This window comes from Lynx canadensis, chromosome C2 (genome assembly GCF_007474595.2).
Source record: "Lynx canadensis isolate LIC74 chromosome C2, mLynCan4.pri.v2, whole genome shotgun sequence".
NCBI classification, from domain to species: domain Eukaryota; kingdom Metazoa; phylum Chordata; class Mammalia; order Carnivora; family Felidae; genus Lynx; species Lynx canadensis.
The window spans coordinates 77,709,394-77,997,751 of NC_044311.2; the positions used below are offsets into that span (position 1 = coordinate 77,709,394).

The 288,358-nt window shown below is 44.8% G+C and overlaps 1 protein-coding gene and 1 long non-coding RNA gene across 6 annotated transcripts; both read right to left on the reverse strand.

The window, feature by feature from the left end:
* Window positions 1-6,538: 6,538 nt before the first annotated feature.
* LOC115523620 lies at window positions 6,539-18,783 on the reverse strand. Of its 2 annotated transcripts, XR_003971797.1 has the most exons (5): window positions 17,384-18,783; window positions 11,948-12,180; window positions 9,601-9,796; window positions 7,651-7,793; window positions 6,539-7,548 (listed from the first exon to the last, which is right to left on the reverse strand). It is a non-coding gene; the product is annotated as an uncharacterized LOC115523620 (long non-coding RNA). The 2 variants fall into 2 exon arrangements; XR_003971796.1 differs by lacking the exon at window positions 9,601-9,796.
* Window positions 18,784-19,416: 633 nt separating this feature from the next.
* DGKG (diacylglycerol kinase gamma) lies at window positions 19,417-221,835 on the reverse strand. Of its 4 annotated transcripts, XM_030329772.1 has the most exons (25): window positions 221,640-221,835; window positions 177,936-178,246; window positions 165,717-165,793; window positions 157,460-157,622; window positions 156,807-156,869; window positions 148,758-148,928; window positions 143,956-144,005; window positions 139,983-140,057; window positions 139,195-139,317; window positions 134,429-134,546; window positions 132,802-132,890; window positions 129,652-129,768; window positions 128,569-128,661; window positions 126,783-126,842; window positions 124,324-124,403; window positions 123,100-123,174; window positions 119,745-119,830; window positions 115,280-115,369; window positions 113,057-113,217; window positions 104,329-104,393; window positions 75,093-75,183; window positions 54,136-54,313; window positions 32,640-32,760; window positions 30,182-30,242; window positions 19,417-20,022 (listed from the first exon to the last, which is right to left on the reverse strand). In XM_030329772.1, exons 2-25 carry the CDS (start codon window positions 178,000-178,002, stop codon window positions 19,924-19,926), a joined length of 2,373 nt encoding a protein of 790 aa, XP_030185632.1. In that variant the 5' UTR covers window positions 178,003-178,246; window positions 221,640-221,835; the 3' UTR covers window positions 19,417-19,923. The 4 variants fall into 4 exon arrangements, with proteins under 4 accessions (XP_030185632.1, XP_030185635.1, XP_030185634.1 ...); XM_030329775.1 differs by lacking the exon at window positions 139,195-139,317; XM_030329774.1 differs by lacking the exon at window positions 129,652-129,768 and having other exon boundaries at window positions 221,640-221,834.
* Window positions 221,836-288,358: the final 66,523 nt, after the last annotated feature.

A 288,358-nucleotide genomic window follows, 5' to 3' on the forward strand; every position in this document is an offset into this window, starting at 1 on the left:
GAATCTTAATATCCAGTCTTCATTTGCCCATCTCTCTGGGAAGGAAAGAGTTACACCTCCCGCCCCCACCATGGACATTTTATTTTTGCAGTTCTTTGAAGTGCCCTCAGAGAGCTAAGCATCAGGCTGAAGGCAGCTCTGTGTATCTTTGCAACAGATTAGAACATATTCACATTTTATTTGCTCACAGAACAAATATTTCCCTTGGAATGAAACCGAGGCAGTGAAGCAGGATCAGGCAGGACTAGCCACAAAAGACAGCACCCCCAACCCCCAGGGCCAGGCAGACTCAGGGCCTACACCCGTGGTTCTCCCTCTCACCTCATTGAGGCCCTATAGACCCATAGTGATTGATTAATTGAGTCATTTATTCATTTGGAAATAATGATTGAGCCCCCACCATGAACCAAGGACCGTGCAGGTTGCAGAAATAAAAAGAGAAACAGACTCTGTCCTCACGGGTCTCAGAGTCAAGTAGGGGAGATATGTTTGTATATGTGTATCTCTAATCAAGGCGAAAGAGATACGTCTTCAGAACTCACGAGAGCCAATGTTTTTAGGTGGATGCTTACTCTGTTTGTGTGTTGGGGGTGCATAAGGGTGGGGGGACCAGTGGAAGGTGTGTGACACAGTTAGTGTGGTATGTAGGTGCCTCTGTGTGTGCGTGGGGGGGTATGTGTACATGCATGTGTTTGTGGTGTGGGGGTGCTGTGTATGTGTGCAAGGGAGTCAGTGTATATGTATGTGTTAAGTGATGGTGGTGAATATGGGTGTGAGTATGGGTGTGAATATGTATGCGGTAGTGGTGGTGATATGTATGCATGTGTGATGCTGCTGTGTATGTATGTGTATGTTGTGTGTGTGTGTGTGTGTGTGTGTGCAGTCTACTTATTTCTATGGCGGTGGTAGGACTGAGAGAGGGAAGGCCTATTGTTAAAGGAAGGTGGGGAGGAGCTGGGTGGTGGTGACAGGGAGTGGGGAGGGCCCAGCAGGCAGAGGAGCTGTGCCAGAAAAGGCCTGGGGATGAGAAGACTCTAGAAGGGATGTGTGAGGGGAGGGTGAACGGTCAGAAGTAAGCTAGAAGGGAGTATTTAATTCTGATAACTGCTTTTTGATCCAGACAATGGCAGTTTTGCTTTCTTCCCCAGATGTCCCTCTTCCTGAGCTCACGCGAGGATCTTGGTTAAAGGAACCGTTTCCTTCCCTGAAGATCAACCCCAGCTAAGACTCAGTCCTCAGGACTGAATCTCTGAGCGCTGACTGGGCCCCTTCTCTACCTGGGCAGCTGCACTAGGCATGGTTCAGAGCTCTTCCAGCCTCCCGAGCTCTCAAAATAGCAAAAGCAGATTCTACTGGGCTTGGGGCTGAGGAGGTGTAAAGACTGGAATCCCTGAGGCAAAGGTCAGAAGAAGGTGCGGAGTCCATCTACCGACTGGAAAAGCAGGGGGATTGCTGGCTTCCTCCTAATTCACGGGCTACCCTGGCTAGATCTGCATTTTGTGGAGCTTTTTAAAGAACAAACAAGGAGGCAGATGGTAGGAGCTGGCTCCTTTTCTCAAATTTTGGTTTGCTTTTCATTACTTTTCCCTCTCTCGATAGGGACAAAGCTGCTGCATGATTAAAACTTGGCCAGATAAGAATGATTTCTTTCCATTTTATTAGGCAAGGAAAGCAAACCAACATTTACAGAAGATCTAATGTTTGCAAGATACATATCATCTTCATAGGTACTTCTGAGGTAAATATTATCATCCCCATCTTCTAGATGAGGAAGTCAGGGCTAAGAGAGGTAAGGTAACTAGCACAAAATCACTCCAAAACCTCTGTGAGCTCCCCATGACTGGTCACCTCGCTGACATTTGAATCCCAATCTGTTTGGCACTAACATTGGGCTCTTCTCATATGCTTCCGGAAGTTTAGGAGGAAGCAAGATACAGTGAAACGATGATGTGTTTTATTGTCAGATATGTAGGTTCAAACCCAAGGTCTTCCCTGTACTGCTTCCATATGTGAACTTCCATCCCTTCCTTCCTCGTCAAATGTTCATCAAGGATCTATGCTATCCGTTGTCCAACACGGAGCCGGGAGCTGGGAACATGCTAGTTAACTCCACAGTCCCAGCCCTCCTAGACCTCCAGTCTGATGGCTAATGCAGACCATGAAACAGGCAATGACAACGTAGTCTGAGAAGGGCTGTGATGGGGAAGCACCAGATTTGGTGGGAGCACCTAGAACTTCTCCGTCTGCTACGGCAGCCACTCACCCCAGGCTAGTGCTGCCATATAAAATAAATACTGGGCTTTGAAGACTTGGGACAAAAAAATGATGTTAAGTATTTCATTAACTATTTCAGAGTATTTGAATTATTCATGTTATTTAAAATTATTTTAAGTATTTGAGTACTTGATTATTAAGTCATGAATACTTTTTTTTTTTCAACGTTTATTTATTTTTGCGACAGAGAGAGACAGAGCATGAACGGGGGAGGGGCAGAGAGAGAGGGAGACACAGAATCAGAAACAGGCTCCAGGCTCTGAGCCATCAGCCCAGATCCCGACGCGGGGCTCGAACTCACGGACCGCGAGATCGTGACCTGGCTGAAGTCGGACGCTTAACCGACTGCGCCACCCAGGCGCCCCTAAGTCATGAATACTTTTATATCGATTACGTGTTAAAATGATAATGTGTGGGAAATCCTGAATTAAATAAAGTAAGTTATTACAGTTCATTTCACCTGTTCCCTTTTACTCTTTTTACGTGCCTGCTAGAAAATTTAAGCTTACCTATGTGGCTCACGTTATATTTCTATTGAACAGCTTTGCTCCAGAAGAATAAAAACATGGCATCAGATTTCTTATCTTAGCGCAATGATCCGAGAACATTTGCCATGTGACCTTCCCAGGAAGGTGCACAAGACATGCATAACATGTTCTCTCCCTTCTCGTGTCATGGAATGCCACTGTTCATGGTGGGACCCTTGGTCCTCTAACAACAGGGAGAGGGTGTCTGGTGACAGCAGTAGGGCTTCTGGCTCAGCCTCCTTGAGGATTTCTTAGTCTCTGGGTCCAGCATCTTGAGAAGTAACTGTTGTAGTCCTTCCTTCCCCTCCCCCGCCCCCAAGCCCCAGGGCTGGCAATCAACTGAAATAGATGTTGCTTAACACCATGGCCCCCAGCCGTCTTTGCTTCTCTTTCTTGTAGCAAAAGAAAGCCATGTGAAATATATAGAGTGAAATCTGATGTTCAATATAGTCATTGGATTAAAAGAGAAGATGACCCATTGGATTAACAAGAAGGTCTTTTCCTACATTAGATTCAGGAAACCGGGAAAAGTCTTGGGAACGGACTAGTCCCACTCAGATGTGGGGCTATGAGAGACTAAGTGGTTTGCCTAGGGCAGCAGAGCCCCCAAGGTGGGTGGGGCCTGGAATCCAGTCTCCCCTTCCTTACCCACACCAAGCTGCCCATTCTTCTCTGAGATGCTCCTTTTCCAGCTCCTTCCTCCCAGAGACTCCCCTTGTTCGGTGCTTCATCCTCTTCTGCTGTCTTCTCTCTCTGACCCAGTGTCTCCCCTTTAATGATACGGGGCGGCAGAAATAGGAGTCAAAAAGACCGAGACGGGGCTCAAGGATGGGTGCACACTGACGAGACAAAATGGAACAGAAAAAAGAAAAAGATTTTGAACAGACACTAGCAAACGAAGCCAGGGAGGCTGTCTTGGCCTTAACAGGAGTTCAAGTGAAAAGACAACATGGGTGTGTGTGGAGGAGCAAGGATTTGGAACCACAGACTCCGGGCTTGAGGCCTGGCCGTGCGGCCTTGGAAAAACCTTAGCTTCCTCATCTCCAATCACCCTCCCTGGGCCGTGGTGAGGAGTCAATGAGACCGCGTTTCTGAAGGGACTTTGTGATCCGTGAAGCACCACCCCAATGGTAGTTACTAGCATTCGCTGGAAGGGAGAGATGTCAGCTGTGAGAGCAGGATGAATTAGCAGAGCCATTCGGCTGCCAAAGAAAGCGAATGCGGAGTCCAGAGCGAGGGACGTGGCTTTGCACTTGTCCGCCCTTTTCTGGGGCGCTGCGCTCAGCTCTGGGAATCACATTTTAAGAGGGATCTTTGGCAAACTGTTGTTGTTCTAGAGAAAGTTGTAAGAATAGCTTAGGGTCTGACAGTCACGACATATAAGGGATGATTTAAGGATTTAGACGATGTTTAGTCTGGAGGGGGGGGGAGAGAAAGAGTTAGGACTAGGTTACTGTTCTCAGATAGCTGCACGCCGTCCCACAGAAGAGGTGACATGTATTTTGCGTTGCCAGTGGCCAAGCCAGGGAGTCAATGGGATCGGAGTCAATGGGAGGCAGACTTCGGGTGCAATAGGAACCTATCCAAGTCTCAGAGAACTGCTCCTGAAGGGGCTCTCTGGGAAGATGGTGGGCTGCCTTTCAAAGAAGTCTTCAGTCAGAGGTGGCTGTGGGCAGGACAGGTGCTGTGGTGCGGGTCGTGCTCTGGCTGAGAGGTCAGACTCCCGGCTGTCTGCAAACCCTCCAATTCCCAGACCACCACTTTTCCTTCTAATCTCTCTGATGTTTTCTGATCTTCCATCACCACTCTGGCTGTCTTTGACTTTCTGCTGCCTCTGTGAATGCCTTTAGGGTTTTAGATTCAGGAATATTTCTGTAATAATTGATAGGCTGGTTTAATGGAAGGTAGGAGGAAAGAGCATTTAAAAACAAAGGGAGTTTTGTTACTGTTAAAGGCACACAGTAACCTGTGAAGTGGGGGAAGGAGAGGAAACACAGTCCCATGTGTTAGAAAATCTTGTAAATGCGACAGCAAGTGGCTTATTCTTCGCTATTGTTTAAAATGCAAACACAAATGCTAAGGGCCTTTGTTCTTGAATGGACCAGCATTTTCCTTGTTTACACAATTCTTTCCCTAGCTACAGAGATTGGAGAGAATTCTCACTATAAGAGTTGTATATCATAAACCACTTTCCGGATTCATAACCTAAATGTTTTGCAGATTCGGTTATATCAAATTCTGGACAGGAGGGGTTTCCTTGATTTCTTGACTCCAGAAAAGCCATCCTCCTGGGGAAAATATTTTTCACGCATAGTTAGTGTCGCAGTGGGGAGGGTGAGAATGGAGCCGAATGTCCCCAGTTGAGCGGCTGTGGAGCTATTTCCAGTACTTCGTCCTGCCCCCGGGAGCAATTACGCATCTGTCTCACAGGGCCCCACCTCAAACATCCCAACCGTCATTTCAGAAACCTCCACCTAGACTCTAAGGCACAAAATAGAACTCGGGCAGATCCAGGTGGAAAGGGGAGGGGATGGGTAGGAGTGAGTAACATTTTGGTTAGGCTCCCTGAGGCCAGAGTCCTTGCCCAGCCCTGAGGGTGACAGCAGGGACGTGGAGAAGACAGACTTCAGGGCATGGGTTCTGGGTCTTTGGGAACATTGTTGGTCAACTGTGGCAGGAAGAACCTCGAGAGGCAAGGAGACGATGGCTCTTCAGATCCTGGGACTCCCCGGGAAGGCCAGGCTGGGCAGGGCAGTGGGGGCAGACAGGGAAGGCAGCGGCAGCAAGCAGCGGCTATGCACCCTCATGCCTCCTCCTGAGGCTGCTCCTTTGTAGCCTTTTACCAGAGGCTTCGGAGTTGAGCCCACACCTCCTTGCCTAGCCCCACCCGGGTGTGAGTCTGAACCCCTGGCTTGGGACCGCTCATCCCAGGGACTAGCTGAAGGACTCTTCTCGGGGTCTACATTCTGGGGCGAGGGGCCGGCCACCTCTGATGTGGAGCCCATGGCCTCGCTTCATTCCAGACATGCTTCCCTTCCAGATCTCTTCTATCTCACGGCGCTCTTCCACAGCCTCCAGTTTCTGAGTTGTTCCAAAGCCCTGGCTTGTCTCTGTCCTTCCAGTGGTCCTGTTCTCCCAGCAGGGTGCGGTGCGGTGGCCGCAAGGATGTATGTACCAACCCAGCTTATAAAAGATCAGATTTGAGGCTCCTACTCTCAGGATTTAGGAGGTCTGACAGGGGCCCAGGAATCTGGACCTCGGGTGTTTCTCAAGTAAGTAGTCCATGCCCCACCCCCTCCCTGCAGAAATACTAGTTTAAAGGAAAGAGCAAGAATATATGGGATATGAGACAAGAACTGGGTGACTTACTATGTTACTTGTTGAGCAAGTTAATTACCGTTTCTGAGCCTTTGTTTCCTCATCTATAAAATGCTAATCACTTCAGAGGGGAGTTTTCAGGTATCAGTGAAATGAAGTGCATGAAATGTTTGGTAAAGCCTTATTTAATAGGACTTTTGGCTTCCTCTCCCCCCTCCTCCAGCACCAAGAAAGTGGTAACAGAGAGTTTCCATTCTTCCTAGTCCCGGCACATCAGTGGAACCCCTGGCAGTGCGCACCTGTGAAAAGCCTACCCGGGAGTCTAGAGGAGCATGCTCGTCTCAAGTGCTCTGTGGCTGATCAGACAACCCAGATTTCTCAAGCGGTGGCTTGAAAAGAAACCACCCAGAGGTCAGAGGTCAGCTACCCGCTGTCACTTTTATTTGTAGTAAACCACAGAGTGAGGACACACATATACACGGTACATTACAGAACAATGTACGGCACTCAATGCAGGCAGACAGGCAGGCTCGAGCAGGCGGCCACCACTACGAACAGTATATCTATGGGTGGAGGAGGCTGTGGAGGTGGATGGACCACGAGCAAAGGATCTGGACCCGGCACTGTGTTACCTAGTTACTGCCTCAGTCTCGGCTGGTAGAGTCTGCATTTATGGGCCGTGGTTGAGGTGCGTTAGGACCTTCTGCTTCAACCTATGCCCAGGGTCACCCCCAAACACTGAGGTTTAGCTAAGTTCTCTAAGAGGAAGTGGCGCTTTTCCACTGGTGGGAATGAGTTTTCTCCCAACATACTGGCGATGAGAAAGGGGAAGATAGGTCTGATACACAGAAGGGAAGATGTTTACACTTCAGGGATCAAGTATGTGTGTTTGTGTGTGTGTGTGTGTGTGTGTGTGTGTGCGCGCGCGCGCGTGTGTGTAAAGGTGGAGGGCTTATTAAAGAGTTTCCTCATAGAGTTTTTTTCATATTGGTCCCCCAAATCTGCTGATTTCTGAGCCTGATAAATCCTTAAGAGGGAAGAGAAGATTCTTGAAGCGGCCAGGAGTAGCCCTTCAGGGTAGCAGGGCTGGGGGAAACCTTGGGCCTGGTGGGAGACCCATAAGAACAAGGACCCTGCCCCCTCTCCTTTGGCCGCAGCATTTACCCCAGGTAAAGGCAAGATCATTGAAGAGGGAAAGTCTTTAGAGCCCCCTTGTTTGGTAGACAGAGAAAGAGAGGCCCCAGAAGGCTAAAGGACATGCCCAAGGCCACGTGGCTGAGACAGGACTGTAGCCTACTCCCCATGTTGCGCTTGTTTCCCAGGCAGGGTTTCATCCCTCACACCATCCTGGCATGTGGAATGGCTCTCTTCCACAGCAGCCTCTATGGGACAGTTGCCAGACTTTTCCAAGACAGGAAGGTCTTGTTTTCTGTAGAGAAAGAAAAGCATCCATCAGAAACCGCACCTTAGCAGTGGCTTCTTTGGGATTACGATTACTTGCTAACAATATCACTTTCTCTGAGGTATCTACCGAGCGTTGAGGGTGATGGTACACAGAGGCACAAAAGGTTGCTTCTTCTCATTCTGTGGAAGAGGGCAGCTGTGCTATAAGCTGGGTCAGCAACTTGCTGTAGGACCTTCTTCTCTTTAGTCGGATCTCTTGCCTCTTGTCATCTGGAGAAGAAAGGAAGGAAGAAAATGGTGCAGGTTTTGAAATCTGCCTCCTCGTCAGGCGACCCACCCGCTAGGCCCACTACCCACACTCCTCTATCAGCCGCAAGCAATCTTGGCAGGTTTGTGCAGATCAAAAAGGGCAACATTTGGAGCATCAGGCCCTGTCCAAGTGTAGACCTGGCTTGCCTCCTAACCAGAGGCCTGGAAAAACGGCTCTGGAGAGGAAATCTGCATATAGTGGCATTGGAGCCAGAGCTGAATGACCACCATTTGTTATTCAACTACAATCGACAGAGCACTGACATTGTGCTATGCTAGCTACCAACTCTGTGTGCAAGGCTGAACTTGATGACATGGAAGGAAGAGCCTTTCCAACAATAGGGGGCTGACTCCAAAACTCCCTGCTCAATGGACTTTTTGTGTTAATTGAGGTAGTTGATCAGAAATCACAACTCCAGTAGGGTTATACTTGTGGGTTCTTTCTTATTCTCTTTTTGTTGATTTCACAGAAACTAAACCTACTTAATTGCTATGGTCTCTGGTCCTTTCTTTGTTCCTGGTTCTATTGTTTTCATACTGAAGCTCATATCCTCTGGTCTGGGATGTTTGGCTATGCTGTTTTGCATTAAACTCCTCAGTGGTTCTATACCCACAAAGGTGCTTTAGGCCTGAGACATGACCCAAAAGGAAAAGAAAAAGGAGTGTAGTATTGAAGAGAGGGGTTTCAGTTAGGCATTGGAGATAATTTCTTGATGTGGAGAAGCTGTAAGACACTTGAATACATTCTGAAATTGGGCTCGGGATGATGTTCTCTGATCTTTCCTGGGCCTTTTCAGCACAGACTTGCCTGGAGATAACAAAGTGGGCAAATGTCCCCTTAAGATCCCTATGATCCTCTGATTTTATGTATGAAAGCTCTAAAAATAGAATCATAGGAGGAAAGGGAAGAGAAACATCATGAGAATAAAAGAAAAAGGAAAAAGTGGAAGAAGTGGGCATTGCAGGTGGGTGCAGGTTGGGAAAAGCAGCATGTGCTGGGAAATGGCTGAGAAAAAGCAAGACAGCCATGTTGAAATATGTTAAGAAGTTAGGGTACAGTGCCTGGCAAATCAACATTGATTAATAACACAGTATTTATGGATGAATAAATGAATAAATATATGAACCGCCCTCTCTGGCCCCAACCCACGGGTGGGAAAACGGAGACATAATCTGACACTCGCTCAAGTCCCTCCTGCTCCTCGGTGTCAGGTAGGAAGGGGTGCTGGCCCCAGGAGAGGAGTAGAATAATGCTGAGCAGGGAGAGGAGAGCGCATCTCCCCACCTGCCTGTGGGCAGGAAGCATCCTGGGGTTGGTCATAGCCTTGAAGCTCTGGAAGGAGAATGAGAAGGCACAGGCTGAGCTCCCCGTGTTGTCTGGCACTGCCCTGAGCTGTCCAGGCCTGGAGCCACTGGGGAGGCACAGTGGAGCCCATCATGGCCAAGGGCCCCCTGGCTCCTCCCTCTCCTTTTCTTCCCTCAGCCGCAAAAGAAGAACCAAATCCTTTCTCCTCTTGGGAGCCATGTAAAACGCCCACTGAATTTGGAGGTTGGACTCATGACCTTCCTTTACTTTCTCTCTCTCTCTCCTCGCTTCTCTTTGAGTTTCCAGAATGCAGTTCCCAAACGTTTCCCCAAAGTTTCTTTCCTCTATCAAGAAAATGAAGTCTGGGGAAGGATAGGAGTTTTCGCCAAGTCCTCTGGAGGCAGGATCAATTTCCTGCCAATGAGAACACCTGAAAGATCTGCATAAATGTTTTATTTTTACCTTTGAGGGAAGAGAGGAGTTTCCATCCATTCTGTCTCTCTCTGCTCTAGACCCTGCTCACAAACATCTCAGAAGGGACACCTGAGCTGTAGTCCTCAGAGATGTCGAGGAGGCTTCGGCCCTTATTGCTCTCATGGCTCCACCGCAGGGACGGAGGCCATACGGCCTCCTCATGGAAAAGAACTAAGACAAGGGGCTCAACACAAACAGGTGAGTTCTTTTAGATACTATTTCTCCCCCTCAGGAAAACTGTGCCAATTTGAATCACTGGGCTATAGGAAGGAACGCTGTGTTTCCTCCTCCCTGCTACAAAACTACTAATGAACAGGAGTACACATAGCCCTCTCTGTTCTGGGGAGATAGAGAAAAGAAAACTCACATTGCCTAGACAAGGCAAATGTGAGCATGCTCCCGGGAAGGCCTGCCAAGAGCTCTTATATAAGCTCCAGTGAGCTCATGTGTTTTCTCGCCCATCAGCGGATCCTGGGCTTCAGGGCCAGGGGTTAGGCTGGAGGAGGGAGCTCAGGAAAGACTGTGTTCTTCCAAAGAGGGGGCGCTCTGGGAAGAAAACATGTTCCTCCTCTCAGGAGGATGAAAACAATTTTCATTGCCGAGTCAGTCAACATAGACTTGCATTCCTTATGGCAGCAACGTCAGGACAGAAGAAGGTGGTGCTTGTTCTTATGAACCCCATGGGGGAAGCGGTGGTGTGGTGGGGTGTTTCATAAGTCAAAAGAAATGTAGATATGCACTGGGGCTATGGATGAGGAACCTTTTCCTCCCAATGTGTGGAAAGCCAGATGGGTGCTCAGTTTGGTCCACCAGCCACAGACTGGGTATCAGGCCTTAGTTTCCAGTCATTGCCACCATGTAGGCTGTTTTGAATTGGAAACGTATTTCACTTACTGAGACAGGCTGAACATTCTGGAACCTACTGTCACTCATTTTGCCTGCTTCCCTTTTGTTTGACGGAATCACTGAGCCGGCAGACTTTTGCAAGCAAACTACCCAACCACCTTGCCCACCCTCTTGCCCGGAACATCTGCAGGTAGCCTGCCCTGATCCCAGCACAGAGCAAATGGAATATCTGCTTCTTTTACTCTTTGCCTATTGAAAATGATATCTTACCCCACATAAGTGAGCCAACGCTTCTCAACCAAGCTTCCCAGACGTTCTCTCAGGAGTTGACACACTTCCAGTTCAGTTATGCCCCAGTGGAGGGGGAGGACCTGTCTGTACATCTCAGCAGCTTACCCCACCCCCACCCCACCCCCACACCCAGTCTAGCGCCATGTTTCTCACAGGGTGAGGGCAATAACTACAGTTGTCTTTTATACGGTTAAATGAATCTGCAGATACAGTGTTTTACCTGTCCCAAGTAATACTGTGCCCAGTCTTTCTGTAACTATTAATGCTTTAAACAATTTTTATTTCAAAAATAAGAACACGCATTGCTCAGGTAAATTTCTACCTCCCCCAAGTGCTTTGCATTTTCTCTCTGGCATCACTTAATGCTTATAACACTTTCCCACTTTGTGTCTTTTGAGGATTTAGTTAATGCGCTGTTTCCTCTTTCCAGATCAATCGGGAACAATTTGAATACAGCTAAGACCTTCCTTGGGTTCCACCCAAAACTTTCTCTTCATGAGTGTGTGAGCGATGTCCTGATTAACTTCTTTTTTAGAATATTTATTTACTTTTGAGAGGGAGAGAGAGAGAACATGAGTTGGAGAGGGGTGGAGAGAGAGGGAGACAGAGAATTTCAAGCAGGCTCCAAGCTACCAGCACAGAGCCTGGCATGGGGCTCGAACTCACAAGCCATGAAATCATGACCTGATCCGAAACCACGAATCGGATGCTTAACCAACGGAGCCACCCAGGGCCCCTGTCCTGATTAACTTCTAGGTGTGACAACAGAATTCAGACAGTTGAGGAACAACCGAGCTTACCAGAGCACCCTGACATCTTCTGAGAGCAGAGTGATACACGCAGCCTTTCACACGTAAGTAAGGATCCCCGATAATGATATATGCGTGAGTATTTTGGTGTGAGATGTCATGACACCTGTAATTTACTTTCCAATACTTCAGTAAAAAAGTATGAAACAAATATGGCAAAATGGTAAGAACCGGTGAATCTTAAGTGACAGGTAGAAGTGTTCTCATTATATTCATGACTCTATTTTTCTATGTGTTTGAAAATGTCCGTAATAAAGAGAAATTACTCCCAGATACTCTAATTCAAGGAAGTATGTTTAACCTGGGCAGGTGGTGGGAGCTTTAGGAGGCTGACAGGGAGATGGTGGGAGGTGGGGATTACTTACTCTTCTTAGGTTTATTATCATTACCTTAATGCCTGGTGGGAGCAGAGAGTGATGACAGCAAACCCCAAACAGCAATTTTAACGATATCCTCTGTTCTTAACACCTTCCATGATGTATGTTGCTCTGAGTTAAAAGATCTAGTTAGTTCTCAATCCTTTCACCTCAAAGATGTTGGGGAGAGAGGAAATATTCATCAGGAAAATTTTTCTTTTCTTGAAGATCGTGCCATTTCCTGGTGACCTATTAGTACCAGTTTTCTTTAAAAAATAAAAAAGACAAAAAAGTCACTTCATTAATTACTTTGAAAGTACTGATGTTTAATCCCTCAGCAGAAAATGCACACTTCCTGGAATCTTTTTCTGGATTGCCATTTATATTGTGAGATTTAGAAGTGCACTTCCTTTTGTCTCAACTAAGGTAAAAAGAAATGACCATTTTATCATCCCTCACCTCGTAGTTCTTGCTAACGTTCCATTTTTAAAAACAATTTTTTTGTTTTTTTTGGGAAGGAAAAAGTTCAACATTTTTTTTTTTTTGCATCATTCCAGAAGCAGTCTTTTTACTCCAAATTATGATTCATCCAACAGATTTTTTAAAAGGACATTTTGGATCTCTGTTCCACCTTTAGGTATCAGTTGCTAAATTCTGAGGCTTGACCACCTGACCTCATTTCACTTGCTCCTGATCTTTAATATGGTCTCTGTGTATCTTTTCAGATGATCTTTCATATTATGTGAACACCCTGATCTGGTGAGTTCTTTACCAGCTGTTCATTGTTGGCTGGATGCTGTCTGAGTAAGGTCCTAGGACACGGCCCAGCTGGCGCGTTGGAGAGAGGGCCTAAGAAGAAGGGAGGGTGAAGTATGCACACACCTTCCACAGCCCAGGTCCACTCCTTCTCAATGAGCCTCTGTGGCTGGCCAAGTGAGTGCTGTTTCCCACCCCAGCTTCGTGGACTCAGATTTCCAGGTTGAGAAGGAAGTCCGCTGAGTCGTGCACAAGGGATCGGTTTGGGGTGGTAAATCCCTGCCACTACGCTTGAAGCTCAGAGTCATCAGCAGTGGCAGTGAGGTGCAAACATGGCTTTGAAGGCAGATACTGACAGATCTGAATCCTGGATCTGCTGCTATGAGATCTGCTCCGTGTCTCAGTCCTTGTTTGTCAAGTAGGGAACTGTATACCACCCACTTCAGGAGAGTTCCTGTGAAGTTTAGCAGTGGTCATAAAAGTAATAGGCTTTGGACTGCACAATAAATGATAGTTATTTAATAAGAGTTTCATTAATGCCTGGACTTGTCCCACATATTACCATTAACTCAACTTTAAGCTGCTTTTTTTTTTTAAAAGGATTTGTCAGTCCTTTCTTTCATTTTGAACTATAGTGCTCAGCTTCCTTGCCCAAATATCTGCTAAAAAACCCAGTTCTCCATGTCTTTTCATCTTCTGATTCTGTACCTTATTATGCTGATCTCTCACTGTGTTGTAACTCCGCTTCTGTGCTGCCTTTTTATTCTTTGTCCATTCTGACCTGATGGCTAAGAAGTAGATTGCAAATATTTCTGTCTTTCTGTCCAAGTTGAATTTCATATTTTCTGAATCATGAAACTGCCCTCCATGTGACCTAGAAAGCCCTTTGATGATCCATATTTAGCTGTGTCCATCATTCAACAGATGTCTGGGTAGTTAGAGGCCCCCATGAGCTCCCTCTACATCCTGTGGTTTCAAGTTCCTGAGCTGTTAGTTAAAAAGCTTTCATCACCTCTACCCCCCCTTCCCCTATCCATTCCAGGATACAGGGACAGATACCCACTTTAGCTATTCATTCATTTAACAAATATTTACTCATTACCTACTACGTGCTTGACACTGCGTTATATGTTCTCTTCTTTGCTTCCAAATTGCATTTTCCTAACTTGACCAATTTACAGTTGTCCTCATGTTTTCTGATTATTTCTCTAGGATCTGCATGGAACATCCAATCATATGGTCTCTCCTGGTTACAGTGTTTCCTGACCCTTGGGAGACTTGAAGGCTTAACTGCAAACCCTGGTGCCTTGCTATGATGCACCTGCCACAGCATCCACAGATTTTAGGATAACGTAGGTTCATCGTGGGCTCCATCGAAGGGAGTTTAGCTAGCAGATGAGGCTGCAGGGCTTGGCTTGCCATTCTGCACCACGGACATGAAGAATAAAGTGGTAGCCAGGGTAGGTACCCAGCAAGTTAAGCAGCTTATTTCCAAAAACCCTTGGTTTTCTATGTCCCTGGATTCCTACAGAGATCCCCTTGAGGAAAGATGCCTGTCTGCTTTTTGAGCTCTCTGGATCTTCCCATTAGATAGCTTCTCTTGGCATCTGAAAGGCAGCCTGCCATTCTGTTCTCCTGTGGAATACAGATGGCCCAGCCCACGCCTATCACTAATGAGGATCACATGCAGAGCCTTCTTGCTGGAGGCTCCCTTCAACAACCCCAGCCCTCCTTCCTTGTGCAGGCCAGTCACCGTTGACCATGGCATTTATGTCTGAGAAGACAGCTTGCTGCTCTCCCACTCACAGAGTTGGGTAGAAAATCTATTAGGTAGCCCCGAGAAGTGCATCCCATTCACCTAGAATTGGAAACATTGAAGACTAAGTTTTGGCTGTCAATTTGATTGCAAAGTTGAGGTTTGAGGTTCCAGCTGTCCACAGAGGCTGTTGAGCTTAAATGTGAACAAGCACTGAGAGTTCTTCAGTAGGAACATGATTAGAGGGCTACACAGAGGTGGACCTGATAGATCAATTTGCCAACGCTGTGTAATCTCACCCAGAATGACAGTGGGATTGGAAACAGATAAGAATGTTAAAAGCACTAAAGTATAGTAGAAAAAACATACATTTTCGTGAGACAGATTCATGTCAAGTCTTAGCTGTTACCACTTACTATCTGTTTGAACTTGGACAAGGTGGTTTACCTTTCTACGCACTAATACCTTTATCTGTGAAATAAGTACAATGCTCCTATCGTAGGCTGTTCTGAGGATTAAATGGGACAGCACATGGAGGCCTCAACGTGATGCCTTGTATCCAGTAAGCAATAAGTGGGCATTCCCTTTCCTGTCTCCATTTCCTGCTTTCTCTCTGCAGTAAAAAAGTTGAAAGATACACTCCAGTATGATGGGACATCAAGGTGAGCTATAAACAATGGCTCCATGTGAAATTCTATACAATTCTGCTCTGTTGTTTTATGTAAAACTTGATTGCTATTTCACATGTGGGATAGTTTCTTTTTCCTTGTTATTGCAAGTCAGATGCAGGCCTGAAATTTGTGACTAGAAGAGTTCCACACTGCTACTATGGGCCCCAACAGAAAAGCAAAATCTCTTTTGATTTGAATACTGAACCCCATTCCTTTAACACTCCAAGCTACTGAGAAGAGATAACTACCACTAGCTATCCTCGAGGATGTCAATGATTCTGGTCAATTTTGCCATGTATTAAGTGTGGTCTAACTGATCAGTACCCACCGATCCAGAAATCTCTCCAGGAGTCATTTTCATTCTTTCAGAAAACAAGGGGCACTGAGGCTGCTGTTCAAAAGGAAGTAACAGATACTGTTTTAACATTGATGCTTACAAAAACAGTTCTGATTGCTTTTTGGACAAGGTAGATCAATCACTGCTAGTTCCCCACCCAACCAAGTCAAGGCCTATCCTATAAGAGCAGGTAACTCTTCTTCCCCCCAGAAAAAGTCCTTTCCATATTAGGCCAGTTCCAAGAGCAGTCATTCAATTGAATAAAAATCAACCTCTCTATAACTGCATTGTTTAGACCTGATTCTTTTCTCTGGAGCTACACAGATAAAGTCTGACCCCTGGAAGCTATCATGTTTCCCCCAATCCCTTCCTCACCCATGGGACAAAGAGTCCAGATCCTTGATTCTTACTTGAAGAATGTAGACGGGAACAATCACAGAGCAGAAACTAAACAGTGTCTTAAGAATGGAGACTACTTCTCCTAGAGAAGTACTTTTGGGAATATTATTGCTGAGGATGGTTACTTGCATGTTCCTATCCCCACTGAGGACAAAAAGAAGAAATTGTGGGCGTAAGGCAGTGTTTCTAATCTGTTGATGTTGACAGACAAATAAAGGACTCTATGGTTCTTCATGGTGAGTTTTTAGCGTTAGGCCTCTCTATGTCTCTCCCAGAAAGGGAGCTAGTACTTGATCACGGAACTCTGTTTTCACGGAGCATTTTATGGCTATTAGCATTTTGCGAAACACATCTTAGGAAATTATGGTCTCAGATATGCTGTGGGGACTTAGATGTTTGAAATAACTTCCTGATTGGTTATTGTTAGATCCTGGAACTGGTGGTCAGGGAACACTATGAAGTTTCCTTCCTTGGAGGTTTGGTAGACTCTTCCACCCTTCCTCCCTCCCCTCTCCCCTCCTCTCTACTTTTGATATTAGCATTAGGCACCCACTTGCCTGGGAGCGTTGAGATGTAGGCCTGGGACATAGGGAATCTGGAAGTCTAGATCCTTCCCATCCCCATGATTCTATTTTTATGGATCCAATTGTGGTGTGTTCCACGGAAGGTACAGCCTAGCTGGGACAGGAGGTAACTGAGGGTTTTGGCTAAGAGGAGAGGGGGCTAGAGATGGGAAAAGTTGATGCAATTATTTTTGTCAGGAATTGGAACCAAAGCAGCAGGAGAGAGTAAGTTTTAAGACTCTCTGGCAAAGTAACTTCCTAATCTGTCACTGAGTATGTGTAAAAAAGTGATTAGTGGGTCTCTATATTTATCATGATTACTCACAAATATGTAATTTGCATAATATATACAGCACATTAAGTACTATGTCACCTTATATAATGTGCATATGTATAATGTATATGCATGTTATGTAACGCCAGTCTGGAGGCTCTTCCAGATTCTGCCAAGTATTTCCTAATTTATTTGGCAATTTTAACATATCTTTTCCATCTGTGGAAAGAACTATCTTGAGAGGAGCTGGTCTCTGACCTGAAATATAATCATTCTACTAAGTCTATCTCCATTCTCAACTCACTGGAGGAAATCCACAAAGACCAAGCCATAATGAGATGCAACTCTTAGCTCAACAGTCCAGGGACAACACAATGTATTGAAGATTTTCTGTTTCATTATTTTTATTGCTGGTAGGGTAGAACTGTGGGGGCAGGTGAGAACATGTCTGTGGCATGGTCACAATTAGAATAAGATGAAGACTAAAGGACTGGATTTTGCCCTGCTTGCCTAACTGTGTGACTTTGAGAAGTCACTGAACCCTCATTAAGCTTAATTTTTCTCATTATTAAGATCGGGAGGGTAACACATTCTCTGTCAGCCTCTGAGGTTGCTGGGAAGATCACTAAGATGAGGTACTCTACAGGAAAAAGCCATGGTCACAGTAGTTAAGGAATGAATTGCAACAGCACATCAAACAACACTGGACTTACCAAGCTGGAAGTGCAATTCCACTGGTGTATTATACTGTGTGGTTCTAAGGAGGCCTTGGGACATGTCTCTCAAGCAACACTGCAAGTCTTATGCACTGGACTAGAGCAGGCCACGGCCACTCTGACTTGTGAATCACTGAGACTCAGTTCCACCTGTTGACAGTGCTATGTTTCGACAGCCTCAATCTTGGGGGATCAGACATGCAAAAATGTCTGTAAATGTCTCAGAATTAGTGAGCCCACACCTGCCTTTGTTTCGAAATCAAGTGGCTTCCAAGATAGTACCTGTTGTTATTCTGGAGCTTGCTGGTCCATCCCATCACCAGGGATCCCATCATTCAAGACATTCTCCAGACGGCCTGGTTTTCCCCTCACCCACTGTTTTGCACTATTAGGTCCAGCAGGATGGTCCTAGATGACTGCTTCCTTCACAGTTAGGATCAGTGTGTACACACAGTCTTAATTTCCCTTCCTTGTGCAAAGCTCCTGACCCAGTGCAAGATTAGAGAGAGCTCAGTGGAGCAATGTCTAGTGGGCCCACGTTTCCTCTTAAGAAATCTCAGAGGGGATGGCGGTCCAGTGGAGTGAAGGCGCCAAGGCAAATGTTTCTGTCTAGTAATGAAGTTCTACACAGACTTGCCCTCAGGAAAGGAGGGTGATGCCGGCACCAGCTGCAGGAAGCCCATTGGCCTCTGCCAAGACCCCTCTGGGTACTGGCTGGGAGCACCTTGAAGAAGGTGCCTCAGTCCATCTTGTGAGTCTCCACTGAGGTCATCCCTGCAGCCAGAGGTGTTTCCAGACTAGGAGGCCATGAGGACCATGATGAGTTGACACGTGATAGAGTTTAATTTGATGATCTGTCTAGTGCCTTCAACCCAGACCAACTTCTTACCAGTTCAGGCCAGATAGAATCTCCGGGAAGCATCACAAGGCCCCTATTTTCTCATGTGAGCCTGTCCCGTCCTCACATGGGCTACATGTTCATTCTTCCCTGGCAACCTGGACTCGAATGGAATCATTTCCCAGTGACCAGAAATGACCCTATTCTAAGACGTGCGGGTTCTTTTCCCTAATAAATATCCTCTTAGTGGCACTTATTCTCAAACCACATCAGCTAAGATACCACGGACAAGTCTCTTAACTTTTCAGAGACTCGGTGCCTTTAGCTGACAAATGGGAGAGTAAATTCTGTCCAGCGTATCTTTCATGGTTGTTTTGAGAATCCAGAATAGGAATTCTCAGTCTCTTTACAATAAGAAGCTACTTTCACTTCCCTTAAATCTCATGATCACCATGGGGAAATGTGTCTTGACCATGAAATGGTGGAATGGGGGAGTGAAAACTTTCTTTTTCCTTCCCACTTTTCTGTTCCTATTCTACATATTTTTTTTTTCAGTCAGGAGAAGTCCATCAGTAAATAAATATTTATATATATATATATAAATATATATGCCACATATATGTACACACACATTAGATCATCAGAAGGGCCTTCAGCTCACACTCTGGGAGTGGTAGGTGCAAAGAGGCAGGTGGGAGCCACCTGATGGTTTGTCTCCTGGTCTTCTCAGCAAAGGGTCCTTCCTTCTCATCTTCTCTGCCTTCAGGAAATAGTCTGCCACCAGGGCTTGGAACTCAAACAGGAAACACGCTTTGGCTTGAAAAAGAAAGAAGCTGGGGGTGGTTTTTTTTCTTCCCTTTTTACACAATATTATGACACCAATTTGAAAAATAAATCCCAGTTTCTCTGCTTTCCCTCCCAGGTGTTCACAGAACTAAGAAAATAAATACCACATCTAAGGTGTGCTGTACAGGCAGCTCTGGGGGCTCTTGGAGCCGTCTCCAAACAAACACACAGCCACCAGGAGAAGGCTTTGGGAAAATAACAAGTGCCCACTGACAGTGTGGAGAACCAAGAATGGAAACACAGCTTTCCACAGCCTTTCTGCCTCCTCAGCAAGTTCAGGCAGAAGTTGCTGCTTGAAGGACAACTAAGAAACCAACGTGCGCTTGCTGAGCCCTGCCAAGGGTTATGCTTTGAGAGTTGGAGGCCGTTTGTCTCTGTACAGAGGGACCTTTGTGTAAGTTCTCTGGAATGGGAGCGCTTTCCCTTGGCCACATCCGATCTCACCATAGGCAGGAAACCTGCAGCCTGCTTCCTTGTGAGCGTCCGTGAGGGACCTTGCAAGACTGGTGGGAAGAAAGGGGGACTTCTCCTTCAGTCTCAGAAAGTCCCACTCAAGGCCTTCTGGGAATGTGGAGGTTGCTGCAAGAGCCAACATCACCCTGGTGGGCCCTGGGTCCATTCAAAATTTTCTGGGGGTCCTGGCTCTGTTGGGGTGTGTCCTTTGTTGAAGAAGAGAGAATGAATGTACGGGAAGGTGAAGATTTCTTCCTGAAGGGTGGCTTTGCTTCCACTGGTTAGAGATGAGTGTGCGTGTGTGCATGTGCGTGCGTGTGTGTGTGTGTGTGTGTGTGTGTGTGTATGTGTTACAGTTTCTTATTTTCTCTCTTGGTTTAACTGGCATTTGGCAAGTTGTTTAGTCTTTTGAACGGCTCTTCCTCCTCAGTGAAAAGAAGCTGCTCTTCTGGGGAGGCCCCATCATCATAGGCGCTTGATTCTTGTGAGTAATTTTAATCTAAAAGCAAAGAGGCACAAATGAATTAGTGACATGCAAATCCCAGTAGCCTATGAGAGAGTGAGTCGCAGAGGGAGGAAGGAAGGCCAGCTTTGGGTTGGAAGGAGCCCCATGCAGAAAGGACGACTGTCCTTGAACAGCTTCAAAATTGGCAACTGGACCCTCACTGGGCCTGGAGTTTGGCACTGCTGGAAGTGAGGGGCGGAAACACTGGGGAGAGACAGGTGTGAGCTTCCCACGTGGTGATCAGCTCGCACCTGTCTTGTGTCCTTGCTATTCATAGACTCTCAAAATGTCACAGCCGGAGGAGACCTCATGGTCCATCTCATTCAACCTTTCTGCAGGACAGACAAAGGAATGGAGGCCTGATGCTCCCTTGAGCCTTGGATTAGCCTGGGGTCACACAGAGAGGGCAGAACAGCTAGAGCCCAGTTCTTCAGATTCCTAGCTTCCTCTGCTCCTGGCCCTTCCAGTCTAGGCACTGCAGAAATGTCAACTGGTAACTCATAGCCTAGAGGCTTCATTCCGACATCTGACCCAAGCAACATCATGTGGAAAGTTTCAAGTGAGTCCCTTAGGTGCTTCCTCTTTTCTCAGCTTTCCAGGAAAAAACCAACTTTCATTTTAAAAGCTTTTTTTTTTTTTTTTAATTTTAGGTTTCTTTTTTCTTTTTTTTTTTTTTCCTCCTGCAAACTTTAAGTCAATGGGAAGTGAAAGACAGACACTGGTGAATTCTCATTTTTGCCTTTCTTCCCAACCTTATCCTCAGGGCATGGCTTCAGAACGTTAAATCCCTATTTGAATGTGGCCTGATGATGCTGCACATTACTGATCTGCATTATCAGTCCATCAGCATTTATCATGTGTGACACATGTCCAGGGTGGGAAGATGATATGGGAACAAGAGGCACTTAGGATTCAACGACCTGGGTTTGGGTCCCAGATCTCCTGCTTCTTTCTTTGCTGTGAGACTCTGGACGAATCGTTTAACCTTCAAAGCCATGCTTGCTGAACTATACAATGAGGGTAGTAACATTTGTCCCATTTTCCTTGCAAAGTTGCTGTGAAGATCAAATGGGGGACCGTCAACGAAATCCCACTTTAAGCTGTAAAATGGAATGTAATGCTTAAATAATTGTTATCTTACACTGGAGGAGAGAGATGTATATCAAAAGAAGCAATCTAGGAGCTCATTCTCGTCGTTGGAACTGACGGTGTGACCACAGATAACCAGAGAAGAATTCTTGCAGACAGAGACCCATCAATAAGTTTCAATTAATGCAGGATAGACCAAGTGGTGTCAAAAAGAAGTTAGGTAAGGACTGAGAAGAGTCTGAAGGGAGCAACTGAGAAGGAATTTTAAGATTTGAAAGGAAGGGAAGGAAAATGTGTTGGTGAAAAGAGAAAGGGAAGGCACTGGATGAATGTATGACCTCGTTGAGTGTGGGGCAAAGGATGAGAAGGGAGGTCAGGGACACAGGTGGGGCAGTTACTCCAGGGCTTTAAAGGGGAGGGGGCAGAGGTTGGGTGTAATGTGAGGTAACAGGGAACCATGATAACTTTTAAGCTGGAGAATAACATGAGGAAGAAAAGAGTTCCAGGGAAATTATTCTACAGCTGTTGTCAGGGCAAGTTGGAGTGGGGGAGACTCTGGCTAAAAGGGTACTACTGCAAGCCAGGTTTAAATTTATAAGTCCCCAGGATATGGAAAGACAAGGATGAAACCAAAAGACATTGTGGATAATTAGCATAACCTGGGTGACAGAAGCTGAAAACGACTCTTAGGCTGGTTTTTACCACCCAGGAGCTCCAGAAGGGGAGGATATCTTTATGTTTTGTGGCAGTTCCTAGACCAAGAATACATCAAGTACCATTTTGTGTTATGGGCTTTGTTACGGGAGCTATGTTTATTCCAGAATTCATGAAAGTGAGGCACAGACGAAGGACTCTCACAGAACTTGTCTGTGGCATGTAATTTAGCCCTAGCCGATCGTGGTGACTTGGGGCACATGTCCTTGTGCTGCAGGAAGCCTTTTCTCATTCCAGAGCACCAGAGCCCCCTATGGGGAAGAACCCTATCACCGTGGTACTCCCTGAACCAGTGCACTGCCCTGGGAAGCACAGCACATGCCATGGAAGGGGTGATGGATGAGCACCAGGGGAGACTGTACTGGCAGTAGAGATGGCTATGCTTGGGGCAGACAGTGACAGCTGATGCACTGCCTACATTTCCCGCTGATAGAGCCCATTTTTTTTTTTTTTTTTTTTTTTTTTTTAGATAATGGAAGACCCTTACTTCTCCTTTTCCTTTCTCTAGCTGAGCAATTTATTTGCTTGTTAGCACCTCCAGGGCAAAGAGGAGGAAGTGAAACTCAGATCCCTCCCATTTGTTTTTTCAGCAGTTTTGACAAAGGTCTTGATGGGGTAGATCATCAACATGGAGATCCTGGCTAACATGAGATTTTGATGTGGCTTGCGGATTCTAGTGCTATATGTAACTGAGAATTCACTGTATGTACATGAACCAAAGGCAAGAAGTAGGAGATCATATTCTCATTTTGAGTTCAAGAGATGTCAGTTTTTATCCCCTTCTCCCCCATTTAGGAGAAGCTAGTGAGTTAACTTGTTCCACTACAGTGAGTCCACTGTAGGTAGTTGGATGTGGTGAAGCTTGCCTTTTCAACCCATGATAGAAAGACAGTATCCCATACCCCTGTAGTTAGAACCCAATTTTCTCTGCTAATTGGGCTGGTCAGGCAATTAACTGAAGTCTTCATGATTTTCTTAAAGACCTTTTATGAGATTTACAACATCTGACAAGCACAAGGAACAGCAGCCCCATTTTCTTAGTTTTCTGGTCTATTAGGGAGAGAACTGATACAGTAGGCACTTGTGTGATAGCTCGAAATTCACAAAACCACTGCAGTATGTAATTTCTCCCTTAAAATGCGGTAAATTTAAAAATGTTACAGTGCCGGGTGTTGACTTTGTTTTGGGGGCCATTTCCCACAAGCCAGCACATTTTTATTACTTCAAGAGAAGCAATAAACTGAGGGACTCCTTCCATCAGGGCAGATGGTTCATATGATGTCCCACAAAATGGCCAATAACCGTAAGGACTCATCCCAAATCATTTGGGAAACACTCCTGCCTAAAGAGAGGCTAGGGGAGATGGGAGGGGGCTTGCACAATCTTTCAGGTCTTAGCTGTTAATGGTTCTCTAAGTTCTTAGGATGCCTGGCTTCACAAGAATGTTTCCTGCCATCAGAGGCTTCCAGATGTAGCTGGAAAAAACCTAGGTTTTGCTAGTGGTGGAGGAGAAATCTGGGATTTATTGCTAAGTCAGGAAGTTCGACTAGATTATTATTGACCCCGAGTGGGGTCCCTATGCCGGCAGCATCAGCATCCCCTGGGAACTTGCCAGAAATGCAAACTCTCAGGTATCCAGACTTACTGTATCAGAAACCCAGCAATCTGCATTTTAAACACCTTCTAGGTTATTTGGATGCACACTCAAGTTTGGGAACACCGGACTAGATAACTAGAATCCCTTTCCACCTTGAGATCCTAACTGTGGGGGAATATTCTTAGCTTTAAGGTTCAAATTATGGTGCCTAACTATGACGGTAAAGAATGAGAGGTCATCTTACAGTACTGCAAGCACAAGGCAAGTTTTCTTAATAATACATATTTTATAGACATATATTTATATGCATGAACAAACATATGCTCATTTTGGAGAATTCAGGAAATATGAAAACTTTAAAAATCACCTAGGGGAAATTGCTGTTAATTTTGGGGCGTATTTTTTTTTCAATTTGTTTGTATGCTTGTATGTTTTTAACAAATTGAAATCAGTTTCTTAATCTGTTTTCATTTATCATTATTTTACAAGCATTTCTGATATCATTAAATATTCATTAAATATGGTTTTCAGTGGCTGAAAATTATTCTATTCGATGAATCTCACTCACCTAGTTTTAATGTTTTCCTTAAATGTTGGGCTTCCCCACCCCCCACCCCTGTTTTTTTGTTTTTGTTTTTTGTTTTTTTTACTGATAACCTGTATTTTACTTAAAATACTTTCCTAAAAGAGTAATTGGGGGAAAAAAGGGTCCAAGGAAATGAACTGGACCAAACGCTTTCCAGAATGCTTTCCAGTTTATACTCTTATCTTACTCCTTGAGTGTGCTGGCCACACCACATCTCCACAGCAATGAATATTATCTTAAAAAAAACAACAACAAATTGTGCTCCTTTGACAAGTGAAACATGGCATGGTTTTCTCACTGTTTCAAGGTGAAATTCTTTCCTCCTTTTTTCTTATGATACTAAATATTTAAAAACATCTTTTTAACGTTTATTTTTGACAGAGAGAGAGGGAAAGAGAGAGAGCGAGCGAGCGCGCGCGCGCGCGCGCGCGCGCGCATGAGTGGGGGAGGGGCAGAGAGAGAGGGAGACACAGAATCCGAAGCAGTCTCCAGGCTCTGAGCAGTCAGCACAGAGATGGACGTGGGGCTCGAACTCACAGACCGCGAGATCAAGACCTGAGCCGAAGTCGGACGCTCAACCCACTGAGCCACCCCCGCGCCCAACGATACTAAATATTTTTCCCCGCTTTGTTAGCCCATGGTATTACTTCTGTGAGCTGTCTGTTCACTATTGCATTGTTAGCATTTCCTCCTGGTTTCTAAGAGCTCTTTAGACATTATGGGAATTCACCTGCTCTCTGAGGTAGCCATTTAAAAAAGATCTTGTCCTTAGCCTTTAACATTTCTACACGAAGAGGCGTCTGGATAGCTTAGTTCGTTGAGCGTCCGACCCTTGATTTCAGCTTGGGTCAAGATCCCAGCATCGTGGGATTGAGCCCTGGGTTGGGCTCTGCACTGAGTGTGGAGCCTGCTTCAGATTCTCTCTCTCTCTTTGTCCCTCTCCCTCACTGCATGCTCTCTCTCTAAAATAAAAATTAAAAATAATAAAATTTCTACATTGATTCTTGACTTGTAGAATTTTAAATTTGTTAAAGTCTGTGCTCACAGTGTCATTATAGTCATTTATGTGCCCCCTAGGTAGTCGTAATTTTTAATTGGAATTTTTCTGTTTTTGTTTTTGGAGTATAGTTTGAGGTGAGAGGTTTCAGTATATAAATAATGACATTTTCCCAAACAGGCAATTTTTTGGATACCGTTATGTTAAACAGTCCATTCCTTTCAAATTAATTTATGATCTTTCTTCTTTTTTTTAATAGATTTTATGTGTACTGGGGTTTCTTAGGGCTCTCTTTGGCATTACTGATTTATCTGTCTAATATCATGCCAATTATTGTGGCTCTGTAACTATTTTAATACCTTGTGGGAAGTCCTTCCTTATAGCTCTTTCATAAAACACGTTAGCTATTGCATTGTTTGGTCAAGTTAAAAAAATAATTGCACTGGGATCTTGTTTGGGATCCCTGTTTAGAAACATGGGATGTTTTTAAATTTAAGTATATATTTTTTATATTAAGTCATAGTAGTATTCATCTTTTTTTTTTACAATTCAATTTAATATTTTGTTTTGGTTGTTGCTATTATGATATCTTAATTTTTTTTCTACTCTATTCTTGTGATTAGTTATTGCTGGAATATATAAAAGCTATTAACTTTTTGTCTATCTTTCCTTGTGGCTTCATTGAAATAATTTAATCTTTGGGGTTTTCAGTTGATTCTATTATCTTTCTATATTATCTGCATAGTATCATATTCATATTATCACATGAATAATCATATTATATGCAAATAATGACAGTTTTGACTCTTCTCCAAATAGTTACATTTCTTTTCTGTGGCATTTATATTGCATTGACAAAAACTTCCAAACAATATTAGCACACATGTCTTGCCCAGGATTCTCTGATGTCTTACTAAGGGCTAAGTAAACATGTAAGTACAATGTTCATTATTAGTTTAAGATAAATATTTTTTATTATTTTGAGGGATTATTTTTCTGATTTTAGCTTTCTAAGGGTTTTTTTTTCTTTAAAAATCGAAATTTTGGGGCGCCTGGGTGGCTCAGTCTGTTGGGTGTCTGACTTCAGCTAAGGTCATGATCTTGCAGTCTGTGGGTTTGAGCCCCTGTGAGTTTGAGCCCCGTATCAGCTGTGCTGACAGCTCAGAGCCTGGAGCCTGCTTCAGATTCTGTTGTCTCCCTCTCTTTCTGCCCCTCCCCGACTCGTGCTCTGTCTCTCTCAAAAATAAACATTAAAAAAAAAAACCCAAATAAAAATTTTTGTTCAGTTTTTGTATCTGTCCTAATTTCACAAAATGGACTGGGCGACTTTCTGTCTTGTTTATACTATGGAACAGTTTACACGGATATTTATTTCCTAATAGTATGGAAGAACTCACCAGTTAAGACCATGTTTTAAGATCATTTTGGATGTAATTCTTTGAAGACATTTTCTCTTTCATTAGTGGTTACCTAGAATTTTCATGAGATGTTCAAGTTTATTAGAATCAAGATGATTATATATTAAATAAGTCATGTCTTATAATTAAAATAAACCATCACATTTATATTTATATTTTATATATTTTTATATTTTAATAACTCTGATCTCTGTTTTTCTCTTTAAAATCAGGCTTTCAAACATTTGGCATGTTTAAAGAACTAGTTCTCAATTTTCCTGCTTTTTAAATATGTCATTTCTACTTTTATCTTTATTATTTTCTTCCTTCTGCTTCTCCTCAGTTTGTGTTACTGTTGTTCTTCTAATATTGTAATTATTCATTACATGTCTTTCCTTTTTAAATGATGGAAGTATATGACACTTTGAATTTACTTCTAAATATAGTTCAGGCTACACTGTACAATTTTTGAATAGAACCTTCTGATTTTTATTATTTTTGAAACAGCCTATAATGGTGGTTTTGGTCTCCTTTTGAATCTATTATTCTTTAGGAGAATTTAAAAAAATCTCTGAGTGATTTGATTTCATTGTTTACTAATAATTAGTTTGCTTCTATTACTAGTATCTGGTTTTGTTGCCTGTGGTCAAATAAAATAAGTTTTATGATTTTTCCTTCTGGATTTTACACAGATTTTTTTTCTTTGTGAACTAAATACTCACTGGATCCTGGGGGGAAAAATGAGGTATTTAATTTGTTTATAGGCTACAGGGTTATTTCATGCAAGAGCTGTGACATTTGTTTATTTTTGCTTCTTGACCTCAAAGGGCAAGCCGAAACAAGTATTTTATTTTATTTTAATTTTTTTTATTATATGAAATTTATTGTCAAATTAGTTTCCATACAACACCCAGTGCTCATCCCAAAAGATGCCTTCTTCCATGCCCATCACCTACCCTCCCCTCCCTCCCACCCCCCATCAACCCTCAGTTTGTTCTCAGTTTTTAAGAGTCTCTTATGCTTTGGCTCTCTCTCCCACTCTAATCTCTTTTTCTTTTTTTTCTTCCCCTCCCCCATGGGTTCCTGTTAAGTTTCTCAGGATCCACATAAGAGCGAAAACATATGGTATCTGTCTTTCTCTGTATGGCTTATTTCACTTAGCATAACACTCTCCAGTTCCATCCACATTGCTACAAAGGGTCATATTTCATACTTTCTCATTGCCACGTAGTACTCCATTGTGTATACAAACCACAATTTCTTTATCCATTCATCAGTTGGTGGCCATTTAGGCTTTTTCCACAATTTGGCTATTGTTGAGAGTGCTGCTATAAACATTGGGGTACAAGTGCTCCTATGCATCAGTACTCCTGTATCCCTCGAAACAAATATTTTAAAGACTCTCAATACTTGTCTCTCTGTCAACTTCTTATTCATCTATTTTTCCCAGAATATACATTTATACTGTTTTTCACAGTATATATTTTGATTCTGTTATTATACACCTAAACTTTTATGACTATTATATCTCAGAAATGAGTGTACCTTTTATCAAATAAAACGTGACTTTCTTTATTCCACTTCATGCTTTTGGCATGTTGGAAGGTTAGTTTTTCTAAAATTAATATACAAGTAATACATTGGTTTGTGAGCATAATTTGTTCTGAAAACATTCTTAGAATCCAAAGCACTCATGTATCAAAGCGAATTTCAAGAACCACTGGCTCAGTTGTGATCATGTGATGTTCGGTGTCATGTACCACTCGTATTGCAAGACATCACTTGTTTATCATGTTAAAATTTATTAGAAATGTTTGCTCGTCTTGCAGAACACTCACGGAACGAGTTACAATCCGAGGTTTTACTGTAATAATATCATTTCCTTACTTTTATTTTCTCTATGCTTGATAAAGGATAAAGTCAGAAGATATATATGTCCTTTTTTTTGAGAGAGAGAGAGAGAGAGAGAGAGAGAGAGTGAAGGGCAGAGGGAGAAGGAGAGGGGGGAGAGAATCTTAAGCAGGCTCCATGCTCAGTGTGGAGTCGGACATGGGGCTCGATCCCATGACCCAGGGATCTTGGCCTGAGCAGAAATCGAGAGTTGGATGCTCAACTGACTGAGCACCCAGGTGTCCCTGGCATCCTTATAATATGAAAAAGAGACACCAGGAGTGTGCACGCACAGAGAAAAAGCCATAGACATATGTCATATGAGGCTGTCTGCAAGTAAGGAAGAAAAGTCACACCAGAAAGCAACCTGGTCTTAGAGAACCAGCTCAAAGAACCTCGGTCTTAGACCTCCAGCTCCAGAGCCATGAGACAATACATTTCTGTCGTCGAAGCTGCCAGTCTGTGGTATTGTGTGATGGCAGCCTGAGCAGATGGATACATCTTTATGTGTGGATGTCCATGGACCGTACACCTTAAGATCACTGGGTCACAGTTTTTTTCACATGAGTTGAAATCTCTGAAGGGTGGCATGGAGAGAGGGTGGGGGTGGGGACAGGGGAAGCATTTGGCTATTTCAAAAACAAGTCCTTGCGGTAAGAGAAATGGCAGTCCAGTTTTCAGATATTGCTGAGTTAGGTGGGAGGGGGTTTGATTTCTTCCAGCCTTTTTTTAGAAGACAAGAGGAGTTTGGATAGATTTTTCTCAATTTAGCTCCATCAAAATTATAAGTAGTAGAAATTTCCTCCATCCTTTCTAATTCTAACAAAGTGGCAAGCTATTATTAGTTTTTGCTGTAGTGTGTTTTCATCTTTTTCTTAGTCTTCATAGAAGCCAGAAGACTGAGGTAAGGTTCTGCAGAACAATTTCTCCTTTTGATACCCTTTTATAGAAGTTTGCCTTCCCTAGAGTCTGTCTCCAGGGGCCAGTTTTATAATCTGTAGAAGTCACATGGAAGAAAGAGTGATGGAAACGCATCTACAATTCAGGCCTGGTAGGAATCTCATGCAACCCTTTCTCTAGTAGAAGAAAACTAGATGTTTTGAGGGCTCAGAATAGCAGGTTTTTGAGATGTCTGAATACTCCACAAGTGAGGAGCTTAGAAACACTGCTTTCGTCTCTTGAGGTTGGAGCATTCGTAATAGTACTGAAGGTGATACTAATGTAATATCCCAGTGAACGCCCTGGCCCTGAACACCAGGATGGTGGTTTCCCTTCACCATAGAGATTTTAGCTGGGTTTTTAGCTAGGAAAGAAGGGCACACGGTCCCTGTGGGGCCATTATTATTGTGAGTGAGAACTCGCTGTCTCCGCTTGCAGTGGGGTTTCCAGGTAGGTGCACCTGTAGTGAAGTGTGTGCCCTGTAGGAATCTTCTCCCAGGGCCTCCAGTGGTCACAGCGGCTGGGCAGAAGTTCCAGCACAAGGGTGCAGATTTCGCTTCTACACAAGGAAGCCCTTTGTAACAATTTCGCTTCTTCCTCAACAAAGCAGGTCTCCTTTTGGGGTGGCAAGGCAAGTTCTCTGCCATTGCAATGACACAAGAGGAGACGCTCAAGGATACAGTAGATGAAGTCTTAGAATTCACCAACTACAAGTGTGAGCTCTCTGAAGACACCAACAGTGTCTCGTTCTGTTTTGGAACTGTTTTGGGTGTTCAATAAAGGCTTAGCAGGTACCTGAATGGGTGGATGAATAAAGTGGAAGACAGGCTATACTATCCCAAAGCCCCTGCAACTCTGAGAGTGAGCGATTTCATACTGTCGGTACCCAAAAGGGGCCCAGGATAACACTTCTCCCCCTTAGTTCAATGATTGGCAGAACTCACTGTGCAAGGTGGCTGCATCCAGGGCTCTCCATCCACTTGCATTGGCAGCAACTTGTTTGTCCTGGAAAACCGAGAACCGAGAGAACACAGTGAGCTTTGCCTCTTCTGGGGGTGAAGAATTAGGGTGGTCCCCACAAAGGCAACAGATGTGGGAAGACCTTATCTGCCCACCTAGGAGTGGTTCGCTAAGACTCTGTTGGAGGGCTGGTTAAAAACAGATTGCTGAGCCCACTTCAGGAATTCCGACTAGGCACGTCTGGGGTCAGGCTCAGGGGCCTGCATTTTAATAAGCATCGTGGGCGATTCTGTTGCTTTGGTGTTCAGACTCCAGTTTGAGAAACACTGTCGTGGGTGAGCAGTGAAGTCCACGGAAGTCTGGGAAACAGTGGCCAACAAGTATGGCAGCACCACTGCTGAGCAGACCCTCCGTCAACAACCAGCCGGAGGGCCTGCAGATTGTGCCAGAAACTCCACAGTGAAGCGAAATGGGAAAGGGCCTGGTTTCTATGTTGAGTGAGAAGTTGCGTCATGTCAATGAGGTAACGTCTCCAACCTATACAAGGTACAGCTCAGGTCTGAGTGCTCTTGCCTTGCCCCTGCTCTTAACCATCCTCTCTTGTATGTCTTGAACAGCAGCACACTCTGTGCTGGCTTGGACTATGAACGTGGCTTAGCTGGGAAATGGGGTCATCAGGAATACTGTCCCCATGGGTAGGAGGGAAGGAGACAAGACAGTGTTGCTTTCTTGCGTGGGGCAAAGCTTCTCTGGCATATGGATTCTTAAGAGGGGAGAGATGAGGTCTTTTGACTTCCTTCTGTAGAAGAGTTGTAAATTCGTACTACATCACCTCGAGGAGAAAAGGCAAGTCCTTTCGGAAGCCTCTGGTCTGGGCGAGCAGGCAACAGTTGCCACCCACTGGCCAGGAAGCTCTCACCTGGGTTTGGCATCGGCCCTGTTTTTGAAGTTACAAAATGAGGGATATAGGCTATGTTTTGATGTAGACGATTCTCTCACTGATCCTGAGAATATTTAATAATAATAAAAAAATAAGAAACCTAATAATAAAACAAATCACGAGAGGAGGGAGTGGCATTTTGGTTCTTGGGGCTGAGGAAGGTGTCTGGGAAATGCCCAGGAGGATGGGGATCCTGGCTCACCCCATCTGTTCCATCTAGAAATAGGCCTATTGAATATGAAGAAAAGATCCTCCCTCTTAGACATGGCGTTTTTGATTCCTCTGGGACTAAGATGTTACATTCTCTGTGGCCTACGTCAGTTATGTCTTAGATGTGCTAACAGACTAGACCTACTCAGTGCTGGAGTCATGGACGGTGGACAGGGAAGGAAGTATGGGGATTCGTGTGGAAAACAGGGCCCCAGCACAGCAATAGCCCAGAGGAAAAACAAACAAAGGTTTGGAGAATAATAGAAAAGACAAAGAAGACACAGGGAGGGAATGAAGAAAAGAGTTTAGAGCTAAGGATGTCAGGGAACCAGCTCTCGGGGTCTTTTCTGAAGGATGCAGAGAGCAGCGTTTCCCTAAAAGTGTGCTGAGGGTACTTGCCCAAGAGGTTTTGGGACAAAAGGGGTCTGTGGTCCAATAACTTTGGGAAGCCTGCATACTGTGGCCTTTCCAGGAGATCCCTAAGGCACACTAAAGGATTTGAACTGGAAAAACTGGATGGGAAAAGGGAGGGAATAAAGACTTCTGAAATAATCAGGTGGGGAAGAATCTGATGAATGTTATTGATTAAACAGAAGTAACTGAAACCGAGGATCCCTTCTCTTAGACTCCATTTCTTCCAGGAGCCGGCAGTGACTGACCTGTGGGGTCCATACCCCACAGAAGCATCGCCCTCTTGGGCAATTAGGACAGATTTGCTGATGTTGATGGTTTGGCTCCACAAAGGTATACAGGAAATAGTATTCCTAATGTAAAAATTTTTTTTTAACGTTTATTTATTTTTGAGACAGAGAGAGACAGAGCATGAACGGGGGAGGGGCAGAGAGAGGGAGACACAGAATCTGAAACAGGCTCCAGGCTCTGAGCTGTCAGCACAGAGCCCGACGCGGGGCTCGAACTCATGGACCGTGAGATCATGACCTGAGCCGAAGTCGGCCGCTTAACTGACTGAGCCACCCAGGTGCCCCAGGAAATAGTATTTCTAAGGCCACTATCCAAGAAAGGGCAAGCAGAGAACCTGGTTTTTGTCACAGTGTGCCCTCTGCCATATACCTAGCATCTTAATTAGTGAAGATAAGAAAGGCAAGGAGTTGGACCTCTGGTTCTCTGGGCCTCATAACCCTCTATTCTTTATAGACATTCTTTATAAATGTTATCGAGCTTCTGTCCGTCACTCTCCCCGCACTGAAACCCAAAGATGGCTTCCTCATCGTTTTAAGAATACGGAGGGAGGTGGGAAGATTCGGAGGCTGCTGGGTAATGAGGAAGCGTACCTGATGGTGACAGAGGAGCACTGGGCCAGCCTCCTGCCCGCACTCTTCAGGCCAGTGTAGATCTGCCCCATCTCCATGGCTCCCTCTAGCCCCACCACTTCAAGGAGCTGGTCACTGAGGTCTGCAGAGTGAGAAAAGCAGAAGCAGGGCATACATATCTCTCTGTTCCTCAGGATGGTTGTGGTCAGAATGTCTGCACCTTAGATGAGCAACTCACATCTGTCAATAACCCTTCCTCTCCCACCAAACAGCATTTTCATACTCATTCTGAATAGGGAATTTCCCCAAAAGTCAATAAATGTACCATTTCATGAGTAGAAACCCAGTTCTAGTGAAAAAAGGTTCGGATTCGGAACATTAATATGCATCCGATGAAGAAGCTGGCATTTCAAGAAGCCTCTTCAAATGGAGGGTAATATAAATGATGAACCAGCTATTGCTGAAATGATTTTCAACCCCCCAGTGCAGCTAAAGACACACTGGTTTGGGATTAGGATAGGAAGGAATGTTGATGAAAGTCCTTATCCATAACTGGTTCAAGTTTCTTTTCTCTGAGTGTCTGAATAACATCATGGCCCTACTGATGATGACTGATGATTAATTAACCTCAGATTTGGCCTGTGGTAAGCCAGTGGTGAGCCAACCTTCTTGGACATCCTTGGGGGAAATCAGTGACCTCCTTCAGGACACCAGGTGCCTAAGCTATGCCAAGGAAAAGAATATTTCACCTAAACCAAATTATTCTGAGTCCACGGTAGAAAAAGTGGGACAGAAAATATGTGTCTCAGGCTCAGAGTCACATAGGATTGATGGCCTCCCACAGTGGCAGTTACTTCTGATCCAGCACCTGGAAGAGGTCTTTTTCAGGGTTCCTGAGGTTTGGGCAGTGCCTGCCCGATTTCTTGTGAAAGCAATGGCAGGATCAAGGCTTGACGTTGGGAACAAGCCTCACTTTTACAACACAATTTTTATGTATTTAAAACAGAAGCAAAATAAAAAGGCAGATTCTTTAAAACCTTCCATTCTTTTCCCTACCGGGGCGAAGGTACTTTTCTCATAGATTGTAGCTAATTACCAATATCCTACTAATATCCACAAACTAGAAAGTCAGCACTTTTATTTATTTCATAGATGGCTTTTGTCTAAGGTCCCTGCCGGTATTGTGTAATAGTGTTTGTTAAGATTGCCAAAGAGATGTTTAGGTTTGTCTATACTTTTTTGTTTAGAAGGTATTGTTTAAAAACATTCCCTTGATGGACGTTTTGCTAATGAAGACAGTTAAGCAAACCACTGAGCTGACCACAAATGTGTCAACACTGTTACAGTCTAACCTACTGATTATCACCGATGGACATTAGCTGCCAACAGATACACAGACGGTTCATCTTTCTGTCACAGGCACGTAAGCTTTCCCCTCTACTTCAGTCCGTACTCCCATTCTCCTTCTCTGCTATCCCTTTTTTTCTTATCTGTGGAGATACTGTCTCCTTAAAGTCTCCATCTCATGTGGGCTTGGAACAAGAAGCCATGAAAGGGCAGTGTTTGTTTAGGAGAACGCTGCAGGCTCTCTTAAGGAGTTTGGATCCAATAAACGACAAGTATCTAAACCTCTAGCCACGTAATTAGTTCCCTTCTTACCAAAGAGCATTAAATAACCATTGGATAGTTTTAGCTTACTGTGTCATTTTAACACAGTGTCTGCAAAATCAGCATGGGCTATGAATGTGAGAGGAGGAGGAGGAGGAGGAGGAGGAGGAGGAGGAGGAGGAGGAGGAGGAGGAGGGAAGAGAGAAACCAAGGAGTGTGTCTAGGGGTGAGGAGGTTGGGGAATTATACTGGGGTAGGAGAAAAAAGCAGCAGAACTTTTCAGAGGTTTCTCTAGTGGCAGAAAGACAGATGTCTTGTAAAATGTTGCTCTTTGTACCAGACTTTGGTATCTGACAGTGCTGTTATAGTTCAATGTTTTCCCTCCTTGAAACATTCCCTGGTAACAAAATGTTCTAAGAAGCAGGGGACTTAATAGACTCAAGTGTTTCAGCTTTTACAATGTCTTGGTCTTTTAACAAATTTTCCTGTTGAATGGCTTTAAGTTGTTATCACTTCCCACACATTACCTTGCAGCTATCACTTCCCACACATTACCTTGCTTCCTGGCTCTAGAAGAGAAGTAATGAAGGCTGATCTCATCCACATGGTGGGTGGGTGGGGGGGCGGGCAGAGGCTTACACACACGTGGGACTAAGGAGATAAATGCAGGGTAAGGGGCTAGGATCTCGGTATACACTTTGCCATTCTGATTTTGAATTTGTACTCTGAATCTTCCCTGGCATAAAGAGGCTAGGATGACTCCTGTCTACTACTGAAGAAAGCCTTGATTGCTTTTCTATTTCTCTGCCATTGCCTGGCTGATCTTTCTTTAAACTTCCTACAATGCCTACTAGGACGTTCTGAGATAAAGAAATCTATTTAACGTTGTTTCCCAAACTTATGGGACCATGAGGCTCTTCTTTTGTGTGATATCTATAAACAGTCTCTGGTAGTTTTCTTTGGAATACACTTTGGGATATTTTGGCATCGCTTAATTCCTTTTACTTCCTTTAGCACAGAGATACTTATGCACAAATTAAATTTGGAGTTAAAATGAAACAGAATAGAGTGTAAGTCAACATCTAAGCACATAGAACAATTAATGTTCAGAACTTAGAATCCAGGATCAGGACATCTGGTATACCAGGTGTCTGTTTTACCTGATACCCATGATTCTGAGTGTGGTTTTGGCAATTCATATCATCTTCACATTGTCTTTACACTTTTAACTCATTAGTATTTAAGATGAAATGTCCATGCACCTTAGTAAAACAGGAATTCATTCATTCACTCACTCACTCACTCGCTCACTCACTCACTCACTCATAAGCTACTGAGTAGCAGCTGAATGCCAGACAAACACCAGGAATACAAAATGTTCTACTCCTAAAGGACTCTTGGCCAAGAGGGAGAAAATGTGTTAGGTGTAGAAAATGTTGTAATTGAACTATAGGGACAGGGAGGCCCGAGTAACCTATTCTGACTGGGCTAAGTGTGGGAGGAAGGTGTCACAGACATTTAAGGCACGTCTTGAAGGATGAATGCCAGGCAATTTGCTGGGTTGAGAAGGAGAAGGAGCAAAGATATTCCAGGGACAGAGGAACACATGTAAGGTTGGACAGTCACAGAATGCAGAAAGAAATTAATTTAGCAATAAATCCATTTGGCGATTTCACTGAAAAGTATAAAAAAATATTTCTACCTAAGGAGAATTACTATCTATCTATCTATCTATCTATCTATCTATCTATCTATCTATCTAGATGACAGAACTGTAAATAGAGGATCACTGGTCTGGGCACAAGTTGTTGCAGCCACAGAGCTGGGCTTTTCAGCTTCGCTCTTGGTAACAAAGCCTTGTCATACACTCTCTGAGAAGGAAAAAAAAGATGGAGAATGGGAAAATGGAAAAAGGAGAATGTGGAAGCGAAGGAGGCACAGCAAGGACAACAACAGCAGCTCCAATCTGGCCCACTAGACTCAGCCTCCAGTATGTGATTTTATAAACGCAGATCTGCTCATGTCATCCCCATACCAAAAATCCTTCAGTGGCACCAATCATAACACCAAGTGCTGGCAAGAGAAGATGAAATGTGCATTCTTTCACACCTATAATGAAAGTGTAAATTGGCAAAAGCTTTTCAGAAAGAAATTTGACAATAAGAGTCTACAATTTTCATACTGTTGATTCATTAAATTCTTTTTTGGTATTGATCACAAGAAATCATTGACAGAATCCAAGTTCATACAAATATGAACATTGTGGCATCATTTATAACAGTGAAATCTCACCCTTTACTATTTCCATCTGTATGAGACTAGTTAAATAAAGTCTATGGTATCCATGACAATAGACTTACGCCACCATTAAGATATTTACAACATCTCAAAAACATTAAATACGCATATAATGTTAAGTGTGAAGGTGACATATAAACGTATTTATGCACAGCATGCTTTCAGTTATGTAAGAATGTGCATAGGAGAAAAGGACCAATGCCCCTAAAATCTTAACAGTGGTGAGTTCTGGATAATTAGATTAAAGGTCATTGTTATTTTCTACTTGATGCTTTTCTACATTTTCCATATCTTCTCTAAGTGTGTATTAATGTTATAATTTAAAAGTCATTAAAAAAAAAAAAAAAAGCTGATTGCTCTTCCTACTTGCAAATGTGATGTAAACTCCGTGGCTTCATGCCCCAGGCCTATCCCCTTCTGGCAAGAGGCTGCCTCTGCAGTTTTATTTCCTGACCCTGTGGGCTAGTACCTGCTCCAGACATACACAACATGTAGTTCTCCAGGTAAATCCTCCTGTTCCCCTCTTTTGTGCCTCTACACATGTCGTACCCCTGCCTGAAATGCCCTCTTCCACTCCTACTTGTTCATTGAAACTCAGCTCAAGTGTCATCAACTTCAAGAAGCCTCCCTTCCCTCCCATGCCTGAAGTTTGGTTTAGATCCTTCTCCTCAAACTTTCCCAGCTAGACGTGGTCAAAGAAAGAACAAGGAGGTGGATGTATTGGCAGTGGGTAAGAGATGGCTGTAATACCGACTGTAGCATCGGGTCTAGTTTGAACAGGACTAGAGACAAAGGACTGGAGGAAAAGGGAGAAGTGGGGTGAGAGGCACGAGGAGTTCTAGGAGCAGGTGTTCTGAGACAGCGGGAGACGGAGGGATGGAAAGAAGTGCTCTGAGCCATGCTAGTAGATGACAAGTCCCTCCTGTGGCCCCAGCTGGGCAGCCGAAGAAGATGGGTATTAGGGTCAAGGCGAAGTGAGGCTAGGTCAATGGTTCCCATACTCTGTCGCATGTTAACATTGCCTGGAGAGTTTTTATCAACAATGATGGCCTGATTGCATCTATTCCAGTTCAATCAGAATGTGTGGGCCTGGGAGGCAGGCATCAATGTTTGTTTTTAAAGATTCCCAGGTGATTCCAAAAGGCAGCACAGTTTGGGAACCACCGGGCTAGGTTGTTGGGTGGTTCTCAAAGTGTGGTCTTGTAGCAGCAGCAGCAACCGCGTCAACCAGGAACTTGTCAGAAACACAAATCCTCAGGCCCCACCCCAATCCTACTGAATCAGAAACTCCGGGGATTAGGCCCAGTGGTCTGTGTTCTAACAAGCCCTCTGGAAGATTCTGAGGCACGCTCAAGACTGAGAACCTGAGCCTTAGGCAATAAAAGTGCCCAAAATATATGCAAGAATTAGAGTGAAAAAGGATATCAACAAGTTACTTCCTGACTACTTTGATCTAGAGCTTTTTTCACTTGAAAATTAGGAGTTAGGAACAATAATAGTGACCTCAAGTGTGGTTATGAGATTAAATGGCAGAGTTGAACGTTAAAGTGCTTGGCCCTTTAGAGTGAGCACTAAAATCTATTAGTTTCACTTTCCTTTTCTGCCAGATTCAGCCTAACGACTCCCAATCGTCTGTTTATCTACCCTCTTAGAGCTGTGTACAAGTGTCCCCAAACCCTCACATTCAGGCTAAAACATTTAAAAAACCTTCAGTGGTCCTCTAGTTTCACACCTCCACACAGAGACCTCAAATCCAGGTGAACTTTAGATTAAGTGGGCGACCCACTCGGTCTGTTTTTCCCTCCAGTCTCTTCCCTCACTCTGCTCCTTTCCCTACTTCTTTGATCTCAACAGCCCCATTTTGCTTTTCTTTCCTTAGTCCTGCCCACTTGTGGGAGGAGGGGCTGGAGCTCAACACTGACAGGTAAAGCTGGCAGAGCATTCAGAACTAAGGGGCACATATGATCTGTCCACTCCCTTCTTCAGATGCATCAATGGCTCTGGAAGCCCAAGGAATGGTGTCTTGGCTCCTTAGTCAGGTGTGCAAGGTCATTTACTGGTTGGCCCTGTGTCATACACAGGTGTCTCTCTGCTTGGAGAACTCCTATTTGCCCTCTGGGGATGCGCCAGGCACCATGCTTCTTCCTTCTCCTATGCTCAGACAGTGGATCTCACCCAATGACAACTGTTTCTGAACATATTACTCTCCCAACTCCACTGAGAGTTGAAAGCCAGGATGTTTTCCTGTTTTGTTTATCTTTGTAACCCTAGCAACTAGCCCAGCCCTTGGCATATAGAAGGTTCCCAATTAAATGTTTGTTGAATAGACTGAATAAGATACATGCTTTAGTGCCAAAGACCTTGAGAGTTTGACCTGAAAGAAGAAAAAGATAGTGATTAATAATAATAGTAACTACCTGTCTAGACTGAACTGGGTAACAGGCTTTCCATGAATTAATTTATTTCATCTGCATATATCAGGTAATGCTGACCCAGTCTGGTTTTTGCCTCTCTCTCTCTTTCTCTCTCTCTCTCTTTTAAATATTTTGAGAGAGGAGAGAGAGAAAGAACGAGTTGGGGAGGGACAGAGGGAGAGAGAGAATCCCGAGCAGGTTCCATGCATGCCCGGCACAAAGCCTGACTCGGGGCTCAATCTGACTGTGAGATCATGATCTGAGCTGAAATCAAGAGTAGGATGCTTAATTGACGGAGTCACCCAGGAGGCCTTCCCCTCTCTTTCTTAATGCATAATTTTTATGATCATTCTCATCTTGGCTGCTGGCTCACATTAATGAAAGTTCAGTCGTTTAAAATTCAAGGGAAGCTCAGGATATATATACGTGTGTGGCATGATTCAGACTTCTAGCTTGCTGTGCCCTAGGGAAGCATGGGAGATCCTCAGCCTAGTGGGATGCCTTGCTACCCTCAACCCCACTCCTACCTTGCTTCCCCTTCAGTTAGTACTCCAGGGTTCGGGTCTGAGAGCTGCAATGGGGAGCCCAGGGAGCCAAGCAACCCCCAGTGGATGTGCTGAAATCCTACATGATGGTACCCAGAGAGTTTCTGAACCATCCTGTCATATGGGCAAGGAAGCCTGCCCCACTTCCTGGGGTACCTGTATAACCTAATAAAGCCTGTGGGTGCCGTCCCTTTACCTGGGTTATAGTAGCACAGGTGAACTAGGATGTTAAGTATCATTTCTTTGGGCTGGATTCCTATCCACTTGGTGGGGTAACACTGGTTAGCTAATGCCCATCTGAAGCTCTTCCTGGCAGGGCTCTGTGTCTGACTAATTAGAAATGCAAAAAGGAGTTTGTCACTACTTAATAAATGGCTTCTGATAGACAACTAAGGAGTCCCAGGGTTCAAGGGAAATGGTGAGAAACACTACAGGGTCTTGAGTTTGGGGCTAACAGCTTCAGCTTAATCTCTGTGTCCACATAGGGCAGGTTATTTGTCTTTTCTGAGTCTGTTTGCTAAGCCTGCCATAACACAAGCCCATCGGGCTGGGTGGCTTAAAACAACACACATTTATTTTCTCACAGTTGTGTTGGCTGGACAGCTACGATCAAGGTGCTGGCAGGGTGGGTTTCCCCTGGGGCCTCTCTTCTAAGCATGCGCATCCCTGGTATGTCTGTCTGTGTGTCTAGACCTCCTCTTCTTTCAAGGACACCAGTCAGATTAGGTTAGGGCTGCCCTAACTGCCTCAGTCCATCTTAGTCACCTCTTTAAAGGTCCTGTCTCTGAATGCAGTCACCTTCTGAGGTAGAGGATTAGGGTTTCAACATAGGAATCCGGGGGGAGGCAAAATTCCCCCCAGGTCCTTGCCCATAACAGACACAATAATAAAACCTACTTCATGAGTTATTTTGCGGACAAAAGAGGTACAGGATGTGAAGGAGCTCTGCAAACAGCAGGAAGAAATGTCCCTCCTCACTCTGTTAGGGAGAAGTTGACATGCAGTGGAGGGGGGGCGGGGGTGTGGGACTTTCTTACTCTCTTCAGAAGGAGAGGACACAAGTGGGGCTCTGCCTTGTGGTGGGGCCAGGTTCAGTCCCCACAGTCCAGACAGGTGAGTGGTAGCTGGTAGGCCTCTCTCAAACTTGGCCTGCCAAGGCGTGTCACGTGTCACCTTGGGCTCCTCTCCTGCCTCCAAATTTCCATGGAAATGGGCCACGTGCCCTTGGTGGTTCAGGCACCCAGAGCCTTAAAAGCTAAGCACTGAGCAGATTGCCTCAGCTTCCCACTGGGTCTGGTCTGTGCAGATGAAGGACTGCTCCTGGCGAAAGAGCTTCAAAGCCAACTTAGAAGCCTGGCAACCTGAAAATAGCCCGGGGGCGGGGAGATAGAGAGCCCCACAAGACTGTTTCTTGATTTTGGGGAAGGGAGGGGCTCTGGGGTTTCCTTGGGCACCAAAGGGTGGGTAAGGAAAGAGGCTGTAAGTGACTTATAGGATCTTCACCTGGACACATTCCCACCTGGCCTCTCAAAGCACCAGGCCTTTAGGGATCCCAACCATACCTGACCTGAAGAATAATCTAGGACCATGCTTTTCCTCACGATCCTAGCTCGGACATGGGGTAGAGGCAGAAGGACCTTTGCCAGAAAAATAAGCAGGCAGGAGGGCTCATTCCCTGGCATTCTGTAAACCCAACATGAAGAATGTGCTCCTGAAACTAGCTGTGGGGCAGAGACCTACATCGAATACTGCTGCTGGGCACCCACAAGTGTCATTACCTCAGGAGAAGTCACTTAGCTTTTCTGAGTCTGTCTTTTATCTGGAAAATGTAGATACCGTAACCCACTGGCAGGGTTGTGGTGAGGTGTAGAAGTGATGCAATCAGAGGCCCTGCACAGAGAGCACACAGAAAGCCCTTAAGAAACAGCGGCTGTTACGGGGATTTTATGTTTCCTTAGAAAGGGGCGACCTCAGAATATCCTGTCTTTGCTACATGGTGAGTGGCCTTCTGTGGATGGTAATTGACATGACCCAGAGAAGGTATTGCAGGAGGCAAAAGAAAGAGGGAGAGGAAGATATGGAAGGTGGGTAAGAGGTGCGTAAGAGAGGAGAAGGTAGGGGGAGAATGAAGTGCTGAGGAGGAGAAAAGCAGATGTACCGTGAAGGCCAGAGGTACTGTGACCTTGAACTTTTAGGATGACTGTCCTTCCTGGCAAATGAAGCATCTCTATTACCACTCTTTGACTCTAAAGAAGGAGATTCAGCATTTTATTTGCAAATGAGTTCCTTTAGTTCCTTTTCTTCACCTGCATATGTGTGTGTGTGTGTGTGTGTGTGTGTGTGTGTGTGAGAGAGAGAGAGAGAGAGAGAGAGAGAGAGAGAAAGGAGAGAGGGAGAGAGAGAGAGAGAGAGATGGAGGGAGGGGGAGAAAGAAAGAGAGAGAGAGAAAGAGAAAGATACAACCTCATAGTGATCCACTATTCCTGGCCTGAGCAAGGAAGAGTAGGGTTGGATCTGGAGATACTTCAGGCATAGTGTTGATACCCCTGCTAGTGAAGCACCTCCTTTGAGGGGAGTGTCCTTTGTGTCCTGCTGTTGTCATACTGGCTTGCAGGTTTCTTCTACTCCCAGGGGTCTGTTTAAAGCCCAATAAAAGTGTCCAGAGAGTGTTGAGTGGTCTTTGCCTCTGGAAAATCCAGATGGAAGCAGATCGGAAGGAGAAGCAGCCTAGAGCCTCTGCTTTCTAAAGAGGAGAGGCTGTAGGCTCGGAGGGAAAGGGAATGTGTTGATCTAGCAGGCAGGCACTGGGATTTCTGTCTCTGCTCTGGCTGTCTAGTTGTGTGGCCCTGGGCAAGTCACTTTCCTCCTCAGGGCCTCTATTTTCCCTGATTTGGCATAGGGGCATTCTACCCTTCAAGTCTGTTGGAGCTGTTCCAACAAAAGTAGAGTCTGGATTTCCTGACTGTCTGGGTCAAGAACAGATTGGCAGCAATCTTTACCACTCCTTACACTGTGCAGAAGTCAGAACATTCTGTGCAACCCTACACTGAGGCGAGAGAAAGAGTAAGCGCGGGCTCACAATGGCCATTGTTGTTGGTTCCTGAAAGCCTGCTGTGTGGTGGGGTGGGGAGGGAAGAGTGGGGCCTCCATTCTGTGTGGCTTTCTCTTTCTGGGTTAGGCAGGGCTCTGAAGAAAGCTCTGTATTTTCTGGAAGGGGGGCATCTAATCCTCTCTATGCATAAGGGTCAGGTGCTTCAAAAGGGGAGAGGCAGTGTGCTGGAGAATTCCTCAGGAAGAAATGATCTCCTAGAAATGGCTCTGAAGCGAGCCTCTGACATCATCATGCCTCTAAGAAAAACCAAGAGTGAGAAGGTCTTTTAAGGTCTGGGAGGCAGTGGAGGTACAGGGAATCTTGACCTGGTGGTCCCAATGAAGTCATGAAGAAAATGACCATTACTGAGCACAGACTCTAGGCCAGGCAGGCCTAGAGCTTTACAAAGGTTATGCTTTTAACCCTCACGGCAACTCTGTTAGATAGCAACTATTATCTTGACATAAAAAACTCCTGAGGCTCAGTGGGGTTGAGAAGCTTGCCTAACGTCACAAAGCTGGCGTGTGGTACAGCTGGAATTCAAACCAAGGCTTGTTTGACTCCAAAAATAAGCTCTGAATAAAGAACTCAAGGCAGAGACAAAATACCTTAGAGTGACAGGGTGTCTGAGGGCAGGGAAGTGAGCATGGAGGGGGTGAGCCTCTTCTTGGCTCCTCTCAGGGAAGACTTCTTGGCTGCACAATCTTATTAAATGGAATGATGACTTTCTCGGCTTGAATGTCAAATGCTATTGTTGGTATGTTGTTGGTAATTGTTGGTGTATTGTCTGGCTTTACTTTGCTCATGGAGCTTGAGAAGCTCCAGGTACAGTGGATGTAATGAAATCAATCAATTAGTGGTGAGATTTTCCAGTTCAACTCAAACCTGATTCTCACGCATGACACATACAAGGTACGTTGCAGACATCTACACCCACCAGGCTAATCACAGCTCAGAGAGATAAGCACACCACCCACCTGCCCCAGAAAAGCAAAAGCAGAGAGTTGTGATCACAGAGACTTTTTCTGGTTGTTGGGTCAGGATTGGCCAGAAACGGGGGGGGGGGGGGGGGGGGGGGGGGTGGGAGTGGGTGGGGGAGGGTATTGTGGTGTATATGGAGAGAATGCCATGTTTGGAATACTAGGACTTGGCTCTAGTCCCAGATCCATCAATCAGTGTGGCCTTGGACAGGTCAATTGACCTCCCTGAGCCTCATTTTTCTAATTATAAAGTGTTTCTCAAGAGTGTTGTAAGGGATTAAGATGAGATGAGGAGTATAAAGTATTTCTCACATCTAGTGTTAAATTCAAATAGATGCTTAACAAGTATGGGGCAAATCGGCCTGAAAACGGATCGAGTGTGCGGGAGGTGGAAAAGACACAGGTTCCAGTGTCAGGCGTCCATTTTGTGAATGTGTTGGGGGGGGGGGGCGGTGGTCTGCTGTGGAGGCTGACGGGAGAGGGCGGGGTGTGTGGGCAGAAGCTGGGTCCTGTTGGCTGGTTTGTGGGGAGGGAGGAACCACGCACGTGGCAGCGCCCCTTCTGTCTGACCCCTACTCCTGTTGGCTTTTGTTCCTTCTTTCTTTGGGCCACAGCCTCCCGGTTCCGGACCTGAGAGCTGTAAGCCTGCATCATGCATTAGCCTCTGAACAGGTCTCCTGCCACCAGTCCCCTTTCTTGTCCCCTAACCCAAACTGCATACTACTCTCCCATCCTATTGTTCCGGGCTTACACCCCGTCACCTCTTCCTCTCTTCCTATTATTCGAGGATCATGAACCAATTCTGTGGCACATTACTCCACGGTCTCTATCTCTCTGGCCTTCCCTTGTGCTACCTCTACACGCTAGTGCTCCAGCCCGCCTTCCCCTCTTCTCCCTCACCGTCTTTTCAAATCCTTGCCAGCTTCAAGTATCAGCACACACACATCGCACCTTGCTCATTCATTCATTCATTCATGCATCTACTTATTCTTACATCAGATCTTTCCCGATCACCTCCTAGATGCATGGCACAGTACTGGCAGCTGGGGATCAAGTTCCTAAGGAAAGCCTTTTTTTTTCTTGCCTCCCACACTCGTATGATACTGTTTCTGCCACTCCATGGCGCTTGCCTATCATACCAGTGTTAACACTACTGTTCTGCATAGATCTCCTGTAGGTAGACTGTGAACTACTGGAGGTCAGGACACATCCCACTCTTGGTTGCATCTTCCACAGCACCTGGAACACTGACAGTACTTGAAGGCAGGTTTGAATCCAGGCTCTATCATGTACACCTTTCTTGGGCCGCTTATCCCCATTAACCTCAGTGTCCTCAGCCGTAAAGTGGATTAAATACAGATGATGTCTGACTTGCAATTTTTTTGACTTTATAGAGACGCAAAAGCCATACATTCAGTAGAAACCATACCTCAAATTTTGAATCCCAGGCCAGTGATATGAGGTACCATACTGTCTCATGATGCCGGGCAGGGGCAGCAAACCACAGCTCCCAGCCAGCCACACGATCACAGGGTACACAACTGATACATGACAACACTTCCATACCCAAAGAGCCATTCTGGTTTTCAGTTTCAGTACAGGATTCGTTACATTACAAGAGATAGTTCACACTTCATTATAAAATAGGCTTTGTGTGAGATGGTTTTGGCCAGCTGTAGGGTAATGTAAGTGTTCTAAGCACGTTTAAGGTAGGCTATGCTGCGATGTGGGTTAGGTAGGTTAGGTGTCGTAAATGCATTTTGAACTTACAGTATTTTCAGTTTACAATGGGATTACTTGGATGAAACCCTGTCATAAGTCCAGGAGGATCTGTAATTAAATATGCAACCCCATAAGTAAGTGCTCAGTAAATAACACCTCAGTACGTATTTATCGATAAATTGAGGACATGAAACACTTCGTACCCAAATTAGAAACGGAATAAGGGCACCAATGTTCAGGCTGTGTGGAATGTGTGGCCAGCATGGAGTTCTGCTATAGGCTGGGTCTTAGGAGACACCTGATATTAAATGGCTAAAAAGCTGCTACAGAGAAACAGGGTCTGGTGTGTGGGCCAATATGGGGCAAACAGACAAGGAAAAAATCTAAAGTAGTCTAGCCCTTCTAGTCTAGAAGTTTCCTCTGCATGTGAAAAATGAAAGGTTCAATGGCTCTGTGGTTCTGTTTTGAGCAGCAAACTTCCTAAGGCAGGAATTAAGTAGAAGTTTGACTGCAGCTTGACCCTGTGTGAACAAGTTTCCCCCATCCTAGAGATGATGAGGCAGCCTCCAGAGGCACATTCTATCTTGCCAACCCCTCCCAGGTCTTGGTTGGGGATGGGGTGGGGAAGAGGAGGAGACACAGCTGGAGTCAGAGCCCTCTTGATTCAGAAGTCAGCTGAAGAAGAATAAAGGGTTGGTTTTGTTTAATTTCCAGTGAATTTAGTTGGGTCAGGGACAGCCAGAAATGAGGGGGCTGGGGCAGGTACTCTGGTGTGTGCAGAAAGAATTCCACCTTGAAAGACTAGGACTTGGGCTCTAGTTCCAGATCCACCAGTTTGTGTGACCCATTGGGTGGGTCTATTAATCTCGCTGGGTCTCATTTTCCTAATCCATAAGGTTTCTTCTTGGCATTCTTAGTGGGGAGCCGCCAGGCTCACCAGTGCAGTGCTTCTCAAACTTCGATACACACATGATCACCAAAGGTTCTTGTGGAAACCCAGATTCGGCTCCAGCAGGTCTGGCCTAGGACCCGAGAGTCTACATTTCTGACACTGTCGGGTGATGCCCTTGCTGCCGGTTGTGGACCATATAAGGTTCTAGTGCAGAAATTGGGCAAATCCAGCCCGATGCTAGTTTGTGTAAATAAAGTTGTATTGCAGCACGGCCACGTCCATTCATTTGTGTATTGTCCATGGCCGCTTTCACACTAAGTGGACAGAGTCAGATAGTTGCATCAGAGACCTTATGGCCCACAAAGCCTAACTATTTTAATAGTTACTATGTGACCCTTTACAGGAAAAGTTTGCCAATCCCTGCTCTAGTGTACTGGGAACTGGCCCGTGTGAGCTAAAGGACCTGCCCTTCAGTATGGGTTTGGCCAAGGGCAAGCCACTTTACCTTGCTGGTCCTCACTTTCCTTATCTAGAGGGCACAATGATCTCTAGATTTCTAAGAGACCTGGGATTCTGGGATTTCAATGCTACATAGAAAACATTCTGGTTTCTATAGAAACGGGCTTCTGAGAACTAGGCTGTGTGGCCTTCATTTGGAAGCTGCAAAAAAGCATACCTGGTCCACCCTGCAGATCCCCCAGACAGCCCTGCCAGGTACCCTGAGAGCCACACCTCATGTAGGGGCAGCGGGGAACAGACAGGGGCCTGGAGAAGGGAAGAGCGAGGATTGGGAGGTGGACCCCCCCCCCCCCCCAGCCTCCAGTACAGGCTGATGCTGGCACAGGGGCCCTGGAACATCGTGCCCTAGCACCCACCACACACACAAATTCCACTTTGCTGAGAGATCAACTCAAACACTAACTCACCACTCCAGGTGCCCCTGGCCCTGGGTGCTTCCGGTCAACTAATATTAACTAAGACCTTTTGAGGTCTCAGAGACTGTGTCAGGCACAAGAATGTAGAAGGAATTGCGACATCTGGAGCTGAAGAGCTCACGGTCGGGTGGCAGACACCATGTAAGGAGAGAATTGTAGGAGAGTTCCACAGTCAGCCGTGAAGAGAAATGCGTGACTCTGGGTCTCCAGCTTGGGCCACGGGTGATGCCATTAACAAGGCAAGGAACATGGACAGGGGGCAGCAGGCTTTCAGAGAGATGGAAGGGTGTATAAAGAGGGAGAAGATAATGCCTCATTTGGGGCATATTGATTCCGATGTGGGCACCTGAAGGACTGAAGGACAATGCTGTAGTTTCCTGTGAAAGGCAAAGCAGAGTTTCTCTGTAGGCCTGCAACGGGTTAAAAGGAATGACATGTATGTTGCCATGGTTACTTCCCAGCACCGAGGGGAGTCCCACTACACACCCAAGTACCCCCGGCTCTTTAGGGATAACTCGCCTTGCTCTACCTCAGCCCCCAGGAGAGACCTTAGCCAGAAAGACCTCTGTGAAATGCACACTTGCTGGAAACATTTCTACTTTCTCTTAACCCCAGTGAGCAGTAAGTGGCTGACTACTGCTCATTATGACTATCTTTCTGGTCAGAGCTCCACCAAATTGGAAAATTGGGAACCTCCAACTCTGGACAGCTCCTGAACCCCACAGGCCACTTTCTGTCATGGTTTCATACAAGTGAAAAGGACGTGCTGAGAAACAAAGAACTCACAAGCTCACAATTATTTTCTTGGGTCATCTGAGCTCCGGCTCCTCACCTGGGAATGTGAGTCTGAGATGGCTGGCTGGCGGCCCATGCCATCGCTTTGAGATTTAGGGGATGGTCCACACATCAGTGAAAATCTACATGGGCACAGCGTGGAGGCAGAGAGAACGATGTGTGCCTGTAAAGTAGTAGGTCAACCAAAGTGACCCTTCCCAGGCAAGACCTCTGCATCTGGGCAGATCTATGATGAGGCATTTGCCAGGAGGGGGCCTGTGTGTTGCCTGCTCAGTTGGTTTGAATGAGGCATATCCGTGAGCTACACTGGCTGGCTGGTCTCCCTGGGGTTCGGGGTAGACATGTGACTCTCCTTCTTGGCATTTATCTCGGATCCTAATCACGTGCCTGTGGATTATTTTATTGAGGCCTGGCTCCCATACTCCCTAAGGGCTATAGGGACTGTGTCTGTTTTTGCTCATCATTGTTCCCTGGTGCCTGGCACTTGATAGGTATTTCATAAGTGTGTACTGAATAAATGACAGAAAGCCTGTCTCCACTGCTGGAAAACTGACGTGAAAGTCTGGGGAGATTTGCCCTCTCCGTTTGGAACCTTGTCTAGGATACCCTGTGTGCAGTTCAAGTGGGATGCACTAAGAAATCACTGAGAAAAATGTTGTTTTAATATCAGATAGACAGAGGAGCGTAGGTGTGGGTGATACAGCCTGAAGGCTATTGCTGGTTTAAGGCTAAAGGTTGGATTGGGGCAGACGTGAAGCTCAGTGAAGAATTGGGAGAAAATGTGTAGGAAGTCCCCTCATTCGTATATAGGGTGGGGCTAGAGGGAAACAATGGCGGAGCTCCCCAGGGCTTTGCACGGACTGATCCAGCTTTGTGTCATGCCCTTGGTGCTTCACCTGGATTCAAGACTTGGCACCCTTGTCTTTATCTTGATTCACTGGAGAGCCAACTCAGGGGTGACTTCCACACTGGAAGTAATAGCCATATGAACTCAAGCACAGTGCCAACAAATAACCCTAGAGTTACAGGTTGTCAGAGCCACAGGTAATTGAAAGATAATCTAGACCTCATTTCTGAAGCAGAGGTTAATAGAGTGAAGCTCTAAATCTGGCCCCTTTCTTATCACATACTAAATATTTATCACCCTCCATTTATCACTTAACAATAATTCTGATTACTATTGATCAAATGCTCACCATGTTCCAGGCATTCTCCTAAATGCTCTACGTGGATGATCTCATTTAACTCTCAAAACAATGCTGAGGGAGAGAGACTGTAATTGTTTCCACTTTGTATGGATTGAAATGGAGGCTTGGAGAGGTTAAATGACTTAACCAATGTCACATGGCTGATGGTGGGAAGGCCTGGGTCTTTCAACTTCTTTCTAGTTCAATGCTTAGTCCCTTATCCTACCTACACTGACTCCAAGTCCTCAAGATATATCTGAATTACTTATTTGCAGATCGCTTGCGCATCTTACTTATCAATTGAGTTTCTAATGGTATCATGAGATGAAACTCTCAGCTTCACAAATACTCACATATACTCTTTAAAATACATTCCTTTTTTTTTCCCCTCCAAGATTGTCTACTAAGTGCCTGTTCCTGTCCAGCTCCAGAATCTACTGCCCGCTGTGCTGGCAGACCAAAGGCAAGATTCCTTCCCCTTCTTCCCTACTCCCTCCCTCCAAAAAGCATTTCTGTAGAACAATGTGAGCCAGGTAGGTAGGATGTTAGGCTTTGAAGGGAACATAAAGATGAAGACCACATGCTCACCATTTTCCAGGCACTGGCAAGAGAAAGAAATGACAAGGCAACCCATAATCAGTGTACTGTCAAGACAGGAAGCTTAAGTGCTCTAGGAATTCAGAGGCTGGATTCACTTCCAGAGGTGCCACCAGAGAAGAGGCAGCCTTTGACACAGGCCTTAAAGGAGGAGCAGAATTTCCACAAGTATATGTGGAACTTTTCCTTGGACTGGCATATAAACATTTCCTGTTTTCTCAGTGCCTGGCTTGTACAATACACACAGTAGGACCTCAGATAAATTTTCTGGTTGGACACTAGCCATTTGGGGCTAGCTAGGAATCATGGTCTTGGTTCTGATGCTACCACTGAACATAAATTGTGTAAGTCCTACCCCTTCTCTGGGTCTCTTGTTTCTCCCCAGCTATGAAATAGGGATGTGGCGGGGAGTGGGTATAACCTTACTCATGGGTTCTGGTTAGGATCACAATAAGCTAATATATGCAAGACTATTTGCAAGCCAAAATGAAAGATTTGACAAATGGAGGAGACTCTCTGTCACTATTCTTATTGGTGTTATAAAAACTAGGGGCGCCTGGGTGGCTCAGTCAGTTAAGCGTCCGACTTCAGCTCAGGTCACGATCTTGCGGTCCCCGTGTCGGGCTCTGGGCTGATGGCTCAGAGCCTGGAGCCTGCTTCTGATTCTGTGTCTCCCTCTCTCTCTGCCCCTCCCCCGTTCATGCTGTGTCTCTCTCTGTCTCAAAAATAAAACGTTAAAAAAAATTAAAAAAAAAAAACTAAAAAGAACCAATGTCCATGTACTGCTTATTATCCAACAACTTTTTTTTTTTTTTTGGACTAACTACACTGGGTCAAGCAGTGGGGATACAAAGAGGAAATAACAGCCAGCCTCCATGCTTGGAACATGAAAGGTCTAGGAGATGCCGGTACAGTTGATGGTATAAGTTTAATGTGCTAGGACAAAGCCTGGGCTGGACTTTGGCAGGAGCTCTGCTCTTTTTTAGTGATAGTAAAGGTAGATGGCAATGCTAAAGATAAGAACTTCAAAATCAGAAATTCAACTGGTATGCTCCAGAATAAACTAGGATTAAGGGTGAGGGAATTTCTTTTTAAGAGCTTCTACTATGTTCCAGACACTTTCACATCTATTATCCTCATGACAAGTTAGGTATTTTTTATGCCCATTTTACAGATGAGGAAGCTGAGACTCAAGGAAGTTGGGTTTATAAAACCACAAAGTGTAAAGCCTAAATGTAAACCCAAGTCATTCAATTGCAAGCTTGGTGATTTTCCCAGGACTCATTGTGTTCTAAACTGTGCAATGTTTTCATAGAACTCATCCCATGCTCATCTTGAATGACCTTATTTCTTGGATTACTTTTCTAAGGAGAAAGACTGATCTGTGATGACAGAGGCTTGACAGTAACCTCTTCTACTGTCATTTCCTCTTACACCTCCTAAGATAAGTTGCTTCCCTCTGATTGTGCTTTCCTGACTTTTTCTTCACCTCTAATCCCAATGAAATTGCCAAGGAGTAAAGAATCTCAGCAAATGAAGAGCCTATAGAGAGAGATACTTGCCTTCTCAGTGGCTGGCCTATAAAATGTGAAACAAAACACACTGAAAGATGAAAGGAACCTGCCATACAATTTTGCTCAAAGAGCCCACCTAGACCACAACCTGTCCATTCCTTAATTTTGCAAAGCCGTGAAGAACCCATGATCTATAGGAGTCTATGTGCTTGTCACACTTGCCTATTTTACAGATAACAAACTGAAACCCACGAGAGTGAAATACCTGCCCAACGTCACACACTAGTGAGAGGCAGAGTATGGATTGGAACCCAGGTCTCTCGACTCTCAGGCCGATGCTTTTCTACCAAAATAGGTTGTCTCTTTAGCTTCCCGCCCCCTCCCCCCATTTAACATCTCAACGTAAATGAGATCATGGCCCTTTCAAAAGGAAGCTCAATGCTGCTGTCTCTGTAAAGCCCAGAAGCCAGGCCCCCCTTTGGACTCTGCTCTGATCAGCTTATGTCTTCATCTAAAGAACAGGAAGTAGCTTCAGTTTTAGCTCTGATAGCACATTCTGGGGGTGGGAAAAGGGGATTTGGGGAAGAGAGTTCCTGTAGATGATGGTCAAGAGCAATCAGCAGACACATTACCCTTGCTTAAAGGGGAAGATACACGATCATATATGTAAGGAGAAGATAAGGGTTTATCTTTGAGTCCTAAGCAGAACACATCCTCAGCAAGAGCTTCCCCATGCCGTGGATGGGGGTAAGGGGAGGATTCTCCCACGATTCTGTTCTAATGGAACGGGTTGTCAGGGTGGGAGTTAGGGTACGAGCACCAGGGTGGGAAAGTCTGCATAAACTTTCTATAACCTCCAGTGCTTCCCCCACCCTCTGCCAGCACCCACAACTTCCCCTGCCAAGGGAGGAAGGAGGAACACATTATTCAGTTTAATAATTTATACAAATTGAAAAGTTTACTGGGTAAAATAAAGGGGACTTAGGAGAGCAACGGAGAAATTAAAATTCCTGAGTCCTCTCTCAAAGGGTGGAGGTGTGGAGATGATACCCCTTGACGACCTTGACTTGGAATATAACAATCTGATTGTGTAACAGATGGGTCCCAAATAAGCAAGTAACTCCTCCCTTTGTTGGTCAGCCAAGTTTTGTCTCCTATGGTAAGATCTCATCCAATCTGAGCATTTGCAGCCTGGGACATCAAAGAACACAGACCCAGATCTACGGATACTTTGTCTATGCTAGTGGTTCTCAAATCTGGCAGCCCATCAGAGTTGTCTGGGGTGCTCATTACAAATTTAGATTCCCAGGAACCAACACAGAGACTATTGGGTAGATCTGGGCTAGGGCCCAGGCATCTTCATTTTCAACAAGCAGGCCTGGTCTAAGAACCAATGATCTGGTTCAACCCCATTCATTTAGCTACCAAAATTTTACATGAGATGCTGGTTTTACAGCAAAGAAAGCTGAGATGCCAAAAATAGGTTAGTGCCAGTACTTGGACTGGAACCCAGTCTCCTGGCTCTTGATGTGGTATCTCTGTCAACACCTTCACACATGGCTTTCCTCCCTCAGCTCACCAGTCCATTGAGAACCCCTGAGGATCAGGGTGGCCATTCATCCAATCCACAGAAGATTCAGAGCTGCCCAGGTACTCTGATTGAGTTCCTACCTGGTTCATTGGTGGAAATGGCTGGTAAGGGGTAGGGATATATATCCTGGTGGGTTAATAGGGGAAGGTCCAGCTGATGGCTTCTAAGGCATACTATCCCGTTGCTCTGGTCAGAAAGAACAGTCAGTCCATAGAGGCAACCTGCTGTGTCAGAGGAGCCAGGGGGGCTGGGCTGACGGGGGAGAGTAGTGGCAGATGAAGTCGCTGAGGTAACATGAGGCCAGACCATCTAGGGCTCTTTAGGCCACATATAGATCTTTGGCTTTTGCTCTGAGCCACTGCAGGATTTTGAGCCAGAGAATGGCATAATCTGACATATTTTCCCAGGGGTACTCTGATGCAATAGTGAGAACAGACTCTGCAGGGACGGGGTAGAAGCAAGGAATCCAGTTAGGGGGATTTGTAGTGATCCAGGGGACAGCGGATGGTGGCTCAGATCAAGGTGGCAGAAATGCAGTGGTGAGAAGCGACGGGACCCTGGATGTTTTTTAAAAGTAGAGCTAACAGGTTTTCTGATAGACTAGATATGAGATGTGAGATAAAAGGGTGCCGAGTGTTTCCGCTCGAGCAATGGGCAGGCTGGAGTTAACATCAACAGAAATGGAGAAGTCTCTGGGTGGAGAAGTTTTGTGGGAGGGACATCAGGAGTTCAGTTTTAGATATGCTGAGTCACTGACACTCACGTGGTATTTAAATAAAGTCTCACGCCTGGATGAGGTCATCAAGAGACTGAGTACAGACAGAAAAGAGGGTTGAGTCCCTTGCCTGTGGACCGCCAGCACCAAGGGGTTAGAGAGATGGGGAATCAGAGAAAGAGACTGAAAAGGGGTAACCAGTGGGGTAGCTGGAAAACAGGAAGGTGTGGAATCCTGGAAGCCAAGTGAACAGTATTATCAGGAACAAGGAGAGATTGGGTCAAATGCTGCTGATGAGTGAAGTAAGATCAAGTTTGAGAAGTGACCATTGGGTTTAGTTACGCGAGGACACGGGTAACCTAGAGAGCAGCATTTGACTCCTGACCTCACAGATCCCCAGTTTGATCACTGACTGTCATTTAGGGATCCCTTATTGTTATCTTCTCTTCTCAATTAGGTGGTAGATTTTGCAACAACAGGGATAAGTCAGCATGGCCCCAAATGGGTCCTTGTTGGGCTGTAGGACCTTCTAGAGCCTGCTGTTGGCCCTGATACAGTTTGCTAATAGGCCCACCTGAATATTCCTTTCACTGGGACACTGACCTAGAGCAATTTCCCTCATGCCTTGCTTACCTTGGATGCAGAATTTCAGTTCCTTGGGGTCAGTGACGACTTTCCTGCTTTCCCGTATCACAGCCCGGTTCTTCTTGGTTTCTCCCCAGAGATTGGTGCCTCCGTACATGCTGGGAATGTTGAGAATGGCAATGCCTTCAAGGAAGATGTTGCTCAGGTCTACCCCAACCCCGTCACACTGAGGGACAGAGAGAAAAGGTCATTTGTTAGTGTTCTCAGTGTATCCCAACCCAAGGCTGTGTGTGTGTGTGTGTGTGTGTGTGTGTGTATGCACACGCGCATGTATGGTGGGGGCTCTCGTGAAGGGCGTGACAGGCCCTCAGCTACCTGCCCGCCTCTGTCAGATGCTGAATCCTGGGCAAAGCTGACGAGCCCTAATGCTTTGGCTACTGTAGTGGACTGGGGGAGATGCGATCCTGGTCGGCTCTGAGGACTAGAAGGGCCCAGAGGTCCTCCATAGATCTAGGGGGGGTTCAGGGATGATTCACAAGACAACTGCAAACCTGTTCTCATTATCATCTCATTATCATCAATTCTGTCTCTGCATAACCACTGTGAAGATATGGTGGGACGCTGAGCCCAGAACCTTAATGCACAGTAGATTTTCAGCAAAGGACAGAGAAGTTCACCTCACCCCCTCCCTTTTTATCCCCCCTGTGAGAAGCACAAGACTTTGAGACTTGGAAGGATTTCAGATACAGCATGGGGAATACAGTCAATGGTATTGTAATAGCACTGTATGGTGACAGATGGTAGCTATGTTTGTGGTGAACACAGCGTAAGGTACAGAGTTGTTGAATCACTATGTTGTACACCTGAAACTAATGTAACACTGTGTGTCAACCATACTTCAATAACAAAGGAAAAAAGGTCTGGAAGCCTTTCAGAATTCGCCTGTCTCCCGTATCTGCATTTTAAGTGCAATTTTGGCATACGTGCTTGCTGACGCAGCAGAGTTTCTCTATCCAATCTCCACCACCCGCATCCCCCGCCAGGTACAAGAGGCCAGAAGGCTTGAATCTGCCTGTCTCACATATCTATAATCAGTCTACTTTTGGCATACTGTTTACCAATGCAGCAAGAAATATATTAGCTCTGATCTTTGTTCCTCAGGATTGGAGGTAGTTTACTTCGTTTACAGAAGGAAAAAAAACTAGACCCAGAGAGGTGAGCTAAGTTATTCAAGGTTGTACAGCTGATGATATAAAAAAGCAGGGCTTCAAAGTTAGGGAATTTGACTATAAAGCCCAAGGTCTTTTATCTTACTTATTGTGAGGCAGGAAAAATGCAAAGTATGCAATAAAAATCCACTGTCTTTGAGGTTACCTACAAATCTAAACTTTCAGAGATTTCTCAACAGAGGAGGAACAGGAAGGCTTGGCTTGTTGCCATTTACATTTGCTTACCTCCTGATTTCTTCAAAACTCTAATTTATGGCACCCTATCATCTCCATGGCTTGTCCCCCAACTATGAAATGGAATGCAGTGAGCTTCTTTGGTAATCAGAAACTCACTTCTTCGCTGGGAAATTCTGATTATTTGAAAGGTTGCTTTGTTATGTTGAACCAGATTCTCTTCCTGCTTCTACCTATTGGTCCTATTCTCCCTGCTAAAGCCAGACAGATTGACCCTCCTTTCTCCTCCATGGGGACAGCCCACCAAATACAAGATGACAATCATCACCATCACTTTTCATACGTACTAAGCACTGCCATATGCCAGGTTAAGCTTTCGTACACATCTCACGTATTACCTTAATAATCTTGGCTATCCCCTGTTTATATGTGTGGAAATGGAGACAAACAAGTGGTTAAGTAACTTGCCCAAAGTCACACAACGTACAAATGTAAGCACATAGATTTGATGGCAGGCAGTCAGAGGTTAAGTCCTAAGGGCTCCACCATTAAGTTGTGCATCCTCTGGGCTGAACACTGTCAACTCTCTCAGCGCCTCCTGTGGGCCTTGGTTTTCAGACTCTCCCCATCCTGGTTGCCCCATTCTGCACAGACTGTTGTTTGCCACCCTCCTATTCTGTATGTCCTCCAACACTGAAAAATAACACCAACCACAAGATCTGATGGCACAGGAGGCCATGGCAGGATCACTTCCTGGGGCTGGGTTCCTCTAACACTATCATTTCCCAGAAATGAGATAATGTGGGAAGCCCAGGTAAGGGTGCAACACGTGTCCCTCTTTATCATTATCCTTATGGTTAAATATGACCACAGTTGCACTAGCTCTTTTGTTAGCAGCTAGATGACAGCTGAATCACTTCAGCTCGAATGGTGGTTGTCTCAGACACTCGGACCCTCATCCCATTATCTACTTCTCAGCCAGCTCTTCCCTATTGTGAACGTGTATAGGTATTTTTTGGTAAGTTTATTTATTTATTTTGGGAAATAGTGGGGGGGGGGAGGCGGCGGGAGGGGAGAGAGAGGGAGGGAGGGAGGGAGGGAGGGAGAGAGAGAGGGAGAGAGAGAGAGAGAGAGAGAGAGAGAGAGAATCCAAGCAGTCTCCATGCTGTCGGTGCAGAGCTCGATGCAGGGCTCAGTCTCATGAACTGTGAGATCATGACCTGAGCTGAAATCAAGAGTCAGATGCTTAACCAACTGAGGCACCCTGTGCCCCATGTAGGTATTTTTAAAAATAACTTAGACATAGGGCTTTATATTGATGTCAATCAATTTCATCTGGTTCTTAGCCTAAGCCCCCTCTGTCCATCTGGTTTATTTTGAATCCTTATTCTATGACCGCTTGCCATAGCCTTCATATCATTTGGGGGTTAAGTCATTAAAACATGTATGCAAAGGGCAAAAGCAGGGACCAAGCCCTCTCTCTGGTCAGTTTAAGACAGCAGACACTGCTTAAACAGCCCACGAGGTGTGGCTGCCCTACCGGGGCTACATCCTCTGGACTGTCAGTCTATTTTTCATTACAATGTAGAATCATGGATATTAAAAATGAGAGTGCCTTAAAAGAACATGTCCCATCTTTCATAAATGAGGGCCAGAGAAGTTTAGGAACTTGCCTGTGGTCACTCAACTTACTAATGGTGGAGCCAGATTAGTATCTAGGTCTCCAGACCTCAATCCTGTATTTTCTCCACGAAAGCATAAGACTGTGCTGAGATCCAAAGGCATTTCCTAAATGACCACCTTACAACCTCTACCAGAAAAGGAATAAGAGGACGCATATTAAATCACTAATACCTGTGTGCAAAGGGCAAAGAGTTGGTTAATAATTTATTCCAGAAACTTGCCAGGGACTGGCATGTCTCCTTTTCTACTTTTCTGAAAACTGGGACATCTGTCCATCTGCCTCTCATTGGATCAATCCCACTCTGTTTTCTAGATTTGTCAAAGTGGCCCCTGAATGACGTGTATGTAGGTTTGTCCAGCAACTTGGATTCTAGTGTATGTATTTTCCAAGGCCAGTTAGTTCTCTACCGCTCTGTGTTGGGCTGTGGTATCCACCTTTAGCATCTGGCCTTCCATTTTTTGTTAGGGCTACTCTCTCTTGAAAAAGATAAAAACTCTTTTGGAGGCAAAGTCCTAATGAGCTATCCTTTCCATGTTCTTTTTTGCTTCAAACATCATCTAACATTCTGCTTGGCCTCCAACTTCAAGTTGAGTTGCTTTTGTGCATTCACACCTGGCTGCATGTCCACACTTTGCTTTTGCACGTATGCGTACAGTCCCCTGAAAGCATCGGCTCAACCCAGTGCTCCCTGTGACTGTCGTGGTTATTTTTAAAACTCTTTTCCTTTTTCTTCCCAATAGAATTAATGAATTGTTAAAATTTATTTTGGAATATCTTCTATTCCTTCCATCCTTTACAAACACACACACACACACACACATATATATATATGAATATTAAAAAGTATATATATATACACACACACACACACACACACACACACTCTGCACCCAACTGTGTCTTCCTGTATCCATAACACCTCTGAGACAAAACGGCCACTTTCCTTCTTGGCTATAGTTACTTCCACATCATCTCAATCTAGTTTTTGTTGGTTAAAATGTCCCTTCCCTTCCAGAGGTGATAATAATAGTATTAGCAGCTTATGTTTGGCAAGAGCTTCCTTGTGCACTGTGCTGGTCCCTCCCCTGCAGTCTCTCTCGAGACCCTCAGGGGCACCACTGCTACCCCCAAATGCCAGGGCCTTAAAGGAGCTAAGGTGCTTGCTCAAATCTACACAACTTGCCCCTCTATAAGCTGGCAGAGCTAGGATGCAAACCCAGGCAGTCAGATGCTATATCCCACTCTGGAGACGAAAGAGTCAATGAGGCAAATCGGGACTTTTGCTGATGCTAGACTTATAGCAAAATTAAACTCCAGCTGTTGTCTGAATAATTGAAATCTTCCCACCACTAAGTCTTGCAGAGTACTTAGAGCAGTGCCCGCACATCGATGTTGGATACCAGTATTAGTTCTTGCCTCTGTGCCAGCTTTGTTAAAAAAAAAAAAAAAAAAGTATACCGCTAGCACAGCACAGCCCTTGGCACATCGTATTCCAGAGTCATCTTTTTTTCCCTACTGCAGTTCTAAGTGTACCCTGTCCCCTCCATCGCCAGTCATAACCAGCTAGAAAGGTTAGCTATTAACTTGGTAAGTTGCTAACCTCTCTCCAGGAGAGCAAACAGTCCTCCCTCTGCTTTCTGATAGATTGCCCCCTTCCCCCATTATGTCTTGGGTCATGGGCAGACCCGGGGCAAATAGAAGAGATGGGAGGAGCCTAGGGGCTGTTGGACAGTAGGTGCCCCCCACCTTTGGAATGTACCTATTTGAAAAGTGAGAGGCAATGCAGTGTCTTGGAAAGAGCTCGCCTGGCCTTGAAGACAAAGAGATAATGGATTTAAATCTTGGCTCTGACTCTGGCGGCTGTGTGATCTCGCGATGGTTCCTTAACCTCTTGGAGCTTTAGTCTGTCATCTGTAAAATGGGGGTGGGGTGGTGGAGTAACTCTCACTTTAAGGGTTTGGTTGGTCTCTGGAAGGCAGTAGCATTCCATAACTGCCTACGTTGTTATTACAGTTAATAACAATATTAACTGTGCCACGAGGCATATTTCAGCCTGAAATCATTGTCCCCCTACCTGAGGCCTTGCTAGAAGAATTTTAATGGCCTCATGGCCCAACCCAAGCTTGTGAGGGCCTTGTCAGCCCATACCTGCATGTCCGTTCTCCGGGGTTCTTGGCCTAGACATCACACATTGATTTCTTTCAGAATCCCAAGCCCGTGTGGGTCTTGGGAAATTGGAAAGCTGCGGTGCCGGATTTGGGAAAGTGGAGCCGAGGGTGGTACACTGTCGGCTTAAATAGAACATCGGCCTGGGGCTGCTCCCGGGCGGGTTCCTGAGCTAAATCCTCCAACCAGTTCCATGACGTCATTGGGCCCCCTCCCCCTGCTCCGGCCCAGGGGCTCCAGGGGAGAGCGCAAGGAGGGCGGCGGTCCCTGCGCGCACTTTAGCCTTCCCTAACCTAGGACTGGGCTACCAGGCTCCCCTCCAAGCCGAGGCTGCGCTGAACCCAGGTATTTATAGCCTGCTCTGGGGCCGAAACAGAGAGCTCTTGTCCCCGGCAGCGAGCGCACACACGCCCGAAGTCGTGCGCACAGTCACACTGCGACGGCGGGCCGCCTGGGTCCGAGGCGGCGCTGCAGGCACGGGGTGGGGCGGGGAGCTTCGAGTCCAGCTCGGCTCCTGCGCCCTTGGAAGCGGTTCAGGAATCTGCCGGAGCCCCGGCCCGGAGCGGTCCGCGCCCGCGCCCGCCTCCTCCCAGGCCGGACTGCGCCGTCCCGCAGCTGTCGGCGACGTTCAACACTGCCTCCCTTGCGAAGACAATACCCACAGTTCTGGTTTCTTTGTGAGCCGGGGTTGGTTTGTTTGGCGGGGGGCTGGCTAGTGCGTAAGCAACCAGAAGACTGGGTTAGGAAGCCGAAGCGCACGCTTCCGTGCAAATGCAAGGCACTGCGAATACGTATTCATCTGTCCCTCCCAACCGCGCTATGCCCCACTTGCCCCACCCCACCCCCCGGCCTTGATCTCTTGGATCCCTAAAATCCCCATCATTCTGGGCAGATCCTGGCACCCGCCAGGATCTCCGTGGGCCCCGAGAGGGGCAGAGAGCCGAGGAGATGAGGGAGGCATTGATGCTTCCCTGCCCTGGCTGAGGGCTTTTCCGCGCCCCAGTGCCTGCCGGCCTCGTTGACCTGAAAAAGGCGGCGGATCTGAACCTCCTCCCTGCTGAGCGAGGCCGCCTCCATTTCAGCCCTGTCGATCCTATTTCTGAAGGTCCTCAGAGAAGGAGATCCCATAATTTACTTGATGACCTGTTTCAGTTTTTAGCAGCTAGGAAATTCTCCCTTCTTCTAACCTCGATTCACGGTGCCACGGATTACGTCGAATTTTTCTGCTTTAGAACGCAGATTGTTTTTGTTTCATCCTCTTGCGGTTGGGCTGTGTCTGTCTGCTCTCTGGAATGACCCCTCCCAGGCCAGATCGGAGAGGTAACCCAGGCCCCAACGGCTCTGGGGCGTTATGTCCCCGTTAGACTTGACATTCTCTTTCTTGCGTTCCCTGCCACTGCCTTATCTTGATTTGTTCCTCCCATCTTTGAGGACTCCTTCTTAGTCTCTCTTTTTAAATCTTTTTTTATTATGGGTATTTTTAAGTACTTAGGAAAGTAGAATGAGAAATCCCATGTACCCCAAATGTCACCTTCAGCAATTAGCAACTGACAGTTAATTTCCCCAGTTCATTTCCCCATCTCCATACTGAATTCTTTTATACGAAATTCTTGATAGTCTATCATTTCGTCTATACATACTTCTGTATTATGTTTAATGACGAGTCTTAAAAAAAAAGAATTACCCCAATATTATCATCACTCTTAAAAAGTAACAATTCCTTAATATCAATAAATATCCGGTAGTTGTTCAAATTTCCTTGATAATCTCATTGTTAAAAATAATTGGTTTGTCTAAAAGGTCTATAGATTTGTTTGATATGTCTCTTAGCTGTCTTTTGATCTATAAATTCCCTGTCCCTTTTTCCTTATATTTTAATATTTACTGAACGAAATGGGTCAATTGTGCATACAAGTCACTTCAGGATTATTGAAATGTAGATTCTGATTCTGGAGATCTGAGGTAAGGCCTGAGACTGCATCTGTGTGTGCTCCGGGGTGACCCTGATGCTGGTGTGAGGGACCACACTTTGAGAAGTAAGGCTGTAATGTTTCCCAGACTCTGGATTTTGCTGATTGCATATCCGAGATGCCTTTTAAACATATTCTCAGTTTATCTCCTGTATGTCTGTTATATTGGTACTTCTAGGTTTAGAGGCTTGATCAGATTCAAGGCTGACATTTTACATCAAATGTAATCAATCAGTTAACTGTCTAAAATTTGAGTACAGTTGACACTTGAGTTGACTTTTTGTCAAGACTACTTTATCAGTGGGGGTATTTCCTAGTGCATCTCATTAGGAGGTTACAGTTTGCTTGTCTCATTTTTTTTTTTTTTTTGTGATGTTCAGATTTTTAGTGGGTTCCAGTGTGGTCAACCCGAATCCTCCATTATAGAACCCTTAATTACTGGATGATGCTCTTTGTCTAGACCTATTATTATAGTCCCTTAGTGGAAGGATACCCTTGAGGACACCCTAGCACCCCTTCTGCGCTTTTCTTTGGGATCTCTACAAATGTCATTTTCTCCATGAATTCTTCACTGTCCACTCTCAAAAAAAGGACCTCTCTCTCTTCCGAATCTGTGTTCTCATGGAATCAAAGTTTTAAAGGGCCATTCAGTCCAACCGCTTCATTTTACACATGAGAAAAATGGAAGTTAAATTGGAATGGCCCAATGTCACATAGCTAATCAGAATCAGCAGATCTGACATTAGACTTCTGGTCATTTGGATTGGCAACCAAGAGGTCATGAGTAATTTTGTAAAGAGCGATTTTGGCAGCTGGATGAGGGCCTAAGCATAGAATCTTAGCATGGTAAAACCAGATGGATATTAGATCTGGTAACCTCTAATTACCAAAATGAGAACAATGAGTCATACAGTTGGTAAGTGACCTTCCTAGATTACACAGCTACCTCTTGTAAGAGCTAGGGTTTAACTGGGGACTGCAGGGTGGGTAGGCGTAGTAGTGAGGAAACAGAGTCAGAACAGCCATGTGGTTTGAGGGCAAATGGGGCTGGAGAGAGAAGATGGAATCTAAAGGGTAATATGATTGAGGAGAAGGGTTTTCATGGATGTTTGAGGCAGAGAAGATACTCAATGAATGAATACATGTTGGATAAATGCACAGAGGGAGGAGGACGTTGGGAGTACCTAGGGTGGAAGTAAATGGAGTGGAAAGGAAGTGGCGGACATTGGTCTGAGGAGGATACTGGAGTCCTTTCCTACTCTACTAGTGAGAAATGGGGGCAGGGGTGTCTTTTGAAGAGTGAAGTAGGTAAGTACCGGGCAATGTCTAGGGAAAACAATATTTCAATTACAGTGGGGAGGAAGGGTGAGGGCTGAGGAAGAGGTGGATGATATCCAGACACACTTGAATAGGTTCTGAAGGGCTGAGCGGAGGATGAGCAGGAGGAGAGGGTGGCCTCACCTGATGCTGGGGCTCTATGTCAGAGCCTCAGATATACACTCAAGGGTTGGCTGACATAAAGACCTGACCGAGATCCTCCACCCCCTTTTTTGAGGGAACAGGATGCTGAGGTATTAGGCAAAAAGAAAGCATCTGTACCACCCTGTACAGCCCCAGCCTCCTATAGGGCCCAGGTGAGAATGGGGGTGGTGCTCACTTACAGTGGGAACATTACTGCATTGGTAGGCAGGGAGGGTGTTCTCTGTGAATTGCCTTGGCAAGTTGGAATGTAAGTTATACTATGGGAAAGGCTAGGCACAGGTCCAAGGTGTCCTTTGGTTTGAAAAGAGGAAAGTTGCTGAGGAAGAGGGTGAGCTGGACCCTAGAAAAGGCCTGTCATGGTAGCTGAAACTGGTCTGCACATAGGCCACAGAGTTGGGCCTACCTGCTTTTATTTCTGGACTCATTCCCTAAACTGCCAGCCACCTCTTTTAAGCATGTTAAAATCCTACCTTTCCAGCTCAAAACCTATCTCTTCTATAAGGCTTTTCCCAATGCTCTCGGTAGAAACTGATCTTTTCCTTCTCTGAATTTTCATTGCTTTGTTTTTCTCTCAAATGTGGAATGCACATTCTGCTATGTATTATTCGCCTGTCCCCAGGAGACTTTCAGCTCCCAGAGGATAGGGCCCATATGTTACACAGCTCTATGTTTTCCATAGTACCTGGCATGCCTTATCCACATTAGATGCCCAATATAACTATTTGTTAATTGAAAGAAAGAATGCGTGGAGAAATCCCAAAATGGAAAGGTGTTCTTTAAAGAAACCTGACAAGGTTTCTTTCCTTCTAGATGAATTTCCACAACTTCCAAGGATGAATATATGGACCGAATTAAGTAGACATCTGAATGTCCAGGTTAGGGAGAGAGAAGGAAGGTTAATCCAAGTGTGAAAGTAGTAGTCCTCTGATCACAGCTAAGGGAAATCTATAGCTGAACAGCTTGTAACAAGAATAGGGCACATGGGGCCTGATTTACATGAGACATTAAGAAACAGAAGACAAAAGCATTTACTCATCTATCAAGAATGATGAAAACCTACTTACTCTGTGCTAGACCCTGGGGGATGGAGCAGAAATGGGACACAGTCCTCGTCTTCAAGGTGCTCACAGCAGGTCAATGCTAGAGGCAGTAGTGTGCTGCTAAGTGCTTAACAGCAGGATCTCCAGGAGAAAAAAAAAAGCGGCAGCAGCTCTGATTGTGGTGTTCATGGTATAAATACTCCCACTATGGCCAGTTTCAAGCTCCCAACATGACATCACTGAAAGTAGGGTTGGAACTGATGCACCAGCAAGCAAGCTGAGAAGGAAGTAGATATCTACATATCTGCAGGGCCTATGTCCAGAACAGAGACATTTATTGGGAGTGAAAGAATAGCAGCCAGGGCAAACAATGATGTCTGTTTTCCCCAGAGAAGAACTAAAGAGAATATTTTTAGTGTCAATAAGCTTATGTGTATCCCGAGGGAAGAGAAGGTGATAAATTGAGTGGTGTTAATGAGTGGTGATGGCATTATTGGAAACGTTGTCCAGTACTATCTATGTTAAAAAAAATAGCCTGGCATATGGGTAAATCTTACAAGATATGGCTTTCCCTGCACTCAGAGGGGCAGTGTTATGTAATATTAAGGTATATCATTTATTGAGTAACTGTTATGAGCCAGGCACTTCATATATCTTATGTCTAGTCCTTACAACCCTGCAGTGTTGGTATTTGTAGCCTCATTTTTACAGATGAGGAAACATGGACTTAGTGAAACTAAGGAAGGTCCTTCTTTTCCAAATTTATCCAGGTTCATGGTAGCCTTCATGAGCCTGAAGATTCCTGCGTGAAATGCAAATAATCAGCTCAAGAAGACAGTCCAACTTAGACACCACGTACCTGATGCCTGTTAACCTTGTGCTTTGTTACCTAGGAGACCACTTTTTGAGTATTCTAGATACAAGGGAGTGGAGCCTTCATTTTAAGGAGGCCATTGAAAAAAATGGAGTCAATGGAGAGAAGAGTGCTCAGTATAGTCATGGGTCTGTATACTGAGTCACAAGAGGAGTGGGGGATGTTTAGCTCAGTGAAAATAATAGATGATGTGGAAGATAGATCTTTAGCCCTATGAGGGGCAGTTACATGTTCTGTAGCTGGAGCAAGAAGGAATGTTCTATGTGCCACCAGAGGGCATAAATACGCCCAGTGGATGGGTGAGGAACTCAGTCATGCATCCCTCAAACACTTATTGTGCACCTGTTTTGTTCCAACCACTGCGCTAAGCGCTGACACGGGAAGGATATGGCGATGAACAGGACACACATCCTTGTTCACACTGGGAAGAACTTTCTGAAAGTCCGAGCTGTCCAGCAATGGAACAGGGTTTTCAGGAAAAGTAGTGAGCTTCCTACCCTTGGAGTACCCAGGAAGAGGCTGGATGTGCACGTATCAGAATGTGCCAGAATGAATCTTTTTGTCGAGTGGTAAATAGGACTAAATCCCCTTCCAGTTTAGAGTCTACGTTCAGCCTTGCTTTGGCAGGCTGGAGCGCTGTACTGAAAATGTGTCATCGTGACCCCCCCTCCCACCAGCTTCACCCACCCAGCTGCGTGCTCTGTGTTCTCTGACAGTGAGCTGTGGTGGGCCAGATAGACTGGAAAGTGGCTTCCAACTGTGACAGGGATGATGGAGTTTTGGCGGGTTTGTGTGGGCTCCAGGAATGCAGCATTGAAGCCATGTACACACAACCTGCTTAAGAACATCCCATGGGCAGAAAATGTTTTCTTCCTCTTCAGCCCTCCTCTGTTGCTGTGCCAGGCGGGCACAATGGTGCCTTTGAGAGGGGCAGCTGGAAGGGGGTGTTGGCAGGGAGGCTGGAAGTAGAACATTGCAGCTGGGGGGGGGGTACCAAATTCATTTCCAGGAGTGAGCCTGCGCTGGGTGCCAGTTTCCAAAACAAAACTGCTGTTTCTCAGAGCCCATGGTGGTGGGTTGCCTCAGAGTTGGACAGAAGGCAAAGCCATTTCCTATACACTGCTCCACCCTCCCCGAGTTAAAAAACAAAACAAAACAAAAAACCCCAAAACCGGTGTATGGAGGCATTCTGCTCTGGATGCAGATTAACAGGTTTCGCTGTCTGTCTGTGTTGCTCAGGCCAACTTGGGGTGAATAGAGCTTTCTGAAGGGTCCAGCTTTCTGGCGGACACGGCAGGGCTGACTGCCATGGAGACAGGCAGGGCTCAGGGGCAGGTAGGCTTCTGGGCCGTAAGAGAGGGCTCCGAATGGAGACCCCTTCTTCTGCCTTTCAGGGTCACTTCCTCTGATGCCACAGCTGCCTGGCACCATGACTCCCGCATGGGCTCTGCCCACTCACTGTCTTAACTCTCTTCGGTGGGAAAGAAGTGGGAGAACTCTGGCATTTCCTGCCCTGGGTTGACAGTTGTCTCAGACCCTCTGCTACTTTCAGAGGTCCCAGCAACCGCTCAGGGATGGGTGTGGGAGGACTTCCCACTCAAGGCAGTTAGAAGGCCCAAGTGCCAGGCGGCACGCTCAGCCACCTCCCTCTTTGTGTTTCAAATGCAGCAAGGTGGGTCCCTTTTATTTTGGTGGCTTTCAACAAGAGGGTATCGCTGGAGGCTGGTCCAGTGGTCATTTCCGTTAGTGTTTTCGCTAATTATGGGACTTTTCACTCTTTGGTTCAATTTTATGATTAATAACTACAGAGCAATGACTTAATTTCAGGCACTGGGCTAGGCCTGGGGATACAGAATGGGTAAGACAGAGTCCTTGCTTCAGACAGCTGACTGCCTAATAGATATGCCAGATCCCAAATGGGAGCTCCACTATCCAGGCATGTGCATTAGGCGGAAAGCAGAGTGTAATACAGAGGTCATTTCTTCCGGGGAGTGCTGCGGCACTGTGGGGGCACGTGGGCTGGAAACTCGTCTAATCCTAGAGTTCTTAGTTATCTTTAGGAGACTCAGTTTCCTTGCATAAATAATGGCAATTATATACAACGTGCAGAGTTGTTTTAAGGATTAAATAAGGTGTGTATGAAGATGCCAGGATGGAGCTCGTTGCAAGGGTAAATGATTGTTGATCCTAATGGACTTGAGATATAACATGTATGTGTGCACATGGTATGTATCTGATCCTTTGTTAGATTATATACCCTTCCAGAAAGAGTCACTTCTTCTACCTTCTTAATTCCTCTTCTGTAGAAGACCAGGATCAGCCAATTTATGACCTCCCTAAGACAGATAAGGGCCAACAAGTCATACTTGTATATTCTCTGTCTGTTGCGATATTCTCTGTAATAGTCCCCATCACATAACCCAGTTGTAGAAGCAGGAAAAGACTGGAATGCTTCTGTTCCCCGAGGTTGTTGAATCTCCTGAGTGTGGAGAAGATGATGATTCTTTTCAATAGTCTAAAAAGTCTAAGAGAAATGACACATATCCCACTGATAGAAGCTCACAGTTGATCATTACTTAGATGATGCATGTGTTTGTAGATATGGCTTAGGGAAGTTATTCTTTCACTAAGGGACCTTGGTGGTGGAAAAATTAAGCTCACCGGGGCAGAGGTTAGCACAGCCATCTTCCAGGAACCTGTCGCGGGGGTGCCTCCTGACCTGACATACTGCTACCTGACCCCAACCCGGGTCATCTGAGACTGCTGAGGGCCTCATCTAGCCACCATGCCTTGTATCTCCCACCGCTTTGTGAAAATACGCACATGAGAATTCATCCTTAAAAGTTATCCCAAGGTCCTTGGAAGACACAAAGTATGTGTAGCCAGGAGTCTGCAGACAAAGAAAATCAAAGCAATTCAAAAAGAACAAAGGAAATGGAAAAGAACAAGAGAATAAAAGCATATGGATGAATGGAGGCTTGGAGTGAAATATAGGGTACACATTTGTGGGAGATGAAAAAGAGGGGTTGTTTAAGAGAGGGAAAAAGTTATGTGGCTGAAACTGCAAGCAAACAGTGGGATTCTGTAAGAAAAAACTGACAGAAATCATTTCTTCTTATTCGGCTGAGAGATTTTAAGGATCAGTGAAGGAAACCTGTGGCCAGCACATGGCTGAAAGAGGCGGAGAGGGAGGATGGAGCTGTGTTGAAAAATGGGTAAAGATGTAAGGAATCAAAAAACATAGAGGTCGTTCTAGAATCCTGATTTAAAAAAATCTTTTTAATGTTTACTTATTTTTGAGAGAGAGTGCGCAAGAGGAGGAGGGGCAGAGAGAGGAAGACACAGAATCCCAAGCAGGCTCCAGGCTCTGAGCTGTCAGCACACAGCCTGACATGGGGCTCAAACCCACGAACTGCGAGATCATGACCTGAGCCGAAGTCGGACGCTTAACCTACTGAGCCACTCCAGTGCCCCTAGAATCCTGATTTTAAATTTTTTTTTTTCAACGTTTATTTATTTTTGGGACAGAGAGAGACAGAGCACGAACGGGGGAGGGGCAGAGAGAGAGGGAGACACAGAATCGGAAACAGGCTCCAGGCTCTGAGCCATCAGCCCAGAGCCCGACGCGGGGCTCGAACTCACGGACCGCGAGATCGTGACCTGGCTGAAGTCGGACGCTTAACCGACTGCGCCACCCAGGCGCCCCAAGAATCCTGATTTTAAAGAAACGAGAGCTAATATTACTACAAGGTTAAAACATGGCCTGCAGTATAACAGTGCTGAACTGACTGCTGAGATTGTGGGCTGCTTTTCTTTTCTGCCCCTCTATAGTTTAAAGTTCTACCATGCATTTGGGTTGCTTTTACAATCAGGAGAAGAGTTGCCCCTGTAGCAGGAGGGAGCAGGAAGGAACTGAGGTAGGGACACCAGCAGTGTTGAGGACAGGGTGATGGTCAGGAAGCAATGCGAGGTGGTCAGAGCTGCCTTGGATGGTCTCACTGTGAGGATGGTGCTGGAGTGATGGAGCCACTGGCCTTGACCAAGGAAGGGAACAGACTAGAAGGAGGATGTCTCGCTAAGGCCCACTGCAGCCGTCCTTTGACTCTAAGGCTTAATGCGTAATCAGGTTGCCACCTGTTTATTTTCCAGGAATTCGAAATCCATTTGAATGCTCTTCTCACCTCTCCTTTCCCTGGGAGCATGTTTTCATTTCATCTCCCTTGGATTTACAGCTGGTTCGATGGGCTGAGCGTTTGGCCAGTTCCCACCTTCACTACTCCAAGCTCTGAAGGGCTCTACTCGCCCAGACTGAGAAGGTTTCAATGCCAGAAGAGGCCACAGTGCTTGTAGATTTCTTCCCTCTCATTTAAGAGCCTTCGATATTGTAGGTGGATACTGAGGCAGAGTAAGAATGCCCCCAGTCAAAACTTGTGCCACCTAACTGGCCCGGGTGAGCTTGGCCAAGCTACTTAACCTGTAAAGTTCTTGATTTCACTCTTTTGAAAAATAATGGCCCTTGAATGGATTGGAGTAGCTAAAGGTATCTGCCCAATCCTAAAATAACCTGATGCATCATTTATTAACTCCTTTACGTGTACATGGCTTGCCAAATGTTAGTTTTAGAATTTAGGATTCTCATAGACAAAGCCCATACCATGATGAGGATCAGCTATCCCTACCACAGTGCCCAGCACACTCCCTTTTGTAAAATTAAATGTTCAAAACTTGAGATGAAATTCGCATAAGACAGAATTAACCATTTTGAAGTGTATAATTCAGTGGCATTTAGTACTTCCACTCACACTGTCTTTTCAAAGTGTTAGAAGAACAGTCACTTGGGTGGGTTCCATTTTGTTGTAATAACGAAATGCTGCACTGCGCCTCCATGCTTGCTTAGCCTCTTGTGAGCTCACGTGCAGGAAATTCTCTAGGTCTGGGTTCCTGGGTCACGCGATCTACAAATGTGCTTTCAGTTGAGTGTATATTGCTAAACCCCTCTGTCAAATGGTCACCACTTGCATTTCCATGGCAGCGGCTACGGTTCCCATTTCTGCTCCTCCTCCCCATATCTGGGGGCAGGGGCGATGAGGGGGTGGGGTGGGATGGGGTATGGTTGCCACAGAACAGGTAAAAGTAGCAAACTAGCTCTATCAGCATCAGCATGGAGAGATCTCAGGAACATCATGGTGCATGAAAAAGGCAAGTTGTGGGGCACAAAAGGATTGCGGGGGAACTGAGTTCTATCTGTAATATTTTATTCCTTTGATTAAAACATACTTGGGGCGCCTGGGTGGCGCAGTCGGTTAAGCGTCCGACTTCAGCCAGGTCACGATCTCGCGGTCCGTGAGTTCGAGCCCCGCGTCGGGCTCTGGGCTGATGGCTCAGAGCCTGGAGCCTGTTTCCGATTCTGTGTCTCCCTCTCTCTCTGCCCCTCCCCCGTTCATGCTCTGTCTCTCTCTGTCCCAAAAATAAATAAACGTTGAAAAAAAAAAAAAAACATACTTGAAGGGAATAAAACAAAATACTGACAAATATATCTAAGTGGGGGGGGGAAATGGGAGTATTTGATATATCGTTCTCAAGACTTTGTTGCATTAAAAAAAATCCTCAATTAAACGTTGTGGCGGGGCGGGGGGAGGAGGGGGAACCTGATGTGCGGATTCCCAAAATATACTGGATAACATTTTTTTTGAGCAGCTTCCAAATTTGGATTCACTTTTCCCCATGCAGAAATTCATATTAGTGGAGCCAGCTAGCCTTCCCTTGTGAACATTGTTTTAAAGTAGATAAAATATCAAGGAATTTTGGAAGTTCTTATTTTTAGCCAGGAAAATGAAAAATTTCCACAGCATGTAAAATAAGTGCTCGAGTTGAAGCCTGCCTGGTTGGCTCCACCTAGCTATGATCATGTCTAAGAACCTTTTTCCAAAGCTATTCTGGGCCTGGGGTGGGGGAGGTGACTCACTGGGTCCCTCCCTCACCCCAGCCCCTATCTGTTTATTCAGGTGAAATCAGGTGAAAATGAACCTTAATGGCAGCTTTGGGAGGGAAGAGAAGTCAGAGACTAAGAGACCCCGAGAGAAGCCTGAGACCAGGGATGATGACAGTCATGTGGGTGACACGCTGGCTTCTTAATTAGCGTCAACCACAATTTACGGAGCACCCATTTTCCAGGAACAACACTAGCGTTCATAGTTGCCAGAAAGGAAGCATTTAGAGCGAGCATTTGCAATATTTGTTATCTTCTTTTTTTCATAAAGGTAAAAATCTCATGCCTACTTTAAAGGCTATCTGAACTGTTAAAATAAATAAAAGCGTATAAATAAAAAGAGATCACACATGCCCCATACCTAGTTGAGAATCTGGGTTCTAAACTGAAGTGCCAGGACTGCCTTGAAAGTCCTGGGTCTTGGGCAAATCTGGATTTGAAGCCTGATCTGACCATACATAGGCTGTAGACCTCAAGGGAGCTCCTTGCCTTCTCTCAGCTTCAATCCCCTACTCTGGAAAGGTGATGACACCTGCGACTTAGGGCTGCTTTGCAGATTCTGTGAGGCAGTTAGTTCCACTGCTAGTTTAAAAAAACAACAACAATCATGAAAACTTTAATCTGGATAACAGCCTTGGGAAGTAGCCTAACCCCTTCCCCCCCATTTTATAGATAAGAATACTGAGGCCCAGACACACTGTTCAGCAAGTTACTCCACCTAATTACAGAGCTGGGCTAACCTCCTGGTCTTGTCTGGGCCAGGCGCCTTTCACTACACCCGCCCTGGCCGAGTGTCCGCGGCTGAGCAGGAGATCTAGCGTTACCTTCTCCCCTGCCTGAGTCTCTGAGCGGCTCAAAACAGCATCTAGAGTGATCTGCCTCATGCGGTTCCCCAGGACCCCTGGGTCTAATTTCCTTAGCACTAGTCAAGTGAGTATACTATATTAACCAGCTGTTGTGTGTTCTGTCGACTGGGCTGTAAGCTTTCTGAGAAGCAACCAAGTCTCCTAGTCCTTGTCAACAAGCCATTAGCCTCAGAGAAACAGGTGGTGTTTCCTGTGAGAGACTTTTAATGGAGACCTTTCCTGTGTAATCTCAGGTTAGCTTTCGAGTTTTACCACCCTGATTTTTACCAGCGTGTCTCTCTCTGTCTCTCTCTCTCTCTGTCTCTCTCTCTGTCTCTCTCTCTCTCTCTCTCTCACACACACACATACACACACACACACACACACACACACACACACAGCAACTACATAGACTTTACTATCTGTTCCCCTCAACCCCTTAGCAGTTTGTGCTCTCAAGTTACTGACCCTCTCAGCCTCAGCTTCCTGACCCATAAAGTAAAGATGTGAATATTTGCCCTCAATGTTTGATGGATCAAAATAAAATGAGACGCCGCATGGGAAAGCGTTCTGCAAACTTTAAGGCATAACTCTGACTCCTATGGTCCAGCATGAACTGATTCCTTTCTCAAATGAGGTTAGGACTGTGTCTTCCGTTCTTTTAAGCATTTCTCAGCAGACCCACCTGGCTGCCTCAGCAGAGACAGAACCAAATGGGCCCACATTCAACAAAGGAGGAAAAACCTGTGTGTCCGTGCTGAAGCATTCACTGAGTTTCTAGCACTTTTAAGGTAAATCTCTATTGGGTTCAAACAAAACTCATTCCAGGAGACCTCGAATCTTCGCTCTCACAAGTTTCCAGCAATAGAATCTTAGTCAAGTTACTTGATGTATCTGAGCTTCGGTTTCTTTATTTAAAAAATGTGACGAGGGGCACCTGGGTGGCTCAATTGGTTAAGTGTTCGACTTCGGCTCAGGTCACGATCTCACAGTTTGTTGAGTTTGAGCCCCGTGTTGAGCTCTGTGCTGACAGCTCAGAGCCTGGAGCCTGCTTTAGATTCTGTGTCTCCCACTGTCTGGCCCTTCCCTTCTTGTGCTCTCCCTCAAAAATAAATATATAAACATTTAAAAAAATGTGATGATATTTGCCTCACTGGGTTGTGTCAAACGAGGACACATTACGGTAGGCAGCCGAAGCATGTGACCTTTTCCTCTCCCCTTTGCACTTTTCTCTTCTTTTCTTTTTACCCTCCTAAACTTCCGGGCCTCAACTTGCTTTTCCATGAAATGGGGATAATAATACCCGACCTACGCAGCTCATAGGGTTGCTGTGGGACAATGCAATAAAAGCTGAGCTAGGGGTTTGAAAGTGGTGACGTGTAGTATAAACACCTGTGTGGAGTTATTCTTGGGACCACTGACCTTCAACTGATGAGTGTGCTGGTCCTCGTGGGCCCGGGCTGTTGTGTGTAGCGGCCACATTTAGCAGGTCACTTAACCAGCTTCTCTTACTGCTCTGCCTGAGGCTCCTGATGCTCTCATAGCTACCTCTGGTGCCCTGCAACCCGTCACTCACATGCCTTGCTCCCTTCTGTCTCTCTGTCCCCCTCTGGATCACAAGTCTACCCACTGCTCTCTGGATGCAAAAAAAGGTGCCGGCCCCAATCCTGCGGGTGTTAGAAGCCGCCTGTCACAAGACCCCTCCCCCCCATTCCCCTCATGAATAAATACTAAAAAGACTCATTATGGGTAGATAAGGAAAACAGGAAATGCTCCCCAAAGTCCCCAACAACCCACAGCATGAACTATCCCACCCCCTCCAGAGGTCACCAGCATCTTTTGCAGGGAGGCCACTAGCCCCCCATGTGGTTGAGGAGGAGCCCTTGTTGTGTCTTGGCCCCAGAGGGAACCAGCAGCCGGGAGGGCGAGCTGCACAGGCAGGGGAGCCGAGCTGCTCTATTCTGGGCACAGTTTCAAGGCCAGCTGCAGGGAGAACAAGCAGTTGCTGTGTGCCTGCAGCTGGCAGTGGTTAGGCTGGGGCTGTCCCTCACTCGGGGTATATTTAAAGAGACCCCACCAGGCGATCATGCCAACGGGAGAAATGCACATACATTTCTGTTGGCCGGGCTCAGGCTCCGAGCCCAGCCCTGCCCTCCTTCTCTGCAGCTCTCTCCCAGGCAGTGGATTCAGAGAGGTGGGCTAGCTCCTCAGCCTCTCCCAGGTGTAGCTGGTCCCACCTGGGGACACAGAGCCCTGGCTCCTGGGCCTTTCTGCCCTCCAACTGAGCCCTGAGCTGGCCAAAAGTTCTAGGGATTAGCCCTGACCAGATCCTCCCACTCTGGGATTGGTAACCCGGCAACGGAGGGGAGAGGCAGGCAGATGAGTCAAATAGAAGCACAGAATCTCTGGCTTTGTGTTTTGTTTGTGAAAACTCCCTGCGCGCACAGGCTGCCTTCTGCAGGGAATGGTGGGGCTTTCCCACACTGCTTTAGGCCAAATGCTCCTCCTCAAAGCGGTGCCCAGGCCCAACTTGACTGCTAATTCAGGCTTAGGGACAAAGCTGGTGGGCCAGGGCGAGCCCACCCTGGCTGAACTCTTTGGCTGCCTCTTTCATTTGTTTTTCTCAAGTGAAAACAAGGCGACAGGCATGAATCCCACGGGAAGATGGTGTGGTAGCTGAGAACCATGGGCAAGGGAACCAACGGCCCGAGGACCCGCAGAGCAGAGGCAAGCTGCTGTGCACAGACCTTTGGCCTTTCAGGTGGCCGGAGACCAACGAAGCCCTCTCACAGTGGTGAAGAGACTTCTGAGGGGAACCCAGCAGGAGTAGGGTGAGCGGGTGGGAGGCAGGCAGCTTACCAACGGGGGCGGGGGGGGGGGGGGGGGAGGGGGGGAACCTCAGGCAAACTGTGTGAGGCAGGCTGCTAAAAGTGCTAGAAGAGTTAGCAACAGGATCAGCTACGTAATTTGAGGGGCCCGGTTCACAATGAAAAGGCAGGGCCCTTTGTTAAAAAGTTTTCAAGAATTTCAAGATGGTGACAGAAGAGCATTGAGCTGAGGGCTCTTCTGAGCAGCTGCACAGTTTGCATGCCCACGAAGCTGACCCGGGGTACCTCTGAAGTCGGCTCCTTGAAGCAGCTGTGACAGTGGGGGCGGAGCGAGCTGGGGGTGTCTGCTCCCAGGCTTTGACCAGCTTTGGGACATTGCCTCTCCCCACCAGCAGCTTGCCTTTCTGTGCTGGCGACAACTGAGTGTTCGCCTCTCTGCGAAGGGGCAACTGCAAGGCCACAGTGGGGGCAGGGCTGAGGAAGGGAATGGACCTCTAGGCCCCAGAGCCCCAAGGTTCTCTGGATGGGCCCAAAAGGGCAGGTCCGGTGGTTGGAACCCTGAGCGAGGGTGTAGCGGTGTTTGGGAATAGGATGGAGATATGACAAGTGGACTCCACTCTGGGTCACCTGTTCAGGACCCAGGGGATATGTCCTGAGGGTGTGTGTGACAGTTCAGGAGCAGAACTAAGGTCCGGAGAAGGCTTATTCCCACCTGAGGACTCACCTCCAACTCTATGTGGTCATGCAGCTTCTTGCAGGTGGCCGCAAAGGTCTCAGAGGTGCCAAATTCAAAGTACCACAGTTTGTTCTTCATCCTGCGCCACGAAGCAGAGAGCTGACTCAGTATCATGTGTTTGAAGCGGTCATGCGACACGGCTATGCTGCTGGGGCTGGGAGGCCCAAGCCCTCAGCTTTCCCCACTCCTGTGTTTTTAGCACTTGTTGATCAGATGATGGGGATAGAGATTTTTCACCAACCGTTCCGGCAAAGAACTTAGAGAAAAACCCGTTCATTTCATAGACATCATGGCTACTCGGCTGAACCACCAACTGCTTTGAACTTCCTGGTCAGAGCAGGAGAAAGGTGTGTTTGCCTCTGGATCTGGATCAAGGGAAGGTTCTATGAAAATCAACCAGAGGCGACAAGTGACACCATTCTCTGATCATGGTCCTCTCTACTGCTAATGCAGAGGGACTGCAGGTAGAGCCCTCTCTTGGGTATAGCTGGGGTAGGAAGGGAAGATCAGACAGACTTTTGAGACTTGAGGTATATTCAGTCTTGGCACAGAGAAGAGATAGTCCCACACTAAACCCACCAACACATGTGCTACTTTGTCCATGCTCTGACTGAGGGAAGCAGAATGGAGAGAATTAGACACAGATTTGCAGATAAAGTGAGAAGAGAAGAAAAAAATGGAGTTGTTTGGGAGCAAGAGTTCTCCCCCCACCACCTCTTCCTCAATTGTATTTGCTTAGGTTAGGACAATATTTCATTTAGGGGTAGATCTTGTCATTTGCTTCAAAGTAAGAGCTCAACATTTAGAGCTTTACAGTTTTTCAACATCTTCTTTAGTGGGGGAAGGAAAGGGATTCCCACGTAGCTGGGGGCTTTGCGAAGTCAGATGGTGTGTCCGGACACTTGATCATTTTGATCAGATCGTCTCAGCAAGTAGTGTGTCTGAAGGTATTCTATTTCCATTCCCTCCCTCCCAACTGTCATCCCATTATCAGGGGCTAGCTAAGAGAAGGGACACCTGTCCCGTTTATAAGATGGCAGATTTGGCCAGGGAAGGATTAAACAAAATCACATTTTTCTTGGCACATTCTTCTGGAAAGAGGAAGCCACCTTGTGTGCTGGTGATCCTCTATCCTCAGATTTGTGAACTAAGAGGAAAAGAGCATTCGTTGAAGGGCAGAAGGCTCTTATTTCTTCCTCGTATTCCTTGGGGCATAGCAGATGACTCTTCAGAATAACAGACAACTTTTTATCTCTGCATTTCTCGAAGAGTCTGCCTGGAATGTGAAGATGCAACTGTGTTCTTCCATTGTATGATGATTCCTAAGACCTAGTTGACGGAGCCTTTCTGACTCTACCTGTGCTTGAAAAGAAATGATAAGTAACGAGGGAAATAAGAATAGGCAAGATTTAGGGAGTTACACCTAATGTAGAAAGTCAACAGATTTGGGTATACTTGTAAGTAGACCAGTGCTACTCAACTAGTGTGCTGTAATCAGGCATGCCTGGAGTATCGATCCCCTCAGTCTTCGGGGTGGCCAAGTTGGAGCTGAGTCCCCACTGTCGTACTGGGCATTCTCATCTGTATGCTAACCAAGTGCTTTTGTTTTCCACGCGTGCCACGGAATAAAAAATATTGGGAAACACTGTTCTAGATCGCTGGTTCTCTGTATGCACAGTAATGTGAATACAAATCACCTTCATTAAAATGCAACTTCTGATTCAGTTGTTCAGGACTGGGGCCTAAGAATTTTGTGTTTTCTAGCAAGCTGCTGGTGCTGGTCCAGGGAGCACACTTGGAGCTGTGAGGATGCGGAGACCACATTTGTGGTTCTGAAACATTGGTATTCGTAAGAATTGCCTGGAGAATGCAATTAAAATGCTGCTTCTTGGGCTTCTATCTGCAGAGACTCTATGCGATAGATATGGGGCCCAGGAATATGCATTTTTATGAGTGGCCAGGGGATCATTATGTAGGTAGTCAGCTGTCAGGACTTTAAGACACATTCCTCTAGATCTCAATGAAATGGCAATCAAGGAACAGGACAGACGGATTAAGCCTGACAGGATTCTTCAGGGAGGATTAAATGAGGGCCAGTGCCTTTCAATAGACAATGATGGCGAAAGCCCCATGACAGGAAAAACACAGATTGTCATAAATGTCAAGGTTGAGCATTCCTCTCCAGCAGCGAAAGCATCTCTGTAGCCAAGAGACCTGCATTGTGATTCCATTTTCAAATATCACTTCTGGTCTGAATCATGACTTTTGAAAGTTATTGCCAGGAGATTTAGAGTTTTAATAAAAATTTCCGGAAGCCACCAGCTATTTTTGCCCAGAAGTGGCTCTTCTGATAATCTAATAAGGTTAAGAGGTCATGGTTAGGTCAGTGTAGCAGAATGACTGAGAGGATCAAATAGACTACTCATCTCCTGCTGGTAAGATGTCCATTGCTGCCTGTGTAATCTTTGGCAAGTGTTACGCCTTAGTTTCCTCATCTGTAAGATGGCGATAATAAAAAGATGTGCTTCAGAGGGTGAGAAGATTAAATCACTTTGCAAGTGATTGCAAAGCACTTCACATAATGCTTACTGCATAGCAAGCTCACCAAGAACGTTAGTCGCTTACATACTGGCTATTAATTCAGTGTCTTGAGTTGGCATGTTTGGATAACATAGTAGGGCAAAAATGACAGATCAGATTGGGTGGCTGTAGATATTATATGTGCAAATTTTTCTAGGACAAAAAAATGTGTGATCATATTTGTTGGATCATGTCTTGACGTTTAGTTATAAACATGTTCTCCACATGTTTATTCTGATAGATTTTTCTGGAGTTAGAGACCATACTCTAATCCTTGGCTACTTATCTTGCCTGGTCCCAGAACATCCAAAGACGTGATGTTGATTATGAATATGCTTCTGAGAAAGTGAATGGTGTGACAAAATATTTATCAATTCGAGAAATTCATTGTGCCGGGGCACCTGGGTGGCTCAGTTGGGTAAGCATCCAACTCTTGATTTCTGCTCAGGTCATGATCTCATGGTTCGTGAGTTCGAGCCCTGGATCAGGCTCTGTGCCGATGGTGTGTAGCCTGCTTGGGATTCTCTGTCTCCCTCCCTTTCTTCCCCTCCCCCACTGGCTCTCGCTCTCTCTCAAAACAGATAAACATTAAAAAAAACAGAGAGAGAGAGAGAATATAAGCTTCATGAAAGCAGGGATTTAAAAAAAAAAAAAAAAGAAAGTCATTATGCCAGAACTAGATGGGGGTGTACTAGGTACACTGAAGATAAAACACTGCACTATGAGTGTTTTAGGTGAGCCAGGTACCTGGGAAGGACAGACAGGGAAAAAGCTCACACAGTTGTGGGCTAAGCCCTAAGCACTGGGAGTACCTAGGAAGACGGACATCCAATTCTTGGGCCAGGGGCAATCAGAGAAAGCAATCCAGGGGCGTGATGGCAAGGTTGAGTTCTGAAGAATGTGGAAGAGAACAGGGAAGGTGGAGGAAGAGCACTCCAGGAAGAGGAAGAAGCCCAGGCAATGGCACAGGGCAAGAGAGAACATAAACTTGCTACAGATGCCCTGGAGCCCAAGGTGGGTGGGTTGGTGATTGGCCAGGTAAGGCTAGAGAGGCAGACAGGAGCACATTTGTGAAAGCTGAGAATGCCATGCTTAGGTGTTCGGGCTTTATCTTTAAGTCTACAGTGTGTCATGGAACATCCTTAAGTGAGGCTGCTGGCGAGGGTTTGGGGGTGCGGGGTGGCAGTAATGACCTGATCAAATCTGTGCTTTTTAAAAATCACTCTGTCCCAAGTGTGGAGAGTGGCTTAAAAGGGCTGGGTACAGACTGGAGGCCTAGAGAGTAGTTTTCAGGTGGTGTAGAACAGAACAGAATTGGGAAGGCCAAGGAACAAAGGCAGTGACAGTAGAGTTATGGAGAAGAGAGTGCATTCACTAGCTAAAATTTAGGAGGTAGAACTGACAGAGCTGATTGGTTGTGAAGAGTGAATGAGAAAGAATGGTCACAGTGAAGTCCAGATTTTTACCTTAGCATGAGATGGCAGGTGCCATTCACTGAGAGAGGGACGGAGGAAATCAATTCTCCGGTGGCAGCCCCGTTTGCAATTGAAGGACAGCACTTTTGTGTTTTGGCCTATCTATCCATGCATCCATCCATAGAACATCTGTTGAGCCATACTATGGGTGAGGCACTGTGTAAGCTTTGGAGGTAAGTGATGAGTAAGGGTCTCTGGCCTCACAGAGCTTACATTCTTTGAATAGCTTCACCGAGACACTAACATTTGAACACTTAAACACAGAAGACTATGTGTCCAAAATTTAAGAGCTTTTACTTCTTTTTTAACTCAGGCACGGTTTAGTTAGAAGTGAATACATTCCATTCCCATGGCCTATACCCATGGCCGCTAAACATTTTACATATGCCATCTCTTTCAAGTCTCTGAAGAACCCTGTGGGGTAGATACTATTGCTACAAGTAAGGAAATTAAGATCCGGGGAAGATAAATAACTTGTCTACGGTTGCAAAGTGAGTTAGTGCAGAGCGGCACCCAACCCTGTCTGTGCCCCGCTACCCTGCCCCTGTATCATAGCATGCTTTTGCAAACTCTGTGGCGTGGTGGTGTGTGTTCCTATAGATTGCTGTGGTTCTCCTTCACCAGCTAGTTAAATGCGTGTACTTGGGGACCTGGGGTGTTAGTAGTTACATTCCATCCTAGGAGATACTGCCTGATGCAGAGTGTCAGGCCCTCACAGCTCCCAGTGGCCAGGGGAGTTCTAGGGGAGTTTGAATTGAATCTGTCATACGAAGCTCCTGGTTTTGAATCTACACAATCTCAGAGAGTCAGGGAGACCAGAACTGACCCTAGTAAAGCCACAAGCTCCTTGGACACCCTGTACATTTCCTTCTCTCAGCTCACCCGGAAATGGGGCAGGGGCAGTGCCCTTGAACCATCCCCAGCAGAGTGGAACAGGGAATGTTAGAAGGCAAACCAGTTTAGGAGACATGTAATATCATCTAGAACAGGTCTTGGTCTATGGAAGGCCCTCCTCCCCTAACCACATTAAGTTTGTTGACTGAATGTTGCCAATGTCCTCTCAGTAATCAAAACACTCTCTTCATAATGAAGCTCACTTATCTGGTTAATCAGAAAAATAGACACTAGCCTTCATTTGAGATCATCTAAAGGGAAATTATTTTGGTTGTCTCAATCCTAGCCACCAAAATCGTTGAAAGTACGAAGGCAGAGGCCATGGGGGTAGAGATGGAGAAAGGAAGAGCCTGCTACTGGGACAACGGTAAAGGTGCCTCCTAGAACCCTGCCTAATTGAGGTCAACCATTAATGGTGGGCCCTGAGGTGGAGCTTGGCTTCAAGCCAGGTGACATAACACAAAACTTTTCTTTATATGTGTTGGTGTGTTGTTGCCAAGAATTTCACCGGTAGGCTTATCTGAGGCAGGGTTCCCTGCAGGTTCCTGGTTGCCCCTTTTTCTCCACCTTCATAAGATCAGGAAGGAAACCAAACTCCCAGCCTATTTTCATTGCATACCAAGACACCAGGTGAGCAGTAACCAGGATTCTTAGGTTCTGTCTACACTGTCAGAGCAGATCTGTGTAGCATGGAGGGCTGACGGGTTTCTTGTTGATCTGGAACCAGGCTTTGGCCTTTTGATTTTGTACTCTGCTAAGCATTTCACATATATTATCTCTTTTTGGTCTCAGGAGAACTCTATGAATAGGTACTGTTGCTCCCAATAAAAATTTCACAGATCGATGTATGCATTCTCCTTTGCCTCGTCTTCCCTTTTCTCCTTTTCCTTGATCAGCACCAGCACTTTCCCAAAGCCTTTGGTAAAACCCTGTAGGCATGTGATACTCTACAATCTGTAGCCCCTATCCCACCTTGCCAACCAGAGTCTGAATGCCAGTGTGCCGCCTTCTCTTTTGAAGATGTCTCCCCAGGGGCGCCTGGGTGGCGCAGTTGGTTAAGCGTCCGACTTCAGCCAGGTCACGATCTCGCGGTCCGGGAGTTCGAGCCCCGCGTCAGGCTCTGGGCTGATGGCTCAGAGCCTGGAGCCTGTTTCGGATTCTGTGTCTCCCTCTCTCTCTGCCCCTCCCCCGTTCATGCTCTGTCTCTCTCTGTCCGAAAAATAAATAAACGTTGAAAAAAAAAAAATTTAAAAAAAAAAAAAAAAGAAAAAAAAAAAAAAAGAAGATGTCTCCCCAGACACCTTACTGTCAGTTGGATGGTTATGGCACCAGTTTCTGTCTGTTTCACCTTCAGTTGTACAAGAACATGCATTTGGTGTTCTGCCACTTACTGGCTAGGTGAGTGACTTAAGTTCTTTGAAGCTTCGTTTCTTGTATGAAATGGGAATACTGTTTTCTACCCAACAAAGTTGTGAAGCTCATGTGGCAAATATAGAGCACCAAGCAGTGTTTAATGCATGGGAAGTACTCACTAACTGTTCTTTCTTGTTGCTAGGAGATGCAATCACTGGGAGACTCATTCCCCTACTGCTGCAAGAGTAGGGGCAGGAGTAGGGTGGGGGGTGGGGGTCTACCCCAGGCAGCCACTATATTTGAAGAAAATGAAGCTAACCGTGTTTTTAATGACTTCTGGAATGTTTTTTCTGCATCTCTCTTCCTGAGTTTTTTTTGGCTCATCATGTCTTTCCTTCTCATAATCACCTTTTAGCTGGAGATGACTAATCCTTAACCAGTTATCCTGAGGCTGGTTTCCATGTCCAAGAAATTCCTGGGTTCACTGTCAGGCTCTAAACTACCCAGCTGAGCCCGTGCTTGAGGCAGAAGAACCCTTGTCTGGGCTTCAGGGGCCTCTCAGTCACATAGAGGAGAGGCAAACAGCAGCAGTGACACCGTGGGTTGATTCTATTTTTGGGTTTTCTTAATCCCCCCCCACCCCCCCGTTTTATAAGAAAATAACATCAATTGCACACTGGTAAGTTGAGTCTTTTCATTTGACAGATAAGGGCGAAATGAGACTAATTAAAAACCGTTCTTTAGTATTTGTCAGCAATTTTGAGCTAGATTCAGTCATGATCCTGACAGCCTATGAATAGCCTATTTTCAAGGATATCCACAAGTAAAACCAAGCTAGCTGCTGGGCATTTTTACCAGCAAAGGCAATGAGCTTCTGACGGCCCTTTTCTGATAATCTAGGAAGTTTTAAGGGCAATAGACTTTTGAAGTCATGAAAACATGAAAACATTTCTTTGGGCTTAGAAGGCTACAAAGAGGACACTACAGCTATTTCTAGAAATAGGAGCCCTTGAAGTGATGGTATTCCTCTTTGTGGTTTGGACTTTGATAATCAGGTTCCCTGAGTGGGTCATGACTCAAACAGTCAGTCAGGCCTTCTTTGTCAGTCTTGTGAAACAGATGCTACCCACAAGATGGTGTTCTGTGTTGTGTGGAGGGGGCGGACTGATGTGGTAGAGGGCGTGCTGGGCCTGTAGGCAGGAGGTCTGCCTTGCCGCCCTAGTTCTCATACACACTGGCACGTGACACCATGGCTTACTCAGGATGTCCTGGCCTCAGTTTCCTCATTATAACGAAGGGCCTGGAATGGCTGATTTCTAAGGTTTCTCCAAGCTCCCTGAACAACGCAAGATGACACAACACGGGATAGGGTAAGAGAACCCAGGTGTTCCACGCTGTCGCCATGCGGGGGTGTGGACCCAAGTATTGCCAGAACTGCCATCTTTTAAAGAGAAGCCAGAAATACACGTTTTTATGTAAAATCTGATTATGAGAGGTGGCAATGAGTTCAATTTTTCCAAAGGCCAAAAACACACCTAGGGAAAACTATGCCATGTCAACAGGCTACTTTACTACATTCATTGTAAATTTTCATAAGGTTCAGCTCAACTACAACACAAAGCAAATAATTTCAGTTAATACCCTTATGGGTCTGTTGAGTTACTGGTGGCATTATTGCTACCACTACTGAAGACAGTAGACTAGTGTCAGGTGACTAAGGCAAAGGATAATCTAGCAAAATCAAGCAGATGGGATAGCCACACAGAAAGAGCAAATGCAATTTGAGTTGAATTATAATTGAATGATGAAGGTTAGTAATAATAGCGAGAATACTTTATCTGTTAACATTTTACACTATTTGAATTCCAAGTTTAGTAATGGTGTTAACTACAGTTTAGATCAAAGGAAGGTTTAAAAAAAAAAAAAAAAAAGGAGCCGAGGCAGGTGGGCTTGGTTCTAAGGCCAGGATATTAAGTCCTATAAGGGGCCCGTGACCGTTACCTCACAGGTGCTGCAGAGGCCATCTGTGTCACCCGCACACCCAGCTGCCCTGGCCCATCAGAAAGCTTGTCACCACATCTAATCCAGCCTGCATGCTGTCCCCTGTTCTCACTGCTCACTGGAATGGGTACTCCATGACCCTCAGGCACGGAGCTGTGGATGGAAGGATCTTTTCCAAGAGGGGGCAGTGGCCCCTCTAGTATAAGGGAAAGTGAGCCCCCAGCAATCAGGAAGGAGGCTTTATAAATAGCTGTTTTTGTTCTCTGAGTGTGACTCTTGTGCCCACTGTTCCTGCCAACAGATTTGTCTTGGCTCAGTGTATTTCAGCTTCAAGGGGCAAGGTATTTGCTGGCTATTTTCCACACTGGGGATCATGGCACTCAGAAAAATCTAGGGTGGTGAACAGATTGGAGCACTGGTGACCGGAGACTAGGAGGGGGTGGGCAGAAATGTGGGGAACAAAAAAGAGGGAAGAGCTCAAGAAAGGAGCTAAAGAAAACAGAAAGGCCAACAAAGGAGGAAGAACTTGCCTGGAATGTATTTTATAATACAAATATGGAATCCTCTTAATAACCTCTGAAGACACTTAACTCATTTTCATGTGTAAAAAATTACCTGTAAAATCACGGATGACAGATCGTTTGCACTTAAGGGGTCTTTGGGGTCCGGGGATTCCCAGCCAGAAGATCACAGGTTCCAAGGAATCTTCCAAAGTATGAAAGGAGTCCATGAGTTGCTGTCAACATTTCTTAATGTGAAATAGTATTTGTGCATTTACTCATAATAAAGACTGCACAGGCTCACCAGTGGGTTAAAATTTTTTGCCATGGAATGGAAATAAACCAATTACATTGGTCACCTCTTGGTAACCAGAGGCACTGATTGAATAGTAAATGGATGTTGCCAAATAATAAAAATGGGAAAACAAATTATTACTTGAAACAGCTTTATGGCTGACAGAAATCTTATTCAATATGGCACCCATGGTGGAGAGTGATGAGGAATGAATAAGAATAGTGCACTATGTGATGGTAAAAGGGTACATGCAGAACTGCTAGTCCATACCAGCTCTGGATGGCGGTTCTCTTCTAAGGCAGAGCAGCCTTCTCATGGTACAGATTAGGAAGCTGAGACCAGTCCTTGGTAATCCACTGGCTCGAATCCAAGGCCCAGCTCCCAACTTCTAGTCCTTGTTTGTCCCTTACCTTTCCACCTGCCCTGGCTTCTGTTGCTATGCCCCGGATATATCTGAGAGAAGTGGAAAAGTCAGCCAGAGGCACAGGGGCTCACGACTGCAAAGCTGCTGACCATTCTCCGTTGTGTTTGTGGGCTGGCTTTGTTCACATCTGGCACGGCCAAGAGACTGCAACTCTCTGGTTGCTCAGAGCCCCGTGGCATTCTTCTCCACAGAGTCTCTGGTCTGGGCCTCCTTATTGGCCTCCTCTCTCCATTCTTGTCCTAGCATAACAAAGGGCCAAACCCACTGGGCAGCCTCTCCACCATTTCAGTGGAGTCTGGGGTCCAGAGCATCTACCCCTTCTGTACGGAGACCCTTCTCTTTCACACAAGACATTGTGTTTCCATGGAGTATGGACATATTTTCCTTTGGTAAGCTCTCCCCATTTCTGTCTGGCACCTGACAAAGTCTCTGCCTAAGGGCAGGACTCCAGCACGAAGCCTGACAAAGTCTGGGATCTGATCCTCCCCCAGCGCAGACCCAAGGACACGTGTGTGTGTGTGTGTGTGTGTGTGTGTGTGTGCGCGCGCGCGCGCAGGCATACACCCAGGCCAAGACAGGGAGGCTTTTCTGATACTGTTACTGAACACGCTCACAGGTATGGCCTCTCTGACGCAGCGGGGTCTCTAGAATCCCCAGAGCCCTACTTGATATCTGCCACAGTGATGTGAATGCCACCATGTGGTCCTGCCACTTTGGGGGTGACCCTCAGGAGCGACAGCTGGTGAGGCAGCTAGGGTTTTTCTCTCCTGAGGGGCCTGAGTCTCTGGAGTGTTTTTCCAATCAGTATCTGTCCTTGCCAAGAGAACATTGCTCCCTTCCCCCCTCCAAAAAATAAAATAAAATATTAAAAATCGCACAGAGTTTGGCTGCTTTTAGCAATCCTTTCTTCCTTTGAAGATTTATTCGTGGAATGAAAATCCCCCTCAGGCTGATTTGGCTGGTGCTAGAGGGCTCTAAATAAGCTTGCCCTCTCAGAAAGCAAAGTCAAATACCTGGACAAAAAGAAATCATGCACCCGGAGGGAAAGGGGCAAAGGCAGGTGGGGATGTGTGTGTCTAAGGTTCTGTAATGATTGCTTAGCTGTTGTGTGCCTTTTTGACTCCAAACTATGCTTTACTAGCATTCACACATCCATCAGCAAGGGAAGCTGGTCTTTGAAGGCCGGGTGAGGACAGTTAAGGCCCAGGTGGGCGAGGATGGCTGGTTACAACATAAGCCCCCAACACCTAGAAAAGGCAGGCCACTTTGCCTCTGAGCTCGTGCTGAGGAAGGCCACTTCCTGGGTCCCCACCAACTAAGGCCAGAAACTAGAAACCATCCAGGTGAGCAGAGGAAGGCCCCAGAAACAGGTCCACCCCCGCACCCTACTATGATTGCCAGGTGGGTCCCTGAGAGAGACAGCAGAACTCTGCCTTGAGAATCATCTCCATCTGTTGAGAATCATCTCTGTCTCCACTTTCCCAGTGTTTATCATGTGCTAGAACTGCGCTTGCTGTTTTACAAACCAAAGGGTCCCTCATGTGGTCCTCCCATCTACCCTCTGTGGTGGGTACTCTGGTGATTGTTCTGTAGATGCGTTTGAGACTGTAGTTCCTTGAAAATACAAAGCTACGCTGGAATGGCATCCTAGTATCTGAAGCGATGAATGCGCCTGCTCGCCCCTCTCTCTCCCACAACCAGCCTTTCTGAACATGAGGCCGTGCCAGATTTCTGATAGGTCAGGTTACAAAAGTTCCTTGGTTAAGCCAGTTGTTTGTCACTCTGAGCACATTTCCCCATAGAAACAATGTTATGTTGAGATTGGGTTCCCAGGCTAAGCTACAAGAGCCAATTAACCCATTATGTATCTAGTTTTGGGAGACAGCTTGGCAGAACAGACGCAGCTTTGGTTAGAAGCCAGAAAGGCCTGAGTTCAAGCCACAGGTCAGTCACTTACTTGCCATGTAGTCTGGGGCAAGTCATTTAGTCTCTGTGCCATCGTTGCTTCATCTTGCATCGGGATGATATTATCTACCTTGCAGGGCTGTTGGGAATACTAACTGAGAACGGGTCATATGACACGCCATCGAATAATGGCACATCTGAACTCCACGGCCACGTATAAAACTGGCTTTGTGGCCTCGTGAGTTCGGAGTTCCAACTTGAAATATAAGTGGTACACCTTTCTTGTCAAATTTGGATTGGAGGACCCTTTCCTGGGAAAGGGACATGGTGACTCTTGTGCCCTCAAATCCCTGGTGACCACCCTAAGAGTTCTTATTGGAATGGGGCTGGAGGTGCCAGAGGGAAGTGGGAAATAGCAGAGGTAGGGAGGTGAGTCGGGGCACAGCGTAAGTATGCATCGTATTTCTTCCTTCTGTTATAAAACTACATGATGATCTGGTTACTTCTTCCTAAGTTTCCTGTGCCTTCCATACCACCAACCAGCTGGACACCTCCTGGTCAGAGTTAAATACGGACTAACTAGTTCCCTCCTGGCTTCCTCTACCTTTTAAGTCATGAAATTGTTAGCAAGGCAAGCCAACGATTCATTAGATGGGGCAGATGCCTGGATAAATACCCCCTTCCCATCCCTATTTCTTCTTCTTCCTGTGCCAGTTTTCAAAATCTTAACTAGGAAAGCATCAGCCAGAGCCTCACTCTGCCTGAGAAGACTGTAGTATATACACTGCCAGCAAAATCCTTTCTATTTTGCCCTTTAGAAAAGCTCATCCATATGCTCTCGGCTTTGCTTCCACTCTGATGTTTGTGACTTCTGATACTTGTGTATGCACTCCTAACACCCACTGCAGTGGCTGTGATCATGTGAACCTGTCACCCTCACAAGCATAGCATTCTGCTTGCATGTTCGATCCTAACGAATCTCCATGGTCTCGGAGATCATGCCCGCTCCCCTGAGAAACCCAACCTGCTTGCTCTGCCCCCTCACTGTGCAATTGGCAAATGTGTCCCCACTGTGGATGTGACCCCGCTGCTCCTCCCTGCCAGTTCCTCGGGAGAACTGCTTGGCACCTCCTCTGCCAGGCTTCTTATTTCTAGCTCACACCTGCTGCCCCTCCGTGGGCTGCGATTTTAGAGTTTCATTTGAACATTCTACTTTATCCCCTTTAAATCGCATTTGAAAGCGCTCCTGTTTGGTCCTCAAGTCTCTGGCCAAAAATATTCCTCTTGGTTTATGTGACAAGCTCCTGATTCCTGGCCAGGGGCCTGTCATTCCAGCATCGAGATCCATGGTCCAGGAGAACAGTCATTCTCAGATCGGCTACAGAGCAGCTCTGTGTTCCCCATACATGCCTGTTTCTTCTAAAATTATGACTCATGGCTGAGGAAGAGACTTCAGCATCACCTCTGACCCACGTCCCTTAGTTTCCTACCTGAGACACCAAAGTCACTAGCAATACTGACCAGGATTCTTCTGGATGTGTTATTTGCTTCCCATACCCAGAGGCATGAGGGAGAAATAGTCTATGGGTTATGTGAGTATGTGCACTCCTTTTGGTCTCTAATGCAGGGGTTTCACCGAAGTGAATTCAGCAAAATACTGATTTCAGATGATGCTCTGGGGTAGGGGAGTTCTACGGTCACGTAAATTTGGGAAACTAAATATCTTGCTTTTGCAGGGTCTCAGTAGGTTAGAATCTATATTAAAGGCTCTGTGATATCATACAGAAAAGAAATACAATAAACCTGGAATTTCCCAAGTGTATTTGACGATCGTCCTCCTGTGAGTTTCCTTTTCACATCCCATGGAATGCACGTTAGCCAATGCTACTTTGATACACGCTTGAAGCAGACAACCTGAGAAGCTACTTTATCGGCTCTCGTGAAACCTCATGATGAGTCTGTTGGCTGTCCTGCTTTCCCTTCTCCGTAAGGTCCAAGTCTATTCTCCTTGGGTACAGTCTCATACTTTAATTTTTTCTCCCAAATAGGGATGGGGCATTTCCTCTTTATTTCCATGTCATATCTATCTATTGGTCAGACTCTGACTTTGCTTTATGTTCTCTTTGACCTTCTGAGTCCTTTTTCTTTCTGGATCATTTCTATTAGGGCATATAGAAACCCTTCATCAATGCAAAGACACTGATCTCTTAAGCTTCCTGAAGCCCATTCATTTGCTCCTGTGGTAGGAGACCAAGGTCAAGCAAGAAAAATAAATAATAATTGTCCTCCACCACATCCCTAGGTATATTTCTTGAGCATCACTGTGACAACTTGGAGGCCCATGGATCTTATGAGGCCAGGAAAGGTGTTCATTTGACTTGCACTGTGGTTTTTAAAATTGGAAGCTTTAAAGATTATACACACACCTGGAGCAGCTTCTCTTGAGAAATCAGATTTATTAATACTTGGGTAGCTTTCCAACCTAGCAGCAATTGGCTGGAGCTGAGTGCTGGCTGCTTCCATTATACAGGGCACATACTCTCCAGTTTGCCAGAGTCCCCACCACTCCTGACAGCCTCACGCTCTCTCAATTCCCTCACCTACATTAACTGCCTGGCCTCTGCTGCCATTTGGATTTGTGACCCCTCACAGAGACCTTTGTAGTTTCCTCCTGGACATTTTCCTAAGAGCTTCCTCAAATCTGTCTTCCCCACTTCCTTCCCCACCTGATTCTTCACATCTGAGCTGCTTGTGCCTTTGGTTATGAGTCCTAATATGTATCTAATGCCAAGGACTGAGGGTTGGTATTTGCACTGATCATGTACGCAGAAATAAAATATCACCCCAAGTCCACCTCTTCTGGAGAAAAACTATTTTCAGTTGTTTTGTGTTTATAGGTCAGGCACAACATGGTGGGTTTATCAACTATTTGAAAATCACAGAACATCAAGGTAATGAACTTGTCCTTTAACTACTGAAGAAGGAGCTTAAGCTCATGTTTACCTTTCCCCTTAATTTTCCACTTTGCACAAATGATGGTTATTATGAATGCTACCATTCTATCAAGTCTTGATTATTAAGGGACAAATTACCTAGTCCTCAAATCTCTTTTTTTCTAACTCATTGGCTTATTGTTAACTGCTTCATTTTCCTTTAGTGTAGTTATCACTAGTTTGGTGGACAGCAAGATTGTAAGTACAAATCATGAACCAGGCCATTAGCTCAAATCAGAGGGTGTCCTGTTATATTATCTTTACCTCAACCCTGCACATGTCTGCAGAAAGTCTGATGATGAGCAACCTCTATTCTCCTCCCTGCTCATGTCCAGGGACAAGGTGATATAGAAGAGGAAAGGGACAACCTGATTACTTAGAATGCTAATTAATAGGACTGTTTTGATAGCTCCAATAAAGGTTTCACTAAGACTTAACAGTTTGGGGTTTTAATTCACCCACAGTGTTCTTACCACCTTTTGCCCAGTGGTAATCCCAAGCTAGAGATTACAGACACACTTTCAGCCCATTGAGTTCAAAGGTAAGGTAAGGCACTTGGCTTGATTGGCACTTTGGAATGCTCTCCAAAAAGGTCCACTTTCGAGATTAAAGGGACTCTTCATTCGACAGAATAGAAGACATCTCGTTACTAGACAATGAGGAATTTCAATCTAAGTGTAGGTTCAATAAACATGACTATTTAGCAATTATTTAAGTCCCTGATGCTTTAGCAATCTGAGGGTATAAGTGCCTTCTTGGAATGAGGAGAGGCTCTCTTTCATTGAAGAGCATTAGAAGCTAGGGAAAATACTTTCTTAGTGAAAGGTGAAGTGGTAAAGCCAAAAGAAAAAGGAAATTAAACACTCCTACAATCTTCAAAGTAGAGATCTATAATCTTCAAAGCAGAGATGTGATGATCCCTCTGGCAGGGGTGTTTACAGAAGGATGCTTATGCTGGGAAGAGGGTAAAACCTCAAGTCCTGTCCAAAGCTTGGAGTCTGTAAGTTATTATTACAGATAAGAGTCTTTATCACTTTACACTGGAATGAGAGAGTCTACAGTGTACTTGCTTATGTACTGCTGCATGTTCTTACAAATTCCCATCATAATCAACAGCATGACACCAACACCTTGAAGATTTCAAATCCATTCATTTATCTACTCTAATTCTCAAAAGCATCACCTGAGATAATTGTTATTTCCATTTTACACACCGGGAAGTTAAAGAATCAGAGAAGTGAGTGACCTTCCCAAGGACAGAGAATAAGTAAGAGAAAGGGTGGGAGCTAAAACTCAGTCCTTCCGACTTTGGATGCAGTGAAAGAAGCCTAGTTATTAGTATCTACATTTCATGGAAGGGGAACACAGCCTAACATATGGAGTTGTAAAGCCATTTGCCCAGGGTTTCTGAAGAGATAATATACTTATTTCATCAGAGAGTTACTGAGTTTCCTGAGGAGTACAGAAAAAGGCTGCTTTCACAATTTCATCTGGCCAAGTAACAGATGCATTAGAATTGTCTTTAGTAAATGTTGATTTAAATGAAGGATTAAAATTAATCACTCAAATATTTCTTGAGAATACCTATTGTTTTTCAATGGCTTTTTAATAAAACAGGTGCAAATATGAAAAGTTTAAGGAAAATACATCAGACTGAATATGCTAATCACATCAGCTCTACATATAAAGATGAATGCTGGTTTATCACAGAAATGCCCCTAATGCAAAAGGACGATAATTCTCCAAAGTTCTAATTAGTCAGTATAACAGAGGGATAATAAACTCTGATATTTTTTTCTTTGGAGATAAAAACAAAAAGCATTCCAAGCTAAATTAAAAAATTTTTTTTAATGTTTATTTATTTTTGAGAGAGAGAGAGAGAGAGAGAGCGAGAGAGAGCGCACAAGCAGGGGAAGGGCAGAGAGAGAGGGAGACAAAGAATCTGTAGCAGGCTCCAGGCTCCAAGCTGTTAGCACAGAGCTGATGCAGGGCTCGAACCCACAAACCATGAGATCATGACCTGAGCCTAAGTCTGACACTTAACCGACTGAGCCACCTATGCTAAATTTAAAGGCCACCCGAGCCAACGTCTGCATGAGAGAATCTGAGGAACAGAGAATGACATCTGGAATTTTTGTCAATATGGATTTCTACTTCCACAACCTAACAGCGTGCTTCACCGTTCAGGGCTTGTGACACAAAGCTCCGTGGTTGGTTTCCACAGTTTTTCGGGCCCTTTGACGTACGAACTCCCTCAGATTAGCAGAACTGATTCTTGTTCCCTCTCTCCTGACAGCCCTCTTCCTTCTGTCTCCCTGAGGGTTACCTTCTCTGTCTCTGGGTCTCTCTCTGACCTAACACCCTGTACACCCATACATTTCAGTATAAAGTTCCCCCTGTTTCTAGGAGCCCTGAAATTTTGGCTCTGGAAATACTTCAAAAGATAATTCACTCCCTCACTGACCTATTCAAAAAGTATTTGCTGACTGACTCCCTTCCCATCCACTCACTCACCTGCAGGATAAAGTGCAAACTCCTGTGCAGAATGTTGAGATCCTGCCACAGCGCTCTCCCACCTGCCTTTCCACCTCACCTCAGAACCATCAGCCCCTCTCCTCACATCCAGGGTCCTCTCACCCCTTTGCCCAGCCTGCATCTCTCCTCCTAGCATGCACCCAGCTCCTTCTTTACTTAGGGCATTCCCATTTCTCTCTCAATCTCACACTCAAATAGAACCTTCCTTCTGAAGTCTAATCCCACTTTCTCAGTTAGGTGCTTTCACAACACTCATTATTCTTGTCTCCATGTTAAAACAAAGCCTGCCATATTAGATTTCCTTCTTTTGTGAGGGCTTGAGGGAGGGTTAGTATGGTTGGTTAAACTGTCTTCTCCAAGAAGCTTTGTTGAAGTCCTAACCCCAGCACTGGTCAATGTGACTGTATTTGAAAATAGGGTCTTTGCAGATGTAATCAAGTTAAGATGATGTCATACTGGATTAGGGTGGGCCCAATCCAATGACTGGTGTCCTTATAAGAAGAGAGGAATCTGACAGAGACACAGAGATACAGAAGGAGGATGCATGTGAAGACGAAGGCAGAGACTGGAGTTTTGCAGCTACAAGCCAAGGAATGCCAAGAATTCCTGGCAACCACCAGAAGCAAGAAGAGAGGTATGGAACAGATTCTCCCTCAGAGCCTGGGAAGGAACCAATCCTGCTGACGCCTTGATTTCAGACTTTTAGCCTCCAGAATTGTGGAAGAATCAATTTCTGTTGTTGGAAGCCGCCCAGTTTGTGGTCATATGTCATGGCAGCCTTAGGAAACGAATACAGTTGGTGATAGCTTCTGTACAAGCTCATCTTCCCAACTAGCCCATGGGCTGCTGGAAATAGGGGCTGTGGTAATCCATATTTCCTCAGTCCCTGCACAATATTGACACCAAATAGATGCTCAACACGTTTGGGCCAAATGAGGGAACATGCGCAGCAGCATTCTTCTGCTTTTTAGGTCAGTGGATCCCCAAAAACGGTTCACTTCTCTGAGTGAGCAAGCTTAGGAATGAGGTGGAGAAAGAACAGTGTAGCCTCAGAACAACGACAGATAGGAGACAAGGAGGAAAAAATCAAAGTGGGAAAAAATGTGTCAAAAACCTTGTAGGTGGATTGTAAGAGAAAGTGGAGGCCAGGGCTGGGGTTGGTCAGGGAGGGAGTGTTTCGAATATTTTGGACTGTATTTGGAAACAAGCAATAGGTGATGATTAGGCCCCAGAAGGAGATGCCATACTAGACTGAGGAGTTAAGGGCAGAGTGGGCTAGGGGAGAGCAGTGGAGCAAGCAAACGATAAGGCTGGACTGGTGTTTGGGAGATGTTTTAAAGGGTCCCAAAGGCAAGGCAGGCGACTTTAAATTCTATAAAATGGGGCATGGATTGTGACAGCAGGTGCTTGTGCAACAGAAACAGGATAGACACATGGGCAGCTACCAAACTGGGGGCCTGAGAACAAAGAGCATCGAGATGGCCAGGGGGCTGCTGAGGCAATCCTTAGCGGGGGCATCATGGGGACCAGCTGGGAGCTAGGAACAAATAGGAGGCAAAGGTCTCCTAGGGGACACCCCAGTTGCTTGTTGGGCGGGAAGCAGAGGACTCTCGTTTGGTGGGTACAATACGCTCACCCCTGGGGCTCAGAGAAGATGGTGCGTTTGTCATCCCAGATGAATGAGTCTGGCTTCTGTTTTTAGAAACCCTTTGCAAGATACTCCATAACTTCTCTCAATAACTCATTTTAGCCTTTAATGGGTCTCCAGGCCAGGAGATTCTTCCTTTCATCCAAAATAGCAATTCCTCACTTGAGAAGCACATTTCCCCCCCTCTCATTCTTTTCTGAGCCGAGATGAAAAGTAAGAAGGTGTGGTCAGTATTTCCTGTTGTGAGTCCTTCACACACTTGAGGCCAAGTCCCAACACATTCTCTGCTCCTCCTCTCCAAAAAACAAAACAAAACAAAATATATTTTGGCTTATTGAAGGTTTTCTCATGGGGCCGCTCATTGTCTCTGTGGTCCTTCCCTAGTCTCTTGCTTGGGTGCTTCCTTGGTCACGGGCACCAACCTGGGCATGCAGAGATGCAGGGAAGAGCAGCAGTATAAACAGAGGCTTCAGAGTCAGACGGAGGTTTTAATAGCAGCTCCCCTGTTACCTAGTTGTATGTTCTTGAGCAAGCTGCATCACCTCCCTGAGCCTCCATTTTCTCATCTGTACAAGGGATCCATAATATTCACCTTATACTTGGAGAGCTGTGCCAGTTAAAAGTAAAGTACATGAAATGCTTGAAAACATTCAATAAACGATGGCTCCCACCATCGGTGTAGGCTGGAGCCATCCTGATAACATCGGGAAAAACCACCCTTCAAGGACTTTAATAAACACACTGGTAGTATGTGCGCTTAAACAACAACTCCACCATTACATAGTTCGGACGGCCATACCTACTACCTCTGCTGGTCACGGAAAACACAAACTGGTCTTACTCTAGCACAGCAAAACGGAGCACAGGAGGAGGAACTATGCAAAGAGATTCGCATTTTCAAATTTCCCTTCCACAAAAGTAGAGCTGCAGAACAGGTCAAGTGGTTCCTTCACCTGCAAAGGGACTTGAGTAGTGATAGCTTTAAAACTCTCATACTGACTGAACAAAATCATTGGGATTTTTTTTCTAATCAGAGAAGACTCTCCCTGCGGATAAACTCCCTCTAATCAGCTCCTTTCTATCCGCCTCCCTCCATAACCTGTACATGCTACTGTGTTAACAGTGTTTTCAACCAGTGTATACCGTGTGTTCTCAAGTAAGCAAAATTGTGCAGTGGGAGCAGAAAGAAATATGTTACAATGCTAACAGTGTTTATTTCCTGGGGGACAATATTATTTGTTTTTCCACACTAAGCCTTAATTACTTGTATAAAGAAAAACTGCTTAAGGAATGGTACGTGTAACTTTATAAAAACCTGTTATCACAAATATTTAAAAATATGTTTATCAAGTCAACTGCTGAAATGCGCCAAAATGATAATATTGTTTCTCAGTGATGGTGCTACGAGTGACTGGTTTTTCTTCGACTTTTCTAAATTTTACAAATTATTTACAATGCGATTTCAATGTATTATGTAATGATACTTTATGATATAGTATTAAACTCCATAATGCTAAATGCATGCAAAAAATTTTATCGAGATAAGTGAAGAGAAAAAAAGCATGTCATATATTGCTACAGTGATGATTCATATCCTATGACCAACAGATATTTATCTGTCCCTCTCAGAGAGTCATTAAATCGCAGAATTTTAAGGGTTTCTGAGTCATCTAAAATGACTATTGTTTGATGTAGGCTCTGTCTTTGTAATAATGAGAATATTAATAATAATCTAGCATCAATGTGCCAAGCCTCTGTAATAAGCACTTTAAATGAACTGCTTCATTGAAACTTCAAAATAATGCTATGGTACTTAGGTAAGGTACTTGTAGTAGGCAGAATGATGTCCTGAAAATGCCCATGTTCTAATGCCTGGAAGCTGTGAATATGAATATGTTAGTTTGTATGGCAAAAGGCAATCAAAGTTACAGGCGGAATTGAAATTGGTGGTCAGCTGACGTTGAGATGGATTTATCTGAGTACGTTCATCATAAATCATCACAAGGATCATTTTAAGTGGAAGAGGGAGGCAGAAGGAGACTATAAGAAGGATGCCATGTCGAGAACAATTGGACTGGCCACTGCTGGCTTTAAAGATGGAAAGGGAGGCGGTGCCTGAGTGGCTTAGTCGGTTAAGTGTCCACCTTCAGCTCAGGTCATGATCTCACAGTTTGTGGGTCTGAGCCCCGCATCGGGCTTTGTGTGACAGCTCAGAGCCTGGACCCTACTTTGGATTCTGTGTCGCCCTCTCTTTGCCCCTCCCCCACTCACGCTCTGTCTCTCAAAAATCAATAAGCATTAAAAAATTAAAAAAAAAAAAGATGCAAGGGGGCCACAGCTAAGGAATGCAGGCAACTTCTAGATACAAGAAAATGTAAGGAAATGGATTCTCCCCTTAGAGCCTCAGGGAAGGAATGTAGCCCTGATGATGCCTTGAGTTTAGCCCAGTAAGACCTACTTCAGATTTCTGACCTCCATCACTTAATATAATATGTTATTTTAAGCCACAAAAATTGTGGTAATTTGCTACAGCATCCATAGGAAACAAATATAGTATTACATTCCAATTTTACAGGTGAGTAGACTGAGGCTTAGATGAGCAACTTGATTAAAGTCACATGTAATTCCAGCATTTATATCCAGATTGTTTGACAATAGCACCTGCACGCTTCGGCACTTGGCCCCACTGGAGCCCCAGATGTTTGTCCAGCACCTGCCTGAACATTTAATACCTGAAAATGCACTCCCTGGTAGTCCCCTGCACTTGAGGATGGTTCTAATTGGTAGAACTGATGTCCTATGTTTGGTGCTTAAAGTGGTCTTTCTAGTTATTTCCCCCATTGATCTATCATGCAAAATAACCTAATTCCTCCTTCATGAGAAATACTTTTTTAAATATTTGAGGTCAATAATCACTTCTCCCGAAGTCATCTCTTCTTTGGATGAAATAATCCCAGATTCAGCCTTTCCTTATAAGACATTAAATTCCAGCACTTTCCTGACCTCTTCCCTCTGGAAAGCATCCAGACTGTCAACACATTTGAGGACCTAGCCAGTTCTTACCTTGCTTTGAATTTGTGTGCTTTGATTTTCTTCCATGAGGTTATCACTCTGACCTTAACCCTTCTGAACTTGAGTATATATTACATCTTGAGCCCTTTGATGGAAATATTTCTAAAAATCAATCAATCAATCAATACTGATAATTTTCGGATTATCTGGCCTAAAGACTTGAAAACATAGCCTGCTTTCAAGTTCCTTTTGATATTATCACAAACTGATTCCACTCTTTGTTGACATGAATCATACCTTTCTTGTTTTAGCCTAGCAAGGGCTAGAAGAAAATGCCTGTTAAGCTATAATAAGGAACTGTTCTGGCAAACCAGCAACTTTGTAAGGAGCCTCGAGATATCATAGGCTGCTCCTGTGTATCAGTCTGAGAAGTTGTGCTATCTGTTCCAATGCACGGGGGAGACAGGAGGAAAATGAAGGAAATGTGAAGATTCAATGTGATTTCATCAGATTATTTAAAATACTGTGAATTTTTTTAGGGCAGAGAGACCTGCTCACAAATATTCATAACAGCCTCCTCGAATCTTTGACCATTCACAGCTCTAAATGACCCATGTTGCTATTCCCTTGTTTCTGCAAAGAATCAAGGGCTGACTGTAAACAAATAAGACAGCCAAAAAAAAAAAAAAAAAAAACAAAAAACAAAAACCCCAAAACCAAACCAAATCAAAACCCTGAACTTACGCAACTGCATAATGATGAATGCTTGGTGAAAAAAACATGAACCCATATTTCACTCATTTCACTCCCTGCGTCTCTTCCGAGGAAGGGTGTGGGGAGGGTGGGGAATAAAGCATTTTTGTGGGCTAGTATATAAACATTCCAGTAATTAAGTACGCTGCTCTGTCAGAACTAACTTGAAGAGTCAAAGGCACTTGAACACAAGACACAAGGTTTGCATTTCCTTTATAAATACTTATGGGAGTAAGAATAAAAATAGAAATGCCACAATCAACTTCATTTGGGGCTTTTCTGAATTCCAAATGTTTGAAAAAATCGTGTGATATATTGAGGGAAACAGGTGCAGACAGTTTGAACCTCCAGGTACTTAGGGCAGGTGTCTCTTGGGGTGCCAAGTAGTAGACAAGGAGGAACAAAACCAAATTCAGGGCACAGAATGAAGCTGCCAATGGTGAGGATTTTCCACGCTGCTGTGTCACTGCTGTCGTACCTTTATGCTTTGGGAAAGTCAAACATCTGGGCTGTAACACTGGGCTACCTCACAGGGCTCCTGGAAAGAATAACTTAGAATGGTTTCATTTTTTAGCTAAAAAAAGAAAATCTTATGTAAATGGTGATACAGTCTATGCTTGTGACTACAGAGCATACTACAGGTATTCAAGAGAGGAGCCCCTTTCATTTCCAGAATTGTATGATTTGAGCTTTGCTGGCCTCTATTTTCCCTCCCACAGAATATCTCTGTTAAATCCAAAGTAGGAGAAGAGGTGCTCAGTGGGTGAGGCAAGAGTCAGCATGAATGGAGGATCATCACGTCTCCAGTGTCTGTCTGACTGCCCTTGGCCAACCCCCTACCCACCAATGGTGCACTCCATGGTTCCAGCTGGTAAGCCCTAGGTATCCATGGAGTCCATGGCACCTGCAACTTCCCCTTACTCCCACCCTGTTTCTCCTGTTACCATGTCAGCTGGGGTCCGTGACCCCGGTCTTGATCCTGTCTCTAGCCTGAACTTGGAATCTCTGGTATTCAGACCCCACACCTCTGCCTCTTAAACACTCATGGAGCCTATAAAGGGAATTTTCTCTACAGATCCAATCCTATAGAACCCAAATCAATCCTGGCCAATTGATGCTATCCTCCCATCCCCTAGGAGAGGGATTTGGACAGATTCAATGTATCACAGATGGGGTCTCCTCCAACTTTTAGTTGGCCTCCAACTTTTCAGTTCAAGGGCCATCCCAATAAAGCAAAGACCACTGATCGAATCCCACTAGCCACTGTATCAGAAAAGCCTTTTATTGGCAATTTATGGCGATGCTTTCCTCATGCTTGTCACTGAACAATTTTCAATAACATGTTTATTGATTACCTACTGTGTGCCATGAACTTACACATGATCTCATTATGCTTACAGCAAACTTGCATGATTTTCAGGGGAGGAAGCAAAGGATTAAAGAGATTAAGTAACTTGCCCAAGGTCACACAGCTAGTAAGTGCCAGGGCCAAGTTTTGATGCCAATGTAGACTATACCCTGCTGCCTCATTCTATAAATATCTGTTAAGTGCTTAGTTATTTGCAAGATGTATTTCCAACCTCTTAAGGTCTCAGGCTACATTAGGGCTTCTGAGGGAACCCCTCATCAACTACTCCATGGGCCTGGTTCCAAGAAAGCTAACACTCTAGAATCTATTAATTACCCGAGGGCTTTTGGGAAAGGTGGTCAGCTTTTGGTAGGAATGAAGCACTGTTTCGGTCCCTTTGAAGGGCCTAACAGGAAATATCTTGCTTCAGCCTAAACTGCTGAGGGACATATTCAAGTGGATGGCACTCAACAGGTTTGGAATAACACATTCCTCAAGTGCTCTGAGTTTCTGACCAACAACGAAAAAATTCCACAGTTAGACTTCTCTTTCTGGATGCTCAACCACAGTGACATCGCAATTTGGTAGCTTTCATGTATATATCATATGTACACACATATAAAATGCCTCACAGAGAGCTAATCCAGAAACTTCATGGAGGACTGGTTCTTGGATATCAGGAAGACTTTAGTGGTATCATCAGCTCATCTGCTAATACTGACTACTGCCTGATTGAGGTACTGATAATCCCTTTCCTACTCCCTAGTTGAAGCCCTCTTTCCCCTATTCTTTTACCTTTATTGCAAACTTCCCCCATCCCTGTGAGTCCTAGCAAATGTGAGGTTTACTGAAAAAATAAATTCTTCTCTCCTTGCCAGGGCCAGCTCATGGGAGTGAAATCTGCATAGCTGCAAGGAGCCCCACACTTAGAAGGGCTCTGTACTTGTTTTAATTAAAGCTCTGCTGTCACTGACTTGGAATTCTTAATAATTTTGAACAAGGGATCCTGTACTTAACATTGCACTGGGTCACACAAATCACATAATCGGTCCTGCTCTGTGCTGTGGACATTGAGATAGGGAGAAGAGTCATACCACATAAGTTAAGACTGGATGGTGTACCTGTTGTCCCCTTTGGAACTCAGCAGGCATTTTCCCATGAGAGGCAATCCTCAGGTGGATAGAGTTGATAAAACCTCTACCCTCCTTACCCTGATATTTTCATCTCTAAAACGGGGATAGCAGCACTTAATTTGCATGTTATTCTGTTGAGTGGGATCATGCATATAGTACCCATCAGAGTGTCTGATATTTAATAAATGAAATCCATGGACGATATCAGGTACAGAAAACAGAGTTTGAACTCTGGAGGAGCTAACTTAGAATTGCATCAGCTCTGGCGCTTAAAAAGATGCATGACTTGGAGCACCTGGGTGGCTCAGTTAGTTAAGCGTCTGACTTTGGCTCAGGTCATGATTTCATGGTTTGTGAGTTCAAGCCCCACAGTGGGCTCTCTGCTGTCAGCACAGAGCTGGCTTTGGATCCTCTGTCTCCCTCTCTCTGCCCCTCCCCTTCTCAAGAATAAATAAACATTGGGGCACCTGGGTGGCTCAGTCGGTTAAGCGTCCAACTTCGGCTCAGGTCACGATCTTACGGTTTGTGAGTTCGAGCCCCACATCGTGTCAGGCTCTGTGCTGACGGCTCAGAGCCTGGAGCCTGCTTCAGATTCTGTGTCTCATTCTCTCTCTGCCCCTCCCCCACTTGTGTTCTGCCTCTCTCCATCTCTCAAAAGTAAGTAAATGTAAAAATAATTTTTTTAAATAATAAATAAACATTTATAAAAAAAAAAAAAAGATGTGACTTCAGGTGGGTGACTTGGCTTCTCCCAGCCTCAGTGTCTTTATCTGTAAAATGCCTTAATCTAATATTTGCCTTGTAGGGTGATCATGGGATTTCAGTAATCTAATGTATTTAAAGAGCCTAGTTTATCACCTGGCACCTGGTAAGAGCTCAAAAAAAAAAAAAAAAAAGAGTTGGTTTGGTTCCCTTATAACACCATTTCTGTACTCTAAATTCATTTACAGGTGATGTAGGGATACAACCATTAATTAGTGTCTTATACTATCCAAATTCTTTTATGCTATGTGACCTACAAAATGGGACCTCCTTGTATGTGAAAATCACTTTGTAAAAAATATTTGAAGATTATTCTTCCTTCTTTGCTAGACTGTGAATTCCCTGAAGGCAAGAACCGGGTCTTATTTACCCTCGTAGCCTAGAACACCTTCTAACACATGTTAGAATCCTCATTTAAATCAAATCTGTCTTCTGTATGTGTATGCCAACTACAAGATGATAATTTTCATAATATTCCTAAGTTAACAATGAATTATTAGCCTGTCGATGATTAGGATGTACAGTGTACCAAATACAGCCCCATCTCTGCCGTTAAAGGCTTTTCTTTTCCTTGCCCATCACACATGGCTCACGTTCCTGCATCCTTGGGTCTGGTTCTTGCTCCGTTAACAAAGCTATTTCCAAGAGGGGCATAACTCCGTTTTGTACAACCAGCTACCTTCTCTGGCAACAACCTGTGGGGAGAAGCCACTGGAGGAAGAATTTCCTAAAACCCCAACCAAAACTCAACCCCCCTTTAAGATTCAAAGAAGCCTCAGAATGGTGACTTTTAGCCACTTGAAGGCTATGGGTCCCTGTGAGAGCCTTCTCATTGTTATGGACTTTCTCTCCTGAAAATTGTACTCAATGTCTTACATACAATTTCAAAGTGTTTTCAGAGCCCCTGCAGCCTTTGTACCTCAGGTTAAAAATTCTTCTGAGAAGAAAACTGAATGAGCAATGTGAAAAATTCGAGCTTCCTGATAAATGCTAGCCCTGTTCAAAACACACTGCCAAGTTCAAAACAAAACAAAGCAAAACAAAACAAGTTACAACACCCTAGATTGAACCTCAGGGTTATCCCTGAGGGCCCAGTCCTGCACCTTAATGGTAAGGGCATCCAGCCAAGCAGTGACTACTCTCTGGAAAACCTAAGTTCAGCCGAGTAAAATGAAGCCTTGTTTGATAATATCGTTTACATTTCCAAATCCCGGGTATCAAGCTTTCTTCCTATCCCTTGTGGCCCTTCCTAAGTTTAGCCGCTGGTGTAATGGGGTAACCATGGCAACAACCACCTGCCTATTTAAAACCATCTCCAAAGCTAAATAAGGAAGCCTGGGGAAAATGGCTGCTCGCCTGCCTCTCAGTGGACAAACTGGGCACTCCTGAGTATTTTCAACATGAGCAAGCAGGCACAGGAGAAGCAGCATGGACTCAAAGTTCTTACTGGGAAGGGTTCTAGGACCTGTGAAACAGGGCCCACCTCTATGCCACTATGTTTCCGCTTACTTGCAGATACACAGATTTACACACAAATCTGGGTGCCTGGCATCCCAGGCCACCACAACACCTTGACCTCGACCAGGGCAAGGGTGTGCACCTCACTACAGAGTAGTCTTATTAATGGAACTGGGGGGAGTGGGAAGGAAAAACAGTCACCAGATCACCAGGAAATGTGCAATTACAACTGTTTTTTCTCCCCTGATAGAAGTAGCTTCCTAATTGTGTTAATCATGTGAATAATTGAAGATGACTCTATTTATATCATACGTTGACCTATTGATTTCTGGAATATGGAGAAACTTCTCCCTCCCTCTGCTTCCTCACTCTCTACAAACTATAGGGGCTTTGCTTCTTCCCTGCCAAGAGACCAGCACAGCTTGCTCTACCCCAAGCATTCTGCCTTCTCTCACTCCTTGTTATCTTTTTGTATATTTGGTTCTTTTGGCCTGGGCAGCCCTTCTCTTTTTTGTCCACCTGGCAAATACATCCTTGTTTTCCGGTCTTGGCATCTGTATGGTTGGAAGCCCCACCACACCAAATTCCGTGCCCTTGCTTTGTGTTCCTTCCCATAGGTTACCTCGATTCATATCACTTAACACAAGTCACTATGCATGTCTGCAGCACTGGATGGCCAGTCCCTACACATGGCTCTCCAAAACACCTACAGAACAGTGCCTGGCATAGAGTATATTTTCAAAAGCTAGTGTTGAATGGATGCACGAACAGAGCCCTTATGGATTTCACAAGCATATGGCATCTTAACAAGTACATGTGTATGACTATGCATAAGGATACCCCTGTGAAAAGAGGACCCAAAAAGTCTACAGTGGACAGAAGAGAAAGAAGATTTAGTGTGGATGTGAGAGTGACACAGAAGGTCAGCTGATCTGTGAGTCTGTGTTTGCAATAAGAGTGGGGCTGGACCCACTCTTAACAATCACCTGTTAATAGTGATTTGTGAGTTGGGCACAAGCCGTGTGAGACAGCCAGATGGAATATTCCTGGGACAGAATGCCCACCCTAAAGAGACGATGAGTTCAGCTATTAGATCCCACAGATCACTTTTCCTGAAGCTGAAGTATGTTACATTAAGGACTTTCTTTTTCCCAGTTAACCTCCCAGGCATTGAGGTCAGGGGAAAGGAGTAGGGATGAAAATGGTGGCGCTCTTTGGGAGTGTGAGGCTTTAAATAGATGTCTTCAGACAAGGCTGGGCCTCTGCTGTGAAGAGGATCCTATCTGCTAACTAAGTCACTCCCTTCAGGCTCAGTCTGCATTCTTCCTACCCACCTGCTTGAGGGTGGGATGGGATCCAATGGTCATCTTGAAATGGCACAACAAAGAGGAAAAAAGATGGAGAACCAAAGAGAAGAAATAAAGAAGGAGAATGGAGAAAGGTATTGCAACAATCCCAGGGGTAGCTATATGCCAGTCAAACTCACTTCTTGCAAATTCGCTCCTGCCAGCAAGAAGGGCTTAGTTTTGTTTGCAAAAGATCTGGTTTTCTCTCTTCTTGTACTTTTGGACCTAACATCCAGGCTACACACAGGGTACACAGGCTGAGGCTGGAATGTGCTGGGCTCCAGGTCTCACAGCGCCAGCAGGGGCCTCCCTCTGCTGCCCCCTGCTGTCAGGGGACGCAGAGGCGCCGCCCTCCCGGCCCTCCGGGCTCCCTCCCTTTGAGACCGAGAGAAGCTGAGGCCCCTGCCCTTCTGCTTGCCCCTCCCCAGAGAAATTCTAGGGGGCTGGGGCTGCAGGAGCTTTCCGTCTAGAGAAAGCGGCCAAGCCCCCGAAGAGGGTTCCAGTTAGCCAAGAGCAGATCCCCACCCCTCAAGGCGGGCACGCCACGCCCTCCTTGCCAGCCCCGCAATCCCTCCCTCTGCACAACATCCTCTGGGAGGGGAGGGCAGGTTTTTGACAGTGTTTTCTGCTTGGAAATGGAAACCCTCCTTCCGGCGACGGCAACGTGGCAGGAAAGCGAAGTCCTTGGGCGGCCGGGCCAAGAACGTTTGGGTGAGAGCAGGTGGAGGCCTCTGTCTGGCCAGCGCCTCCAGGGGCGGGAGGGGCCAGCGGGCAGTGCAGCCGGGGATGCAGCCTTAGGGCACTCTTACCTGCTGTTGAATTTTTCAGGGTGCTTCTCTCTCATCACGTGGAATCTGTGTGCAATGGAAGCATCCTGAAAGGGAAAGAGAGGAAAGCAGACACCTGGTTAGTGGTCATGACCCTGCAATGTGGAAAGGAAAGGAAGCACACAGGCTCTCACTGAAATCCCCCAAACCTGAGAGTCCATGTCAGAGAGCAGAACACGAGGCTCCCACAAAGGGTGAACACCAGGTCCAAGGTTAGGGGCTAAGGCCACCAGTGCTTATAGAGCCTATGTCAGCCGACTCCTTGCAGCTTCCCCTCTCTGCCACAGTTCAGGGTGAATGAAGGGGACAGCCGCTGCCCTTTGAGGAGAGAGAGGGTGTCTGGGTGTGGGGGCAGCTGCAGTGCAGAAGCCCGCGTGTGGAGCTGAGTGTGAATTTCTGGAAATGCCTTGCCATATTAACTCTTTTAAAAAAATACTTTTTATTTTGGAATATTTTAAGACTCACAAGAAGTTGCAAAAATAGTACAGAGAGTTCCTGTATCCCTTTCACCCAGCTTCCCCCAATAACATCTTATGTAACTACAGTACATTGTCAAAACCAGAAAACTGACGTTGGTAGGTGCTGTTATATATTAACTCTAATCATCCATATCAGTAGAAATAATTAGTGGCATTGAATAACAGGCTTCGTGGATAATAAAAATATGTTTAAACTTCTAGCTTCTGTTTCTTGATTTCCACAGAAAGGACTTTCCCCAAGGTCAAGAGGAGTCTCACTACCACACTCGATGGACACTTTGCTGTCCTCCTATTTGCACACGCCTTTGCTGTGCCACTGGCCACTTGCACCTCAGAGCTCAGTTAGGAAGACTCCCATGATGCCATGCTTCCAGGCTCTCCATCCCCTGACCAGAACTTCTCAACCCTCAGTCCATCTGCGGCCTACATTCATGGGCCATCTCGAGTTCTCATGCTTGTTTCTAGCATCTCTGATCCCTAGAACCAACCCTGAGCTTCAGACCTAAAATTGAGCGCACCTTCCACCTCACACTTGGTCTTTCACCCTCATTAAGAGTCTCATCTTCCCGCAGGAGAATGTGTTCCGCCCCTTCACCACTCAGTCCTCGTGTGAACACGCTGGGTGCGGGCAGTGGGCTTTAGAAATAAACAGGCGAATTGGGCTGGGGTGGGGAGTGACACAGAAACAAGGGAGCTGACTCAGACACGTGCAGGAAAAACGCTACAGAAACTCATTTACTGGACCGTGTGGCTAAAACAGAACTGAAATTCCATTTCAGTGGATGCGTATTAATTCCGTTTCTTGATGCAGACTCACAAAAGATAATTTCTGACTGTTGTCATTATTCTTTTCACATCAGGAGGTAGAGTTCAGTGAAGAAGGTTTTTGGCGCATGCGCTGTGTGTGGTGAAGAAACTACAGGCTAATGGTGAAGACAGAAAGTCCAGAAGCAAGTTAGGGGGCAAAGAGGGGCTTCTGTAATACTTTGCAGAGGAGCCAAGCCAGCTAGGAGCCCACTACAGAGGCAAGTTGAAGATACGGGCTTGGTTTGCGGTTGGCAAACACTCCCTGCTGAAATAATGTTCTGGGAATTTAACATTCAAGCTCTAGTTATGGTTTCGTTTTTCCTTTAAGTCCCATGGAGGGTTGCAGGTCCTGGTTAGGCACCCACTGTGGACACGAGGTGGGCGATGCACAAAGGCCCTGAAGCGTCTATCCCCAGGGTGGGGGGTGGGGGGCGGCCTGTGCTGCTCCCCCAGGCAGCAAGGCCTTGGCTCTCCCTCCCGCGCTCTGAGCAAGTTTGTGAACACCCTGAATAAGATTCATGTGACATCTGTCAAATGCTTCTCTGGGATTCAAGAAAACATTTCATCTACTTGTGTTCCTTTGAAGCACTAATTTTCTTCTGTCAGGAAAAAAGAAAAGAAAGAAGGAAAACGAAAGAAAAAAGCCATCACATGTTGCCTGGCATGATTTGTACTTCACGACCCCCGCACACACACCTCCCCCCCCTCCACCAGGACTGTTGTGACTGGCTCCTGATTTTCTTATTCTCCAGAATCTGTGCACAGGCTTCCTACTCTCTGCATAGTTCTGATTATTCAGAGTTGTTTTTTTTTTTTTTTAACTATGTTTTGCAAAGCTGCTTTTCATAGAGACCAGCCTTTACCATATTATTAGTTAAGCATGTGGTTCCAATATAATCGCTTGACAAATACACAGAGTAGCAGGGGAGAGCTGAGCAGTTCCTTTGCTGTTCAGTCTTGAAAAGGCCATGCTAATAAAGACTCTGACTCTGACCATGTTTCTCTACCTGGAGATTTACCTGCGCCTTCTGTTGAGTTCTGTGCCGGGCACTGAGCTGGGTGTATTTACATTCAATCGTGATTTCTTTTAAATTTTGGAAGCCAGTGCTACAATGAGTCAAACGCTTTCTTGGTAATAATGACAGCAAAATGAGACTTCTGTTCTGAAGGGACAAGGGGACCAGAATTGCAATGATGGCATTTCTGAAGGCCACACGCTCTGGGGGCCTTTCTCTGAGGTTTCGGGTACAGAAAAGAAGATGGGTGGTGCTTTCCTGAGCTAAAACTAAAAATCCAAAAGATTTTTGCGCCCCTTCCAAATATAAGCAGCAGTCATTTGGGCTCTGAGACATTTGGATGTCTGGGCCAGTGCTGTCCAAAAGAAATCAATAGAAAATTTCCCAGTAGCCACATTAAAAAAGTGAAAAGAAAAGGGTGAAATTAATTTTAATGATATATTTCATTAACAAATATTATCAATGCAACATGTAGTTAATATAAAAATTATTGAGATATTCAGACACTCGGGTGGCTCAGTCGGTTAAGTGTCTGACTCTTGATTTCAGCTCAGATCAGGATCTCACAGTGCGTGAGTTCGAGCCCCACATCAGGCTCTGTGCCGACAGCGCAGATCCTGCTTGGGATTCTTCCTCTCTCTCTGCCCTTCCCCTGCCTGTACTCTGTCTCTCAAAATAAATAAATAAAACCTTAAAAAATGGAGATATTTAAAATTCTTTCCTACTACATTTTTGAAATTTGGTGTATGTTTTGTATTTATAGCATCTCTCAATTTAGACTAGGACCATTGCAAGCACACCATTGCCTCATGTGGCTGACGGCTACCATACCGGACAAATGCAGGTCTAAGTCACTTTGGCAGCTTACGTTGATAAAAAGACAAAGAAGGTAATAAACCACATCATTTGGAACCTGGCTTGTTCTGAAAACTTACGGCAGGTTGGAGGATGAAAAAGAGTGCAGATGCCTTGTCCAAGACATCTCTCAGTGAGTCCCGTTGTCTTAGTACCTGCATGGCTCTCACAGGTGACAGACAAGAACATGACACTGAGGAAACCCAAAAAGTTGCAGGGAAAATGATAACTTTTTGGTAACTTCCCCAATGGGGAGGAGGCTCATCATGGTGGAGACTTAGCTGGTGAAGCCTGAGAAATACAATCTGGAAGGGGGAAGATGGTGTGTGGGTTAGCGTGATGCCTGTGGCCTCTCCTTGGCCCCTGGGTTCCCCTAGCATCAGAAATAGATTTCATTGAATCAAGGGATTAGCTGTTCACTCCTCCTGTTAAGGCCCAGTGAAAGCAGAGCCTTTGAGGTATTTGGAGTTACACATACCCCAGGCATTATTTCATAGTCCTCAACTTCCTGTCACTGATACCTGGCCATCCTGACATTTCTGCAAATCCAAAAATAAAGACCAGGGACGAGGAGGCCAGAGAAGCCAGAGGAAGTAGCAGCCTGAATGACTATGTTTAAAATCTCCTGCCAATGGATGTTATCAGTTAGGGGGACTGAGAGGGCCAACTATCCCAGTTCTTCACTGGGAGTGGGCTGGCATGTAAGTAGGTGATAGAAATGTGGTGGCACTGAGGTCACAGTCACTCTCTAGATGGGCCAGGAGAGTGTGTGTCCTGTTTATCCCTCCATGTATTACATGGATTCTGTTGGCACCAAGGGGACCAGGTGAACTTGTCAGGGCAAAATCTTTACCACCTGGGGCCACCACAGCAGCAGTCATTGTCATTGCCTTCATACACAGAAGGCAACAGACATCTGTTATCAGTTAAGATATTCCAGGTCCTTCAAAAGAGGCAAAGACTTTGCAAGGCTCTCTTTGCCAAAGGAATCTGACTCTAATTATCACAAGGAAGTAAATTGTGGGTTGGTTTACATACCTACTTCTCCTCTTACAAAGTTTGGGAAGTCAAACAGGGAGGAAGAGCTTCTGCAAATGTCAGCTCCAGATTCTGTTAGGGTTGCGTGTTGGCTACTTGTTTTCTCAAGAATTTCCCTTTCCAACTTTTAAAGAGCGAGCATACAAACCCAGCAAACATTTTATTGAGAGAAGCCTAAGGGTATACCAAGGAGATAAAAAAACAGTCCTGGTTCCTCACTGCTTCGCAATAGAATGTTAAATACGCACAGGCTAAAGGTGTATGAAAACAATCATGAGAAAGATACTGTGAAGTTCTTTATAACTTGAAAGATGAACGGATTGGATTATTATAAGTCAGCCCCAGGCAAATAAATACCCTGCCCACTGAGTGTGATGGAGAATCTGTTTGTATGCATTTCCTTGGGGGACAATGAGATGGTCTTCTTTTCCTTCCTCCTGTCCCTCCACTTCCTTCCTTCCTACTTATTTGTAAGAATGAATTAAAACCATCATCATCATGGCTCTTGGGATTACGGCTAGGTTATCTAGTTAATGTGAGGCTGTTTATTCCTTTTTGGTGTGTTTATCCATCTGGTCAGGAAATACTAAGTGAGTGAAATTTCTTGCATATGGCACCGTGTAGAGACAGACCAAGAGGTATCAGGAATCATGTTTTGGCAGCCAGAGTTGAGTGTGTTAAGAAAGAGAAGATGTGGGGCTAAAGACTCTGAAGGCAGCCATGGCTGTAAGCTGCCATCTAGAAGTTTCTAGGCAGGGCACCCAGCCCTGCTACTCAGCTCTCCCGTTTGTCTGGCTGCTTACAGAGGCTGGGTCCCCTCCTTTCTATCATTTTTCCCCTTTATCTAGCTCACTTCCGGTTTCTGCTCCTGTGTAGGTCCACTTCCTTTGGCCATTCTTCTCTGTTCTGATGGGGTGTCTCCACTCACTGAAGACTTTGTTGGGACCATCCACATCAGAATTCTCTCAGAGGCCTGTTAAAAAGGCCAACTCGAAGACCTGGCTCAAACCAACCAAATCAGAACACAAACTAGGATCTGTCATGGGGGCGGAATTTACATTTCTGACAAAGGGCACTGGTGAGCCCTCACACATTGGATGTTGAGACTCCCCCCACGGTGTTGCTGTGAGGGGAAGCATTTGAAGACAGAGGGGCCTGTGCAGAGGCCCCATGGCTCGTGGTCCACAGCTCAGTGAGCTCTGGTGCTCGACACTCACTTATGGTTCCAGCTCCACTCACCAGCTGCTACCTGTCTCCTTACTGTTCTAAGCTCCAGTTCCTCCTGACAAAGTGCCAAAGGATAATGCCTATACCTACCAACAGGGAGCTGTACCTGCCATGCAGTAGGCACTCAATACCTGTTAGCAAGCTATACCCTGGTTACTACAGGAAAAAGACACAAGTGTTGGTGAAACTGTAATGATGGGAAGCCCACGCTCCAGAAGGCTCCCGAACGCCAGATCTGTCAGGCAGGTCCCACTGGCAACAGCTGAAGGCTGCGTGTTCCCACTGGGGGAACTGGCGCCTGAGCTGGTGGTCCACAAAGGAAAGAGGCCTTTAAGCCAAGAAAAGGAGCGAGGGGTCCGCCTAGGTCACTGAGGGGACAGCTGGAAGAGGCCTAGGGAAAGGTGTCTCCCCCACCTGATGCCAGGAGAACTGCGGAGATAAACCCGATTGGGGCACAGAGCCCCCTTAATATGCTGCCAGTCCAATCATCCATCCTCTCAGACCCTGACCGTGGGTACAGCGATACTTCTGTCTTCTGTTGTAGTCACAGAAAACCAGTGCTGACTTAGGAGTCAGAAAATGAAAGCAAACCCCTCCATTTGACTCTCTGTTTCCTCACCCACAAAATGGAGAGAATACTGCCCTTCAGTGTAGTTGTAAGAATAAAAAAAAATCTATAAATATGGTAAATTTGAAATCCAGTAAATACAACATATTTTAAAACATCCTTCCCTCTTCCGTGGCTCCTCTCTTAGTCTTTTTTTTTTTTAATTTTTTTACATTTATTTATTTTTGAGAGATAGAGTGAGACAAAGTGAGAGCAGGGGAGGGGCAGAGAGTGAGGGAGACAGAATCCGAAGGAGGCTCCAGGCTCTGAGCTGTCAGCACAGACGTGGGGCTTGAACCCATAAACCATGAGATCGTGACCTGAGCCGAAGTCAGACACTCAACCTACTGAGCCACCCAGGTGCCCTTCTCTTAGTCTTCTTATTAAAAAACAAAATCCTGGGGCTCCTGGGTGGCTCAGTCGGTTAAGCGTCCGACTTTGGCTCAGGTCACAAACTCATGGTCCATGAGTTCGAGCCCTGCGTCGGGCTCTGTGCTGACAGCTCAGAGCCTGGAGCCTGCTTTGGATTCTGTGTCTCCCTCTCTCTCTGCTCCTCCCCCGTTCATGCTCTGTCTCTCTCTGTCTCAAAAATAAATAAACATTAAAAAAAAAAAAAGCATTAAAAAAAAAAAATCCTTTCCTTAAACCTGCTCTTCCCCCAAGCTACCTATTATTTTCCCCTTCTACTTCCTTTTTCTTTTAAAGCCACCAACAATTTCAAAGGAGGCACAGGTGAGGATGGCTGACAAGCGAAGGTATCACACAATCTGGGCCTAGGTGGTTGGTTTGGAGGGACTCATTTGCATATGAAAGTGGGCAGCGTAACTGCAAAGGAGGGGAAACAGGGGAAAGACTGTAAGGCACGGGGTGCCTGTGTCATTCCCAGCCCTCACTAGTCAAGTGTCCTGAGGCCCCATCTGTAAAATGGGGACTGTGGGGACAATGATACCCACAAGACTGTGATGAGATTGCAATATATAAGGTCTAGCGTAGAGAAGAGCACATAATAGGTGCTCAATAAATGCTAGTGTCTTTGTTGCATCCCCCTCCGAAACCCTAGCTCTATCTATGGAATAGATGGTTCTCTTTTCTCCCCGATCCCATTCTCAACAGTTTGGGAAACTGTCCACACCAGTCCTCTTATGCCCAGAAACTGAGTTCAGTAAAACAAACTAACTGAGTTGTGCTAGATGTGCTGGGGGCTGGAGGAAGAAAGAGGAGTGTGGCACTGTTCTTGTGCTCTGTGTGTGTGTGTTGTGTGTGTGTGTGCTGGGGGTTGTGTTAGAGGGGTGTGTTGGGTGTATGTGTGTCAGGGGTGTTAGGGGTGTGTGTTGAGTGTATGTGTGTTGTGTGTGTGTTGTGTATATGTGTATTGGGTGTGTGTGTTAGGGGCACGTTTTGCGTGTAATGTGTGTTGGATGTGTGTGTGTGGGGGTGTTAGGTATATGTGTGTTGTGTGTGTGTGTTTTGGGGGTATGTGTTAGAGGAATGTGTTTGGTGTAAGTGTATCGGGAGTGTGTGTTAGGGGTGTATGCTGGGAGTATGTGTGTTGGGTGTGTTGGGGGGTGCGTATGTGTGTTGGAGGTGTGTTAGGGGTGTGTGTTGGGTGTATGTGTGTTATGTGTGTGTATGTGTGGTGTATGTGTGTATGTGCCTTGCAGGTGTGTGTTAGGGAGTATGTTGGGTATATGTGTTGTGTGTGTGTGTGTGTGTGTGTGTGTGTGTGTGTTGGGGATGTGTGTTGGGAGTATACTAGGTGTATGTGTTGGGCGTCTGTGTTAGTGGGGTATATTGCGTATATGTGTGTTGGGTGTGTGTGGGGGGTTGGGGTGTGTGTTAGGGGGGTGTGTTGGGTGTATTATGTTGGGGTGTGTTTGTGTTGGGAGTGTGTGTTAGGGCAGTGTGTGTGTGTATTGGGTGTGTGTGTGGGTGTGTGTTTGTGGGGGGTGTCTGTATGTTGGGGGTGTTAGGGCAGTGTGTGTATGTGTGTGTATTGGGTGTGTGTGGGGGGTGTCTGTGTGTTGGTTGTGTGTGTATGTGTTGGGGGTGTGTGTTAGGGGACAGTAAACCAATCCCTTCAACTTAGTGCAAAGACTGCACTGATGGAGTGAATGCAAAAGGCTGTGGAAGCACCAAGGAGGAGCATGGAGCTCAGCTGAGAGGTCAGCTGGGAGGAGACACCCCCAGAGGTTCATGAGCACCTGGAGTGTAGGAATTCAGTTGAGCCCAGGCGAGAGAACAGAAGAGAAGGAATTCTGACAGGTAAGCCAGCCAAGCCAGCTTGGGACCACATGGTTCTCCTTGGAGGATCAGAATTCTCAATTCTGGAAGCTTGCATGAGAGTCTTCTCCTGACCTTGCCCCTTGGTTATTTCCTGGTGTTGCTTTTTAAAAACTGTTTCAAATCATCCTAAGGGTAAGTTTGTTTTTCAAAAAATTTCTTATTTTCTTTTGTTAGTTAAAATTACAGGGGAAAGAATTTTCTCCATAACCTAGGGTTTGGGACCTTCAAGGTGTCCATGCCTAGGCCAGATGCAAGGATGCTTGGACCCAAGTTAAGACTGGGGGCAGCTGACAGAGGTAAAGAGCAGAGACTCAGAGGGGGACAACAGAAGACCAGAACCTTTCTGCCCACCCAAACATTTCTCTTCCATGCAGAAAGGCAATCCTTGACCAACTCACCACACCAATGGAGAAATAGTTGTTCATGATGTTGTACGGGACCTGGTCCCCATTCTCCACCTCTTCTCTGGGGCTGACTTCCAGATGCCAGCGGTCTAGCATCACCAAGGGGCTCTGCTCGATGTCCTTCAGGATTTTTGTCAAGCTGCCCCCTTCATAACCTGTGGAGCATGGCATTACATTTGTCTCCAGAGCAAAAAGGCTAAGTTGTTGTTGATGTACAGGCAGCTGTCAGGGCAGGGAACCCTGTGGGCATCTGTGATCAGGAGACCCTCCCCCGCCAACCAGTGTGTCTGGGGGCCAGAGAGAGTTATGTTCCCTGAGCCATGCAAAAGGACAGAACAATAGGGCATAGAAAGAAAATGGGAGATTTGGAAGCCAAAGTAGTCAGGGTAGTGGTGGGAGCTGGCCAAAGTTGGGCAGGCTTATGTAGTTAAAAGAAACCCTAGAGAATTATTGGGCTGGGTGGGAGAACACAGGACAACAAAGGGTTCATTCCAGGACTTTGTCATGTTGCAGATGGACAGTATGATAGAGTTTTAAGATGGACCCCACTATCCCTGCCTACCCCAGCCCCTAGGTATATATACCCTGCAAAACTCCCAGGACTTATAAATAAGATAGGACAGTCACTGCCATGACTAGGCATCTTATATGGCACAGTTGACTTTAAGCAAGGGAGATTACCTGAGTGGACCTGACCTAATCAGGTGAGTCCTTAGAAAGGACTGGGGTGTTCCTTAAGAAATAGATTCAAAGCTTGAGAGGGATTCTCAAGGGAGAATTCTCTGATGCTGGCTTTGAAAATGGAGCAATTCATCTGTCAAGGAAAAAGGAAGCCTCAGGGATGTGATAGTGGTCCCAGCTAACAACCAGCAAGGAAATAGGGACTTCAGTCCTACAGCCAAAAGGCTCAATTCTGCCAACAACCTGAATGAGCTTAGCAAACTCTCTGTCCAGAAATTCCAGAGAAGAGCACAGCCTGTCCAACACCCTCATTTCAGGCTGGGAGGCCCTGAGCAGAGAACCCAGTCACGCTGTCACAGGCCTCTGACTGACAGGACCATGAGCTGACAAATGGCTGTTTTAAGCCTCTATATTTATGATAATTTTTATGCAGTAGAAAAGTCGTACAGAAAGAGAATTGTAAGTCATGAGAGGTTAGTGGGAGAGTCAGTCTTTCCTTTCAGATAACACTTCTGTGTTCCTGCTTACCTTCAGGGCAACCTTGAAGAGTATTTCCACGTTGCTAGTTTGGTCAGCTCCCTAGGGATGCCTCACAAGATAGCAATGGTAGTCACCATGTAGTTAAGGGCCTGGGGGCTCTCTGGGAGCACAGGGCTGTGCTTACTGCATGAAATTTGTGCTGAGCTATGCTGCCTAGATGCACAGAGCATGGGGCTATATTCTGCTTCCTCCCCTGGAACAGAGGGCTCTTCCCTCGCCTCAGTGTGTGGCTGAAGACATCAGTTCCTGCCGACTTCCTTTTGGGCTGGCTCCTGCTTGATCTACCCCTGCCACCAGGCATATACCCAGCTCCGAACACTGACCGCTGCCTGGCCTGGCCTTGAATTCTCTCTGAACGCATCAGCCATCTGGAATCCCACCCCAGTTCTGCCTGCCAGACTGCTCGGTCCCTTCCATGTGCTGCCCTGGCCTCTCTGTTCTCTGGAGCATTCCCAGATCCATGGGTTCTGTTGCAGTTTACAGAGTTCTCTGTAGCTCTTGCCTCTTGTCCCATAAGCTGGTCACTAGTTTGAGATCCTCCACAGGGGGACTTCAAAAGGGGCGCCAATGGGCGTGGAGCCTACGATGATCTGGATGCCCCTGGTAGCTGGCAATGTAGCTTTTCAGTTTGCATTCTGAATCCTAGTTCAGAAGAATAGCAATAATTTGCAGAGGAGGGAATTTTATTCAGAAAATGCCTAAGTGTGCCCCTACTCAAGCGAGTACTGTGGGGGGAGATAGATGAGACTACCCTAAAGCCAAGTATGTCCTGCCAGGGTAGGCAGGCTCTTCGCTGATAGTTTCAGGGAGATAGTAGACATATTGAGGGGTAAATGCAGATCTCGGCAGGATGCGGAAGGCAAGGGAATGGTCATGGAGTAGATATGACTCTGTGGAATGTAATTATTAAAAGGGAAGTTGAGCCTAGCTCTGCAGAGCATCCCTTGAAATTGGAGTGCTTGTCCCCAGGGTAGTGCCACCTGCATGCACACTCACCTCCTCCCCAGCGGAGACAGCGGGCCAGGTCATTTCCTGTTCCAAGAGGCAGGACAGCCACCGGTGGATGCTTTGCGAAGTTGGCCTTATCTGCAGCCCATGCAGAGGAAGAGAAAATCATATGCCACTGGATTACAGAAACTTTGGGTTATCTATCCTTGATCTTATGCTTCAACCCTTCCATAGCATTCTTTGCTTGAATAGCTCCATGATGGAGAGAGAACACACTACCTCCTAAAGCTATCTCTTCCACCTGCAGCGTGTGAACCACTACTAAGGATTCTTTCATATTGAGCTGACGGTCTCCGTGTAACTTGCACCTGCTTATCCTCATTTCATCCAAATTCTGTCCTTTGGGGTGACAGCATACACCTTGAAAACAGTAGTTCCGTAATCATAACGAACACTTTCTCCATTTATCCCTCAGACCAACTCTGCAAGGTATTATTATTCTCCTCATAGATGAAGAAGCTGAGGTTCAGAGGGGGAAAGTAAGTCCAGAGTCAGAATCCAAATCCAGATCTCTGTGCTCCCAAGCCCAGTCCCCTCCTTGCTTCAGGGGCTAGGCAGGTGCATGGGCAGTAGAACAGCTGAGTCTGAGAAATCAGGGAATAGTGGGGCCTTTTGGAAACTGAAGCTGCCTCAGGTAAAGTCACGCAGGTTCAAAGTTTAAAAATAATATTGCGTCTGACAAACAAAACCTCAAGGTGTCATTTGGCACCCAGGTACCAGTTTGTCACTTCCGCCCACCCTACCCCAGACTTGCAAATACACAATTCCTAACCTTATCTCCCATGCTGGTTGTGAGGGAGCATCAGACTGAAACATCAGAGAAAACACAGCAGAACACGTGTGGTCTAATCTGGCTGCGGGTCTACAGCAACACGTTGGCCACCCTGAGAAAGCTGGGGCAGGCACGGGCACCCACTGGGCTCCAGGGGGCGCCACTGACATAAACTGCGGCACGCTTTGGGGCCTGGGGATGTGAGTAACGCTGATTGAGGAGTGTGGGTGGGGGGAGGGGTGATGCAGGAATCAGCAAGTGACGCTAATACTAGGGCTGTCCCAGCAAAAGGGGAGTTCATAGGTCCCCCGGGGTTCTCTGACTTATGCCGGAAATGGCGGAGCTCAGGCAAGACCTGGGGCTGAGATCATCACCAGGAGGTGTAAGTTGGGGGACAGAGCAAAGCCATGGACTCTGCCATGGTTCCCAGAACACACGGTCTGCATTTATGCCTCCCTGCCTTTGTACAAGCTGTGCCTTTTACTTGGAAGGCCCTTGTTTCCTTATGTCTGCTCCTTCTGTGGTCCCCATCTTCATGCATTGAGGCTAGAAACCCAGATGTCATCCTAGGTTTTTCCCTCTTCCTCACCCTGCTCAGTTTCCACATGCTCTTTCCTTAATAGATCTGTCCACCGTCTCTTCTAGCTATTCCTATGGCGATGCCTGAGCTCCCCGACGTGATTCCTCCTCCTGGTCTTGAAGCAACTGCCTCCTCTCTGCCTTCCCAGCCTCAGTTCCCCCAGTGGCTCTCCACACCTTCAAGGCAGGCTGTCCCTGAGCTGGAGCCTGAGCACTGCAGTCCCCTGCTCTCTGCTTTCCCTCTGTCGTGGCTGCTCCCATCATCTCCAACATGGTACTGGGGTCTGCCTTCCACTCTAGCCTCCTCCTGCTTGACATGTCAACCATGCTTAAGTATCTTCAGTGCCTTAAGTCATAAGCTCTCTGTTGCTTAGGTGCTGCCTCTGGGGGACCCTCCCTGCTTGCCCTAGTCTGGGCTAGGTGCCTCTCCAGAGTGTTTCTTCAGCACCAGGAACAATCTCCCAATTGACTCTTGTAATTGACTACTCACTTGTTGCCTCAATGTGCTGTATCCTCCCTGGGGGAACTATATCTCATCCACCACAGTATCTCTGCATACATTACAGAAGGCCTACTATGTACTGGTGCTGTGTTGGGTGCTATGACTCTAATAGTGGGTCAAAGTGCCAAGACACAGGCTCTCATGATGCTTACAGTTGAGAGGGAGAGACAGATATTAATGAGGTCTTCATATAAATGAGACATAATTTCACATTCATACTGGAAAGGGAAAAAGTGTGATCATATAATAAGGTGACTGAGGTTGGATCCTCTGAGGAAGCTATACTTTGGCTGAGATCTGAAGTAGAAGCTGACCAAGGAATGGCCAGGGAGCATACCAGACAGGAGGAACCACTTGTGCAAAGGCCCTGTGGTAGAAGGGAGACTGGTATATTCAAGGGTCCGAGAGAGGGACTGGGTGGCTGGAGTCCAGAGAGAGAAGAATGGAGGTAGGAAGTAAGGCTGGAAGTAAGCAGCTGCTGCAGCACGAGGACCTTATAGACCATTTGAAAGGTTTTTGTCCTTATCCTAAGAGTACTGGGAAGACACTGATGTGCTTTACACACATCATGAACCCACGGACATTCAGGAAAGACCACTCTGGCTATAGAGTATAAACAGATCAATGGGAGGACCAACACAAGGTGGCAGAAGGCACTAAATAAGTAATTTAACATTCCTGAATGAATGAATGAATGAGCATCATGCAGTTATTCCTTCCATGACTGTTTCTTCTCTTCAGGTTGCCAGCCTGTTACATGACCTTTCTTCTTCCAGTTTTGGGCATAGACTTTCCCCCGTGTTCTCTGGAATAGCTATCTCATAGGAATAGCTACAAGAGACGGTGATGAGATGGTGAAGAGACGGTGAAGAGAGATGAATTTTATAAAGTCACCAAAGCCTACATTCTCCTTCGTGATGGAGAGGGAACCGTGTGAGCGGCTCCCAGGACTGTGGCCATCCACCCTTTGCTGATCAGCTTTTCCTTCCTCGGCTCCCAGAGGAAGGGAGGATGCCTCCCCACTCCCACAAACAACTCCAGAGCCGGAGGTGACAGGAGAGCGTGGGTGCCTGTTTGGCAGGGTTGTGTCCATGGAAACTGAAGCGCCTGTGGGGAGCCGGGTGTGGTCCCACCCTTCCTGGTGGTCTGCTTACGACCCCCAGAGGCACAGCCTTCCCTGCCCCAGTCAGGGTCTACCCATGCCCATCCCTGACTTCTCTCTTCCTCTCATCCTGATGGCTCCATCTTCCAATGCTATCCAGAAGCCCGCCGACCACTCCTCATCACTTCCTCTGTGTCTCCTGTTGTCCAAGCCTTGGTCACTTCTCACTTGGGTTGCTGCAGGTGCCTCCTGCAGGTCTCCCTGCTTCTGCCCTTTTCTCACGACCCGCTGTGTACTTTTGCTCGAAACCGTCCAGCATCTTGGGACATTTCTGGTATGAAAGCCATATTCTGTTTACTGCCCTACACGTCCTAGTGACCTGGCCCTGTGCTATCCCGGCTTCATCCTCTGCCATTCTTCCCTCACACGCTCCGTTCCAAGCACGCTCTGCAGTCCTGCTGCCTTCAGCAGCCTGGCTTTGCTCCTACCTCAGGGCCTTTGTATTTGCTGTTCCTCCTGCACAGACTGCTATTTCCTCAAGTATCCGCATGGCTCACCTCTCCTCCAGGTTTCCATGCAAACATCATCTGCTATGTGATGTCTTCCCCAAACACTCAGTCTTAGATCGTAGACCACCCCCAACCTTACCCCCGCTGGGCTCCTTGCCCCATCCCTGCTGTGTTTTTATCACCTTCCGCATGCTGTATGTTTCTCTTGTGTTTTGGTTTTTGTTTGTTTGTTTGTTTATTGCCTGTCTCCTCCGTCTAGAAAGGAAGCTCCGCAAGGGTGGGATTTTCATCTGTTTGTTCACTGTTGCATCTCCAGGGCCTGGACAGAGCATGGTACATGGAGGTGCATAGGCAGTATTTGTGGAAGGAGTGACAGACAATTCCAGAGTTAGCCCCCATCATCTGCAGAGGATGAGATGTCCACGGACCCACAGATCCAGGCAGAGCTGGACTGAAACCCAGGCCTCCTGATTCCCAGCCTGGGCCCTCCCCACTGCCCTTCTAATCTAAGCATATTGGACACAGCCCAGTATGACCTTTCTTTGCTTGTACTGATCTGCACTTTCTAGACATGCTTTCTGGACTCAGGCTGCACGTGCTCAGCTCAAGGTGATTTGGCCAGGCTATGCACCTAGGCTTAATTCTCTGGCCTTTATCCACTAACCCGGGTCTGCTTGGAGACCTAGTCCTGCCCTCCCTCTCCCCCTACCAGCTCCCTAATTTGGCCTGTCCTACCACCGTCCAAACCCCAGCCATGTTTATGAGGCAAGACCTGAAACTAAACAGTTAATCTGTACTTGTTCTTCCATTTCTTTTTTTCACCCAAGGTAGATACAATGGTCAAGCACTGTAGTCAAGCAATGGCCCAAGAGTGGAAAAAAGGATGAACCAGACATGGCTCCATTTCTCTTTCCTGTGTATTACCTTCCTCTGACTTTAAACATGCCTACAATAAATAAACTCTAAAGCCCCTCCCAGCCCCTTCTTACCAATGCAATCCAGAATCCAGCCAACTGTCCCATCTCCTCCGCAGGCTAAAACACGGAAGTCTGGAGTATCACGGAAAAAGTTCAACCTGGGAAGTAAAAGGCCAAAGCAGTCTTATTTACTAGGTTGTGGTGGACATTTGACACTGCTTGAGTCAGGGTCTCCCCTGTTCCCTGGGAGTATGTTACGGCCCTGATTCCTTTTGGGGTTGAAAGGGTCACTTAGCATTCTAAAACCAGAACTTAACAAGGGAAGCAGTACCACTAGAGTATAGAGAAGAATCCTGGGGAGCCGTCCTTGTATAAGGAGAATGTGACTCAACATTCAACACAAACAAATTGGTTTTCTAGAAATTCTTTACTATTTGTGCAGAGGCAGCCATAGTTTGCTTATTTGGGCACCAATACAACCGACCCGCAACGTCTGGACTCCTCTCTGGCTTTCCTGCCTGTTCTGTCCTCACAAACTGTCCTCTAATTCAGGTGCCCTGAACTAGTGGATATTCAGCCCACTGTCCTGAGGGCCCAGACCCAAGGGGAGTGAGCACCATCCCTCCGAGGCCTTCACCTTTTAGAGTAGGGCTCTTTTTTTTATGTTAATTTATTTTTGAGAGAGAGGGAAAGTGCAAGGGAGGGGCAGACAGAGAAGGAACCAGAGGATCCAAAGAGGGCCCTGTGCTGTCAGCAGAGCCCGATATGGGGCTTGCACTCACAAACCATGAGATCATGACCTGAGCCAAAGTTGGACGCTTAACCGACTGAGCCACCCAGGCGCCCCTAGAGCAGGGCTCTTTACCTGGGGCCCAGAAACCTCTAAGAGGTCTGTAGATAGAAACCAGAGTGCCACGCACATGGAGGAGAAAATGTTACACTCTTACCTTTCCTAAGCCCTGAGATTTAGCCTCTCCTTCAATTATGAAAGTGGGCAACAAATCACAGAGGTATTAACACTACCTGCGACTTTGTTAGAAAGTCAAAACCACAGGTATTTTAATGTTTTATCACAGTTGTGGCAGCTGCCCCCTACTATCACTTATGCTCATCTCTGCTTTTAATTAATAATAGTTATTAGACCGGTCTCTGGATCTTGCCAAAAATGTGTTAGTAAATCACATATGTTCCCATGTCACATACTCGTGTTTTTAATAATTTTGATGACTGTCTTTTCAGTAGCATTAGTGTCCCCGGCAATCCTCTACATTTCATTTTATACCCTAACAAGTATTCGGAGAAGAGGTCCATTGGCTTCATCAAACTGCCAGATGGGTTTCTGGCACAAAAAGGCACAAAACCTTTGCTTTAGAACAAGTGTCACCTCTTGTACCCCAATGTTCATAGCAGCACTCTCAACAATAGCCAAATTATGGAAAGAGCCTAAATGTCCATCAACTGATGAATGGATAAAGAAATTGTGGTTTATATACACAATGGAATACTATGTGGCAATGAGAAAAAATGAAATATGGCCCTTTGTAGCAACGTGGATGGAACTGGAGAGTGTAATGCTAAGTGAAATAAGCCATACAGAGAAAGACAGATACCATATGGTTTCACTCTTATGTGGATCCTGAGAAACTTAACAGGAACCCATGGGGGAAGGGAAGGAAAAAAAAAAAAAAAAAGAGGTTAGAGTGGGAGAGAGCCAAAGCATAAGAGACTGTTAAAAACTGAGAACAAACTGAGGGTTGATGGGGGGTGGGAGGGAGGGGAGGGTGGGTGATGGGTATTGAGGAGGGCACCTTTTGGGATGAGCACTGGGTGTTGTATGGAAACCAATTTGTCAATAAATTTCATAAAAAAAAAAAAAAAAAAGAACAAGTGTCACCTGTGAACACACCGGGGTGGGACTCGGGAACTGAAGCCCAGAGGTTCCCCTTTTGCCCGGCCTGGAGGCCTGAAAAGACCCCTGGCTTTCTGAGTCACTGATGCGTCTGTGGGCGAATCAACATTTCCTCCCCTCCCCATCCCTTGCAGAACTCTGCTCTCCTTTAGGAAGCGAATTCTGGACAGAGGCTCCTTGCAGTTAAACAGCCTGCCTGGTGACAGACTGACCCAGCAAAGACACTCAGGGCACAGCAGCCCTGGAAGTAGCCACCAGGTTTGTCATGAGGGGCAAAAGCAATTTAGGGTGGATGGGGTGAAGCTAGAGTACTGCATTCAAGCATCACAATGCCCTAAAAGAGAGGGGGCTGGTAAAGGTACTTGCAGGCTGCCCTTCAGTCACAGGTCAGTAACTGCAATCGCAGTGACTATGATGGCACCCAGGGCAGCATAGGTGGGCCCTGTTTTGCAATTAGTTTTGCAGGTAAGTCATGGCTGACGTGCTGCACTCGCATTCATGTTACTTTCCCTCTTTTAACTGGGTATTGCCCCATCACAGCCATATAAATAACAGCTTTGTGGCAAACAACTGAAGACAGGGACACAGTCCCTTTTTATAGTCCCTCCCCGCCCCCACCCACTGAGGGTCTTGCCGAACTGTGAGTGGAAACGCAGGTTAGGAGGCTGGGCAAAGCAGCTGTCTTCTGGGAAGCCCAGCCCGGCCTGTACAGATCTGAGCACCTGGCATGGAGACAGGCTCGGGCTGGCCAGCAGATGTCTCTAGCGCACCAGCTCTGTCTGGGAAGAAGCCCTGTCTGGGTGCCTTCCAGCCCCAGGCCGGAGGGGCCTCTGATTACAGGGACCGCAGCCATCACATCCGTGCTGACACTAGGCCCAGCTCCTCCCACCAGAGCTGCACTCAGGCTGCCTGCCTCCTCTTATCACTCTCCCGCTCTGCTGGGCAGTGAAACAGCCAAGAGACACATTGCGGGAGAAGGGCCAGGGGCAGCTTAACAACCTCTAAACTGGATAATCCTGGAAAAAAGTGATTTCACTGAATAACTAATTGCCCTGATCCTAAAATGCTCCCCCAACAGAACTTGCAGCAGAACTCTGAGTCAGCAGTATGGATTTCTGAGCTGCTGACAGTGACAGGAAAACTCTTTCCCCCTCCCTGATGACTCAGTATGAAGACACCAGGCTAACACAGCCTTGCAGATAAGTTAACATAATTCACCAGCCCGCTCTTTCTGTCAATCAAATGAATAGCATATGTGCTTTTTTCTCGTTTACAGAAACAACAACTTTTCCCGGGGTGGAGTAAAAGGAGGCGACTTCCCAGACTTAGCCATAAGGGGTGTTCCTGAGTATCTCCAGGACCAAGTAAGAGTAGATGGGAGGAAAAGAAGATGAAAAGGGTAAAATGGCAGGAAGGATAAGTCCACAGATGAAAGAGACATGAAGGGTGACCAAAGATAGGTATCTTCTTCAGAATGAAGGGTGGAGGAGGAGAGATAAGAAGATTGCTTCTCCATACCCTGGAGTGGGCCCCCCATTGTCCAGGTTGAAAACTTGTTTGGGGTTGAGCAGATAGTGGAATTTCCGAAGGATTCTATGGGGAAAAAAAAAGAAAGAGGGAGAGAAAGAGAAACAGAGAAGAAGAATGTCATTGTGAGAAGTCACAGTAGGGCAAACACCTCTGGAGCCCACCCGTGGTGGGAATCTGGGTCCACTTAAACCCAAGAGGGGAGAAGACTGCATACAGGCCCTGCAGACCCTGAAGTCCCAGGTCTAGCCAGCATCATCCACATTCTCACGCCTTGGCTCAAGGCCTCTCCGCCACGCAAGATCGTAGCATTCAACCCCAGACCTCTTGCCGAGAATAAAACCTCTATTCTTCTTAAAGCTTTATCCTTCTCCCAAACATTCTGGATGTTCTAGGTAGTGTGATTCTGCTCTTTGTGGACTACACAGCGGTATCAAGGAGCTCTCTATGGAAAGCTCCCCCAAATCTTCGGATCAGGAGGACATGCAGGAGGTGGGGCTGGGCAGGGAAAGGCTGGGGGCAGGGGCAGTGACCACCTCTGGGCTGGGTGTCAAGGCTGCAGCGAATCAGGTCAGCTCAGCAGGTGCCTTGCTCCTTGGACTAGGTAGAGGTTCTCGCAGTTCTTGCTTCAACCCTACTTATTGTTTTTGTAAACCTGGATTCCAGATCACTGCATTGTCTGTCCATCATCTTGAGCTGAACAGGACAGGGCGGCAGAGCTGCCTCGCCCCTTTTCCCTCTCTCCTCTCACTCCCTTAGTGCTTCCGGGAGACTGGGCATTTTCTTCGCTGATGAGGTGGTGCCCTGTTTTCTCAGGAGATGGACAGGCCAGGAGGTCCCAGTCAAGGGAGTCCCGCCACACCTCTTAAATCAAGAAAGGACCTGGGAGGCTGAGAAGGAAACAGGCGTCTCAGAACTTGGTCCGACCCTGGGAGCCATGGTAATGGCTGTGATGGGCCCTCGGCCAAGCATATGTCTACTTTAATCCTCACAACGCAGCTATGACAGGAGAAATTATTATCTCCAGTTACAGAGGAGGGAACCAAGGCACAGGGATGTTAAGCAGTCAGTTGAACCAGGTCATAAAGTGGTAAGTGGTAGGGCTGGGACTGAAACCCAGATCTGGTGGTCTCTGCAGTCCACCCTGTTGAAGGGAAGAAAAACCCTGAGTGAGGTGGTCTCAGCCTCTCCATTTTGAAAAAGAAGAGAACATACCTTTCTCCTTGTCTCCCTCCACTCTTGGGGTTCACCAAGACCAGCAGGGGGTGGGTACCCGGGGTGGGGATGATCTTATACTTAAAAGGTAAAAGAAAAAGAAATTAGCTCTTTTTCAGCCAGCAGGATGAATGAGAGGAGAGTTGACGCTAAGATGGCTTCCAGGAAAGGTGGATGGGAAGCACTTCCAGCATGGAGGAGAGGTAGTTGGGAGGTAGGTCTTTGTCCACTGGCTGAGTTTTCTGAGGGGTGAAGCAGTTAAGTGTCTTTGACTCGAGTAGCCTTGAGTAGTGTTAATGGCGACAAGAGTTTGAGGCTGGGATCAGAGATGTGGCAATGGCACTGTAACTTCAGATCATTGAACGATGATATGGTATTGTGGCTATAAACACAAGATGATATATATTTTTTAATTTATTTTTTAAGTAGGCTCTATGCCTAATGTGGGGCTTGAAATCACAACCCTGAGATCAAGAGTCTCACACTTCACTGACTGAGCCAGCCAGGCGCCCTACAAGCACAAGATTATATTTTGTGATGGATACAACTCAATATAATTTTAGAAGTTGTGGTCCTCTGGTCCTATACATCAATCAAATAACACTCATGAAGTTAACCATCATTTCCACCAGCACCTTCCAAATCCACATTTCCAGCCCCAGTTTTCCTCTTGAGCCCTAGTTCTACATTTCCTACTGTCCAATGGGTACCTTCAACCAAATGTCTCACCATCACTGCAAACTCACATGCCGGAAGGCTCTCCTGGCTCACTGTTTCTCTTAAACATACTATTATCATTAATCTAGTCATCTAGGGAAGACCCTGCCCTGCCAATTATTTCCCTGGCTGTCCTTTTATCTCTGGCAGCTGCCATGGTACCCACCCAGCCCAGACCTTTCCCATCTCAGGTTAAGTCCCATACGTGGTTTCCTTCCTGGGGCATCAGTCATGCCACTCCTGCTCGGAAACCTTTAATGACACCTTGTTTCCCAGAGGATATAATCCAAATTTCCCAACCCGGCATCCAAGACATTTCCATAGCCCCAATCTACTGTTGCCCCCTATAACCCTCAGCTGTGCCCCAGCCAAGCCTGGCTTTTATCCTCGAGTGAGTGTATCTCCTGACTTCCCACTCTGTGGGGCTGCTCACTCTGGTTTCTCCTCCTCCTTGGTGTCCCAAAGAGCCCACTTCCTTCTTAAAAAGAACTTTTCATTCTCGGGGCCCAATTCAAGAGCTACTTCCTCTATGAAGCTTTCCTCGATCATTGCAACTGAAACCATTGCACTTGAAGTATGTAGTATCATCTGGGCTTCTCTTGTTGCCCATTCACATGGGTTTTGTTTCATGTTTTCTTAGGTAAATGTCTCAAAATATCAACTGGATTTGAAATGTCTCAGGAGCAGGGTGTGTGTGTGTATAACCCTCCCACCAAGGTCCCCATGACACCAGATATGGGAATGGGTACTTAATAAATGTTTGTGGATTCAGCTGAAGGACAGACTGATATGGAGATGTAGCCATATTCCATATTCAATGTGTGATGTCTACTTTTCCAGATCTCAGGCTAAAATTTCAGCAAACACAGCACCATGTTGTTTCAAATGGACAGTAGCATTCTTAGGATTTTTAAGAATCTTATCATCTGCCCAGGTGACTGTGTGATACCCAGAAGCATCTTGGAGCCTGAGGAGTAATTCTTTACCTCCGGGGGTGATATTCAAAATACTTAACAACTTGTACAGCATGGACATTCCCAATCAAAGCAGATGCAGGGTAACGAGATGGACGCCAGCTGTAAACAACTGGCTCACCTGCATTGTGTGTGTGTGTGTGTGTGTGTGTGTGCGCGCGCACGCACATGTGCGTGCACTCCAGCTGCCTTTCTGCCTTTCTAGACATCTACAGCTCTCCCATTTATTAGTTTCTCCATCATTATTGTTTATCTTTTAATTTTCAAGACACATGAATCTGCATGTTCTCATTTAATCTTAGAGCATCTCTAGGAGGTGGGCAGTGCAGGGATTGCTACGCCCCTCCCTTTTCAAGGATAAAGAAGATCTTCTGAATCTGGTTAACTTTGTCTTGGCAGATCACATTCTAGACACAGCTTGAAAGTCTTGGAAAACCCACTGTATATTTCTTGGTCCACACTGCTGTTAGTATTGAGGTGTGCATATTGAAGTTTTATGTAACTTTTTCCTAAAAGGGTGATAAAATTTATTTGACCAGCAGTAGGATCAACCAACCTCCCCTTTTCACCACTTGCCAACAGTATGGTACTCAAAGATATTTACAGAAGCTGGAAATAAAGTGTCCTCCTGTGTGATGTAATAGATAAGATGAGAAAGCAAATGTTGAGATATATTTCTCTAGAATGCAAACCCTGTCCTCCCCCATCTCCCCAACAGCCTTGAACCCACTCAGAATGAGAGATGGGACTTGAGGCTTGTGGAGGTACCTGCATCACAAGTTCACCCTTGGCTGACACGCTGCCATCAGACTTCCCACCTTGCCTGTCCTGTGATGAGAGGAAAGACAAACACATTTTGAAAAAAAAAAGTCAAATATAAAAAAAAAGTGATCAGAAGAAAAACAAATAGTTAATATAAAGAGAGAATACAAAACCAGTATAGAGTAGGGAGGAGTTTTTCAAAACAGGGCTTTGGATCGAAAAAAAAGAAATGCTTCCCTACGGGATTCTCTAAGACTCCCCAGGCCTCTATCATCGTTTGTTCTGACTTTAACTTCAAAACACTGGAACAGACCTAGGGAGAAGAAACGCTGAAATTGGCAGAAATCTACTTTGTTGATTTAGACGCTTGAGCTCTGGGAAGCAAGGTCTTAGATCTGGCTTCTCTGCTCAGCACTATCTAACTGATGTGATACTGAAGTAAGTTGTTTTGCTTAGTTTTGTATATCCTGTTTTTTTTGTTTTCTTCAGTGTTTAGTATTTATTTTATGGAGGTTTATTTCGTATGATATAGTAAAATATTCCAATCTAAATCTCCGGCTTGATGAATTTCTGCATCCATACATGCCTTGGTTAACTACTGCCTCTTCAGGCATCACTCCTGCCTTTTAAATTTCATAAATGAAATCCTAGGGAGTGTCTTTTTTTGAGTCTAGCCTCTTTTGTTCAGCATTGTATCTTTGAGATTATCCATGTTTTTGCACCTCAGCAGAGCTCTTCCCCACTGCAATGCAGTATTCCATTACACCGATATGCCTCAAACCCCTCTGTCAGCAGTCATTTAGATGGTTTCTAGTTTTTGACTGTTATGAACAAAACCAATATGAACATTCTTGTGCAGGTCTTTTGGTGGAATAAATGCTCATCTTCCATTCTTCCTCCCTCCCTTTCTTTGAGCAAGTGGTGCAATTGGGTGGAGGAAGGGCAGAAGAGGGAGAGAGAATCCCGGGCAGGCTCCACAACCAGCACCGAGCCTGACCAGAGGCTTGATCTCATGACCATGAGATCATGACCTGAGCCAAAATCAAGAGTTGGACGCTTAACCGACTGAGCCACCTAGGTGCCCCTAAATGTGCACATTTCTCAGGGAGATACACAGGAGGACGTGTTGGGTCACAGAGTTTGTGTATTTCCAACCTACAAGATACTGCCAACTGGTTTTCCAAGTGGTGTTTTTCCTTCAGCCTTTTAATGAAAAAGGAGTAGCAAGTCAAGTCAAGGATGAAATATGAGGGATCGGTGAGCCTCGGCAACATCTTCAAGACAGAAGGGGACAGTTACGGTTTTTGGGATTTGGTTTGGAAAGAGGAGTCTTCAACATAAGAGACAAAGTTTCAGATGGAGATAAATGGACTTGAATTTTCCTGCTTTCATCTCCAAACAGGGTTGGGCCCCCCAAGTAGGAATCCTCAAGGCAGAGGAATTTCCATGTTTAGACATAAGAGACAGGCTGACAGGGGGACCCAGGAGGCCTCGCCATGTGCAGGTGGTGGCAGAAAGTCCTGTAACTGTGCTCTGCTGGAAAGGTGCTTAGAATGCATGTGCTTCCCTTGATGGGCCATTTCAGAGCATTCTAGGTGGCCAAGTTGCTTGGAACCAGTCAGAGGAGTTTTCTCTCACAATCTGATGAGTGTGGTAATGACCTTTCAAACTTGTAGTGAAAACACAAACCCTAGGAGTTGCGAGGAAGCCCTCGGAGGGATGCGACCCGCCTGAATGCCACCTACATCTGAAATGTGAACCCAGAGAAACCTGCTGGGGCAGCAACACTTACCCGGGTGACAGGGCATATTGAAGTGGGCAGCAAAATATGGTCTCTCAGTTCCCCACCATCACACAACGTTGATAATTCACATTTGCGGTGAAACTAGAGGGGACAATGAAGATGAGAGTGAATGAAAGTGATCAAGGAAATGTCAAGGGTGAGGGTTCAGAGGTTTGCTGGGGAGGCAGTTATGCAACACTCCCCCAAATCCTTATGCACTGCTGGCTTTGGCAGTATAGGTGTGTGTGTGTGTGTGTGTGTGTGTGTGTGTGTGTGTGTGTGTGTGTGGTGTGGCCAGGGGTGCCAAGCTGGCGACAGGCAGAGAAAGAAGACCAAGTGTTATCCACGACTGCTGGAGTGTAATGGTCATGGGCAGGCCTGTGACCCTTCAACAGGGCACCACTGTGTGGATTTCAGAACCCCCCTTGGACATTTGCTCCCCAGGCTCTGAGACTCTGTAAGGAAGGAGATCTTACTGAACAAACTCCCAGGAGCCTGGAAGTAAAACCCAAGATTCAACCTGTGTATTTTAAGAGATCTGCAGTCTGGTTTGGAGGCACATCCTTTTTGAGGCTGATACCTGGTCAAGGGGACAAGACATGGCACAGAGTTTGCTTTGGCGGGCAGGTCGGGCAGCTTGGGCAGCTCCAGGTGTCCAGAAGTTTGCGGACAATTGTGACCGGCAGAAGCAGGTGCAGGACCGTGGCCCCAGCAGTGGGGCTGCTGTAAGGAGTGTGCCATTCTCTGATGTCTTGAGGAGCAGGGGCTCTGCTGTCTCATTCCACCCCTACTCTGTGCTCCCAGCCCCAGATGACACCCAGAGGAAAATGTTAATGGTCTGGCTTGCTGCTCACAGCTGCCTGCTTCTTCCTAAGCAGCTTTCGCTTCCCTGGTTCTGGGGTTGGCCTCTCTCTGGGAAGCTTGGTGATTCACTGGAGGCACTGTTAGAGCATTGAACGGGGGCTCTGGGCCCCCCAGTCTTGCTCCCCTAGCTCTGCTCATGCCCTCTGGCGGGATGTCCACTGCTCCCTGGCCGCGGCTTGAGCAAAAACACACTGGAAAGAAACAGGGCCACCCTGCTCGCCAACCCACCGTCATCCGGCACCACACGCAGTGCCGCGCGGTGACGCTCTGGTAGCACTTGATACTTTTGTGGCACCGGTCACACTTGACAGAAGAGTTCCCTTCCACCCACGCGTGCTGCATCACCTGCAGGAGGGAAGGGAAGGATACCAGGGAAGGCTGCAGAGCCACATCCCTGGGCCCTGAGCCTGAGGAGAAGGGTCTGGGAGGAGTGGGGACAGGGCGGAGGGGTTGCTTTCCCTTCAGTGGATGCACTTAGTGGATATGGGGCTGCTCTGCTGAAGTGCACTGACGTGGTCCCTCCCTGCCTAACCACCATCATCCTAATCAAAGTAGACAAAAAGCACCTGGCCTGCACTTTGAATAGCTCATTCACCCTGGTAGGCTAGCCTCTGAGCAGCATCCTGTCTGGCAGTCCATCTGTCTGTCTTGCAGAATGGTCTGCAAGTGTGATGTGCTTGTGCGCGCCCTCTTCTGGAAGGCAGTGTGATGCAGGGACGCGTGAAAGGGCTTGGGCTGCAGACAGAACTGGTTGGAGTCACCGATCTTCCACTCTGCAGCCAGGTGACCTTGGGCCAGTTCCTGCACCTCTCTGAGTCTCAGGACCTTCATCTGTAGAATTTGGCATGATAAGCCCACCTCTGGGTTTGCTGGGAGCATTTTAAAAGATAGCACACTTGGAAGAGCCTCTCTGGCACAATTCTGGCCCTTTGGAGGTGTTCAGTGAAGGGTAAGACTCCCTCCCCCCTCCAGTCTTCTATAAGCCAGTGGCTCTCAGCTCATTAGAACCACCTGGGAGCTTCTAGAAGTCCTACTTACCCGCCCTCACTCCAGACCAAATCGATCAGAGTCTCTGAAGACCGGATTCATCAGTTTATTTTAAAGCACCCTGAATGATTATGAATAATGTGCAGCTAAGGTTGAGAAGCATTCTAGAAGGAAGTTAGAGAAAAGTCCAAAGAAATTAGTGTGGTTCAGCAGCCAGCGGCCTGCACATCTGTTTCCTGGACAGCTGGCTGTACCTGCACGCTGACCAGGAAATGCCACTAGGGCAACCCAGGAACGTGGGAAGCAGGCGGGGAAAATACGTGTTTGTGTATGGATGTAAGTGGAGCCACAGTGGCCTATGACACCAGGTTCTGGGAGCCTAAGCCCTCAGTTATCTCTGTCCAGCATTTCTACAGAGCTTCTCAAAATTGTCCTCGAGGGCAGTCCAAACAGCAGATGTGGCCTCTGGAGGAATGTGAGGGCATAGCCTCAAGTGCCAACTACAAACAATATTAAAAACACATGGCGTATCTGCATGATACCATCCATATCTGCACTAAATAAAAGTTTGAAATTCCTTATCAATTAAGTTACTACATCCTCCCCCCAAAAAAAGGTTTTTGGTAAAATTGTTGCTCTAGAAGCTATGTCATGTTTATTCTATAGCCTCTCACCTGCCACTGTGTACCCCTGAAGGTATAAAGAACCCAGTTTGCTAATCAATTTGTCATCTATCTGGTCACACTGAATTTGCTCTAAGAGTTCTATGATCTCCATTTTGGAGAGAAACATATGAGGCTTCAGAGAGGTTAAGGGACCGGCCTTAGGTTCCAAGGCTGGTAAGTGGCCAAGTAGGGACTCACAGCCAGGTCTTCTGACTCCAAGCCCACGGCTGTGTCCCATCACTACGCTGCCTTCTCCATCCTCTGCTGGGATCAGAAGAGTTGGCAATCTGGGTTGCCCTGGAGACTCAGGAGTTTGTGACTATGCCCTACTGGCCCGTCAGGGGCCTCCCTCTGTTTCATATGTGGCAAGTGGCCAGAGTGTAGGCGTAGGGCATGAGCCCAGGAGGTACACAGTGCATCCTGGTGAAAGGTATGAACATGAAAAGGGAGTGGTGTATGGAGTAGACAAGAGACCATGCGGTGTCTCATGGGGCATGCATGTGTATCCTGGAGGTGCCCTTCTCTCTCCCGAGTCCTTTTGTGGAGGGCTGGATGCCACTCCCTGCTGCTAATCATCTCCTGACTCAGGTTCAATGGTCTCTTCCCTCTACAGGAACTTAGAGTGGCCTTCCCCTGCTAATACTAAGGGGAGTGTATTTCTACACTCTGTGAATGGCATCACCCAATGGCCAAGCTCAAAACTGGGAAGCCACTTCTGACCTCTTCTTCTCTCCCTCTCATCCCCTACATCCCCATCACCAAGTCCTGGTGGTGGTACCCCAAAATTATGTCTCAACCTCTCCCTTCATCTCCTCTACCTTAGCCAGGGAGACAGTCAAAATATCCAATAATCGGCATAACCAGGGGATACTCAGTAGAGACAGCCACCACGGTGCAACTGCGAATGTACTGAGTGTAGTGAGTGCGGAGTGCCCCCCACACCCTGTCAGGCCCTCAGTGAGGCACTGCCTCTTGCCTGAACTGTTGGAGGAGTTCTTTTCCCTCCTCTGATGTCTCTCCTGCACCATGGTCAGAGCAGTTAACCTAATTCGCAAACCCAATCATTTCTTCATGTGCTTAAAGCTCTTCAGTGGCCCCTTCATTGTGTAAGAGACCCCTTTCCAACTCCTCGGTTGGCCTCATAAGAACTTGCCCAGGCTGGACCTACCACTTTCAGAGCCCATCTCCTACCATGTCCCCACAAGCATCCTCTGTCCCAGTCCCACCAAACTGACTACAGGGTCTGGAATATGCCATGTCTCCACGCCTTGCACTCAAGGCTTCTTCTGCCTAGGGTGCCTTGAACTCCTTGATGCCTTGTGAAGTCCTCCTGATGTGGGCTCAAGACACAACTCAAATGCCACTTCCTTTGTGGAAACTCCCCTGGCCTCCTCCTTGGTGCCTCCACTGTATGTCCCATATGGACCTACCGTTATCATATAGCTTACTTCTTTGTACTTTGTTTACATGTCTGTCTCTCTCCCACTAGCCTCCACAGTTCTGGAACAGGCTGGGGACCATCTTGTAACCTGTGAACCCCCTAGCACAGTGCTTGGAACATGGTGGGCACTGCGGAGATGCTGATGGATTGATGGATGAATGGGATGATGTAAGGGTGGTCCTTGAGTCAGAGAAGGGACTTGATAAAGCTTCCTGCTCAGGAATCTGTGGTGATGGACGTGTTGGCCAGGATGCAGCATGCAGTAGAACAACGGGTATCACTAACCTCACCGCCCTTTTTGGTTTTTGAGTATGTTTTGACACATCCAGGAATGTTTTTGGATACACAGCGTTCGTGGACAGTGTATTTACAATCTGAAAACAAAAAAACAAAAAGGAAAGTGCTTGTGAGTGTCCACTTTAGGGAGGTCTAGCCGTCTGCCCACCTCCACTCCAGCCCAGGCCCATGCCTCCCTCTGAGTGGCCAGTCAGAGGCAGGGGATGTATGGAGTTGGCCTTCCTCATGGAAATCTGGAATAGTCTCCAGTTGCTTATTGAGAAGAGAGTCCACATTTCTCTCCCAGATGTGTTTCTATACCCTCTATTCCAACACACTGCTTTCCACTGCAGAGAGTGAACGCAGCAAGAAAACATTCTCAGAAAGGCATTTTCCGCTAAGGAGAACATGAGGAGTCCACCTTCTCAGTATGCCAATGCCATGTATGTTGGGGGTGCTGGAGAGGAAAGAGAAAGGCTGGGGTGTTCTAATTTTGGAGATTTGGAGTTAGGCAGGCCTGGGCCTGAACTCTGGCTCTGCCATTGATAACCACACACATAATCTTGGGTAACTTTCAACACATGTCTGAAATTCAGGGTTTGGGGGACAAAACTGCCTTTCTCTTTGCAAGGCTTTTACAGCATTAACTGAGATAAGGTGTGTAAAGCACTATGTGTCTTGGTCAGAATAGCTATTCCGCACATTATTATTGTGGTTGTTACTACTCTTTACTACTATGCAAACCGTAGAGGCCCAGAGGCCTCGAACCCACCAGGAATAAGATGGGGTTCTTCTGTAAGAAGAGTGTCAGAGCTGGAAGGCCTGGGGGCCCCTCCACTAGCCCACTGATGCTGGCTCTCAGTTGGCACAGGGCCCTGCTTTGCTAAGGTGACTTTTGTGGCTGGGTCATTTGCTGCCTAGCTCATGCGTGCATGTTTAGATGAAACAGTTTGGTGGCCCGAACAGCACCCAAGCGGCAGCTCACCAGGCTCTTGTGGGTCCAGGAGGAGTGTTCGCTACCTGTATGGTAAGGTGGCTGCGCCTACAGGCCCTGGCCCCAAAAAGCCTTTGTACTGTAGCCTCTTCCCCTCTCCCTCTGCTCCCCTACTCCCTGTCTCCCCTCTCCTTCCTCCATCACCCCTTCTCCCTCCTTCCCCTCCATCTTTCTCCACTTCTTCTCTCCAGTCCCCTCCCCTCTTTTCTCGCCTTTGTTTTTTTCTCCTCTCCTGACTTTACTAAATGGATTATAAAGACAAACCAAAGGAGAGTCGTAAGTTCCATGCATTTACACAATATAGTCTTATGCTGTTTATTAATGACCACCCCCTAGCTTCAGCAAAATAAACATTCACTAGCAAAACCCAATTAAAATCACTATGAGATGTTTTAAAATTGTGCGTGAACATTAATGATTTTTTTCTAGGGCTCAGCGGCCCATGACAGGACTCCACTAACAGGACATTATTTGTTCATTTGACTTGGGTAAGATGGAAATAGGACACAGAGCTCTTGCTTTATTTCCTGCTGTTGGACAATATAGGTGGTCCCTCAAGCCGGGAGGCAGAAGCACCTAGACTCTGCCTGGAATGGCTCAAGACGCTTCCTGGGGAAAGGGGCTTGAAGGAAGTTTACTCACAAACACAGCACAGGCCTTGCTTCCGAACGCCCATCAGCATGATGTGGCAGAAGTTGCAGTAGGTGGGTTTCTTGAAGTGTTTCATGGTCCAGGCATGTCTCCCGTCCCCCTTGGAGCCCTGCAGGGATACGAGGAATGAGATGCTGAGCAGGCAGCTCCATGCGAATGGAAGCCAGGGAGCGGCTCCTGTAGGTTTTTCTTTTTTCTAAGACTCTTCTCCTGTATGGGAAACAAGCTATTCACTTGTTTAACTGTTATAGGGACTCTTTCAAAAGAAGCACAAATCAAAACAAAGTCCTTTGTTTTTAAAATGAGCAAATATTACACATTAGGAATGTGTGACTAGGAGTGTATGTATGGGGGATAGAATAAGACCTTTCCTACATGGTTGGCAGAAGTGTAAGTCAGAAGAGACTTTTTATCTGTCTTCTATCTCTCCCTCTCTATCCATCCATCCATCCATCCATCCATCCATCATCATCCTTTAAATGTTTGTAACTTTTGACTTAAAAATTCCCCTTCTTGAGTTTTATCCTAAAGAAATAATTTTTGAAAGTCAGATGAACATTTTTCTGCTCTGCCAGATGTTTAATCCAGCATTATTGGAAATTGGGGGCGGCTGGGGAGCTCAGTCCGTTAAGCGTCCAACTCCTGATTTCAACTCATGTCATGATCTCACGGTTCATGAGATTGGGCCCCATGTCGGGCTCTGTGCTGACAGTGTGGAGCCTGCTTGGGATTCCCTCTCTCCTTCTCTCTCTCTTTCAAAATAAATAAATAAGCATTAAAAAAAATCTTTAATGAAAAATTGGAAATATCCTGAAGGTCTCAAAATTATCTGGAGGTTAGTTGTAGTACATCCATATCATTTATCAGCCATCAAAAAGATACTAGTAAGAGTATCTAATGGCATGGGAACGCGCTCATGATACAATGCTAGAATGCAAAGAAACTAGAATGCAAATTGGACAATATAATCTCAGTTTTATACAACAAGATCTTTGATGAGAAGAAATGTCACTGGGCTGTCAACAGAGGTTAGCCACTGTTAGTACTACAGGTTTATTTTAATCTCTAATTTCTCCTCTCTTCTGCATTTTTCACATTTTCTACCATGAGCATGCACCAGTTTTATAATCAGGCAAAAGTAGCTTAGTGAAAACAACATACTTCTCTCAACTTTCTGTACACAGATAAAATAGTAAAGAGACAGAAATAGAGAGGGTTAAACCACTTCCTCCTGAACGGACAAATCCATCCTTATCCACTAGATAAGCCGAGCCTCACACAATCACACACCTTCCCTGAGACACCAGTTCTTCCAGCTTCTAGCTCTAGGAGCACAGTCTCATTGGAGGCCGTGGCTTCAGGAGTATGTCTCCATGTATGCTGTCCCTAAACTTTTCTCATGGGCTCCATCAAAAGACTAACACCCCTGGGCTGGTCTTAAGGGCAGTCAGAACTACTGTTATAAGGTGGGGAGGGCTGGCAGTCAGGGTGCCAGACTCATACCCCAGTTCCTACTTCCGGGCACCTCTGGTTTGGGCTGGTCACAGCAGCCAGATTCATTCCTGTGCCCAGATTGTGCTCCTTATGGTCCCTAGAAAAGCCCATCTGCCTTTCCAAATGCTGGTCTCCTCCTGGGGGAAGGCTAAGCATTTTTCATCTCACCACCTCAAAATCCTGCTTGTTTCAAGATCTGAGTTTTACAGAATTACAGTCTTTTTATCTAATGATTTCCACTTTTAGTAAACAGTTTTACTAATTGATTAAATGTTTCATAAAAAGATTGATTCATCCGCTCATTTGATAAACATCTAATTCAGAGAATTTTTGTAAGAATTAAATGAAATAATGTAAGTAAAGCTACTAATCCAGTGCTTACCACAGTGTGAATTAAAACTTTTATTAAGGGGTGCCTAGGTGGCTTAGCTGGTTAAGTGTCCGACTTCGGCTCAGGTCATGATCTCGCAGTCTGTGGGTTCAAACCCTGTGTCGGGCTCTGTGCTAACAGCTCAGAGCCCAGAGCCTGCTTCGGATTCTATGTCTCCTCCTCTCTCTGCCCCTCCCATTCTCATGCTCTGTCTCTCTCTGTCTCTCAATAATAAATAAACGTTAAAAAAATTTTAAAAACCCTTTTATTAAGTTTCTCTCAGTGTTAGACACTAGGGAACACAAAACAAGTGAAGTATCCGTTTACCTGTCAGGAGGTAGACTTCTACCTATACAAGAAAGAAAAGAAAGAAAAAGAAAAGAAAGAAAAGAAAGAAAGAGGGCCTTGGAGAAGTTATATAAATAATCCAAGACCATAAAATAACAAGCAACTGATTTAATAACTGGAGGTCTTGCTGGCCTGAGCCCTTTAATCCCTCTCCCCTGCCTCTACAATCCAGGGTTTTCTTTCCTGTACAGAAAGGAGATTACAGCACTCTTCAGCAGACCCCACTGCGCCTTCCTGTAGCCTGAATGATGGTCATTTTACCTGAAAATACCTTCATTTAACTAAGCCAGCTGACTTTCCTTTTCTCAGATACTATTTTCCTAGATACAGGGTTAGAAGCGAAAGGACGCAGAGGAGAAGGCTAAAGCAACCATTTCTGCTTGGGTTATAGCACCATCATGTGGCCTCTTCATTTCTACAGGCTGTGGGAGTAACCTCCCCGCGGTGAACCAGGGGCGAGGGTGCGGCTGCAACTTCCCCCGGACACAGCCTCTTTCTCATATGCATGTGTGCCATTCAGACATTTTCAGTGTCCACAAGTGGGTTTGGAAAGAGCCAAAGGAGCAATGTGATTTTTAAGACATTGAGGGATGCTTTCTTCAGAGTCCTGAGTATTAGATGCAAAAACTTACAATTTAGTGCATGTTTAGAATGAAATGCATAAAACTTTTGATCAATAAAAACCACATTGGCATTTGCTTTTGTCTGTCACTTTATTGATGAAAATTATGGTCTTCTACATGGCTGTTTTGGCATTTGGGGGAGATACTGGGGAGAGTGTTGAAGAAATAGTCTGTCTCTCCCTCTTCCAGCCATAAGATAGCGGCTCTATGCAAAGAGTCATGTGGTGCCTTGGACTTACCAAGTCCAAAACAGAATAGAGAACAGAAATTGCTTCCTTGTGATTAAAGTGTTTCATTTTCATTCCCACATTTCAGAGAAAAACCCAGGTATGCTGGAACGACACCCAAGCGGGACTTCTACTTTGATCCAAGTATTGATAGCAGAAAGTATGTCTTCCTTATCTGAGCACCTCATGTCCTAGCTCACGTGGGTTCTTACCCATGGAATGTTCTTGGTAAAGAGTCACTGAATGACGTGTGCTCCTCCGAAATACGGAGGTTAGCCTCTGGTATTAACTAGGTGTGTGTCCTTGGCAAAATCCCTTTACCTCTCTGGCCCTCAGTTTGTAAAATGAAGGGATTAGACCACGGATCACCAGGATCTTCTCCAGCTCTGACTTTTTGGGTCCTAAGGAATAAGAAGGGAGTTGCATAGCTCCTGGGTCCTTGATTTCTAGTTAGCACTTGGAAAAACCTGGACGTGCCAAGATGACTGCAGGATTCTTTGTTCTTGAGTGTTGGGAACAGAGGCTCAGGTTCTGAACTGCAGTCCTGAATTGCAGAACTGTCACCTGGAGACATTATAGATAGTGGCAGCCAGCTATAGGCTGACCCAGCTGAATGGGCCATTCTTCTCTCTGACATTTCAATAACCTTCAAGAAGTGTTGTCCACAACTGATGCGATGGTCCTGGTAAATGCTCAATGTCACGATGTGTACTTCTGGTTTTTATCCTTCCTACCTTGTGTATGGGTATCCTTCCTACCTTTTACATTTCCCTTGCAAAATAAGCAGACTAGGTCAGATGCAGGCATACATTATGCCTCTGTATGTATCCCCTACTCAGATCAAACTGGGAGGTTTCTCTAATACACTCTGAACTTTGTCATTTAGGTCTTTGACCAAGCTTTTCTCCCAGCCATAAACTCTCTCTTCTATCATCTTCCATCTGCCAAATCATATCCATTCTTGAGAACCAGATCCAACATCCTCTAAAGTCTTTCTACCTGATCTTTACGCTCAAGGATGAGATAACAGAATCCCACATGTACTTCCGGCCAGGGCAAACAACCTCCAAGGCTTCTCCCTCTTTCTCACTTCTAAGTGTGGGAGGTTTAGCAAGCGTGGGATCTTTGGAGTCAAGTGCAAATAAATTCTGCCTCCTCCTTTGCTCTTTAGGCCCCAAATATCACTTTTCCATCCACATAAATTGGGGGAAAATATCTATCTTATCTGGTTGATTTGGTGGTTGAATAAGATACCATCACTGAATGTCCTCCACCTTCTGACAGATCGGTAGTTTTCCTTCCCTTCCTTCTCCCTTTCTTCCTTCCTCAACTCTCTTAGCATGTTTTAACCTAACTTGTGGAAAAGATGGTATTATCCCTTGATTTTTTTCCCCCCTCTTCCCGGTTGGGTATAAGCTTCTGGTGGATGAATACTGTATCTGTGTCCCCTCCCAGCACTCAGAACAGTATCTTTACTTAGTTATAATTTAGAAAATGCCCTCTGTGAAATGAATGAATTATATGCCAGGCACTAATCAGTAAAAAGAGAGGACTTTTGGGCTGGCCTAGAGTATCTGGTGTGTCCATTGGGAAGACTGGGGCAGAAGCCAAGGCCGTATACAGATGTTAACTTCCATGTGGAGCCTGATGCTTCTGAAAGGCAAGAGCTCTTTGAGCTCAGGCTTGCTGACTTACAGAGTCATCCATGCCCAGCAGGACCAGCAGTGGGATGGTGGTCATCCCTCCGTGGACCCATTCCTCTAGAGACACAAAGCCGTCCCGGTCGTAGTCCATTCCTTGCAACATCTCCTTCAGTATCTGCAGAACCCAGAGAGCAACAATTGTCCACTTTCATCCTGCACTTCCCTGCCTCCCTCTGTCTCCTTCTTTCTCTTTTGCTCTGCCTTATCTTTGCCCTCTAATTCACAGTGAGCAGAGCAGTGAGGGGGCAAAAAGGCGTGAGGAGGCCAGTGTTCAGTGCCTGGCCCTGCCCTGCCCTGACTGTGTGGCCTTGGGCAAGCCACTCCTCTCTGGGTTCTGCTTTGCTCATCTGTAAAATGAAAATAACATTGCTATGCTTGGAGCACTGTAGTGAGGGCAAGAGAAAATGAATATAAAATGTCTAATCTAATAACTGACTCATAGGAACCCCCTCCCCAGTATAATTATTATTATTAATATTACCTAGTGATTGAGAAAATCTTTAAAATTCCTTCTAGCTCTAAATTCCTTGAACTCCTGTTATAAAAATTTAACTCCGGTGGAAACGTTAGGGAGTATTATTAGGTATTACTATTTGAATTATGTCTTCAATTTTTCCTGTCAGAGAAGTGGAAGGTCAAGGTATAGGACCCTAGAGAAGTTGCCTATAAGAAACTAAGTCTGGGAGAACATGCACAGTAAACACTTGTATCCAAGTCCTGAATCCTGCTTTTCATTTTGGAGGCTCACGTGGACGTCACCCCTTGCTTCTGGAAACTCACAGGCCTCAGCTCCATGGGATCCCACTCCAGATACTGGGCAACGTGAAGCATCTGGTTGACAATACGATCCATCTCCTGGAAAACGTCAAGAGGAGAGAACCACTGAAGATGTGTTTTCAAGAGCAATTCTCAAAATCCAACCCCCAGCAAAGCTCCTGGGCAGGGGCGGAGCACAAGAAGAAACAGTGTAACTGTTCTGCTCTTTATGCCTTGACTACAAAGGTCTATGGAGAGTAGATGCTCAAAGAACCACACAACATGGATAAATCAGAGGTATGGAGGCAGCTCACTGAGCACCGACCTCCTCCTGGACCCTCCTGGACTCACCTTTTTCCCCAATCCTGCGCTTTGACCCAGCATAGAGGGTACCCATGTTTTCCCCTTCTTTGTGACTGTAGCTCCCTAAATATTTATAAGCCAACACAATTCTCTCCTGTCTATTTTATCCCTCCTCATTCCCATAGCTTTTTTAAATTTTTTTTTAACGTTTATTTATTTTTGAGACAGAGAGAGACAGAGCATGAACAGGGGAGGGTCAGAGAGAGAGGGAGACACAGAATCTGAAGCAGGCTCCAGGCTCTGAGCTGTCAGCACAGAGCCCGACACGGGGCACAAACTCACGGACCGTGAGATCATGACCTGAGCCGAAGTTGGACGCTTAACCGACCAAGCCACCCAGGCGCCCATCCCATAGCTTTAGCAACTTGGGATCCATTTATACCCCTCAAGGGTCGGTTTCAGTTGGATACAGGGCCACTATGTTGGTTGTAGCTCAGGCACTATGATTTAGGTCACTTGGGGCATCTCCTCTGTTTCCTTTGCATCACATCCAGCCCTAAGCCCAGGGCTCTGTGAATAGGAAATTTATAAGGGCTACATTTGCCTAGTGAGTGAGCCTTTTGTTTAGTACCAAGACCAGGCTTTATTTAAAACCTCACAGAATTGTTGGACGCTAATGAATCAGTACACCCAGTGTTGCACAGAAACACAGTGGACTGAGGAGGGGTTTGCATCTCTTGGGCACCATCGAAGATGTTCAAAGTAAGATTGATCTGGGAAGACACATTGGTGAACCAAAGCAAAGTTCACAAGTGTTACCTCTAGGGGCGCCTGGGTGGCTCAGTCATTTAAGTGTCTGACTTCAGCTCAGGTCATGATCTCATGGTTCTTGACTTTGAGCCCCACTTCAGGCTCTGGGCTGACAGCTCAGAGCCTGGAGCCTGCTTCAGATTCTGTGTCTCCCTCTCTCTCTGCCCCTCCCCTACTCGTTCTCTCTCTCTCACACACAAATAAACATTAAAAAAATAAATAAATAAAAGTGCTACCTCCACCAGGTAGAATGCTGGGTCAAAATACCCAGCAGGGTTTTTAAAAATTGTACTTTATTTAAATTAAAAAAAAATCCATCACAAAACTGCAGATGAGGCAGTAAATTGGGATAAGGAAGTGGGCAGAACAGTGGAGACAGGGCTCAGCAAAATTTCCAAAGAAAAAGAGCTTGCAGATCTAGCTGGCTCCAAGATTCATTGATTAATAAAACAATGTGATTCAGGAACAGAGAATTAGATTCAGTCTCGGCCTGTGTGAATGGGTGGGCATTTTCAGGAAGCATAGTAGGTAGATTTTAGGAAGACCTAGTTCCCCTGATGTCTACCCTGGTCAGGCCACATGTGGATACTTAAAGAGTCATGGAGGAGTGTGTTAAGTTCTGTGCCACATTTTAAGAAAGGCACTGACAGAGGCACTTGGGTGGCTCAGTCAGTTGGGCATCTGACTTCGGCTTAGGTCATGATCTTGCAGTTCACAAGTTTGAGCCCCATGTCAGGCTCCGTGCTTACAGCTCAGAGCCTGGAGCCTGCTTTGGATTCGTTGTTCCCCTCTCTCTTTCCCCCTCCCCCACCTGTCCGGTCTCTCTTTCTCTCTCAAAGATAAATAAACATTAGAAAAAAAATGAATAGCACTGACAAACCAGAGCTTGGTCAGAGTGGCTATTTAAGCCTGCCTTATGAGAAACAGTGTGGAAATTGTGGAATTTGAGCTTAGAGAAGATCTTCGGGTAGATGTGACAGTATCTTCAGAAACTGAAAGGCCTATTGTATAGGACTGGTATTCCACTGGTCAGCTGTCTTGGTCAGCTACCCAGGGCAGAAGTAAGCAGAGGGCTGTAGGGAAGGAGTTGAAGGCTGGCCTGTTTTGACCTCCCTGCTGGGTTGGGGGAAGGGGAACGGAGCAAAGAATCCTGTTTTGTGTAGAAAATTTCTCTGGCAGACTAGAGGTGCCTTTTGTGCAGAAAGGACACCCTCTCTAACAGTGCCCCCAGCAGTGCAATGGCTGTCCCAAGGGAGAAGGTGAACTCGCCATTCCTATGAGCTTTCACACACAGCCTGAGTATCCATCTTCCACGGATCCTCCGTGGGAAGTTGAATCAGATATTTCTATTGGGACTCACTTCCATCTACCGATGCTGCTTTCTAAATAGACCTGGAACTTCACCACTTCTTACCAGCTGCAATGCTCCTACCCTGGTGCAAGCTACCATCATTTCTTGTCTTGTCTATTCCAACAGCCTCCTCACTGATATCTCTGCTTGAGTCCATACAGTCCGGTCTCAACAGAGCAGCTGGAGTGACCTGGTAAAACTGAAGTCATGTCACCCCTCTGCTCAAAATCTCCAGTGGTTCTCCACTTCTCCAGAGTAAAAGGCAAACTTTCCCAGTCACCTATATGGCTTGGTATGTTTTACAGACTCTCCCCGCAAGCACCCCTGGCCATCACTTGTCTGATCTCACCCCCTACTACTTCTCACTTTGACCTCCTCACTCTTCTGCTCCATCACTCTGGCCTCCTCATTAACCCACCCACATTCCAAGCCCCCCCCGAGGACCCCTGCACTGAGGCTCCCTCTGCCTGGAAGGTGCTTCATCTGGATATCCCCAGGACTTACTTCCTCACCTCCTACCAGTCCCTGTTCAAATGCCCCCTGGTGGAGACCTTCCTTGGCTCCTCAAGCTAAACCTGCAGCCCCTTCCCCCCAGCACTTCCTTCCCTCCTTTATCTGTCTTCCAGTACACACATCTCTCTAACACGTATCTTGCTATGCTTTGTAGTGCATGTGCTTGCACGATGATGAAAGTTTCACGAGGGCATGGATTTCCGTCCATTGGCTTCACTGATGTATCCCCGGTGCTCAACGTGTGGCAGACACTCAACAAACATGTGTCGATCCAATGCCTGAGTGTCTGTGATTCTCTGGCTGTTCCCTGGCAGGACACAACCCACAGCATTGTGATGTGGCTGCAGGAATGTCTTAAAGGCACCCTGGGGTTTAGAGGACGTTAGGATGATTTAGGTGGTCTAACGGACTTGTTTCCTTCCTTCCCCGCGGGACTGGTCTGACTCAGCCCCATGCCCCTCGCCCTCACAGCCTTTCTGTTAAGGAGTCCTGTCTCTGACACTGCTGGCCGTGAGCACAAGGCCTGTCTGATTCTTTTTGCCTTCTCCCCTCTCTGCTTTCTTCCTTCTCCATCCTTCCTTTCACCCCATGATCCTGTCCTATCCCTGCCTATTCCCGAGGGAGAGTGGGGGCAGGGCTCAGGCTTTCCCAGGTTCAATGGGATGGGATCATGTGCTCCGAGCAGGAAGAACCAGACTCGTTGAGCTAATACCCCGGGCACAAGAGGAAGACTAGGAAGTTAAACTAGATAAGACACTAAAGCATCTCCCCATTTTGAGATTTTGTGATCCTGGGCTTCTAAAATGAAAAGGCCAGGTGGAGTTCACTCCCCCTCAGGCTGGTGCTATTCGAAGTGGTAGTGTGTGGGGGGGAGGAGTTCTACCATGACTTCTGTAGCCCATATTGACACACTGCTATTTCCATAAATATGGAACTGGGAATTTTTACTCTTCCTCTACTCTCTCCCCTCTCCCCGAGATTTTCTTGGTTTCAGGAGGGACATTTGGAGGGAGAACTTACCGCCTGGTCCAGGAGACCGTTCTCATCTGAATCATAGAGACGAAACATGACTGCAAGAGACACAGAGGTGAGGCTCGAGGTGTCCTCTGGGCACCAGGGACGAGCTGAGACTCTGATGCTGTCAGTCTTTAGATGAGTTCTGTCACTGGGGCGAAGGCTATTGCAGCCAGGTTACCCACCCTCCCAGGCACAGAGTTTGACTTCTTACAGACAGGGTGGGAAGAGGATGGAGAACCAAGCCATCTGGCTTCCGGACCTGTCTAACCAATAACTGTGGCTGATGAGATCCAGGTCACGGTATGATTCCTGGTCGAGCATGCGTATCTCACAGTATCACTGGAACATGACTCAAAGCAAATGCCCAGCTGATGGTGGGTAGAGGCACCCAAATTATAAATGGGATACTGCTTCCGTTGCACACGGAAAGGGTGTGGATTTAGGCAGACTCACATCTTGGCCTTGTCCTACCATCCCGGGCATCAAACAAATCATTTAACTTTGTTTGGCCATGTTTCTTTATCTGTAAGATGGAGACTGTGATGTTTTCTTTCTCCTAGGTGGTTTTTGTTTTTTTTTAAATGAGGATTAACATATAAATGATAGGCCAATTTTTTGTCTCCATAATAATTTTTAGTTTTTCTAAATAAGATATAAACATAAAGTGTAAAGATATGTATAAAACAATAAATATCTTAAAACCTTTAAAATGTTCATAAAAGAAACATGCCAAGTAAGACTACATACATAAAGTAAATATTTTTGCTGGCCTTTTCAATACTTAGAAAGGTTTTAGGAGAAGATTTTTGACAACCTAGCTCTCCTTAAAAAGATACCCAGAGAAGTTTAAATTGACGTGTTCTTTCTCTTAACATCCCCATAGCAAGCAGAGAAGTTCAACATTATTTCATTAACCTCATGATTTCAGGCCAGCTATGATTACTCCAAAAATCGATATTATGACATCTAAATGTTTTTGACCTCATTAAAGATTTTAGAAAGATTGAGCTTATATAATACAGACTTCTATTCCTGTGCCCTATTCCTAAGTCTCACAGTGCTTGGAATGTAGAAAGCACTCAACAGATATTATTCATTTTTCTTTCAATAATGAACATTTATATATGGCATTTAATAAGTACGATGTACTCTCATGCAATTTATCATTACTACTCATTTAATCCTCATTACCACCACTACAGAAGCTACTGTATTTATTTTTCTGAAACGTCAACATGTTATTCAGAAACAACCTCTATCATGTTCTAGCTGTAGGGAGGTGATGCAGGATAAGGAAAATCTGAGAGAGAAATTTGGGCAAAGTACTAAATTTTCATTTCTGGGACCTGGGAACTTGCATTTTGGTCATCTAAAAGGTAGGGATCCTGTCTGTGATCTCAGAAGTAAGCAGAGTGGGGAGCACAGCTGAACACTTCTTCATTTTCCTCCAGTTCTAACTTCATCAGGCCTGCTTTCTCTGTGGAGCCTCCCCTAACTGCCCCTTCCCCCACATACCCACTCTGGACCTCTCAGCATGTACCCAAAGGTGACAACACTCCTGCTAAGTTGGCCGTGTGTTGCTACATCTTTGTACGTTTTAATATCCCTGCACCTTGTGCTTGTTCAGCTGTGTGATCCTGGTAGGAGCTGAGGTTCTTTAAAAGTAGGATCGTGGCCTTGGGATTCTCCGTGAAACTTCAGAATGTCCTGGTCAGAGGAAGTCGGCATATGAGGCTGACTCACCAAGCAGATAAAGAAGGACAGACAGATCTTCCCGCGACTGTTGCTCCCAGACCCTGGGCCGGGGCAACTCTTAACACAGAGCTCTCTTGGTCCTAATATGCACTGATAGAACTAGAAAGTGTAAGCACTCAGTTTTTCAGCAGCATGGCCTTGGGCAAGTCATTTACACTTTCTGCGCTTTCTGACACGTCAAATGAAAACAATCACACTGACCTTCTAGGGTTATTGTGAGGTTAAAATGAGATCATGTATTTAAAGTGATTAGCAGAGGGGTGCCTGAGTGGCTCAGTCAGTTAAGCATCTGACTTCAACTCAGGTCATGATATCATGGTTGGTGGGTTTGAGCCCCGTGTCTCAGGCTCAGTGCTGACAGCTCAGAGCCTGGAGCCTGCTTCCAATTCTGTGTCTCCCTCTCTGCCCCTCTCCCACTCATGCTGTCTCTCTCTCTCTCTCTCTGTGTCTCAAAAATAAATAAATGTTAAAAAAAATTAAAAAAAAATAAAGTAACAGATATAAGGTGTTCAACAATGAGAATTATTATTGTTAATGTATTGATAAAAGGTATGAGTTCAGGCTATAATTTCCAAAAAGACACATGTTTGGTTATTAAAAAGGAAAGCGTAAGTTGTTTTCAGTCATTAAAATCAGGGGAAGATTTGAATTTATTTGGTTTCATTAAAAAACACAAGTAAGATTAAAAACTCAACAGGCCAAATGATCTGCAACAAAAAATTACAAGGAAAAAAATAAGCAGAAGATTAAAATAGAAGAAACATAAGAAGCAATGGCAATGTATAGACCAAGTTTGGATCCTGAGTCAAACAACTAAAAATATATAAGATAACTGGGAAAATGTGAACACTGGCAATATTTGATATATAAATGGTGAAATGAAATCAAGTCAATTATGTCAAGGGGTTTTAAAATGGAGTTGGGAGGTTATCAAGTAGATGGGCCTTACCCACATCCTAACTGGGTGGAACTGTGAACTCTGACTTGAGCCAAACTTCAAATATTCCAAGGACTCAATTCTAATACCTGTAACTTGCTACAGTAAGAGTCTGCTTAGCGACAGCCTTAGTAACCAATTATATTCAGTCAAGATTCGTCTTCTGCCATCAACACCAATAAAAAAATTCTCTGTAAACAACATATACAAGCATTCCCTTTTGTCTTTAAAAACCCTCAACTTCTGTTCCCTCGGAAGGGCACTATTTGGCTTGCTGCCCAAATCTGTGTTCCCTGAACTGCTATTCTGAGGCCCTAAATAAGTGCTTTTGCTCTTATACTGGCTCTGCCTCTTTTCTCTCTGAACAGACAATAGTAAGGAGTCATCGTCTTTCAATGCGATAATGGTGCTGTGGTTATATTTAAGAAAAAGTCATATTTTTTGAATACTGAAATATTAATAGGTGAAATTACATGATGTCTGAAATTTGCTTCAACATATCCTGGGGCAGAGGGAATGCATGGGAGGTATAAATAAAGCATGATTGATTATAAGTCAGTAATTACTGAAGGTGGCTGATGGGTATATGGAAGTTCATTGTACTTTATACTTTTATCTACGTTGGAAATTTTCTATAATAAAAAGTTTTTTAAAATGCAGTTTCTTGGGGTGCCTGAGTGGCTCAGTTGGTTAAGTGTCTGACTTCGGCTCAGGTCATGATCTCGCTGTTTCCGAGTTCCAGCCTTGCACTGGGCTCTGTGCTGACAGCTCAGAGCCTGGAGCCTGCTTTGGATCCTGTGTCTCCCTCTCTCTCTGTCCCTCCTACACTCATGCTCTGTCTCTATCGCACTCAAAAATAAATAAATATAAAATAAAATAAAATAAAATAAAATAAAACAAAACAAAATAAAACAAAATAAAATAAAATAGAATAAAATGCAGTTTCTTTCTATTGCCATTACAAAGACCCAGTCTGAGAGCCACTAATATGAAAACATCTTTCACATCCTCTCTGGTAATTATGAACAAATATAAGGCCTCAAACTCAAAGTCCAGCTGAATCTCAGAAATAATTGGACATTTCACTTTAAACACTAGCCAAAAGAGACATAAATCTGCTATATTTGCTACCAAATTGGCACTTAAGGCTTGCAATTGTTAACACCTCAAAACTGTGGGTGGTTAGTGAACTGTTTCACTTTGGTTTGGGCGAGGGTTAACCTTTGCCAGATACTTCCTTGTTAATGTTTGAGTTTTGTTGACTCATCTTATTATTAACTGGAATTTTGATTTTTGCTATGATGTGTTGTTGTTTTTCCCTTTAATGTCTACTAAAGTCCCAAAAAGAGCCAAAACAATACATCTTTTTTAACGAGGTCCTATTGTCTTCTGTTTTTAAAAGTCTGCCTGTAGGCTGATGGAGGCCAGTGAGCTCAACCCTGCAGTGAGTCTTACTAGGAGCCCACAGGCTGTTTCAGCTGCTGTGGGCTTTCCTTTCTGCCACCAGATATTATTTCCTCCCTGAAACCAACTTTAAGGAGCATTGTGAAACCAAGATCAACTCCCTTACCTAACTAGCTGTTTCTCTCTAGAGGCCAAAAAATGTGGTGTAGGGGTGGGTGAAGAAATGAAAATAAGTTTTAATGAGATAGAGACTGATTAATTCTCAAGAAAAAAAAAAAAAGATTCCCTCATAGTTAAAGAGTTGTTTGGGCACAGAACAGGAGAAGGAAGACAAATACTGAATATCCTCCCTTGAAAAATAAGAGAAGGTGGCAGCTTTTTGGTTGGAGGCTTTCAGGAAGTTCCTTCAGCAAAGAAGGGGAGTCTTGACCCCTTGTAGAGACTTCTCCCCTTTCCAAATCCTGGTTCTCAATACCAAGGTCTCAGATGCGCTTCCCACTCTCCATACAACTGGTTCTGGTCCCAACGTGGATTCCAGGAAATGTTCAGATCACTGTTGGTGACAGGACAGAAACACCTTCCCCAAGCAGGCATCACCAGTACCCATGATCCCAGATCAATCTCCGTCTGACATGTTTAGAAGGAAGAACAAGACACTACGTCTTCCTCTAGGAAAAACTTGAAGCCCCTTGACAGGGTGGACACTTACATTCCAGCTTATCCTGAGGTCTCCCCGTCTCTAGCAGGGACAGGTAACACACGACATCCTTCAGGTACACTATAGGGGATTCTGAGCCTGGAGATGGAACAACAGGATTTCCCAGGAGGGTTGCAGCCACTTGGTCTTTTGCTGGCACCTGCTTCTCGGTGATCTTTGATTCTGCAATAGGCAAAAGGAAACCATCCAACGGTACTTAACGTTTAGTAAATATTAAACCTTGTTTGTTGCTCCATCATTTTCTTGGTAGGGAGTGTTGGTTACTTAAATATGATCAAATCAGTGGTCCTAGAAATCCAGTTTGTAGCATTCATACTCTCTGAATGGAGCCCATTCTGACACTTTTAAGAATCTCTATCATTGTAAGAAATTCACCTATATCCTGTGAATTTTCAGAAAAGATGAGAATGATTTTTAGTAATATCAATACCCAACAGGTAAATGTCATTTTGCCTAATTTTTTGGGAACACTTACTCAATTTATAGAGTTACTTTTGGCTGGGATTCCAAAATCCAGACAATTGGTCATGTACCAGTACACCTTTTTACAATTTTCTTCTCAAATACATTCAAAGATAAAGAAAAAGATGAACATTCAAAAGAGAAAACTGGGATCAAAAATCGACAAATTTCCAGGCACTCGGAAGAATTCTGACTAGCCGCAAGCCTATTGGATTAAGAAAATGCAGAAAGTGGTTTATCATACCACAGGAATACGGTAAGTTATCCCTCTGGAGTTTTCCTTCTTTTAGATTGGAAAACTCTGTCTTTCTTGTCTTCTAATCCAGAAATATGAGGTTATTGCTAATGAGAAAACTGGGCACCTATATTTTACTCTGTGAATTATACTTTTCTCGAGGCACTTTAAGGGATATCTCTCTTCCCCCCAGCCTCTCTAGATCCATGCCCATGAGAAATGATCTCTTAATAATTTCCAGAACGAGGGTATATTTGCAGAAAACACAGGGAAAAGTAAGAGGAAGACTGGTAGTGAAAAATCCACTTAGGTGTTGTGCCACTAAGTGGTGGAGGTCTGAAGATATAGACAGAGGGAGAGACAGCCCTGATGTAATGGCTGCTTCCAGTGATGGAAGGCAGTGCAACCGGTATACTTTTTATTCAGAAAGCCAAAGTGCCAAGCAAAGGCAAACAGTTCCTATCAGTCCAGTAGAGCTGTGCAACATGAAAGCCTACCTTATGAAACAAAGCTATAAAACAAGGACAGGAAGCTCCATCCTGAAGCCTCAGAAAACCAGATCTTCGGAAATAATTTCCTACTGGACAAGACCCTCAGGAGGTTGAGAGAAGATATGTTAAATTGGAGCAGAGAGCCTCAGGGGTGAGCAAGTTGGGATAAAAATACAATAGGGTGAAATAAAAATAAGGATAGTAAGATGGGGGAAACTGCAATAAAATTACATATGCAACACAAGTATTAAAATCAGCACTGGAGGAAAAGTTATGAAAAAACATAAGCTATAAGACAACTGTGAGAAACCCTTTGCACTAGGTAGCCCATTATACCTCAAGTTACTGTTACATCCTCAGATTATCCATCCATGAAAACACTATTATAATGACTTCTGTTTTGACTAAATTGGAGTAACACGACCAGATTTATCCTTCTAGTGAAACAAAAAACTGGACAAAAGATATGAAACAATGGACACTGAATGTGGTAGCACCAAATGGTGATCCCAAGAGACAGAATACAAATGAGATGATCCCCATAATTGCCACATCATACTGTTAGAAAGAGTTTCTAGGCTGTAGCACTGGTAGGTGGAACCCAGGAAGATTCTGGAAGTCTCTCTGAGCTGAAGAGATAGAGCTTGAAGCCTGGGGAGCCCAAGATGGCTAGAGTTCACAGAGCAGAGCACCAAAGAGGAGGAAGCTGCACAGAGAGAACTCCAGAGGTCTACAAAGGGTACTCTGAATAATCAGTGGAGAGTTCCGTTCCATTATTCAGCTGAGTAACAATGAATACAGATGTGCGAGGAGACTACTGGAGGCTGGGGAAAGAATCAGTATTAGAGGGAACAGTTCCTGGAATGCACAGAGAGCCAGGAATAGTGTCTATTCTCACCAACTAAGGTAGAAACCCCCATAACTCATGAATCATTGAGTACAGCACTCAGAAGAGTTTTGTTTTGATTGTTGGGTAAAATTAGCAAATGCCTTTCTGGTCCTGGCTAACAAACCTTTAAAAGCTTGACCTGAAAAAGGTCAAACTATTTCCAAGTAGCCTAACTGTGCCCCAAAACAAAGCTCAAGAATTTTTATAGGAATATCAAAATATCCAATACCCAATGATGTAACATTTTCAATGGCTGGCATTTAATAAAAAACTGACATGTATGCAAAGAAGAAAGGAAATATAAACAATAATAATGAGAAAAAGCAATTGAAATGACCCAGAAATGACACAGATGATATAACAGACAAAAGCTTTAAAATAATTATTACAACTGTATTCCATATGTCCAAGAGGCTAGAGGAAAGATAGTACACTTTAAATAGGAATATAAAAGATATTTAAAAATGCCTGTCTATATCAAGTGTCTAGATGTGATGCGTGAAATGAAAAAAAAATGCACTGAATAGGACTTAGAGTGGATTAGACATTGCAGAAGAAAAGATTAGTCAATTTGAAGCACAGCAAAAGAAACCATCCAAAAAGACTAAAAAAAGAAAGAAAAAGAGCATCATATTGTGAGCTGTGGGACAACTTCAAGTAGTCAAATAAACATGTAGTTGGAATACCTAAAGAGGAAAGAAAGAAGTAGGAAAAATTGAAGAAATAATAGCTGAAATTTTTCCAAATGTGTCGATATTTGATAAAAGCAATAGAACCTCAGATCCAAGATTCTCAATGAACCCCAAACACAATAAATATAAATAAAACGACATCAAGGTGGGGTGCCTAGGTGGCCCAGTTGGTTAAATGTCCGACTCTTGAACTTAGCTTAGGTCTTGATCTCATGGTCGTGAGTTCAAGCCCTGTGTTGAGCTCTGCACTGAGCATAAAGCCTACTTTAAAAACAACAACAACAAAAACCCCCAAAGCTACACCAAAAACATCATAATCAAACTGATTAAGATCAATGATAAAAAAAAAATCATAAAGGAAGCCAGAGGAAAAAAGGCACATTATGTAGAGAGAAACAAAGATAAGAATGACAGTAACTTTCTCATTGGAAAGAAAGTAAGCTGAAAGTCACTGGAACAACATCTTTAAAATACTAAAGGAAAAAAATTGTCAACCTAAAATTCCTTACTCAGTGAAATATCTTTGGAAAAAAAAGGCAAAATAAAATTTTTTCAGATGTACAAAACTGTATAGAGCTGCACTACAAGAAGTGGTAAAGAACATCTTTTTTGTAGAATTATATCATACAGAAACTTAGATTTACACACAAGAATAAAGAGCACTGAAACTGGTAACCGCATGGGAAAATATAAAAAAATATTTTTCTTATTAGTTAAATCTCCTTAAAGATAATTAACTATTAAAGCAAAAATAATAACAATGTGTTGTGCAGTTTATAATTTAACATATGTAGAAGTAAAATGTATGACAACAATAGCACAAAGGCCTAGATAAGAAATGGAGATATATTGCAGTACATTTCTTATAGTATATGCAAAGTGGAATAATATTATTTGAATGTAGACTATGATAGTTAAAACAGTCACTAAAATAATATAACAAAGTTATAGCTAATAAGATCAAAAAGGAGGCAAAATGAAATCATAAATAATTCAATTAATTAAAAGAAAACAGAAAAAGAACAAAAGGGGAAGAAAGGACAGATAGGAAAAAAAGAAAACAGATAGCAAGATGGTCCCTTTAAACCTAACCATATCAATTATCACAGTAAATGTAAACATTCTAAAACTCTAACTAAAAGGCAGAGATTGTCAGATTAGATAAACAACAACAACAAGAAGAACAACAACAAGACCCAACTACATGCTTCCAATAAGAAAGGCAGTTTCAATATAAAGCCAGGGGTGCCTGGGTGGCTCAGTGGGTAAAGCATCCGACTTCAGCTCAGGTCATGATCTTATGGTTTGTGAGTTTAAGCCTGGTGTCAGGCTCTGTGCTGACAGCTTAGAGCCTGGAGCCTGCTTTGGATTCTGTGTCTCCCTTTCTCTCTCTGACCCTTCCCCACTCATGCTCTGTCTCTCTCTCAAAAATAAATAAACATTAAAAAAATTTTAAGTATAAAGACACAAATACATGAAAAGAATGGAGAAAGATACCATTTTAACTCTAGTTAACTAGAGTTGCTATGTCAATTATGAACATAATTCGAATAAAGTAGATTTCAAAGCAAAGAGTATTACCAGGAATAAAGAGAATCATTTCATAATGCAGAAGTCAAATTATCATGAGAACATAACAATCCTAAACATTCCACTCCTAGATCTTTACCTAAAAGGAATGAAAGCTGCCCACACAAAGACTTGTACAAGAATATTCATGTTGTATATGAAATAGTCTCAAACTGGAATCAACCCAAATGTCCATCAATAGATGAATGGATAAACAAATTGTGGAATATCTACTTATACACTAAAATACTAATCAGCATTAAAAATGTGTTAATTGTTGATGCACATGACAACATGGATACATTTAAAAATTATTACGCTGAGTGAAAGAAGCCACACCAAAAAGTGTACACCCTGTATGATTCTATGTATATAAAATATGGAAAACGCAGTCTGATCTATGGTGACAGCAAGCAGATCAGATTGTATGGATCTAGGGGTGGGTGGCTAGGGAGGGTGGGAGAAAGAGACTATAAAGAAACTTCTGGGGATGATGGGTGTCTTCATTATATTGACATGGTACTGGTTTTATAGATGTATACATATGCAAAAACTTACTAATTATACACTTGAAACATGTGCAATTAATTTTATGCCAATTATACCTCACCAAAGCTGTTTTAAAACATTATTACAGCCTTTTACAAAGATCTTTGGGTTACTAGGACTGTGACTGGATCTTGAGCCACTGTTCTAGTCTATGAGGTGTACTGTTCATTCCAGTCATGGAAATGCTGGGGAGCAGAACGACCGAGAGGCACATAGTCCTACTAATGTTTTCCTCCTCAAGCTACCTTATATGAAATACCCCTAACCCACAGTCATCTAAGTACATCCCTCAAGGGCCATCGGTAGTCAAAGACTAACACCCTCTTCCGGATTACATAGGTTCTGTCTAGGTGCCATGTCATAAACCCTTTTGCTTGAGTGTTCTTAGGCAGACCTGACTTATTCCACCTTTTGTCTTAGTCTCTGTATTACTTCTTGCCTTCCAGTTGGGCATAGTGGAAAGAACACCAACCTAGAGGCAGAGGACTAGGTTTCTCGCTCTGGGTTTGTGTTAATGGGTGTGTGACCTTGCACAAGTGGGCTTACTCCCCACATCCAACCTCAGATTTTCATCTGTTGAAAGAGGGACTTGTATTAAAATGGGTGTTTACCAAAAGTCTTGAAGGACATGAAAAATGTTTGTGAGTATAATGGTAAGTGAAAAACAAAGCTCGTCCCAAAATTATATATATGGTCTGATTCCAATTCTGTAAAAAATTATAGAAAAAAATACATGTGTGTGTATGCGTGTGTGTAATTGCACTGGTAAGTTATGGATGGTTTTGTTGTTTCCTTCTTTTTTTTGTATTCTTCAATTTTTTTTTGTTTACAATATGAATGTGTTACTTGTATAAACGGGAAAAACTAAGAAAAAAATTGAAGGACAATATTCTGAGTTGCTGAAACATCTCAGGAGCCTGAGGAACTAAATTAAAACCAGGAGACTAAAGTTCACGTTGTTTATCCCATTTAGTCCTGGCCATTCATGGAAAGGTGCATTCAGGCCTTCCTAGCTGACGTCCTGACAATGACAGACAGATGGCTCAAGGTTCTGAGTCCATATCTGGACTCAGTGAAAGCCCCTCTCTGCTGTGTTTACAGACCCAACCATTAATCCACCTGGCTCTGGAAATGAATAACTTGAAGTGGGCTGTTCGAGATCCAAGCTTGGATATTGCTCTGATAAGCCTAAATAGGCCATATCAAATCAGAATTTAGTTTCCTCTGGCTTCTGCCTGGGCAACAGGAAAAGGCTGGGATTTTCAACAGATGGCCTGATCTAAGGTGATGCCAGAACTTGGCTCTTCCTTACTGGCAGAGGCTTCTCTCTGTGGTATCTGTCTGTCCCTACATTCCTGTTTCTCGTGAACAGGGGCATCTAATTAAGACATCCACGCAAAGTAGCCCCATAGGAAACGGATTTTCTACTTTAAATCTCAAGTCACTAAAAAAGATGAAAAGATGCTATATACCTCCTTGGGCCAGCAGTCAGATCATTACCCTTTCATTATTTGACCACAGGAAACTGATACTCTCCATAAACAAGGAAAGTGGTACATCATAAATCACTTCTCCAGGCGTGAATCTCTGGAAGTTGCTCTCAGACCCAGAATGATACGAATGTTGCAAATAAACATGGCGGTCAAATAAGACAGCCAAGTTCCATTATTACCACCTTTTCTCAAATATCATATAATGACAGTAGTTCTAATACATCCTTCCTTGGGGCCTCAGAAACCTCAGCCACTAAAACAAATCCCGTCCAGACAATTTGGAACCTCAGAAAATGAAGTATAGCTTCTCTCAGGTTCATCTTGAAGTTCCAGATACTCAGACTAAGAAAGCCTCTGGGTAAAGAGTTTGGGTCCAAACGCTTTTCATGGTTGTTTTTGCTGCTCAGAGTTTAGAATCCCAAGGTTTCCCCCTTCTTTTCCCATCATGAGAATAAGCTATGTCATAACATGCCCCTGCTATTCCACATAAGATTTAAGACTTATTTATAACTTAAACCCATTTTACCAAGGGGCCATGAACCTAGCATGGCTGGGTGAGATGCTGGGGAGGGAGGGTGGGTGAGCCATACTTTGCAGAGTCTTGCCCTGATGCTGCCCCTGAAGCCCTCAGGAAGGCACCGACGCTTGTCATCCTTGCTTTGTGCCGTTCTGGGAAGACTGTAATTTGCTGAACTTACGGTCCAACGGCAACTCTCCTTTCCCAACCACGTTCTGCTTTTTATCCACAGTAAATTTTTGATCTCACCAGTCCTTCAGTTACACACTGAAAAATCCTTAATCCTTCTAGTTGCCCTTCTTGCCATGACTGGAAAAAAGATTAGAACTACATCTAATTCTCTCAAACTACATTTGAAATTCTCTCATCGTACCAAGTCCCTGGGAAATAAATCAAACTAATTTTAGCCGGCTTCCCCTTGCTCCTCCTCCTGACTTCCTTAAGCCGGTGCACACAAATACCTCCAATTCTCCCATCCAGGCCTTTGTGCTACAGTTATACATTTGATTTCTACATAAGTTATATTATAAACTGCACAACACAATGTCATTTATTTTTGCTTCAATATTTAATTACCTTTTAAGGAGATTTAACTAAGAAGACACATATTCTTTACATTTACCCATGTGGTTACCAGTTTCTCTTCATTCTCATGTGTAAACCCAGGTTTCCATCTGGAATAATTCTACTAAAAAGATGTTCTTTGCCATTTCTTATAGTGCATCTGGGCACACCCTTACCATCCACTGGTAGAGTCATCTGTACCTCAGCCCTACAGCTGCCTCTTTATACACACACACACACACACACACACACACACACACACACACTCTCAAACCCTCATCACATACTTTCTCCTGAGAAGGCTCCCCTTCTCCCCCTTCTGGCCAGGCAGACCCATCAGAAGTAAATATTGAATGAGCTTTTCTGTTTCAGGGCTAGTGAAGCATGAACCCGCATCAAGACTCAGAATCCCAGCACAGTTGAGTGGTGGGGGCCCCCAAGATGGAGGCAGACAAGATCTGCTCAAAGGACATACAATGACATGGAGACATGCTGCTGGGTATATCTCTCCCTCCTCCCAAGGATGAGGTATTCCCCACTCCCCCTCAACACTGCAAATCATGTATTACAGAGACTTACCTGTATCAGGGGCACAAGCCTCATCTGCTTTGGCACCATTATCCACATTCTGTATGTTGGCATCTGGGGAGTAAAAACAAGATTTAAGGACCAGCCTACGTTCTCCAGCTTCTTACAGAGGCAGGCAGGGGACCTTCCCATGGGGCCTGGATCACTAGACTTGTGTGTCTCTTTGAGTATCAGTTGGGTTCATGCTGATTTGTTGGGGCTGACTGTGTCTCCCTCACTATAGCCCAAACTCCAAGAAGACAGTGACCACAATTTACCTTCCTCTGGTCTCTGACACTCCTGGGTTCTTCCAGCCTGGGTACATGAGCTGAATGTGCTCCATCCAAAGGCTTCTTGCAGCCTTTGCAGAAGACTCTCTACCCCCTGCCACACATTATTTTATGCCTCCTCTCCCCGCCTCCACCCTCCGTTTTGAGCCTGGGTGCAGGAATTCTGCTCTTCTTTATTCCTCTGAGAGAGCCATCAGACAGCACTTCCTGTGAGACCCCATGGGGAAAGGAGTCCTGGTCCCCTGGTTCTCATTTCCTCCCCGTAAGGAAGTTACTCTGCACAGGGTACCCCCTAGGAGTTCAGCCTGTGGCTGTGGCAAGTGCATTACAGCTGCAGCATCTCCCTTCCATCTTAGGGAATGTTGGTCTGTGTACCTGGGCCACTGGCCTCATTGCTGGCCCCCTCCGTTGGGTGGTCAGGGGTCTCCTGTCTGGGCTTCTGGCTGAAGGCCAGGAAGAGGTGCGTGCTCAGTGGCTGAGGAAGGTCCACCTCCAGGTATGCCCTCATGAACAGCTTGAAGACATCATAGCTAATTGGCTGAGGAAGAACAAAGAGGGAAAAAGTCAGTGCAGAGAAGCAAAGGGATAGAGAAGAAGGAGAGAAGAGAAACTTGGGGCCGGTGGCGGGGGGGGGGGGGCGCTGGCAGGTGAAAGAAATGAAAGGAAAGCAGAAAGAAGTGCAGTGATGGGTAAATGCTGGAATGAAAAGGTCAGTAGGTGATGGAGGATGACAGGCACAGGGAGCAGGGAACAGGATACAAGAAAGAGAAAACACTGATGGTTGCATGTTGGTGCTCACAGGAGGCTTCTATAACAAGACGTGTCTAAAACTAAGTAGAAAGGGGGTGATGGGAAGCAAGCACTGGGTGTGGAGGGTTCTGCCCCCAAGCCGGACTTGGTCAGTGCCCTGGAATCCTAGTTAAGATGAAGGATGTAGCTGAAAACACGGTAGAAAGATGGGTCTTCTGTGGTATTTCCATTTCTGTTTGTGTTGTGAGGGATGGGATTCCTGAGTATTTGAGTCTCAGAAAACAGGAAAAGACAGGCTCCATCCTTCATTAGTTTCATAACTGACCTTCCCTGGATGAACCTCAAGATTAACAGGAGAGGGTATGTGTCTGGCTCAACTGCTCTCTAAACATGTCCTTGCGAAGGTTTTAGGCACTAGGAGAAGAGCAGGAAGCCAAGGACAGAAGGTAGAATCAAGAAATGTGCCAAAAACTAGAAGCTCTCCCTGCTGTATCTCTCCCACTACTGCCTGGCTTATGGTCCCAGGCTGGAAGCAACCATGCCAGAAAGGGCTGCTGTGCTCAGCAAACACTCAACAAAGACAGTTTGCAGTGAATCATCACTGGCTTGTGCCCTGATGGCATCAGATTCTTCATCAAATCGGCAGATGCTCCTGGAAATCACTGAGGAAGCTCTACTCTAAGATCTGCTGTGCAGGCTTTTGTAAATAACAACAGCCATGAGAATAAAATCCCTTTCTGGGAGGCTATTTGGTTCTCCTTTCAAAATGTTGATAGCATTTAACCCCTTGTCTCTTCTAGAAAATCTGAGAGCCTTCCCAGAACTACGAGCCAGCTTGAATATACACAATTAGGTTTGGGATACAAAGTTTTGGCCCTAAAAACAGGGGATGCTCTCCTGGTCCCAATGGGAGGGAGCTCACACAGCAGTTTCTACTTGTCCCAGGTGGGGCTGTTCTACACATCTTCTTTACAGAGTGGAGGAAGCCTGATTTGGCCGGACAGAGGAAAACGCAGGCTCTTAGCAAGTTAAGGGATCTCAAATCAAATGGCGAACTCACATTTCTTGTGACAACTACCAATCAGTCTCTATCTCTCTGTCTTTTCTGCCCCTGAGTCTCTGGGTCTCTCTTTTATACTTTTTTGGTCCCTCTCTGTCTCCACAGCATCACCTCAGAATGTCTCTTCCTCACACATCCTCCTCTTTTTTACCAGTCTGTGACAGCAAAATCTTTTCCTCCTACTTTCCAAGTGGAGCCCACCCACTATGACCCTTGATTCCAGCCTCCCTGCATCTGAAGGCATCTCCCAGCATCTGCTTCTCTACCTGCAAGCATGTTCAAGGGCACTGCTCCAAAGAAATGGTTGGTTACTCGAGTTACTATCCTGTCCTCCTTCCCTTCCCCTTCAACGTTCTCCAGCCAGACCACACTAGCCTCGTCACCTCCTTAGTCCCATTTGCTCTGGGCTCTAGCCCATCACCTCTAAACCCACTCTCTTGAAGGTCATAGGTTCAATCATCTCTTTTCAGACTTGCTCATCTTCGGCTTCTCTGTAGCATTCCATCCTCTTCTTAAAACTTTCTGTTTTCTGTAGTGTTGTGCTATTTTGGTTCTCCTCATTCTCTGCTTTGATTTGACTATTTGCTGATGTTACTGTCCTTATTTTAAAAGGCTCTTTTTGCACTGTCTTTTCCTTCATACTATTTTAATTGACAAGTACTGTTTCCAACATCCAGTTGACCCTTGAGCAACACAGGTTTGAACTGTGAAAGCCCACTTACATGCAGAATTTTTTCAATAAATACAGAACAATACTGTAAATGTATTTTCTCTTCCTTATGATTTCCTTAATGACATCTTCCATTCTTTAGCTTCCTTTATTGTACAATATAATACACTATATACAATACAAATAACATAGAAAATGTGTGTTAATCAATGTTTATGTTAAAAGTAGGGCTTCCAGTCAACAGGAGGCTATTTATAGTTAAGCTTTCAGGCAGTCAAAAGTTATACATGGATTTTCAACTGTGTGGGGGGGGGGTCAGTGACCCTAACCCCCACATTACTCAAGGATTAACTGTAGTTTTGAGCTCCAAAGTATCCTGTTAATCTTTTTTGGTTAGCATCAAACTGAGAATTATCAACATAAAATATTTCTGGAAAACAGACTATCCTACATGATTTTTAAAAAGAGAAAGTTTAACTAAATAAAGTCTAACATAATGCTCTTAAAAAACCAAAGCTGAAAGGTCATCAAACAAGATCAGAGTGGGATTTAGGAGACTTCGTGACTGGTCTCAGCTCTACCACATTTCCTCTGCTTTGTGAACCTCAGTTTCTTTGACAGCAAATTGTGAGGGATGAACTAAAAGGTCTCAAGTTCTAAACTTTTATTATATTCCTCTCTGAACCAGCTCCTCTTCCTAACCCTGCTGTTTGTTAATGTCAACAATACCATCATTCTCCCGATATTCCAGGCTCAGCTTTGAACCCCCAGTCATCTGAGATTAGGTCTTGTCCCTTACTTCTGTTCACGGTTCTTCTGTAACATCGGTCACATTCAGTCTTTTCTGTGTGTCCACTGCCCATCTGCCACCACTCTGACAAGAAGGCCATTGAAGGCCCAATGTTCCTGGTTTCAGACTTCTGTTTCCTGCATCCTGCCTGGACCACTGTAATACTTCTCGAAGGCTTCCTTGCCTCCACCCCATCTGTCAGTCCTCTCATCTTATCCATCCTTGCCAAACTGATCTTACCAAAGCACAGTTCTGATCAGATTGCTTCTCTATTCAAAAACTTTCCATGGCTTCTTATCACCACAGGAGAGGTTAGATCAGTTTTAAAATCATGTGCCCTTCTATAACATTTAAACATGCATTCCCATTTATCTTTACTTATAAATTATATACATGTACTATTGTGTTCCTCTAATACATTATAAAACATACACAAAAGAAGAAATTAGAAAATAGAAGTTAGATGAAATAAAAATCAATGCAAATAGAAAATATAATTTGTAGTGTTCCCACATTCCAGTGGATCATCCTGTATACTCCTTGAGTCCTCTGGGATTCACAGCCCTCCCATAATTCCACTCCAACCTAGATATGTAGCTGCTTTAAGTACTGAGACCATTCTGGTATGTTCTCCTATATGTACCTCCACATTCTGTCCACACTGATCTCCATGTTCTTGCCTGATCAAGCATCCATGCATAACACATAAACTGCTTCCTTCTCTACCCTTTAAGAGGTTAAAATTCTAGCTACCCTTTAAGGTCCTGCCCACATGTCACCTCCTCTAGGAAGCCTAGTATGATCTCCTATACCTGAATTTCTGTACTTTTCCACTTTGGTTCCTATCCTATCACACTTATATCTGCTGCCCTCTATTAATATATAGTTGTTTGTGACATACATATCCTTAGTCCCTCAACTAGATCTGGAGCTCTAGGAAGGTAGTAAAATATCTTATTTCATCTAAGTATCCACCACACTATCTACAATAGTGTTGCCTGAGAGGTATTTTAGTGGATGTTGGGTTTCTCATTCGTACACTTGGCTGTCACCAATTATTGTGGGTTCTATTCAGCAAATATATATATATATATATATATATATATATATATATATATATATGCCTTTTAGATACAAGAAACACCTTGGGGAACACACCGAAGAAATACACATGGGTCCATACCTTCAAAGAGACTCCGGTATTAAAATAATTCTAGTACAGAATCAATAGTGGTGAGTGCCATAGGAAAAGAAGAAACTGTTATGAGAACTTAGAAAACAATGATTGAACACGTGTCCAACCATTCATGATCATATTCTGGGCAACAGGATGGCACAGAATAAGCCCAGAAACAAAGGTCATTCATACCAGAACAGCTTAGATGTCTTCATGTCACTGAGGCTCTGAAAGTTCGGGGACTTGACCCAGCCACCTAGCAGTAAAGGAAAACCAGAAGCCCAATCTTATGACTCCCAGTCTAGAGCTCCTGTTACCATATCTGTTCTAGGTCCCAGTGTTAACATAAGGCTCCCTGCCACCCTCTCCGGGAACCTCAAGTACAGTAGGCAAAGAAATGTGACTGTGTGCCACTCTCAAAGTTATATCTGGGTTATGAGTAAATTCTTTATGAGCATAAGCCAGGCTCAGTGTAGTTGCTAGTGAACGTGTGATAGGTAGAAAGTAGTGTTCTATGTCAAAACCAGATAAACAAACACTATGAGGCAGGTTAGCAATTCTCTGAGCTCTGGAATAACACGCTAGGCACTGTCATGGCACAGGCCTGGGTTTTTTCCCCCCAGAAACTGCAACTTTCATGTAGGAGATAGCTGGACAATTGCTGTTTCTGTAATCCGTTTAAAGTGTTAATTCCTATACAGGTTAAGAAGGGAGGGGAACTAGATGGACAGCTTACTCTGCATTGGGCAGTTTACGTACATGATCTCAAGTCTTAAAATAACAGTATGAGGTGGGACTATTACTGCCATTTTGTGGATGAAAAAAATTCTGAAAAGATAAATAACTTGTTCAAAGTCATAAAGCAAGTGATAGAGCTGGGTTTTGTGCTTAGATGTGTCTGAGTCTAAGATCATAGGGCCACCAAGCCACCTTGCCCCTCCTGTTCCACTGTTCTTGTCCACTTTCTGGCTGTCTTCTGCTATACTCAGTTCTCCAGAGAATCACTCAGTGCTGATGGGCAAGGGCATGGCCAGATGCAGTACTCCACTCTGCAAACTTTTTTTAAAAAAATGTTTATTTGAGAGAGAGAGAGCAGAGGAGGGGCAGAGAAAGAGGGAGGGAAAGAATCCCAAGCAGCCTCTGTGCTGACTTGGGGCTCAGTCCCACAAACCGTGAGATCATGACCTGAGCCGAAATCAAGAGTACGATGCTTAACCGACTGAGCCAGCCAGGTGCCCCCAACCCCCAACTCTGCAAACTTTTATTCCTCGCCTTGCTTTCCTAGCCACCTGCCCCTTCCCACAACTAACTCATTCCTCCTTGAGACATTTTGGCAGCAGTAGGCCATCAAGCTCAAGAGAAATTAAATTCTTTTTGTTTCCCCAACCCCGTGCCGGGACATTACACCTACTAGAAGCCAGCCGTACTGTGAGGGAGAATAAAATCAGAATGACAGAACTTCCCTGGGACACAGCAGTGCCCGGCATACAAAGAGTGGGGGCCAGCATGATGGAGGCGGGGGTGGCAGCAGACTCCTAACAGCCAAATCGCTCTCTGCTTCTGAAAGCTCCCTGTGGCCTTCACACCCTCTGTGGCCCTGACCAAATTGTTCCCCTCCCACTCTTCAGCCACGTGGCTGACGGGCTGATTAGCAGCCCCCACCCTTCTTTGTTCCTGTGTTTTGGAGCTGGGGGCTGGGGAGGCGGGTGGGAGGGGCAAGGAGTTTTTTGCTGGCTCCACCATCTTCTCCTCAGGAATGTTCTTTGAAAGGGCTCATTCTCAGTCTAGCCCCTGTGCTGGCAACCTTCTTCCTGCTTCATTCTCCTAATGATTGGTGCATTTTATCCAAAGCCCCTGCTCCGGTGTACTTTGAGGACATGTACTTTGTTGATTCACTGCCAGTGCCCAGCAGAGAAGGGGTTGACTGAAGGTTTGTTGAAAGGATGACAATACAAATAAATAAGTGACCAGCATCATCCCAAGTTTGTCCTGCTGGTCAGTCATTTTTCTGCAATTAGCCTTCATAAAAGGACCCAGGAGCAGGGAAAAGGAAGTTGAGTTTAAAACATTCTGGGGAAAGGAGCCAGAAAGGAAATAATAGTAAGTACCCTTTTTTAAGTGTCCCATAAAGTATTAGATATTTCGCAAAAATTATCTCATTCAATCCACTCTTCTGTAAACTTCAACATTTTTGTTTGGTTGTTGTTATCTTCAGGTCACAGAAAAGGAAACTAAGGTTCAGAAACGTGAAATATTATTTCAGGCCACATTACTGGTTGGCAGCAAAGGTAGACGTCTAACCTAAGACCATGTAACTCCAGGGTCATGGCTCTTAAACTTGAGCCTGCCAATAGGAAGTAAGTTCTGGAGGGCAGTAATCATGCTTTCTCATCTTTGTATCTTCTATAGTGCCCAACACAGTGCCTGGATGCTCAAGAAACATTAGATGAGTTGAATTTGAAAGTTGGGGATGTCTTCCATTCATTTGCTCATTCAACAAATATTTCTTCAGTGCCTGCTATGAGCCAGATATTCTTCTGGGCACTGGGGATACTGAAATGAACAAAAGTGCTCTAATGGGAGAAACAGACAATTAAAAAGTTATATAGCATGACAGATGGCGAGAAATACTAAGAAAGACAATAACATAGAACGGAAAGATAAAAAAGGAAAGAGGGCTTAAATTTTAAATACAGTAGGTGACATTCATTAAGAAGGTGACTTGAGCAAACGCTTGAAGGAGGTGAGGAAATAACGCGGATACTGAGGGAGAAACATTCCAGGAAAAGGCAAAGGCAAATGCAAAAGTACTGAGGTTACAGCAACCTTGGCTTGTTTGACAGCATCAAAGAGGCTAATATGGCTGGAAACCAATGAGGAGGAGAATAGCAAGAGATGAGGTTAGATGGTAATGACCTTGATTTTAACTCTGAGTAGGGGGTAGAGGGACCATGAGGGATTGTAGAGCAGAGCAGTGAGATGATCTGACTTAAGTGCTAACAGATTGCTCAGGATGTGTGCAAAGAATAGACTTTAAAGGTCAAGAGAAGAAGCAGGGAGCCTAGTTAGGTGACTATTACAATAATCTGGGCAAAATATGGTGGTCTCTCAGGTAAGTGGTGAGATGTGACTAGATTTTGGATATATTTTGAAGGTAGAAGTTAGGGTTTGCTGATAAACTGGATGTGGGATGTGAGAGGAAAATTCAATGATGACTCCATAGTTTTAGACTGAAGAACTTGAAGAATGGAGTTATTTGCTGAAATGGGGAAGACTGCTGGCAAAATCAGCTTTACAGGGTAAGATCAACAGGCTCAGTTTAGCTCATGTTATTCTGAGATACCGATTTGATTGTTAAGTGGAAATGTCAAGTCAGAGGAGTAAAGGGAGAACCAGTGTCCTGAAATCCAAGTGAAGAAAGTGGAGGAGGATATGACCAACTGTGTCCAAATGCTGTTAGGTAAAATGACTATTGAGTTTTAGCCACATGGAGATCCTTCGCTATCTTCAGTAGTGGTTTTAGTGGAGAAGTGGGGGTTACACTCTGATTGAAGGGCTCTCAAAAAGTGGGAAGAAGAGAAATTGGAGGCAGTGACTATAGACAAATGTCTCCAGTTGGAGAGAGAACTGGAGTCAGAAGAATATTTTTTATATTGCACAAATAACAGTATGTTTATATGTTGATGAGAAAAACCTAACAAATAGTGGAAAGTTGATGTGAACAAGATATATAAACAGAGAAAGCAATGCCTGTCAATAGACCAGAAAAGGATGGGAATTAGTGTACACTTGGAGGAGCTGAACTTAACTAGGAGCATGGAGAGTTCATCCGTAGTTTCAGGAAAAAAGATACAGAGGTAGGTGAGGGTCTCATGGAAGATCTCTTCTGATTGTTTCTATTTTCTCAGTGAAGGAGAAAGCATGGTTGATAGCTGACAATGAAGACAGGAAAGTGGAAAGATTTGAAGAGAGAGGAGAAAGTATGAGGTAGTCTTCTAGGACAATGAGAGGGTGATTAAACTTGGCAAACATATAATTCCAGGGAGCACCAATACCTCACTTAAGATTTAAGATAAAATATGTTGAGAAGCAAGTTCTTCAAGATGAGCTAAACTTCTAAGAAGGGAACAAATTATGGAAAGGCTGGAAAATAGAGCTAAAGGCTTGAAATGCAAACATTCTTACCTCATGTGGATCATATTGTTTGAGGCTCCCACCCTCATTAAACTCAGCCAAGACATCCTTTATCTTCTTGGAAGAATCTGGAGAGACATAATCCACATGTGAAATATTGGGAGCTGGGCCAAGTAAATTCTCTCTGTCTAACCTTGGTTATGATGGAGTAATCCCTCATTCCCAGGACTATACGGAAAAATGTCACCCTTATCTGTCTTTCTTCCCTCTTACTTCTTTTTTTCAGTATAGTCTCTCTCCTGCTGTATGAATTATCTTTCTAAAACGCAAATGTGATCAGATCATGTTCCTGTTCAACATACTTCAGTGACTCTCAATTTTCCCAGGATTAAGCTTAACTCCCTTAGCTTGGTATACAAGAATGTAGGGATCTGTCTTAGTCTATTCTTTATCTCTTATTTTAACCTTCCACTCACCCCAATTTTCAAACACAAAACCACATTTCCAGAAATCCTTGAATACACTATGTACTCACTCATTCATTCTTGGAGTCTTTTCTCTGTACTGTAAACTTCTTGGTACCCAGCTCAAATGTCAAATCCTCTGTAAAGTCTTCCTTTATCAGTTAGAATTGATTATTCCCTCTCCAGGATCCCACATGACTTATACATAATTCTGTAATAGTACTTGTCATATACTGTCCTATTATTTATTAACTTGCCTTTCTTATACATCTCCTGCCTCAGTTCTGCCTTGAGAGCTGTATTTGGCTAGTGAGTCTTTCTACATCACACAATGTATTACACATAACTAGTGTTCAGAAAACCAATATACTAGATGATTGCATAAAATCTGAGCAGAAATTTTAAAACATTTAAAATTTTGTTGATTATAGAGGGTGAGATGGGCATTAAGCCCAGTGATGCTCTGTCCTTGGTGCTGAAACAGAGACTCGGGATTCATGAAGCACGGTGATTTAGAAAATTCTGCTTTCCATAGGAAACAATAAACTCCCAAAGAAAATTTTGGCTTCTTCTTATTCTTTTGGGCTTTATTAGGAAATTGGGAGTCTAGAGAATGGAGTTAATGACTGTCATTATAAACACATTCTTAGTGTATCCTGTGTAGTTACCAGAAGTCAAGACATCAGAGAAACTAGGGTCTCTGTGCTCTCCTCGTCTTGCAGTATTGTGGATAATGAAGAGCTTCCCAAGCTCCATTACTGCCACAATTTGAACATATGAGCAAAGGGCAATGTCATTAAAAACTGACATAATGTTCCGCGGTGTTCAGACTCTATGTACAGAGGGCTACACTCTCATAGGCCTATGTAAAGTAGATATGCTCATGCGCTGGACTGTTCTCCGTGGCTCTGCTGACTTGGATTCAATCAAGCACAAGTTATAATCATTTCAGGACTGAGAAATACTGAAATGCCACAGGAAAATGTTGATGCTGCCTAAAAATGGACATTTCTTCCTGAAATTCAAAACAGATGTTGAAAAACTAATAGCTCAGTGAGATCCAGGCAGCAGATGTCATCAATTTGGGCTGTTTCCATTCAATTCAGAAAATGCTGTGGAGGGTGAGATGTTGCAAGGTACTGCTGATGAACTAGCTGGGGAGATGATCTGAATAATTGTGGTAATGATAGCTACTTCTTATTAGAAGCCTTTACTGCACATTCTCATATTCTCCCCTGCCAATCCATGCACATTGGGTTAAATTTTCTTCAGTTTACACATAAAGAAGCTGAAATTCAGAAAAACTAAGTGACTTGCCTAAGAGGGTTTTAATTCAGGTCTAGTTTGGTCCAAAGTCTATATTACTTTCCCTTAAGCACTATTTACTATTACTCCCCAAACACTTGCTAACACAAGGAAACGTGTAATTAATGCTGTAGCAGTAATACGAAGCTCTAGGAAGCAGAGAGAAGAGAAGTAGAATGAGCAGGAAAAAAGCAAAATTAGGATAACAGTAAGTTTGGGTGGGGACCAGGGATGTCCCATACAGAAGGCAGCATCTAATCTGTGGTGTAAAGAATGAGTGAGGTTTTGAAAGGCAGACATGAAATGAAAAGGATATTTTAAGAAGGGACAGGGTGAACAAAGATGCAGAGATGGGCATCACAAGACATGCAGGAAAAGTCAGAACCAGAGAGTAGTTTGGGGCCAGATTTGTGGGAGTCTTGAGTGCCAAGCTAAAGACATTGATTTGAAATTGTTGAAGATTTTCTGAATAGTGGAGTAACATAACCAAGTCTCTGTTTTCCTAAAGGCCACTCTGGCAACAGAATGGAAGAGAGCTTAGAGTTAAGCCAGAGCTCAGTTAACATTACCCATAAATTATATTCAAACATCCTATGGGCAGCTCAATTATTTAGAAAATACTACATTTTAGAATCTATTTTAATGGTAGATTTTCAGGTCAGCTAGAGTGGCCAAATCTGGGTTGCACTTCAAAGTGCAAATTGGGAAGCGTGGGTATCCCTGGTGTGGCTTATGCAAGAGTAGTATAGAGCCAGCATTTTGATTGAGAATCAGGGGGATGATTTCACTTGAATGTATACTCTTGGTATTATTGTCACATTTTGGAGATTCCACAGTTCACCCTAACAGAAATCCTTTGGTTCTAAAGTGCTATGGATCTATTTAGCAAACCCTGATTTATATTTAAATGAATGCTATACACACACACACATATGTATATATACATGTATTTTCATCATATGTTCACATTCAAATAGACAGGTTTTAAAAAGAAAAACAGAGAAAGCATTTATTTTAAAATCTCTGATTAATAGCCTAAAATTAAATAGAAAAAAACAATCCAAGAGATTACTGGTTCTTAGATTTCCATGGCAAGTGTTCTTTACCACACATTTACTTCAATTTTTCCATGGGCTTTAATGAGCTCATAGTGTCAACACCTGTCCTGTTTTAAAAGGGGACACAATCTAATTCTCAAAGTTGAGACCCATTACTTTCTCCTGGGATGTCCTTTGATATTTTATTAGTCTTATTCTCTACAGGCTTCTGGGCTGGGTTTCTATTTGCCTGAGGACCAAAAGGCTACTGCTCCATTCTGTTTCATCTTAAGACAGCTAAGAACAATGACAGACCTCTTCAGAGCATTCCTTGATCCTACTTTAGGCACCATCTGTGGGTCCAACTGCACAGCCTCAGGAGAGAGCTCCCTGTCAAAGCCTGTATGGTAACACTACCACCTGACTCAGAGGAGATCCAGTTCTGTTCCTAGTGTCTTTAATAGGGCCATGTCCACAATTCTTTACAAGAACTCCTATTTTGTTGAGTGCTGACTGCATGTTAGGCACTGCTGTAGTCATCTTATGTGTTTTATTTAAATCTCCAAGACTATCCTCGAACGTAGTAATGGTCCTTATTTTGGAGAAGAAAAAACTGAGTCTTAAAAAATTTAAAAGATTCTTTGAAGGGCACACAACTAGTGAGTGAGTGACTCTGATATTTAGCATATCTGATAATGTGACACAGCTATTAGATTCACTGGCTACATGAACACTGGTAAATCAGAAGATAAGGCCCTCCATGACAATGATTATCAAACCTGGCTACATGTCAGAATCACCTGAGAAGCCCTATATACATTGAAACACAGGCCTCACCTCAAACCAATTAAATCAGTATCTCTTTGGAAACTGAGGAATCAATACATTTTAAAGCTTCCTGGGGGTTCAAATGTACAGTCAAGGCTAAGAACTACTGTTCCATGAATGTAATTCTATTGTTAGAAATGAAGATTACCTTAAGAAGCAGCTAAACTCATTGGATAATTATTGCAAAAGGAAAAAAGTTTGTAACTCTGCTAAATCTGAAATCACCACACTTGGCAGACATTCTCCATTGTTCAAGTGGACAATGCTAAAGACCTTTACCCAACAGGTCAAGTTCTTCAGCTTCATGGCAAGGTAGGGATACCTTTTGCATTAACCCACACTGGCAGAACCATCAGCATGCAGTTTTACCCCAAGTCAGGGGTTAAGAAGGCTCTTTTCTGTGATCAAGGTCGTTAGTAGTAACAACTACCCTAAAAAGTTTCAATCCAAAATTGTCTCTTCATGCTTTATGTGCCAGAAGTTCTGGGACCATAACCAAACACTTGTTCCTAGTGTTTGAGCACATTCGAAGTCTTTTTAAGGAGAAAATTTGGCCCAACTCACAGGCACCTTCACTGCCACATTTGTGTGGGAGAGGGATGCCCTCCAACAGAACAAGCAGACAAATTAGGAGCTTTAGTGTTTACAGCAGGACGTCAGCTGTGCTGCCTGAACCAGAACCCAAAGTTTATGGACCATCTTCTCTTTAGGAACACTGAGTATTTGAAAACTAGTCAGGCTATTAAACTTTGAAATAACTATGAATCAACATTTTCAACTGTGAATCTGAAAACCCATAGATGAGAGTGAAATTCTGAGGTGCATAATAACTTTCCATTCCTCAAAGTTCCCTAAGAGCATCTCAGACTGAACATGCATAGGAACTGCCTGGGGATCTGATTCAGTAGGTCTGAGTCAGGGCCCAAAATTATACATTTCAAATAATACTCTAAGTGACACCAATTATGCAGATGCATGGACCTCACTTTTGAAGAGCAGGCCTTAAGCAACATTCTTGTATATTTGTGGCTAACTGGTCAGGCTTGCCTGTCACAACATAGACAAAAATATGATGCTGAACCTAGAGGAATATATTCCATAGATTCAGAAGACCTACATGACTCAACCCAGGGAAGGAAAGACACAGAGAGGGGAAAAGGGAAAGTTGGCAAATGAAAAGGAAAAAAAACCCAACAACCTAAATTTTCCTTCTTTCGAAGAAGGCAGGGATGTATGAGTAAGTTTTCTAAGTATTTCAAGGAGTCAAGAATACAGTGAGATGAACAAAAGCAAGAGCGGAGTTTCCCAAGCGTTCTGGAAAGACGGAGGATGATGTCAGAACAGATATGTCAGATCCAGGAGCATTGTATCAAAAGGCCCCCATTTTTAGCCAAGAGGAACCAGGCCCCAAAATAGAATGTGAGAAGCATGCGTAAGAAGCCCAGCTTCCTAAACATTGACAATTTCTCAGCTATACTTCTTCTCCTGTGCACTGTTTCTGCCCAGCATATAGCCCACTGCCTGGCATAAAATCAATGTTCAATACAGATTCATTGAATAAAGGAGGACTAGGAAAGGGATTAGGGTTATTGTGCTTGTCCCATACATCCCATATTTCTAGGGGAATATGGAGAAAAGCTAGACCAGTGGTTGTCAGCCCTTGCTGCATGATGGAATCACCTGGGGAGCTTTAAACACTACTGATGCCCAGATCCTGGGATGGGGTATGGGTGGACAGGGCACTGGAAGAGTTCAAAGTCTCCCAAGTATTTCCATTGTGCAACCCAGGCTGAGGACCCCTGAGGCCCACCAAGCCAACTACTGAGGGGAACCAATGGAAGTGATAACTCTGCTGCAGTGCTACATACAGAATAAGAGAAACAGACTTTACATTGAAGCAGAGGGAATTTGGGCTGGTATAAGAAAACCAGCTTTAGGATACGGAAATTTTCTGACATCATAAATGATCTGAATGACTGGTATGGCTTAATTGTATAAGTAAAGTTGGTATTGCTAGCAAAACTTACCATTTTTTCTCTAAGTAATTTGGCCTCATAAGTCATAGCTCAAATGAAGGTGGAGGAATGGATCAGACAGCCTGTACCTTCTTAACTAAAGGTACTAGAAGTGTGGTCCCTGGACCAGCAGCATCAGCATCACCTGAAAACTTGTCAGAAACCCAGCATGTCTAAACTATCCTAGACCTGCTGAGTCAGAATTGGCATTTTAAGAAGATCCCCCAGGAGATTCAGGTGCATATTTGAATCTGAGTGCCATTGTTCCACAGAAGTCTCTCCCTATCCATAATTCTGTGACTGCTTGTGGGTAGAATCTCAGTCATCATGAGGAAAAGAAGGCCAGTTATGCTGCAAGAGATGTGGGTAAGAAATAGCTGTGGTTTTCCTTCCAAGATGGAAGCAATGAGACATGACCCTCTACGGGCCCAGGACTCCATGAACATTTGATTACCTTTCACTCCTGCAGCCCATATAAATAGTAAGGTTTCAATGAAGCTTACTTAGAGCCTTACATTGTTCTATAAACCGGCCCTAAACATTTTCTCTGACTCCCACATTAACACTGACAGATTTGAATTTTGAGCTATAATTTACCTACATCTTAAAGTCAGAAACTTTGAGTTGATCTGATTCTAATAAAATATATTTCTGAAGAGCACAATTTACTGATTCATCCTCTTTAAATGTACTTATTTTTTCTTTAAATGTACTTTAAAATTATATACCTTGGGCCAGTCACTGAGATCTTCTGGACTCAGTGTGCTCATTCATAAACTGGGTAGGAGTTGCATTTGAGAATGGCTTAAAATTTCTCCCAGGTATAAAAAGTCTACAACATCTAACAACCATGGGCTGATGTCTAAAGTTTTTGGTATGATTTATTGAAGAATTAAAAGTTAAAATTGATAGTTTAATTTTTTTTCCTTTTTTCCCTTTCTGAAAAAGCTGACAGCTTCTGTCCTTGGCAAATCATGGAAAAATAATTGCCTCTCCCCAAATATCAGATTAAAAGGACAATAAGCCCATTATTATCTCTAGCTGAAGTTGTTAGGGGTCAGTAGGAGGCCTCCCCACATGCTCATGCCCTCTGAGGTTGAGAATAAACCTGTTTCTACAGAGACTAAGTATTAGAAGGGCTAATGATGGTCATTTAGTCAAGTGGACATCCAGGGAAAGGAAACCCAATTGCTTTCAAGTCAATTCTATTCCATTTTGGACAGGTTTGACCATTAGCCATCAATAAATTCCTTGCTTTAAGTCTTTCTTCGATAAATTTCTTCCCATTAGTCCTAGGGCTACTTTTGGAAGCCATTCAAAACTAAACACCTCCTCCCCACAACAGCATTTTTTATTTATTTTATTTCTTCCCTTCTCCTGCAAATAGGCATAGTACCTTCAGGCATTTCTTCATAACCCTGCTGGGAGGCCCCTCACCATGCTGGCGCCACTTCTCAAATAAGTTCCGGTTCGTCCATATATCCAGTGTAAACTGTGATGCCCAGGCATAAATTCAGCTCTCAAAGAGGTCTGATCAGGGTAGGATAGAATGTGGCTATCAGTTTGCCTTACTAGAAACTGTGAGTCTATTAGTACATTTTAAATTCACAACCAGTGGTTTGGTTAAATAAAGTAATGGGTCAAAAGAAATCTCTGCAACCCCTGAAAACCATACTTCTGAAAAGTACTGAACAATACGGGAACACCCCATGGCATACTGTGTGCTGGCTAGTGTCCAACGATCTCCCTGCTCCTGTGTGAACCACTCTCCCATGAGGCATGCAGTCCATTTCCCGGCCCTACTGCATCTGGGACAGGCCTGGGACTGCTCTGACCAATGGAATGTGGAGACAGCTCTGTTCTAGGACCTTGGAGTCCAGGTGTTAAGAAGACCTTGGAGTGCTTTTATGCTCTTGGAGTCCTGGGCCACATGTAAGAAGTCCAGGCCAGCCTGCTGGAAAAAGAGGCCACATGGAGAGGCCCTGGGAGAGGACAAAGCACTTGGAGGAAGAAATCCCAATGGGGGAACACTGAGGTAACAGTATGGGAGTGAATAAGCCATGCTGGATCATGTGAGGCATCCCACCTGAAGCCCCAAACATCAGGGAGCAGGGACCAGTTATCCCAGCTGTGCCCTGTCCAGATTCCTGAGCCACAGAATGGGAAAAATAAACTGGCTGCTTCAACCCACCAAGTTTTGAAGTTGTTTTGATATAGCAGTAGATAACAGCACTGGATAGATCATTGTTAGGGTGAAGAGAACAGCATATGAAATAGGCTACCATGTCTGTTTTACACACACACACACACACACACACACACACACACACACACACACACACGAGTAGTGGTTATCATTGGGAGACAGAATCATGGGTAGCTTTAAATGTCATCATTTTGTTTTTCATTTTTATGCTTGTTCTTATTTCATAACAAAAATAGTCTTATCACATTGTTGTTTTTTTACAAGCACTTTACACTACTGACTCACATTAATCTTACTATAGATATGTTTCAACTATGTATGTGTGTGCCTGTGTACATATAAAATAAACATATACATATCCAAGGGCAGTTGTAACCTGGCTTCACCCACAGAAGAAGGCCACCAGGGAAGGTACAGGGTTTACGTTGTATAAACAGAATATACCAGGAGCCTCTTCTCCTGAAATCCTTGGCCTCTCGTACCTGGTAACCCCACTGGGGAAAGTTCTGAATTCTCAGGCTATGCACTTCAGATATTCCACCACTGCAAAGCTCCTGTTTATGTAGTTATGGAAGAGCAGTTGCTATGGCGATGTGATCTGACTGAACACCAGCATGTATCTAAAATTGGTAGAAGTGCCTTTTTCAGGGTTTCCTCTGAGGATTAATCATTTTCCAAGAACTGTGGCTTTTTTCCCCTCTCCTGTTAGAACAACAGTGCCAGAGCACCTTGTCCGGTCCTGGCACAGGAACAAAAGGAGGAAGGGTCAAAGAAGGACAAAGCGATGGCTGGGAAAAAAAGACCCAAACCACAAAGGAACCCCTTCTTATTAAACACTCTGGTTTCTTTTTACCCCCTGCCTCCCCTATTGCTTTGCCACATGTGGACTCCTCTGTCCCTCAACTCCCTCCACCCACTACTCTTTTCATCTAGTCATCTTTCCAGTTCTTCTGCCTTCTTCTGACTCCTTTCCCTTCTCTGACCCCTGGTTGTAGGCAGACCCATGGCCCTGTTTCCCACCTTCTCACCTCTCTCCTCATGTTCTTGCTCTCTGAAGTGCCTTCACTCCTGTTGCTGCCTCCACACGATGACTCCAAGTCAGAGCTATAGCCCAGCCCTCCTTCCCACTCGCTTCCCACTACCTCCCCTCCCAGGCCCACGGGACACTGCACTTGGAAAGCAGTGTCCTCCATGATGGGGTCTTATTTACCATTCCAGTTCTTGCCCCAAATCCTCTCTCACCACCACCACCACCACCACCACCATGTGCTCTAGGTTCCCACTGTGGGAACTTGCTTGCAGTTCTCTGAAGCTCCCATGATGACTCTCTCTCCTCCCTCCTTCCCAAGCCACTTCCCCTGCCTGCAGTGCCCTCCCCTTCCTCTCTCCTGCTAGTGTTTCTGGTGTTGGGAAACAGCACCTGCATCGGGAAGCCTCCCACCAGGCTAGGCTAGGTCTACTCCTCTGTGCTCCCCCCTGCTTAGCACCTGTCATACTGAATATCATTGTTTCAGGCCTACCTATCTTTCCCTCCTAGGCTGGGAGCTCTTTGAGGGCCGGGATTGTGTCTCACTCATTTGCTGGTTCCCTGCAGCCTAGCATGTATGAATACAAAAGTGGATGCATCATCACCATCCCCAAATCACACTCCCCAACTGTCCCCACTAGCCTTGAATATGAATTCTGGTATTTTCCACAGATTCACAGTCTTCAGGGGTATCTTTTCTGGCTTCCTTTCATTCTGTAAATTTTGGTGATACCTTCTACCACAGTTTTCTACAGATCAGCATTTGTTCGTTGCCACATTCACTATCTGAGCCCCACTCAGCTCAGACAAGATTTCCTCCAGAGGACCCTCCCCTATCTCCCTGATCTGGCAGATTCTATATTCAGGCTACCCCGCACACAGCCACCAGATTCATGCTCTAAATGTTGCCACCTTGGATCAAAACCCACACTCTGACCCAAGGCCTCCTGCTACCCCCATCCTTCCTATGGCCTCCTCCCCACCTTCCTCTCCTTCTTTCCATGTGGTCCAGAAGTTCTCCTTACCACCCCCACACACTTTCTCTCTTTGTGCCTCTCCCCTTCTGTTTCCGTTGTTTCTACACCCTCCTTCACCATCTACTACTCACATTTTATTTTAATTTTTTTAATGTTTATTTATTTTTGAGACAGAGAGAGACAGAGCATGAACAGGGGAGGGCCAGAGAGAGAGGGAGACACAGAATCCGAGGCAGGCTCCAGGCTCTGAGCTGTCAGCACAGAGCCTGATGTGGGGCTTGAACTCACGGATGGTGAGATCATGACCTGAGCCGAAGTCGGACGCACAACCGACTGAGCCACCCAGGCGCCCCTACTACTCACATTTTAAAACTTCTGTCCTCCACAGAGTCCACCCAGCTAAATCCTCTGTGTGGGTTAAATTGTATCCCCCCCGCCAGATTCATATGTTGAAGTCTTGACCCCCAGCACTTCAAAATGTGACCTTATCTGAAAATAACTACAGATGTAGTTAGTTAAAATGAAGTCATACTGGAATGGGGCAGGTCCAATCCAAGATGACTATGTCCATAAAAAAAGGAAATTTGGATATGGAGACACACACACAGGGAGAACATCATGGAAAGACAGAGAGAAGACAGCTTTCTGCAAGCCAAGGAAAGAAGCCTAGAACACATTCTTCCCTCACAGCCCTCAGGAGGAATCAACCCTGCTGATATCTTGATTTTGCACTTGCAGGCTCCAGAACCATTAGGCACTTTCTATTGTCCTAAGCCACCCAGATTGTGGTACTCTGTCACAGTCGCCTAGCAAACTAATACGCTCCCCATACCAATTTCCCCTAGCTTTAAATTCCCTTTTCATTTATACACTCAGTTCAGCCAGCTCTCTGCACCAGAGGTATTTGCCTGCTGCCCTAAACCTGCTCTCTGTTTGTGTTATGAGCACATTTCTGATTCTCTAACAAGATTCTGATTCCTCAAAAGCAAGCCTTTTCTTTGCGCTTCTTTTTCATTCCTGACAGGGCTGGTACTTTGCTGACCTACAGAACACACTGAATTAAATGGAATGTACTCTGGAAGGTGATTCCTTGCTCCTTGTCAATACATTACAGAGTTTCTCTAAATCCACCAAGGTCAGACAAGAGGCCAGCAGGGCCTCCAGGGAGCCAGGTGGGAGACTGACCAGCAGTCCTACGGGGCCCCTGTTGGCCGTGGGGAACACATAGAGTCATGGGTGTTAGGCGTAGGAGGAACAACAGGAAGAGATCGTCTAGTCCAACCCTCTGATTTTAACGAAGAAGATACAGGCTCTGGGGGTTAAGGGAGGTCACATCAGAGAGAGCAAGAGACAGAGCTGGCACTTGAAACCAACTTGTAGACTCCCAGACCAGTGCTGTGGGCCAGGGCTGCTTGCCCTGTGGGGGGAGGGGGGCAGACTGCCAAAGGACATACAAGGGCTACCCGGGAAAACCCTGTAGGGCAGGTCAACCTGCCATTGGCCTAGTGATTTACAAAAGCAGCCAATACAATTACTAAATGTGAAGCGAGAGGTGACTGGAACAAAGGGGCAGGGCAGGCAGCACAGCCGAGAGTTCTGCAAAGCAAAGGGTCCTGTACAAAGCTGGTGCCACTGCATAATCACCACGGTGGCCATGTGTGTACAGAGCACAGTGGTCAGTTGATGCTCCAGCCTCGGCAAATCCCTGTCATGTCAGGATTAGGAGTGGCCTTTGGAGGGCACAGCCCACACGTGAGCATGAGTCTCACTACCAATGTATCTTGATGCATTCCAATTGTTCCTGGGTGTAACTAATGAGAAACCAAGAACCCCAGTTAGTTGCAAGGCTAGGCTTATGCAGAACAAAGTCAGGAAAGAGACACACGTTGGAATTCTGCATCTTACTGGAAAAAGGCACTGAGTCCAAACACAAGAGCACGTTAGGGCCAGTGATCAAGTAACACTGTAACCATACAGCCTGTGGCCTTTCAAAAATTATGCTACAACCAGGTTTTGATCACTTGAGAAAATACAGTATTATGTTAAGCAGAAAATGTAGGGTAAAAAAAAAAAGTTACTGTACACTCAGGAACTCAACCACGTAAAGCAATATGCACAGGAGGGGATTGTTCCAAAATGTTCATAGAGTTTGGCTGTGATTTTTAACCTACTCTTTATTTTTTCCCCTGTATATTCCAAATTTCTGTGGCGAGTGTGTATCATTTATAGAGTGTAAAGATAATTGTTTTTATGTTTAAAGACACCAATCCTGTGTTTATAAGGAAATATAATCTGTCAGGCCCACTCTCATTCTCTGTGGCTTTGCAATGATTACACCACTCTGCCCTCCAGAAATGGTCTCCCCAACCAAGAGGAAATCCTGCCCCGGGTGGGTCCATCCATTTACTCACATTCTGAGTATTTCTGGAGTTGGTCAAATTCTTCTGGAGTAAGGGAGACCCACCGTTCTTCACTCATCTTTAACCTGGGTGTGAGTGCTTGAGGCCAGGGATGGAGTTTTGTTCACCAGGGTGAAGCTGAGGCCCAGCCCAGGGCCTGGTTCACTGCAGGTACACGGTGGACAGGCCCTTCAGGAACCACGGAGGATGCACGTGTCTATGGCAGTAGTGGGCACGTTGGAGCAGATGAGAGAAGGCCTGTGCTACTCTTCCAACAGCATGTTTCTATCCGTAGTCAAGGTCTTCAGAAATCCTTGCTCCTCCTGGGCAGAAGTAGAAAAGACATCGTGAATGGGAGGGAATACGTAAGTTGCCCTTTCTTATAAAAGAAATCCCCAGTTGTTCTCTGGGGAAAGACCTATGAGAGGCAGTGGTTCCCACGGTGGGGTGGGGGTGGATGTCTCCTCAGGGAAGTCTGAAGAGGGCTTACAGACCAGACCAGCATAACTCCAGTTGGGTGGTCTGTGTGGACAGGTGGCCATACCCTCAATTCAGGAAATTTTAAATGTCTCCCAAGAGAGGCAATAGTAGGACCCCCTGAGGGCATCCTCAAGGCATGAAAACGCCTCAGGCTGTCAGATGCATGATTTGAAAGGTAACTAGTCTCTCCACCATTACTGTGGACATTCAAATATCCCCACGGCTGGCTAACATCCTAGTAACTAAAGTGGTTTTCTTTCCTCTCAGAACCATACAAAAGTGATTAGACAGAAGACCTGCCACTGGCCCCAGTGCAGGGGAGCCTGAAGGAGGGAAAAGGGATGGGTTCAGACAGACACTTAGCATGTTTTCCTTTGGGCCCCTCCTAGCACAGTTGCTCTGGCAGTCATAACACCAGCCTCTGAGTCAGTTCAGCAGGTTGTGAAATTAATGCGATGGGCGAAGGCCAGCATTTAAAAACACAAAATAGAATAGGATACAGTAGAATGGCAGGAAACGGAGCTGAAAACAGGAGTGTCTCCTTTCAGTTATACGTACACATATATTGAGGTTTAAAAAATGTTGGAAAGCCACCAACCTAATAGGAGGAGAAATACAGATTGATGCTACCAAAGAAGAAGCTCAGTTTTAATAAAACTGGATCCATGGTGAAGGACTGGACATTGAGGCAAGTCTGGAAGCCTGGAGCCTATGAGGGATGGTGGAGGGTCTGGATGAGACGACCCAGTGAGGAGGTGGGTTTGCGCACCTCTCTGGAGAAACCTATAGACTGGGTTGTTGTGGACTGGAGGGCTAGCCAGGAACTAAGGGAAGACACCGGGAGGAGATTGTGGCTCTGGAAGGATGACCTTCCACCAATCAGAGCTCTCCGCCAGTAGGTCGGCAGGCATGACAAGGAAGTAAGATGCCTGCATCCCCAGGAGCATCGAAGTTCTAGCTTCTCTCCTTAAAACATCCAATTCTCTCCTTAATTAATCCCCTGCTCAACTAGATTCTGCTCCTTGGCACCTGCTCTTGCTAGGGTCTCTAGTAACACAACTGTTAAATCCACCAGTCATTTTTCAGGCCTTCCTTGCTTCATCCGCTTCTCTTTGCAGCCTTCGCCATGGCAGGAAACAGCCCCCTGGAAACAATCTTATCTTTCTGAGTCTTCCTCCTCAGTCTCCTTCCACTTCTCTTGCCGTTGTTAAATACTGGCATTCCCAAAATCCCAACCTCAGCCCTCTCCTTGTTCTGTACCCCTTCCAGGAGGTACCCATTGCCGTGGCTTCAGTGACCACAGGCATGCTGCTCCAGCCCTACGCTCTCCCCGCAATCCAGATCTGAATACCCAACTGTCCACTGTGACTCCCTCATGTGTCCCAAACCACCCCAGATCAGCACCTTCCCATGCCCCCAACTTGCCCTTCCTCTATATTCTGGTCATGCCCTGAGAGGAGCCAGAACGCAGGCCAGAAGCCTGGGGCTCAGCCTAAGCTTCTTCCCCATCCTCTCCTGCCAAACCCAGGTGCCGCGCTCAAGTGTGACTGTCCATTGTGTGTCCCCTCCCCTCTTTCAGGCCAGATTCATTAACTCAGACCCTCATTTTCTCTGGCCTAGTCTCTACCAACAGCCTCCTGATGGACGCCGTGGTTTGGGTTTTACTCTCCTGCCCTTGGTACGCGCTCAATTGTCAACCAGATCACATCTCTCCCAGTAACAGAATTCTTCAGTGGCTTTCTATTGCCTATAGAATAAAACATGATCTTCTTTTTATGATTCACAAAGCTTTTTATGATCTGCCCTCTGATTATCAGTTCAGTCCAAACGTGAGGGGTGACCTTTAGAAACATTTTCCATAACACCAGGGAGTTCAGTGTTACAACTGGTGTTACTACTGCTGCGGTTGTCATTTAGTGGACGCTTACTCCACACTATATGCTTTACATGTATTTGCCCATTTAGCCCTCCTAACAACCATGTAAATTAAGCATTGCCTTCCCTATTTTTAGAAGGGGAAAAATGAGACCAGGTGTTCAGTAATAAGTATGGTGAGAAGAAAGAAGGAACCCCCAAGGCTTTTAAGAATGCCTCTCTGGCCGTACCATTCTGCACACTTCTAGAAGCACAGAGTTAGCTCTAAGAGGATCAAGAGACATGCTGCCCAATAGGAACTCCAAGTCAGAAGGCAGGGCTTTGAATCTTGCTCCTCCTCCTATCAGCTATTTGACATTAGACAAATTTTGTGTTTCTTGACCCCTTGTTCCTTCACCTCAAAAATGGGGGTACTAATAAAAATCTCACTGAGCTAGTGTTAGGACTGAGTTGATATATGCAAAAACCAAACAAACAGAACATCCCAAAACCTCACCTAACACAATGCCTAACACACAGTGAACTCTCAATATTTGGTTAGCATTATCCTGTTGCAAATACAACACTTAGTAATATGATTTAAACAATCAGCTGATAGTAGTTGGGTACAAAGTCTTTGTGTTGTGCCATAGATTTCTGAGCTTGGCTTCTGATCTTCTCCTGCTTGAAGCTGTTGTAATTTTGTAATTACTCATCAAACTTTTACCCACTAGTTTGAACATCCACTGATGATTCCTGCCTGAATTAATTATTATTATGATAGAAAACTTCTAATTCTATCATTCCTTCTATATTTATTAGTTTGGAGTCTACTATAAAGAAGAGCTTTCTCTTCTCTATTTCTTCATACCAGTTTACTTATAGATATTTATTTATAATACAAACAATATAAATATATATATATATAATATAAATATGTAAATATTTATATAAATAACTTTAAATGTATGTTATATTTACATATAATACAAACTTGTTTATATTAATGGATTCTTATTTTATTCAGAGGGTTATAATCCATTACAATCTTTATTTGTTTTGATTCAAATTGTCCCAGATTTGGCCAGTAGAGACTCATTCAAGTTGATTCCCTGTTCTTTAGACATAGTCCCATCATTCTTTGAGCACATCTTTATTTTCTGTTACTACAAAATGTTTCAGTCTCACCCTGTACTAACTGAGTTCTCGTCCTGAAATCAGTCTCCAAAGTACATACTTCTCCAAAGTACAGATTCCTTTCAGAGGAGAATGGAATTTGAAGCCAAATTTTGGGCACTAAGTGTGCTCATTGCTACTGGGGTGTCTTTGCTTTTAGGCTTTATCAGGGCCAGGGCCAAGAAATATATGCAGGTATATATACATATCTCATCTCAGGCCGGCTGGCTGGCTGGCCATCCATGTTAAAAAACCCAAGTTGATCCTCAGACCTCCAACTATAGTCCAATTTTACATTATCAACTGTAGCCTCCCTCTCATTCTGTATTTTTGAGCTCCCTTCTCCAACAAACTTTGTTTCCATTATCTACAATATATTTATTTGCTCACTCTAAAAATATACAGAAAGTGGTTTCAGAATGTTAGCTACAACATTGTGAAAAACAAAAAAGAATTCAAGATTTCTTGACAGTTCTTTTCAGCCAACAAAGCACGTCCTCAAAATACTATTTTCAAAAGTTACTTAGATTAGTTCTTACACACTCCTATTCATTTTTGTTTGTATTTCACTCTAAGGTTTTTTCCTCCATTCCCAATTGATTCTTTGTTTCCAAAGTCAGAATTATATAAAAGGTATCTTCAGAGAAGCCTTGCTTCCCCCATTTCTTTTACTGTATCCATCCCTCTCCTTTCCCTCTTATTCCCACTCAACCCTTACAGTTTCTAGTTCATCCTTCCTGTTTATTTTTGCACCGGTGAGCAGATACGTGGATATTTTTTATTGCCCCTTCTTTATTACACAAAAGGTAGCATATTAACAATTGTCTTTTGCACATTTTTTTTTTTCACTTAACAATATATCCCATGAATCATCCCATATCTGGTCATAGAGATTTTCCTCATTTAGAACCAAATTTGATCCCAACACTTCACTTGCCTGAAAACCTTTGGTGGCTTCTCTTGGGCCCTTTTGGGTAGGCTTTTCAGCCAGCTCCAGAAAAACCTTTATCTGTGGTACCGCTCACCTCCTCATCTTCACTTGAATTCTCTCCTGCCCCACATGCTCCATGTTCCTTCCAGCAAAATCAGCCTGTGTCCTCCTAGCACCTAGCAAAGTACCCGGCACATGGCAGCATCTCATAAACATTAGCTAATGGACTGACAAACACACCATGCCTTTAATCTACCTGGAATGACCCTCTTTCCTTCCCGTAACAAACTACTACCCATACCCGGTTCTAGATTAAAAGTTCCCTTCTCTTCTATAGCTTTTTCTGACTCTTTGAGCAAACTCCACTGTTCTTCCAGCTGTGTTCCCTTTAGAACACGCAGGTCCTCTAACTTCTCTGTTGTGGTGGCTGGTGGGCCCGTGCAGGAGACAGACACTCAAACAGATAATTAATACACATGATGGGAAGTGTGGTGGTACGGACATGTACAAGGAACCGGGGGGCCATCTGGTAGTAGGCATGCCAGGTGGGGGTGGAAGAGACTCCTGAAGGAGCTGAGGAGGAGCAACGAGACAAAGGTGTATTTTGCAACAATTCCACAAATACTCATTATCACTGTTGTTCCACCATAGCTCAGCGCTTGGCTTCGTGGTGGAAGAAGCTGTACCATTTACCTCCACCAGGAGAAGTCAGGGGCCTGGCACGCGGCCTGACTCCCCAGACGGTCACTGCCGACCACCACATTCGCTCAGGACGGCCCCTCTGGCTTTCCGCCTTTGGCAGAGATGGCCGCTCCCTCACGTGAGGTTTGCTCCAGCTGACATCACTCAGCATTTCCCTTTCAGCAGCCCACTCAACACGCCCCTCTCAGAGGCTCTTTACAGTATGCACAGTCTTCTTATTACCACCCTGAATATCTTTCCTGACAGGAAAAGAAAAGGTACTAGGTTTTCTAAATAATGCTCAGATTGGGTGTTGTCAGCCTTGGATGGGAGAAGAGTGTGTTTTATGTCCCTGTGGCTTTGCCACTCTGAGCGCTTGCTTCGGCTCCCCGGGCCTCAGTTACCTTGTCTGTAAAATGAGGGGGTGGGGATAACACACCTTCTAGCTCTGCAATTTCAGATCCCGGATCAAATTCTATTTGTTCTGTACAGATGTCAGCATGGAAATCACAAGTCAGAAGGAAGACAGCACATTCAATGGGTGTTGACTTGCACCCCAGGTCTCTCTATTCATCAGAATGAATCAGCCATAGCCAATTACCCAGAACAAACACCTCTTCATTCTCCTCCCTGCTCTCATAAAAGCATTAATTCATGAATATGGCATCAGATTGGGGGAGCTTATTTATGTGCACACGATGAGTTATAACAAAACCATAATGAGTACTTTTTTCTAAGGGAAGAATGACTAAAAGCTAAAAAGATAAGAACTCCTCTCTCTTCCCAGACTTGTGACGAGTCACATTTTGATAACTGTCCTATGTCTGGGCTTGTGCGCCTGCGGATCCTTCTTAAACTCTGTGACTCCTACGCTGCCTCTGGAGTTCAGTTCTAGTGTCACCTGCTCTAAGAAGCTCCCTTTAACTGCCTGGCCTGGGCTTGGCATGTCTTCTCTGCCCTTCAGTAGCTCCTCGGGCTTTTCTCCATTATGGCACTTGTCACACTGCAGTAGACTTGCCAACCCTTCCCTGTGAGACTCTGAGTTCCATCAGGGCATAAACAGTGTCTGCCTGCCAGCTTTGTGGCTCTTGCTACTATAAGATTTCTTGGGGCTCATTTCTTGACCAGTAGAAAAGATATTCTCAACCTTTTTTGACTGAGACCATTTGCACAGAGCAAAAGATCCTACCATACCTGTTTGCATTCCCAATGGGAAAATAATTTTAATATTGAAATTCTAATTTTAATATTGAAATTGCAATTTCAATATTAAACTCTAAATTCAATACTAAAATTCTAATTTTAATACTAAATAATGCATGCAATTTTAATCTTAAAATAATGACCTGTAAATTTGTAACTATAATCTATAAACTTACAATAGTCACTTTATTCAGCCTAGCCAATTTAGGAGTTTTTTTTTTTTTTTAACATTTATTTATTTTTGAGAGAGAGAGAGAGGGTGGTGGAGAGAGAGAGAGAGAGCAGAGGAGGGGCAGAAAGAGAAGGAGGCACAGAATCCAAAGCAGGCTCCGGGCTCTGAGCTGTCAGCACAGAGCCCGACATAGGGTTCGAAATCACGAACCATAAGATCATGACCTGAGTCGAAGTCAGATGCTTGATGGACTGAGTAACCCATGTTAGGAGCTTTTAAAGTTGTTTGAATTCATTAATGAATTGCCACTTTCACAGTATAGTTTATCACATGGGGGTCCCTCCAAAACTCATGCACATTTTGGTCCCTTCTCCTTGAGTCTGGGCTGTGCCTACGATTTGCTTTAACCGAAGGAATGCAGAAGCGACATTGTGCTAGAGTCAGGTCCAAGCCTGAAGAAGGCCCAACAAGCTTCCGCTTTTGTGTGCTTGGGAGCATTGAACACTGTGCTTGGGAGCACAGTGGAAGGCTTCACATTACCTGGAGGAGAAGTGAGCCACCTAGCTGATGGTAAAAACTAAAGCCCCCTCTGGGCGATCCCATTGAAGCCATTCCAGCCAGCGTGCAGTCACTTACGCTGTCCTTGCTGTGCTGCCGGACATGGAAGACAAGAAGCTGTTTTGGATTTTACTGCCTTAATAGACATGATGTGGAGCAGAGATAAGCTGTCCCTGATGAGCTCTGTCTGAATTCCTGATGCACAGAATCATTCAGAACTGTAAAATGACTGTTGAGCCATTAGATTTGGAGGCAGTTAGTTATGTGGTCACAGATAACCAGGGCAACTACAGAAGCACTTTTGGGTGCACAGTACATATGTACCTGTTTAGCAAGAGAATATGCATGGTTCAAGCTTGAACTGCAACCTGTTCATGTCTTAAAATCTAGTAATTGGGAAATTATAGGCCTAAAATATTTTTGAGGCAAGTGTATGTCACTACACGCTGTGAGGTTAACCAAATATCCTCCAAAAGCTAATATGATAATGATGAAGTTAAATGAACCCTAATTTCTAATTAAAAGGCAAGAATAGCAGTAGCCGAACACCACAACCAACTCAACGCAAGTGTGACACTGCAGGAAAGCAATGTCACTTTCCCGTAGGTCACAGGGTTCTAACCATCAAGCTGAGTGAGGAGGCAGTAAGTCGCTGAGTATTTAGAAGCAGCCAGACTCCACAGATAACTGCATTAGAGCTCCCTGGGGAACACAGTAAGGGGCTAATTTGAGTTTATGAACAGCAAATATGAGTAATCCCTAATAACTCATTTAATAAATTACCAGTGTATATTCCTCGTACAAACATAAAAATAGAAGTCTTGGGATTGTGTGCTACCTGTAACAACTTAGAGAGGACTTGCATTTAAGGACTTTGCATCTCATCTGCACCCTCAGACTACACATAAGAATCCCTGCTCTGGGGGCAGTGTGAAAATGTCAAGCTGGACAAAGCAGTCCAGGTGGTGGGGGGTTGGGGGGGGGTGCCGTGCAGGCTCCTGGGAGAAGCTGAGACCTGATACTCAAGGGGGGCTGCCTTTAGCACAAGCAGGCAGTGTCAGGCTGGGAGGCATTTACAGCCCAGGGGTATCATAGCTTGTGTGTGGGACACTCATTCATTTAATTGTCCACCCATTCCACACCTCACTCCAATAGTATGCCAGAGCAGCAACCTCCATTTATAGACTACCACACATCTGGTGCTTTGCATGCTTCATCCGCAATAGCCACCAAACCCTGTGAGGGAGCTATTTTTTTATGCCCATTTTACAGCCCTAACAACAGTCCCAGAGTGATTCTCCCAAGTTCATCCATCAGTAAGTGCCAGAACTATTTTTTGTACCCAAGTCTGTTTGGTCCCGAAGCCCATGGTCTTTCCTTTCATTATGAGACAATAAAACAAGTAAGTGCCGGGCCCTGTGTTAGGTGCTGATACCACCAATAAGCCGACTATGGAGGACATAAACCCTCATCCTCAAATTGGAAGGTAAACTGGAAGCCAGAGGAAAAACCTTGGCCTGCTCCTGGGAAGCCAATAAATAGTATTTGAGGAAAATAACTACATTATATTAAACATGAACACAGAATAGAACAGAATGTAAACTATGCAGGAAGCTTGAAGTAAAACATGAGACTTCAAAAAAACTTGCTCTGGCACTTGGGTCATCTCTGTTCTTTCCACATAGGAGAATGTAGTCTTGGCTTTGCTGCTGGGGGAGCTACAGTGGAAATGCTGAAGAAATGGCCTCGCAAATAGCAACACCAAGACCTGATGTAGCTCCAGAGCTAAGGGATGTGAGGGGTGCTGGGGTGACGCAGGGAAAGGATCATGAGGGGAAATTACTACTTAGGGGAAATGACTCCTATGGCATTGAAATTAGACCAGAATTTAAATCCTGGCTCTACCACTTGCAATTATGTGACATTAAGCAAGTTGTTCTTCATTTCTAAATGAAGATAATAGGGGCGCCTGGGTGGCTCAATTGGTTAAGCATCCAACTTCAGCTCAGGTCACAATTTCATGGCTTGTGAGTTTGAGTACCACGTTGGGCTCTGTGCCGACAGCTCGGAGCCTGGAGTCTGCTTTGGATTCTGTCTCCCTCTCTCTCTGCCCCTCCCCCACTCACACTCTGCCTCTCTCTCTCCCTCTCTCTCAAAAATAAATAAACATTTTAAAAAAAGAAAATAATAATAACACATGTTTCACGGGGGGTTGGTATGAGAATTATTTGTATAATGTTTACGAGAGTCATAGCAAGTACAATTTCCTAATAGTGGTTCTTCAGGCATGATCCTCACACAAGCAGTTACTGGCACTGCTGGGAACACATAAGAAAAGAAAATTATTCGCACATACCATAGACCTACAGAAATTTAGGGTGGCCCCGTAATCTGTGTTTTACAGAGCCCTGGAGATTCCGACACATGCCAGTGTTTTGTAACCACTGCTTTACTTTAATGTAATGGACAGGACTGAGAGGAGAAGCTTGGGATACCAGGAGCTATTCCTTCTTAAGAGGGCCCTAAAGTAAAGCAGTCAGATCTCTCGGTTCTACTTTCCTGAGATAGGAAAATATCATAGGGAAGCCAGAGCCCCATGATTGCCAGATGCCTGTTATCCTGCCTTAGTTACTAAAATTCTCATGTTATGATTTATATTCCCTGCAGAATTTTCCCTTCTTTGCAATCTGGATCTATGTTTCATATTCCTCCATTTTGTGCCAAATGTATCATCTGGAGAGGGCACAGAACAGATAACAGGCGTTCCCTACCATAAAGTGAAGGGCAAAACCCAACAAACAGAAAATGCTGAGAGGGTGAGAATATGACAACTCTATTTCATGGTGCAGTTCACTGCTGTGTCAGAAAGGAAACTGTCAAGAGCTGGGACACCACAAGACATGAGTATGCAGCTTGGCAGGTCTAGAAAAAGACAGCCTGTAAAAACACACTATGGTGTGCTGCATGCTTGTGTTGGTGTGTGTTAACAATAACCACGGACAAAAACCACACCAAAGAGACAACATTTGTATTTGGAACAGTGTGTGAAACCACATTTAGCTTGGAAAGGCCCAGCAGACCAGGAGGAACTTGTGGTGAGCTGGGCCATGAGCATCCTCTATTTCATTCTCCTCTCCCTCCTCTGCTGCTTACCGCCTCCCATTCTCTAATTCTCCTTTCTGGTTCTTTCCTCCCACTTCTTGCTCCCCAAGAAGCAAGAAACAACAGCTAAACAACAGCTGAACAACAGCTACTATTTATTGAGAATCTACTGCCTGTTCTACATGAACATAATCATCAAAATAATCTTTCAGAGGAAGAATTAGTATTGCCACCATATGTAGGATCAGACTCCTTGCAGGCAGCTGAGCCACCATTCAAACCCAAGTCGGCCTGAATGCAAAGCACATACTTCTGGTTTTCAGATGTAGGAAGATAAAACCATTTCTAGATTGTAAACTGCCTGAGGATCAATTTTCTGGCTCATCTGAGGAGGCCAGGATTTTGTTTGTGGAAGGGTCTTCCTCCACCAACTTCATAGAATAACAATAAATGCATGGATAATCATGCAATAATAATTAAGCACCATGGACAACGGCACCCGGGGGTGCTTACACTTCATTCTGACTCCAGACTACATGTCCCTGAGTGGCCCTCTTCATCCCAGAGGTATCTAGGCCCCTGTTTAAGAAACACCTCATATATAATAGCTAACCTTTACAACATGCCAGACTGTTGCAATTAATTTATGTGAATTATCTGGTTCACTACTCATAACAACCCTATGAGGAAGATACAAATATCTTGCCTATTTTAAAGATGAGGAAACTGAAGCACAGAGTTTTAAGTAGCTTATCCTAGGTCATGTGGTTATTAACTGATGGATGCATGACTCAAATCCAGGTAATTTGATGCTGGAGGTTGTTCTTCACCAGTATGCCACGTGACACAAGATAACAGGGGCACTAAAATCACACAGCAGTACTTGGTGTCAGACAGTCATCAAGAAAATACAAATACATCTATAACAAATATATCTTAAAATATAAATAGTCTTATTTGAATAAAGCACAGAATCTAAAACATTTCATAGGGGACTCATGAATTCCAGTTTCAGAAATACCACAGTTTGATGGAGTTTTGGAAACTAGGAAGAAAGACACATTAATTTCCCAAGAAAATCAGAGAAGGTGGAGTGGTATGGCCTGGAGCCCTTGGGTCTACTGCTGGTTCTGACATTTAGTAGCCAGGTGACTTTGGTCAACTGAGTTCTACTCTCTAGACCTCAAGTTCCTCATCTAGCAATTGCAGATAGTGGAGTCGTAATACTTAGGGTTCCTTCCAAGAGTAACTCCATTTTCCTTCCAGAAATGTTAGACACCAACTCTTTGCCATGACAGCATCTGTTGCCATCATTTTAGGCTGGGGGATGTCACTTGTTTTTATATTCATTTAAATTATACTTCATTGGATAGACACAATAGTAAGATACTACTGCCACAGTATCAAAACCAGGTAATATCCTTGTTGGTAAGAAAGCAAGAAAATGGAAACTCTCCAGCAGGGTTGGTATGGAAGTAAATTAGCCAATATAGCCCTATGTATCAATAGCCTCAAAATGTCCATTTCCCTGTAATTTTATTTGTGGCCGAACTGTCCATAATAACAGAAATTCCAAACAATTTAAATGTCTCACAGTATGGGACTGCTAAATACATTTTGGTACATGCATCTAATTAAATACTCTGAAATCACTGAAATGCAGTAAAGAATTTTAAAAAATCAAATCCATGGAGAAATGTCTCATACAGATTAAATATCAACAGCCAAAATTTAGTTAAACTATTAAAACTATAACTATTTGTAATAGGTGCTGAGCTGTGCCAACCAAATCTTCTTTCGGGAAGAAGGATTTATTGCCCCAGCTATTTGAGAGTGCTGCTGGCACACAGCTCTTAGCTGTCAAACCTTTTTAGGAATTGCCTTAGCTGGAAAGAGTTGCCTTGCCTGAGGTCATGCCCCCTCTCTGGACAACCCACATCCAATTCCTGAATGATATGAAGGGGAGGGGTATAAAGGCCCAGTCTTCTCAGCCAAAGGAAAACAACCCAGCAGGGCCTTCCCAGTCCAATTTCTTCCTTTGCCAAATCCTGCTCTGTCCCTTCCCCTCCTCAAGTGGTGATCCCAAGAGCACTCCCTTTGAAACTAATAACCCTCCTGCACTGCAAGCTGCATCTCAGAATCTGTTCCCCAGGAAATTGGATCCACAACAACATGGAAATTAAGGGGAAAAAGCCTACATATTAAGTAACTTCTTGCTTAAAAAGAAAATGAAAACATGGAAGTATTACATGTCAATTTAGGAAATATGCCATTTGGTTATAACAATGCTTAAAGGACATGTGTGGCCTTAAATGGATTTCTTATAAAACCAGAAAGATGGAAAAAGGTGAACTAAACCTCAGCCCAAGAAGCCAGAAAAGGAAGAAAAGAAATCTAAATAAAGCTGAGGAGGGCAGTACTAAAGGCTGAAAGTAATGGGCTTGTACCTAAAACAAGACAACTGGACAGTTCGTAAATAAGATCAAGAGTTCTTTTGGGGCCCCTGGGCGGCTCAGTCGGTTAAGCACCTGACTTTGGCTCAGGTCATGATCTCGCGGTCAGTGAGTTCAAGCCTCGCATCGGGCTCTGTGCTGACAGCTCAGAGCCTGGAGCCTGTTTCAGATTCTGTGTCTCCCTCTCTCTGACCCTCCCCTGTTCATGCTCTGTCTCTCTCTATCTCAAAAATAAATAAATGTTAAAAAAAATTAAAAAAAAAGCTCTTTTATTGTTTTGAAAAAACCCAATAAAATAAATAATTCTTTAGGGGGAGAGAAAGAGAGAGGCAGAGAGAGAAAGACTGAGGTAAAGGATGGGGAAGGAGAGGGGAAGGAAGAAAGGGTGGAGAAGAAGGAGAAACACTGGCAATATTAGGAATGCAAAAGGGGGCATAACTGTAAGTTAAAGAGATTTTATTAAATTATGAAAAAATAAGACAGCAACTTTATAGCACTACATGTGAAAAACAAGATGAGAAAATTCTGAGAAAACATAAATTATCAAAAGTGACTCAAAAAGTAGAAAAACCTGGGGCATCTGGGTGGCTCTAGTCGGTTAAGCCTCTGACTTTGGCTCAGGTCATGATCTCACAGCTCATGAGTTCAAGCCCTGTGTCGGGCTCTGTGCTGACAGCTCAGAGCCTGGAGTCTGCTTCAGATTCTGTGTCTCCCTCACTCTCTGCCCTTCCCCCCCTCTCAAAAATAAATAAACATTTAAAAATTTTTTAAAAAAAGAGGTACAAAATCCTGACTAGTCAATAACAGATGAAACTGAATCAATATTCAAAAGTCTACTTGCCCCACTCTCCTGGTCTAGACAATATTACAGGCAAGTTCTAAGAATCATCAAGGAACAGATAATTAATTATCTTACATAAGTTGTTCCAGATGTTAAGTTACAGTTTATTTTATGAGGCCAGTATAACCCAGTTACAAAAATGGAATAAGGAGAGCACAAATAAAAAATAAATTATAGACCAACCTCCTTACTAAATTAAGCAACTCCCACCATAAACCCCCCAGATTTGGTATACTATTAAAAGGACAATACATGGAGTTTATTTCAGGAAAGCAACGAGATAGATCCAAATTATAAAGCCTATATAATTCATTAACACAATGAAAGAGAAATTCATATGAACATCTTAATAAATTCAGAAAAAATATTTGATGAAATTCAATACCTAAGTATGATGGAAAAGCAAATACACACACACACACACACACACACACACACACACACACACACACACACACAGGAGGCACCTGGGTTGCTCACTCAGTGAAGCGTCTGACTCTTAATTTCAGCTCAGGTTATGATCTCGGTCATGAGACTGAGCCCTGTTTGAGATTCTCTCTCTCTCTCTCTCTCTCTCTCTCTCTCTCTCTCTCAACCCCTCCCTCTGTCCCTGCCTCTAAAAAAAAACAAAGAAAAGGAAAGGAAAGGAAAGGAAAGGAAAGGAAAGGAAAAGAAAAAAAGACATCTCTAAGTGCATGAGAAGGTAAATGGAACATCCTTTACTTCACAATAGCTACTACCAAAACCCCACAGCAAACATCATACTTAAATGGCAAAGTATTAGAAGCACTGCCATTAAAATCAAGGACAAGATAAGGATGCACGTTATGATGTCTACTATTCAACAAACTACTAGAGGTCCTAGGCAATGCAATTAAATAAGAAATAAGAGGTGTACATATTAGAACAGAAAAGAGGAAGCTGTCATAATTTTTAAATGATAGGATAGTATAAAAACCAAGAGAATGAAACAAACTATTAAGGAATTTCAACAAAGTAATTGTATATAAAATCAATATTTAAAAAATGAATTGCTTTCCTTCACACAAGCAATAGCCATTTAGAAAATATAGCATAATAGAAAAAGATCTCTTTCAAAATTTTAATGAAAAGTGGAATGTTCTCAGTAATTAACAAGAAATGTGCAAGACCTTTATGAAAAAATCTATAAAAATTTACTGAAGGACATAAAGGAAAATCTGAATAAATGGAGAAATCTATTATTCGTAGAAAGGAAGGTTCAAGTTAGATCTGGTACTTACTATGTATGTGACCTTGGAAAAATTTTTAAATCTTAATCTATCTGAGCCCTAGAGTCCATGTGTAAAATGAGAATAATGGAATCTCCCTTATAGTTATTGTGACTATCAGAAGTAACAATAGAAGTAAATAGAATTTTAAAAAACTCAGAATCTTCTGCAACATTTTTAATAGTCAAATATATGTATGCAATCTCAAAAAAGACATATGAAAGGATGCACACAAAATATCATAATTAATACCTCCAAGGAACATATAAAAATTAGAAGTTGAGTTTCCAGTATCTGTAATGTTGTAATTATTTTAAAAAGGGGGATATATTATTTGTATAATTTTTAAAATATAAAGGAGATTCCTCTTTTCCCCACTATTTTGGTCGGCTTCTTTCTCTTTTCTCTGGCATAACCCAAATCAATCTTCTCAAAGTTTTCTTACATTGGTTAGAGATTGAAGAACATTGACTTGAAGATAGATGTACTTGAAGGTATTCATTCATACTACATATGGACGTGTATTGTGTGTGGGCTTATAGTATGAACAATGTGCATTGTATGTCTTTTTGTACTTTATGAGTACTGTATGTGTATATGTGAATTTCAGTGTTTGTGAACTATGCATAGATGTATATACCACAGTTAAATACCCCTGAAATTTTCCTACACCAGAACTGTTATTCTGTACGTCATAGTGTATTGTTTTTCAACTTGAAGTCCTGTGCTATCTTGTATTTATCTTTCCTATAAAGTTTGGTTAAAATAATCATGTTCAAAAGGCAATTATACTTGTACATTCACCCATCTCTTAGTATGTGTAAAATACTCTGCTAGGAGCTGTGGGGGCTTCAGAGATGAATAAGGAGTGATCTCAGTCTTCAGTGAACTGACGGTCCAAGGGGGATGCCACAAAGCTGCCATAAAAGGTATAGTACCAGGCTGTATGAGCTAGGGGCTGTGGAGTTCAGAGACAGAAGAGCTCAGGGTACAATGATGCTCATGTGGTTGATTAGGAAGAATGAATGGAGGAAAAGACTCTCATTTACTAAACACACCTGTCATGCTTAGATTGGGGACAGGAATGGCTGAAATCAAAACGTCAAGACTCCTTTTTGTTTGCTCGTTTGCTTATTTTTGAGAGAGAGAGAGAGAGAGAGAGAGAGAGAGAGAGAGAGAGAGAAACAGAGGATCTGAAGCAGGCTCTTCACTGACAGCCCAGAGCCCAATGTGGGGCTCATAATCACAAACCGCAAGATCGTGACCTGTGCTGAAGCTGGATGCTTAGCCAACTGAGCCACCCAGGCACCGCAAAATGTCAAGACTCCTAAACTAGGTCTAATTTAAGAGTTTCTTCATGCTATGAGATTATTTCTTACATTTTCAATTTCAATAAAAATTACAGTTAATGAATGCCTTAGCTCAAACTAATTAGGAGTGTACCATTTCATTTCCCCCATATCTTCCAAACTCATGAGTTCTCTTCATTTGTGTGTGTGTACGGGTTGGCAGTGGGTGAGATGTCAAGGGGCAAGGCCTGTGGGCTGTAAAGGGCTTCTCCTCCTGTTTTTTCACAATACTGGTTTCTGATGAGGAAAACAACGTGCCAACAGTATCCTACACCTGGAAATCTACATCCGTCAGAAAACAGAAAAGACTATCACCCTGGAGTCCAACAAACCCAAGTCCATACCTCACCCATGACATTTCCTGGATCTGTGGTCTTGAGCACATTAGTTACTCCTCCTTAATCTCTCTAAGCCCAAGTTTTCCCAGCTGGAAAATGGAAATAGTGGTATCACCTTATAGAGTACGATTAGACATCATGAATAGAGACTTCCTAGCACACTGCCTGGCACATAATGCTCAATGGATGCCAACTGCCTTCCCTTCTTTATCAAATGCAGGCAATTGTGCCAACATTCCCTGATATCTTAAAACAAGTGCCCTCATATAGTGGAGAAAGGGCTTTAAGATGAGAGAAGGTATGAATTTAGGGATGGAAGGGAAAGATGATGCTTTCAGAGCTAGCTGTTTTAAAAGATGAAACATTATGGGGCGTCTGGGTGGCTCAGTTGGTTACGTGTCCAACTCTTGATTCTGGCTCAGGTCATGATCTCACAGTTTGTGAGACTGAGCCCCACATCAGGCTCTGCACTGTTAATGCAGTTAGTGAGTGTTGCTTGGGATTCTCTCTCCCTCTCTCTCTGCCTCTCCCCGACTTGTGTATGCTCACTTGCTCTCTCTCTCTCTCTCTATCTCTCTCTCTTTCCCTCTCTCAAAATAAATAAACTTAACAAAAAGATAAAACATTATAAATTTTACCTTCACCACTAAAAGCAATTAGTCAATAAAGCAGAAGACTATGACATAGGCATTTTGTGGCAACTTTTGCTTGCAATGATTAGGAGTGACTGGATACATGAGCTGGATTGGGACACTGGGGGGGGGGGGTTGGAGAGAGCACAGAATTAGTCTTTTGGCTGAATGTATTTAATAAATCATCGCCCAATTGGAGAGGCTGGCCTCCCCGGGTGAATCACTCAACTAGACAAAAATACCCGACAGAAATCAGCCCCCACTAAAGAAGAAGAAGAAAGAAAAAAACCATTTGATTTGATTGACATTGTTTTGAACAGAGCGTGAAATAACACGCTGAGCTTAGTTTGGTCAGAAAGACATCCTGTTGCTGATGAAATCACATGCATTTATTCAGTCCTCCAACCATTTCCTAGGTGTGACTTTTAAATATATAAATAGATCTACTCTCAAACTTATCTTCCTCCTACCTCCACCTCCAAAATGAAATAACACAGACTTTCTTCACTTTTTCAATGGAAATGTCATTCTCCAAATTCAGTGGGCTTGATAATGGGTATTATTTACCTTCGACCTCCTTCCTCCTCCATTTCAATACCAAATCAGAAACCAACTTAGCAATTCTTTTATATTATTTCTCAGCTCTGTTCCTTTCTTGTGATGGTACCCCCAATTTCTGACTAATTGTCTCCATCTTTGATCTTTATAATTGCCTCCCTCCATTTCAGCCCTCTCTGTGCTTGAGTCCTTTACCCTACAAAACCCACCAGTTTCAATTATCTACTTTCTCAAGAACCAATACTTGCCTCTTACTGACTACCAGTTTGTGTTCAACTGCTTTTTCCAAGCATCCAAAGTCCTTTCTCATCTAATCTGAACTGATCTCCCACTAGTTTTAGGCAGACAGTGAAAAACCTGGGAATAGAGATGATGATGTCATCCACTCTTTCTGCTAACAGTCGGGATTCTGGGACAAAAAGGAAGCAAACAGTGTCAATACTGGCTATCACTTTCTGGGCTACGATTCACCATATGCTCAATCTTCTACCTCTTCAGTGCGGGGGGCATGGATCTCCCTACAGGCTGACAGGGAAGGGGATTGAAGAGCCGGGATAATACCATGAATATGTCCAAAGTGTGGAACTACTGGCAAAACAAAAACAAGCAGGGGAGGGGACATGCTTGGTGACAAATACACCAAGTGTTGTACTTGGTGTACTTGTACACCTGTGTTGTATACAACACAGGCACATGTGGTTACAAAGAGTACTAGAAGCTGTATTTATGCACTGACATGTATCCATGGTCACATGGCTTTGGATCCAAAATTGGTTTATAATGGGGATTCATGTCTCTGAAGACAGAGCACCTAGGATATCTCATGACTGAGCAGAAAAGGATGAGAAACATATGTTATATCATTGTGAGGATTTTCGACAGGCCACTTGGCCACAAGAAGGAAATGGAGGGTGCATTCCTAGCCACCACTGTTCTGGCACAAGGGAAGCTGGAGCACAGAAAGGGAACCCGTACTAGCTGAATGTCTGCGGAAAGGCTCATTTGGCTAAAAGCAGAGAATCACACTGGTGTTTTTTTTACTTCCCTTGTTGACATGGAGTAAAGAAATTTAATTGAATAATGTCCTCTGGACCTCATTCTGACCAACAGATTTTCCTCGCGTTTTCAACAGAAATGTCATTCACCACATTCAGGGGGCTTGATAATTGGTATTATTTACCTTTGACTTCCTTTCTCCTCCCAAAATTTCAATACCAAATCAGAAACGAACTTGCTAGGTGAAGTAGGCATAAGAGACATCTTGAGAGAAAGAAATACTCCTAACTCAGAGGTCATGATTGTCAAAGAGAAATCTGGCTGTAAAAAAATTGAAAAAAAAAAAAAAAGCCAAGAATGCTAAATTTACACAAGAGGAAAAAGGAATGATTCTTAAATAAATAAAAGTGCCTGTAAGACTAATGCATGGGTTCATATCTGAAAAGGACACTTAGAAATAAAGAAAATGCATACAATCATGGAATATATAGGGGGTAGGAGTCAACATGGGGGAGAAACAGGGGGACCCAAAGTTCCCTCATCCCTCGAACACAGCAGTATTGAGGCCAGAAGACTTGGAATTCTAGGAATCTGGGCTACTGAGTGACAGAAACATCTCTAGGAGCCCACGGGGACAACTTGGGGGGCCATAGGTGCATGACTGTAAACTGGCAGAGATAAAACAGGAAGCCTAGGCATGGCAGGGAGGGATCCCCTTCTGTGGAGAGACAAAAGGAAGAGAAAGAGAGGCTGTGGAAGGGTAGGATTATATTTGGACAAGAGAAAAACCATGGACTGGGGAATGGAAAAAACGGAGAAAGAACCAATTTCTACCTCATTTTAGGCTTACGAGGCTTTCTCAGGACTGGGGCCAGCCACCCTGTTTGCGTGCCTGGGGAGGAGGGGAGCCAGCCCAGGCCTCAGCAGCGAGCTCAGAGGTGCAGTCAGAGAGAGCAGTCCCCTCATTTGAGTGTGGTGGGAAGAAGGCATATAGCCGCTCCAAGGACAAAAGACCCTGCAGGTGCCCGCCAGCCAGAGGCCCTTTGTCAGCTGGCTGGGTGAAGTGACACTACTCCAGAATTGGGGTACTCAGAGTGGGATCCTTTAAGACATCCGGGTTTGAATCCATCAGAGCACCTGGGAGGTGTGGGAGACTGTGGACCAGGTAAAACTGGCCCACTCGCGCCTGCACAGCACTGTGAGGATGGTCTGAAGACAGTGGTATGGGACACCCGATCCGGGTAGGAGAGACTGGGGTGTTGCCAGTTTTCTTCCCATCACCAACAAGGTGGGGCTTCAGGGGACAGGACAATGGTCCACAGTGGAGGCAGAACCTGTCTACACCAAACCACACCCCTCCTTGCCTGGTAACTGCTATCTACCAGAATGAGACTGACACTGCCCAAACCAGACAGTCCCTCCTCCAGACCAGCGCAGCCACTGGTTCCTAGGCACCATCAAATATCAGTAAAGCAGTTTTGCATTTTTCTGATTTGGTTCTTGGTCCATTCTTATTTGGTGTGTGTGTGTGTGTCTGTGTGTGTGTGTGTGTGTGTGTGTGTATTCCTTCCCTTTTTTCCTCTCATTTCTTCCCTTCTCTATTCTGGTTGTTTGGTTTGTTTAAGCAGACATTTTTTAATCTATTCTTTTTACCCTTTTTCTGTATCTCTTTCTTCTTTATTTTCCTCCCTCCCTCTCTCTGGATTAAGCAGTATAGTTTCTCTGATTCTCTGCCTGGTCAATTTTTTTTCTTCTTTTCTTTTTTTCCACTCCTGTCATTTTTCCCTTTGTATGGGATAAGGCTTCTTCCACCACCCCCTCCTTCTTATATTTTTTCCAGGGTTACTTCAATGAGCAAATCAAAGCACATCTGGTGGAAGGTCCAAACCACCATTAAGACTAGGGAGATAAAGCAACCAGAGTCACAACAGAGAGCACACAACACATTCCAAAACACCTCCTGAAGGGCCAGGCCCTGGACAGTGCATGACCCCTTTTTAATATAGTAGTGCTCACAGGTGCAGGACACATAAAAAGCTATTAAAACACATAAAGGACAGAAAACTAGCCAAAATAACAAAAGGGAAGAATTCTCCTCAAAAGAAATTCCAGGAAGAAACGACAGCTAGAGAGTTGACCAAAACAGATATAAACAATATATCTGATCAAGAATTTAGAATAATGGTCATATGATTAATAACTGGGATTGAAAAAAGCATAGAAGACAACATAGAATCTGTTGCTGCAGAGATCAAGTGACTAAGAAATAGTTACAACAAATTAAGAATGCTGTAAATGAGGTGTAAAATAAACTAGATGCAGTGACAGCAAAGATGGAGGAAGCAGGGGGGGAATAAGTGAAATAGAAGATAAAATTATGGAAAATGATGAAGTTGAGAAAAAGATAAGAAAATACTAGACCACAAGAAGAAAATTATAGAACTAAGTGATTCAATAAAATGTAATAATATCTGTATCATAGGAGTTTCAGAAGAAGAAGAAGAGAGAGAAAGAGGCAGAAGGTTTACTTGAACAAATTATAGCTGAGAACTTCCCTAATCTGAGGAAGGAAGCAGACATCCAAATCTGGGAGGCACAGAGAACTCCCTTCAGATTCAACAAAAATAGGTCTTCTCCATGGCATATCATGGTGAAACTGGCAAAAGACAAAGATAAAGAGAAAATTCTGAAAGCAGCTAGGGACAAATGGGCCTTAACCTACAAGGGCAGACACATAAGGGTAGTAGCAGAACTGTCCACTGAAACTTGGCAGGCCAGAAAGGAGTGGCAGGAAATCTCCAATGTGTTGAATAGGAAAAATATGCAGCCAAGAATCCTTTAGCCAGCAAGCCCGTCATTCAGAATAGAAGGAGAGATAAAAGCTTTCCCAGACAAACAAAAACTGAAGCAGTTCATGACCACTAAACCAGCCATGCAAGGGACCCTAAGGGAGACTCTGTGAGTGAAATGCTGCAAAGACTGCAAAGGTCCAGAGACATCACCACAAACATGAAACCTACAGATAACACAATGACACTAAATCCTTATCTTTCAATAATAACTCTGAATATAAATGGACTAAATGCCCCAACCAAAAGACATAGGGTATTAGAATGGATTAAAAAACAAGATCCATCTATATGCTGTCTACAAGAGACTCACTTTAGACCTGACGACAACTTCAGATTGAAAGCGAGGGGATAGAGAACCATTTATCATGTTACTGGAAGTCAAAAGAAAGTTGGAGTAGCCATTTTTATATCAGACAAACTAGATTTTAAAATAAATACTGTAACGAGAGATGAAGAAGGGCATTATATCATAATTAAGGGGTCTATCCACCAAGAAGAGCTAACAATTGTAAATGTTGAGGACCCCAATGTGGAAGGAAGCATCCAAATGTATAAATCAATTAATCACAAACATCAGCAATCTTATTAATAAGAATATGGTTAACTGCAGGGGACTCCATTTACAGCAATGTACAGATCACCTAGGCAGAAAATCAATAAAGAAACAATGGCCTTGAATGATACACTGGACCAGATGGACTTGACAGATATATTCAGAACTTTTCATCCAAAAGCAGCAGAATACACATCCTTCTTGAGTGACATGGAACATTGTCCAACACAGATCACATACTGGGTCACAAAACAGCCCTCAATAAATATAAAAGAATTGAGATCATGCCATGCATATTTTCAGATCACAATGCAATGAACTTTAAATCAACCACAAGAAAAAATTTGGAAAGCCTCCAAATGCATGGAGGTTAAAGAACATCCTACTAAAGAATGAATGGGCCACCAGGCAATTAAAGAAGAAATTAATAAATATATGGAAGCAAATGAAAATGAAAACATGACAATCCAACCCCTTTGGAATGCAGCAAAGGCAATCCTAAGAGGAAAATACATTGCAATCTAGGCTTATCTCAAGAAACAAGAAAAACCCTAAAACTTAACAGCACACCTGAAGGAACTAGATAAGGAACAGCAAAGAAACCCCAAGGCCAGCAGAAGAGAAATAATAAAGATAAGAGCAGAAACAAACAATATAGAATCTATAAAAACCCCCACAGTAGAACAGATCAATGAAACCAAGAGCTGGTTTTTTGAAAAAATAAACAAAATTGATAAACTCCTAGCCAGACCTCTCAAAAAGAAAAGAGAGAGGATGCAAACAGATAAAATCACAGATGAAAATGGACTTATCACAACCATTCCCTCAGAAATACAATAATCAGAGAATACTATGAAAAATTAAATGACAACAAACTGGACAAATTCTTAGACACCTACACACTACCAAAACTCAAATGAGAAGAAATAGAAAATTTGAACAGACCCATAACTAGTGAAGAAATTGAATCAGTTATCAAAAATCTCCCAACAAATGAGTTCTGGGCCAGATGGCTTCCCAGGGGAATTCTACCAGACATTTAAAGCAGAGTTCATACCCCCCCCCCTTCTCAAGCTATTCCAAAAAGTAGAAACAGAAGGAAAGCTTCTGGACTCGTTCTATGAAGCCAATATTACCTTGATTCCCAAACCAGACAGAGACCCCATAAAAAAAGGAGAATTATAGGCCAATATCCCTGATGAACATGGATGCAAAAATTCTCAACAAGATACTAGCAAATCAAATTCAACAGTATATTAAAAGAATTACTCACCATGATCAAGTGGGATTCATTCCTGAGGTGCAGGGCTGGTTCAACATTTGCAAATCAATCAATGTGATACATCACATTAATAGAAGAAAGGGTAAGAACCATATGATCCTGTCAATAGATGCAGAAAAAGTATTTGACAAAATACAACATCCTTTCTTAGTAAAAACCCTCAAGAAAGTTGGGATACAAGGAACATACCTTAACATCATAAAAGCCATATATGAAAACCCCATAGCTAATACCATCTTCAATGAGGAAAAACTGAGAGCTTTCGCCCTGAGATCAGGAACATGACAGGGATGTCTACTATCACCACTGTTGTTTAACATAGTGTTGGAATTCCTAATCTTGGCAATCAGACAACAAAATGAAATAAAAGGCATCCAAATTGGCAAAGAAGAAATCAACCTTCCACTTTTTGCAGATGACATGATACTTTACATGGAAAACCTGAAAGACTCCATCAAAAAGCTGCTAGAACTGATAGATGAATTCAGCAAAGTCACAGGATACAAAATCAATGTACAGAAATCAGTTCATCAAAAATGAAGCAACAGAAAGAGAAATCATGAAATTGATCCCATTTACAATTGCACCGAGAACCATAAACTACCTAGGAATAAACCTAACCAAAGATGTAAAATATCTGTATACCAAAAACTGTAGAAAACTTATGAAAGGAATTGAAGAAGACACAAAGAAATGGAAAAACATTCCCTGCTCATGGATTGGAAGAACAAATATTGTTAAAATGTCAATGCTACCCAAAGCAATCTACACATTCAACACAATCCCAATCAAAATTGCACTGGCATTTTTCTGAGACCTAGAATAAACAAGCCTAAAATTTGTATGGAATCACAAAAGACCCCAAATAGGCAATGTAATGTTGAAAAAGAAAACCAAAGTGGGAGGCATCACAATCCCAGCCTTTAGCCTCTACGACAAAGCTGTAATCATCAAGGCAGTATGGTATTGGCACAAAAACAGACACATAAACCAATGGAATGAGTACAGAACTCACAACTGGACTCACAAATGTATAGCCAACTAATCTTTGACAAAGCAGGAAAGAGTATCCAATGGAAAAAAGACAATCTCTTTAGCAAATGGTGCTGGGAAAACTGGACAGCAACATGAAGAAGAATGAAACTGGACCACTTTCTTACACCATACACAAAAGTAAACTCAAAATGGATAAAAGACCTAAATATGAGACAGTAAACCAAACCCTAGAGGAGAAAACAGGCAACAACCTCTTTGACCTCAGCCACAGCAACTTCTTACTTGACATGTCTCCAAAGGCAAGGGAAATAAAAGCAAAAATGAACTATTGGAACCTTGTCAACATAAAAAGCAAAGGAAACAATCAACAAAAATAAAAACAACCAATGGAATGGGAGAAGATATTTGCAAATGACATACTGGATAAAGGGTTAGTATCCAAAATCTATAAAGAACATACCAAACTCAACACCCAAAAAACAAATAATCCAGTGAAGAAATGAGCAGAAGACATGCATAGACACTTTTCAAAAGAAGATACCAAGATGGCCAACAGACACATGAGAAGATGCTCAACATCACTCATCATCAGGGAAATACAAATCAAAACCACAATGAGATACCACCTCACACCTTTCAGAATGGCTAAAATTGACAACTCAGGAAACGAGATGTTGGCGAGGATGTGGAGAAACAGTAACCCTCTTGCACCGTTGGTGGGAATGCAAACTGGTGCAGCCACTCTGGAGAACAGTGTGGAGGTTCCTCAAAAAATTAAAAACAGAATTACCCTATGACCCAGCAATAGCACTATTAGAAATTTATCCAAAGGATACAGGAATACTGATTTATAGGGGCACATGTACCCCAATGTTTATAGCAGTGCTTTCAATGATAGCCAAATTATGGAAACAGCCCAAATGTCCATCAACTAACGAATAGATAAAGAAGATGTGGTTTATATATACAATGGAATACTACTTGGCAATGAGACAGAATGAAATCTTGCCATTTGCAACAATGTGGATGGAGCTGGAAGGTATTATGCTAAGTGAAGTAAGTCAGAGAAAGACAGATATCATATGTTTTCACTCAAATGTGGGATTTGAGAAACTTAACAGTGTCGCAGACTATGAGTCTGGAGTTCCTCTTGTCCAGCAAGAGAGCAGACACAGAATTGAATATGAGAGAGCTAATGTCCAGGAGGAGACAAAAACCCTGAACAGGGGTTTCGTCTCTTTATTGAGCTCACAAGATATTGCCCACATGGTGAATGTGAAGAAAACAAGACCTTACATACGTGAACGTGGAGACAACAATCAGAGAGTAATCATTAACTTGTATAAAAAGCAAAAGGTCGGGGGGGACAAGTGGAGTTTGTGATCAAAGTACAATAGTATACTGGCATCAGATGGAAAGTACTTGTGATCCCATTACAATATCTCGCTAGCTAACCTCGGGCGTTTTTGCCCCATGGTGGCAGCTTTCCTCCCTAAGCTTTTTTCCAACTCATTTATGTAAGTAGAACCTATTTCCCCCACAAACAGAAGGCCATGGGGGAAGGGAAGGGGAAAAAATAGCTTCAAACAGAGTGGAAGGCAAACCATAAGACTCTTAAATATAGAGAACAAACTGAGGGTTGATGGGGGGGTGGGGAGGGTGGGGAAGAGGGGAAAATGGGTGATGGGCATTGAGGAAGGCACTTGTTGGTATGAGCACTGGGTGTTGCATGTAAGCGATGAATCATGGGAAACTACTCCTGAAGCCAAGAGCACACTGTATACACTGTATGTTAGTTAACTTGATAATAAATTAAATTAAAAATAAACAATAAAATATATTAAAAATCATGCAATATATAGAAAGATGGCACAAATTTATACAAATTACATCATGAAAAAATAGCTCAGAATGATCTGAAATTACTAATACAAACAGCAACAACAAAAACCACTATATTGGCAAAAAAAAAATTTGGATGAAGTTTGGGAAGTGGACTGAGTGGACTGGTTAATTTCTGAACGATAAGAGCAAAGAACAGTTTGGTCTATTGCTTAGGAACAAGGATGACCAGGAGAACTTTCAGTGGTTACTGAACCACTTTTATTGATCTCTGAAGAATTTTGGAGAACAACAACAGCAATAATAAGAAGCCAAAGGTCTAAAAACAAGCTTATTTAATCTTATTTTCATTAGCAAAAAAGTGGAAGAATACAGATTCTACAAACTACAAATAGTGTGACCATAATATTAATCTTAGCCAAGAATCCAAATCATATTTTAAAATGATTTTAAAATAAAAATCACAAATAATTCCACTACCAACTACAACCAGAATTAACATTTTGCTGTAAATTCTTTCTAGAATTTCCCCGTGAATAGATGCATGCCCTTCTTTTGTTTTTAGGTTTTGACCTTTTTATCTCTTTTTTACTCCTTTCACTTAACAGAACATGGTGACTATTATTTGGTGTTACTAAACATTCTCTTACATATAATATCGTTTTCCATGGCTACATAGTACATTCTACACATACATATTTCATTATATAAATGAACCATAATTTATGAATTGTCCCCCATTTTATTTTTATTACTCATTTCTAATATTTAGATACTATGACCATTATTATTTCTGCTTTGAGGAATTTCCTGAGGTTTTATCTGTAACCTAATATACAACTGATTTTTGTAAATGTTCTTTGAACCCTGAAAAAAATTTTCATTCTCTGTATTTTGGATATTATGCAGCATATATTCAACGTCTTTTTTTCCTTAATTTTTTTAATGTGTATTTTTGAGAGACAGAGAAAAACAGAGCATAAGCAGGGGAGGGTCAGAGAGAGGGAGACACAGAATCTGAAGCAGGCTCCAGGCTCTGAGCTGTCAGCACAGAGCCCAACGCCAGGCTTGAACTGAAGGACTGCAAGATCATAACCTAAGCCAAAGTCAGACGCTTAACCGACTGAGCCACCCAGGCACCCCTCAATCTCTTTTTTTTTTTTTACATGTTTATTTATTATTATTATTTTTTTTTTTTTGAGAGAGAGACAGAACACAGGCAGGGGAAGGGTAGAGAGAAAGGGAGACACAGAATCTGAAGCAAGCTCCAGACTCTAAGCTGTCAGCACAGAGCCCAACATGGGTCTTGAACCTACAAACTGCAAGATTATAACCTGAGCCGAAGTCGGACGCTTAACCCACTGAGCCACCCAGGCACCCTGTAATTATTCAATCTTCATTCAATATTCATTATATTACACAATTCCTGTATTTATATTATTTCTTGTTTGGTTGGTTGGTATATGAAAGCCTGAGCGTGGCATTTTAAAATCTTTCACCACTAGCATAGTTTGGGTGCAATGTCAGTTAATGCAATCAACATTTATTAATGCATATATTTCCATGACAGTATATCTGCACTGTGAATTGGACTCTTTGTTTAGATAAAACAACCCTCATTGCCTTATTTAACGATCCTTGTCTTAGCTGCATTTTGTCTTCTATCAATGTCATGTCTGCTTTCATGTTTGTTGCATCTGCCTGCTACCCTGTCTCAGCATTTTATTTTTAATCTTTGCACATCATTGTATTTCGGGGATGAACATGGTAAATAACATATGGTTGAACTTTATTTTCTGATACAAGATGAAGACCTTTATTAAAAATGGGTTATTTAGGGGCACCTGGGTGGCTCAGTCAGTTGGGCGTCTGACTCTTGATTTCAGCTCAGGTCATGATCCCAGGGTCATAGGATCAAGCTCCCCCACCCCATTGGACTCCACACTGAGCCTGCTTAAGATTCTCTATCTCCCTCTCCCCAGTTCACACTCTCTTTCTCTAAAAAATTTTTAAAAATATATTTTAAAGCGACCACTTGTAAGCTGTTGTAAATAGGTATTGAAGTTCATCATTTTCATGGCCCTTTTTAATTTTCAATGCTTCCTTGCCATCTCCTTTATTTTCTGTCTTGTTTCATATGCACTATGTTTTCTTAGACCCCTGGGTTTGGAAGACAGATTAGTGGAAAAAGAAATTCTATAACTATTATTTTTTAAAATTAAATGTCAAGAACAGAATGACTCTCATAGTTGAACCAAGGATTTCAGAACATTTTATTGTCATTGTCCCATCCTTTTCCATAGACTCCAGACAAACACCAGTCTTTTCAGGCTTTTAAAGTTGTCATCTGGGGCTTTAAATCTCAACTTGTTGTCTCATAAATTTTTGTGACAATGCATACCTTCTCTTTGAATATATTTTACTTTTGCATAAAGTTTTATTTTTTCTTTTTTGAGAGACAGCATATGCACGCATTTGAGTGGGTGAGAAGCAGAGGGAGGAGAAAGAGAATATTAAGCAGGCTCCACAACTTGGGCTCGATCTCATGACCGTGAGATCATGACCTACACCAAAATCTACAGTTGGAGGCTTAACTGACTGAGTCACGCAGGCGCCCCTGCATACAATTTTAAAACTGGATTCACAACAATAATTTAGACATCTCTTTTTAAATTGGCTTCAGTGCTAATTGCCTATCTTTTATAACATTACTTTCTCCAAATACTTGATTTGATTTTCAGTAAAACAAACTGTGCTCATTGGTTGCACCTAATAGGTTTTAACCTTATTGGGTTTTAGTTTCCTTGCAATCCCTCCATATTTCATTTGCATTTTTGCATACCATATTTCATTTTCATCTCTGCCTGTTCTCATTCTCTTCTGATTTGTAAAAGCCATGGTTCCTTGCCCTCTTAAGAGCATTCCAGTCTCCTAAAATACTCTTTTAGATCCAGCTGGAAGAGTTCATTTATTTTCATTCTGTATGCTATTCTTTGCACCCTTCTCTTGCATTTTCCTTAGTTCCTTTCTGTTTTACTCTTTACTCATTCTTAGAGAAGGAAGCATTCTACAGATTTGATGCTTGTCAAGTAACAGGTCCTGGATCTTATTCTCACCAAATGCTAAATTAACAGTGGCAGGTAGATATGCACACGTCTCAGGTGACATCAGGTTTCCAGAATATATTGTCCTAGGGTAACTCTACTTGAATTTTATTTTCCTCTTAGTGCTAAGACAATTTCTACTTTTTGGAATTATCACAATACTTCACAAAATGATCAAAACTTCTCAACATTTCATAAGCATCTTAATAGATCTATATTCTTTATTCATGAATGTGAAATCCAATATATATCCATTGCATCAATTCCTTATATCCTTAAAATTCTTTACATACTCACTTGTTGTCGTCACTCAACAAGTGACATACTCACTTGTTGTTGAAGATTGATAGAGATACATTTGCCACTGCAGTTGTTTTGACAATTTTTATTTATTTTAATATTTATGTTTTAGAATAAAAATATTCATGGGTGATATGCCTTCTAACAAATTATATCTCTTAGCGACAGTTAATGCATCATTTAATGTTTCCTGCATTAAATTCTATTTTGTCTAATCTTAATATTGCTCTCCTTTCTTTCTTTGGTTTGCATTTTCCTGGTATATTTATACTCTTTCCTTTTTTTTTTTTTAATCCTTTCTGTCCCACTTTGTCTTAAACAGCATATATTTAGAATCAGTTTTTGCCCGATCCGTGTCTCTTTGTCTTTTAATAGAAATGATTAAGCCATTCACACTTAATGTGATAACATATTTGACCTCACTTCCATCATCTTATTTTGTACTTTCTTTTTTTATATACCCTTGCTATTTTCTTTATTAGTTGTTATCTTGGCCATACCATTCCAAATCTTTCTCCTAATTTTAAAGTTAAACACCCCATTTGTAGTCCTATATTCATCTACTCTCTTACTTAAATATGTATTTAGTAATTGATACCTCTCACAAAATGAGAACTTTAGTATTTCAAGTGCTTTTTCCCCCTGGAGTAATCTCAGTTTTTAGACCCAGATTATTACCATTAAATTTTTCATCTATTTTTTAATTAAGAATTATTTTATATTTTGCATGTTTCATACCATATTCATAACATTTAAACATTAAATTTGCTCAACTGGTTTCATTATTCACCTCCTATCTTTTATATCACATCAAATCCATCCCCAAATATTAATATTCATTAATTTCCCTGTTGATCAGAATATTTTGAATAAATGCTTTTTTCCCTAAAGGATTTCAGTGGTCTACTTTCTGTGAACTTCTTTTGTCTGACAATATCTTTTTTCCCCTCACATAATACTGACACAGTTCTGGGTCACAATCTTATTACCTCAAAACTCTGTACCTACACATCAACTTCCTTCTGACATTTAGTGTTACAAAATGTTTGACACGCTTATTTTTTTAAATACTGGTTTTTTTTCTGATTGCATACCAATAGATTTTTTTATCTTATAAATTAGCAACTTCTACCAGAATATATGTTTAATTTTCCCCAGTACACAATGAATATTTTGAGTTGAAATCATAAAAATAGTCTTCTATACTTTTTATAACTCATCTTCCATTTTCTCTTCTGAAAAATTCTATATTTTAATGTTTAATCTGTTGAATTATAGCTTCCATTTTTTTCACTCATTAGTTTGTTTATGTGTTTTCTATCAGAAGTAGAAGAATTTACAGTCATCTTTAGTGGTCTGCTTCCAGTTTAATTCTGCAAAACATTTTTCATTTTATTTTTATTTTTTTAATATTTATTTTATTTTTGAGAGAGAGAGACAGAGTACGAGCGGGGGAGGTGCAGAGAGAGAGGGAGACACAGAACTCGAAGCAGGCTCCAGGCTCCTAGCTGTCAGCACAGAGCCTGACATGAGGCTGGAACTCACAGACTCAGGGACCGTGAGACCATGACCTGAGCCGAAATCGGCTGCCCACCCAACTGAGCCACCCAGGTGCCTCACATTTTTCATTTTAAAGGAGGAAAAGTTTCCTAATCTCAGATTGCTCTCTTTTAATAGCTCCTGTTACATTCTTTTCAATCTCTAAATAGAACTTGGAACTGTTTTAAAAACGTTTTCTCCTATTTTTTCAATAGTGTCTATTTTACATGGAGAAATTAGTTTTACATTCTCAGAGGTCTTCCTTATTCTGAACTGCTAAATACTGTTTTCATGAGCTTTGACCATGTGTTGACTGCGAGTGAGTCCCACAGCCCATAGCCATGTGTGCTGGCCAAAGTGTGTCTGAGGAGGCACAGACATGATTGAGATGCTGAGGTGGTGTTTCCCATCACCAACCTGCCTAGTATTAGTATAGTCCCCTGCCACTTAAATATATATGTTTAACTATATTGAGATATAGTATATATTAATATATATTATATACATTGTATATGTATTATGTATATAACATATTATTATATATATTTTTATTTTTTTAAGTTTATTTATTTATTTTGAGAGAGTGAGAGGCAGAGAGAGAGAGAGAGAGAGAGAGATGGAGAGACAATCCCTAGCAGGCTCCAAACTGTCAGCACAGAGCCCAACATGGGGCTTGAACCCACAAACCGTGAGATCATGACCTGAGCCGAAATCAAAAGTCAGATGCTTAACCGAATGAGCCACCCAGGCACCCCCATATATATACCTTTTTATTTATTTATTCATTTATTTATTTTTAATTTTTTTTTTCAACGTTTATTTATTTTGGGGACAGAGAGAGACAGAGCATGAACGGGGGAGGGGCAGACAGAGAGGGAGACACAGAATCGGAAACAGGCTCCAGGCTCTGAGCAGTCAGCACAGAGCCCGACGCGGGGCTCGAACTCATGGACCGCGAGATCGTGACCTGGCTGAAGTCGGACGCTTAACTGACTGCGCCACCCAGGCGCCCCTATACCTTTTTAAATGGTGGCAAAATATACGTAACATACAATTTATGTTTATTTCTGGTAGTAAAATACACGTGACATAAAATTTACCATTTAACTATTTTCAGGTATACAGCTCAGTGGCATTAAGTACATTCACACTTTTGTGCAACCACCCCCACCATCCATTCACAGAACTTTTTTCATCTTACAAAACTGAAACTCTGTACCGCTACATGATAACGCCTCATTCTCCCCTCCGCAGCCCATGGAAACTACCATTCTCTGTACTTTTGACTATACTAAATACCTCCTATGAGTGGAAAAGTACAGTATTTGTCCTTTTGTGACTGGTTTATTTCACTTAGCATAATGTCTTCAAGGTTCATCCATGTTGTAGCATACATGAATATTCCATTCCTCTTTAAGGATGAACAACATTCCATTGTAGACACATACAACACTTTGCTTATCCATTTGTTCATTGATAGACACTTGGTTGCTTCCACCTTTTGGCTCGTGTGAACAATGCTGCTATAAATTTAGGTGTGCAAATAACTCTTCATGCCCTTGCTTTCAATTCTTTTAGGTATATATCCAGAAGTGGAAATGATAGCTATATGGTATTCCTATTTTTAACTTTTTGAAGAATCATCGTACTGTTTTCCATAGTGGTTTCACCATTTTACAATCTCACCAATAGTGCACAAGGGTTCCAATTCTCACATCTTCATCAACATTTGCTATATTCTTTTCTTTTTTTTTTTTGACAATAGCTGTCCTAATGGATATGAAGTAATATCTCATTACGGTTTGATTTGCATTTTCTTAATGATTGGTGATGTCGAGCATCTTTTCATGCACTTATTGGCCATTTGTGTGTCTCCTTTGGAGAAATGCTTTTCAAATCCTTTTTGAAGCGCATTTTTTAATTGGATTATTTGAGTTTGTGTTGAGTTTGGGGAGTTCTCTATTCTGAATATCAACCCACTTTCAGATATGTGATTTGCAAATAATTTTCTCCCATTGTTTATAGTACCCGTCACTTTACCCTCAAGAGTTGCTATTGAAATTCTTCTACTAGTTTCCTCTTTTTCATCTCCAGGCCAACTTTTCCTTCCACCCTGGTGACTGATGGGTTGGTTGAGCTTTCCCTTGATTCACTCTCACATATACTCTTTATAATGGACTATTGTCACATTTTTTTTAAGTATACTTACTTATTTTGAGAAAGAGAGAGCAAGCACAAGGGAGGGGCAGAAAGCAAGGGAAAGAGAGAATCCCAAGAAGTCTCTGCACTATTGTCACAGAGCCCGACGTGGGGCTCAGTCTCATGAAATGTGAGATCACGACCTGAGCAGAAATCAAGAGTCGGACTCTCAACTGACTGAGCCACCCAGGTGCCAAAATTTTCTGTTGTCAAAATTTTTGACATGTGGGTTACATGGTATCCTTTTTTGGCTGTCGGTACTATAATAAATATCCTCAAATACTTATATATTAATTTGGTCATTTCAATAAACAATTATGGGAGTAGGTGTGAGTTAAATGGGTATTCTTCATTTCTTATTTTCAAGGCAGTATTTCTCAAAGGTAGTATACCTGCACCAGAATCACTCTGAGCATTGGTAAAAAAAAAAAAAAAAAAAAAAAAAAAAAAAAAAAAAAAGATTGCTGGTTCTGGGCCCCTACGCCACATTTCTGAATCAGAATCTCTGATGGATAGTCTCCAGGCAAAAATAAAAATTCAAGAACTGCTAGGTTGACGGCTGCCATGTGAGCACTTGGAAGAGAAAGCAATGATTCCCTGGAACAAACCAAAGTTCACTCAGAAGTCATAGCAGGTGATTCTTCCGTCTTTTTGACAGGTATATTAGTTATGCAACTCAAAGACAGGAGATTTGACAAAGCTTCCCATGAGCCTTGCAGGCATGAAGGAGAAACTGTTGAATGCAAAGACAGGGATAATGTGCATGCGAGATCATGATTGGAGTGCAGTGTCCACCTTGGGTTCTGACATGCCAAAGTAGGTATTTAGAGAAAGTGTAATGCACCACAGGAGGTTTGCCAGAGAAGTTAAGGAGTTAAAAACCCTATAGAAGAATCACTGAGAGAACTTCTTGTTTAGCAATGATTCTTAACCCCATTGAACACTCGTGTCACTTGAGGGTCCTTAAAAATACTCAGGCCCAGGTTCTAACCCCAGACCAATTAAATTAGCATCTCCAGGAGTAGAACCCAGAACTGACAGGTCTGCAATTCTCTCCAGTTGATTTTAATGTTCAACCAAAGTTGAGAACCACTGACCTAGAGAAAAGGACCTTGATTACAAATTTGTGAAGCTCCAACGTGGAAGAGGAAGACAAAAAAAAAAAAAAAAAAATCCATGCTTGATAATTCACCTGGCAGAAGTGACACTGAGAATCTAGATAAGTCAGCAAATGGCTACTGGCATAGCTCACCTACCAAGCCCAGACTCTCAGTGCTGTGAGAGACTTCCTTCCCTTATTGAAGAGGCATGGATCTCTTTGACGGGAATCTTTCAGATATTGGCGATACATATATCAAGATAATGAAAACCGACTCCCATGATCTCATCAGCTCTTGTGGTTTCACTTGCCACTTACACTGATGATTCCCTAATCTGGGTCTCTAGCCACATAGCTCATCTGTCAACTACATCTCCACCTGGATCTCTCACTGACTCTTAAAATGGAATGTGCCCCAAACTGAATCATTATTAACCCTGTCTTTTCCCCTGTTCCTTGGTTCTCATGGTCACTGGAACCACTACCCTTCCAGGCACACAAGGTAGAAGCCTGAGAGCTACGCTTGACTCATGTGCCTCCCTCACTCCCTCCACATCCACTTAATTACAAGTTCTTTCTTGATTCCTTCCCTCCATCTGTCCCACCTTGTTCAGTCTTCATATTACCTAAATTCCCATGGAAGCCTCCCAATGGGCAGCCCTGCTTCCTGTCTTCTCCCCTCCCAACACTGCAGCTAGAAGGATTGCTCTAATGTTAAAATCTGAGCACGTCAGTTCCCACTTAAATTTTCCCAGTGGCCCTCCACTTTCTATGAGAAAAGATCTACATTCTCTTGGTTGACAGACAATACCCAAGTGCCCACATTTCCAGTCTCACCTCCCATCACTTCTTGAATCACAGTGTGCTCCGGCAACACGGAGCTGCAGACAAGAACTGCCTCTGAGCCATTGCTTACAGTTTCCTCTATTATCCACATTCACTTCTTCACTTCTACCCATCCTTTGAATTTCAAGTGAAGCTCATCTACTCCAGAGAGTAATGCCTGACCTCCTTGGTCTAATACTTTCCTAGGCTTGGGAGGTGACCCCCTCCTCTAGAATCTCATCTAAAGATAATAGTACACAATTTCTGGCTCTGTTCCATCCAGTTCCCAGAAAACTGGTTGGTCTTATCCCCAGAAACTACTCCTATGCCTAGCACAGAGGGGATGTTCAGTATATATTTGCTGATCTAATGTTAGTCAAGTGATTGGGCGAATTTCCTCAGGAATGCATTTGCCAATAATTTGCATGATTTAAGAATTAGGAACAATGGAAGCTTTGGGGTAGAGAGGGAATTTCCCCAGCTACAGGAACATGTAACTACTGGCTTCCTAATGATTGATCAAAATCACTCTGTGATCAGCCAAAGGCTGCTGGACATCCTGGCATGAGAAAAAGGAGGGGACCAACTTCCACAGTGGGTGTCCTGGGGTCAGATTCTGAGGATCATGGACATATTTGTTGATGAAACTTTGGGTTGACAAAAGTGGCAAACTGGATGAGAACACCCACCCCACTATGCATAGACCTCAAGGATTCTGGAAGGAATCTTCTAGTCCTTGCAGAGACTAAAACAGCTTTCTGTAGCTCTACTTTAACTGAAATACAGGGACACTGAGGCAGCTAGTAAAATGCCGTGGGCCACCATACAAGAGCAGAGAAGTGGAGAAATACAGCAAGGAATGAAAACATCTGGGCCAAACATTTCAAGCATGTCAGCATCTAAGGGTCAAAGTGGCCTTGCTGACCTCTGGCTACTTGGAACTTTCATACCAGATCAGCCATGAGGGAAGCAACAACTCAGTTTCTGTGTAGATGACACTGTTTATGCCTTAAGTGAGGAGAGAACTATCCATGCAGACCACCCAGAAAAGCAAGGTGGGCCCAAATGGCCAGCTGCACAGATGGGTCTGGGGTTTGTCAGCTGTGTGCCATTGAGTTTTACCTGTCCTCCCTTTTCTTGCCATAGTACACTCTTCGAGATCCATCCCATGGCCTCTGCTTTGACAAAATCATACTACTGAAATATGGCGGGTGATGTCTGTGCTGATTGTCTCACACTTGTGATTGGAATCAGGAGAGCACAGTGTTTTCTCCTAAGTATGGTACACATGCAAAGAATGGTTACTATTATTATGATTTTTATTATTTCTTTTAAAAAGTCTTTTCTTACATGAGCTTTTCTCTCTGTGCCCCTGTTCTGCCTTGAAGACCTTGTACAACTTGGAAAACAAGAGCCCTTAAGCTCTCCCTTACTTTCTCCTTTTAAATCACAATGCCAGGAAAGAAAGATTTTCACTGGGGTATCAATGACTTACAAGGTTAATTCCAAGGGCAAAGTGGACACTTTCTATCAAAAACAAAGGCTGTGTGCTTCTTCAGAAATGAAGATGAGGAGAAGCTGTGCCCTAGGGAAAGCATTGGGGAAGAGTGGGAGACCTCAGCTCATGTTCCTGTCTTGGATGTGTGACCCCAAGCAGGATACTTCCTCTCTCGATGCAGGATTCCTCACTTTAAGATGAAAGCCTGGGATCAGGTTCTCTCTAGTCTCCTTCCCTGAGTTCATCTTCTATGATACTAGAGACTCTTAGATCTGCCTCAAACGAATACAAGTCTTTTGGCCTAATTGAATAATATCCTAGGGTTCTAAGACAACATGCAATTGAGACCACTGGACCACTCTCCTTAACCTATTCAGAATCATAAAGTTAGCCACTATCACCACCACCACCATTACCTCCAGAGCAAAGAAAGTTCTATTTTTTAAATACGAAATACAATGTATTTCTTAAGTTGAGGGGCTGACGTTAAACCCCAGGGAATATTCTAGAATAGGATGTGTGATTATATTTTAGGACTGAAGTTGTGATCTCTAAGAACTAACAAGGGTTAACTGAAATTTAGATTATGTCAGAATAACAAAATAACTTCTTTGACAAAGTTATTGGCAGGCAGATCAGGGAAATACCAGTGATAAGGAGTATCTGGACTTTATCAAAACCTTGTAAGATTCCTTTGATAATTTCTTGAAAAAGATGAAGAAATATGGGCTGGGTAATAGCATAAAAAGTTGCATAAACTTTCTGAAAGAGTGCTGGTTACTTATTGAATTAACATCTATCTTTAGGGAGCATATAGTAGAATGCCTCAGATCCTATAATATTCATCATTTTTATCGATGACTTAGTTGAAGAGGTCATGCTCATCAGATTTGGGGATGACTGGAAGCCAGCTGGAAGGAACGACAAATACACTGGGTAACAGATTCAAAGCCGGAAATATTTGGGCTAGTTGGCGCGGAAGACAAAATTGAACAAGATAAAATGATTAATAAATGCAAGGGCTCCAGCTTCAGGTCCCACGGAGCCTCTGCACGAGCATGGGGGTGTGGGGCAGGTGATACACTTCAAGAGGAAGTTTAAAAGAGAGTTGTTGGGGCGCCTGGGTGGCGCAGTCGGTTAAGCGTCCGACTTCAGCCAGGTCACGATCTCGCGGTCCGGGAGTTCGAGCCCCGCGTCAGGCTCTGGGCTGATGGCTCAGAGCCTGGAGCCTGTTTCCGATTCTGTGTCTCCCTCTCTCTCTGCCCCTCCCCCATTCATGCTCTGTCTCTCTCTGTCCCAAAAATAAATAAACGTTGAAAAAAAAATTTTTTTTTAAATAAATAAATAAAAGAGAGTTGTTTTTTTTTTTCAGTTGGTACTAAGCCCAACAGGTTATTATGGATATAGATCCCTAATTCAACCTTACAAAGTTTTAACAGAAATATGAAATGTAAAATGAAGGAGGTAATCATCTCTATTTGGTATTAATTAAGCCTCCCTTGAAATTTTGTATTTTATTCCTTAAGAACAAAGACAGAAAAACTGGAGCAAGGATGGTAACTATAGTTAAGACACTGAAGCCAATGGCCTATGAGGCAGGTGGGGCTGTGCAAAGGGCGCAGGGAGGCTGGGGCCAGATCGTGCCATGAATTGGCTGTGAGATCCTAGCCAAGCCAATATTTCCCTCAGAGGTGGTGAGAGAACTCCCTAGGGAGAAGCATGAATGTTGGTGGTGGGCTCATCTGCTCTCCTCGGTTTTGCCCTCTGGTCAGATTGTGCTATCGGTGGGTTCCTTTCTCCCTTGTCACTCATCCAGGGACAAGACCCTTGAGCCCCCAACCCCAAAATTTTACACTTAATATTCTATTAACATTTGTAAATTATACCAATTTCTTCCCTTGGGAAGCCTTCAAAAATACCCCTCTTTGGGGGCACCTGGGAGGCTCAGTTGGTTAAGCGTCTGACTTCAGCTCTGGTCATGATTTCACAGTTTATGAGTTTGAGCCCTGTGTGGGGCTCTGTGCTGACAGCTCAGATCCTGGGGCCTGCTTCAGATTCTGTGTCTCCCTCTCTCTCTGCCCCTCCTCCCCCCTAAAATAAATAAACATTAAAAAGTATTTTAAAAAATACCCTTCCTTTGGCTTCCAGGGAAGTCAAGCTGATGGCAGTTCACATCTATGTTACCCCACACAACATTTACTGAGGTAGTAAGGCAAAAGGCTCTGAAATCACAGGACCCTGAGTTAAAACTCAGCCTCTCCTATTAGCTTCGTGAGTGCTTACCTAGACTTCCTGAGACTTAGTTTTCCTGTCTGTAGAACAGGGTTAATACCAGGCTCATAATGATATGAAGATTGAGACAACACATGCACAAAATATAGCACAATGTAGAGCACAGAGTAGGTGCCCAATAAATAGTATTCCAATATTACTACTACATTTACTACCACTATCCCTCCTCTTTCTTTCTCCCTACTCCCATTCTCCTTTGGAAGCCAGGAATTTCCAGATGAACATTCTATAGGAAATGTTCCATATGAGCATTTTCTTTCCTTTTTTAAAAATGTTTCTTTATTTTGAGAGAGAGCATGCTACACGAGCGAGGGAGGGGCGGAGAGGCGGAAAGAGAATCCCAAGCAGGTTCCACTCTGTCAGCACAGAGCCTAATGCGGGGCTCGATCCCATGAACTATAAGATCATGACCTGAGCTGATACCTAGTCAGTTGCTTAAATGACTGACCACCCAGGTGCCCCATACATGCATTTTCTAGTATGGCAGCCAGAAGATATATGTACGCACTACGAATATGACTCATGTGATTGAAAAATGGAATTTTAAGTTTTGTTTAATTTTAATGAATTAACTGCAAATGGAAATACTCCCATGTGGAAATAGCACAGCTCAAGACACCTTGCTGGTATGTTTCTGAGACTGCCTGGCCAGAGCAAATAAAGATGCATGGAACAAGAAATGCACATAAAGCACCCAGTACAGTCCCTGGAAATCTTATTTCTTCATTTACCACATTTAATTGTCTATAGTGCATAAGTCTACCTCAGGTGCTGGCGGTACAGTGAGAGCTGTACCTTCAAAGAGCTCACAATTTAGAGGGGGGTATGCAGGTAAGTGATTTCGCCATAGCGAGGCAAGTGTGTGCACAGGTGCTATGGGTGAAGTGGGGACAGGTCTCTACCTCAGATGAGCAGTCAGGGGAGCCTTCCCAGAAGGATGGTTTAAGATCTGAGCAGTCTTATGTAGATTTCATAGTGGGGACTCAATTAATATTTATGCAATTTACAACAACAGACTATATTCCAGGGCTATGAAACCCAGTGCTGGAGGTGGTGGCTATGAGGCAAACATTGTCTTATGGAAAACTCATACCTAGGGCCAACTTGTTGTCTTCAAAAATGTCCCCTTTGTGTCTTTTTGTATTGTCTAATTCTGTTTCTCTTCTGTAGCCATATCTTCTTCACCTGAGGACATTTTTTCAGATGATGAATATAACCTTATTTTTTATTGCTTTATTTGTAGTCACTAACCATAACTGATTTGGTAGGGGGCAGGGGGGCAGATGCACTCTGTTACATATAAGATAACATCAACTCCTACTGTGGTTTTGTTCTGGAATTCTGATACTTGGTACAAACAAATGGCTCTGTGAACATGGCCAGTATGTGAAGAAACTGTTACAGATTGGTTGGACTGGCTGAATCTGGCTGTGACAGTGACACACATTAACAGAAGTAAGAGTTATTCTAATTACTTCTACAGAGAAGTAGGATCTTTTGCACATTTCCACATTTTACACAATGTTTGATTTGCCCAAGTCTAATATATGACCTCTAGCCAGAGAATTCTGCAACTGACAGCTGCTCACATAAAAGCAGGTAGAGCATTGGGGCGCCTGGGTGGCTTGGTCCGTTAAGCGTCCAACTTCGGCTCAGGTCATGATCTCGCGGTCCGTGAGTTCGAGCCCTGCGTCGGGCTCTGTGCTGACAGCTCAGAGCCTGGAGCCTGTTTCAGATTCTGTGTCTCCCTCTCTCTCTGACCTTCCCCCATTCATGGTCTGTCTCTCTCTCTGTCTCAAAAATGAATAAGCGTTAAAAAAAATTAAAAAAAAAAAGCAGGTAGAGCTTTATACTGTATGGTTTCCATAATCACATGTGTGTGTATAAGGCTGGATGATACCTGTGATTCCTTCTCCCAGGAGGCCAGGGGGATGCTCGTGTGGGGTGGTTTGGTCACGTGAGGCCCTTGGTCTGTTTGAGTCTCTAGAGGTCACCTGCTTTGACTGTGACCGAGTTGCCTCTGATGGATGAAAGTGTACATTAGTGTAGCCTTTCCAAAAAGCAGCTTGTCCTGTATATCAGGAGTCTCAAAACATTCATGCCCTTTGGACCAGTGATTCTGCTTCTGGGAATCTATCCAAAGAAAGTATTTGGAAATGTGTGCAGCAGGGATGTTGTGCAGAGTTATTTGTAGTTGCTAAATGACTAACAGTGTAATAATATACAGCCATGAAAATGATGTTCATGAAGGACTTTTGCTATAACGCTAATGGGGGTGTGTGTGTGTGTAGAGAAGCAATAGTTACAGAGGTTAAGCAACCACCCAGGACCCAGACAGCCTGGATTTAAATCTTGGGTCAGCCTCTTACTAGTGATGTGGTGTGGGCAAGTCTCCTGAACTCTATGGGGTTGATTATAATACTTGCCTCAGAAAGTCTTCTGAGGATTAAATGACACAATGAATATAAAACACTCAGCACCTAAAATATACAGTTACTAGATACTCAATGTTGCCTCACTATAGATTATATGATTTCAAGGCATAAAAATGGCTAGTAAAGAAATATGCCAATATAGTAACAGTGTGGAAATGGGTGGTGGAATCATGAGTGGTTTGACCCTTTGCACACTTTCCAACTTCCCAAACTTTGTGCATCCAACATGAATTACTTTTACACTGAAAGGGTATATCATAAAAGATGTAATACAGTAAGATTTTTTCAAAAGAACTTATCACAACAAAATTGTACTTCTCTCTTCCTACCCACCCCTTCCAAGGCAGGAGCTGGGGGCAGCCTCCTCTCCCAGGGATTAGCAGGAGAGGGAAGGCCTGCTGGTGTGTGGGTTCTTCCTCCCACAGAGCCTCAGGCGTGCACAGCTGGGACCTCTGAGTGGCACCTGTTGAAAGTGCTCCATGTAGTGGGGGGGAAGGGGGGAGAGTTGGAACTGGTGTCCTTAGTAGTTCCTCCTATTTCTGAGAGTCTAGATTCCAAGATGCTCTGATATTTATCATTTTCGTCCCATGTCTTGATTGATCTGAACCAAACACTGAACTGAAAGTGTAAGGTGGGAAAGACTCATCTGCTTGCATCCCATCCCCAGACCCGTCCTAGAAAAATACCTGAAATAATGCCTACCGTGCTACACATAAACTAAGGGTGGCAAAGGAAAGACTTAGATCAGAGATACAACAGGGAAGTTAGCTTAGTTCCTGCTGCTTTATTTAATGAGTATAATTTATATTCAGAACGGAATCTCTGCCAAATACAGCCCTTTCAACAAGACAAACGGCAAAATCCCTCCCACGTTCGGACATATCCCTGGAACGAGGGGGTAGGTTATGAAGCACAAAGTAGGGGTGTGAGAGGGTATGTGTGTGTGTGTGTGTGTGTGTGTGTGTGTGTGTGTGTGTGTACGTGACCAAACTGCGATGACATCTGCCCCTTCGATCCAACGTCCTTCACTGACAACGAGGGTGCCCTGTGCTCCAGCAAATGGGCCGTATTCTACACAAAGCATCTCAGGCACCGAAATCGCGAATTCGTTCTCCCCATTGGAACCTGAGGGGCAGTTCCCAGCCCTAGGTCCTGACCGCTGTCCCTCATCAGTGACTACCCCCGGTCCACATCTCCAGACCCAAGGCGCGCGGCCCCCAGACCCCGAAATGAAAGAATGACCAACAGCGCTCCCCGGCCCTCCCGGGACAGCGAGGTCATCGTATGCTAATGAAGCCAGAGGAGCGGGCCGCGCCTGCCCGGGAGCGCGTCGCGTCGGCGGGTTCTCAGCTCTCCCGCGCGCCACTGCGGCGCAGCCACAAATCACCGCGCGCTGCCGCTGCCGCAGACCCTCGGCCGCGGGGAGGGGGCGTCGTGCCCGCCACTGTGAGTGCCGCAGCTGGATCACTCACATCTGGGGACGCCTCCTCGCTCCCTTCGCAGGCTTTCCACTGCAGTGATGGCGGGGGTGGGGGCGGCGCCTCAGAGTCACCTGTAGGGCTTTTCGGAACTCCGCCGCCCCCTCCGCAAATTCTAGTTCATCCGTCCAGAGAAAGAAAATGTCAGAATACGCAAGGTGAGATGGACCAGTGGAGTTCTGCAAAGCCCCACAGGTGCTACGAGATGCGCGCCCTTCAGGACGCAAACACACACACGGACACACATGTGGTGACTCAGAGACTAAACAGGTCGGCTTTATATTCTCTCCCATCCCTCCTCTCCCTCCCTAGCTTGTATTTGTCAAGGTGTCCGCGCGCTCTCCAGCCTCCCTTCAAGCTCCCCTAGCCCAGAGGCTCTGCGGACTGTCCCAAAGTCGTGGAACCCCGCGGGACGGCCAGAGGCTTTGGCGACCAGACGTCAGTAAAAGTATCCCCGCTCCTCGCCGCCCTTGGGCACCCTGGCGCGCGAAGTGGCTACCAACGAAGCAAAGTACACCTAGAAGGGGGGAATCTGGCCAGCTGCTGGAGCCAAGTGCCCGGAGCAACGCTGCCTCCCGCCCGCACACCTTTGGGGAGTGCAAGCTCTTCCCAGTCGAAGCGACAGCCGATGCCCTCGTGCCGCTCCCGCGCCCTCAGCCTCCCAGGGGTGCATCTCCTCCTGCAGGGGCTTTGCTGCAGGTGGCACCGCCAGGGTGGGCGCAGTGGCCTCCCCCGCCACTCCCTTCCCGGGCCGCGCGACCGGCGCCCGCTCCGCGCTCCTTTTCCAAGTTGTGGCCGCCCGCGCCCGCGAGCCCGAGCCCCCTCTGCCGCGCCGGCCGCCGTCTTACCTCACCATGCAACACTTGGTTGCGCGGTTCCCCGGGGCGCTCCTTCCTCGGGGCTTATTCCCTTACTTGGGAGGAAAGAGGAACCGAGAGGCAGGAAGGGGGGCCGGGGCTGTGGTCTGGGCGCCTTCCCGCCAGCGCAGCCCTCTCGGGGAGGGGGACGGCCCGAGCGGGCGCCGCGGGGCTGGGGCGGCGGGACGGGGGCTAGGCAGCGCCGGGTCCTGCGCCTGCTCGCGTATCCGCGGCTCCAAAGCAGTGCGTCCCGGCTGCCCGCTACTACGGCACTGCGGCGCCCCGCCCCTAGCCGCTCCGCGAGTCCGGCTGCCACTCTCCCGCGGAGCCCTGCCCCCGGGCGCAGAGCCCGCCCCGCACCCCCGCGCGCGCGCGCGCACACACACGCGCCACACACAAACACGCGCGCACGCGCGCGCCACGCACACACGTGAATGCGGATCGGCTGGCTGCGACCCCGAGTCCCTTTGGCGCGACTTGGGCGCGCGCGCCGTTGGGGCACTTCTTTCGGAGAGGGCTTAGGTCGGGGAAGACCAGTTAGAAGCTTAGGGGTTCCGGGAGGATGCAGCAGAGGTGGGCTGCGCGGGGCGCCAGAGGCCAGCTGACTCCGGGCAGCGAGGACAACCGTTCGACAAATCGAATACCCACTGGGCATTTCCACATCCCAACCAAAGTCTAGGCTGCCTTAATATCCGACCAAATCAGAGAGGGGGAAATGCAAATTAAAAGTCAACAAGTTCTCTCCGTTTCCCGGGAACTCAGTGTCTCTAACCTGCAAATCCCTGCCCCGGCCCGGAGCACGTTTTCTGACAGCTCTGGCCGTTGGTGGCAGGAGATTGATCGATGCCTGTTCAATCTGAAAAGATTTCCCCCTCTGCGACTATTGTGGGGACCACCGCAGCCCGCCAGCGCTGATCTCTGATGGCCAGATCAGGTTTCAGGACTCAGAGTTGTTAATTCCCTTTCTCCTTTGCTTTTGGTCGACTGCGGACTGTGCGACTCCCGCACACCAGACTACTTCTCCTTTTACAAATGTAGGAAAGTACAGAAAAGGGGCAAGGGGTGAGGGGTAAGGGATAACGGCCAGCACTGGCCACGGCACCCCGAGTTCTTCTTTTTCCATGACGTGCATGTCCGCATGGGGTGGTGGTGGTGGTAGTGACACTATCTTAGGCATGTCACGCCAGCAGGATGACTTCTGTCCATTTCACACCACATTTAGAGTCATCGGGAGGTTGGACTCTCATTTGTAAAATATGTAGAGTTTACCATTTTCCACAGCTGAGAATTCTTTTCCGCCAGCAGGCAGTGAAGGTCCTGGGGTCAGGACTGCAGCCAAGAAAAGCTTTCTGCAGATGCAGAGGCGCCAAGGGGCCTTGGGTGTCTGGGCATTTGGGGTAGAAGCCTCAGACATGAACGTCAAACAGCTCTGAGGACCCTGATGATCAGTGTCCATATTAGACCATCTGCAGGCAGGCTGATGGGACAGATGAGGAAGTGAGGTTCAGAGATTTCCCCACAAGGTTCCACCGGGCAGTGAAGGCAGAGCCAATACCAGAACCCCATGTTCACACTTCATCCTATCATTCACCAGTCACACTTCATTCTATCACCCTGTTTGGTTCTCAATGCTCTCTTTTAGCTAGACTGATCTAATCCTAGTGAGGGTGCTCTTGGAGTTTTTCTTTTATCTTTTCTTGTTTCCCTTTCACTCACTGACTCATTCATTTCACAACTATGTATTAAGCTCCTACTGTGACTTCAGGCACTTTCCCTTGACTCTAATCCTGGGCTTTCCTTTGGAAGAAAGAAGAACCTAAAGACAGAAAGGGCTTAGAACTGTCCCTGTCCCTGGTAGAGGAGAAGGCTGGTCACAGGCTTGCTGTGTATATTTTCACAGTGCTAGGTTGGAGGGATGTGAAAGACACGATCCTTGCCTTCTGAACTGCATGATTTGTGGAGGAAAACACATGCATGTCACAAATAAAAATATTCTTGCTCTGTCTATTCCTGACTCCTTCTAAAGAAGGCACAACTGAGGGAGAGCTTATATTTGGCCGAGCATCATGATGAATTTGGGGATGCATTCTTTCAGGTAGAGGGTTTGCCTATTAGAGCAGGAAGGGAATGGAGAAGACATGAAGAGATAGTATGGAGGCCTGACTTGATCTGGGAGCTCACTGAGGAAGACTCAGGAGAAGAACTCCCTGAACAAAGATTTGGAGAACAGAAGTGCTTATGCTTACAGAGATTGGTAAATAGTTTGCTGAGAGAGGGGGATAGTCGGGTGGGGGGGGGTGGGGCGCTATGAAGTCTCTGCTGTGCACCCTTCTCATAACACAAATCATTTGTAAAGGCAATATTGTTCCACAATTTGTTTGTGAGTGGGCCCCTTTGGGGAACTCAGGGTGGAGCTGAGTTCAGCATCTGGGTTGATGCAGGGTGATCACAGAGAAGCCTGTGTTGGACAGAGGGCTTGAAGGCAGCTGGCCACTAGGCTGCACACTAATAAAATGTGGGGGAAGGGTTGTAACACAGGTCAAAGCAATGTGGAAGGCAGGGAGGGCTGGGGGCAGGAAGAAGCACCAAGAAGAATGGTTATCTTCATTGAGACATCAGGAAGAAGGTAAGATTTGTGTTTGAAGGGGTAGTGGGAATCTGACACAAAGATCAGCAGGACAAGGGCATCCTAGGCTGAGGGCAAGCAAAAGCATAGGAGAAGGACAATCCATGGGGAGTTCTGGGCCTTCAGTACAGGAAAGGAAAGTTGGGACCCTATTGTAGAGGGCCCCCAAGTGCCCTGCCTGTGAGGTAGACTTCAGGCCATGAGTAATGAGGAGCTCTCAAAGGGCTACATTTTTTGTTGTCCTTGTTTGGTTTTGATAGGGAAGGGGCTAGGAAGTAAGCTGGGAAGCCTCTGATGCCAGCTTTCCCAAGAAGGGCCTTCCCCGTCAAAATAGAGAGTAGGGGAGGGCCTGGGCAAGGGAGATCCCATTGTTGCCCTCATGAGGAACCAGAGCCCGGGTGGTACCTGGAGCTCACAGCACAGGACACCCAGATGAGGGGCTAAAGTCCAGCCATGATCCATTGGCCCAGCCTTACACCCTGGCAGGGCTGTGTCTGCCTGGAGAAAGAGATGCCTTCTCCCTCATTTGCACAGAGGCTTGGCGTGGGCTGACAGAGGCCCTGGTTGCTGAACTGTCTTTGCAAAGGCTGAAGCCACAGGGAAACAAGGGAAGATTTTTTGAGTATTTGCTGTGTGTGCAAATGCAAGGTAAAGTGGAAAGAGTCTTGAAGGCAGGAGTAGCCACGAGCCAGATCATGTCTCTGCTCTGCAGTGACACTCCAAGATGTGCGACAGGATAGAGGAGGAAGGTTGCTTCTTCCCCTTAGAGCATCTGCAATCCGTGCAGCTATAAAACAAACACTGAAAATGATTAAGAAGGAACAAAAGACAGTATAAAATCAAGTGCTAAGTTATACAGAGCAGATTCTCAGGGCTTGAGAAAGGAGATCTTCTCTAGGCTGGAACAGTCAAGTCTTCGGGGAGGAGGGGGTCTAGGCTTCCTGGTGGAGGTGTTTTGGCTCTAGGTTGGAGGAGAGAGCTGTGAGCGAGGGGCCAGGGGCAGGAAAGCCGGAGGCTTATGAGCGTGGGTTTTTAGCTCCTGTGGCCACTGTAATGCCATTCCCAGTCATAGCCCAAGCACTCAGATGAGTCACCCTCATTTCTGAGAGACAGGGCATTTTTGGATGTTTAACTGGCTCAACACTTAACGTTCCCTGAGACTTCAATGTTGGCAGTTCACACTTGCCGTGTTGCTCGGGGAACACATCATTCAAGCTGTCAGCTGACGCCTGATCTCCATTGCCAAGGCAAAGCCAGGGCCGAGTCGGGTACCTGTGTCTGGAAATGTTTAAGCTGGACTGTCTCTGACAAGCTGAGTGAACAGCACATGACACTACACACAGCTGAGGCTGTGGAGGTGGGGTCCGTAACTGGGGCCTCGGAGACATGGGTGGGAACAGGTATTAGCCAAGTCCTGACCTTAGCTTTCCTCTTTGACTGTAAGGGCTGTGCTGGAGAGAGACTGTGGGAAGGATGGGGATGGAGGAACCAGGAGGCTCTGTTCCTGGTCACAGTTTATCATGTATGGGATTCGTGGATCCAGCCCTGGGAATGTAGGCAGGTCAAGCCCCTCTGTGGGCCTCAGCTTCCTTACTGGTAAAATAAGGAGGTTGGAAACGGTCTCTACAACCCCCTCTGACTCTGGTATCCTAAGTACTGTCAACTGAACAACCTTTAAATCCTGCCCCATCCCCAGGCTGGGAACCCCTTCACAAGGCAAGCTGGGAAAATTCCCATGATGCGAACTGACAAGTTTGGGGAAAAGCAGAGGCAATAACCCACTAGGTGAAGAGTAATAAATAGACCATTTAGATGGAGCTGGAAAACCTGGGTCTGTGTCTCTAAGCCTCAGGCCCCTCTTCTATAAAGTGGGGTTATTAAGACTTGCACCACTGAGTGGGGTATTGATGAAATGAAGAAGCACGTGTGAAAATGCATTATATATTTAGAAGTGCTCTGCAGAAAATGTATAGTTAATATAGTCTGTTCCCCTAAGACAGTCGTTTAAAAAAAAAAAAAAAAAGCCTAGTTCTATCACTTACGCACTTGTCTGACTCCTAGGAAGCAACAATTTGGGTCAGCAGCTGTCTCTATGCTCCTAAGGATAGTATTATTTTAACATTAAAACGTAAGAAAGCTGCTGGGAGGGGCGCCTAGGTGGCTCAGTCAGTTTAGCATCGGACTTCTGATCTGGTTCAGGTCACGATCTCACAGTCTGTGAGTTCAAGTTCTGTGTCAGGCTCTGCGTTAACAGAGCGGAGCCTGCCTGGAATTCTCTCTCCCTCTCACTCTGCCCTATCCCACTCATGGTGTCTTTCTCTCTCTCAAAATAAATAAACTTAAAAAAAAAAAAAAAAAGCTGCTGGAGGACTTCAGGGCTGAGTTAACAAGGCGGTGGTGAGTCTGCCCCCTACCTAAGAATTCCACACTGTCACTTGAGCCGCTCAGGTGGATTTCTCAGGACTTTTGACTGGATTTACCTGAATATAAAAAAGATACTCACCCATCCAAAATCCTGCTTTCATTATTGCCTGTCAGGAGAGAGATGGTGGGAAGAAGGGAAAGGAAGTGTGAATAAGCAGAGAGAAAAAGAAAGAGAAGAGCCTTTCTCCTTCCTGTTATATTTTGGGCACTGGATGCTAAACTTTATGCCTTAATGAGCTTGTAAAGAGGCTAATTTTGGTTCACACACATTACTCTGGGTCTGTTTTCCTCTATTCCCAGTCAGGAGACACTGCTGTAGAATTCTTCACTGTGTTCCCTGGAGGGGAAGCTTTCTGGGGGCCCCTGGGAAAAACCTCAGGGAGGAGAAGGTTCTCATTCCATAAATGACCATATGCTGCAAAGCATGCCCAACTCACAAAACTTTTGAGAGCATCAGTCCATTTATAGAAGTACTGGCCACTTCTTTATCTCTGTTAACCAGTTTGGGGGGACACAATGTCACAAGATGTTAGAAATGAAGGGAGGCCCCTAAGTGCTGGCATCTATCTCGTCCATTCTTCCCATTTGCTGCTGCCAGAATTACTTTCTGAGAATATAAACCCCACAGCCCTCCCTTCACTGAAAAGCCTTTAAGGCTTCAGATTCTTCATCCCTAAAATGTACTGATACTTGTCATGCATACGTTTTTGTGGGGTTTAGAAGAAACATGTATAAGAAACTGAGTAGAGTGTCAGTCACCTAGTAAGCTCTCAATAAATGGAATTACTGTTATTATCGCTTTAGAATAAAATTGGTATTACCTACAATGGCATTCAAGGCCTTCCGTGATGTGGTCCCAGCTTTTCCACCTACTCACACATCCGACAAGCCCTACAAGGACCCAGTATACCAACTGACTGGCTTCATCATCCAAACCTACCTTGCACTCACCCCTCTGTGCATTCTACTCAGGCTGCTCCCATGGCCAAGAGAACTGCCTTTTTTCTTTCTGGCTCTTTCTGTAGTGCCGCGTCTTACACCCACCCCTCAGAAGTTGATTGTCCTGTTTCCTATCCATTGAAATGTGTTTATAATTTGTTCTGGCCCTTACAACAGGCTATCCCTCCCTATTCCTGGGCTCAGATCATCCTTAGACTACATCTTCATCATCTTCCTATCACCCACAGGGTATTGTACATAATAAGGGATCAATAATATTGGATTGGATTTAAAGAAGGCAATTTAAATGTCCCTGTTGGCCCTGAGATTCTACCACCGAGGGAAGGTTTGTTCTGGCTTCGAAATCTTCTAAAGAGCTACCACTCACTGAGAACCTCCCATGTGCCAGCCACCAGATCAGCCTCTCTTTACACGGACGATCGCTCAAGGTCTCCCGGCCAGTAAGCGGGGGAGCCCGTATTAGAAACCAGAAGCCTCAGCGTGCTGTCTCCACTTTCTCTAAGAGAGCTTCTCCCACTCTGAACCTGCCTTAATTCTCATTCTATCGCATTGTGAACAAATTGGACTGTATTATATAAAACTGGTTTATATAACCCTAAATACTGCCTGGCTGTATTTTTGGATATTTTTGTTTTGATTCTCCAAGTGGTTGTATAGCAATATAATCGTAAATAAATAACCATTTATTAAGCGCATATGTGTTTAGCACTTTACACACACACACACACACACACACACACACACATTATTTCTGCAAAGAAGATGTTATTAATCTCATCCTACAGAGAGTTTAATCGAGGCAGCTGCTGGCAGGGGAGGGCTAGGGGTATGGAATACTCAGGGTAGAGGCTATTTTCCAAGAGGTATAAAGTGGTTTTATGTTGTTTGTTTGTTTGTTTGTTTGTTGCTATTTTAATCACCAGCATACCAGCTGAATCTCAGCCCTGAATGTCTGATGAATGAGTGATGGGACTTCTTTCATGTCTCCAACCTACACTCTTAACCCTAAATCCCCCATGCAGACATATCCTGTGGAGTGACAGATAGTCACTGCTGCCTTCTCCCACCACTGAAAGAAAATGGGTGAAGGAAGGAGGGCCATGGTGCTGCACCAAGCAGAGAAAGGCTCAGCTGGTGACACCTCAGCCCCGTGGAGGTGATGTGATGTCCCCTCCAGGAAGGCAAAGCTGTGGTCCTTTTATATCCCCTGGGTCAGACTCTACTGAGTGCTTGTTTAAAAAGACATCCCTGGGGGGCACCTGGGGGGCTCAGTCGGTTGAGCTTGAGCTCCTGACTGGCTCATGAGTTCAAGCTCCGCATAGGGCTCTCTGCTCTCAGCATGGAGCCCGCTTCGGATCCTCTGTTCCCGCCCCCTTCTCTGTTCTTCCCCTCCCCCTACTCAAAAATAAATAAACATTAAAAACATATTTTAAAAAAACCCACACCCCTGGGTTATCCCGACCTAGGACTCACTGAACCTGCCTCCCTGGGGGCAGAGGCCAGAAGCTTGCATTTCCAAAAAGCCCTGCAGGTGACTCACCGGGACCCTAAAGGCTGAGCACCACAGCCCGTGCTGCTCCCCTGAAGGATCCCTTGTAACCTCCAGAACTGTCCCTCACAAAATTGACTTTTTCTCAAGTATCAGCATCCATAACGAGTAAAAAGAAACCATTTATAATTTCACTTGATTGCTTCCCAGTGTTACCTCCTGTCCAAAAGCTACTGTGTAGTTTGGTACATTCCATATATTCCATATGTGTATTTTATGATGTTTAAAAGAAAAGCTGCCTTCCCGGTATGGCTTTATTGTTTCCTATTATTTTCCTGTGCAAATGTCTCAAGTTAGAGCCACATTGTCAGTTACTCTTCTTAACACGGTTCTATGAGAGAGAGTATGTATTCTGAATTTCAGACAACAATTTCATAAATAGACTTTTGGAACACAACATGTTCCTAAGTAGGGAACTGTCTGTATTTTAAAGTTTTTGTAGTTATTTGTCTCTGAGAAAAAAGGTTTTTTACAATTGGCCCTAGAAGGATGTGGGTTGGGGGACTCTGAGTTTTTCCAAATCGACTTCTCACAGAGCTCTGACTGTAGCTTGGGAGTTTATTTGATCTGTAAATTGTTTCTGTGTGTTTCTGGGAGCTTTGCCAATTTGGGACATGTACACTGAAGGTGTAGGAAGTGGATATTTTTTTCCCATTTGTGAATTTGTTCATTTAACAAATGCTTCTTGGGCACCTCCAATGTACCAGATGCTGTGCTGGGGATGCAGACACAGTAGTCTCATTCCCGAGAGACTCAGAGTCTAGTAGGTGGAGCAAACATTACAGACCATGCAGGGAAAGGAGTTGGGGGTAAGAAGGGTGCTGTGGAGTTAAACTCTAAAGGGAGAGAGAGTCAAGGCAGTCAGTGGAGGAAGGGGAGAGACAAATCCAGAACACCCACCAGGAGTTCTTTTCATTCATTTGTATACTGGGAGGAGATACTCAGGACTGTGACTTTGTTACTTTGAGTAATCCCAGCCTCTGCTGGGCTAGGCACACACACCCAGCTGGCCACGTTCCCTCAATACTTGTGGCAGTACCTGAAACTCCTTTCCCTGTGCTGGGGTGTGGGGCAGGGCTAGAAACCGGGGGAATAGACTGGAGCTATTTTTCAAGTGGGTGAGGGCCAGGAGATGCCAACTGAGAGGTGGAAGACGGGATGAGCCCCGCATGCTATCACTTTGTCGGGACTAGGAGCTCTATTTTTTCAAAGAGACCCTAAACCTGCTTTTCTGCCACTTGCTCTTGTTGGTTCTGGCTTTGCCCACTAGTATCCATAAGATTAGAGTCCATCTCTCTCTCTTTTTTTAATTACACATCTCTGCAGCTGTCTAATGGCAGCTCCTATATTCTTCCTCCTCTCCTCCCCAGAACATTCACCCATTCATTCTGGTGGCCATCCAATAAACAATGATTTACCAAATGTTCTTTAGGAACCTACTTGTCTCGGGCACTCTGCTGGGCGCTGGGGATATGGAGAGGAATATAGGGCCCTGTGTTTAATGGGAGGCCTGGTGTGTGGACAAAAGATAACACCAGGGCTTTACAAGTGATCTGGGAGAGAAAGAGGCACAGGGGATCCAGCTGGGGTGGGTGGGTGGAGGGGGGCTACGGGGAGACATCTCAGAGGCAGGTGACAATCCCTCATCTGTGTCTTGAAGGCTAGTCAGGGCCGTCCACATAAGACCTATTGATGAGTGTAGGCAGTGGTGGTCCCAGAGCCCTACCCTGGACACAATGTGCTCTTCCCAATTTTGCCTTATATGACATCATGTTGGTAGTTTGAAATCAGCCATGGGGGGAACGTTTACACCACTGCACTCTGCAAATGCTGTAAATCAGGTCTCCCAGCTCCACTCCCACCGGAGCTGGTTGTCAAATATTTACTAGCACAACACTGGTCCTACCACACCACCCCATACCTCATGCCGTGGTACAAACCATCACAAGAACAATGAAAAGATATAATTTAGCTTCTGGTTCTAATGTGAGTGGTCTGCCTACCTGCCTACTGCAACCTCTCCCTGGCTCCTGGACAAACACTTCCTGGGGACCCTCACAGTGACCCCTGCCCTTCACTGGTTCCTTCAACGGAAGCCCTAGCAAGTCTCTGGGAGTCATGGAGTGTGCCACTGTAACGTGAATTCACGAGCTGGTTTCTTTCTTTCTTTTTTTTTTTTTTCCAACGTTTTTTATTTATTTTTGGGACAGAGAGAGACAGAGCATGAACGGGAGAGGGGCAGAGAGAGAGGGAGACACAGAATCGGAAACAGGCTCCAGGCTCCGAGCCATCAGCCCAGAGCCTGACGCGGGGCTCGAACTCACGGACCGCGAGATCGTGACCTGGCTGAAGTCGGACGCTTAACCGACTGCGCCACCCAGGCGCCCCCACGAGCTGGTTTCTGATGGTGGGTCTAAAGGTGGGTCTAAAGATGAAGGTAAGAAGGTAGAGACTGTTGGCCACACAACTATTGTCAAACGTTTCCCTTAGAAATATCACCGTTTTTGGAATGTAAACTTGTGTCTTCCTCCTCAGGTCTTGAGACAAAGCTTGAAATGCATCACTGCAAGCTTTAGATTACTGCCCCATGTTTGGTCATTAAAATGGATATGAATTTGGACTTCAACTCCACGATCTTTTCGTGATTGTTTATACAGAAATAAGCAGCAGAAATGTGCTGCTTATCCCCTTACTTTTGAGTGGTTAGGGGGAATAGGGAAGAGTCCCCAAGCTGAGCTCCAGAAGCTGAGCTGCTGTATAAGTGCAAAGCATCAGTGGGCTACTGAGTTCTAGATGACTTGTCTGCTTCTCGTATTTGAAAAGATTACACTGAAAACATAAATACACGGAGACATTTCCTCCTGCAGCTTGGGCATTGGTGTTACCTCATCTCTGCAGCATCAGAAAAAGGGAGGACCAGGAACTGGGCCAGTTTGCCATCAATCTACAAAATCAGAGTCAGCTTATTTTGTTGGATTCTGGATGCTTGTTTTTCTGTTCTCTTCTGCTGACAATTACATTTAATAGTCATTTAAGAGATTGATTTGTATCATTTAGCCCAGTGCAGTTTTATACTTAATTTCTAATCTCCGGGATCTCAAAGATCTTGAGGAGAATGGAAAGAAGTAGAACAGTGCCATGTAGGCCCTCACTCTCTTTGACATTACGTCACTTCGTTCTTATAATAACCGTCGAGGGAGCGACAAGGAGGGACAAGGATCCTGAAATTCAGGGGAATGAGGTGTGTTGCCTAAGGTCACATGGCTCAGTGACAGCGATGCGGTAACAACTAGCGAAGTTAAAGCAGAGCACCTCCCCGGCCCTGGTCTCTTTGTTGGGCCAATTCTCACCCTGACCCTGCAAGGAAGGTATCGTCCTAAATATTCTGCAGATTAAGAAGCCAAGCCTAAGGGGTGCCTGGGTGGCTCAGATGGTTAAGCATCTGACTTTGGATCAGGTCGTGATCCTATGGTTCATGATTTAGAGCCCTACATCGGGCTGTCTGCTGTCAGCACAGAGCCCACATTGATCCATGGTCTTCTGCCCTCTCTGTCCCTTCCCCGCTCGCATTCTCCCTCTCTCTCACAAAAGTAAATACACATTAAAAATATATTTAAAAAATTAAAAAGAAAAGAAACTGAATCTAAGAAAGCTTCCATGAGTTGGCCACTGTCATACAGCCAGGCTAAAATTTGAACCCTTAGAGCTCTAAAACCCATGCTCTTTTTATTAATGCCAAGGCATCCTCTGCAGCCAACTCTGAGCTCTAGTTTCTTTTCCTCTCTTATTGCAGATCACCCTGGGGCTTCCTTTGTCTATAGGTTGTTTGCCACCTTTTGTCCTGTGTCATTGTGCCTGCTTATCACCCACCCTTCTGTTTTGCCCTGACAGTCACCCCACCATTGTGACTTTCTCGAGGTAGCAGCAACCACCTGAGTCTGAGTGTCTTTGACCAGTTTCTCTGTTGCTAATGTCCTCCAGCTGAAGCTGCTGTCCTCCTCTCCCACACCCAGGGTGAGCAGAGAAAGGGAATATTCACAATGAGGGTAAGGGCAAAATAAGAACGGTAGGTTTAGGTGTTCTGCATTTCCAGACCCAGCCATGGCTGCTTACAGCTTCCAAAAGGACTTCCCAGGAAAACTTTCAGACTGGTGTTAGGTCGTCCGGTGGTTCATCTTCCTGAAAATAGGGCCTGGGGAGGCGACCTCTTCAGACAGGGTCTAATTGTATACCCTCCTGGTTGGATTCTAAGCCATGGAAAGAAACATTTGTAACATTACCTTGAATTCAACAGGTCCCACACTCAACCTGACTCCTTGTGTTGCTTTTCAGTCCCTCGGCAGCAACAACTTGCTTTGCTTTCTCGCTGATTTCCAAATCTGAGGCAAATGCCTCATTACTCCACTTCCTGCCTCATTTAGACTCCTATCATGTCTCCTGGGGTAACCGCCCAGGTCATTCTCCCTCCCCAGTCCAGTGTCGTCTGGTCCATGCCTTCTGCCCTGTGGCCAGAGTGAGCTTCCCCAAACGCAGATCTTAGCACTCTTCTGCAAGTTTGTCTTTTTACAGGCTGCCCCATACCTTCAATATACAATCAAAAATTAAAAGTTTGCCCAGCCTATAAAATCTTTTGTGATTTGGCCCTGTTTGCTTGTTCTGACTAATTTCTCACCTCTGCCCACTCCTGCCTATACTCCAGACATTTCGACCCACTGCATTTGGAGCTTTAAGTACTTATTAGTCCTTACAATACTCTAAAATATGTATTTGTAGACACTCCTTTAGGTGAAAAGTGTGAGCCTCGAAGCATACAGCTGATAAGTGGCAAAATCTGACTTTAAAGATTAATCTTGCCATCTCTGGAGCCCTGGGTTTTCCTGACAGACTCAGGAAGTCTGGCATACTTTGTGGAGTCCACCAGGCCTGCCGTGAGGGAGAGAGGGGAGACTGGACCACTTCTACCCAGAAAGCCCTGGCATTTTTTCACCATGACCCTGTCCTTTCTCTCTGCCTCACATGATTTTGCAGATGTGAGGGGGTGACTGAGCCCCACAATTAAAAATCACTGCAAAATTCACTGTGCCAAGGAGAAGGCACACCATTCATCATGTGAACTGTGTTCAGATTCCACTGCTTGAGTTTAATCAGACTAATGAACCAGCTGGCTTCCTTTCTAAAGTGATTTCTGCTGTTTCCATTACTGGGTAACAGCACAGCAGGATTTGAAAGGGAGAGAGAGAAGAAGATTCAGTTGGGGGAAAAGGACATCCTCCAAGTTAGGCAGCTGAAGAGTTGGCTGTCCTGGGGGAGATACGGCAGGGTAGCTGGGGTATGGAGGAGGAACTGGCAGAGATGTTGGTGGGGTCCAGGGCCCTCCTAGCAGATGATCCCAAGGAAGGGAGGAAATTTTTAAAGTTTTGATGAAGACAGCTCCAGCTGACTTAGAGGCCAAAGTCCCCCTCCCCCACCAAGGGAGTCCCCACCCACAGGCCTTGCTTCAGTGAGTGGCCATGTACTGGACCATGGGGCAGTCATATTGGCACTCCTGACTAGCCCAGCCTGGTCACCTGACATAGGACAGCCAACCAATCTGGAGGCTGGCCAGGGGCCAGGATGACCTGGGACAAATTCTCCAATTCTCAATCTCTGAAAACCTGAACCAAGAGATAGAGAGAGAAGTTGCCGGCTAGCTCTGGAGAAGAGAGAGAGAAAAACTCATGTACATTTGGCTCTGGGATGGCCGTTATGAATTGGACGACCATACATTTGGGTTTGCCCTGGGGAGCCCCAGTTTATCCCAGTATAATTATGACTAGGGCCTTCTTTTCACTTGCATAAGTATTCTGGTTTGGATGAACAAAAATATCCAGTCACTTTAATTACGGATCATAATGGGATGTGGAGTAGGGAAAGGGAAGGGAGGAGAGAGAAGACTGGGGTCCGGCCTTGAAGAGCCCATGCGTTGGGCTGGAGAGTTTGATTTTATGCTGAAAGCAAAGGGTTTTTTTTTTTTTACAAGATAGCTCTGATAAAGTGTGGCCAGTGGACGAGAGGTGGGCTGAAGTGGAGGCAGGGAGATCGGCTGGGAGGCTTATTGAACAGCCGGGACAAGAGAGGCCTGCCCTGCATTAAACCAGGTGACTGTATGGGGCGCCTGGGTGGCGCAGTCGGTTAAGCGTCCGACTTCAGCCAGGTCACGATCTCGCGGTCCGGGAGTTCGAGCCCCGTGTCAGGCTCTGCGCTGATGGCTCAGAGCCCCGCGTCAGGCTCTGCGCTGATGGCTCGGAGCCTGGAGCCTGTTTCCGATTCTGTGTCTCCCTCTCTCTCTCTGCCCCTCCCCCGTTCATGCTCTGTCTCTCTCTGTCCCAAAAATAAATAAACGTTGAAAAAAAAAAAAAAAAAACCAGGTGACTGTAGAGGATGGAAAAGCAGATGTATTCAAAGACCGTGCAGGAGGCAGCTCTGAAAGGATCTGGAGATTGATTACATTGGGGGGATGAGGGAGAGAAAGATGTTAAGGGTGAGCCTTTCACTTGGAAGGATATGCCGGTGGCAGGAAGATGGCAAGTGTAGCTTTGAACGTGTTGGTCTCCAAGGCCATCAAAATGGCAGCTGAATGACTAGGACTTGATTAGGGAGAGAGGGCTGAGCTGGAGACACTGCAGGGAAGGTAGCTTCATTCATGGGAATGGAGAGACCACACAGAGAAGAGGGGTAAGGTGAGGAGAAGGAAGGAGAGATGGTCGGTGAGGATGGCACTCAGAGATGCCCATGCTTCTGTGTCTCATACTCTGCCTTGTATTATGGTATTTCGTCTTGCTTCTCCACTGCAGACTGTAGTCCGTTGGAGGCCTGGCACCTTTATAAATGTTGAATCACCTACCACAGTGCCTTTGTGTAGCAGAACTGCCAGGATATGTTTGATACTAAATGATGGAAGAATTTTTTAAGTTTATTTCTTTTGAGAGAAAGAGAGTGGGAGCAGGGGAGGGGCAAAGAGAGGGAGACAGAGAACCCCAAGCAGACTCTGCGCGGATAGCATGGAGCCTGATGTGGGACTAGAACCCACAGAGGGATCATGACCTGAGCCAAGACCTAGAGTCAGATCCTTAACTGACTGAGCCACTCTGGTGCCCCTGAAAAAAAACCTCTAAAGGTCCATGGTTTGACCACAAGGAGATCCCCGAGGACCTTAGGAGTGCATCTTCCCATGGTGTGTTGGGGCAGATGCCAGACTGCAGGGGCACACAGAATAGGGAATGAAGTTAAAACAAGCCAGTAACTCAAGCTGCAGTCTGCGCTGTCTCACTTTCCACCAGCCCAACCTCTTCCTCCTCACCTTGAAGGCACTATTCTTTTTAATTACTCTTGAAAGAAGGGGTTGAGATACTTAGTCACTTGGGAGGGGACAAGTGCAAATGGGGGAATCAGTACATCTGTTTCTCCCCCTTAGGTTCAGTGCCCCTAGAAAAATGACAGCACCACTACGTGAACAGGAAGCACCGTACTGTTTCCCAGCTTTGCACTTGGGAAAGGCACCACTGAGATAGCTCAGAATAGTGGGAAGAGCTCTGGAATTTGAAAGCAGATCGACTGGGACCAGTATCTGGCTCTGTTACTTAACCTGATAGCTTTGTAAACTTGCAAAGTTGCAATATCTCAGACTCTTCATCTACTCAGCAGAAAAATGGGGACAATGATGAATATTTTTCAGTTTGCATAGTTAATCCACGGGTGGTTGGAAAGTGGAGCTCACAGAAATTTTATGTAACATTCCCAAGTCACTTGGCTAATAAGTGATGGGGTTGGGGTTCCAGCCCAGGGCTCATCAACTTTGTTGTTCATATTTTCTGGGGCATTTTGCTACCAGGCACATGAATGGCGTGCAGGTGCCCTCAACTCTTTTTGAGTCAAGGAAGGCATAAATAACTAGTTAGATGCCAAATCAAGAATATGCAAAGTTCCCTTGCTTACCCCCATTTTCTTTGGGACCTGCAGAAAGCCCCCCCCCTGTTTTTTAATCTATAAATAGTTGGGAAATTACTTGACTTACTCCATAAGCTAATTGTGAGAGCTAGACTAGTCAATGTCAGCAAAGGTACTCAGCAGAGTGTTCACATAGTAGGTGCTAATTAAATGGCAGCTAAGGCTGATTATAAATTTGAGGTTTGAGATTACCTCTTCCAATGGGCTTTGTTGATAGTGACAGTGATTGTTGTAGCGGTGGAGGTAGTGGTAGTAAGAGCAGCATTAGCTAACATAGAACTGGGAAGTCTTCAAATGCCAGAAATAACCCTCATTTAAATAATCTCATTTAAATTCACAACAAGCCTCTTAAATAGATACCATTATTTACTTCCGTTTTTTACAGATTAAGATAGCAAGGCATACAGAAAGAGAGTAAATCACTTGTCCAAAGTCATCTAACTAGTATGTGGAATAATACGGATCAAATCCAGGGCTCAGGGCTTAGTGAAGTCTCCACCCCCAGTGGATGCCAACATCTGAAGCCCAAGTTCTGTTGGAATTTGTTCCCATGCAGAATATTGTGAGCCAAAGTGGAAATAAGAAGGCATCTTCCAGGAGGCACTATGACTGCTAAAGAGGCAGACCCCATTGGCCTTCTGGCTCTGATTCCAGAGCTGACCCTGGGCTTTCAAGAACAGTGCAAACAGCTGGGACAGGGATGACTTATCGTCACCAAGTCTCTCTCTCTCTGTGACTCCCCAGCCTACAGTTCCATGGCCCCCTTGCCAGCCAGTCCCCTCCAGAGACCCTGTCAGCCTTGCTGAGGCCAGTGGTATGGAGAAAGAGACTCGGGCTAACAGCTGGCAAGAGACTCACACAGTCAAGAGGAGTGGAGCAAGGAAACCTGCTAAGAGGGGCTGGCAGGGCGGCCACCAGCCCGCTCATCTGTATGCTCTGGGGGCTGTAGTGGAAGACACTATCTGCGTAGTCATTTGTATGTGGGCCGTGAATCAACCAAAGCTCATGGGTACCAGTCTGGGCTTCTGGGGGCTCTGACATCCCACTCCCTGCTTGTCCTTGTCTTCTGCCCCAGTAATGGGATTGGTGTGTGTGTGTGTGTGTGTGTGTGTGTGTGTATGTGTGTTGCATTTCCATATTAAAGAGGCAGAAGAGATGAAAGCCCTAAGGTCCATCCTCATCGGGGAGCTCAAGCCTAGAGGACACCGTAAGAGACGGTGTCCTCTCACTCTCCCTGTAGCTGCTCTGGAGTCCTCTCCCCCAGATTGTTGGCAGAGCTGCTGAGCTTCTGATTCAGTGACATTTTATAGGATCACTGTGTTCTTTCTTTGGAGCCATTTGACATAGAACTGGGAACAGGAAGCCCACTGTCTCAGAGGACTGGTTCAAGAATGATGCTCCCCAAGCAACTAACTGAAGGCTGCAGGATCTCAGAGCAGTGGGGGAGAGGAAGGAACCAATGCCCCTTGTGTTCCAGGCTGGCATCAGGTATTGTCACAAATATGTGACAATAGTCTTTTCTTTTCGTCCCTTCAGGAATACTAGCAAGTAGGTAAAATTGTTCCACTTATGGGGAGAGGAAATTGAAAGTAAGGGATATCATAGTGACTCACCTAAGGTCACTCAGCGAGCAAGAGCCCTAAAAGATCCTTAATACCAGTCTTCTAACGCTGTGATAACTCTTCCTTATGTCACACACCTTCCAATCTTTGCCACAAGCCAGGATTTCTGGGTAGCATCACTGGTCACCACCACCATAAGGCAATAATGAATGGTGTGAGCTTGGAGGGGCTTACACATGCACAGTGGGTCATTGTGCCTTGTCTCCTTCTAGGCATTCTGAATCTAGACTCTATGAGAAATTCTCATGGAAAGTCAGATGAATGCCAGACCGAATTGGCAGCCTCCATGCACATGGGCATGGACAGGGGTGGACATAATCAGACATAGACACACACACACCTACCAAAGGATCTTGGAGCTGGGAGAGAAGTTGTAGGTCATTTCATGCAAATGCCTGATTCATAGATTAAAGTTTCAGGAGTACAACTGAGCAGTTTTCTACTCTGTGCTCGGAGGTTTATGGACTAAGCGTTTTTACAAAAGGAGAAATTGTGGTAAGACATCGTAACAAGAGACGGGTAGCCCCAACAATGCACAGGCTTACCCCGTGATTATGTGATGGTAATGAGGTGGTGTGGTATCGGTAACAGTGGTGGCAGTTATGGAGGTCATGATGGAGGTGGTGGTGGCACTGGTGACAGAGGAGGAGGGGGCGGTGGTGCTGGTGGCAGTGGAGGTGATGGCAGCCAGTGATGGTGGAAGTGGTGGAATGTGTTGGAGCCGAAGGTGATGGTGGAGAAGGGGTGGAGGCGATAGGATAGTGGTAGAGGCAGTGATGGCGGTTAGACACGGAGGTGAGGTGTCGCTAGAGGAGGAGGTAAGGATACGGGTGGAAGTGCTTGTGGTAGTGGTCTTGGAGGGAACAGGGTTCTACCCTCTACGACTTAGGATGAGTTGAGTTCTGCGAAGCGTAAGGAGCCAGCGCGCACAGGGGGAGCCCCAGGCCCAGTATTGGCGGAGGGCCAGCTCCTTTCTAGGACACCAAACGACTGCCCCAATTGTCGCAAAGTAGCTCGCTGCTGTGAGGACAATGAGAAGTCCATAGGTCTCATCGGGTCCATCCGGTTCAGGACGCCATACGGCTCTGCTGGCTGCCCAGGTGCAGCCAATGTCCTCCATTCCCAGGTAGCCACACGACAGAGCCCTGAGGACTGGCAGACTCTTTAAGGGTTCTGTGGAAATGCTTATGATGGAGACATCGCTGGGCCCTCTGGTAAGGACACACACGTCTGTACCCAACACACATACTCACACACCCTCACACTTATACACAGTCTCTGCGAAGCTCGTGCTAGTTGTCTTTAAAGCCGGGAGATGCAGAATGGAGTGTGTGCTTGGCGTGCCCCATGCCCACCTCCGCCATCCTGCTTGGGGCTGGTGACACAGTGCTGGAAGCTATGCTACTGGCTTAGTCATTGAGACACCACTAGCGAAGAAAATCAATATGTCGTTTGCCTCTGTGAAGTGAGGGCACACCAGATGAAGAGTCACAAAGGGTGGCCCTGACAACAGCTATCTGTGGTCCCCAAATTGCCTCTTGTTGAGTTTTAGCATCTCTCTCATCTGTCAGGAGTGACACATGGGGTACTTGACAGAGAAAGCCCCCACTCTGTATCGTTTATCTTAACTGGTGTGATTTATTGGCTTCCCTTGGCGAGTAAATATTTTCAAGGTTGGTTCAGCATGGCCTCGACCCACGATGACTCCTGCCGTTCCTGTGTGCCACAGCACCCCTTCCCCACAAAAGCATGTGCGGTTCATACTCCATGCACTCCTCGTCCATCACCCCTGTTCTCCCCCACAGTACCACTCAGATCAGACTCCCTAAAATGCCTCCTTTAATATGATCCCTTATTTCCTCACATGGGTGAGTAATAATTGCGAGGGCAAGGAGGTGGGAGAATGTGCAAATACCATTCCTTCTTGGTGCCTCGTTCGTGGGAGGTGCTTAGAAAATGAGCATTCACTGATGAGAAGCAGGGCTGGGGGGCACAGATGTGGAAGCTCTTCAGTTTTTTTCAAGGCCATGGTAACTGTAGTGCAGGGAGTCAGCTCAAAGCTTCAACAGCCTTTAGGAAGCAGAGGGCCCAACTCGGCATCACCAGACCACAAATCCAGCTTCCTAGGACTTCCTAGGATCACAGGCTGTAAAGACAGCCAGCAGGCAAAATCTCTGCCTGGACAGGTTTGCACAAGACAATGGCACGCATCGATACCTGGTCATTCTCCAGAGACCCAATTTTAAGGGTTTCTTCTGTTTCCTGGTTACCTCCTTGGGGACAGGGTCAGCCCTCAGCAGCTACAGCCCCTTGAAACTCCGGACAGTGACTCAGAGATTAGCCATAAACAACAATTCATCCGTGGGCATAGGCTTAGGCACTGTGTGTACCTGGCAGCAATGTCCCTGCCACCCCAGCTGGCTCCTAGCCCAGATGCAAGGATTGGCCCCCAAATTCTAGCCGACTAAAGAAGCAAAGGCCAGTTTTAAGGAAATGGTCACTTTCCTTGACAAAATAGTACCGAGCCTCTCTGCAACAGATTGTATTGGTTGCCGATCGAACTTCCCAGCTGAGTCCTGATTTTATTCAGGCATCCACCTATTAGCAGCTTGTGGTATTCCACTGGAATCTATTACTGGTCCAGGTGTTGCATGAGGAAAATGTTTCATCCAGGCTAAGGAATTATAGCCCATGCTTGAGAAAACACCATACTTCTTGATATGCACAAAACACACGTAGCCCTGACAGCCATTAGCAGTTATCTTAAAACCACAACGGAAGCCAGCTCTCGGTAGGTTCTGACACTGAGGGCAGCCAGGTGGAACATCAGAAAGAGCCTGTGTATTTGGTGCCATCAATGATACACAGATTACATCATGCCTACGGCCGCTCTATCTTGGCCAATAAGACATTGTCTTATTGGGGCATCTGTGTGGCTCAGTTGGTTAAGCATCTGACTCTTGATTTTAGTTCAGGTCATGATCTCACAGGTTGTGAGATCAAGCCCCGCATCAGGCTCTGCACAGAGGCTGCTTGGAATTCTCTGTCTCACCCTTTCTCTGCCCCTCCTCTGCTTGTATGCACATGTTGTCTCTCTCTCTCTCTCTCTCTCTCTCAAAAATAAATAGGTAGACATTAAAAACATATATATATATATATATATTAACAAAAAGACATTGCTTTATTGTTTATATCAGTTTGATTCAACATGCTCTGTTCCTTGCAACCCAAAGGATCCTAAGTGATAGTCACTGCAAGACTGGCCAGGGAAGAAGACCCTCCATGTGGAGAGAGGCAGAAAAACAATGCAGGCCAATTCTTGTTTCCAAAGATTCACCTTCCATGGTAACCTCAGAGGGCACCTTTTAATGCCTTAACCACAACCTTTCTCTTAAAAATTCCTCTGTAGAGCAGAGGTCAGGGTAGGGTATTTAAACAATCTTTCACGCAATCTTTAGAGATCGTAGCAGGAAAATAAGCAAAGAGAGTAATTTGTAGTTAGGTAGTCTGGTTCCCAGATATGGTTTAGTCTTCTTCAGACTGTGGCTTTAGGTGTCAGTCAGTGTTCACTTGCTGGGCACCATCTAGCATCCCAGAATCACGCCTTAGAAATCCATGCTTTCTGATGTCTAATCTTGGAGCAAAGGAAAGACCCCAACAAGAAAAGGGAATCCTCTCTCCTACCCTTTTAGTTTTCTGTATCAGGTCCTGCCTCTTGTTAGAGTGATTGACTCAGAAAAGGCCACGTTTCTCAACTCTAAGAAGAGGCCCTACTTGAGGCCACAATAGCGACAATGAATAATGTTACTGAATAATGAATGAGAAGGAAATTCCACCCCAGCAGGATGCATTGATAAAAGCATTGATACAAGAGCCAGAAATCAGCCAGATGGGGGACACAGGGATTACTTCTTTATAAGATATGCATTGGATCATGCCTCCTCGCCTAGCATGGATCCCCAGGTCAGCTGGCCCCGTGCCTCTTCAGCCCATGCTGAGTACAATGTAGAAGAGACATCTCAGCACATACCCTCCATTCCCATGTTGGCAGTGGAGCACAGTAGGAGCAGAAGACTGGGACCCACTGTCTGGGTTTGGCCCCATTTCTGTCACTTGCTGACTGTGTGACCTAAAGTAAGTCACTTAGTCCTTTGAGCCTCAGTTTCCTTTTGTAAGAGCCTACTACATAGGTTGTCATGGTGATTCAAAGGCTAAAGTATATAATGTGCCTGGCATATTAGTAGTTTCCCAATGCATGGTAGTTTTAGTTATGAGTAACCATTCAGCCAGTTTCCCACTTCCTTCTGTGACCTGTCTATTTTCGACTCCTACCTATGTCTTTACAGCTCTTTCTTCTGCTGGCTTCCAAGTCACCCTCAGATTTGGCACACGGCTTTTTCTTTCCTGAGTTACTCCATCCTGACAATGTCCCACAGTCATTCTTTAAATTTTTTTTTAATATTTTTATTTTTGAGACAGAGAGAGACAGAGCATGAACAGGGGAGGGTCAGAGAGAGAGGGAGACACAGAATCGGAAGCAGGCTCCAGGCTCTGAGCTGTCAGCACAGAGCCTGACACGGGGCTCAAACTCATGAACAGTGAGATCATGACCTGAGCCGAAGTCGGACGCTTAACCCACTGAGCCACGCAGGCTCCCCTGTCCCATAGTCATTCTTGAAGAATGGACTCTGGCACCACCAGGCCCAGGACCCTTCTTGTCTCCACGTGTCTCCCTGGGTTGTACTCCCATCCATCACATCTAAACAGGTCCAACACCAAAGCTTTTGAAAGACTCTAGATATAGCCAGAGAAGACTGTCCCCAGGAAGATGAACCCATGAAGCAGTCCTCTTGGAAATGCTGGAGAGGCACAAGGCTCTCACTGAGCCTTCGCCATTTCGATGATATGATAGCGTTGAATGGCAAAACATACCAGCTTGGGAGGGAAGCAAGTCTGGGCACTGCCAGCATAGTAAACAGTCTGATCTCTCTTAATAAGGCCCATCTGCCTGGGGTGGACCAGAGCCGACAGAATCTCCTGGGGCTACTAAAGCCAGATGTCTTTCAATGGGTTTTGCCATCGATCTTAATAAATACAAGGAGGCAGCAACTGGCATGATAAATCCAAAACAATCCCGGCCTGAAAGGCTTATGTTCAGAAACCCTCACCATTTCAAATCGATTCAATCAATATTTCCAGGGTATCTCCCATGAGCTGGTCACTGCGCTAGGCACTGGGGTTACAAAGATGAGTAAGGGGTATCTCTTATTATCTTGAAGAGGCTTAGAGCTGGAAAGAGAGGTGAAGGGGGGCCCAGTGGGGGCTGAGTAGGATAATAAAGTATTATAGGTTCTAAGACATGGGTATAAATAGGGTGTAAAAGGCATACTCTAAAAGGAAGGGTCAGTCCTCCTTGGAGTAGGAGGTCAGAAAAGTCTTTACAGAGGAAGTGACCCGGGTATCAGTTCTTCAAATATTTATGACTATCAACTGGCACTAATTTCTGTGCTAGAGGCATTATCTCATTTATGCATTACAAAACCCTTGTGAAGTAGATAGTATCGTCCCTGTCATTTTCAAAGATGAGGAAACATAAGTCCAAAGGCCACATGCTAATAAATGACTTTGGAACTTTGGTACAGTTCCAACAGTCTGATCACCCAGGTATTGGATGTCCTATCTTTGAGGATCTATTTTATTCATGCATATAAGCTTCCACTCAGCAATTATATAAGTAGATGCCCAGATATCTACTCATCATTCTGGGGGACAGGAAAATTCATGCAAGTAAAACCCACAAATAGAGAAGCTAAGGTAAACCCTCCTCCTTCATATTCCCACTTCCTTCTTCATTATCTCAGTTTTAGAAGTCTTAAACTTGACTATGCCTCCAGAAACCACCGTGCTTCTCTATTTCATCATGTCGGACTTGAAAGTGGCAAAGAGCCTCCTACCAAGGAGAAGGGAATAGGGTGGGCTGAGGAAGAAGGAGTATCTGGGAAGTCCTGCTGGGGCTGTGAGGACCCAGGCCGAACAAATAAGCAGAGAGGGTGAGTGGAGGCAGAGAGTATCAAATGGGGACAAGAAGATACAGAGAGGGAAAAGGAGATGGTTGAGAGATCCAGAAAGGATGGACAATAAGAACGATACCCAGGTTCAAAAGGGCACAAAAGCATGATGTCCAAATAGTCAGTCAATCCTAGTTTCCCCTGCCTTGATCCTTGTGTACCAGCCTATTTGGGGGATACTGTGCTGGCTCCTTAAAAATATAGACTCACTTAAAAAATACTGGTTTCTGGGGGAAGAAACTCAGCAGACCTGATTCCACTCAGACCTCGGGCTCTCCCTCAGTGAAGGAGGGAGCAGGGATCAGCGAGGTGATCTTTTCAGCTCTGACATTCCAGGATTTCAGGGCCAGCCCATCTTCTCTGAACTTGGTTGGAGAGAGAGGAAGCTAAGAGCCTCGGGACTTGAGCCAACTCTGCAGGAGCATGGGAAGAGGCAGCAGATTTAAGACAGAGTCAATAAACAAACTGCTACATCAGGAAGGCAATCTTAGTCCTACCCTCAGCCATATAGTTTGCTCAAAATTATTCCGTCACCATACTGTGTTTCCTTTTCCCCAAGTAGATTCAGCTTTTACTGAGCAATAACTCACAGGCAGAAGAGGTTACTAACATGTAAAGCCCTAGCCGAGGATCGTAGGCTGAATATTATCCTTCAAAGATATCAGGCCCAGAACACTGGAACCTGAAAAGTTATATTTAGAAACAGGGGCTTTGCAGGTATGATTAAATTAAGGCTTTTGCATTGAGGCAATTATCCTGGATTATCCAGATGGGCTCTAAATGCAGTCAGATGTATCCTTATAAGTGAGGGGTGGGGGAGATTTGACACAGAGAAGTCCATTTGAAGATGCTGGCCTTGAACACTGAAGTGAGTGATACAGCCACCAGCTAAGGGGTGCCAGCAGCCGCCAGAAGCTGAATGGGGCAAGGAGCAGATTCTCCCCTAGAGCCTCCAGAGGGAGTGCAGCCCTTCAGTACCTTGATTTCTGCCCAGTAACACTGACTGTGGACTTCCAGCCTCCAAAACTGTGGGAGAATAAATTTCTGTTGTGTTTTAAAGCACTAAGTTTGGGTGATTTATTACATCAACCATAGAAAGCAAATGCACCCAGCCTCATCCTCCAACAGCTACATGTTCTGCGTGTATATCCTGTGGTTTGGGTGTGCCACAGGCCTGCTGTCCCCTCAGAGTGATAGAGCCATCTGTATTCTGGGTGAGCTGTAACGAAAAAGCCATAGACTTGGAGATACGGAGAGAACCTGAAATGGAGATCTAGTTCGTCACTTGTTTGTGATAGGAGAGGACTTCACCTCTCTGAGCCTGGTTTCTTATCTGTAAAATTCAAATCGTAATCCCTGACTAGTCGCTTCCATCATGTTAGGACTACATGACAGAATGGATTGAAAGGCAGTTTGTCATCTTTAAAGCTCCGTGTATCCTTATTATTTTTCATTAAATCTTGTTTCCTGGGCAAAATCCTGGGAAGATCCCTAGCACTATCAACTCACAATCCTTAGGAAATGCAAGTAACATATAGTGTAATGTTGGTTGCAGGAGTAGAATTTAGTGATTCACCACTTACATATAACGCATACCAAGTGCCTTCCTTAATGCCCACCCAGCCCATCCCCCACCTACCTCCCCCCATCAACCCTCAGTTTATTCTCTACAGTTAAGAGTCTCTTATGGTTTGCTTCCCTCTCTCCCTGCCCTTCCCCTATGTTCATCTGTTTTGTGTCTTAAAGTCCATATATGAGTGAAATCATACGGTATTTGTCTTTCTCTGACTGACTCGAACTTAAATAAAAACTTGTGACCAAAAAAGAAACAAAGAAACAAAGAAACAAAGAAGCAAAGATTAAAAAAAAAAAAATAGAGGCAAACCTAGAAGCAGACTGTCAATTACAGAGACCAAACTGATGGTTACCAGAGGGGAGGTGGGTGGGGTTATGGGTTGAACACATGATGGGGATTAAAGAGGCCACTTGTCATGGGCACAGAGGGCTGTATGGAAGTGTTGAATCGCTGTATATTGTACACCTGAAACTAACATACACTGTATGTTAACTAACTGGAATTTCAATAAAAATGCACAAAAAAGAAAAAAAAAGGGAAATTCAAGCAAGAGTCAGTTGGTAGAATCTTCTATGGCCCTTGCTAGCTCAGACATTTCCCAAGGCTTGTTCTCTCTGATTCTGTGTGAAGGGGAGGAGCAGGAGAAGGTGTGAACGATCCTAAGGAGGGTTTATGGATGTAAACTCTTCCCGAGCTCACCTAATCTAGAGACACTGATGCGCTTTATCCACAGATCGGTCAAGACCTTAAAAATCCTAGGTGTGTTCATGACCTCTGTACCACCAAGGTGGAAGGACCCGGCATGAGTCTGATAACTTGTGGACAATGTCTTATTTGCTTTGTGTTTCCAGTGCCTAGCATGGAAGACCCAGTGAATGTTTGTTGGGTGAATGAAGGAATGGACTGATATATTCATGAATATATGCATGCATGAATGAAAGGAAATATCCACAAAACCTCTAAGTCACAAACTTCTCATGTCCTCTAATACTATCCCTGTCTATATGATTGAGTTTTAACGTCAGTTCCACTGTCTCACATCGTCTCTCTGGATCTCTGTTCCGAGCTTGGCTGAGACAAATTCTTGCAAGTCTCCAACACAGAGTCCCATCCAATATAAACAAGCACTGTCTATGGTGCTCCCTTGAATCTACTGCTTACCTGTGATGGGTTTCCAACCCATTGTATAGAACTTGGAAAGTACATGAAAGCGCAAAGCATTAGAAAAAAGTCATCATAATTCCACTATGTAGGGTCAATCATAATTAACATTCTGGTACATTTCTATCCAGTCATTCTTCTATAATTCTTATGTGATTTCGATCATAGAATGTATGCAATTTAAACCTTGCTTTCTGTGCTCGCTTCATATACTAAATCTTGCTTTCTAAATGTAATATTTAGCATAAACCATTTTTCAAATCACCAAAAATGCTCCATAAATATCATTTTTCGTGGCTGCAAAACATTCTTCAGTCCAATATTAATGACTTCCAGGCGTCATCCAGAGTTGGCTTTCCCTTGGTGCTTTAACTCCGTCCCATTTCCTTTGTTCTTTGGACAATCCATGTGCAGAACTCAGAAGCATCTCTTTGAGCTCTCTAAGAAGGATTAGTTCATTCCACAGCCACAGCGAGCAATGTAGACTTTCACTGAAGATTTCACAGGGAAGATAGAAGATTTTACATTGTATATCCTATAGCAAACGACTTTAATAAACACATCCCTGAAACACTTCTGGTTTATATTAAGCCCCTATATGGCTAGAGCACCAGCAGGAGTTTTCTTGTTTTTGTTTTTTCCTGGTTCTTCTTTCCCTCTTCCTAGATACCACTCCCCCAACCCCCTCATATTTCTTTTTTTTTTTAAATGTTTATTTATTTTTGAGACAGAGAGAGACACAGCATGAGCAGGGAAGGGGCAGAGAGAGAGGGAGACACAGAATGTGAAGCAGGCTCCAGGCTCTGAGCTGTCAGCACAGAGCCCGACGCGGGACTCGAACTCATGAACTGTGAGATCATGACCTGAGCCGAAGCCGGACGCTTAACCGACTGAGCCACCCAGGCGCCCCTCCCCCCCCCCCCCATATTTCTTAACAACCAATGTTAAACTGTTGGCACTGTCACATTCATTCTGGGACTTGGGGAAGCAAAGGGTCTCTGAACACCTGGACCCACCTACCTTCTATAGAAGCCAACTTAGTGACCATCATTTGATACTTGACTAGGCCTTAAACCAGTTCATCCCCCCTACTCCCACCACCCTCACCTATCATCATCAATGTATTTCTCCCAGACATATAAAATTCTTTCCTTAAGAATCAATGACTTTCTCAATGTCACTAACTGGCATATAATAAAATCTGCTTGATTTTTTTTCCCCCATGGGATCAATTCTCTCTTACTTAGGTCTGGATAAGAAAAACTTGTTTAAAATTTTTTTTTAATGTTTATTTATTTTTTAGAGAGAGACTTATGAGCAGGGGAAGGGCAGAGAGAGGGAGACACAGAATCTGAAGCAGGCTCCAGGCTCTGAGCTGTCAGCACAGAGCCCGACACGGGGCTTGAACTCACGGACCGCGAGATCATGACCTGAGCCAAAGTCGGATGCTTAGCTGACTGAGCCACCCAAGCACCCCAAGAAAAACTTGTTTTAAGAAGGAAATAGAGGGGTCCTGGGTGGCTCAGTTGGTTAAGCATCCGACTTTTGATTTGGGCTCAGGTCATGATCTCAAGGTTTATGAGTTCGAGCCCCATGTTGGGCTCCACGCTGATAGTGCAGAGCCTGCTTGGGATTCTGTCTCACCTCTCTCTCTGCCCCTCCCCTGATCTCTTTCTGTCTCTCTCAAAATAAATACATAAACATTTTTTTTAAAAAAGAAAGAAATGGAAAACTGACGATGCAAATATGGAACTTGTGTATGAGAATTCCATATGTACCCAGAAAACGATCATACCCACCAACTCTAATCAAGGAGTATTTGATTGGGGGAAGGAAGGAGGCGATATAATTTAAATAAAATAATTTCAGTCTGTAGATACACTCGGTGAAACAAAGGGTTGCATGGGAGCAGCAGCCTAAAAGCAAGGCCAGGAAGTGTATTTCATCCTCTAGGAAGGGCCCTTCACCTTTAACTGTAGTCCTTGCCCCTGGAAGCCTGGAGGCCCCCTCTGCAAGAGTGTTGCCCAGAACGCTGGTGCAGAAGAACACAGCTCATTTCCAGAAAACCATGGAAAATTGGGGTGCGTTCAAAGGGAAGCTACAACAACCATTTGAAGGGCTATAAGAAAAGCCTGAAAGAAGGGGAGAGTGGCTCCAAGGTAAGCCGCTGGAGGCAGTAGGAGTGGGGTGATACCCACTCACAGCCAGGCAAAGACAGAGGCAATCCCAAGAGACCCTAAGCAATGACAGAGGCAGGAGGTCCCAGAGAAGACAGCTCCGAGTGGGAGAGGAGGGGCGCTCTGCTCAGTGAGCTGAACAAAAGCACTGCTTTCATTTGTTTGTGAACCCAAAAATAAGCCACTCTGTTGGGGGTGGGGACAGCTAAAAGGCCACACTGAGGAGCAGCCCCTCCCCAGGTGTCTGTACTTAGTGTGGGAAGAACTGTCAGGAGGGCAGGAGAGGGCAGAAGCTGGGGCACTCCCTCCTTGGGGTCTGGGGAACCCATGAACTGGAGGCAGGCCCCTGCCCCTTGCCCCGCCCACTAAGTGTCCTCCCCATACCCGAGGCTCCCAGAGGGAGAGGATGGGGTGAAAGGGTGATAGGGTTGCAGATTTAGCACTTCCCCGAAAAACAACAACGCCAAAAGCCAGGACGCCCGGTTAAATTTGAATTTCAGATAAATACCTTTTTTTTTTTTTTTTTTTGCTGTAGCTATGTTCCGAATATTGCATGGCAAGCCTAAGATGACAAAACGAGTAAGTGCCCAAGTTTTCCGTCAATAGTAGAAAAAGAAGAAGTTAGGGACCTAGGCAACTCCAGATGTTGAGTTGTTGAGCATGGGCGTGTGCGCATGCGCGCACGCATGCCCTGAGGGAGAGGAAGGGAGGGAGGGAAAGATGTGAAACTGTTGGCAAGGTCACTGGTTGACGACAAATACTTGGGGAGCTAACAGGAAGATAAAAATGATTTTTTAAAACACTTGGTTCCACTGCAAACAGAAAACTAGTCATTTATGTAAATTTTCCGGCACTTATGTAAATCACTCACGGCAGCGGGTGAGTTTTAGGCGAACTCACCAAATCTCTCCAGCCTGGCTCTAGCAGTGAAATCACACCTATTCTGTGAAGGCCCTGGCAGCTGCCTGACCCGGGTCCACGGTGGATCTTCGACTGTGTCCAGCCGCCTCCTCCCGCGTCATCATGAACTGTGACACCCCCTTGGTTTCCTTCGAAGTTCCTCCCCAGGACACCCCCCCCCCCCCCGAGCTGTCACCATCACAGCTTCCTAATTGGTTGGAATTGGGTTTAGGAACGTTCCTCTGCTACTTCCTCTACTTTCTGGGAGATAAAATAGTCAGCAAGGCAAATTATGAGGGTGTCAGATGTCCCGCTTTTAGCCAAATGATGTTTCCACAGATGTGAATAAGCCGAGTTCCCAGCTGAGCGTGTTTTCCCTGGGGCCAGTTTTCTGATCTGTATCAGAAAGGCAACCTCCCTTTCCTCTAACCAGGTGCTACTGTGTGGGTTCCTCTCTTGAGTTTTCCCACTTGCTCCTTTGCCTGGTGCTACTCCCTGGAGCATTGTGTATTTCCAGGCAGCACTAAATCTGCTTGGCTCCCGTTACTTCCCTAGCCTCTTGGTAATGGGTATGTTCTTTATGAATGACTCCCATCCTTCAGTTGTTCCGTTTCAGCCTTGAGGCCCGTATTGCTGTGACCCAGAGAGTCAGGCAAGAGCACGTGGGCTGCCCTGTGGACGACCTGCTTCACTTTGTTCAGCACCCCCTCTATGTTGTGTGGAGAGACACTTTGGACCCCTGCAAGGAGAAATATGATTTCAGGTGCCTGATGCAGGCACCTCGGATTGTCTTTCTCTTTTTGTCATCATGGGAGTCTGCTCAGGCTTCCTTTCCTTCTCCTAGAGAGAACAACTTCCTCTTGCTTTCGTAACTGCAGACCCACTCCCGTCCCCAGTCCTCAGGTCCCCTCCTGACTGCAGGGACCATCAATTATCAATTGCAACATCCTACCTCTGCCCGCAGGGAGAGCTTGTGCTTTCATCCCATCTCCCCATCACGGACACAGACACAGCACATGTACCAATCTGGGTCAGTCTTCCCCTGGGAGCGTCTATGACATCCTTAGTGGGGTGATATAGGTCTGAACTGTGGACAACGGTGCTTTCTCTCCTCCTGCTAAGAGAGCCCCATTCTTTTTTTTTTTTTTAATGTTTGTTTATTTTTGAGACAGAGAGAGAGACAGAGACAGAGAGTGAGTGGGAGAAGGGGAGAGAAAGGGAGGGAGACACAGCATCTGAAGCAGGCTCCAGGCTCTGAGCTGTCAGCACAGAGCCCAACGTGGGGCTCAAAGCCACAAACCGCGAGATCATGACCTGAGCCAAAGTCAGACGCTTAACCCACTGAGCCACCCAGGCACCCCGAGAGCCCCGTTCTTAAAGGGGAGTAGAACTGAGGGAGGCAGGGAGAGATTAAAAAATCCAGTGACATCGTTTGAGTCCCTCTATCCAGTTATGCCTATGGCCACCCCACTTCTGGACTTCCATTTTGTTTTTTGCTTTAGGTGCTCTGTGTTGGCTTTCACGTGTGCAGCGAAAGAGTCCTGAACAACACACAGCTGGTATCTCCCGTTCTCCCCAAATTTACCTGACACTAAGCGAGTCCCTACTATGTGCCAGTACATGCATTCTCTCCCACAGTTCTTGACATCAGTCCCACCGACGAGGCGGATCACAGAAAGGAAACGAAGCTGCGAGAACGCACAGTTGGTGAAGACTTCTGCTGGAATCTAAGTGCAAATTTTCTAACTCCAAATCCAATCCCCTTTCTCAAATTTTTAAAATTGTGATTCACACGAGGAAATTTTTACATATGGCCAAAGACGTATGTATCCTGTTAGGGTGAACGATATGACACTGCAGATGTTTGACTTCTGTGACCTAACAATGGCAGTTTCCTATAGTTCAATCTCTGTGTATGATGTAACAGAAACAAAGGTATCAGAAAATAATGCTCGTCCTTTATGTACGTACAATGCACTAATCCCATTCTGTCCTCCTCCATCTTCTAAGATGCAAGTCACAACCCACGATGCTGATTTCATGACACACTAAGGAGATGTGACCTGTGGTCTGAAAAACCATGACTGACACAAGAAAAGACCCTTCCGGTACCCGAACTTCTCTAGAGCTTTTATCTCACTCCCTTTAAATTTCAGTTTAAACCCCTTGCGGTGACCTTTCAGACACGAATGTCCTTCTCCATTATTGTTTTGGCCAGAGTTCATCTGCCTGGATTCTCTTGGGTCACGACCGTGGGAATACGTGGTGAGCACAACCCCAGGACCGTTGCAACCAAATTCGAGAACCACAGGTGGGGGTGTTGCTCCTTGCTGTCATAAAAATAGTGATCCGTCATAAATATTGTAGCAAGCGTTACCACCTTCAGCCCAAAATGAGATCCAGATTTCTCTGAGCCTGTCTGTTTAGACGGTAGACTGTCCCCGGAAGACTTCATTTTTGTGAAGTAACTTTTGATGAAACTCATTTTTGCGAAGGAACTGTATGTGACATGGGGTGGGGGTGAGGAGGGGGCCCTTGGACACTGGCAGCATGCCCACAGGGGCAGCCCCAGGGCAGGAGAGGGACAAGGCATGGCCAGCTGAAACTGTGGTACAGAAACTGTGCCCGTGGAATCGCATTGTACGGAATGTCTGATGGATGTCCCTGGCGAGTGTGACAAGTCCTTACAGGGCTTTTTACAGGCACCAGGGCGTAGCTTACACTGCGTGGGTATCAGCCGGTAGAGCAGGGGTAGTCACTGCTAACAGCACCTCCCCAGCTGGTAGGCCTGGGGAAATTCAGGTTACATTAAGCAAACACAATCACATTACAGAACACGGTGCTTGGAGAGTACATTACACAAATTGCTTTCACCTACATATTTCACAAAGCTCAAAACAACTCTGTGGGGTGGGTGGGAGGGCACAGGATCTGTATTTTTTAGGAAACAAAGGGTGTGGAGGGTAGGTAGTGGGCATGAAATAACACGGGCAAGGTCACATGGCCAGAAAACACCAGAGCCGGGATTCAAACCCACGTCTTCAGACTGAGGGTTTCTGTTCTTTCCACCACGCAGGTTGTTCCCATGGTAACCCTATTAAACTGCCCAAACAGTGCTGAGCAGGAAGGAAAGAAAACCAGGATGGAGAAAGGCGGGTGCCAACTCCCCCCCCTGTCTCCCTGGCGCCTGTGGTCCCCTCATGAGTCATCACACAGTGCTCTCCTTCCTTCGACACCCCTGCTCTGCAATCTGTCTTTTAAGATGGACACAAAGGCTGGGTTTTACAGGCACCTCCCTCAGGGGGCTGGGAGGGCCGGGTGCAGGAGATGGCAGTAGCCAGATCCTAGTAGCTGCCCTGACCCATCGCCCCTTCCCAGAATCACCTCCCCAGCAATCAACTTCAGAACAGATGGCATTGGACCTTCCGGAATAAAAGTCACTGAGGGCCGCTTCTATGTCTCCACTTCCCTTTGGAGGACTGATGCCATTATTGAGCACCTACCGTGTGCCAGGCCTTGTGTTTGGTGCTTTATATGCATTATTTTATTTAATTCTCACACTGTCTCTAAGGGAGCACGATCATCCCATTTTATGGGTAAGGAGGTTAACTTGCCCAGTATCAGACAGGTGGTAATAAGCAAAGCCCAGATCGGGACCCCAGGTCCTGCCACCCATTCCAGACACCTTTCGACCACACTATATTGCTTTGGGAGCTCATTTTGCCCACTCTGGATGGAGAGGTCATAGATGTATGGGAAACGAAGCAACTATAACCACTGAATATGGTTCCTGTAAGCGAACAAACTCACCTGTGCCTAGTGCAGAGAAACACCAGAAAGGCTGAGCTGACCACTGAAATGTTGACCAGTTGGGAAATTGCCACCCGGGTGATGTTGCAGCACCCCAGTCACCCTTGCTGGTCCCTCAAGACTTCCTCACAATCCAGCAGCTAGATGGTTATTGCTCGAGCCCCAGGGCCTCAGCACCATGGTCACCCCAGTGCTGTGGTCACTGTCCACTCTGGCCATCTGTGCCCACGTTGTACCAGTTGTTCTCAATTTTAGTGTCACTCCTGCCTGACCTAATGAGAGCCATGTAGGGAGGCTCTTGGATGCCCAGCATATCTGAAATGCTTAGTTGGATTCTGGCCTAAGAGAGCATCCTGTGTTCAGAGCTTGGTAACTCGGGACCAGAGTCACAGGTCCTGAGCACCAGTGAAGGTTTGCTCAAGGACCCCTCACGATCCAGAGAAGATGTGCGCCTGCAAAAGTAGATAAGTGATAACAGTCTTCAAATGAGTCCTATTGTCTTATTGATTCTCATGAGAAAAATCAAAATTACACTCAAATAGCTCATTATTGACAGATAGAAGGACACAGTTCTGCTCAGGCAGAGCTTGAGATGGACCGGCCATGTCTGAACATGCTGGCTGTTGGAATATGAGATTGCTTTTGTAGGACTTTGTGAACTTGCAACACTTTACCGACCTTGGGAGTTATCCAGCTGCTGCCACCTCTCAGCCCTTCTCAGAACATAGAGAGTTCTCTAGTCCCTGAAGATATTGACTCTGCACTCCGGACTTCTGGAAACTGGCTTCTTCCTTCCATTTCTGCTGGGAAATAAACCTAATATCTCCCATGCAATGAATCACTCTGACATGCCTCACACTGTGGTAAGTGGTTAACCTCCCTTATCTCATTCACTCTTCACCACAAATTTATTTTGACCATTTTACAAACAAGGAAACTGAGGCTTGGATATTTTAAAAAATTATCCACGCCAATGCAGCTAGTAAGAAAGCCAATTGGGAAACTCAAGTCTGTTGGGCTTCAAATCCCATCTTCCCTGCTTGACAGGGTTGGTGGTCAAGGCACCTAACAGTGCTCTGAGGCACTGCTATGTTCCGGCTGCTGCCTCCCATGTGACCTCATTCTGTACTTTAACTCTCCCCCTCACTGTGCGCCAACCACACAGACCTCCTTTCTGTTCCTCAAATGCACCCAGATTGTTCCTGCCAATGTGCTTTTGCTCTTGTGGTCTGCTGTGTCTGGAATGTAAGAACTTTGCAAGTTCTGGGGGTGCAGATATTTAAGGCACAGTCCCTGCCCTTAAGAATCTGCAATCCTAGGGTGCCTGGGTGGCTCAGTCAGTTAAACGTTGGACGTCGGTTCAGGTCACGATCTCATGGCTCGTGAGTTCGAGTCCCACATCAGGCTTTGTCTGACAGCTCAGAGCCTGGAACCTTCTTTGGATTTTGTGTCTTCCTCTCTCTCTGCCTCTTCCCCCCTCTCAAAAATAAATATTTAAAAAATTTTCAGAAGAAATCTGCAATCTAGTGATGGACAGCACAATCACAGACAGATGATTATAACACGGCCTGACTAAATACATTAATAGGGCTCCTTAACGTATGTCTTTACGTACAGAAATACAGGGAAGTGAAACCAACTGTGTACGTGTGTGATGGACGAGGACAGCCAGGAAAGACTTTATGGAAAGCTGATGCTAAGCAAAGAGTAAGCAGGAGTGAACAAGAGGGAGTACGTAGGAGAGGAGAGGTCGTGACGCGTTCCAGGGAGTTTGGGAAGAGTTGGACTGTGGGAGACCCTGCAGCGAGGGAGACCCAGTGATGTGCTGTCCAAACCAGGATACTCTGAGCGTGAGGGAGGGCGCTAGCCCACTGGGACCTCAAGACAAGAGGAATAAGCTAGAACTGTCGGGGGGCCCCTGGGGTGTATAGTCATTCTCACCCGGAGCCCACACTGAGGAATTTGGATCTCAGCCTATGCACAAGGAGGAAACACTGAGGGTTTTAATAGGGAGGTGGCAAAATCAGACTTACTTTCTTTAAGGGCCATTCGGGCATGGATAAGGAAGGATGGATTGGAGGGGACCAGGCTGGCAGAGGACCACTTAGGAAGTTGTTGGACTGGCATAAGCCAGAGTGGGAATGGGTTAGAGGTGATGGCAGGGGTGAAAAGTAAAAAGAAGAAGGCTATTTTTCAAGGAATGAAAGCAATCTGAGGAGGTAAGAGTGTCAGGATTTTATGACTGGTGAAGAAAGGGAAGAGGGAAGAATGAATGACTCCCACTCAGGTTCCTGACTAGGGCACTGGGTGGATGGCAGTCCCACCCACATACGGCAAAGCGGAACAGGCTTTGGAGGCGGGTGTTGAGTGCAGCTCTGGACAGGTTGATCTGAGGTGCCCATCGGATGCTGGGGGTGGGGGAGGGGTCCAGCATGCTGCCATGCAGAAAGGTCTGGACACTTACCTGGAGCTCATCAAAAGGTAGAATGTCAAAAGAGAAAAAGAATTCTCACGGTGAGAAAAATGGTGACCTAACACGATTCTCATTCTCCTCTTGTCCCTGTCCATTTTCTTTCAAAAAATAAACTTTATTTCCGTAAACAGGATATTTAATTAACACTCTAATAACTTGCGAAACCTAATGAGCTTATAATTTTCCCTTGGAAAAACCTGCCTCAGGTTCTCCAAATTCCTAATTACATTATTATTTTCCACAAGCTAAATTTGTTTCTGTTAGGTATGGCGTGGCTCATTGCCCGGTGTTTGCGGAGCTCAGTGCTTCGTTCACGAGGCTGCCACTGGAGACTGGCAATGATGATGGGGCTGCAGGAATGGAGTGGGGTTGGGGCTTCTATTTTTTTTAACTTCTTAATTTACCCTTTTTAACAAAATTATTTTTGAATATGTAACACACTCACACAGTTTATAAATTTTAAAATATATCAGTATACACAGCACAAAGTCACTCACCTACCCCATCCCTCGTCCACACAGTTCCCATCCATGCTCCAGGTAACCACTGCCAATTTCTTGGACGACTTTCCAGTTTCCTCAGCATACCTGCACACCCTCAAATATATATTCTATTGCCCACCCCATTTTTACACACAAGGTTTTAGAGTACACTTACAGTTCTGACCTTGTTGTTTCCACCTCATACATTTTGAATACTTTTCCATCTCAGAACAAAGAATGAAACTTTTACGTTTTTTTTTTTCATCCTTTCCAATTTCCATAGCTTTAACTTCTTTGTATTTTTTCACTACTAGGCTAGTACAATATTTAAAGAAAAGTAGTAGTGAACACGGACTTGTCTTCTTCGCAACTTTACGGGAAATGGCTAATGCCATCTAAGCATGCAGTAGGCTCTTGGGCTCACATAGATGTATTTTATCACATCAGGGAAGTATCCAGTAACTAAACTTTACTGAGTGTTTTATTATTTGTTTCTCTTTTTAAAGATTTTCTTTTAAAGGAATCTCTACACCCAACATGGGGCTCGAACTCACAACCCCAAGATTAAGGGTCGCATGCTCCACTGACGGAGTCAGCCAGGTGCCCCTTGAGTGTTTTAAATCAAGAAATGGTATTGACATTATAGAAGAATCTCTAGGATACATTAAATGGAAAAAGCAAGGTGGAAAAAAGTATATATTATATACCATTACTTATCTAAGAAGATGAATGTGGGGTGCCTGGGTGGCTCAGTTGTTTGAGTGTCAGACTCTTGATTGTGGCTCAGCTCATGATCCCAGGGTCTTGGGGTTGAGCCCCACATCAGGCTCTATGCTGAACCTAGAGCCTGCTTAAGATTCTCTGTCTCTCTCTGTGTCTGTCTCTGTCTCTCCCTCTGCCCCTCCCCTGCTCATGCTCGCTCGCTCTCTCTCTAAAATAAAGAAAAAATTTTTTTTTAATGGGTCACCAGGGTGGCTCAGCCAGCTAATCGGCCAACTCTTGGTTTCGGCTCAGGGCATGATCTCATGGTTTGTGGGCTTGAGCCCCATGTCAAGTTCCATGCTGATGGTGGGAGGCCTGCCTGGGGTTCTCTCTGCCCTTCCCCACTCCCTCTCTCTCTCTCTCTCTCTCTCAAAATGAATAAATAAACATATTAAAAAATTTTTTAAAAAGAAGAGGAAAGTGATAGTATTAGGTAGAACCAAATGAAACTACCCATAGTGGATTATTTTTCATTAATGAAAATGTTACAAGCATATAGCTCAACTCAACTTATACATACTTGGTTATATTAAAAATATGCACAGATAATCCATTAAAGTAATAAAGGTTACCTATAGTGTGAAGGAAGGAACAGAGATAGAATTTACATAGACTCTACACACACACACACACACACACACACACACACACCTCAAATTGTTCTCAGTAATCATATTGCTAGTGGTACTGATGGTAGTATTTTGAGATTATTGTAAGTAAGATAAAACGAGTATTTATGTAGATATCATTCAGAACTGGGAATTTTGACACGGGAGTAGAAGCACATATTTAAAAACAATGATACTGGGGCGCCTGGGTGGCGCAGTCGGTTAAGCGTCCAACTTCAGCCAGGTCACGATCTCGCGGTCCGGGAGTTCGAGCCCCGCGTCAGACTCTGGGCTGATGGCTCAGAGCCTGGAACCTGTTTCCGATTCTGTGTCTCCCTCTCTCTCTGCCCCTCCCCCGTTCATGCTCTGTCTCTCTCTGTGCCAAAAATAAATAAACTTTGAAAAAAAAATTAAAAAAAAAAAAAACAATGATACTAAGTAAAAGCCTTGAATTTGAATTGAAGTACCTGTATGAATTCATTATGGTTTTTTATCATAGTATAAGTGCATATTTCCTAGTCTACTCAAAAGGACTAGAGACAATGACTAATCAGTAACAGTGAGCATCCCTAATACCCAACTGTGGTCCCTAAATTCTACTTCCAATGACAAGGACCAGGGATCCTTGGAGAAATAATGGATTACGGGTCTATGGAAGGAAGTTTATACAATAAGCCTAGGATATCTTACCATACAGAGAACAAGGAAGGTAATAAAGACTCCTGAGCTTGTACCAAAGGGTTCAGGAGCCAAACTGAAGAAACTCTCATGGACAAAAGATAAAACCAATTTGAGCATCAACAAGATATTAACTGCAAAAGATTGAAATATAGCACCACAGGCAGACAGTGAGAAAATCCCAAACTGTAGAAACACTACCAGATTCTTCAACAAATAAACTGACAGAAAACAAACAAACAAGATAAGAAGAGGGTGAGGGGGAAAAATCTATAAATTAAAAGGAACGTAAGAGACAATAGGGATTCATTGCCATGTATGAACTTTATTTGGATCCTAGTTCAAATAAAACAAAATGTAAAGTTATACTCATTTAAGAGCTTCATTTTAAGGCAAAGAGGGAATTCATTTATTTACCCAATGGCGGTAAATACATGGGAGAAAGGAGCCTGTGTGTGAGAGCAGCTCGAGTTAAAATCAGAGGACTCCTGTCCCAGGAGCCCACAGCTCAGGCAAGGTGACGTGATCACAGAGGAAGCACGGTGGCATCATTAGGCATACAACTCTTGTCAACCCAAAGCATTTGCTTGTGTATACAACAATTTCTATCCCTGTTGAGGCAGTCAGCGTAACAGTGATGAAGCACAGGGACTCTACTCCACCACGAAGGCCAGTAGGGTAAAAGGTAAATAGGCTCCTAAAATCATGGCTGCCCCCCTCGCCTCCCCCCTGCCCCTGTTCCTTAGCTTTAAAGTCTTTGCCCCCTCAGGCCAGTTCTGGGGCAGCACCCACCTTATGTTGTAACATCTGAGTGAGGGAAGGATTCTTAGCCACCACTGGAAAAAGTTAGACAAAAGTTCCACCTCCTACCCTGCTGAAGAGTGTGGGGCCAAGGGAGGGCTCAAGTTGGGAATAAATCGTGTGTTTCCAAAGGAAAGTGACCCCCTGCGGATCAACAGTCTTGTTTGCCATGGACTGCACTGTGGTATATGGCGTCTGGAAAAGGCAACTGGTCCCCCTGCCCCTTGCTGGTAAAATAGGTCCCTCTATCCATTTTAGTTAAAAGCAGATAACTAACTGGGTCTCCTACAGCCCAAACAAGGCCATTCCTCAACGATTGCAGGAATCTGTTTAGATGCTATTGAATACATGTGTATCTAAGTGCATGCCTGGGTGTTATTCCCTGAAATACTAACTGTGATTATTTCTGGGTGGTGGAGTTTGGGATGCTTTTCACTTTCACAATGCAAGTAAATTATTTTTATACGTACAGCCTAAAGCCGCTCCTGTTTTGGAAAAGAAAAATAAACTGTCCATGTATCCCGAGAAATATTGTCCCCTCTGGCCAGATACCCAGCACTTCTGAGTACTGGCCCTGTGCTCCCCACATCTGCTACGGGAGGAGATCCGATTCTCCTGCGTTTCTAACTCCAGCAGCAACTTCCTAACTAGAAACTGGGAACCAAGGTTTCCTCATCCTTGATGGTTCTTTCTGGGAGTGATATTAGGTGATAAGAAACCAGGTATCAGGTCCTTCTGTGATCCATTTTTGGGACTCTGTCATGCCTGATGGCTCCCCAGTACTGAACCTCATCCCAGCCACTGCTAGACCTCCCTGGACCTAGGTGTCAGCAGTCCTAGGTCTGGCCCCTGGCCTGGGGTTTCAGTCCCATTTGTTTACATTTGCTCCCCCAAGGTAGGACCAGTATGCATGGAGACGGGTCATGGTGACCCGTCTCAAAACCAAAGTAGCTTCGTCTACTTGAATTAAAGGTACATGTGGCTCTTTGCATTCTTATTTAGGAGCAAGGATCCCAGATCAGACAACGTTCCCACATGACTTTAGTTCTTAGGTTAATAAGGATTCTTAGGCTAGCAGATAATGATGCAGACTCATTAATTTACTAAAAGTTGCCCTGTTCTGATATGTCTGAAGCCGGCCAAGGCAGAACAATGGTCCTGACTGCAAAGTGCTGTGCATGGTGTAAAAGATGCTGAGGTGCTGGGGGTGGGGCCTGTGAGCAAGGAGCCAGAAAGAGGGGAAGTTGTCCCCCATGAACTCCTCTCCATAAAAACAGTGACAAGGACCAGGAGCCTTTGCCATATGCCAGGGGATTACTCTGTGAAAAAGCATAAGGTTGGCTGGCCACCAACACACAAGGTTCCCAAATAGAGCCTGAGTCCTGGAGGGAGAGAAGATCCAGCTAAAAATAGCTGTGACGTCCCAACGCTGATTTTCTTCTTTCCTTTTTTTTTTTTTTTTTTTCAGTAAGTTCACCTAAAATAGCCTGGCAATAGATTTTTTTTGCCCTTTAAGTGGAAAAACAAAAACAGAGAGGTCACTGGCTAAAGTAAAGCTTCTAAGAAGCCTGACGTTTTTGCCCAAACCCACGAGATGTCACTCTGTGGTGGTGACCTTGTCCACTCCTGTGTGGAGGCTGCCTCCCTAAAGAGAAGGGTCGGGACCTGGGGATTTTCAAGGAGCAGCACAGACTCCTGTGGCCCTGAGGGGCTGAGCAGAGGCTTCCAGCGGAGCAGGCTCCCAGCCTGGGAAAAGTTGTCAGCAACTGAGATCCAGCCCTGAGCCTAGCGTATCATGGAACGAAGACAGTTCTGACACGTCGGGGAAGCAGCAGCCTGGGTCTCTTACTCAGCTGGTAGCTGTAGCCAAAAAGAGTCAGGATGGCCCATGCCATTAGCAGAAAGGGCCCTCACGCAGGGAAGTGGGTTTACCTGAAGCTAAGGTCAGGTGAGAGACAGGCCTCCCACCCCCCCCCCCCCCCGAAGTACTTGGAGGATTCCCTTCCCTGGAAGGTTTTCAATTTCTCCACTCTTGCCTTAGCTGGAGAATGGATGACTCCTCCTTCCTTGACGCCCTGGCCCTGGCCTGTCCCTCCCTGTCTGTGAGGCCTGGCTTGGATCCCTGGTGGAGTCCTCACTGAGACAGGGCCACTGCCCTTGGGGACTTGTTTGAAAGACAAGCCCTGAGTCAGGGCTCAGAGCACCAGAAGGAGGAGGCCCTTACAGCCCAAACAGTCTCAACAACAATCTCAACAGCCATGTGAGGCCATATAACTATGACACAACTATAATCCTATGAATACCGCAGTGTCCTATATTTTGTAAAGTGTTGCCGTCTACACTGTGTGTTTCGTTTCTTTAACTTCTGCAACGGGGCTGAGGTGGAAGATCTAGTCATGCATCAAGCAACTGTTGCTACAAGCATTTTACACTTGAATCAATGAGCCTCATAGAAGTGGAGGGATTTGCTCAAGACTACATAGTCAGCAAATTCTCGACAGAAAAGTCAAATCCAGGCCCCTGGCTGAGGGCAGCATCACCTTGCCCCTGTCCAGTCCCAGGAATAGAACACCCATAGCCCAGTGTTTTGGGGATGCACCCTGCTACCAGCTCCCCAATACTTCTGTGCACATGACCCCGCTGTGGCCTCCTTGGCTCTCTCACCCCTGTATCCCCCCCCACCCACCTCAGCCTCCCTTTCCTTAACACCTCCCCAGCATCCCATCTTGGGCCTCGGCTTGCCCCCGTACTGCACCTTATCCTCTCCCTACAAACCCTGAGCCTGTGAAATCTTAGCTCCCCACCCATGCCTAATTTTCATATACTTATTTTCCCACTGAAACAGGAGGTTCAATATTCTTAATTTTAAAAAAAGTATGCCACGGGGTGGTTGTCCATGTAAAGGGAAATATTTCATAATGACAGTACAGAGGGTGGGCAGATACGTCAAGAACTGAGAAGATGAGACAAGGGTAGAAGGTTGGGGAACAGTGAATGGATACACCGAGTTGGGTACCAGTTAAATCTCCCAGGCTCCAGTGCCCCCACTGTCTCTTAAGGGTGGATTTTCCTGTTGCCCATCAGATTATCTGTCATGTGCTGATTTTAGAGTGACCCCTCTGAGGACCCTCTTATTTCAGCTTCTTGAGGAAAGCCCAGGTCCCAACAACTACACATTGTCCATCAGTGCGAACAGTTTCTCTGTAGAAGTGGATTTTATTTCCACGGTTAGTTTGTAGATACACTGGAGCTCATTTTCCTATAGAAACATTTAGATATAAGATAATTGAATTCCAGACTAGTATGCAGAATGCTACATCACCCACAAAGTAGCTGCCCAGAACCAAAATTGTAGTCTAAGCCCTTGGCCTCACGAGTCCTGCCTGTGAGCTCTGACTGCCACCCCAGGCTTGCTGGCAGGAGGCAGAGAGCTGGGGCTCTGAGGCAGGCTTAGAGGAGCATTTATCCAAATGTCTGGTCTGTGTGTGAGCCACTGTGTCATGGGCAAGACCGTTAGAAATGTAGATGTCTAGGGGCGCCTGGGTGGCTCAGTGGGTTAAGCATCTGACTTCGGCTCAGGTCACGATCTCGCGGTCCGTGAGTTCAAGCCCCGCGTCAGGCTCTGGGCTGATGGCTCAGAGCCTGGAGCCTGCTTCCCATTCTGTGTCTCCCTCTCTCTCTGACCCTCCCCCGTTCATGCTCTGTCTCTCTCTGTCTCAAAAATAAATAAACATTAAAAAAAAAAAAGAAATGTAGATGTCTAGCCTCCCTCTGCAACTTGATGATTTAGAATCTGGAGATAGGGGGTCTCAGGAATCTGTTTTACAACAAGGTCACCAGGTAATTTGTATGCATTCTAGAATTTGAAGCCCATTGCTGTAGTGGCTTGGTGGCCCCCAGAGAGAGCAGCCAGGGTGTGGGTAAGGGAGGGGGGCTGGGCTACGGCTGGCAGAGCCACCAGGCCATCAACAAGCCAAAGTCTGTAATGGACAAATCTGATCCATCTATAAACGCTCCTCTTTTCTCCTTTTTGCACATACTGTATCCTGAAAGCTGCCTTTTGTAATGTTTTCCCTTTCAAAACTGCCTTTGGTATTCAATGGAACTTAATGCCGTTCACTACTATGAAATCCTACGTAAATTGATCATTATGAAGCATTTGGGTAAAAGAAAGCTTCAAAGGAAGTTATTGGTTAAGGTAACACCACCTCCGGTAAGAAAGAAACATAAACTCTGGGGCTGAACACAATAGGAGTTGCTTTCTCTCACACACAATATAGTTCACTGTTGGGGGTGGGTGTTGGAGAAAGGGCAATCTGATCCAACCAGCTTGCCACCCTAGTGGCCAGAAGCTCTGCTATCTTTAACATGTGGACTTTAAGGTTGCTCTGGGCAGGGAGCAACCAGCCAGCACACATGGAATACACATGGGAGCTTTTTATGAGCAGGCCTGGGAGTGACCCTTACCATTTCCACTAACATTCTAATATTCCATCAACCAGAACCCAGTCGTGTGACCATACCTAACTGCAAAGGAGGCTGAGAAATGTTGTTTAGCTTCGTGCACAAATAAGAGAGGAGGCAGATTGGCGAACAGGTATTTGGCCTTTCCCAAAGGGCTTTTGGCTCTTAATTCAAAGCCGAGGGAGAGATCTGGGAAGGGCTCCTGGAGGAGGTAACACTGGCAAGAGGCAGGGTGGCATGTTTTTGAGAACAACAGTTTTCCGGTCAGATAGAGCTGGGTTTTGCTGTATGACTATAAATCAAATCACTTAACCTTTCTGAGCCTTGTTTCTTCATCTGCAAAATGGGTATCAGTAAGAGTACCTATCTGTCTTATAGGATCATTGTGAGAGTTTATACAATACAGATAAAATGAGTCATAGCAGGGTCTGAATAAATATTAGCTAAGGGGCACCTGGGTGGCCCTCGATTAAGCCTCCAATTTCAGCTCCAGTCATGGTCTCATGGTGTGTGAGTTCAAGCCCCACAACAGTCTGTCTGCTGTCAGCGTGGAGCCCACTTCAGATCCTCTGTCCCCCTCTCTCTCTGCACCTCCCCCACTCATGCTCTCACTCTCAAAAGTAAATAGACATTAAAAAAAAAATGCTAGCTACACGTGAACACAAATTAAAGGGACAATGAAGAGAAAAATGAGTTCTAGGCAAAGAGAACAGCAAAGAGGGCTAAATCATTGTTGCCCACCCAGAGAGGTAAAAGGGGTTGAGGATGGCAAGGACGAGGAGCCGCTCCGTGAGCTGTTAAGACACAGCCAGCGAAGGCAGGGCCAGGCCATGTGTGCATCTGACCCAAACCCACATCCAAGTTCTGCTTCTAGGGAGCTTCTATCAGTCAGTTGCCCGTATTTCCCTGGCCTTGGAATAATGACCATATGGTATGTTTGGGAAGCTCCTGGCCTCTGCAATGGCACTCATGCCCAAGTGGCATGAAAGGAGCCGTCCCGTTGGACTTCCTGGACTTTAGCAGGAACCACAGTGGCTTGTTGATGGCCAGGGAGACCTCCTAAAAACTTTTTGCTCTGCTGAAGAATCCAAAGGCTTCTTCTGCTGTATCTCCAGGAGGGAGGGTTGGGCCGTGAGAGGAGAGCCCTAATAAAAACAGAATGGATTACTGTAACCCATCAGAATCAAGTCCCTAAGTCCGACTTACTTTCTTTCTTTCTTTCTTTCTTTCTTTCTTTCTTTCTTTCTTTCTTTCGAGTAGGCTCCATGCGCAATGTGGGGCTTGTATTTATAATCCTGAGATTGAGTCACATGCTCTACTGGCTAAGCCAGTCAGGCATCCTAAGACTTAACATAATTAGAAGAAAAGTAACATGACTTTCCCAATTCTGTGGACTAAACTTCATACCCTCTACATATGTACAGGAAAATGCTAGATACCTGTATCAACCATGTCTTTTATTTTCTATATTCGCATGTTTTGACGTGAATCTAGGGCCTTGTTGAACAAGAGCACCTGCCTGTCTCAGGGATAGTCATTTCCTAGAGAGTCCACAACTTGCCCAAGAGTGCACCTTTCAAATGCAAACCAACCAGTCAGAGCCCACAACCCCAACCACCTCCTTCACCTGGTCCTCATACTCTAGGCCACCACCCACCTGCCCTAACCACCTCAGGGTCAGGTGCCAGACAATTAGGAACATCGCCTATACCCCAGAAGCACTGAAATTACTCAAACTTGCCAATCCTAAACTCTGCCTTGCCTGTTTCTAACTGTGGAAACCACAGTAAGGGCTCTTGTCTACATTTCCCCTCACTCCCTCTGTCTCCTGACCCTCCCTGGTGCTTCCCTGTGTGGCCCTCACGGCATAGCATACCCTCTGCTCTTAGGAACTGTAATGATGTGAAAATGTTGGGGTTCAGAGCGCACAACCAAGGAAGAATTCTTGAGATGTCTTTTGTGCAAATAGGTGGCTTTATTAAATCATGGGGACAGGACCTGGGGGCAGAAAGAGTTGCACTGGGGTTGTGAGAAGTGACTGATTATATACTTTCAAGTTGGGAGGGGGTTAGGAATAGCCTAAGTCTCTAAGGAATTTTGGAAGCAAGGTTTCCAGGACCTTGAGGGACTAGCTGTTGTTAGGAAAAGGTCATTTGTTACCATCTAATAAAACCTTAGTCATGAGACCCTTCAAATGTATATCAGTGGGTCATATGCTTGGAGGATGATTGCTAACATATATCTGGGGGGGGGGGTGGTGATTAAAGAAGTTTCCAAAGGAATTTTTATGTGTTAAAGGAAACTTACAGAATCCTGTAGGTTGGGATAATGTTAAGCTAAGATTATCTTTTGCCCTCAGCAAAGTATTAACATCAAGGCAAATGAGTTCCTAGAGGAAGGTCACTCTGCCTGTTTCCAGGACTTGTCACTGGGCTATAAGTAGTAAGGAAATATGAATTTTTATTTTGCCTTTGTTCCCCACATCAATCCCCCCTGAACAATTTTGACCCTTAAATTGTTAAGGTTGTTGCGGGTGGAAGGTGTTATCTTCTGTAGCTTCTTCCTGCTGAATAGGGGTGTAGAGATGTCCATACCTATTGGTCAATATTGGTCAGTTGGGGCCTCAGATATATGAGTTACAAAAGGCAGAGCCAGCTGAATCCAAGGGAGACTGCACGCATGGATCTTCCCGAGTGGAAAGGATCATCTGTTGGCTTAAAGTTATGGCAGCACAACAGTTTTGGCACCAGGTGGGGAGAGGTGGGAGAAAACGCCAAATCACAATTAGAATAACAAAACGAAAAGGAAGCCCAAATGAGAGTCCTTTGGTAGTTGACAAAAATCCTCTTCCAGTCCAGGAAGTCCAGACTTTCACTAATCATTAAAGGAAAGAGAGGGATTGTTTCAAGTGCCAGTTTGAGGATTCATGTCAGTTAGAAACCCAGAAATATTTCTGTGGTAATCTCGAATGTTATACATGGCCTTCTGTGTCTATGATAGCACAAGTTCCACCTTGTGCAGCAGTTAAAACACCTAATGCCGTTCTATTTTGTAAAACTGCTTTAGGCATTTGTGTTACTTCAGTATTTAATAAGGTAGTGCTATTGTGACTGTCATTTAGGGCTTTGACTGTACACTTATTAAGAGTTTCCATGTGCCAGAGAATATCCTCTAGTCCCAAAGAGGGAATAAAGATGAATGGGAGGTGGTCATACCAACGAAACACAGGAAGTGTCCACCGTTGTTTTAAATTTGGAAGGTTGGCTGGGTTGATACTGGTTTTAACAATGAGTCCACGCATCCGGGACACCCAGAATACAGTGGCCTATCCATCCTGAGGGAAGCCATGGCCACAAGTTAGAGCCACGTAGCCATTGGGTCCTGTTGGGAGCCAACCATCTAATTCTGGGCCTCCTTGAACTGCAGTCAGGATATCAAGGGCTATTCGTTTTGGAGGGCCACCTTTCCAGAAGATTGTGGATGCCATGTTGAACACAAATAGTAACTAATTTTTAAGGCCTGAACTATTTATTGAGTTACTTGTGCAATAAAAGATGGTCCATTGTCACTTTGTAGGGATGAAGGGAGTCCAAATCTAGGGACAATTTCTCTCAGCAAAGTTTTTGTCATCTCAGTGGCCTTTTTACCCAAATGAGCAGCCTGGTGTAAACCCTGTATTACCTTCCATTGTTTGTTTGGGTTTTTTTTATTGTTTGCTTTTTTGTTTTTGGTATAAAGATTTTCCCCTGATGCATTCCCTTTATGCCTCCATGTTTCATAAAGTCAACTTCAATTCCTTGAGCTGTCTGGTAATATCTGAGTCTATGCATGTCCCTCTCAAATATGACTAAGGCTACAAAGACCTTGATAAAATAACCAATGTTTCCAATGTGTTACAAGGACAAACCAGTCCTATGCATTTTTTGAATATCCATGTTCCTGGGCTATGTGAATTTCCTGGTCTGAATAGGCTGGAGTTATGGGACTTTATTGGACTTAAGACTGGAATTTAGGACTATCCCATAGTAAGTATTGAGGCTTTTTCTACCAAGAGGGCTGTTGTATGATTGGCTAATACCACTTCAGTAGTCAGCATATTGAGTGATAACCTTATACCAGAATGTAACATACCAAATAAACAAGCCTAATTAGTCAAAAAGATTTCATCTACAATTTTAAATCTCAGGGAAGTTTGCCTATATAGGATTTCAGCTCATCAAAGACCTGATAAAGACAAAACATAGAAACTGGTTTTTATGAGCAAAGAAAAGAGAAAAAAAATTGTTTATATTTTCTTATCATGAGCAGACCAACAATCCAAGAAAACTTGTCTTTGTAACAGAGAGAAAGCAGAATTTCAATATTATACCAGTGTATTTTAAAAATCCATTCATTTCAACCTTAGTCCATCCTGACCACACATAAAATTCCCTTCCAAAAATTACCCTTCACAAACCTTCTACAACTTTCTTTTGCATTCAGATTTTGTCCCAAGCCATTTCTCTCTAAACAGCCAGTCTTATTTAAGACAAAATTACCTTCTTTTACCTTCAACAAAAATGTATTCCCATTCCTTATATCTTTCTTACACATACAGAGCTGCTTCCCTTTATTTCCAGTCTTAATTACATTTAGCAGAATTTTAACTCTTAGAAACCTTAGTCTTCTGTGACAACTAAGTAGTAACCAATTGTGAACTGTCACACCAGAATTTCCTAGATGGCAAATTTATGAATCAGTTAAGCACAAAGCATGTTTTCTAACAGATTCAGATATCCTTAGTTTCTTTGCAATAAGAAGTCAAAAGCAGATAAACCTTATACTTTAGTATTAAAACCAATTATAAAACCAATACTTTAGTATTTTATCTTATTTGGAAAAGCCCTAGTTGTCCCATGAATTCAACCAAATTTATCATCTAAGCAAAACTTTCAAGTTTCAGGTTTCCAAAGGCTACCATAACAATTACTCATGAAAATTGAGACAGACAAAATTAACCATCTTTTTAAGTTACCTTTTTGCTGACAAATTGCAACAGAGATAACACAAGCTTATGTCACCATTAGTAAACCTTGGTAGGATAAAAGTTTCATATTTAATATTGGGAACTCTAACAATGTGTATATCTTAATTCAACAAACTTAACTGTAACTTAAACTTAAGTTTAACTACTAAATTGTGTTCCACTTGGGTTCACTTAAAAGTCAATAAATTTTGTTCTCCGTTGTCTGTTTTTACCGGTGGGTGAATTGGGTGCTCCAAGGGGGTGTTCTTCACACCTTGACAGCGGGGGAGGAGGGGGAGCCAATGGTCCAGAAGGACAGAGGATGTTTATAGGAACCAGTTATGCAGGCAGTAGCCAAGGTGGTGTAGAAACAGAAGGGGGAGGAGGAAGCAGAAGAGGTGAAGTGACACCAGAAGGCAGAGAAAGAGAGTTCCCAGTTCTGAACCTGTCACCTCCGACAAATGAGCAGACTCCATTTCTTCCACCAATGTGGAAAAGCACAGTCCATGTTGGGCTGGAGAAGAAAGGGAACTTCCCTGAAACAAAGGGAGTTTCAGCAGCTGCTTGGCAATATTCCTTAAAGTGCCCGTTCTGAGGAAAACTAACTACAGTTGGCTCCAATTGTAGCCATGAACTCGAGAAAATAATGAGGAGAAGCTCTCCACATACAGCAAGAGTAACCTGGGTCTATCAGGAGGAGGAACAGTGAGAGAGTCAGCATCCCCTTCATTAGGGATAGCCTGTGTTTACTCCAGCACCATGGGTTCTGTCAGGAAGTGGCCTACTTTGGTAATTACCATCCAATCTATCATGAGGAAATCTACTGGACTGGTTAAGTGGCCAGACATGTTCTGCAAGAGCCCCTTACGCCCAGGTCCTGATTTAGAGCCCTGAAGGCCTGGACCTAGGGTACCTCTATCCATTTGCCCTGTCTCTTGCAGAAGTGATCCAAATGACAGATCACATTAAGGCATACAGTGTTACAGAAGGTCGGTCCTTTCTTAAGTTTTATACTCTCAATGGCTTCCAGTGGATTAAAAGACATTCCAAGGGAGAGTCCTTGGAAACTGAAGAAGAAAGAAGATCCATTACCAACAAAATCCGCTCCCCACTATTGACTCCTGGGCAGTGTCCCACATAGGACATGTTACAGGTGCCTGGTGTCAAAGTGATCCAAGGGGTCCCTTGGATGAAATTGCTATGATCACCATCTTGCCATAAAGGCCCTGTAGGAGAGATGCTAGCATCCCCCCAACCCCTTCCCCATCACATTCTAGACTATTAATAGGTGCCGTGTATGGACCGAGATACTTTGCTGTGCCTGGTCTTGCCATGAAGGCTGTGCTGTGCTGGGAAGAACTTGCCAGTTTTTAACCCATGGAAAACACTAGAAAAGTTTTGCAAGGAGAAATTACCCAATTCTGTAGTTTAAGTGGTTAGTAGAGGACACTGATGGAAAACAGTAAAGATAGAAATCCATCATTGTTCTAAGCAACATTCTAACATATGTAGTCTTTATCAGCCATCTTCCCTAGGAAACCCCTAATTGGGTTGGGTTGGTTTTTATTCAATTGGGTTGGGTTTTAATTCAATTGGGCCCTGGTTTCAGCTGGCTCCAAGTGGAGGTCCCGAGGCCAGAAGCAGCTAGACCAGAGATGTGGAGGGGATCACATGAGACCAATGAGGAGGAAACCTCACATGGGAGTCTTAAGATTGGCAGCCATGCTCGTCACTTAGGTGGCTGTCCTGTGCCCAAGACAGACAACTTTATATAAGGACAAGAATAAAGGGAGGGTATCAAGTTTCTGAATCTTATTACCATTCTGGCCATGCATAGTACTAACTTCCAGCCAAAGGACAGGGTTTCTCCTTCTGGTAGAATAGCCCCGGGCTAGAGGATTGCAGCCTGAGCAATCCACATGAAAGTGTTCCAATAAGACCATACTCACTGAAAAAGCCCCTGAAATCAAAATAAAGGAAGAGAAGAGGAATTACTTACCAAGTTTGCACCGAGGCTTGGAGTCCAGATGAGAAGACTTGAACCCCATGTTCAGATGCCAAAATGGTGTGGAAATGTTGGGGTTCAGAGTGCACGACCAAGAAAGAATTCTTGAGATGTCTTTTGTGCAAATAGGTGGCTTTATTAAAGCATGAGGATAGGACCCATGAGCAGAAAGAGCTGCACTGGGGTTGTAAGAAGTGGCTGAGCATATACTTTCAAGTTGGGAGGCGGTTAGGAACAGCCTAAGTCTCTAAGGAATTTTGGAAACAAGGTTTCCAGGACCTTGAGGGGCTAGCTGTTGTTAGGAAAAGGTCATTTGTTACTGTCTAACAAAACCTTAGTCATGAGACCCTTCAACTGTATATCAGTGGCCATATGCTTGGAGGCCATATATCTTGCGGGGTAGAGATAAAAGAAACTTCCAAAGGAATTTTTAGATGTTAAAGGAGACTTCCAGGATCCAGGAAGTCGGGATAATGTTAAGCTAAGGTTGCCTTTTGCCCTCAGCAAAGTATCAACAAGGAGGCAGCTGAGTTTCTAGAGGAAGGTCAATCTGCCTGTTTCAAGGACTTCTCAATGGGCGGTAAGTAGTAAGGAAATTTAAATTTTTCTTCTGCCTTTGTTCCCCACATCAAGGAACAAACTATCTTTTCTATGGCAATCATCTCCTGGCTTGTTGGCCTTACTGTACCTCAACTTTTCTATAAATACACAATATTCTAAAACAATACTATTGTTTATTTCCTCTATGCCAGCCAAGGCAGATAACTAACTTAGACACATTGTCTCATTCAAGCTTCATAACCACCCTAAGAGGAAGATTTCATTGTTAACCCTGTTTTGCAGGTGAGAAAACTGAGGCCTGGAGAGGGAAACATCCCCTGTTAAGTGTCGTAAGGCAGAGTGTGAGTACAGGTCTGTCTGATCCGCCGAACCCATACTCTTGACCACTGTACTCTCTCACTGTTTGCTAAGTGCCTACTAGATGCCAAAACAGACCATTAGACCATCCTATAAATACAGCAGCCAAGGCCATGCCTAGTCCTTGCGACGCCCAAGGAAAATATTCTCCCTTTCCCTAGCCCCTGGAGGTAGCTTTGACCTTGCCTGCTCTTAAGCTAGACTGAAAGACCCTGGGTACACGCTTCCCGCTCCGTATTTCCCAGGGCAAATGAGGAGTTAGCAATAAAGTGGATTTATTCACCTGTGCATTTCGAGCATCTGGCTTAGTACCCAGCATTATTTTGCATAGTACATAGCACCTAGCAGGTATTCAAAAAATATCAGAGGATAGATGGATGGACACCCTGTCTCCTGGGTGCACGAGGCCAGACAAGAGGAGCCCTCAGGGAGAAGAGCCAGGGCTGCGGGTAATGGGACTTAGCCTGACAGCCGGGTAGGACGGCTAATTTACAGCACATCCATGTGGCATTACATTTCTTGTGAAATGCAACTCAAAATCCACTTCCTCCAGAAGGGATGCCAAAGTGGTTCCCAGAACAGGACAAGTTGTACCTTCACGGGAGATGGGGATAAGCTGGAGCGTGGAAATGCCATCATTAATCCACAAACAGTGCGGGGGGAGGGTGCTGGCCTCCACCAGGCGCGGCAGGGAAAATAAACAGCACTTGAGTTGCGTGCCTCCCCTGTGTCCCCAGGACTGTGAAGGACTAAGAAGGCAGCAGAAACAATTCCAGTTCATTTACAAGCCTCAGGCTATTTTTAGCTCATTGATCCCTGGGGGGCCTTACCAGGCTCACTGTTGGAGGCAAAAGCTGGGGACAGCTTTAGCATTCTTCCCCTGGAGCAGGTACCCCCTGCACCATTGCACCTACGGGCCTCTGGAGGCCTAACTTCTTTTCACAGGGCTAGAAGGAGAGACTCTGTCTGGGAAGGCAGGGGATTAAAACAAGAAAGGGAAGCTGAGATGTGGCTGGAGGCAGTGAAACCTCTGCCAAGGGCCAAACTGGGTCAAAAAGAGCGGTCTGTTGAATGCAGATCAGGAAATGTGAATAGTTGCCTTAGCAGGGCCAGGTGCAGGCAGCCCTGTGGGTGCCTTCCCAGCCCTGCGGGACTCCGTAGGAGACCTCCCATCCTGTAGTTCAGGAGAACCCAGCTGCTGACCCTCTAGAAGGTCGCTGCTCTCCTTCCTTTCCCTGTGCCTGAGGTCATTTTATTTCCTATTATCTCCCCTTCCTAAGAGCAGTAAGGAAAAAAAGGAGAATCAGCGGAATTTAAGGCAGTTTTCTTATAATCTCTGATTTCAAATCTAAATGGTGGAAGAGATGAAAACCATTGCCCAGAAAAGAAATCATCTGTGGATTTTGCAATTACCGAGGGGTCCTATTATCCCTCCCTTGTGTGTTTCTGATTGGCATACATCATCAAAAACTGGCTTCCTCCCCACCCCCACCTCTGCAGTTCTGGAAGTAAGGGAAAACTGTTGGCTGGCTTTCCCCCTCTCCTAAACATAGGCCGCTGACTTTGAGACACTTTACAAAACTGCCTTTGTTCCAGTGATTTCTAAACAAGTGAGTCATGGTAGCAACTCAATATGTGTTGAGTTGATTTGTTACCAAGAAGTTGTGGGTAAATTGAATTTTTATATTTTTGTAGGTTGAATCATGTCCTAAATGTCCTGGAAAGCTCAACGGTTATGGGACTCCTCGAGGTGAACCCTCCAGAGAAACCTTTTAGATGAATCACGCAGTAGCATTGGATGGCCATGGCCTCCTTCTTAAAGTAGGGGTGATTCCTTGAATCCCCACACTCCCCTGACTTCCTCCTCACGTTTCTGGCTGTGGCTTCGCAGTGTCCTCTGCGGCCCCTCCTGCCTCTGCCAGACGTCCAAGTCCTAGAGAGAGCCAGGGTCCCGCCTCTGTTCATCATGTCATTATTCTCTTCTGAAGTAATCTGCCCTAAACCTCTGACTGGATTGTTCCAGGGCCCACCCAGGGTCCCCTTCCTCAAAGCCCTTTTGGCTCCAATGTGTCCTGCACGCAGCTGTTAGGTTAAAGCGCAGCTCAGACCATACACCTGCTTAAGGGACCATCTGAGCATGTCACTGCTCAGGCTAGCTCCTTCCCAGGCAGGTCCTCTCCAGGGCCACCTTGCTGGGCAGAGTGCTCAGACTACTCAGGTGGGAGAGGTTAGGAACCCTGAAAGTCAGATGTGTGATGCTGGGTGGTTTCCATACTCACCGCCCGATACCTTGCTGGCTCTGAGAACCAAGGAGCAAGGTGGCCTGGGATGTCCTTGCTGGGTGGCAGCTTTGTGAATAGCTCCCTTTGGTGGGGGGGGGGGTGCTCAGAGCCCCCGCAGTGAGTGATGGGTATGGATAGAACAGCCTCAGGGCATTTAATGAAGGGAGCTTCCCCAGGAGGTTCACAAATGCCTTGACACCTTTCAGCTGCTGGGTTTCCATAAGAAGCAAAGCAGTGGCAGTAAGTCTGGGACTGCAAAGAGCCTCTTCCCTCCCCCCGCAGCGTGCACACACACACACACACACACACACACAACGCCTTTGAGAAGCTTGATGACACTCTGGGAAAACATTAGGCAGCATTTATCTCAATTACACATTTTTCCTGCATTAGCCTAGAAAACTTTCACTGGAAAAAGCCAGTCTGCTTAGTTGCAGGCCCCTTATCAAATCAGGCTGCAGCAGTGACCATTCATCTCCTGCTGCCGGGTCCATATCAGCGGTTGCAGACCAGGAAGAATCTGGGATAATAAATATCATTAACTGGAAAAGAGCCGGTTGTAAAGTTGGATGAGTCCATGTTTGTAGAAGAATGTGAAAAATACTTATATACCATGCATTTTTGAAGTTCATTTATTTATTTTGAGAGAGAGACAGTGCAAGTAGGGGAGGGGCAGAGAGCGAGGGAGAGAGAGAGAAGATCCCAAGCATGCTCTCCATTGTCAGCGCAGAGCCAGATCCGGGCTATCTGACGAACCGTGAAATCATGACCTGAGCCAAAACCAAGAGTCTGACGCTTAAGCGACTGAGCCACCTGGGCACCCCACTCTGCATATTTTTTTTAAAGTGGAACTTGGTGCAATAAATGTGTAAGGTGGTGATACTGATTGACTTGTGTATGTGGGTGCCCGCACAAGTTTTACAGTATTTTAAAATATTCTCCACGGACAATGTGTATTATTTTTGGAAATAGATTCAAAACATTTATACTTTTAGAAATTAAAAGTAACGAAAGACACCAAAAGACAAACTGTTGCACTACACAGTTTTCTTTCATGTATGTTTATCGTTTTTATAAATTTAAAATATCATCTATAATTTCATCACTTTGACATAAACACTAACATTTTTAATGTTCTTAAATTATTGTTCCTACCCCTTTATCAACATACATTCATTCTATATTCAAAAAGCTTATCAGACATATAAGGGATATCTGTATCTTTGCTACATTTTTGGTTTACAACCTGTATCAGTAGCTTTAAAGGTTTGTCTTTGTAAGCTAAGGATAATGGGTGGTATAAATCATTTTAGGGTCTTGTGCCACCAAAAATAGACACGTTTTACAAGAATTTATATTTCTGGTAAAGTGTGGACTACCTGGCCTTATTCAAACCATAAACAGTTTCTGTAGAGATTATTTAACAGATATTTGAATAACTACGAGCCTGGCGAAGAGTCTTGCCAAAGTCTGAAATAGGTAGTCAGCAGTATATGGAGGGACATCCATCCGGTTCTTGTGTTCCTATTTTAATAACACATAAGTGAACTTCCCAAAATCTAGGAAGCTGGGAACAAAGGAAGACCTCCAAATACCGTTTTTGAAGTCAAGTTTATGATGATACGATGTAGAGTAAAATTCACCTTTTGGGGGGAAAGTTCCTCGTGAATTTTAACACATGCATCCAGCATGTAACTACCTTCACGGTTCAGCCTACAAACCATTTCTGTCACCCCCAACATGCTTTTGTGCCTTTTTGTAATCTGCCTCTCCCTCCATTCTCAGCCCTTGTCAACCACCGCTGATCAGTTTTCTGTTGTTTCACCTTTTCCTTAACGTCCTATATCACTTAGTATGTAGCCGTTTGAGTCTGGATGCTTTCACTTACAGAATCCAGTTGAGATCCATCCACTTGGTTGCATGTATCAGCCCTTTGGTGTTGCTGATCAGTACTGCCTTGAGTGCATAAACCAGTGTGTGTATCGAATCACTGGTTGAAGAACACTTGGCAGAATATTGTTTCCGGTTTGGGGCAATTATGAATCAAGCTACTATAAACGTTCCAGTACAGGTTATTGTGTGAACATAGGCTTTCTGTTTCCCTCTTTTTTAACACTCAGGATTGGGATTGCTGGAGCATATGGTTGGTATACATTTAGCTTTATTTAAAAAACTCAAATGGGGGTGCCTGGGTGGCTCAGTCGGTTGAGCGTCCGACTTCAGCTCAGGTCCTGATCTCATGGTTTGTGAGTTCGAGCCCTGCGTCGGGCTCTGTGCTGATAGCTCAGAGCCTGGTGCATGCTTCGGATTCTGTGTCTCGCTCTCTCTCTGCCCCTCCCCCACTCACGCTCTGTCTCTCTGCTCTGTCTCTCTCTGTCTCTCAAAAACGAATAAACGTTAAAAAAAAATTTTTTTTAATAAGGAAATAAAAGACCCAAATGTTTTCCAAAAGTGGCTGTACCATTTTGCAATCTAACCCGGGATGTAGAAGAATTTGTTGTTGGTGGTTTTTTGTTTTGTTTTGTTTTGTTTTGTTTTGTTTTTATTCATTCTAACAGACCATTCTATATATACCAGGCTGTGGCATGTCATTTGTATTTCCCTCATACCTAATGATGCTGGGCATGTTTTCATGTCCTTATCTCCTATCCACATTCTTCTTTGCTGAACAGTCTGCTAAATCTTCTGACAGTTAAAAAATTGGGTTGTTTGCTTTCTAATTATTGTTTGGAGAGTTCTTTATATATCCTAGAGTCAAGGACTTTATCAGAAATGTACTTTGCAGATATTTTTCTCCCATCCTGTGGCTTGCCTTTTTCTCTCAATCTTTTGAAGAGCAGATATTTTAATTTTGATAAGGTCCAATTTAATCATCGTTTTCTCTTATGCTACTTTTGCTGTCATACTTAAGAAATTTTCATGTAACCTAAGGCCACAAAAGTTTTTTTTTCTGGTAGCTATAGTTTTAGGCTTTATATTTAGGTCTATGATCTATTTGGAGGGTTTCCCCCCCATATATGATGCCAGGCATGGATCAAGTTTCTCACATTTTGCTGTCTGATTGCCAATACCACTTCTGAGTGGCCTATACCTAATAGGCTACTGGACAGTTAAGGACACACATAATTACAATTTGTTTACCTCTGTGTCCCCAGTAAGTCCCTTAATTATTCAGTCATTCAAGTGTTTGCCAAATACCTGTAATCCAAGATACTCACCATGAATAACCACTGCCCTTAAGGTGTTTATTATCTAATGTAGGAGAAACACATGTCAATAAAGAACTACGATTCGATGCATAAAGAAACAGCTATGTATCATCTGTCCAAACATAGAATCCAAGTCATGTCACCATTCTAGGGCCTACTAGAATATCAGGAAGAAGCTATATGACAGGCTAAGTTTGGACATGACCGAATACCTGACCCATCTCTCTGGACAACTGGCCTATGGGGGACATGGCAGAAATGCCAAGTCGGAATGCTACAATGCTTCCTTGTAAATGACAGGCCCCTGAAATCCAATGGGCAGATCGAAGTGCTGGAGAGCTAGTGAGAAACCTGATCTTAGTGACAGCTCATTCTGCAACTTTAATCAAGCCACTTCAGCTTTCTGGGCCTCAGTTTCCACATCCTTAGAATGAGCTACTTGGACCAGGTTCTCTGTGTGTTCCTTTTAGGAAAAAAAAAAATGCAAGAATTTGCAAACTTGGTTTTGCAGCGCTGAAACGTTGAAGGTTATTGTCACGTCAGGTAAGTTGGCTGGTGCTAGGCTAAAAGATTAATTACTTGCCTGAGTGGCTCAGTCGGCTAGGCGTCTGACTTGATTTCAGCTTAGGTCATGATCTCACAGTTCCTGAGATCAAGCCCTGTATCAGGCTTTATGCTGACAGTGCAGAGTCTGCTTGGGATTCTCCCTCTCCCTCTCCCCCTCTCTCTGCTCCTCCTGCATGCATGCTCTCTCTCAACATAAATAAATAAACTTTATACATAAATAAATAGATAAATACTGAACCCAGAGGCAAATACAATATAGGGGTAGTAAAGGAATACATGGATATTTCTCAAAAAATTAAGACAGACTTTTTTTTTTTTTAACATTTATTTATTTTTGAGACAGAGAGAGGCAGAGCATGAACGGGGGAGGGTCAGAGAGAGAGGGAGACACAGAATCGGAAGTAGGCTCCAGGCTCTGAGCCATCAGCCCAGAGCCCGACGCGGGGCTCGAACTCACGGACCGTGAGATCGTGACCTGAGCTGAAGTTGGACACTTAACCGACTGCGCCACCCAGGCGCCCGAATTAAGACAGACTTCTACACCGTATTTTTTTTAGAGGGGTAAAGAGCAATAGTGAGAAAATGAATTAGTAGACATTATTGAGATTTTCAATAACCTTGTAATAAGATTCTGTGAAAAGTTTATTACAGGATTTTTCCCATATCAGTGATAACTCAGGTTCCCCCGATTATGTCCAAGGACATGCCTAAGACATAGGACGTAAAAGATATGTAAAAAGGACACTTCTCTGGATGATGAATTAGAACAGGTATCCAAGTCAGGGATTAGCCTTAGTTAACATTTTTATGTGTTACGTGGAAAAGAATGAAAGTGATATTAAACATCTCTGATTTGTGAGGGCTGATCCAAATGGAACAAATCGGGTAAACTTACAAAGCTGGATGTTTTAGGTAAGTAAAATTATATTTATAAAGTGATGGGCAACCAAGGGACAAGTTAACACCAAAGACAGTGACTTTTGTAGTCCCACAAATTAGTGATGTTTAGACTCTAAGAGTTTGTACAGTCAAAAAGGATGCAACAGGCTGGTAACATCCCTTAACCCTGATGGGGTGTGGCTTAGCTCTGAAAGGAGCGTGGTTAAGAAACGTTATCCTGCCATTACAAAACCATGGGGGTCTCCAGGCTAGAAAACTGCAAATCCTAGCTGCTGGATATTAAAGAAGATATAAATGAGCTGAAGGATTATGTAGAGGATGGAAATGCTGCCACAGGAGGCCTAATTGAAAAAAACAAAACAAAAAAACCAGGGATGCCTGGGTGGCTCAGCTGGTTGAGTGTCCGACTTTGGCTCAGGTCATGGCCTCGTGGTCCGTGAGTTCGAGCCCCATGTCGGGCTCTGTGCTCTCAGTTCAGAGCCTGGATCCTGCTTTGGATTCTGTGTCTCCCTCTCTCTCTGCCCCTCCCCCGCTCACACTCTGTCTCTGTCTCTCAAAAAATGAGTAAAAGTTAAAAAAAGAAAAAAAGGAGACTCAATCTAGACATAAAAAGGTGTCACATAGTATATGATAGAGACGTATTAACATTCTGGGGCACCTGGGTGGCTCACTTGGTTAAGCGTCCGTGTCTTGATTTCAACTCAGGTCATGATTTCACTGTTGGTGAGTTCACACCCTGCCTCGAGCTCAGGACTGACAGCATGGAGCCTGCTTGGGATTCTCTCTCTCTCTCCCTCTCAGTCCCTCTCCCTTAAACACACACACACTCTCTCTCTCTCTCTCTTTCTCTCTCTCTCCAAAGAAGAAGAAGAAGAAGAAGAAGAAGAAGAAGCAGCATTAACATTCTAAAGAGAATGCACTGGTACTTTTTGCAAAATGCCAGAATGTAGAGGAAGACCAAGGAAGCTTCAAAGTACATACACAATAGATCCTAATGCTATGAATCTCATTACCCCAAGAAGAGATTAAGAATGAAAATTTCAACAATTTGAGGTATTAGCTAATAAGTTTTGGGCTCAATCATCCACTGATTTAAAGGACTCAAAAACTTTTGAGATGAAATCCTGGAAGGTGCTGTTTGTCATCTTGGTCTCAGGAAGCCAAGAGCCAAACAAATTTTCTTTCACATTCTACCAGATCATAAAAAGTACTGACTTTTATGTGGAGTTCTGAGGAAGCTCATACTATCAAAGCAGCTACAGTCTGTCAAGTCTATAATTTACATTTGGAGGAAACAACTTCTTGCAGATTTACTTTTCCCATGCCAATCTCCTAACAGTGAGCAGTCAGCTCCCAAGACGATACCCTACCCTCGCAGTGGTGGTTTTGGCTGTCTATCCAGAGAAAGGAAATCTTAAATGTCCTGCTCATTAGCTGGACACTCCTGTGTTAATCATTCCCTTGACCCCACTGAAATATTTATATAGTTATAATGAGCACCCAAGTGAATTATTGTGGTCTCACTCAGGTTCTGAAAGAATATCATACTTCGGGCAACTAACAAAAAAGTAAAATCTGGGATTTCATCTTTTTAAAAAAAAAGATGTTTGTTTATTTTTGAGGAAGAGCACGCACGCACATGTGCATGAGGGAAGGGCAGAGAGAGGGCGAGAGAATCCCATGTACGCTCCTCACTGTTGGCGCAAAGCCCAAGGCAGGGCTCAGTCCCTCAAACCGTGAGATCACGATCTGAGACAAAATCAAGAGTCAGACGCTTAGCTGACTGAGCCACCCAGGCACCCTGAAATTTCACTTTTTAAAAACCCTGTGAGAGAATGATGAAGCTACATAAAGAGAAGACGCCAGATGCAGACACTCTGGTGGTATAACCACTTGAAACAACGAAGGCACCCACGGCGTATTTAAGCTATTGCAAGGTCGTTGTGATTAGTGTGATTAGATTCACTGAATGAGTTAAGCCTTCAAAAGGATCCTTCTTTGGAATCCCTCTAAGAAAGGGTCCCAGAAGGGCTGGTGGGATGGGTGGGTGGGCTACGCTTGGTATGTTGTGGGAGTGGTTGCCAAGGAGGGGGCAGAACACAGTCAGTGGCAGCCATGTCTCTGTGGCTCCGCTCAGCTGGTTTTCTGTAAAGTGACACCTGGACACACAGCTGTCCTGAGAGCTGTCTCCTTCTCCAAAAATGAAGTTTCCGAAAGCAAAGTACGTTTCTCCAGTGCCTCTCCGTCCTTGACATGTGCTCAGGGCATGTATGTAGTCTTCCCGCACTATCTGTTCCACGTCTACTTCTAACCCTCAGTTGGTTACTTGTGTTCCCAGGAAAGAGAAAGACAGGGGAAGCAGATCCAATCTGAGCTCAACTAAAGGACACACGGGAGGATCGACGTGACTTTGGGGCCAACTGCAGAGAGCGAGAAAGGCTGCCGTGATCCTCTTTGAAGGGGAAATTTCCGTCAGATTCCTTCTAATTTGCTCACGACCCGCATGAAACAGCAAACCAACTGATTAAATTACCTTTGTTCTCCCTCAAGGGATATCTACTAAGAATTCCAGGCTTTATTCTTTGGTACGGCTGATATTCAGCCAACATACACAAGCAAAGTCCCAGTTGTTGGAAGTGTTGAAAATATTTCTGCACTCCTTAGGCATAGAACTACTGCCTGAACTGTCTTGGGTGCTACCAGCTACCCCATTCGTCCTGGCTCCTCCACTGGGACCCAGACTTCTGCCCCCTGCAGCGTCTAAAGGGTGACCACTTGGCTCCAAAGGGCTTTGCTCTAGCACTACAACACCCATTCCCTACCGGGTGTTACCGATTTCACTTGTCCTGTCTGTCCTCAGATGATGGTCATAAGTGACACCGATTACCCAACCAGGAAGTTACTAAAAAGTAACCTAGTGCAGGATGACAAGGGAGATGGGTAGAGACAGAAGAAGAGGCTACTACCCCCAGGGTTGCCTGGGGAGGAGGAGCGAGGGGCTCTTCGGTCCTGAGGGCTCTTGGGCAGACTGTCTGAAGGAGGATTCTCCTTGGTCCAGAATGCTACAGCAGTACCCATTTGCTGCCTCTAGGAGATGCTGGGAAGAAGAACAAATCATTGTTGAGAAGCAATAGGAGCCCCAGAGAAGGGAAGTCCTATGTAAATATGCAAGAGGATTAAAAATAGAAAGAGAAAATTAATCCAAACCACAAGTGTATTTTCAGACTGCCAAGGTCCTGAACGCCTGTTTCTTACGCACCTCGATGTGAATGGTGTGCTTAGCAAAGCAAGAGGGAATTTAGCTCAACTGAGGGACATATAAGGGAGGTTAAGGGAACAGTGCCAGATGGGGTAGTAAAAAAATGCAGAAAGAACATAGAATTCCTTTAAAGAGTAAATGCTACCAAAGGCCCCAATTCAGCACACACATGAGTGCTCTCAGAGCTCCCTGCACTTAAAAAATGTCCCTTTGGAGTCGGATATGAAGTTTGGCCACGTAAAAAGATTTCACTCCGTATATATTTATCGTGGTTACAAACTGGGTCTCAGAACTGAAAAATGCAGGAGTGAGCCCCGCCCTCCCCCCCAAACTTTCGAGCAAATGGCTTATTTTTTGTGATCTTTTCTTCCATCTCCACTTATACCACTGTTTTCTCTCCTGTGATCCCTCGAAGCCCTCTGAGGGACAAGTGCTCTTTGCTTAAATGGTAATCCCTTTCACAGAGGAATTAGGAAGTTCACATCCCATTCAAGGTCCAGGGGAGCGAACCTCTACCAGCAGGCTTCGGGTCACCGTCATGGGGGGTGGGAGAGGGCCTTTTGTGTGTTCAGCTCGCTGTAATTCATTTTCCCTGAGCTTGGCAGGAAAGGTCGCTGAGCCAGTGGGCACTTCACATTTCGGGGACGTACTTGTGGCTGTTCATGCAGCCAGGAAGTCTGTGTTTCTCATAGCCAAGCGTGAGGGATTTGTCTTAATCAAGTTGGGGTGTTATAACAAAAATAACATAGGCAGGTGGCTTCCGTGACAAACATTTACTTCTCACAGTTCTGGAGGCTGGCAGTCTGAGATCAGGCTGCAGCTTGATTGGGTTCTTTTGAGAATCATCTTACTGGTTTAGGTGTCTTTCGGCTGAGTCCTCACATGGATTTTGGGGGAGAGAGAGAGAGAGAGTGTGTGTGTACGTAAGGGTGAGCAAGCTCTGGTTTCTTATCAGGGCACTAATCTCATCATGATACATTACCTCATCTGAACATATTATTTCCCCAAAGCCACGCCTCCAAATGCCATCACTTTGAGGATTAGGCCTTCAACGTATGAAGTTTGGGGGCACACGAACGTTCAGTCCAGAGCAGGACTTGGAATGTGAGCCGAGCAATGCCTTGGTTTCCCAGGCAGTGGCACCACGAGCTGGGTCATCACGGGACATGAGTAGAGGGGGAGCACCAGGGCAGGAAAGGCAGCACAGCAGCAGGGTTTGAAAGGGAGGGGGACCATCGAGGAGTATTTATCACTGACAAAACAATTGCTGGCCCATGACGATAGTAAAAAGCAGAGCAGCTTTAAATTGGCTTCATTATCGATTCTGCGTTCTCTGCAGACCTGGGCCTTTATTTACTGCACGGGTCGGGCCACGCCCGTAGCTGGCCACCGCTAGCACTCATTCCAGCTCACGCCAGCACCAGAGGGTACAGTTCTAGGTCAAGTTTCTGAACACCGATCGCAATCATCCCGAGAGCTAAAGTCTGAGAAGTTTTTGCAGAAGAAATTGACGAGGGCTAAGCTAGGAAGGGAGGCAGAGGTGGGGCAGGGAACTTGGTAGGTTCTCAGGGCATCACTTTTGGCAGGAGGAGAAAGAAACAGGCTCTTGTACCACCTTCCCCATCAGTCTGTGGTGACTACAGCATCACGCGAGGCCCTGCCTCTGTCCTCTGGTTGCCAGGGCGATTTAAAAATAGCTTCTGCTGCCAAAGAAGGGGGTGGGGCAGGGAAAGAATGAAGATAAGTGGCCTTTTGCAGGAAAACTGCAGGCCGGGAATCCTGCCTATACTTGATCTGGACTGCGAGGGTCTCTTGAGTTTACTGTGCTTCGTGCCTGGAGGACAAACTTTCTGCACAGGGTTTCCTGTGAGCTCTTTCTGGGAAGGACCCAGCTGCATCTGGAGAAGGCCCTGTTTACTCCTTGGGCCAGCGGCCAGGAGGACCCTGGGAGTCTGCAGAAGAAACCCTCCAGGTTCAAGTTCAGACAACCGTTCTGCCTACACAAGGAGGGAAGCTTTGGCAGACCAGGCTTTGTGGCTGCAGTAGTTCCATCAGGAAGGGGCCCTTGTGCAGGGGGAGGAACATGGGACTCTGCTGAGCTCGAGGCCAGTGACCTCCTCACCACCTCTTCACGCCAGGAATATTCCTATTTTTGGCATCAACAGAAGCAGGCCGGTGCCCCGCGTGTGGTAATACCAGCCTGACCCCCAGGTGGATGCCATGCTAACTTTACGAACCTTTTCCCGTTCTGTGTGAGGGTTTGAGGCCGAGTGTCCCAATAAACTGGCCGACTGATTTTGAAAATTACTCGGTGGGTGTCCCAGAAAGCTGCTGTGGCTTAGATCTTTCTCCGGTTCTCCCTTCTCCATGTAAGAGGCTGTATGTCATCATTACCAGGCTTTGGGATTAAATCAAAAGCAGTTCTTTTTTCAGGAAAAGATTCAAGACCCTTGCATTGAACTACGTGAGAAACTTCCTTGTTACGCAGTTTTTGTCCCCTCCGAAATGCCATCAAAATGAGTTATGGTACTCCATCTCATGGAATATTGTAAAGCTATAAAAAATCATAAAAGAATAATTAAAAACATGTAAAAGCGTTCACAATAAAGTAACACACAGATTACCAAAGAGCATGTAAATCTCAATTTTTTTAATTATGAGATATATGTATACAAGTATTATATCTTCATGTATTACGCATATAACCATATGTACATATATGATTATATATGTATATAAAAATACAAATATGATATCAGATTTTTTCTGGGTAGTTCAATTATATTAATTTTTTTGTTCTTTATGCTTTTCTTATTTTATATTTTCTACAAGGGGCATTAAAAAAATCCTAATGTGGGAGCCCGGGTGACTCAATCATCTGACTTCGGCTCAGGTCACGATCTCATGGTTTGTGAGCATGAGCCCGGCTTCAGGTGAGCCCGGCTGCTTTCTCTCTCTCTCTCCCTCCCTCCCTCTCTCTTTCTCTCTCTCTCTCTCTCTCCCTCTGCCCCTCCTGGGATTCTCTCTCTTTCTGTGTCCCTTGCTCACTTGTGCTCTCTCTCTCTCTCTCTCTCTCTCAAAAATAAATCCTGGTGTGATTTTTAAAAGTTCCCTGTTACCAAGGTGAAAAAGTAGTGTGCTCTTCCCTTAGATACAGCCATAAGAAGACAGAATAGTGGCCTGGTGGCAGAAGTGGCCTTCCCTTGCCTTAGGAAACTCCCAGAGAATGTAGAGCAAAGGCAACACCTTGGAGGCAGAGGGATGAACTCGATGAACTTCCTAGCTCCTAAATTCAAATCACTACTGAATGGCGACTTGCCAAAAACTTTCCAGAGGGAGCTATTCACAACCTTTTCTATGATCTGGCCCTGTCATTGATCAAAATGTACCTCCTCACATTTAAACTAAATCCCTCCATACTGGCCTGCAAAACATCCCTAGTGGGCTCAGGGTTGAAGAAGGGCCCCACAGCCAGGCATCCCCCTACCAGCAGCCCAGACACAGACACTGAATCCCAGGGCACGGGGGCATGGGACTGCTGAGGCCTCACCAGGCGGACGGCCATTGGAATGCCTTCATTGTCTGATGTGTCTTCTGACTGTACATGGTGACTCTGATCAGGCTGACAAAATCTCACCTTGGGCTGGGCCTTAGTGCCTACTCTCTATGCTTAGACTTCAGCTCCTTTTCCTATAAAATGAAGAATAGACTTGATGAACTCTAAGCCTCCTTCTGGCTCTTGGCTTGCAGGTAAACAATTGCTTCTCGAGTGTTTCGATGTGCCCAGACCCCATTCGTCCTTTGCAATCTTTGCCCTCGTATCAACTACAAATCTAGGACCCAAGCACACACTCGAGGCCCAAGGACTGTATCCAACCTGCAGAGATGGTTTGTTTGGCTCACAGTGTTATAAAGGCAAATAATTTAAAAAGAAAAAAAAAAAAAAACACCCACTTACTAATATTTAAAAATAGGCACATTTGGAATAAAAACCTGTATTTCTGGATTATCTTAGAAAATCACAAAATCTGGCAGCACTGGGTCCTCCTGGCAATAACCTGCTGGATCTGAGTGGTGGCTGTCCCTTCTGAAAAGGACACGATCTTTCCAGGTGCTCACAGTCCCCATAATTTCCTACCATCTCTTCTTGGACTTGGGCTGAATGGCAGTTGCCATCATAATCTTTCTTTTTAAATTTTTTTTAACGTTTTTATTTATTTTTGAGACAGAGAGAGACAGAGCATGAACGGGGGAGGGGCAGAGAGAAAGGGAGACACAGGATCGGAAGCAGGCTCCAGGCTCTGAGCCATCAGCCCAGAGCCCGACGCGGGGCTCAAACTCACAGACTGCGAGATCGTGACCTGAGCCGAAGTCGGACGCTCAACCGACTGAGCCACCCAGGCGCCCCTCATCATAATCTTTCTTACATCAAGTCTTCTTCACTTATTCATGCTACTTTGTCTGACCCTTGTAAGCATCTGAGTTTCCAATTTCCGATATAATAAAAGCCACCTGGGGACAAAGATCACCTTCATACCCTAAACAAAGCTTAGCTCACTAAAAACTTATGGAGTCTTCAATAAATGTCTGTTGAATGCAGTTGTTATATTGTTTCTAGCTACCTAAAATGAAAGATTTTGCAGACAAAGTCAACAAACCCCTAGATTTGGAGTTTTACTGTGGTCCTGCCTGAACCTCTCTCCGTTCCTGTGAAGGCAAAAGGACTTGTTCCTAAGAGTAAGCCTCTGGCTACCACTGGCCCTCCTTCCATGCAGCCTTATTCCCAGCCCTGAGAGTTCCTCAGCCTATGGCAAAGGAGGTTTAGCTTAGCCCAACTTCTCACTTAGAGAACTTGTCAGTAATCTCCATGGAGACAGAAATGGGATTCTAGGCTCCCCCCAACAAACACTCAGTTGAAAACACAAGAGCATATGTTTCCTGACAAGCCCACAGCTAATATCATACCCAGTGATGAAAGGTTGAAAGCTTTTCCTCTAAGAACAGGAACAAGAAAAAGGTGCCCACTCTTGCCACTCCTATTCCACATAGTACAGGCAGTACTAGCTAGCTAGAACAATCAGGCAAGAAAAAGAAATAAAAGTTATCAGAATTGGAAGGGAAGAAGTAAAATGGTCTCTGTTTTCAGATGACAAGATTTTATACACAGAAAACCCTGAAACCTCAACCCAAACACCATTAGATCTAATCAATGGCTTCAGTAAAGTTGCAGGATACAAAATTAACACGCAAAAACCAGTAGTGTTTCTATATCCTAACAATGAATTTTCTGAAAAAGAAATAATCAACAACATCAAAAACAATAAAAATACTTAGGAATAAATTTAACCAAGGAGTTGAAAGAGCTCTACTCTGAAAACTACAAGACAGTGATGAAAGAAATGAAAGACACAAATAAATGGAAAGGTATCCTGTGTCTA

What these genes read in the sequence shown, in the direction of transcription:
- DGKG (XM_030329772.1), bottom strand. Translation starts at nt 178,002, where the DNA reads ATGAGTGAAGAACGGTGGGTCTCCCTTACTCCAGAAGAATTTGACCAA. An exon ending in ACCTCAGGATAAGCTGGAAT is followed by an intron (nt 144,006 to 148,757) that starts GTAAGTGTCCAC and finishes TGTCTCTTGCAG; the next exon opens with TCATGTTTCGTCTCTATGAT. An exon ending in GCAAGGCCTGTGCTGTGTTT is followed by an intron (nt 132,891 to 134,428) that starts GTGAGTAAACTT and finishes TTTTGTTTTCAG; the next exon opens with ATTGTAAATACACTGTCCAC.